The sequence below is a fragment of the Perognathus longimembris genome, chromosome 14 (assembly GCF_023159225.1).
Source record: "Perognathus longimembris pacificus isolate PPM17 chromosome 14, ASM2315922v1, whole genome shotgun sequence".
In the NCBI taxonomy this organism is placed as follows: domain Eukaryota; kingdom Metazoa; phylum Chordata; class Mammalia; order Rodentia; family Heteromyidae; genus Perognathus; species Perognathus longimembris.
The window spans coordinates 51,833,146-52,121,503 of NC_063174.1; the positions used below are offsets into that span (position 1 = coordinate 51,833,146).

The 288,358-nt window shown below is 40.1% G+C and overlaps 3 protein-coding genes and 1 long non-coding RNA gene across 8 annotated transcripts; 2 read left to right on the top strand and 2 right to left on the bottom strand.

The window, feature by feature from the left end:
- The first annotated feature begins 5,598 nt into the window (after positions 1 to 5,598).
- Positions 5,599 to 46,997, top strand: Zc3h14 (zinc finger CCCH-type containing 14). Of its 3 annotated transcripts, none has more exons than XM_048362890.1 (17): positions 5,599 to 5,742; positions 6,318 to 6,360; positions 8,343 to 8,457; positions 12,164 to 12,204; positions 12,933 to 13,128; positions 14,116 to 14,545; positions 15,345 to 15,505; positions 15,785 to 15,885; positions 17,219 to 17,374; positions 33,487 to 33,561; positions 38,085 to 38,244; positions 39,172 to 39,404; positions 42,279 to 42,399; positions 43,043 to 43,179; positions 43,406 to 43,494; positions 45,184 to 45,290; positions 46,045 to 46,997. In XM_048362890.1, exons 1-17 carry the CDS (start codon positions 5,707 to 5,709, stop codon positions 46,049 to 46,051), a joined length of 2,208 nt encoding a protein of 735 aa, XP_048218847.1. In that variant the 5' UTR covers positions 5,599 to 5,706; the 3' UTR covers positions 46,052 to 46,997. The 3 variants fall into 3 exon arrangements, with proteins under 3 accessions (XP_048218847.1, XP_048218849.1, XP_048218848.1); XM_048362891.1 differs by lacking the exon at positions 5,599 to 5,742 and adding an exon at positions 5,779 to 5,964; XM_048362892.1 differs by lacking the exons at positions 38,085 to 38,244; positions 39,172 to 39,404 and having other exon boundaries at positions 5,600 to 5,742.
- On the bottom strand, positions 23,075 to 24,236 carry LOC125363611. The gene is made up of 3 exons (XR_007213249.1): positions 24,191 to 24,236; positions 23,527 to 23,927; positions 23,075 to 23,311 (listed from the first exon to the last, which is right to left on the bottom strand). It is a non-coding gene; the product is annotated as an uncharacterized LOC125363611 (long non-coding RNA).
- Positions 46,998 to 49,745: 2,748 nt separating the features above from the next.
- Eml5 (EMAP like 5) lies at positions 49,746 to 155,835 on the bottom strand. Of its 3 annotated transcripts, XM_048362340.1 has the most exons (42): positions 155,609 to 155,835; positions 145,942 to 146,101; positions 137,544 to 137,642; positions 135,756 to 135,824; positions 134,222 to 134,407; positions 132,139 to 132,274; positions 129,855 to 130,056; positions 129,258 to 129,395; positions 126,647 to 126,903; positions 124,616 to 124,828; positions 122,791 to 122,958; positions 122,058 to 122,164; positions 121,434 to 121,552; positions 119,413 to 119,599; positions 107,302 to 107,407; positions 105,025 to 105,118; positions 103,090 to 103,190; positions 100,250 to 100,452; positions 99,041 to 99,152; positions 97,158 to 97,285; positions 91,988 to 92,129; positions 87,630 to 87,782; positions 86,487 to 86,618; positions 83,196 to 83,284; positions 81,758 to 81,934; positions 80,860 to 81,061; positions 79,194 to 79,320; positions 70,217 to 70,295; positions 69,105 to 69,234; positions 66,275 to 66,373; positions 62,887 to 62,907; positions 61,688 to 61,861; positions 60,633 to 60,841; positions 58,883 to 59,040; positions 56,652 to 56,766; positions 55,078 to 55,266; positions 54,757 to 54,929; positions 52,519 to 52,681; positions 51,970 to 52,073; positions 51,099 to 51,252; positions 50,590 to 50,690; positions 49,746 to 50,239 (listed from the first exon to the last, which is right to left on the bottom strand). In XM_048362340.1, exons 1-42 carry the CDS (start codon positions 155,803 to 155,805, stop codon positions 50,203 to 50,205), a joined length of 5,910 nt encoding a protein of 1,969 aa, XP_048218297.1. In that variant the 5' UTR covers positions 155,806 to 155,835; the 3' UTR covers positions 49,746 to 50,202. The 3 variants fall into 3 exon arrangements, 2 of the variants coding, with proteins under 2 accessions (XP_048218297.1, XP_048218300.1); XR_007213199.1 differs by lacking the exons at positions 49,746 to 50,239; positions 50,590 to 50,690; positions 51,099 to 51,252; positions 51,970 to 52,073; positions 52,519 to 52,681 and adding an exon at positions 54,160 to 54,264 and having other exon boundaries at positions 54,477 to 54,929; XM_048362343.1 differs by lacking the exons at positions 49,746 to 50,239; positions 50,590 to 50,690; positions 51,099 to 51,252; ... (2 more) ...; positions 54,757 to 54,929; positions 55,078 to 55,266 and having other exon boundaries at positions 56,657 to 56,766; positions 58,883 to 59,021.
- Positions 155,836 to 171,724: 15,889 nt separating this feature from the next.
- On the top strand, positions 171,725 to 209,480 carry Ttc8 (tetratricopeptide repeat domain 8). The gene is made up of 14 exons (XM_048362240.1): positions 171,725 to 171,918; positions 186,638 to 186,758; positions 188,348 to 188,411; positions 188,515 to 188,674; positions 189,181 to 189,270; positions 190,084 to 190,128; positions 191,863 to 191,948; positions 194,819 to 194,906; positions 197,361 to 197,471; positions 203,039 to 203,178; positions 204,915 to 205,089; positions 205,334 to 205,456; positions 207,787 to 207,870; positions 208,797 to 209,480. Exons 1-14 carry the CDS (start codon positions 171,805 to 171,807, stop codon positions 208,911 to 208,913), a joined length of 1,518 nt encoding a protein of 505 aa, XP_048218197.1. The 5' UTR covers positions 171,725 to 171,804; the 3' UTR covers positions 208,914 to 209,480.
- Positions 209,481 to 288,358: the final 78,878 nt, after the last annotated feature.

Sequence of the window (288,358 nt, forward strand, 5' to 3'; positions counted from 1 at the left end):
ACCACATATACAGAAAATGGCCAGAAGTGGCGCTGTGGCTCAAGTGGCAGAGTGCTAGCCTTGAGCAAAAAGAAGCCAGGGACAGTGCTCAGGCCCTGAGTTCAAGGCCCAGGACTGGCAAAAAAAAAAAAAAAAAGAGTCTCATGGACTTCCCTGCCCAGTTGGCTTTGAACAATTGTGAGGCTGGGAAGGTGGCTTACTGGTACAGTGCATGCCTATCGTACATGAAGCCCCAGGTTCAATTTATCAGTACCACATAAACAGAAAAGGCCAGAAGCAGCACTATAGCTCAAGTGGTAGAGTCTTGAGCACAAAGAGGTTCAGGGACAGTGCCCAGGCCCCGAGTTAAAGCTCTAGGACTGGCAAAAGGAAAAAAAAAAGAAAAGAACAATAGTGATTGTGGTGACTGTAATTCCCAACACTTAGGGATTCCGAGGCAAAGGTAATCATGTCAGGTGATATTCACAATTCCACCAAAAACATGTGCATTCATCCCATGTGTACTGAAGAAGATGCACACTGGGTCTACAAGGACTCACCCTGTGAATATACAATTCTAGTGGGTGAGGAAATTTAGACCTGGGTATAAACTCCAAACAGATTAGTAATGTCTAGTTAATCATTATGATTAGCCTCCCTTTGAGTATAGAAGGGCAAATACAGGGGCTAGGAATATGGCCTAGTGGCAAGAGTGCTTGCCTCCTATACATGAAGCCCTGGGTTCGATTCCTCAGCACCACATATACAGAAAACGGCCAGAAGTGGCGCTGTGGCTGAAGTGGTAGAGTGCTAGCCTTGAGCAAAAAGAAGCCAGGGACAGTGCTCAGATCCTGAGTCCAAGCGCAGGACTAGCAAAAAAAAAAAAAAAAAAAAAAAAAAAAAAGAAGGGCAAATACAAATTGATTAAATACTCAAGAAAAGAAGAGAGCCGGGTGCTGGTGGTGGCTTACTCCTGTAATCCTAGCTACTCAGGAGGCTGAAATCTGAGGATCACAACACCAAGTGGGCCCAGGCTGGAAAGTCCCTAAGGCTCTTATCTCCAATGCACCACCAGAAAACTGGAAGTGGCGCTGTGGCTCCAGTGGTACAGCGATATAGCCTTGAGCTGAAGAAGAGCTCAGGGACAGCACTCAGGCCCAGAGTTCAAGTCCCACAACTGAAAGGAAAGACAAGAAACTCATTCCCGTCTTTTCACACGGAACTCTCACAGACAAATTACAAATCCAGCTGGAATGTAACTGGGAAGAGGCTGGAAATGCAGGAGAACCGCCATGGGAGGACTCAGGCTTCTGGAATGGAGGGTATTCAGACCTCTATGAATTCATAGCCAATGCTCTTTTCAGTTATCTCCTCTCTTTGGAAGGTAGCCCAGAGCTAGCATAGCTCATACAGTGGCTTGCTGTATTCTGGTCTTATCTCTTAGAGCAAAGGTGGGAAACCTTTTTCTGCCAAAGACCATTTGGATATTTATAACATCATTTACAGGCCATACAAAATTATCAACAGGCAGATGTTCTCATCTGGCAGCTGATGAGAACATATGAAACATAAGAGCATCTGTCTAGTCATGTACCGAGTGATTTCAAGGGCTTTATGTAATTAATAATTTTTGTGCCTATCTGGGGGCTTGAACTCAGAGCCTGAGCACTGTCCCTGAGCTAATGTGTTCAACGATAGTGCTCTAGTTCTTTGAGCCACAGCTCCATTTTCAGCTTTTTGGTAGCTAATTGGAGATAAGAGTCTCATAGACTTGCCTGCCCAGGCTGGCTTTGAACTGTAATCCTCAGATCTCAGCCTCCTGAGTAGCAAGGATCAAAGACTTTACTATACATCCTGTGGGGGGCCAGATATCGATCTGGTTTAATATTTCTAAAAATCCTGTACCCTCCCTCCAGTGATGTGCTTTATGAAGCTGCATCTCAGAGGGAAACGTCTACAATAACCTGGAACCCCCACGTACCATTGGCTTATTGGGGTCACTCCTCTGTGACTCACCCTAGATCAACTGAGATCAGAATGCGTTTAGTTCTCAAATAATCTCCAAGTCCCCTTTCTACAATTGTAAGCTGATTGTCCTAAAGGTTAATATGTTCTTCAATACTTCTTAGTAAGTTTCCTCATTTTAAATATGTTTGAATGAAAACACTTTGCTTTATTTTTATTTTTTTAATTTTATTTTTTTGTTGGTTGTGAGGCTTGAACTCGGGGCTTAGGCTGGTCCACCAGCTTTTTCAGATCAAGGCTAATGCTTTACCACTTTGAACCACAGTGCCGCTTCCTGTTTTCTGGTGGTTCATTGGAAATAAGAGTCTCACAGAGTTTCCTTCCCAGGCTAGCTTTGAACCACAACCCTTAGATCTGAGCCTCCCAAGTAGCTACAGGCACCAGCCACCTGCACCCGGCTAATACTTGATATTTTTAAAGATTCCCCTTCCCGCCATCCCCAGTATCATCTAATTGACTGCCAATTTACCAATGATACAATGATAAGAATGCTTTTGTTCTCAGTTCTAAAAAGGTGGGTAAAAGACTAGAAAAAACAAGGCTTACCTTCTTTCAGACTGTGAGTGGCATGAAAGCAGAGGCTTGGTCTTGCTCATCTATGTGGTCTGGCTTGGACCAGTGTGTGGCTCAGTTGCAGTCACTTAATTTTTAATCGACAAGCGTAACACAGCAATGAGCTAGCAGCTTGAAATGCTCCACAAATATTAACTTATTTCATCTTCATAATGTCGCTTTGCAATGAAAACTAGGATAATATCTTTGCTACAGATGAGGAAACTGAGGCACAGAGTGAAGGACTAACTTGCCTACATTCTCATAGGCCACTATTCAAACCCAGCCTGTCTTGTTCCAGTCACTCTGCTTCTCTGCCTCCCACGAATGTGGGATGGACGATGATTGGCTTTATACAGGAAGAATGCTTTTCTAGAGTAAGTCTTTGATCTCTTTTAATCTACAAATACTTAATAGATGCTTATTATGCATCCAATATCCTGAAAGAGGCTTTGTAGAAATATAAAGACCCACAGAGCTCAGATCATAACTTTGCTATGAAGAATAAATGCTCACACAAATTCATATTATAAAATATATAGTCATAGTAATATTTACCCTATGGATGTCTTAGGAATTCAAATATAATGTTAATGAAATTTTGAACAGGTCAGTGGCAGATGCTAGTTACACCCATGACTCCTATTCCTGTAAAAATCCTATTATACCATATGCAACTCACTTGAGTATGGATTGCTTCTAACTTAACAAATACACGGTTCACTAATATAAATAAGACTCTACATCAATTGATTCTGGGGTCAGGCCCTGGGCGAGCCTACTTAGATGGAAGTCCTTGAAAGAGGGACTAGGTCATCTTTGAGCTGGGAAGAAAGCTTCTCTTCACTAGGTTAAGTTAGCCGCTATGTTGGAGAAACCCTTGGCATGGAACTGTGGACAGAGTTTAGGACCAAAGACTTGCCTGCAAAGACCTGGGGCCCTTACTCATAGATCTATAAGGAATGACTACTTGATAAGAACTTGAGTTTGTAAAGGAGTGACTTCTTTTTCGGTCCAGTCTTCAACAGAAACATAACTTGCTATCCTAACACTTCTGTTTTACCTTCTGAAGGCTTAGAGTAGCTGTGCTCAGATAGTTGGAAGAAAACAATTAAATGAGAAATGTTTTGTGTTTTGTGTGGTGTGTGTGTGTGTGCGCGTGCACATGTGTGCACGTGCCAGTACTGTGGCTCGAACTCAAGGGTTTGGGTGCTGTTTTTGAGCTTTTTTTTTTTTTGGCCAGTCCTGGGGCTTGGACTCCCTGAGCACCATCCCTGGCTTCTTCCCGCTCAAGGCTAGCACTCTGCCACCTGAGCCACAGCGCCCCTTCTGGCCGTTTTCCATATATGTGGTGCTGGGGAATCGAACCCAAGAGCTTCATGTGTAGGAGGCAAGCGCTCTTGCCACTATGTTTTTGAGCTTTTTACTCAACGCTAGCACTCTACCATTTGAGCCACAGGTCCATTTCTCTCTCTCTTTCTCTCTCTCGGTTAATTGGAGATAAGAGTCACAGGGACTTTCCTGTCAGGGCTGGCTTTGAACATGGATCCTCAGATCTCAACCTCCTGAATTGCTAGTATTACAGGTATAAGCCACCTGTATACATAGTGTTTTGTTTTGTTCTGGTCAGACTTGGGTGCTTGAACTCAGAGCCTGAGCACTGTCCCTGGCTTCTTTTTCCTCAAGGCTAGCACTCTGCCACTTGAGCCACAGCACCACTTTTGGCTGTTTTTGATATATGTGGTGCTGGGGAATCGAATCCAGGGCTTTAGGTATACGAGGCAAGCATGCTTGCCACTAGGCCATATTCCCAGCCCCCTACTTCAGGTTTTCTGATGGTTAATCAGAGATGAGTCTCATCAACTTTCTTCTATCTTCAGGATAGCTTTGAACCTCTATCTTCAGATATCAGCCTCCGGAGTGGCCAGGATTACAGGTATGAGCCACCAGTGCCCAGCTTGTTTTGTGTGTTTAAGCTGGGTCAACAAGAGATGACTAATAGAAACCAATCTTAGGAGTTAATGGCAGTGGGGAGTAGAGAAACTTCCCTCCATGCCTATTCTGCTCCCAAAATTTGGTGATCAGATACAGACAGAATTGAGCTACTAAGGAGGGAAATAAGAAAAACAGCAGTAGAAAAATAATTTGAATGCAAGAAGGGAAGTTGGTGAAGATGAATTTGAAACCACTGGATTTGGAGAAAATAAAATAGGCCTAGTCACTTAAAACTTGGGAGTTGAAAACTCAAGAAAAATGAACATTTTGATTATTATCATCCCAGAAATAACAAGTCTTGGAAAGAGTTGTCCAAAAACAACAACAAAAGAAGAAGTTGTCCAAAAGGGGGAAAAGATGTGATGGAGGAAGGAGAGAAGGAGAAGGAAGGGGAGAAAAGAGAGGAGGAAGGGGTGGAAGTAGGGCGAGAGGAAGAGGAAGAGGGAAGAAGAGGGGTGGGTGGGGAGTTGAGTAAAGGAGGAAGGGGAAGGAAAGGGGAGAAGAGTCTTTCTGAAAGGCCATGATGTGGGCAGGGCTCAGAGAGGCAGAGCTGGATCTGGAGAGCCGTGTTTGCAGAGTAAGGAAGGACTGCGTTGGATGGGACCAGTTGGGTGCCCGGTTCCAAGTGTAGTTAGTGTCACCTCCAGGAGACAATTTCACAGGTAAACTAGTGGAAGGTTCAGAGTTAAGTAAACAGCATCCATACCATCGCTGACCGTAAGGGAAGGCTGGAAGTTGAATCCAAATATTACAGAGCCCGTGATCCTCCTGCAACACATTTACTTCAACCTTACTATCTATCCAAGGGAGAGTAAAATGAGCAAGAGGGCTTACAGGAAGGAGAACTCCCCAAGTACAGAAGAGGGGCCCGCCTGCCCGCCGCGGTACTCCGTGCCACCAGCAGAGGTCACCCGAGGCCCCAGGCTCCGCAAGGTGGGAAGTGCGCAGGCGCACACGCGTGCGCAGGCGCACTGTCTCTGCGCTCGCACGGGGGCGCCGGGCCGGCGGGGGCGGGGACACGGCGGAGCGGCCGTGAAGGCGGCGGAGGGTCGAGCTGAGGCGTGGGGGGGCGGGAGGGAGAGTCGGTGGCTGGCTCCGGGCGAACGAAGCGCCGCGCCGTGTTGTGCTGCTGACCCAGACGCCTGCCGCTGAGCCATGGAGATTGGCACCGAGATCAGCCGAAAGATCCGGGTGAGGCCGGCGTCAGCCGGTGCAGGGCGGCCGTCGGGGAGCCGGGCCTGGCGGGCGGTTGCCAGGAGTAACGGGGCCGGTGGGCCCGGCCCGCCGGGCGCCTCCTGGTCGTCACCGGCTTCAGGCCTTGGCGAGAGCGGCGGGCCTCGGGGTCGCGGCCGGGACCCCGCTGACGCGTGCGGGAATGGCGGGAGCAACGCAAGGGAGGCCGAAGCGCAACTCGTGCGTCGCGGGCCGTGGGGGGGGGGGTGGTGGTGGTGGTGCTGGTGGTGGTGGTGAGGGAGGTCCGGGCGCCTCCCCGCCCCCACCCGGCCGCTCCGGGGCGGGAGGTGCGGGTTCGTGTAGGGGCCCCGGGCGGCTCGGCGAGGGCTCTGGGGCGGGAAGTGTTGGAGGCCCCGGGGCGGGGGGGGGGGCGCGTGAGGACTCCGGGGTTTGAGGCGCGCGGGGATGGGGTGGGGTGGGCCCGGGGCGGAAGGTGTGCGGGGCGCGCGCCGCGCGCTCGGAGGCCCGCATTCCCGAGGCCGCGCTTCTCACCTACACCTTTGCTTTATTCCCCCCTCCCCCTCGCTGCGTAGAGTGCCATTAAGGGGAAATTGCAAGAATTAGGAGCTTACGTGGGTAAGTTTTTCGTTGCTGTTAAGCCTCTAAGAGAATGAATGCAGAGTTTGCAGCTCACTGAATTTCCGTGCTTTTACCCCCGTCGTGCTTTTGACAGTCTACCTCCTTTAAATCTGATACTCTCTGGGGTTGGTTCTTCTTCACCTTCATTTCACGGAACAGTCTAGGGATCAGCAACCTTCCTATTCTTCCAGTCTCTCCTACACCTTCTTGCCGAAGTCTAATAAATACAACGTTTTGAGTTTTCTGAACTAAAACTATGGCTTAATTTTCTGTAGTGTGTGTGTATGTATGTATGTATGTATGTGTATACTGGAGTTTGAATTCAAGGCCCGAACCCCGCCCCCCTTAGCCTTTTGTGCCCTTGGCTGAGGCTGTATCAACTTGTGAGCCACAGTTTCACTTCTAGCAATAAATTGGAGATAAGAGTCTCTTAGAGTTACTGGCCAGGCCGGCTGCAACCTGCAGTCCTCAGATCTCAGCCTCATGAGTAGTTAGGATTCCAGGTTTGAGCCACCAGTGTCCAGCTGTATCAATGAGTTTTATCTTTAGGTCTCTGAATGTTCCTCTTACCACCTTGCAGTAAGGAGCTTTCTGTCAGAAAGAGTTTATACCGGGCCATGTGCCTGGCTTAGCTGGTTCTCTCTGTGTATACCCTCTATATTTACATTCTCAGGAAAACACTGAAAAGGTACGTGATAATATCTGTAGTTGTTCAAACAGGAAAGCCTGAGTCTGCCTGCTTGAGAAGGGTTTTACTAAGACCTGGGACAGTTTGACTCTAAAGCTGATAGTTCCTAGAAAAATGATAGTTTCCATTTCAGACAATTTTCTCAAAGTATATGAGATTCCAGATCTCTGAAGTCAGAACTGTGCTCATATTAATACTTAAAAATGCCTGTTTATTGTGTTTACATCTGGAGTATGCAAAGCCACAGTTGTAAAATTAGTATTTTAGCCTGAATCAGGGTAGTTACATTTGCAATTTAAAACAAAACAAAAAAGCTAGTTCCACTTAAAGGTCTCATCCTGGTCTTTCAGTATATCTTTCTATTCTTTTTTGGGGAAAATGAAAGCATTCATAAAGCATTCATGTGGCATATTGAATAACATTTATTTGTTTATTTTTTGCTAGTCCTGGACCTTGAACTCAGGGCCTGAGCACTGTCCCTGGCTTCTTTTTCCTCAAGGCTAGCACTCTGCCACTTGAGCCACAGCGCCATTTCTGGCCATTTTCCATATATGAGGTGCTGAGGCATCGAACCCAGGGCTTCATGTATATGAGGCAAGCACTCTTTGCCACTAGGCCATATTTCCAGCCCCCTTCCTTAGCTTTTTGATCAAACATGGTACTTTTTAACACTTGAGTCACACCTCCACTTCTAGTTTTTGGTAGTTAATTTGACATAAGAGTATCATAGACTTTCCTTCAAACCTTAGTCCTCTGATCTTAGCCTCCTCAGTGGCTAGGACTGCAGGCTGGTGCTACCACTTTGAGTTAATCTTAAAGTTGTGGTTTTAAGCTTGGTAGGGTTTTGGGTGGTTTGAGTTTGACATTGCTGCAAGTTTATTATACTGAGTAATTGAAGTTTGCTTCTACCACTGACAGATAAAGATACTCTAGAGAACTGAGTTACTATTTTGGAACATTATCAATAAATGGAAAACAAAGCTCAGTTATTCTTGGGGGATATCTATATACTTTATAGAAGTTTCTCTGGAGTGTGAGCACTATTAAGATTTCTTTCAGAGAAATGAATGTATTCTTAAGATTTCTATAAGATATCTGCTTTTATAAGTAGGAATTCATCAATTCATAATTCTTAGTTTCCTAACTTGTATAATGAAAAAAAGAATTTTCTTGTCTAACATAATTCTATTAGAGTTAGATACAATTTTGAAAGCTGGATTTGTATTTTCAATTATATCAACAGTAAATATTAAGGAAACAAAAGTTTTGATAAGCTTTTCCTTTTAAATAGATGAAGAACTTCCTGATTACATTATGGTGATGGTGGCCAACAAGAAAAGTCAGGACCAAATGACAGAGGACCTGTCCCTGTTTCTGGGGAACAACACAGTTCGATTCACTGTATGGTATGTTTCTGACTCTATGTCTCAGACTAAAGTTTGGGGAAAGTCAGAGTAGGTGTTCTGTCTGAAATAAGGTTCTTGCCATTCCAGTTAGTTCAGTGAAGAAAGGCAGTTTGTAAATGTTAAGAGCATAGCCTCTGGAGCCAGACTGCTCTGGGGGCCTTGTTTCTTCATGTGTGAAAGGAGGAGGGTCACTCACCTGTTGTACAGAATTATCATGAGAATAAATCAGTCAGCTAATGCATGTTCTTTGCCTGTGTGCCTGGCCCATAGTAATCCTTAATTTATGTCATCTGTAGGTAGGTTTCTTTTGCTAACTTCTGCATCTTACCTTACCACTTTTTCCTCTGAGCAAAGCCTGCTACATTACTGTGTACTAGATGTTGTTTGGATTAGATTGGTTCCTCTACTGCATTTTCTAGTGAATTACCTCATACCAGGCAGTTTTACTCCACCACCTTCTGCCAGGTTTTTTTCATTTTGTAAACTTGCATGCTTTCAACAAAATCCCACTTATGTTTGTTTTTTTTTTTGGCCAGTCCTGGGCCTTGGACTCAGGGCCTGAGCACTGTCCCTGGCTTCCTTTTTGCTCAAGGCTAGCACTCTGCCATTTGAGCCACAGCGCCACTGCTGGCCGTTTTCTGTATATGTGGTGCTGGGGAATTGAACCCAGGGCCTCATGTATACAAGGCAAGCTCTCTCGCCACTAGGCCATAATCCCCAGCCCCCCACTCATGTTTATATTTTGAAATTTACTGTATGTGTGGTATATGCGTGTGTGGTCAGTGTTAGTATTGAGGCTTGAACTCAAGGCTTGGATTCTGTCCCAGGGTTTTTTTTTTTTCTTTTTTCTCAAGGCTAGTTCTACCACTTGAGACACAGAGCTCTACTTCTGTCTTTTTTGGTGCTTAATTGGAGATAAAAGTCTCAAAGTCTTTTCTGCTCAGGCTGTCTTTGAACCATGATATGCAGATCTCATTCTCCTAAATAGCTAAGATTGCAGGTGTAAGCCAGTGACACCCAGCCACGACTTTTAACAAAATTTTCTGTAAAATTTGGAGTGTTTTTTTTTTAAAGGTCTTATGCCTTCTAGTGAGAATAATGACTAAAAGCTTAAATCACTTTAAGAAGGCCAGTTGCCATTAACCAGATTTGAGGCAGACTAAGGAGTAAGATAGAGGTAGGAGTTATGTGTTTAGTCTAGGAACCATCAGTTTTGGTGAAAGTTGCTGTGGACTAAAGTTGAGTGCACTTGGCCTGCTTAATTTGAGTAGGAAATCGGATTTACTAATGAGGGAAGTGATGCTTGTCAACTTTGTCTTGAAACCAAAGATTGTCTTCACAGTATTTTTGTTTTAGCAGGCAACTAAGGTAATGTTAGCTCTTGTGAGAATGTCTTGAAACTCTGTGGATTTCTCAGAGTTTATATTATGTGACTTGGAGAACATTGTAAGAGTACAGTGGTCCTCATGTATTAGGATATACACATTGCTTGGTTGTGAATTATTAACGTACTTATTACAGTTTTATTGCTTATTGGAAAAGAAAAGGGTTAAGAACTTCAGTCTCCCAGCTAGACTCCCAGCTGTGATCCATCAGCACCTAGCTGTATGAACATTTGGTAGACATGATGTTGGTTTAAACTGGAGCTAGTCCAGCTAATTGAACATAGGAGATAGAACTGAGCACTGGTGGTTTATGCCTGTTATCCTAGCTACTCTGGAGGCTAAGATCTGAGGATCATGGTTAAAGACAGCCAACGCATGAAGGTTCATGAAACTGTCTCCAAATAAGCATCAAAAAAGCTGAAACTTGGGGCTGTCATTCAAATGGTAGATCATTAGCCTTGAGCAAACCTTTACCAGTCCCCCCAAAGATGAAATATAGATCTCCTTTTCCAATAACTTGATGGGATATTTAATATAGATTCTACACTGTCCCTGTGCTTCTTTTGCTCAAGGCGAGCATTCTACCACTTGACCACAGCACCACTTGCAGCTTTTTCTGTGTATGTGGTACTGAGGAACGAATCAAGAGCTTCATGCATGCTAGGCAAGTATTCTATCACTAAGCTACATTTCCAGCCCTGTAAATTCAATTTTTTATGTATTATTTCTAAATGTTCATTAACTCTAAGCAGACAGATTATCCTATTTGTTTATACCAGTTCTGAGGTTTGAACTTGCATGCTGGCATGGTATTTTCCTTGAAGCATGGCTTCCAGTTCCACTATCCTGATGTTTTTGTTTTTTTAACCAGTCCTGAGGCTTGAACTCAGCCTAGGTACTGTCTGTCCCTGAGCTGCTTTTTTGCTCAAGGCTAGCACGCTGCTACTTGAGCCACAGCTCCACTTCTGCCTTTTTCTGTATATTTGATACTAAGGAATCGAACCCAGGGCTTCATGCATGCTAGGCAAGCACTCTACCACTAAGCCACATTCCCAGCCCTTTCCTGAGATTTTTGAAACCTTGAAATGGAGTGGAGATGTGGCGCAGTTGGTAGTGTGGTAGGCAGTGAGTGAAAGCATCTGGTACTGAGTTGGAGTCCCAGCCTCAGACCAAAAAGCAAAAACAAAAGAAGCCATGAAATAATTGTGTCCATTGGGACACTGACATGCAAGTGGGATTCTCAGTGATACACTGTGGGATTCTGGTGTTACAGGGAGCTTATTGGAAGAAGTTCAAGGCAAATTTCCCTTATATATAGGTACTAAAATAGATGATCTTATAAAGATTATAGTCTGAGTTTAATTTTGAAAATAGTGAACTTATGTAGCGTAATTTGAGTTACTTTTTTCCCTATGAGAATTAAGTTGTCCAAGAGATCACATAAGTAGTTCAATATAAACTGTTGGGCTGGCTTTATGGCTTATTGGTAGCATGTATGCTTGCTTGGTATATGCTTGAAGCCCTGGGCTCAATTTTCTGCGTTAATATATAAAAAGTTTATATAACCATGTATGCAAACTGACTAAATAGTTGTAATAGTCAATAATGTTTGGATAACATAATTCTGTTTTAGTATATGGTAGTGTAAGTCTTTCATTAGGAAGCAGGGTGACATTTTGTTTAAACCAAGACTCATTTGATGAGTCCTTGGTCTTTTTATTTTTTGATGGCAGTTGAACTCTGGCTGTGTGGTGTGCTAAGAACTTGTCATGCTCCTAAGCTTCACATTGAGCTAGCTAGCTATGCCCTAAAAGTATGATTTTTTTTGATTGATAGTTATAATATTCCCATAAGGCTTTTTGTTGTTGTTGGTTGTAGGGCAGCTGTCTCTAAGCTCTTCAGCTCAAGGCTAGTGCTCTACCATTTGAGGCACAGTACCGGTTCCAGTTTTCTGGTGGTTACTTGTAGATAAGAGTCTCATGGGCTTTCCTGTCCCGGCTGGCTTTGAACTGCGATCCTCCTATCTCAGTCTCCTGAGTAGCTAGCATTACAAGTGTAAGCCACCAGCACATGAAGCTTAAAAAAAAAAAATTAGAAAGTTAACTTTTAAAGTTTTTTTTTTCCTGTTTCTGGCATGGAGGGCAGGGAATGTTTTTCTCCCTACTTTAATCTTGTTATACTAAAATAAACCTTGTTAAAACTTAAAAGGAAGTTAATTTTCCTATCATTGATCTATAAAGTGTCTAATAATTTATGTTTATAATGTTGGAAAATATGGAATAGCAATCTCTCTTAAGTGAAGCTTTTTGTTTTGTTTTTAGGCTTCATGGTGTATTAGATAAACTTCGTTCTGTTACAACCGGTAAGATTTGTAACATTGAGGGTTTGGGGAATTTTTGCCACCATAGCATATGATTCTTTAGTTTTAAAAGTCATGGGGAAAAGTGGCCCATAACTTTGAAAACAGTGATTTATTTGAGCTTTGTAAAGAACTACATTTTTATAAACATAAGAGCAGTAAATTTAGTATGACTTGATAAAAACTTAAATATGAAAGTGTAACTTACCCTAAATATAATTGTTGATGTACAAATACTTAACCTCAAGACTTCTTGTCTCATTATTTTGTAATTGAAAATTACTTAGAATTTCAGTAATAAGTTGAATAACTTATTACCATGTGTGGAATGATTCTCAAGTACACAAAAATGTGTCTTGTTTTTTAAACCATGTATTTATACTCATTAAAAAATCAACTTTATGGGCTGAGAATGTGGCTTAGTGGTAGAGTGATTGCCTAGTATGCATGAAGCCTAGGTTCCATTCCTTGGCACCACATAAATATAAAAAACTGAAAGTGGTTCTGTGACTCAAGTGGTAGAGCTCTAGCCTTGAGCAAAAAGAAGCCAGGGACGGTGCTCAAGCCCTGAGTCCAAGCCCCAGGACTGGCAGAAAACAAAAATCACCTTTGATGTAATTGGTGATTATATTTTAAAACTTTAAACCATTTTTGCTTTTGAGTTGGTAATGAGAGAGAAAGCTTAAAGTAATGAAAGGTGATTAAACTAGACCATGTGTTTTTCTTCCCAGAGCCTTCTAGTCTAAAGTCTCCAGATACCAACATCTTTGATAGTAATGTGCCTTCAAATAAGAACAGTTTTGGCCGAGGAGATGAGAGAAGGCATGAAGCCGCAGTGCCTCCCCTGGCCATTTCTAATACTAGATCTGAGAAAAGAGATTCCAGAGGTTCTTCAAGTTCACAGGAACAGAAAACCACTAGTGTTAGGTAAGAGTCCTATGTAGGTCTACTGGGGGCCGATGGGTATTTGTGGCATTTACATCTTACCTTTCTTACCTTTCAGTTTCTATTTTCAGACGTTTTTGTAAATGATGATGAGAGTGACTTTCTAAATAAAATAATGGATAACTTTTAAGTGATTATCTTCTATTTCACATGTAGCAAAGTATAAAAAAAAGCAACTTAAAAGTACTAGTATATATAAAGGAAGTATCCACATTTCTTCCCTAAATTTTTAAAAGTACTCTTTGAATATTTGTAGATGAAATTGCCCTAATTTTGCTGAACACAGTGGTTTCAGCCTATAATGTTAGTTGTTTAGGAAGAGGAGTTTAGAGGATCTTGGTTTGAAGGTAACTCTTGGAGGAAAAAAAAGAGTTTGAGAGAGACTATCTCAATCAGTGGCCGAGTACAGTGACATGAGCCTGTCATGTCCTCTGCAGTGTGGGGTGGGCACAGGTAAGATCACAGCTCAGACAACAGGAGACCCTATATCAAAAATAACCAACACAAGCCAAGTGCTAGTGGCTCATGCCTATAATCTTAGCTAATAAGAAGGCTGAGATCTGAGGACAGTGGTTTGAAGCCAGCCTGGGTTGGACAGTCTCTGAGACTCTTATCTCCAATTAACCACCACCACCACACACACACAAAAAAAGGCCAGAAGTAGAGCTATGCCTCAAGTGGTAAAGTGCTAGCCTTAAGTACAAAAGCTCAGGGACAACACTCAGGCACTGAGTTCAAGACCCTGCACTAGCACCAATAAAATCCCCAAAACAAAAGGGGTTGGTTGGAATAGCTCAAGTGGAAGAGTGCTTGCAGGTGCTGAGTTCAAACTCTAGTATCACACACACACACAAAATATGTGTGTGTATATATATATATATATATATATATATATACATATATGTATATGTATTGTATTTTAAAAACAGTTCTAATTTGGTTATAATATGCTTTGTTTTCTTTTCATAGACAGACTTATGATGATGGTGCTGCAACCCGACTAATGTCAACAGTGAAACCCCTGAGGGAGCCGGCCCTCTCTGAAGATGTGATTGATATTAAGCCAGAGCCAGATGACCTCATCGATGAAGACCTTAATTTTGTACAAGAGAATCCATTATCTCAGAAGAAACCTACAGTGACACTCACATATGGTTCTTCTCGTCCTTCTATTGAAATTTATCGACCACCTGCAAGTAGAAATGCAGATGGTGGTGGTCATTTAAATAGGTTGCAATTTCAGCAGCAGCAAAACAGTATTCATGCTGCCAAGCAACTCGAAATACAGAACAGCCAGGTGTATGAAACAGGACGTTTGTGCGAACCAGAATTGCTCAACAGTTTGGAAGAGACTTACAGTCCCTTCTTCAGAAACAACTTGGAAAAAACAAATATGGAGGTTTGTATTTTTTTTTTTAAGCTCTTCAGCTCAAGGCTAGCACTCTACCATTTTAAGACATAGCACCACTAAGGATTTTCTGGTGGTTATTTGGAGATAAGAGTCTCATGGACTTTTCCTGCCCAGGCTGGCTTTTAACTGTGATCTTCAGATCTCAGCCCACTCCTGAGTAGCTAGGATTAGAGGTCTGAGCCACCAGTGCCCGGCTGTGTTATATTTTTATAGGAACCCAGGAAGTACATTGTGAATTACTAATATAACTACTTTCTTCATGTTTCTGTGCCAGTACTAGGGCTTGAACTCTGCCTCACACTGTTACCTCTAGTTTAGTTATTTTGCTCAAGGGTGGTGTTCTTCAACTTGATTTGTTTTTTGTTTTTTTGCCAGTCCTGGGCCTTGGACTCAGGGTCAGGGCCTGAGCGCTATCCCTAGCTACTTTTTGCTCAAGGCTAGCACTCTGCCACTTGAGCCACAGCGCCACTCCTGGCCATTTTCTGTATATGTGGTGCTGGGGAATTGAACCCAGAGCTTCATGTATACGAGGCAAGCACGCTTTGCCCCTAGGCCATATCCCCAGCCCGTGTTCTTCAACTTGAGCTACTTGAACCTACTTCTGACTTTTGGCTGGTTGAGATAAATGTCTGAGATTTGTCTGCATAGGCTAGCTTCGAATTGTAATCCTCAGGTCCTAGCTCCTGAATACCTACAAATATAAGCCATCAGTGCTCAACCTTTTTCTTAAACAAAAATGTTTTGTGGTAAAACTGTTGTTTTCTGAGATTAGATTATCTGATTACAGGATGAAAACTTTCGGAAGAGAAAGTTGCCTATGGTAAGTTCAGTGGTTAAAGTAAAAAAATTCAGTCATGATGGAGAAGAGGAGGAAGAGGATGATGATTTTGGCTCCCGAACAGGAAGTGTGTCCAGCAGTGTGTCAGTGCCAGCAAAGCCTGAAAGGAGGTAACTGAACATGGCTGTAGATTAACTTTAACTGCTTGGTAGGCAAGCATTCTACCACAGAGCTACACTCCTGGCCTGTCTGGTTATCTTGAAAGTGATAGGTATTGAAATAATTAGTGTCAGATGTCAGAGTTTTCATTGCCCTTGTAAATCACTTGCAGTGATGAGAGAACTTATTTAAAGTTGGGGAGAAATTTTACAACACAGAGGGCTGTAGGGAGGTGATCATGTAACTGAAATTTCAAATGTTTTGAAAGCACATTTTTGAAACTCTTTTAGACCTTCTCTTCCACCTTCTAAACAAGCAAATAAGAATCTAATTTTGAAGGCTATCTCTGAAGCTCAAGAATCTGTAACAAGAACAACTAACTATTCTGCAGGTAATTAAATCTTGTATGTTTTTATTTGGTACAATTTTTAAATATTAGCATTGTTTTACAAGGGAAATTTTATTGTCACACTCTGTACATGTATACTGTGCACCTCATCAACCTCACCCTTTATTGCCCTTTGCTATTGCCCTCTTTCCCCTTAAAACAATTTCAGCAGGTTTCATTGTTCTGTTTTTGTATATTCATATAGAGTACTTCAACTGTATTGGTTCTCTGCCACCTTCTCCATTCCCCTTTCCAATGATACTTGCTGTCCAGCAGAACTTGTTCTTGCTTGCCTTGCCTTTTTTTTGGTGTGTGTATATAATTTACCCAAGGGTGGATGGATGCTATTTTTTTTTTTTTTTGCCAGTCCTGGTCCTTGAACTCAGGGCCTGAGCATTGTCCCTGGCTTCTTTTTGCTTAAGGCTGGCACTCTACTAGTTGAGGTATAGCAACACTCCTGGCTTTTCTGTTTATGTGGTGCTGAGGAATCCAACCCAGGGTTTCATGCATGCTAGCTAGGCAAGCATTCTACCGCTAAGCCATATCCCCAGCCTGCTATTTTTTTCTTTTTGTGCCAGTCTTGGGGCTTGAACTCAGTTTATGTAGGTTCTGTCCCTGAGCATTATTGTGCTTAAGACTAGGGTTCTACCACGTGAGTCACAGCTCTACCTCTGGCTTTTTGGAGGTTAGAGATCAGAGTCGTCACATAGACTTTCTTACTTAATCTGGCTTCAAACCAGGATCCTTACATCTCAGCCTCTTGAGCACCTAGAATTATAGAAGTGAGTCACTGGCACCTGGCACTGCATCTTTTTTAATGATCCCCTTCCTGAAGGGAAGTAAAGTGCCATCAGTTTTTGATCCTGATATTTTCTGTTGCTTCTGTTCATCTCTGACCTTGGATATGTAAAATTAAATAGACTTTGGTGTGTAGCTTATCAGACAAAGGCCAACATTCGACCTTTATATTCTCTTTGGTTTACCATCAATATATGATATGAATGATAAATTTAGAAAGTTCCTATGACCTTGAAATATTCTTCCTAACTAAGTTACAAGTCATGAAGCAGCTTTGAACAGCCTTTGGTTAGAAATAAATCTGTATGTGCTGTATTGTATTCATGGCAATATAGCTTAAATTGTGCTAGATACCATTTGCATGCATTTACGGTAACAAGTCAGATGTCCGTCTTAGGAATGTTCGGTGGTATCTTTGGACTAGGTTGAACACCTCAAATTCATTAAACCCAGGGATTATGTTGAATCTGATGTTGTCACTGTTAGATTTTTTTGTGTTAATTGCATTTGCTTTCCAACTCTTGCTTTTATGTAAAAGTCCCACAGAAACAAACACTTCCAGTTGCTCCCAGAACTCGAACTTCTCAAGAAGAATTGCTAGCAGAAGTAGTCCAAGGGCAAAGTAGGACACCTAGAATAAGTACTTCCATTAAAGAAGAGGAAACAAAAGGAGATAATATAGAAAAAAGCCAAGGTAAGAATATAGTGATATTTCATTCTCTGTTCATGAGACATTAAGTATTTTCAAATATGTTTTTATGGAACATTACTTATACTATGGAGAAAGTGCCCTTAGATTCAAAAAGAGAATGGGAAGGTAAGAAGGGAATTCATGCCTGTTTTCCAGAAAATTTAATAAACTTTTATTTTCATTTTTAAATTATTTATTTATTTATTTATTTTTTTTACTACTGTTTTTTGTCTTTTCTTTTTTGGTACTGGGGATTGAACCCAGGACATTGCACTTGCTAGGCAAGCGCTTTGCCACTGAGCTACATCCCACCCCTTAACAAGCTTTTATTATAGAAAACTTACTGTTGCTAGTATTCCTATTTTTTCCAGCTTGAAACTCCAATCTGTTAGCATTCTACCTTTGTATCCTGCTGTATCTCTCAGTGGCTCTACTTTATCCCTTTGTGCCTACCACACTAAAAGTAATTAGCTTTCAGCTGACTTTTAACTTCTTACCTCCCCAAACTTCTGCACAAATAGTCTGTCTTTTTATTTATTTATTTTTTTGCTATTCTATTCTTGAGACTTGAGACTTGAGACTTGTCCCTAATCTTTTATGTGATCAAAGTTAGTGCTCTTCCACTTGAACCATAGCTCCTTTTTTAGTGTTTTGGTGTTTAATTGGAGAGAAGAATCTTATTGACTTTCCTGCCTGGTTTGGCTTTGAAGCACAATACTTAGATCTCAGTCTCCTGAGTAGCTAGGATAACAGGCATGAGCCACTGACACATGGCTCCATCTCTCCCTCTTTTTTTTTTTTTTTCTTTTTACACATGTCAGAAGGTAACTGACAGCAATGGCTAAATTAGTCAAGTTGCTAATTTATCTCCAAAGGTTTGCTTAGAACACCAGAAATATCTTTCCACTTGATATAAAGAAAAACAATGAAATGTGTATTTTTTTTTTTTGCCAGTCCTGGGCCTTGGACTCAGGGCCTGAGCACTGTCCCTGGCTTCTTTTCGCTCAAGGCTAGCACTCTGCCACTTGAGCCACAGCGCCACTTCTGGCCATTTTCTATATATGTGGTGCTGGGGAATTGAACCCAGGGCTTCATGTATACGAGGCAAGCACACTTGCCACTAGGCCATATTCCCAGCCTGTGTATTTTTTTTTTTTTTGAATGCTGGTACTGAGGCTTAAAATTAGGGCCTCATAGTTTTCTTAGCTTTTTATGCACTTAACAGTTGTGCCACATTTGCACTTTTAGCTTTTTGCTGGTTCTTTGGAGAGAAGAGTCTAGTGGACTTTTCCTGCCTGGCACTGCCTTTGAATTGTGATCTCAGGTCTTAGCCTCCTAAGTAGCTAAGATCACAGGCATGAGTTACTAGTGCCTGACATAATATGACTTTTTTTTTTTTTGTCAGTCATAGATCTTAAACTTGGGTCTAGGCACTATCTCTGACTTTTTTGGTTTTTTTTTTTTTTTTTTTGCCAATCCTGGGGCTTGAACTCAGGGCCCGAGCATTGTCCTTGGCTTCTTTTTGCTCAAGGCTAGCACTCTACTACTTGAGCCACAGCACCACTTCCAGCTTTTTCTGGTTATGTGGTACTGAGGAATTGAACCCAGGGCTTCATGCATACGAAGCAAGCACTCTACTACAAGGCCATATTCCTAGCCCTTATCCCTGACTTTTTGTGCTTAAAGCTAACGTACCACTTTTGAGTCATAGCTCCACTTCCAGTATTTAGATGTCTAATTGGTGATGAGAGTCTCACAGACTTTTCTGTTCTGCTTCCTTAGTTGCTAGGATTGCAGGCATGAGCCACCAGTGCCTGGCGCCGTATGACTTCTTTATGAGACCTTCTACCTTTGTCCTTACTGTTCAGCATGAAAGCCATCATTTTGGACTTGAGACAGCTCTGTCATCTGGTCTCTGCACTCCTTCCTATTCTCAGACTTGTTCTTTTTGTTCCCATCAGGAAAGATGCTTATGCATTGTGTATTGAGCCTACTTGGCAAGTGCTCAGAGCTTCATTCCCAACCCCTCTTCGTATTTTTTCCTCTCTCTATTGTGTAATTTGAAATGTTAGCCTTAGAAACAATTTCAGTAAATGCTGAATGTGATTAAAGAAAACCCCATACAGCCCCAATAAGTTGATTAGAAAGTGTAAAAGTATCTTATCAGTTTGAGAACAGTATCTGCAAGCTGAGAGACCTCTTGTGCCATAATAGTATTAAGTAAGGCTAAAGGGCCCGTAACAAGCATTTTATGAACTTTCTATGTTAATTGCACTACAGTTCCCTTCAAAGACACATTACTGGGCCGTGGATATCTCTGCTACAGCTCAAACTCAGGATCCTAGTTTTAATCCACAGGACTCAAGCAAAAGGAAAGACACACTATTTCAGAGTGAGCTAGAAGACATTAAACAACATAAAGCATGCATAAACAACATAAAGCATGCAAAAACAACACAGAGTAGTCAAAATCTTTGGAATGGGATGACAAAAATTAGAAATAAAAAATTTAGAAATGAACACATAAGCCTGAGTGAGGCACTGGGTTCAATCCCAGCACCCCAAAGTGAATAAACTAGAAAAGAACTCAAATTTAGTGTGTCTTAAGATATCTTCAGCTGGGTGCTGGTGTCTCACACCTATAATCCTAGCTACTCTGGGCTGAGTTCTGAGGATTATGGTTCATGGTTTAAAGCCAGCCCCGGCAGGCCGCCCAGGCTCTTATCTCCAGTCAATTTCAGAAGTGTCAGATAAATAAACTCCCAAGAATCAGAAGTGGAGCTGTGGTAGATAGAATGCTAACCTTGAGCTTAGAGCTCAGGGACAGTGCCCAGGCCCCAAGTTCAAGCCCCATGACTACCCCCCCCCCAAAAAAAAAAGATAGAAATGGAAAGATAAGAATAAAAATATTCATGGAAATTGAAGATAAAAGTGGAAGAATGTTTTAAAATTAAAGAAAAGTTGGGTGCTGGTGCCTTATGCCACTTAGGAGGCTGAAATCTAAGGATCGTATTTTCTTGTTTCCATCTATTTGGGTATGTGTGCCTGTGTGCATGTGAGCTGCTTCTGGGCTTGAACTCAGGTTTTAGTGCTCTCTGAGGGTTTTTGCTTAAGGCTAGTGTTCTGCCACTTGAGCCACATTTCTACCTAAGGCTTGTTTTTGGTGGTTAATGGGAGATAATCTCAAGAACTTTACTTTTACTGCTCAGACTGCTTTTGAACCATGATCCTCAGATCTCAGCCTTTTGTTTTCAGTCTTGCTATGGTTATGCATATGTGTCTCTTAAATACAAAGTGTGTGTTTGTGTGTGTCCTGGTCCTGGAGCTTGAATTCAGGGCCTTGGTGCTGCCCCTGAGCTTCTGTGCTCACGGCTAGCACCTTACCACTTGAGCTGCAGCTTCATATCCAGGTTTTTTGGTGGTAACTTGGGACATGAATCTCACAAGCTTTTCTGCCCAGACTGAGTAGCTAGGATTATAGGTGCAAGCCTGTAGATTGTTTCTTCAGATTTACCTTCATGTGTTAATGATCATTTGATATCTCTGTGATTTTTTTTTTCTAGTTTGAGCAAGGATTTTAATCTGAGAAAAAAACGTTTGCTTTTTTTTTTGTAGTCATTTAATAAAATTACTGATCTAGTTGGACCCGTTTCTGTCAGTTTCATTTGTAGTTGTCTACTTTTTCTCTTTATCACTTCATGCTTTTTAAAAAAAAGAATGGTTCACTAATTGCTATTGTTGACATTCTAGGTTTTGGTTTTTTTTTTTAGCCAGATCTGGGGCTTGAACTCCTAGTGCCTGGTTACTTTCACTCTTCCTGAGCTTTTGTGCTCAAGGCTAGCATTCTACAACTTTGAGCCACAACTCCATTTTTGGCTTTTGAGTAGTTAATTGAAGATAAAGAGACTTGCAGACTTTCCTGGCAAGACTGGTTTTGAACTGCAGTCCCCAGATCTCAGCCTCCTGAGTAGCTAGTTGGTTGGTTGTTTTTTGACTAGTTCATAATTTAGATGCTCCATATGTGTTTTCATTGCCTTCTACTGAAATTTTGTCTGGAAATTCAATTTTGTATTTAAAAAAATTAATATCCTAACTTCATTCCTAAGTAGCAAAAGAAGTTCAGAGAAGCATAGTTTCAGTCTTGAGCTTACCAATTTGGTCATTTTAAAAATGCATCAATTGGGGGCTGGGGATATAGCCTAGTGGCAAGAGTGCCTGCCTCGGATACACGAGGCCCTAGGTTCGATTCCCCAGCACCACATATACAGAAAATGGCCAGAAGTGGCGCTGTGGCTCATGTGGCCAAAAAAAAAAATGCATCAATTGGCACCATGATTTGTTTGTTCAAGGTTTACCTTCTTGTGTTAATGATCATTTGCTATCTCTGATTTTTATTTTATTTTTTCAGTTCAAGCAAGGATTTTAATTTAACAAGAGAGAACCCAGAGAAATAGAAACATTCCCTGCTCCCCACACAGGAAATGGGAGGAGTTAGACTCCTCATTCTTTTCTTTTTTTTTTGCCAGTTCTTGGACACTGGGCCTGAGCACTGTCCCTAGCTTCTCTTTGCTCAAGCCTAGCACTTTGCCTCTTGAGCCACAGCACCACTTCTGGCCGTTTTCTATATATGTGGTGCTGGGGAATGGAACACAGGGCCTCATGTATAGGAGCACTCTTGCTACTAGGCCATATTCCCAGCCCCCTCCTCATCATTTTCTAATACTGAATTTACTTTTTCTTCTTGTTGTACTGGGAATTAATCTCTGGGTCCTGTGCTTGCTAGGTAAAGGCTCTACCAACTGAGGCATGCCCATAGTTCAATTTAAAATATTTTTAAAGTATAGCCATTAGAAATTGCTTTAAAGCAAGTGTTTGTACATTTCCAGGTTTTATTGCCTATAAATATTTTCATTTTTCCTTGTTCTTGTGCAAGTAATTTTTTTTTTTTTTTGGCCAGTCCTGGGGCTTGGACTCAGGGCCTGAGCACTGTCCCTGGCTTCTTTTTGCTCAAGGCTAGCACCCTGCCACTTGAGCCACAGCGCCACTTCTGGCCATTTTCTGTATATGTGGTGCTGGGGAATCGAACCCAGGGCCTCATGTATATGAGGCAAGGCACTCTTGCCACTAGGCCATATCCCCAGCCCCTTGTGCAAGTAATTTTACTGTATTCCCAAATTTAGTCAGAATTAACTGGCTATCTCATTTTGTGTGTATTATTCCATTGTCTTCTGGATTCCGTTGTTTTTCAGTGGACTTCTGTCACTCTAATTGTCTGTCATTCCTTTGTAGGTGATCTGTCCTTTCTCTCTGGCTGCTTCCAAGATCTTCTCTTTGTCTTTGATGTTCTGCAGTTTTACTACGATGTTTCTAGGCATGGATTTCTTTGTATTTTTCCTGTTTGGTATATGTTGTATGAAAACACCTATATAATTTAAAATAAATTATTTTGCAGTATGAAGTACATATTTACCATAGAATATTTGGAAAAACAAAAATCAATTTGTAGGGCTGGGGATATAGCCTAGTGGCAAGAGTGCCTGCCTCGGATACACGAGGCCCTAGGTTCCATTCCCCAGCACCACATATACAGAAAACGGCCAGAAGCGGCGCTGTGGCTCAAGTGGCACAGTGCTAGCCTTGAGCGGGAAGAAGCCAGGGACAGTGCTCAGGCCCTGAGTTCAAGGCCCAGGACTGGCCAAAAAAAAAATCAATTTGTAGTGTCTGTTGATAGATCAGGAAACAATAGCTTAGAAAGACTTAAAAACAAGAAGCAGCATTCCCACATTAGCCCCACGGCCCCAAAGCCCCACTTTTACATGTTTGTTTCATGAGTTTATTTTTCTCCATATCTGTAATAATTAGCCTATTTGATGTCTTCAACTAGAGATTTTGTCTTGCTAAGATTTGCAGTGTCTGACTCAAACACCTTTCCTTGACTCTCTTTTTTTTTTTTGGCCAGTCCTGGGCCTTGGACTCAGGGCCTGAGCACTGTCCCTGGCTTCTTTTTGCTCAAGGCTAGCACTCTGCCACTTGAGCCACAGCGCCGCTTCTGGCCGTTTTCTGTATATGTGGTGCTGGGGAATCAAACCTAGGGCCGGGTGTATCCGAGGCAGGCACTCTTGCCACTAGGCTATATCCCCAGCCCTTTCCTTGACTCTTGACTCTTAAGATCGAACAGTGAGACTACTGCTTCTGCTTCATTTTACTACATTCATGATTTTAAGTTAGACACTTTGATCCTTATTTATGTCTGATTGACTATATTTTAATGTATCCTGGCTCCTCAGTTTCAATATATTTTGATTTCCAAAGCATTAACATTTGTGCTCAGCATGGAAAGCTGAGACATGCTATCTCCTGAGTACTAGGCTTTCCAGGGGTGCACAGGAACACCCTGTCTCAAAGAAAAAGGAAGGAAAAACAAAAAAGATGAATGTTTAAATTTTTTTCCTCCTTCCTAAATTGTGTGTACTCTTATATTGTCAAAGTTGTTGAAATTTACTTAAACTTTGTTATTGTTGTTGCTGGTCCTGGTGTTTAAACTCAGGGCCTGCACCTGAGCTTTTTTTTTTTTTTTTCCTATTTATCAAATTTTCTTTCTTTCTTTTTTTTTTTTTTTCCTTTGGCCAGTCCTGGAGCTTGGACTCAGGGCCTGAGCACTGTTCCTGGCTTCTTTTTGTCAAGGGTAGCACTCTGTTACTTGAGCCATAGCGCTACTTCTGGCCATTTTCTATATATGTGGTGCTGGGGAATCGAACCCAGGGCTTCATGTATACGAGGCAAGCACTCTTGCCACTAGGCCATATTCCCAGCCCACACCTGAGCTTTTTTTGCTCAAAGCTGGCACTCTACCATTTGAGCCCCAGCTCTACTTCTGGCTTTTTGGTAATTTATTGAAGATAGAGACTCACAGACTTTCCTGCTCAGGCTGGCTTCAGACTGCAAACCTCACATCTCAGCCTCCTTAGTAGCTGGGATTATAGGTGTAAGCCACTATTGCGTAGCTTAAAATTTAAATTTTGTTTTATTTTCCTCGTAAAGGCCAGCCTTATATAGTTTACTTGTTTGTTTTAGATTTTTTTTTTTTACATATAGTCTGTCAGTTCAGGTTGGATTTCAGTTCCTGAGTTCAGATGATCTTCCTGCCTCAATTGCAGAGTAATTGGGGCTATAGGATGTGCATGCTACTGTACCTGTCTAATACTTGGGGGATGTTCCTTCTGGACATTTTTAGTATTTTCCCTTATGTTAAGTCTGCAGTGTCACTGTGATATGCCTAGATGCCTGTCACTTTGGCTGAGTAGTGGCTACATTCGTGTGTATGTCCATGTCCGTGTGTCCGGTCTGTCCGTCCGTTGTACTGGGGCTTGAACTCAGGGCCTAGGCACTCTCACTGAGCTTTTATTATTTATTTATTTATTTATTTGGCCAGTCCTGGGCCTTGGACTCAGGGCCTGAGCACTGTCCCTGGTTTCCTTTTGCTCAAGGCTAGCACTCTGCCACTTGAGCCACAGTGCCACTTCTGGCCATTTTCTGTATATGTGGTGCTGGGGAATTGAACCCAGGGCCTCATGTACACAAGGCAAGCTCTCTTGCCACTAGGCCGTATCCCCAGCCCTCACTGAGCTTTTATGTCAAGGCTAGGTCTCTACCACTTGAACCACAGATACACTTCTAGCTCTTTTTTCTTTTTTGGTTTTTAAATTAGAAGTAAGACTCTCACAGACTTTCTTGCTCAGGTTAGCTTTGAATTTGCAGTTCCTCAGATCTGAGCTTCCTGAGTAGCTAGGATTACAGATGACCCACTAGCACTTTGCTACATCCTTTTACTTAAAAAAACCCATGCTGTTGGGCTGGGGATATGACCTAGTGGCAAGAGTGCCTGCCTCATATACATGAGGCCCTGGGTTCGATTCCCCAGCACCACATATACAGAAAATGGCCAGAAGTGGCGCTGTGGCTCAAGCGGCAGAGTGCTAGCCTTGAGCAAAAAGAAGCCAGGGACAGTGCTCAGGCCCTGAGTCCAAGCCCCAGGACTGGCCAAAAAAACAAAAAAACCCAAAAAACCCATGCTGTAATTTTAGAAAGTCTTATATCTCAGTTGTGGGGTTGGCACTGCTAAGCACTATACCACTTGAGTCATGCCTCTAACCTTTTTTGCTTTAGGTTATTTTTCATCTAAGTCTTGATTTTTGCCCTAGATAGGTCCTTTCCTTGATCCTCTTACCTATGGCTTCCGTGTAGTTATGATAGTGAGTATGTGCCATCATACTTGGCATATTGGTTGAAAATTTTATTCTTTTTAAGACCATGTATGTTGAGTTGGGGATTTGGCTTAGTGGTAGAGTGCTTGCCTAGCATGCACGAAGCTCTGAGTTTGATTCCTCAGCACCACGTATATGGAAAAATCCAAAAGTGGCACTGTGGCTAAAGTGCTAGAGTGCTAACCTTGAGCAAAAAGAAGCCAGGGATAGTGCTCAGGCCCTGAGTTTAAGGTCCAGGACAGGCAAAAAGAAAACAAACAAACCAGGTGTGGTGGTGCACAACCATAATACTAGCTACTCAGTATATGGAGCTAGGAGAATCAGGGCTGTGGCCCTGGTAAAAACATGAGACCCAGCTGAAACAATGGGTTATGGCTTCCCTAGTACCTGGCCAAAAAAATAAACAACCCAGGAGTGATAGGATAGAGATGTAAATATTTCTAAGGCTTCCAGATTTGGGAGATTTTCTTTTTATGTCTCAGATAATTTAGATATCAGTGTTGTAATTAAAGGGCATCTTACTTCCGTGGACTCTCCAGGAGAGACTTTAAAGGCCTGTATGCTCCTGGACTTGTATGGGGTTATTTCCCAATAAATGAACAAAACAATACAGTCTTACTTCCCTTAAACCTGCTTAGAACACATGCATTAGCCCATAATTGGGGAAAATTATCTGATTGAAAACATTTTATGCCAGGTACTGGTGGCTCACACCTGTAATCCTAGCTACTCAGGAGGCTGAGCTCTGAGGATCATGGTTTGAAGCCAGCCAGGGCAGGAAAGACTCTTACTTCTAATAAACTACTCAGAAAAGGTTGGAAGTGGCGCTGTGGCTCAAGTGGTAGGGCACTATCTTTGGGCAAAACAAACTCAGGGTCAGCTCCCAAACCCTGAGTTCAAGCCTCAAGACTGGCAAAAAAAAAAAATCTAACATACTTCATGAAGTATTGAATATGTCATGTAATGGGTTGAGTATATGGCATACTATAGGTTATGGTATTGGTTAACTACCCTTGTGAGTGCATGGTTGGCTGGGGTTTGTTGCTTCTGGACACTGCCTAGCATTGCATGAGAAAATCCTATCACCTATTACTCAAGAAGGTCAAAGCATAGACCAATATAGCTTCTGTATGTGTAGGCACTGTGTCTGTTTTATACTTGATATGTGTCATCTTGGACAGGATGGACTGTTTATGCTCAGATTGAAGAAGTCCCCTCTTGGACCCCATTTTGCTCACTGGCCTTCTCTTAAATAAACACTGTACCCAGGTGTTTGGTATTCATGTACTCATACAGGCATTTTTTTTGTATCTGTGAACATGTGTGCCCTTGGTGTATAGAGTGACGTGTGTGTTTATGTGCACACATCTGTGTACATATACATTGGGATTATATCATATGGAGTTGTCTATTATGTTCTATTCCACTTAATATATCTTGGAGAGAAGTACAACATAGAGGTTGTGACTCAGGAGCCTGGAGTGTTAATCTAGATGGTATCACTTAGTAGCTGGTTTTATCCCTTCTGTGCCTGAGTCTGTAAAGAGGGATAGTATTATTGTGAAGAGTAAATGTTAAAATATGTAAACTTTTTCTGCTGATGGACATTGTAATCTTTGGAAGGGCCTTTTGGGGATACTGGGGACTGAACCCAGGGCCTTGCACATGCCAGGTAATTGCTCTAACCACTTGAGTCATGGCCCCAGTCCATTTTGTTTGTTTTGATTTTGTGATAGTCTTTCCATCTTTGCCTCGTCTGGTAAATTCATGATCCTCCCATCTCTAACTCCCAAGTAGTTAGGATTACAAGCTTGTGTCATACCTGACTTGGAACAGCCTTTTATTACTTTGCATCCTAAACCTAAGGCACCTTAGGCTATATGGTAAGCATCCACTGGACTCTCTTTTAGTTGCCTTGTTTCTCTATTAAACACCTGCCCTGCTTTCCTCATTGAGATAGCTGCCTTTTGGTGAACCACCTGGTTTATAGATACTGCTTTGCTTAAATGTCATCTGTTAGTACTCCTTAAAAAATTCTGTTTGAGCCAGGCACTGGTGGCTCACGCCTATAATCCTAGCTACTCAGGAGGCTGAGATCTGAGGATCATGGCTCAAAGCCAGCCTGGGCAGGAAAGCCCGTGACTCTTATCTCCAATTAACCACCAGAAGACAGGAAGTGGTGCTGTAGCTCAAGTGGTAGAGTGCTAGCCTTGAGCTGAAGAGTTCAGGAACAAGTCCCATGACTGACACCCCCCCCCCCCAAAAAAAAAAAATCTGTTTGAGGCTGACTGCTGGTGGCTCACATCTGTAGTCCTTGCTACTCAGGAGGCTGAGATCTGGAGTACTGCAGTTTGGAGTTACCCAGGCAAAGAAGTCCGTAAAACTCCATCTTCAGTTAACAGCAAAAAGCTGGGTTGGAGCAAGGCTCAAGTTGTAGAGTGCCAGTGAGCAAGTGAGCTGAATGTGAGGCTCCTGAGTTTAAGACCTGGTACCAGCAAAATGAACCAAAAAACCCTGAAGCCAAAGACTAGTAAGTATTGCACACTTTCTGTTCGAATTAAAATTCAAAGAGATTAAGAATAAAGATCATTGGGGCTGGGAATATGACCTAGCGGTAAGGTGCTCGTCTCGTATACATGAAGCCCTGGGTTCGATTCCTCAGCACCACAGATATAGAAAAAGCCGGAAGTGGTGCTGTGGCTCAAGGCAGAGTGCTAGCCTTGAGCAAAAAGAAGCCAGGGACAGTGCTGAGGCCCTGAGTTCAAGCCCCAGGACTGGCAAAAAAACAAAACCAAACAAAAAGAATAAAGATCATTACATAAATTCCAGGAGATGACTTTTTCCCTTCCTCCTGTTATGACTGATAGTTCTTTATAAAGAATTCTTTTGGGGGGCTGGGGATATAGCCTAGTGGCAAGAGTGCCTGCCTCGGATACACGAGGCCCTAGGTTCGATTCCCCAGCACCACATATACAGAAAAACGGCCAGAAGCGGCGCTGTGGCTCAAGTGGCAGAGTGCTAGCCTTGAGCGGGAAGAAGCCAGGGACAGTGCTCAGGCCCTGAGTCCAAGGCCCAGGACTGGCCAAAAAAAAAAAAGAATTCTTTTGGGGCTGGGAATGTGGCCTAGTGGTAAGGTGCTTGCCTAGTATACATGAAGCTCTGGGTTCGATTCTTCAGCACCACATACACAGAAAAAGCCAGAAGTGGCACTGTGGCTCAAGTGGCAGAGTGCTAGCCTTGAGCAAAAAGAAGCCAGGGACAGTGCTCAGGCCCTGAGTTCAAGCCCCAGGACTGGCCTCCCAAAAAAAGATTCTTTTGAAGAGGTTGTGATGAGTAATGTCCACCAATATACATCTTTGTAAGTTATACAGTTTACCTGTTGCTTAGAGTAAACAAGAGTGAAAATAACTACTCAGACTAAGGACATGGAGTAGCTAGGATTATAGTTATGTGCCACTGGTTCCCAGTTAGGGTCCATTCATGAGGGCAATAAGAAAATTTAGCGAAAAAGGAATATTCTTTAATAAATAGTACCGGACAGTTGGATGTGTACACACAAAAGAATGAATTTGGGCCTTTCCAAATATAATGTACAAAAATTAAATCAAAATAGAACAGAGACCTATATTTAAAAGTTAAAGCTATAAAAATTTTTAGGGAAAGAATGAAGTATAAGTTTACGTGATCTTGGACTAAGGAATAGTTTCTTAGACATATCAAAAGCACAAAGAAAAGAAAAGTTGAATTTCTTCAAAACTGAAACCTTGAGACAAGCACTGGGGACACGTTTGTAATCCTAGCTACTTGGGAAGCTGAGATACATGGTCAAGTTTCAGGGCCAGCAGGGACATCCATATCCATATGGGATCCCTACTCATCCACTAATTGGCATACTCCTGTCATTCCAGCCATTTGGGAGGCTGAGACTAGATGGCTTGTAGTTCGAGGCCAGCTTGTAAATAAAAGTGGGAGGCTTAATCCCACCAAAGAACTTGTCTACAGTGGTTATTTGTTACTCCCAGCTACAGTGGTAAGTGAAAAATAGGAAGATCAAAGTCTAGATACACCTCTGGACAGGAAGAGAGACCATCTTAAAAACAACCAATGTAAAAAGGGGTGGAGACTTGCACAGTGGAAAGCTCTTATCAACTAGCACAAGGCCCTGAATTTAACCCTCATACTGCCAGGAAAAACAAACCCGTGTTTCAAATAGTACTGTCACAAAAGTGAAAAGAAGGCCAGGGCATACCAAGCGTGAGGCCCTGGAGTTTTATCCCTTCAGTGCCCTCACAAACCGACAAAATGGGAGACAAATATTAGAAAAGCTCCTGTCTACTGATGTCAGCAGATGAAGGCTAAGTTCTTACTTCCTCATCCTTACGTTCACTCCATCTTATATCTGTGCAGTTAAATTTTATTCTGACCTGATTAATATGGTGCTTTTATCCTTCCACCTGGATTGAATTTGTCTAGGCGGGCACCACATGAGTCATGCCCCTAACCTTTTTTTTTTTTTTGCACTGGTTATCTTCGAGGTAGGATCTTGCTTCCTGCCCAGGCATGTGCCAGTCTGGGATCCACCTATTCTACGATTCCTTTTGTAGCTAGGATGACATGTATGCACCATCACACCAAGATGTTTTTGAGAAATCTAGAAATTTTGAGAAATCTTAGAAATTTTTCTCCCCAGGACTCCCAAGTAGCTAAGAGTATAAGTGTAAGCTACTGGCGCCCAGCTGACCATGTATATTTTTAGAGATTTTTCTGTGATCATGAGTTCAATCACCTTCCCTCCTTTTCTTGGCATCGGCAATGCAAGAATATTCCTGACTGTCATACATTATTTTCAAGGGGAAGTTAAATTTCAGGTATAGTAAAACAAAAAATAATCTAAAGCTTGGAAGTTATAGTTTAATGGACAAAGGGGAAAGATAATGTTCCGTTAGTAAATTTATAGTGCAGCTCCTTTTGTGTCCGCATCATGTGAGGTAAATAATTGAGCATTCTTTATGTGTCAACATCTCTGTAGCCAATCAGCAGCCAGGATTATTTTATATGTAATAATAGGGTTTATTTGCCAAGGAGCTGTAAGTAGAACTTACAGGATATAGGTGGTTATGTACTAGGGTGCTGCTAGTGAGAATAGTTGTAGCAAAGAGAAAATTGGACTGGCATATTTAGCAATTTCAGATTTACTTTGAATTCTGACTCTAGAAACGTACAGCCTTAGTTTTTCAGTTGTAGGTTTTAAAATGCTGCGTTTAATTTTTCTTCAAGTAGCGTTTATCACTGTTTTTACTTTTGATGAGAGATTTGATGAGCTGTAAAGGAAAAATTACCAGAGACCTAGGAGAGAAAGAATTTTATGAAAATGTCTTCGAGGTTCCCGTCTCCACCAGTTTGCCTCTCACCAGAGCGAGCTGATTTAGGTTCTGTAACAAGCTCTTCTTGTTCACTGAATGAGCTAGACAATATTTCCCAGCTCTTAAAGAAAATATCAGCTGACATCAATGAAATCAAAGGAATGAAAGCAGCAATTTTGACTGTGGAAGCGAATCTTTTTGATATAAATGTTAGAGTGTCACAGAATGAAGCAAAAATTTCATCTTTGGAGGTTAAGATGAATGAATATTCAGCAACAACACCTGACTGCAACAGACAGTTGGAAGATTTTCAAGAGGGAATTGACTTTGAATCACAACCAAGAGCTCCTGGTGTAAAAATAATTGGCTTCCTTAGAGATATTGAGAAAGGTAAACTGCTTTGCTCTTCATCCTGGCTGTGTTTGTGGTTTCAGAAGCAGCAAGATAGAGAAGTTGAAGTCTTCATTGGTTTGAGCTCTGTGATTTATTTATATACCTTAGAAACCTAAAATTTATCAGGACAATATCCTGCTTAGTGGTATAGGCTAAAATGTTTCTTTGTATTTTGTTGTTGCTTTGTGGTACTGGGTGTTGAATTTAGGGCCTTGTTTGTGTAAAGCAAGCCACACTCTCATTCGGTTACATTCTGAACCATTCAAAGTTGGTGAGGGTTTTTTTTTTTTTTTTCTTTTTACCAGTACTGGGGCCTGAACTTAGGGCTTTTTGTTCTCAGGTTTTTCGCTCACAGCTGGTACCCTACCACTTGAGCTGTACTTCCACTTCAGAAAAAATAATTTGATGTACCGTTTCACCCCCAGTTTTCTGCTCTGACCTCAGTGTTATGATCCTCTTGATCCTTTTTTCTCAGGCGCTCAAGTAGCTAATAGTTGGGATTATAGTTTGTCCCAATAGTTTGTCAAGTGATGTTTTGAAAAAGGTAGATGAGTGTACTGATGAAACAAAACTTAAAATGTGAGAAAATGGTCTTTCAAATGTCTGTGTGAAATTATCTTAAAACATTTCTTTTCTTTGTTTATAGTACTTAGACCTAGTGTTTGGATTGTAAGAACATTCTTTTTGTAACCACAAGAATATATCTAGGCCAACTGTCATGATTTCCAGATCTGTTCTTGAATTTTGTTTTGGTAATGATAATTTAATTTCAAAGGAATTCACCTTTTTTTGTACATACTGCTAAAGAGTAAAGTACAAATGTTTTAAAAGAAAAATAGTCTGTAGACTATTGAATCAAGTGTACCTTTTAAAATTGAAGCACCTTTTAATAAAACATGGTACCAGGTCCACTTACATATTTGTCAGAGTAAAGCAGAGCCTGTCCTGGCAAAACCACAGGACACTACTGCTGGGTGTCCTAAAGCATCTTACTGAGACTTGAGCAGTGAGACCTTAGCACTTAAATCCTTTTGTACACTTGTGTTTTAGATGATCAAATAAGTGCCTGGAAACAGCTGATAAGCATTTTCAGGGGCACGGAGAAGTTTGGCATCATTCCATCCTTCAAGTACTTTATGAAGATAAAACCAGTTTTTTTAATCATTGCTTCATCAGTCTCATTAGGGATATTTTGTGATATTAATAACAATATTAGGAGTTATAACCTTCCTTAAAAAATAATACTCATACTATTTTTTTTTTTTTTTTTGCCAATCCTGGGGCTTGAGCTCAAGGCCTGAATACTGTCCCTGGCTTCCTTTTAACCCTAACTAATCACAGCACCACTTCCGGATTTTTCTGTTTATGTGGCTCTGAGGAATCGAACCCAGGGCTTTATGCGTGCTAGGCAAGCACTCTACTGCTAAGCCACATTCCCAACCCCAATATACATTATATATATATATGTATGTGTATATATATATATATATATATATATGAAATTTAAACAGCTGCATTTGTGCATTACTAAATAATGGGAGCACTCGGAAATACAACAGTGGGTGATTCTAGACTGGATTTTTATATTCTGCCCCAGCAGGGCTTGGATTGCAGAATTCTGAGTGTCATACTTGGCATTGTTCTTTTGCATTTATCGGGGCCCATTGTTTGCCCTTCAGAATTCTCTGACAAGGTTTGCTATCCTCCGGTATGTGGGCTTGGTAGTGCTGGTGAACGTTCAGGTGACTGCAGAGGAACTCGTCAGGTTTGTCAGTAGTGTCCATAGCTCATGTCCCAAGGCCCCGTGGCCTGAGATATTTCCTCCTGACTGTTCTGTCTTTTACTTCTTCTGCAGACTTACTTCAAGAAAATTGGTCTCTCCAAGGGAGAACTAGGAGTGTCCTCATTGGCATTGTTGGTTTAGCCCTCAGTACAACTTTTTATCTTGCAAGGATATTCCTGTGGTCTGTACATATAATCAGATCATATTGTCAAAGCCTTATTTGTAAGACTTTCCAGAAATACTAATTTCTGAAAATCAAATGCTGGTGCTTCTGTTTGCAGGCTGAGTGAAGTTTAAAAATTTGTGTTCTAGGAGCTCAGCAGAGGCAGTTGTTATCCCGACTGCACATTGACCCGGTCATGGCAGAAACGCTAGAAATTAGTCAAGGTAAGTAGGTTTTAAATTTCCACCATAATACAGCAGTTTTCTGTTGCCACCCTCATCTACACCTCATTCAGTGCATCACCTGTCTTAGATCCTGCCCTAAGATGCCACATTTAGCTCTCTGAAAATATTTTAGGGCCAGGAGATAAGATCTGCATTATCTTCATGTTTGTGTGATGTTCTTACTTTTTTCCTTGTTTTGTTCCAATCATGCCATTCTTGTATCCCTGGCTGTTTAACACTTTGCTGTCAGGACAACTTGAGCCCTGACTTGCCTCTACCTGACCTTAGCCATTGTGCGGAGCTGCTTCAATATTCACCTTACCCTCACTCTCTCCACTTTAGGATCTTAGTGTAAAGGGGCCACACCTAGAACTTGTTCTAGAACTACTAACACACTTGTTGGTCTTTCCTACCTCAGATACACATGCTATTGGGGCAGCTTCAGAACTGGGATGAGTTCCATATTTATCTCTGTCCTCAGTGCTCAGCCTCTGCCTGATGCATGGTCTGTAGCCTCCAGCGCTCAATCCTCCTGCCTCAGCCTCCTGAGTGCTGGGATTACAAGTGTGAACTGCCATACCCGGCACTTTATTCCTTTCTTGTTTCCCATAAATCTGCCCTTTGCTGGAGGCTGGTCCCTTGACTCCTCCTTCCCTGAAGCCATTTCCTGAATTTTCTTTTCCCCCAGTTTAAGGCTTAGTGGGTAGAGTTCCCAGCTCCATCTCAGGTGGTTGTGCTTTTCTGCCCTAAAAGTTACCTGCACCGGATCCCAAAGTCATCCTCATCTGATGAGCAGATCACATGCTCCACCCCTCCAGCTGCCTCATGCTTCCCCTCTGCTTGTCCCTTCATCCTTGACTTTACCCTCCTTTATCTTCCAACATTCCATCCTGCTTTTGACATCATATTTGAAAAAGTTTGGGGGCTGCAGTCCGTGTGTGTTATGCCACTTCATCAGCTCTTGGGTATCCTTTAATTTTCCATTTTACTCACAGTGTACATACAGCTTGAAGCATCAAGTAGCTGTAAGGCTTAATAATGGCGACATTCCTGAAGTTCCTAATTCCTATCGTGCCTTTTATTTCTAAGAGCCTTTTTCTTTCTGCATGTTTCTTTCTTTTTTTTTTTTTTAGCATACTCATTTTGCTTCATGTGTATGAAACTTTTCATTTCTCTGAGGATTTTAAAGATGGTTTTTGACTTTTTTTTCCTCTTCTTGCTTGGTCCTGTTTTTTTCTCCAGGTTGGTTTGGGCTGTTTTATGCCGGAGGTGCCCATGTGGGGGTCCTTACTATCTGCTGAAAGCAGGTTGGGACATGGGAGGGTAGATCCACATTTGAATGTAGATCCTGTGGTGGAAGTAATGTGTCTTGCCAGCCTAATGTGGGGACATCCTGATGTCGATACCTTTTAGGCCTTTCCTCCCAGTCTGGTCAGCTCTGGTCTTTCATGTAATACCCTGGTAGCGAGAGTTCAGGTAACTCAATGGAGAGAGAGGGCTGTGGGAGGACTCCCCTCCCTGTTGCACTGGTGGGCTTTGTCTAAGTGTGGCAGGCATCCCTTGCTGAAGACAGTGGATATATGAAATGAGTAAAGGTTATCAAGAAACCTGCCATGTTTTCCCTTGGATGAAAGTGAATTTATTATTTCATATATCAGGAATGCTATTCAACAGTGACATTCAGGACCAGTTTTTCTTCCTGTGCTCTGTCATCAGTGAACGTCTTTCATAGGTTGATATCAAGATGGTGGCAAAAGTTCTGAGCATCATATCCAGTTATGGCAACATTTAGTGGAAGGAGGGGTGTACTTTGTTTCTGTGATTGTCCTAGATACAAAGACTGCCCATACACCAGAGCCCCTAAAAGCTACCACACTTCTTTGTGTCTCATTGGTCAGACTTGGGAGATAACCATTCTTTAACCAGTCACTGGTAGGACACAACTGCCTTTCTAACAGAAATGTTAATGATGTACACTTAGGTATTCTGTTGTGGTACCTTTCTGTCAGAGGCTGTGGTGCTTTATTGCTGACCTCTTAGCAGTTATCAATGGTAAGCCCATCTCCAGTTGTTCTGAAATCTTCATTGGAATAGTAGGGGTGGCTAGGTGTGGTTGGGATCAAAGGACAGAAAGCAGGTGAATGGACTTAGACTTTTGAAAGGTTTCACTGCTTCAGACATGGTTTTAAAAAACCTCTAGTTCTCTGTACTCCCTTCTTAGTCTTTGGAGAACCTTTTGCTCTGAATTGGGTTGTTTTGTTACTTGCTTACAACTCAGTTTGGGCAAATGTACTGATTTCTTTCCAAATGTGGTTGTCTCTTTGAGGATATATGCTTTTTTTTTTTTTTTTTTTAGGGGGGGGGGGCCAGTCCTGGGGCTTGGACTCAGGGCCTGAGCACTGTCCCTGGCTTCCTTTTGCTCAAGGCTAGCACTCTGCCACTTGAGCCACAGCGCCACTTCTGGCTATTTTCTGTATATGTGGTGCTGGGGAATTGAACCCAGGGCCTCATGTATATGAGGCAAGCACTCTTGCCACTAGGCCATATCCCCAGCCCTGCTTTTTTTTTTTTAAACCCAAACCTTAGACTAGGGTCACTGGGTTATGTCTGTAATCCCAGCTTGTGGGAGGCAGATCCAGAGGATCAAGGTTTGAAGCTAGCCTTAGCAAAAAGTTAGTGAGACCTGGTCTCAGCTAGTAGTTGGGCCTGTTGGCACACACCTATGTTTCAAGCTACACGGAGGTTGGCAGATTGCAGTCTTGACCCGCCTTGGGCAAAAGTGGCACCTACCTGAAAAATAATGAGAGCTCCAAGGGGCCAGAGGTATGGCTTAAATGGTATAGAGTCTGCCTAGCAGCTTCAAACCTCATTACTGCTAAAACAAATCTCTGTTGACATATGTGTAGTACTTCAGGAAGGATCACAGAGTGAATACATGATTTTAGCCTGCAGTCTGTCAAGAGATGGCACCAATGTCCGTCTGTCTGGCTTCCTCATGACCTGGCGCTGCTGTGAAGCTTGCAGAAGTGGCAGGGGCGTATGTGGAGTGCTGCAGTGTGTGACTGGCACTCGTGTGCCTATGCTTCCCTCAATCTCTTCCTTCCGCTTTCAGTCCACCGCACTCTGGTCAGCCCGTTTCTGCCCCTGCCCTGTGACCTGCTGTCAGCGTTGTTTTTATCTAGCCCCCCTCCTCTGGATTTCTGGGAGGATTCTGTGAGAGTAGTGCTGCGGACATATAGCTAAGCACGAATTTCACCTCTGCTTCCTTTACGTCTTTCTCCTTCCTGTGGATCAGATTCAGAACTTTCACTGTCTTCCTAAACGTGCAAGAGCCGCACAAAGACTTCAAACCAAATACCTCCAACATTTGTCTTTGCTCTCTTGTAAATCTGTCTTTCCTCTTTGTCCTATACATCTCTCAATTTTCTGTTCTTCCTGCTCTCATCCCATCTCTTCCCCCTTGTTATCTCTTCTGCCCTCCCTAGAGACACCTGCCCCTTCCTGCAAGGTGACTGAAATGGCTGCTGTGGAACCCTGGAGAGGAGGAGAAGGTGGAGATGCTCTCTCTTCCCCTCAGTGTGTTACCGGGAGAGTCCAAGACTCCATTTCTTTCCTAACTCCATTTTTAAAGTCCACCTTAACCATGTCACGTCCCCTTTAGAAATCTCTTGATTTCCAATTACTTCTGGATTTACTTCTCCAATTACTTCTCCAATCCAAAGTATTGAGACAAGCAGGCTACTTCATTATATTCTTTAGCCTTGGCCACCCTGCCGAGCCCCTGCTTTTACAATCACTCTCCTCAGGTGCCTGTGAACGGTGCTGCCTTTCTACATGCGCTTGGTAACTGCTTGAAGAACTCTGACTCTCTCAGTAATTCCTGCTCAGGCCTTTCATAGCCACCTGTAGCCTTTCCTTGACTGTTCAGTTGGCGAAAGTTGCTTGGTAGTCTGCCAACGCTTGTTCATACCCTTTTTGGGTCCTGCTGTTCTAGGATTGTGTGTGTTTCTCTTCCTTTTTCTTTGTGTACCTGGCACAATTGGGCTTAGTTCAGTAAATATTTGGTGAATAAATATTCTCTGAATTTTGGTCCTTATTACTTACCTCTTCTTATCTTTAAAAGAAACATTATCCTCACATATGATTAGGGTCAGCCATACATATTCTAGGCTTTAGAATATTTTGAATTTGTACTATGCAAAATGAATAGGGGACATAAAGGTTCTTAAATTCTCCCTGGTTTTAGAAAAAGCTGTTTTGCTTTCAGTGTATCTTGTTAACCTCCACCAGATCCTATCAGAAGAACCTTCCTTTCTAGTGCCATATGAGGAAAGAACCACTTGAGTTCTTTGAAAAGATGTTTGGAATAGAATTACAATCCTATTCCTGTGTAGAATTAGTTGTGATTTGCCTTGACAGTAATTAAGAATATATAAAAGATTGACATTCTTCTCACATGTATGATGTTGGGAATGAAAGGTATATTCAAAAGTAAACATTTATGGCCAATTTTTTTGGCTCAGATTACTATGACATGGAATCCATGGTCCATGCAGACACAAGATCATTTATTCTGAAGAAGCCAAAGCTGTCTGAGGAAATAGTAGTGGCACCAAACCAAGAGTCGGGGATGAAGACTGCAGATACCCTTCGGGTACTTTCAGGACACCTTATGCAGACACGGTAGATGGTTTATTTTTCTTGTGTAGCTAATTTATGTGATTAGATAGGTCAGGCCAACACTAGTTCTCTGAGTTCCCTCTTCCCTGCCCCAGCCTGTAGTGTTTTTATTGACTCAGTAGCTAGGCCATGATTATCTTTTTTGTTCAGAAACCATTAAAATACAAATACAGATAAAAGCTCATTTGATTTAATAGCTCTCTTAATAAGATTCTTTATGCACATTGATGAAATGGAATTTTTTTTTTTTTGGGTGCCAGTCTTGACGCTTGAAGTCTGAGCCTGGGTGCTGACCTTGAGCTTTTTGTGCTCAAGGCTTGTGCCCTGCCACTTAAGCCATGGCTCCATGTTTGACTTGTTTTGGTGGTTAACGAGGTAAGAATTACACAGATTTTTTTTGCTCGGGCTGGTTTCAAGCCATGATCTTCGGATCTCAGCCTTGTGAGTGACTAGGATTACAGATGCGAGCCTGGCTTCATGAAATGTAATTTTTAAAACCAAGTGACCAAAATCAGGAAGTCTTTCTTAAGAAAGTTAGTGGATGGGGTTTGGCTGGTTCTTCCCTTAGAAAATGGACAGAGTGTTCATTCAGTGCAGGAACACATGTATGGATCAACATACAGCTGTTAGCCAGTGTGTTCTGCGTGTGTACACTGGTTTTTTTTGTTTGGCTTGCATGCTGATCCCCTGGGGATCGCATGGACAGCAGTCACGATGGAGGGAGATAGTCCTCAGTAAGTGTGCCCTGGAGGGCCAGTGGCACGGTGTGGTGCCGGGAGTCCACTAGCACTCTGCTGTAAACCCTCCCAAGTCTTTTTCACTGAACCAGATGCAAAGAAGGGAGTAGTAGTTCTGCTGAAGAATACTTTAGAGGCTCAGCATTTTGTGTTTGTTTCCCTAATTCTATGGTATTTTTTATCTGTCTGGCAGAGATCTTGTACAACCAGATAAACCTGCAAGTCCCAAGTTTATAGTGACGCTGGATGGTGTCCCCAGCCCCCCAGGATACATGTCAGATCAAGAGGAGGACATGTGCTTTGAAGGAATGAAACCCGTAAACCACCCTGCAGCCTCACACAAGGGACTCAGAGGGCTCCTCCACCCACAGCAATTGCAGTTGATGAGCAGGCAGCTTGAGGACCCAGATGGTAGCTTTTCCAACGGTGTGTTGAGAGCACAGCCTTGCCCTTTTCAGCGTGCTGGCATTGTGAAGGCAGACTGCCTGTGTCTCTACTTGACTATCGGTTTGAGGCTTTGCTTCTCTTTACATTGAGTAATGTTTTTTTTTTCTTCCACACAAAACCAGTGAAATTTCAGGCTTTTATGGAATGCAGCCATGGGATCAAAAATTCCTCTTAATGACGTTTGCTGAAGGATGAGCCATCCTTCTTGTTGCCTTAGCTCCTTTATATTCTTGAACTGTCCCTCTCCCCTGTATCAGCAACTGTCTCTCAGGGCTAATTCGGGAGGAAGGTGGATTTGAATTGGATGCTTTTTCCACCCGAGGTGGGAATACTTCCTGTAGAAGTATAGGAAAAGACCCTAAGCTGATGTTAGTATCAAAGGGTAATATTTACAACCCTGCACACTAAATGCAAGGCTTCTAGGCAGAAATGTTGGGAGACCAGAGAAACCCCAAAGTTCCCATTCCTGACAGATGTAGAAAAAGCCTCTTCAAAATCAGAAGCAGTAATTGCCTTTTAATAACTTTTTCATTAAAGCTTAAAAATGAGCAGATTCAGAAGAGATTTTGGAATCTCTCTAAGTAGTCATCTTGGTAGGGTTATGGAACAACATGTTCTGAGTACTGAGTTTAGACTTTGGCGGGGGGATTTGCAGTTAAGAAACTAGTTATCTTTCAGGGACTTTCCCTATAAATCAGCGACATGTCTAGCTCTCATGTCTGGAGAAAATTGGAAATCTGACCCTATCAGGAAATACATTTAAAACAATAACAGAGCAGTAGCTGCATTAGGCAGTGCAGATTTCTTCTCTCTCCTTTTTTGGAGGTACTAGAGTTGAAGTCAGAGCCTTGTACTTGCTAGGTAAGCTTATATTTGTTTGGTTCTGCTTGAACCAGAATCCTCCATTTTACATTTCCTATGTAACTGATGAGACACTACCCAATTTTATTGGTTGAAATGAGGTCTTGTGGACTTGGTGCCAGAGCTGATCTTGAACCAGGCTGACCTTGAACCAGACTGACCTTGAGCCTCAGTCCTTCGGCTCTCTGCATTACTAGTGGTTAGGAGTACACGTGCAAACCGTGAACTGGTAGCAGCACAGATTTCTTGACTACCCCTCCCTATATTTTGTCTGAAAATAAGGAATTAAGGTATATATATTTTTTTTACTACTCTTGCCTTTCATTTTGATGGCTTAATTCTGGGGTCTGTTATGGCCAGCTTGCTTTAAAGTTGGTGTCGATACCGCGCTGTGTTGGTGTGTGTGTGTGGTAGTCTGTCACGATCTGTGTGTAGGTTGCATAGTGCCATGGTCCTTGTGGAGACAGAAGGAGCAGTGAGCCTCTTCTCTGTGTTTTGCGCTGCCAAGCTGCCGGCGCAGCTTTGTAGATGGTGGTGAGAGATTCCTGGGAGAGCTGTGACTCACACCCTCTATCTCTGCCTCTTGCACTGCACACAGGGAGTTGCCATTGTTTTGCTTAGAATAGGCATTTTGGAGCTGCTTCAAAATGTTACTAATGGCATCATCTACTTTAAGCCACCCCCACTGGCCATTTATCACAGTATAGATTAATAAAAAATGAATTTACCTTCTCAGATATAAGCAGAATTTGCAACATCTGATGAAGTGGACCACAGCTCCACTTCCAGGTTTTTGGTGATTGTTAATTGAAAATAATAGTTTCACAAACTTACTTTCCTGCTTAGGCTGGCTTTGAAACATGGTCCTTAGAGTTCTTATCATCCTGAGTAGCTAGGATTCTAGGTGTGAGCCACCAGTGCCCGGCTCTAGTGTTTTTAGAGAAAAATTATTTGTCAGGCTTAGTATTTATAGTTGTCTGATGGTGTTCCTTTTGGGGCCATATGACAGGATTTGTGTGTCACACAGTGTGTAGGGAGGGCAGAAGTTGTGTTACTAGAACAGTAGGTTAGATTATCATCTGGTTTGTGTTCTTCCATTTAATCATTATCTAAGTGTAAGAGGATCTAGAGGGAGAAGCTTAAGCTGGAAGATGTTACATCACCCTTTCCTGAAGTGTCCAAGCTAAGGTAAAGAGTCAGATTTACTCTGCCTTACCTCCTGCAAGAGGATGTAAAGAACAATGACTAAAGTGATGCTTTCCTCACCACTTCAGACAGTACCTGTTACCATAATGCACAATACCTCTGATGCCATTGGTTTAAACTAGGGTGTTTGAGGTATAATTTTGTTTTAAATTTAAACTAATTGCCAGAATTTAGAATATATTCAGATGAGGAGTGAGGAGCCTTTTTTTTTTTTTTTTAAATTCTAAAACAGGAGAAGATGTGGCCGTCTCCAATTGGAGACGCGTGGTGAGTGCAGAGGCAGTGAGTGACTCAAAGTGGTCTGTGTGCTTGCTTTCTGGGTTACTGTTCCCCACCAGCCAGACCTGCTCTGTGGGATGACCTGCTTGACCTCTGGAGGCAGTAGCATTTAAGCAAAGATGCTTTCCTCTTTTAACTCTATTTTGTGTTTAGCACTGAACTTGTGCAGTGTGTGAGAATTAGTTCCTGTTTTTCTTACTATGTGTTTTCAGTTTCCTTTAACTTTATTGGCTCCCCTTTGCCATCCTTCCTTTTTTACCTTTGTGTTCCGAAACGATATGTTTAGAATTTTTGGTGAGAACCTAGGCCATAGGTGCAGAATCACTTGATTTCCTTTTTATAATGATAACTCTAATAATGTATTGTAGTATTCTGTTGCCAGAATTCTGTAACCAGCTTTTTGGGCTCATTTATTTTGTAGGTTGTAAGAGCGGGATTTGGGGAGGAATTTGTTAGACTATATACTGAACTGATGATAACAAGATGCTTTGAATTTCTTCATCATAGCTGAGATGAGTGAACTGAGCGTGGCCCAGAAGCCAGAAAAGCTGTTGGAGCGCTGCAAGTACTGGCCCGCTTGTAAAAATGGGGACGAGTGTGTGTACCATCACCCGGTCGCGCCTTGCAAGTAAGTAGCGGCATGCTGGTGCTTGAATCACAGAGCTTGTTGTGTTTTCTCTTTTCTCTTTTCTGTAGGTAAGTTTGAGTTGGTGTGTATGCGCATGAATACTATTACTCCTATTGGTAATACTGGAACCTAGCGTCTTGGGGACTTTGTACTAAAGGAGCTCAATGTTAATTAATGTACCAGTTCACATTTTTGTTCACCTATCAATTTTTCCGAGGAGCTGTGGAGAAAGCTAGGGGTAATGAAAAAATATCCTAGACTTTAAGGTTAAAGTTTTCCTTACCAGAGGCCTGTGGAATATGAGCTTTGTAGGGACTGTAGGTCAAGGTTAGCCCAGGTAAGATCCTCTCTCAGATAACAAGCTGGGTGCGGTGACACACGCCTGTAATTGCAGCTCCTTGGAAGTCAGAGGGAGAGGAGGATCATAGTCTGAAGGTAGCATGGAAAAACAGGACTTGTGCCTGAAAAGTTCACAGCAGAAGGGCTGGGACATGGCTCAAGTGGTGACGCGCCTGGCTGGCAGTCCATCACTTCCCCACTGGCGCGTTACCATTCTACCCAGACTTCCAGCACTTGTGCTTTTCTCACTGATAATGCGTTGAGAATATTACATACGAATAATATACTTTCTTTTTGTTTTTAGAGCCTTCCCCAATTGTAAATTTGCTGAAAAATGTTTGTTTGTTCATCCAAATTGTAAATATGATGCTAAGTGCACTAAGCCAGACTGCCCCTTCACTCACATGAGCAGGAGGGTTCCAGTGCTGCCTCCAAAACCAGGTGAGGATAAAATGATACTCTGACTGTAAATGAGACACACAAAAAAGGAATAGCTGTAATTTGACAAAGAGCCAGTATACCCATCATATAAAACTGAGCATTTTGTTTGAGTCAGGAATACATAAAATTTACTATTCTTAGTGGTTCTCATTGCTTAAAAACATCACTAGCCTACATTAAAAGTTATTTTGCTAAATAGTCATTTAACTCTGATTTTCATTTGTAGTTACAACACCATCGCCATCTTCTAGTGGTCAGCTCTGCCGTTACTTTCCAGCTTGTAAGAAAATGGAGTGTCCTTTCTATCATCCAAAAGTAAGAGCCTTCATATTCCCAAAAATAGTTTGTGGTAATGTCTTGTTCTAAAGTAGATGAGAAATTGGCTGTCTTGCCCTTTTGTTTTCCTTCCCAGTTTCACTTAAAGATCTTCAGCTGGGCATTGGCAGCGAGATCTGAGGATTGCAGTTCAAAGCCAGCCTGGGCAGAAAAGTCCATGAGACTCTTTTTATCTACACTGAACCATCAGAAAACTAGAAGTAGTGCTGTGGCCCAAAGTGGTAGAGCACTAGCCATGAGCAGAAAAGCTCAGGGACAGGCCCAGGCCCCTGAGTTCCAGCCCCTCCAAAAAATCTAATATCGTGTGTGTGGGGGTGGGGGTGTTTAAAGCATTTAATAAATTGGAGGATTTTTTTTTTGCCAGTCCTGGGCCTTGGACTGAAGGCCTGAGCACTGTCCCTGGCTTCTTTTTGCTCAAGGCCAGCACTCTGCCACTTGAGCCACAGTGCCCCTTCTGGCTGTTTGCTATACATGTGGTGCTGGGGAATCGAACCCAGGGCTTTCATGTATACGAGGCAAGCACTCTTGCCCCTATGCCATATTCCCAGCCCCTTTCTAATCTCTTAAGACATGTAAGCAGTATCATACTTGATGCTGATCTGTCTGACCCTTTATACCAACTGGTCTGAAACTCTTCATGGTAGTATCCTAAACCCTTGAGGAGTTTTACTTGTCTCATTACCTATGCTCATCTGAGCATTTGTGTGTATGTATGTGTGTATGTGCGTGTATATGCCATGCACGCACATCAGTCCTGAGACTTGAACACAGGGCCTGGGCATTGTCAAGTTGTAACTTTTTGCTCAAGGCTAGCACTCTTACCACTAGAGCCACAGCTCCGCTTTTGACTTGATTAGTTGTAGGTAAGAGTCCCTCAGACATTCTTGCCTGTGCTGGCTTTCCACTATGATCCTCAGATCTGTCATCTGAGTAGAGCCCAGAGCTACTACCACCTGGTTTGGGTGGTATTTTTTTTAACCTCATCCCAGAGGAGAATTGAGATGAAGAAATCGAGTATCATTTAAATTGTACCAATAGTTTTGCTTGTGTGTGAACCATCAATTGATGTATCTAGCTCCAGCCAGTGAGCCGTGCTCGCTTCATTTTTTGTTTTGTTTTTTGCCAGTCCTGGGACTTGCACTCCGGGCCTGAGCACTGTCCCTGGCTTCTTTTTGCTCAAGGCTAGCACTCTACCTCTTGAGCCACAGCGCCACTTCTGCCTTTTTCTATATATGTGGTGCTAAGGAATTGAACCCAGAGCTTCATGTATACGAGGCGAGCACTTTACCACTAGGCCATATTCCCAGCACTGTGCTGTCTTTAAATAGCAGCCTGAAGCCCATCTGAAAAGCTGTCGCTTTACCAGCTGTCCTTGGGCAGAAAGAAACTGTGAGAAGGGATATTAGGCAGAGAACAGAGATGGCTGCTACACAGATCAGGAGAAGCTTGCAGTGATACTAAAGTTCTTTTTAATTTTCACCTTCTGTGATCCTTGGCATAGGATTCTGTTTCCCAAGAGAAAGTTCTTACTTTTCAAGGCTCCAATAGTATTAAAATGGAGATTTCTTTGTTGGCTAATTCGGGTGGCGGGGTATTCTTATCTCCAGTTATTGTATGCTCGTTTGTATTAATCTTGCAAATGTTGCTGAAACTCTGTTGTTTGTTCAGCACTGTAGATTTAACACTCAGTGCACGAGACCAGACTGCACATTTTATCACCCCACCATCGCGGTACCACCAAGACATGCCTTGAAGTGGATTCGACCACAAACTAGGTACAGATTTAAATGATTGCTCCTCATCTCAGGTCTTTGCAACTGCTTTACAGAGTGTAACTCATTAAATGTATAGACACACAAATCTGGGGGAAGTTGAACCATTATCATTTTGATTCTCCCCCTCCCCCATGCCGTTAAATTAGTCTAGTGTCCTTTAGTGTAAAATGACTTACCAATACTTGAAGTGCTTGCCCTCCCCATTGTTTACTAGTTCGGGAGTGTGGACTCAAGAGCCTCATTTTCCCTAGGCTTGCTTGCTCACAGCTAGAGCCGCTACCACTTGAGCTACTACACCCCATTTTAGCATTTTGCTAGACAGTCTTTTCTGCCTGGACTGGTTTCCAGCCAAGATGCTCCAGGTCTCAGCTTCCTTAGTAACTAGGATTATAGGTGTGAGCTGCCAGTGCAAGGCAGATTACTTTTCATCCGTATCTTTAGATCAGACTAGATTCCTTTGGCCTTCTGATCATACACTGAAAACCTTCTAAGTCACTAGGAATATGTATGATGTATGCTTATCCTGCTGCTTACAAATCTCAACTCAGTTTTCTGAGAAGAAATTAGTGACTATTAGAAGTTTCAAAGCATTTTAGTATGGCCTACAAATTATTTTTCTCATTATCTACCTCATGTACAAAGTCTGATGCTTGATGACCTGGTACTCATTGTCTAAAAATATTTACCTTTTAAGGTATGTGGTATGTATGGTTGTAAAGCAGTAATTAAATAACTTTTTATTTTGTTTATTCAGCGAATGACACCCAGTCTTAGCTGGCAGAAGATCGTGCAGTTTGAAAGCTTCCGTCTATTGATGAAAGACCATAGAACTTGTCAAATCTTTGAAGCTTGGAATATATTGCTATCCTAATATGAAGTTTATTGCCTATTTGAAGTGTCTAATTTTTCAAGTTTGTAAGTTTATTAAGTGGTTTTAACATTGGGGTTTTTGTTGTTGCTGTTTGATTTTTACTATGAAGAGGCAGTTTGGGGACAGCTCCGGTGCTCTTAAGCAGCATTTGCAGTGTCCTATCTTTGACAGTACTGCAGTTGGGGCAGAACTGTCATGAGGCCAGTGTCCTGAAAGTTGAATTTCTGCTTCCCCAAAGAGGATGTGTTTGTAATGCACTATGAACATGAGGGGGCTGCAAGTACTGTGAGGCAGCACATGGTAACACAGGCTGTGTGGGCACTACATTGGTAGTGTGGCGCCCAGGTCCCTTGCCTTCTGTGAACGACGTGGCGTGTGGGGTGAAGACAAGTGCAAGAATACAAACAACTCCTTAAAATGACTTCATTTACTGTTAACATACTTTTAAAATAAATTTTTTGGGGAACTACATTATCACAAAATTATAGGAAAGTTTTTACAAGTATATACATTAAAGTACCAGAAAACAGACTTTAAATTCACAAGATTATATACATATATATTCCCACATTCTGAAAAATAACATTCTCAGAAATGTCTACCGAAAATATACTTAGTTATTACCGAAGATAATTTTTGAAATGTAAAAATTAGATTTAAGTAGTATATTTTAAATGACAGAACTATATAATTACAGAGCGCTCAGATGGGTAAATACAGAATTCAATGAAACTTGGCTTACTGTATTAATTGTGGAGTTTTTGTGTGTTTGGTTTTTATAATTGTTAAGGCAAGAAGTGTTATGTTTTAAAATTAAATAACAAATGGAAAACTGATTTCAAAGACTCAATGTATATATAGTGCTTTTCAGAATTAAAGCTTTATGAGGTGGTCAGTAAAGGGTGAAGTAATAGAAAAGGAATAATAAAGACTCAGATATTTTCAGGACCAAATTACTAACACTGTAAAAATTTAAAAAGTTCATTGATTGGCTTAGTCATATGCCCAAAGGATAGATAATAAAATAACATCTGTAAAAGTTCATATTTAAGAGTGTAAGCCAGCCTTCTGCTGTTGGAATCATTGTTTTTTCCTTTGGAGATAAAAGAATCCACTTGAACTTGGCTGTGCCATCCCAAAAGTAAGCACTCAATACCAAAGAACAAAGGCAACAGACACACAGGGCCTGCCCGGAGCTGCTGTGTTTATAAAGGTGTAAGTGAAATGACAGTTCTACTTCATTCTGAGTGTATTCCTTGGGAACATAAGGCATGTTTTCACTGCAGTGTTGAGATGTGTTGCTTCTTTGCATAAGAAATTTGTTTTAAAGTGTTTATTTCTGGAAATACAGAGTTGTAACTTATTTATAAATGATTCATAGTGATGTTCTCATAATTCCACCTTAAAGACACAAAATAGGGAACAAGGGCTTTATGCGTTTTTTTAGTCCAGTTTTTTTTTTTTTAATAAGTATCATTCTAAAATCTGATTGTATTTTGCCATTGTATGTTTTTCATTTGCTGTGGTTCATGGAAAGCCAAAGTTGGCCCTAAAGCATTTCTTGGCTAATTTTTTCTAAAACGAATCATCATAAAAAAAGAAAATGAAAAAAAGACAGGTTGAGGCATGGCTGTTGATTATAAAATGAGAGTGCGTGGTGTGTTTTGGCATGCATTTATATACATACAGCTGTGAATTGAATGGGGATTTGGTATATATAGCTCAAGTGGTAGAGAGCTTGCCCAGCTAGCTAGAGGCCCTGGGTTCAATCCTCAGCTCTGTATTCGGTGGGGATGAGATGGAGACAGCAGTCAGACTGAATTGTAAAATGGCCACTAGTGTCAGATTATAAATTCAGGAACTTAGTCAGATACTGAAGAAAAAAAAATTCTCTAGGTTAAAAAAAGTAGGGCATTACTTACTTGGTTTGTGGCTTTTTTTTCATCTTTCTCTAGCTGATGGCTAATAACAGCATGGTGCTCACCAAAGGTGATTGTTTGACAGTCCACATGACCTTTAGTCATGAAACTGACCAGAGCAGTGGTTAAGTTTGCTATATCTGGTTGGCCACTTTGAAGGGCAAAAATGAGTAGTTTTATGTTTCTAGTTTAGTTGCTTAATATCTACAATAAGCTGATATTAGCCACTAAAAGCTGGCTAACTTGATCCTGAGAGAAAATTGGTAACTACAGGAGGCTCAAATTTAAAGTAATCATCTTGTTTGTAGAAGAATTTTAATTTACTGCCTACTACATTGTAAAACTGGTTGAGTAGAAATTTAATGCATTTTTTTTCTAAAATTTGATGTAGGAGAATGTTTTTGTGTGTATGATGATAGTTGAGTTGAGTTTCTAGCTTCCTTAACTTCATTAGTCTTCAAATGAGGCCTTTAAAGTGACCAGACTGTGTCACTGCTGAGTTGAGATTTCTGTGATGCAGTAAATTCATCATTTGGCTTTGTATTTTCACAGAATGTGATGATAGAAAATGAAATCTTCATGTGTCCTGTTACAGCAAACTGAAGATTCTAGATGCCTGAGGGAGGGGAACCTATTAGGCTACAAATATAAATAATAGAGTAAAATGAAAATTGATAGGGCCAGGAAAGCAACCTCAGTTTCTTCATACTTAAAAAAAAATATATATTTCTAAATAAAAACAGCAGTCCACGTAATTTTAGTCTTCAGGAAACTGTTACAGATGGGCTAAAAAGAGCAGTGTCCTGAATGGTTAAGTACTGATCTTTGGCAGCATTTGAAGTGAAAGGAACCCCCTCTCCCCCCCCCCCCCCCCGCCCCCGTGGACCTGATTCATTCATTTTGGAAACTGGTTTATGGGGTGGCATATTTGAACTTAAACCAGTTTTTCAATAGAAAAAGACTATAAAATTTTGTACCAAGAGTTATTCAAATTGTATAATGTGTGAACTTAATGCTTTTGTTTACATGATAAATGTTTATGTTAGACCAAATTTTTAATATGCACTATCCATAAATATATTGCTGAGAACTTTAACAAAACTGTACACCACTGGAAATGTGTGTTCACCATAGTATTCCACAAACTTCATAGAGATGGCTTCTGATTGCTCAAAAGTGAAAATGGAGCAGGTATGTGTTACTAATTTGGGTCTGTTCCTGAATTCAAATAGCAAGAAGTATCCTTTATAAAAAACACTTTCATTAGTTCATAAAGAAAATTATGTTTTCCCTGAAAGCTTTTGTCTCCTTTCCTTAGGGAAAATATTTGCCTTTTGAAAACAAGGATTGATCCTCGTGGTGGAGAACTTTTTCTTTTGCTAAGAGCTTATTTATTTTATTTGTACGGAGGGGTTTGAACTCAGGGCCTCCTGCTTGCGGGGCAGGTTATCTACCACTTGAGTTGCACTTGCAGCCCACCAGCTGAATGCTGGTGACCTTCCAGAGCCATCCTAAGTGAGCCTGTGGTCATCTACAGGCGGGGCCATAGGCAGTGGCACGTCCGTGTGGCTCTGTGGCCCACGTGGCCTGATGCGGATGGGGAGCCTTACCCTGCAAACCACCCAGTTGTTCTTTCTTTAAAGAAATGCAAGAAAAAGATCTCACTGGACAAAAAAATCTTGAGAATAAAGTGCTGAAGAGAAAAAAAAGATGAAAGATGCCCAAGCTGAGTTTTAAAACTTTTTCTTTTGAGATAGGGTCTTTAAGCCTAAATTGATCTCAAGCTTGCAATCCTCCTTCCTCAGCCTCCTGAGTGCCACGATTACACACGTGCACCAACACGGAGTGCGTTAGCTGGCAGGGGGGCCAGCATGTACACAATAACAAAGAGGTCTCACCATGATCTATGCAGTCCTTCCTTGACAGACAACTATGTGGCAGTGCATGGATTATGGACAGTAACAAACGTCTCTTCTACTGTTGTGATGATTCCGGGCAGTCCTCCCCATTACAGTCTTCAGTTAGCACCACGACCGTGAAGAGTTTGGTTTTGAATTTTTTCCTTCTGTAATTCTGGTCTCAGAATGGTTAATTTGTATAGTCTTCTCAACATCCATATCTTTCAGTGAGGCATATGTATACATTTCCAGACAAATAAACTGCAGTCAGGAAAAAAACATGGCAGGAAATTCATTACATTTCTGCAGTTGTCAGAATAGTTCAGTGTATTCAATTGAGTTTTCAAATCATATGTGTGTGCTAGGCATGGCGGCACACATCTGTAAGCCCAGCATTTGAGAGGCTAAAGCAAGAAGATCCACAAGTTCCAGCCACAAAGTGAGCCCTGTCTTTAAAAACCTGGTGTAACGAGGAAGCCTAAGGCTCTAAAGTCTTTAGTTATGCTGCCTTCTGATTAAGTGCTGAGGTCATTAGCCACAGCTTAGAGAAACTTAGGTTACACTTCTTAACTAGTAAAGCAGTCTGCTGTTGGGCTGAGGAAGTTACTGACCTGCAGTCATCACCTCCAGCACTAACAACATGGCGGTCACCACTGGTAAATCGAATATTTGTCACGTGGGATGAATGACCCAAGAACCTTTTGTGCTTTGCCTAAAACAACAATGATAGATTTGAAGACATCGGATGCACATGGAAGTCAGGAGAGCTATGGAGAGAGTAGGAAGTTTGAATCACAGCAAACGATTAAAATGCTTTTTCAGAGTTAATACGTCTGCATTTAACAAAAACCAGGTCACGTGGGCAGTGTTGCAGTCCTAGGAAAATACCTTCTGGGGAAAAGCATTTGAAATTTGGTTAACTATAGGTTTGGTAAAAGGAAACAGCTTATCATCTTTACTCAAGCATTATTATGTGGTGGGAAGAATTTCTCATAGCTTTTATTTTCATGGGTGTACATTTGGGAAGAAAACCTTTTAAACATGGACAAAACGCTCTGAGGGAGACTATTAATATGACTGGTCACTTAAGTTAGTAGTAAAGTGATAAATACAAGCTTACAGATTTTTCTGGACATGGGAAGTCAAATAACTTAACCATGCCATAGTCGTCTCCCGTGACAAGGCTGATTCCCGAGTGAGACACACAGGCACAGTTGACATCGGCTTTCTCGGCGTGTCTGGACCAGATCCCCATAACTTCATCTCCTAGAATGCTGGAAGGGGAGAGCAGACCCACCGCGCTGAGCACCGATACCTTAGCCACCCTGGAAAGCAGTTTGTCACATCTACTTATGTCACATCACTTGAGAGAGCAAGCCAATGAGGATAATCAGTGGAGGCCCGAGTTCCATCTGGGTATTAACTCCCATTGTTTAAATGAAACTTTCCAATTTAAGGAATTAAGGGATTAAGTTATCCTTTTAAAATTCAGCTTATTATGAACACTATTTCTACAGGAGGAGACTACAGGAGGATTGGAGGTCTGGCTCAAGTGGTGGAGTACCTGCCTAGCCAGCCTAAGGCCCTAGATTCAAATCTCCCCAGTGCCCCCTCTCCCAAAAGTCACCTCCTTCCCAGGGTTTGATGGCACTTCTCATTGACTATGGTGATGGCTATAAAGGGCTAAGCAAATTTGAACAAACTTAATAATTTCTAATATTCCTTCACAGCATTTGATGTGTATTTTTATAGCCCGTTCTTAAATACTTAGAAAAACACTACTACATCTTTAAAGTAGAACCTGGATTTCTTTATGAGAACTTGGTAAGGCACAGAGACTGCTAAACCTGGAGATGAGTTCAATCAAAAGGGGTCCCAGAATGAACATACTTTCAGCATGTAAGAGACAGTCACAAAGCATTGCTATTCCCTAGTGGGATTTCCCAGTTATTCTGACCTGAGAAGCTGCTACTTCCCGGGTGTGTGTTTACCTAGTCCATGTGGCCCAGGTGATTCTGTCGATGGCAGCATGATCCAGGAGATGTTTTCCTGAAGGCACTTCATAGACATGCCGTTTATAGCAGCCACTAGAGACCTTCCACCATGTGAGAATGGGACAAGAATTCCATTAGAAGAAGGCAAAATCCAAAAGGTTTATGGAATACTAGCAAAATGCTGTTTGGTTTACATGTCACAAGGCAACAGATGACTATAAAAATAGAAGTGGAGGGATGCAGGTCAGAGGTCAGATCTCAGGCCGTGCGTGAGGGCTCCAGGTAATAAGGCTGTACTGTATTTGGAACTGATGCTCTAGAGTGTGGAAGACTTCTCAGAAGATTAAAAATGCTAATTTCACTATGGTAAGGTCACATGAATACATGTGCAATGTGTACTCATACCAAAATTTGTTTTACTGGTATTACAGGATTAATGTAGGAGGAATAGTAAATGTACAAGCAAAGACGCATGGACCCTGGTGCAGCAAATACGTTCACTAAGTTTCTCGTGTAACTAGGGGGGCGGGGCAGGCAGCGCTGTACCTGGAGGAATCTGCTGTCTGCAGAGAAGTCCATTTGAATGACAAAGCTCGGAATGTCTTTGCAGTAGCCAACTCTGTTCAGGCTGGGACCCAGTGTTAGGTCATAGAAATCCACTGAGTTCTCGCTAGAGCCCACTGCCAGGTACTGCGAATCTGGACTGAATCTGAAAGAAAGTGCATTAGACCACAAGCTCTCAGCTCTCAGCTCAGTGACTTGCCCTTTGTAGTCTGAATGAATGTGTGGCATGACCTCTGATTTATGTGGAAGACAACTGATCATGTATACAGAGTACATTTGTACATGATGTAAAGGTTTACTTCCACTTTAAATATCTTTCAGTTCCTTTAAAAAAATCTTTGAAAAAAAAATCTTTGAAAATTCTGGAATTACTAAGTTAACATACTTAGAACTAAGCTGGGTAGGCAAAAGAAACCTATCTTAATAGTAAAGAGCAACCCTGGGGGGAGATAACAGTACAAGAAATGTACCCATGGCCTAACGCACGTAACCCCTCTGTACATCACTTTGGCAATAAATAAGTAATTATAAAAAAAATACAAGCTACTTGAGAGGCAGGGATCAGGAAGACCCTATCTTACTAAGTCCATCATCTCAACCAATATGCTACATGTGATTTGTTTTTTTGTTGGTCAGTCCTGGGGCTTGGACTCAGGGCCTGAGCACTGTCCCTGGCTTCTTTTTACTCAGGGTTAGCACTCTACCACTTGAGCCACAGCGCCACTTCTGGCCATTTTCTATATATGTGGTGCTGGGGAATTGAACCCAGGGCCTCATGTATACAAAGCAAGCACTCTTGCCACTAGGCCATATATCCCCAGCCCCACATGTGATTTGAAAGAAAAAAAAAAAAAAAGAGCAACCCTAGCCACCTTGAGTTACTAGAGCCAAGAAGCTACTCGAAGCCTGGAAGAACTTACATTGGTGAGAAGGGATTTGCCTGCCAGTCCTGAAAGTGTCCCCAGGAGTCCTCGGGGACATGGAGGGGTTATGTCACCTTACATGTTGAAGTGTTCTGAGGAGGTTTCCCTTAAAGGATTTTACTCTACGCACAGTCCTTTTCACAGCCCAGCCCAAGCAAGGCCTGGCGGTGGGTGCTACTGTTAAATACGCATTCAAATTTGCGCAAGTACTACGGAGCAAACTTACATCTCAAGGCAGGTTTAAGTTAATGCCGATTTGGGGATGCAGATGTTCAGGGACTCCGCAGAAGGCATATATAATCATAGCGACACGGGACAGGCCTGGAAGCCTCACTGAGGGGAGGCTTTGCCAACTTGTGGCAGCACGTTTACAGGGAATGTGGAGTGCCGCACATGAAGCTTCGGGGCCGCGAGAGACAAACAGCACGGGTGAGTATGCACTTCTGCAGTGCTAGGGAGTATTTGGATCTTTTTTATTCCAGTTTCTTTTTTCTTTTTTGCCAGTCCTGGGGCTTGAACTCAGGCCCTGGGCATTGTCCCTGAGCTGCTTTTACTCAAGGCTAGCACTCTACCACTTGAATGACAGTGCCATTTCTGGCTTTTTCCGTGTATGTGGTGCTGAGGAATTGAACCCAGGGCTTCATGCATGCTAGGCGAGCACTCTACTGCTAAGCCACATTCCCAGCCCCTCTTTTTAAAATTTTTAAAAATATTATTCTGTCAAAAATGAGCCTTGGACTGGGCCTCAAGTTTGCTAGATGTATGCTTTTTATCATTTTGGCCATCTCCTCAGGCCTACTAGGACCTTTTTTTTTGGCCAGTCCTGGGGCTTGGACTCAGGGCCTGAGCACTGTCCCTGGCTTCTTTTTGCTCAAGGCTAGCACTCTGCCACTTGAGCCACAGCACCACTTCTGGCCGTTTTCTGTATATGTGGTGCTGGGGAATCGAACCCAGGGCCTCATGTATATGAGGCAAGCACTCTTGTCACTAGGCCATAACCCCAGCCCCTACTAGGACCTATTTAAAAGGTGTAAATAAGGTTTTCAGATGTTGGCTGGGTCATTATATGCTAGAAATTTTAATTTTTATTCTTTCAGTAAGACGTTCAGAGAGTTGTTAGTATTTATATTTCCTTGTAGAACAGTTACAAACATGCAGGCAAGACATTAGGAAGTGCAATGGTTTAGCACAATATTTAGTACTTCGTAGGTGGCTTAATAAGCACTTCTATTCCTCAGCAGCTTTGGTGCAGTACATTATCAGTCATTTTTTTGTTCTATCCCATTTGCTGACTAACCTGATATCATGGACGGCACACCGTCTGTCTCTCTTTTTGCCCCATATCTTTAGAGAGGTCACCAGTAAAATAATAAATTCTCCATTTTTCATTCCAATAGCTACCATGTCCCCTTCAGGACTGTAGCACACGGTCCGCGCTGCGTGTCCCAGATTCACTTTGTTTAACATCTTCTGCATACAAAGCAAAATAATCATGGAAAACCACAGTAAGAATTTAAATATAGAACCCAAATTTCCCCAAACCACAACCTAATTCTGAGCTGAATCCTTAGAGTTAAGGCCTTCGGAAGTGGTGACCTCTAGAAATCCGTGTACGTACTTTATCAGCAATGTCCCAGAGCCTCACTGTGCCATCTTCGGCTGCAGAAAGGAAGAAGTCCCTGGAAGGATGCGTTGCCAGCCCCCAGATGGGCCCATCCACATGCCCATTCACTAAAGTGCTGCATGCTGCGTTTTTCTCTCCAACTTCAATTATTTCAGCATTCCTGGTCCCAACTAGTATCTTGCCCTGAAATATAAACCAACGCACTAAAGGAATACAGCGATTGCAAGCGTTATTCACGAGCCCATCGGCTTGGGTGAAGGTCTGCGCTCAGGCATGCGCTCAGCATGGCAGAGTCCAAGTGAAAGGCAGGGCTCTCTGCTGTGGCGATGCACCTGGATTCCTAGATAACCAGAGTTTTGACTCTGATCATGATCATCTTAAGACCTCCAAAAGCGGTCTAAATGCCTTGGTATATAGGAGGAAAACCAGAATTCATACATTAGTTAAAAAGGAAAATAGCCAAGTAGTGGTGGTCCATGCCTGTAGTTCCAGTTATGCGGAGGTAGGAGGAGTGGGCAAAGTCTGAAACCCTGTCAGCAAGAAAAATCCAAACCAAAAGCTCAAGTGGTAGGGTAGAGTGCTTGCCTAGCAAAGGCAAGATCCCGAGTTCAATTCCCAGTAACAAGAATAAGCTTAATATTTAGATACCTAAATTGACGTTAACGCATGGATATGATTTATAAACACCTAAATAAGTGCATACGTATTCAAGTTTTTTTTTTTAAGGATTATGTATCTAAAGATGCAGATAGCTGCTCTAATCCAAATGAATTGGCAAGTGTACGTGTGTGTGTGCGCGCACACGTGAGCGCTGGGGCTTGGACTCAGGGCCTCACACTCTTGCTTGGCTTATTTGCTCAGTTTATTTGCTCATGGCTAGCACTCTACCATTTGAACTCCACTTCTACTTCCGGCTTTTTGTTTAACCGGAGATGAGAGGTCTGCCCTGGATTTGTCTGTCCAGGCTGGCTTTGAACCATGACCCTCAGACCTCAGTCTCCTGAGTAGTTTAGATTATTGGCATGAGCCCAGTCAGGCAAGGATTTTTGGTTTATAGAGGCCTTTGCTGGGCATAGTAGCTCATACCTGTAAATCCTCTAACTATTCAAGAGGTAAAGATCGGGAGAATCAAGGTGTAAGGCCAGCCAGCTCAGGCAAGAAAAGTCAACAACATCATTTCAACCAATACTAAGTTGGGAATCGTCGTACATGCCAATCATCCTAGCTATGCAGGAAGCATAAACAAGAAGATCGTAGTCCAGGCTCCCCTGGCATAAACATAAAACCCTATCTCACAAATAAAGCAAAAAGAGCTGGAGGCTATGGCTCAAGTGGTAGAATGCCAGCTTAGCAAGCAGCAGGCCGAGTTCAATCCCAACACTGCCCTCCCCCCCCAAAAGTGAAAACAATCTAGAGTACAATGTTTATACACAATAGCTTCCTGTCCTATCATGCACAGGTGCCAGCAACCACAGAGAAAAGGCAGAGAAAAATGACAAAAACTCCATCCTTCAGTATAATACGTATTTCTCATCTACTGTTCGGTATCAGCTCAAGGAACATCTTACTTTGCCTCTGCACACAGAACGGACACAGTCTGTGGGCTGTCCTGTCTCAAGCCTGAAGGCCCGGCACCGCCTCAGTTCCTGATCCCACAGTTTAACCGCTCCTCCTTCCTTGGACCTGGGTAAGTAAAAGCCAACCCCAAGTTAGTGTTCCTAGTAATGCCTACAAATAGCTTCCCCTGTAAACAAACACTTAAGTTATAAGCAGATAGTGAAAAAGGGCCTGATATTTATTTATAATGTCTAATATTATTCTAAACTTCCTACGGCAATTATAGGATACAATCAGTCAAAATGAACACCTGGCTTCAGCAAGTTATTTTTTTTTTCAGCAAGTTATATTTCAAGAAATATTGGTAACTTTCTGGGGAGCATAGCTATTTGGCTTCCTCCACACATTGCCCTCTCATAATACTATGTCATTATAAAGATTGGTAAAGCAATTTTTAATATTAAAGGATAAACAAGGTAACAGGATTACAGATATCATGCCATAAAATTATTGTTACTCATTTTGTGTCAGTACTGGGGCTCGAACTCATGGCTTGGGCGTTGTCCTTTAGCTCTATCACTCACCATTAGCACTCTACCACTTGAGCCACAGCTGCACTTCTGGCTTTTTTTCTTTTTTTAAATGATTATTTGGAGATAAGCTCATAGGACCTTTCCTGTCCAGCCAGCTTCGAACCACAATCCTCATATCTTAGCCTCCTGAGTAGTTAGGATTACAAGTGTGAGCTAGCAGTGCCTGGCTTGTAACATTATCTTTCAAGGGCTGAAAGAAGCATATTCATTTCCTACCATTCTTATGTAATCATCACCACCACCACGATCATCACACGTGCAGTGCTGGGGATTGAACCCAGGGCCCTGTGGTTGCTACACAAGCACTCTATACCCTAGTCCTCTTTCCTTAAAATATCTTATTGAAGCAGTTTATAGGTACAGGCCAAACAGAACATAGGAAAAGTGTTTAGAAGTGATATGTAAAGAATAAAATCAAGCCCATGTATGAGTTTTCTCTGCAAACAACTGAAGAACGTATTCCTTCATTTCCTGCTGTCCTAGGAGAAAACCTGCTAGTGAAACATAGTGCCTCACTCACGGGACAAGGAAAAGCTTCTGCGTGTGTTTAACGACAGGCATCGGGTCTTTTGATCCCGTGGTGGGTGGAGTGAACTTCTCTGTCACAAGTCAACATGTGGTGACTATGTTGGTGGCAAATCAGTTTTTAATTATCTGGTTACTATTTGGCTATCTGAAAATTTCTCTCCTCACATTCACATTTCAGGTCTTATATGAAAGTTTGTCTAACAAGTTTGCACGAAGTCAAAGCAAACCAAGCAGTTTGTGGGGCAGTGTGCACTGCACTCTTCAGCAGACAAAATAAAAGGCAGTCGGGATGCAGCGTAGAGCCAGGTACTGGTGGCTCACACCTGTAACCCTTGCTACTCAGGAAGCCCAGTTCCATGTTTGAAGCCAGCCTGGGCAGAAAAGTCTAGGAGAACCTTATCTCCAATTAACCAGCAGAAAACTAAAAGTGGAGGTATAGCTCAAGTGGCAGAGTGCCAGCCTCGTGTGAAAAAGCCAAGTGAGAGTGTGAGGACCTGAGTTTAGCCCAGCACCAGCACACACGATGCGGCCCGGATTCTGTGGTAGGGACTGCCCCCATGTCCCCTTTCCCTCTGCAAATGCTGACACAGCCATAAAGGCATTCGAAAACCCCATTCTTAATTGGCAGGACAAGGGCCTATGGACTTATCAGATAAGCTAGCACTCCAGCTGGAGTTGAAGTGTTATCTACAATGCAAAGAAAAAAAGAGTAGGGCTGGGGATATAGCCTAGTGGCAAGAGTGCCTGCCTCGGATACACGAGGCCCTGGGTTCGATTCCCCAGCACCACATATACAGAAAACGGCCAGAAGCGGCGCTGTGGCTCAAGTGGCAGAGTGCTAGCCTTGAGTGGGAAGAAGCTAGGGACAGTGCTCAGGCCCTGAGTCCAAGGCCCAGGACTGGCCAAAAAAAAAAAAAAAAAAGAAAAGAAAAAAGAGTAGTGTTAAGATCAGAAATGAGGATCTTGAGAAGGCCCAGGAAAAGCAGCACGGGAGGAGCACATGAGGAAAAGGCCCCAGTGGACAGCAGTGTAGCGTGCAGAGAGTGAGAAGATCTAATTGCAAGCGTTCGGGATCTCATGGCTAAGTACCCAGTGAGGATGGAAAGGGAAAGAGGACTCACGGCCTTTCCTTGCCCCCGGTGACGATCAGTCCATCCCGCAGGGTGGTGTACATGGCGAACACAGGCCCATTGTGAGCTCTGGCCACGACTCTACACAACATGTGATCTTTCCACACACAGACATCACCACTGATGGTACCTGTAAACGTCAAGTTATTCTGAAAAGGAGTGGGGAAGGGGGGAGACAAATTCATCAAAAGTTCAAAGAGAGTTCAAATGTAAGCATCTATGTGAATGGGATGCAGAATCGCCTCTGACAATGCGCATGGCAGGTATGGCGTAAAGACAAGAAGCCTGAACTTGAAGGGTAGCTTGGTAGGGGGCTTTCCCCAGAGTCTACTACTTCTTAGCTAGATTAATTAGGACGACAATTCTTTCCTTCTGATTCTAAAATACTGCATGTCTAGTCTATATTGTCCCTTGGATTACTTTCCTCTAGCAAATTAAAGATCCCTAATCACCGAGAGTAAGAAAAGAATAAGGAGTTAATGTGGCTTTTCAACAGGTTTTTATAGAAAACTGGTCACAAAGTGAAGCTGTCATCTACACTGAAGTTGTAGGCGTTTTCTGCCCCTGGCGAATGCCTGCCGGTCAAGGGGCGTCACTAGATCCGCAGCCAGAAGTCCGCTGCTTCAGCACACAGACAGCAGGCTGCCGTGCAGACCCCAACACGCGCCCACTGAAACATCGCGTGGTATCTATAAGCACGTACAACTTTGTTTTTATTTTATTTTTTACATTTATGCTTGTATGTAAATTAAAAACTAAATTAGAACCACTTAATCTGAATATAAACCTACCTGTTATGGCAGAAAACATCTTCACTGATTGCACTGTTCCTTCATATATGGCAAACAAACTGTTTCTAATATTTTAGTCACCACGCTTATTTGTTCTTATTGGGAATGGGTATTAGGTAATGAATTCTATTTAGATAGGCAAATTTAAGTGCCAGAATCATGTGAATGTCTGGATTTTCTGCCAGAAACAATTTACTGGTCCTATATTAAATATACCCAAAATGTCCAACTCAAACTTGACAGGGTGTCACCAATAATGTCTATGGTCTTTTCTCAAAAACAGAAGTGTACTTAACTGCCCTATACTCGTGATTTTCCTTCTTACAGGACCTTGTATTCATACCCATATGAACACTTTAATAAGGAGAACCACATAGGGGTTTATTTTTTAAATTGCATCAGAAGATTTATAAAGCTGCCAGGGCACAGAATTAATGGAAAGATACGGAGTATAAACCAGGGGCCCAGGTGGAATGGAGTCAAGGGAAGAGAAAGGAGGAGTCTTGAGAGTTGTTTAAACTGGAACTGCTTCTTTCCTTCCACCTCTCCTTTCCCCTGTAGTAGAGGCACTGGCTTCTAATTGAACTATACCACAGGCAGAGAGTTAAGATGCTAGAGGGCAAAGGAATCTGAAATCCAAATGTGACCTTCAATTTCTTGAACATCATGGTAATTTGATTGACTTTCCTTTTATTCTGACAAAAAAAAAATCTTAGGTGCATAAGGAACTACTAGGAAGACACACAGTTTAGAATAGCCAGGGTCACAAGCGTAGTAATGAAGGCCCGGCCCCACCCTCATTTCTATTATCAGAATTTTTAAAGATGAAATATATGTGTGACTAGGACAAACAATGATTAGTGGATTATTACGTCATATCAACATTTATGTGACTTAACAAAGTCCAGTAATCTAAATTCTACTATCACACAGGATTTTAAGAGACATACTGCACCAAATGCAACAGCGAGCATGGTCTGCATCCGGGCATCTTGCAGTGTGCTCAGCAGCCCTTTCTTGCTCAGAAGGGCCCTTCCCGCCAGGGTCCAGAACTTCACATGTTTTACTCCCACAGAGACAAACTGGGTATCGGAATCTGGGCGGAATTCTGCTACAAAAATTCGTTGGTTGTGCCCAGCTTTGCTGGCAATTTTGGCCCCTGACACAGAGGATACAACAGTATTATCCAAGTTAGTATAAGAAGCAAGCTAATCAACAGAATTAACTACCATTCAAAACAATAACAAAAGAATGCCTGTAAGAAGAGAGGGTCATTGTCCTTGCTGCGCTGTCTAGCAATCCATAACCCACAATCACCTATGGGGTCCTTCCATCGGGCTTCACAAGGGATGGGCACAGGGACAGCTTCATTACCATCTAAAGGCCATTTTAGATCTTAGGAACCTGACTTATTTTTCTTTCTGGGTTAACTCCATTCATTTCTCTATATACCTTAACATTTTCACCGAAACTATGTTAGGTAACATTTTCTAGTGGTCTCCACTATGATTTAAAATATACTTTATAGGCTAGTCTGGGGCTTACTGGTAGAACACTTGTCTGGCGTGTGTGTGAGGCCCTGGGTTTGATTCCTAGCACTACACACACACACACACACACCTACACACACACACACACACACACACACACACACCCACCCAGGGGCTGGCACTTGAAAGGCAAGAGTTCTACCACCTGAGCTATACCATAGCCTTCATGACCAACCAAGGTCATTCATTAATGATCATTAGTAAAGACATGCATAGTTTCTTATTGAGAGGAAATAGCAGTGAAATACTCTAACACTATTAACAGTTTTATTAACATATTTTGTGAGCTTTTTAAAGGGAAACACACCTATTATACCACTAACTACATTGGTATTGTGTAGTACTATAGTACATAATGGTTTCAACAATCATCTATTTAAGGGATATAATAAATAGAGAATTCCTATGATCTAATATTCTTGTTTGTTTGTTAAACCACATAAACAGAATCGTACCTTCCTGCCATCTCCAAATGGTAATAGTGTGTTCTGGGTCTAAACCCACAGACAGCAGTAGTTTGCCAGTAGCACTGAAGCTAACCGAGCACACCCCCTTTGAATGGTAGCATCGTAATACAGATAAAGTCTGCTTGTTCATTGCATCCCAGATGTGGATAGAAGGGGCAGTAGCTAAACAAAGATAAGATCCAAAAGTTAGAACTGATTAAATGTTTCCATTTCTAAATCTGATACTTAATTCTGAAATGTTGAAAAAAATAGTTCTAAGAATTATAATTAATACAAAAAGCTCAAGACCAAAAGTAATTTAGGAAAGGAAAAAAAAAGTAAACAGTAAAAAGGAAAAAAAAGTAAACTTCTTCAGGATATAACCCAAATTACTTTTTTTTGTAAGTAGTATTTTGATAAGCCAATCAGGCAATAATAATACCAAACAACTTATAAAAAAGAATGCATGTCTGTGGCCTCCAGGCATAGCTCAGGGCAAGTGCAAAGGCCTAGGTTTGATCCTCAGCACCAGAGCAGAAACAGGCCTAGGAGCCTACTTACAAATCTTAATATAATTATATGGAGAGTTATATGCATTTAACATGATAAATGCATTGAATTTAAGTATTCACTGAAAATGCCTAGCTACTATAATATCTAGAAAAATAGGCATACATTATTAATAGTGTTTTAATTTATAAACTAGTGATCAAAAATGGAGTAATTTTAAGTTTTAATATAATCTGTTGATCTAATATGTACAATAACTGAAAAATTCATTTCAAAAACTGACGCAGTCTACAAAAACAATACATTTCAAAAAGATTTAATCTTTAGGTAGTATTTGTTGATTTATATATTGATTGACTGATTGCAGGCCTGGGGCTTGAACTCTGGGCCTGGGCACTGTCCCTGGCTTCTTTTTGTTCAAGGCTAGCACTCTGCCACTTGAGCCACAGCACCACTTCTGGCTTTTTCTGTTTTTGTGGTGCTGAGAATCAAACCCAGGGCTTCATGCATGTTAGGCAAGCACTCTACCGCTAAGCCACTAAGCTTATAGCAGCACTTGTGAGCGTCATGGCTCCTGGTAGTGTGGCATGGAGCCGGGGGAGAAGGTTGACTTACACCGCCCAACCTCCAAGAAGTTACATTTTTTATACCAGTCCTGGGGCTTGAACTCAGGAGAGAAAATCATCAATTTTCCTTACCTGACATATCTGCTGAATCACCTATAATGGGAAAGGCAGAAAAATAATTACCTATAAACAGCAAATATTAACAGTAAAAGTATAAAAATACAATTATTATAAAAGTTTTAAAATAATCTAAGTCCTATCATTGACCAAGTCTCGCTTATTCTTTTCAGTTGAATAAATTGGATGGAGGGATTTGTGTTAATTGCTACACATACTATATTGACTTTTCAGTCTTCTTCAGAGAAAACATTCTTTTTGTAGTTAGTAAGGTTCATGCAATTTTAATTGTAATAACTTTTAAAATAATGTTGATAAGATTTAAATCGTGATGACATTTACTTTGGCTGATAAAATGCACTGTCAGGCCCTGTGCATCTCTGCTTTCAGAGAAGGGGTAGATCTAGATGTAAACCTTTGAAGGGACATGATAGGAATGGTGTCTGTGTAATCCAAGAAACAAAAACAGTTCTTCCTTGTGACAAAAGTTGTTCTATATGAGTAAAAGTTTGCCAAGAAAGAAAATGAGAATGCCTATGCTCATATTTGTTAGCAAGTTTTCTTCTTTTTTCCTGGGAGAGTTGTATTTGTACTGGTCCTGGGCTTAAACTCAGGCCTGGATGCTGTTCCTGAGCTTTCGTGCTCAAGGCTAGCGCTACACCACAGCTCCACTACTGACTTTTTGGTGCTTACTTGGAGGTAAGAGTCTCATGGACTGTCCTGCCTGGGATGGCTCTGAACCATGATTCCCAGATCTCAGCCAGGATTACAGGCATAAGCCATTAGTACCCCATTGCCAAGTTCATCCTCCTTCCCTCCCTCCCTCTGCCCCCCCCCTCTGTAACAGTATTTAGCAGAACAGAAAGAAGTAAATTAATTTAATCTAGCTGGGTGCTAGTGGTTTACTTCTGTAATCCTAGCCAGTGAGGAGGCTGACACTTGAGGATATTGGTTTGAAGCCAGCCTAAACAGAAAAGTCTGCAAGACTCCATCTCCAACTAACCAGCAAAAAGCTGGACCAGAGGTATCATTTAAAAGTCTGACTCTGGGCTGGGAATATGGCCTAGTGGTAAAGTGCTCGCCTCGTATTCATGAAGCCCTGGGTTCGATTCCTTAGCACCATATATATAGAAAAAAGCTGGAAGTGGCGCTGTGGCTAAAGTGGTGAAGTGCTAGCCTTGAGCAAAAAGAAGCCAGGGACAGTGCTCAGGCACTGAGTTCATGCCCCAGAACTGGCAACAAAAACCAAACAAAACAAGTCTGACTCTCATTTAAAAACCTCAGTACCAGCACAGCAATAATTTGAGGAACTCATTAGAGTTATATATATATATATATATATATATATATATATATATATATATATATATATTTTTTTTTTTGGCCAGTCCTGGGCCTTGGACTCAGGGCCTGAGCACTGTCCCTGGCTTCTTCCCGCTCAAGGCTAGCACTCTGCCACCTGAGCCACAGCGCCCCCTTCTGGCCGTTTTCCATATATGTGGTGCTGGGGAATCGAACTGAGAGCTTCATGTGTAGGAGGCAAGCACTCTTGCCACTAGGCCATATTCCCAGCTCTTATATAATTTTTTTAAATCAATCAAGCCTAAACAAGGATTTCAAGAACATATTGATCAAAAGGTCCAGAGTATCTTGACTTGGGAGATGAGGGAAAAGAAAATGAAGGACTCAGTTCTGCCAAGTGCTCATATAGTAAATCACACGTTTAGTTCTAATCATACTATGATTTTAATTTCTGGACAGTACTGGGGAATTCAGGGCTTTGTGCTTGGTGGGTAAGCACTCTATGACTTGAATGATTCCTTTATCCTTCTCAACATACTTGGATAATTAATTTCCCATTGGTGGAAGGACTTGAAGCTAGGCCACCTGAAGACTGGCTGAGAGATTGGGAGAATTGCTGTGACCAGGTCAGCCTGGATAACTAAGAGTCTGTGACAAGAGTACAGATCTCCAGGTCAGAGATCACAGGCCTAACAGTGACTAAGACAGAGTATCAAACGAGGCGTCTTTTGTTGGTGAGTACATCCCGCGGTATAAGTCAGCCTTCTCCCCCTGGCTCCCTCCCATACTACCAGGAGCCATGAAGCTCACAAGTGCTGCTATAAGCTGAATGTTTGGGGCCCTCCAAAATTCAAACATTGACACTAATTTCAAACAGGATGGAAGAGAAGGGGTACAGCCTTTAGGGGATGATGAGGTCATGATAGGCCTTCACCATGAGATCAGCATCTAGGAAGGAGGAGAAGAAAGATCATCTTTTTCTCTACTGTAGGAGGCTAGAAAAAGGCCCTCTGTAACCCAGAAAGCACATCTGTCTACCCCACACAATCCAAACTCATGATCTTGATCCTCCACTCTCCAGAACTTGTGCCAGTACAGGGGTTTGGACTCAGGGCCTTGCAGTCTGGTCTGGCTGTTTTACTCATAGTTGGTGCTCTACCCCTTGAGATAGACCTCTATATCTAGCTTTTTGTTAGCTACAGATAAGAGTTTCCCAGATGTGTCTGCCCCAGCTGGCTCTGATCCTCAGACCTCAGCCACCTCTGTAGCCAGGATTACAGATGTGAACCACCAGTGCCAGGCTAAATTTCTGGGTTTTTGAATAATTATTTATTTATTGTCAAAGTGTGTACAGTTTCATATGTAAGGCAGTGGGTACACTGCTTGTACAATTTGTTACTTCCTCCCTCATTTCCCCCTGTTTTTTAAGCTACCTAGTCTATGGTATTTCTTACAGTACTCAAAAGCAACTAAGATACATTTGTTCTTACTTGGAATCTCACAAGCCTACCCCTCAAGCATGCACATATTGGTTGTACAATCTTCTACTTGGGGGACGAGCACTGAGGAAAGGTCCAAAAATGGGTTCAGGACCATGTGGTTGAGAATACTAGGGTATCAGGGAAGGCTGTCCATGGGGGAAGCTACTCCATGCAAAGCAAAGCATCGCTCCCATGGACATCTTGTCTCATGGAATGTGCTGGAGATGTCCAAAGGAGACCTTCTACAAAAGAAGTACTAGACAAGATTCAGTAAGAATGGGGTAGATCTCTCCCGAAGTGGAAGATGAAGTCACAGGCCAGAGCCTGAGGGCCAATGAGTAGCAATCACAGACTAAATTCTTGATAAAGGACTGAACCCAACTGTTTTAGGTACTATACAATAGTTTATTTTAAATACTGAATTGTCTTGAACTAATTCAAGTGAGTAACAGAAATTTACATGGAAGTAAATTTTATACACTAATAGGTATTTGCTTTATGTACATGTAGACTTTGAACCATCCACAATTACACTGTTTAAGCTTTTTTTTTAAGACACTGAATTTATTTAAACAAAAGCAATGTTCCAAATTGTTTCTTTTTAAAACATAGAAACATACCTACTTGGCCAGTCGCCACTATGTTGATAAACTTGGGGTGCTGATTTACAGTGAGGCATAGAATGTCATCATTATGCTCCTGATAAAAACTCTGGGTCCCTAACAGGAAAGAATTTGAGCAGTAAGTTTCAAAATTTGAGGATTTAACAGTCAAATGTACTTATCTAGTATGATAAACTACTCTTTTAAAGTATTTGCTAGTATATATAGCTTTTGAGCATATATCGTATATAAACTACCATAAAGATACTAATAAGTCAGAAGTTTTAAAGCATTAGAGTCCTATGATCAACAAGCCTGAAGGCACAAGAGAAATAAAGATTCAAATGCTACGGAGGGATGGGGATGTAGCTCAGTGGTGAAGCACCTGCCTGGCAGGTACAATGGGTTCATATCCCAGCGATCACACACTCACACACACACAGCTATAGGAAAGAGTATTCAAGAGTATTCACATTGTGGAAATGTGGCACTCCTATATACTGATCCAAACACATTCTATAAATGTGATGGTGGTTAGGGAAGACCACTTTAGGCAGGGAAGCACTTTGAGCAAGGACACAGGGCAGGCAAGTGTTGGGTCTCCATCCTTTGGTGGAAGTGAACCAGCAGTGTGGTTGGGAAGGCAACTACAAACTAGAACTATGGAAGGTTTTGAAGGTTACATGATGACCTTTCCATTTGTGTTTCTTAAAGGAAAAGATTCACCAAAGTCACATAAAAACAACAGATATTTTTCCATTTTAGTAATTTGGGCCATTTTTATTCTTTTTTTTTTTTTTTGCCAGTCCTGGGCCTTAGACTCAGGGCCTGAGCACTGTCCCTGGCTTCTTTTTGCTCAAGGCTAGCACTCTGCCACTTGAGCCACAGCGCCACTTCTGGCCATTTTCTATGTATGTGGTGCTGGGGAATCGAACCCAGGGCTTCATGTATATGAGACAAGCACTCTTGCCACTAGGCCATATTCCCAGCCTCCCGTTTTTATTCTTATTTCACACTTATTCTGCAGTAAATAGAGAAACATGAAAGATTTTGATTTTTTTAATCAAATAATTAATTTCTTAAGGAATTTCAGCATCTATGGATACTGAAAGTAGAAGAGACACTAGAGGATCACAGCAGCAGTCCATGTGGGATATAATAAAGTAAATGAAACATGAGATTAATGGCCTGGAGGGAAATGGTACAACAGGCCCAAATAATAGAAAACCAGCAATATCAGGTCCTCCAATAAAACAAAACAAAACCTCTACAACTACATTTAGCAGACCTCCTATTACTGTCAAACTTCCCAAAGTGAAATGTGTTTTGTACTTTCTAGACTTGAAGGCTGCTGGTGAAGTTGGTGAAGATCAAGTGACAAACAGATTGTCTAAATTCCTAGACAATGAACAATGCACTGGATCACCAAACCCATAAAAAACCAAATACACAGGATGCTGGCAATGCCCACTCTTCTTGCTGCCTCTCTCTTCATATCCCATCCTTAGAAAGGTGGTTAATTTAAAATAAAAAAACCCAAAAATTAAAATGATAAGTATCAGAGTCTGTTTATGCATTGTTTCTTTTTTTGCTTGTCTTACTCCTCCCTATTCTTGAAGGGTAAGTGAAGCTTCAATTTTCTTTCAAAACAGCATTTTTAAATAATCATTTTTGTTTTGCCAGTCCTAGGGCTTGGACTCAAGGCCTGAGCACTGTCCTTGGCTTCTTTTTACTCAAGGCTAGCGCTCTACCACTTGAGCCACAGCGTCACTTCCAGCTTTTTCTGGTTATGTGGTGCTGAGGAATCGAACCCAGGGCTTTGTGCACACTAGGCAAGCTCTCTACCACTAAGCCACATTCCCAGCCCCTTGTTTCTACTTCTAACTTACAAATTAAGCTTACAAATTTATGGAATAAAACAAAAATTTACAATGTCACCAGAATGTTCACGTTGGTCATCCAATGATGCTAAAAGAACTTAATTTGTTCTTCAGACCAGTTAAACATCAAGAAATACTTTCTTACATTTTTAGACTCATGAGTAAAAACACAGATAAGCAGATTCCTCAGCTTTCCAAGACCTCAATAAAAACATCCTACCCAGCAATCATTACCGACATGCTGCTTTCAATCGTTATCAGAGACAACCATCCCAAACCATCTCATGGTGAGAATGTGGGAAAATGGAACTCCAATGATAAATGGTTTCATTATAAAGCATATTCTTAATGCTGTAAAGCCTCACTTCAAATACAGAGCGAATAGAACTTTGCATGATGAAACAGTGTTCTGCTGTATAATGCTCTTTAAGACTAGTGGCTGGGCAGGGTGGCATAATCCCAGCACTTGAGATGTTGAGCCAGGAGAATTGCAATTATGAGGCCAGCCTGAGCTACGTAGAGATCCAGGCTAGCCTAGACTGTACAAGAAGAGCTTGTCTCAAAAACAAAAAGCCGGCGCTGGTGGCTCAGGCCTGTAATCCTAGCTACTCAGGAGGCTGAGACCTGAGGATCATGGCTCAAAGCCAGCCCAGGCAAACAAGTCCACGAGACTCTTATCTCCAATGAACCACCAGAAAACTGGAAGTGGCACCATGGCTCAAGTGGTAGAGTGCTAGCCTGGAGCTGAAGAACTCAGGGATAGGGCCCATGCCCAGAGTTCAAGCCTCACAACCGACAAAAAAAAGCAACATAAACCCTCCCCTCAAAGACTGGAATATGAAATAGTCTGGACTTTTTCTCTAATATATTTAAAATATTATTTACAGCTTTAAAAAATACCTTTAAGCTGCTAGATACATCCTAAATTAAAAACTGTGTGTGTATAAGGGTGAATTAGGATTTCCTACCTGTAGCAACATTGTGTAGAATTCCAACTGACGCAGTATGATAAATTATATCATCACCATCATTTAAATAGTGTACATTATTCCTGCAGTCTCTGCCTCGATAACCAAACACAAGGTCCAAAACAAGGTCCTGTAACAATAATGGATATTTTTCCTGAAATGTAAATGTTCATTCATGTTCTGTGGTGCACACAGTACTGAGCTTGTCAGTCAAAATGAAGGAAGGGTATGTTTTTGATGTTTAACAAACTTCAGGCACAAAACTAACTAGACACATTTCTCTAGGTAACCTGTTTTGGACAACTAAAACACATTCTACATTTTGTATTTTTCTATGTAAACTAATGAAAAGGAAAAGGAAATGAGCTCAGCTGATTCCAAGAATTTTACATTAAATGTATCTAGGTGTTAAACATTGAGATGCTTGTTATCAAAGGAATACTTTAAGTTGTATTCAGTGTAGTCACATAAACTTTATCTTAGGATAAATGGTGTGCACATCAGGTACTCTGAAGAACCCAGTTGTCTCTGACAAGTCATGCTCTTGTTCAAGCAGAGAATCCTACAACTGAAAGTGCCCATTCTGCTGAGCATCCTTGAGCCCATTCAGGCCTGAGGAAGGCCAGGCTTCTTCCTGCCATGCTGGCCAGAGCCTTCTTCCTCAAGTATTGGGAAAGATCTCGTCTGGAAGGAGAGACAGAAAACCGTCCCCAGCGCCCCTGTGCTGTAAGTTTATCACGTGGTAAAGTGCAAGAAGCAGGGTATTTATTTAACCTTTAGCTGATAAATTCATCCCAGTAAGTATAAGAAAGTGCCAAGGTGTTGGGCTTACTTAAGCAGCTAATCATTCCCATATATCTATATTTACAAATTCTGAGATACTGATCAATTTTGCAAGGCATTATGTAGGGAAAGTAAAAGACTCATTTAAAAAATTAAGAGACACAGTAGGTCTCAGTCCACACCTGAGAAACAAAGTAGGCGTTTTTACAACCAAAGGAAGGTTATGTTTAATACACTTATTTCCATGAAAACCAATGGCAATGCTTGGGTGTTGTATAGAGAGAACTCAGGGCAACATCATAGTAACGATGGGAAATGGCTTTTCTTACCTCTATGGGTCTCTTTTTCTTGCCAATGTTGTTTGTCTGCAGTTTTTCTGGCTGTGGTGGGGCTCTGCTCACTGGGGGCCTGAAACAAAGTTGGGAGGAAGGAGGCAATGTATGCATCACCCAGGACCAGGGCCACCCAAGGGGCCCTCCAGAGAGGGCACGGCTGGCCAGTGGGAACCCATCTGGCTCCTGTAGACCGGTGGCCTCTGTGTTTTGATAGCTTCTCATGCAAGAAGGTGAAAAGAAAGCAATTTAAAAATGTATTCATTTTCTTGGGTTGGGTTTGTTTTTTTTCCAGCACTGAGCTTGAACCCAGGGCCTCTTGCTAGCTCAGCTTGTTTACTTGGTTGGCTCTCTACCATTTCAGCCAGGCCTCCAGTCCAGCTTTCTTGCTGGTTATTTTGGAGATAGAGTCTCAGAGACTTTTCTGCCTGCGTTGGCTTTGAACTGTGATTCTCCAGATCTCAGCCTCCTGAGTAGCTAGAATCACAGGCATGACCATTAGCTCCCAGCTTACTTTTATTTCTTGGTTAACACTAAATATGATATTGTAAATAAAAAATATTAAATGACAATAACATATTAAAATAAATATTACAGATAATATATGGCATATAAGAAAATAATTTTACGAACTCAACACATTTCTTGAGGAGTACATTATCAGTAGAGCCTGGATTATTGCTCTAAAGCACTCAACACCTTCAACATTTTCTTCTTGAAAGTGAATCTTAATATTTCTGTGTACTTTCTATATCATTAGCAAACAAACATAAATCACATCTGAGTTCAAATTTATAGTAACATCCTTTTCCATGCTCCTTATTTGCTATTCTTCCACACCCTCCTTTTACTGGCTCTACTTCCTGCCATCCCTCAATTGTGCTAAAGGCTTCACAATCCAACAGCTATTCAAGGAAAACAATTTATAGTCATAAAGCACTAATATGAATACAACACTCTGGAGAAGGTAATAGCTATTACTAATGTTTCCAACTGCTCATTTTCCTTCTTCTCATCTGCCAAACTGAATAACCTGAGCACTGAATCTAAATCAATCATATAGCAGCCCCTCTCCAAATTTTAAATATTCAGTTTGTAAAAACTAAATCAAAAGGAAATTAAACTGGGCACCAGTGGCTCTTGCCTGTAATCCTAGCCACTCAGGACACTGAGATCTGTGGATCATGGTTCAAAATCAACCTGGAAAGTAAAGTCTTATCTTTTATCACTAATTAATAGCCCAGAAGCCAGAAGTAGAGCTGTGGCTCAAGTGGGAGTATATCAGCCTTGAGCAAAACACTAAGGGGCAGTGGCCAGGCCATTGAGTACCAGCACAGTACTAGCACAAAGACAGTGATACAAATAACCCCCTTAGAGAGACATTCTAATATTTATGAATAAATTTTCTAAAAATCAAAGGCATAATCTGTGTTCATATTAAAACTGTCAGAAAGGAAGAGAACTGTTATATCTTGAACATGTAATATAAAATGTATAGCTCTGGAACATGCAAAACATAAAATGATTATGTGGCTCAGTGCTAGAGCATTTGTAGAACATGCACACGGCCCTAGGTTTGATCCCTAGCACTGCAAAAATAAAAGAAAGTGAATGTAGATTTTTATATGTGACATGAAACAGCATGTAGAATATATACACATGCCTAATTGGTGTCAGAAAGCAAATGTCCTAGCTGGGCACTGATGGCTCACACCTGTAATCCCTTTCCTTTTCCCCTTCCCCTTTCCCTTCCTTTTCCTTCCTTTTTTTTTGCCAGTCCTGGGGCTTGAACTCAGGGCCTGGGCTCTATCCCTGAGCTTCTTTTGCTCAAGGCTAGCACTCTACCTCTTGAGACACAGTGCCACTTCTGGCTTTTTCTGTTTATGTGGCACTAAGTAATCGAACCAAGGGTTTCATGCATGCTAGGCAAGCACTCTACCGCTAAACCACATTCCCAGCCTATACTTGTAATCTTAGCTACTTAAATAATTCTACTAGGACTGACTGTTTCAAATAATAGAATATATATATATATATATATATATTTTTTTTTTTTTTTGGTGCTGGTCTTGGTGTTGGAAATCAGTGTCTGGACTCTGTCCCTAAGCTTTTTTGTTCAAGGCTAGCACTCTACCACTTGAGCCAAGTCTCCATTTCTGGCTTTTTTCAGGTTAGAGATAAGAGTCCCATATTTGTCTGCCTGGGTTGGCTTTGAACTGTGGTCCTCAGATCCCAGCTTCCTGAGTAGCTAGGATTACAAGTGTGAGCCACCAGTGCCCAGTGAAACTGGTTTTCTTCCAAGTCAATTTGGTAATTGTTTCATCAATGTTAGTATCTGATAGCTTTAACTATAACTCAAACTATAATAAGCAATTTATATTCATACAACTATGTAACAATTAAGCATATTTTGATTTTTATAAGGGCCATTCAAATAAAGTATACTGTATTATTGCTTAAAATAAAATTGTACAAGTTGAAAAACTATACAAGATGAATGGGTAAGCCTCAGTAAAGCAATTACATATAGGGTACAAATCCAATAATTATGGTTCTATTCATGCTATACATTGATGGCTCATACCTACAATCCTAGCTGCTCAGGAGGCTGAGATATGAGGATCATGGTTCAAAGCCAGCCAAGGCAGGAAAGTTCTTAAGACTCCTATAAACCACCCAAATAAGTGGAGCTGTGGTTCCATTGGTAGAGTGTTAGCACTTAATAAAAAAGCTTAGGGACAGTGCCCAGACTCTAAATTCAAGCCACAGAACCAGCACACATATATACATGCACTATTCATTTCAGAGGCTCTAATTCCAAAGGGAGAAAGTGCAGAAAACTGAATAGAGGTGAACAGCATTGAGTCACATAGCTCATTAATGGCAAAGGAAAGAGATGATGGCAACATAAAATTAGGTCTCATCAACGTAACAAGGAGATTACCTGGAACCTCTTTTTCAGCAGCAAACAAAAGAAAGAAGAAAACATTACAACACAATTTGAATTTTAAAGCATAGCAAAATATTTCCTGTAATACAATATTTTATATATTCAGTGCAGACAAACTACACTGCACATATTAAAGGCCTGTCGACTTTTACTACTGAACATAGTAAAGGCTTACATTATTCCACTAATGGCAAAGAGATCAGAAGAAAAAAGGCAAAAGAGAGAGAGAGAAATGTAAATGAGAATTCAAAATGTCCTGTGTGTAAACTAAAAACTCCATTCTTTTTTTTATTCGGATTGCACAAACTGAATTTCTAACGAAATGTGTATGCCTATCTTTGTTTTTACAAACGGGAAATAAAATCTTAATTTAAAAGGCTGGGAGCACTGAAGGTGAGAATTGTCTAAGAAGTCCTTTATTGAGAATCTGAAGGACCGCCCCCCCCCCCCCCCCCCAGTCAGCCAACCCACAGGCCGGAGGAGTAACTGAGGATCTAGTTGGCTTTGGAATTTGACTAGCAAAGGAAATAACATTAAAAAGAAATATTCCACTAGGTGCTGTGGCTCATGCCTTCAATCTTAGCTACTAAGGAGGCTGAGATCTCAGGATTTCAGTTCAAAGCCAGTCAAGGCAGAAAAATCTCAAGACTCTTACCTATAATTAAACAGCAAAATGCGGCTCAAGTGGTAGAATACCACTTGAGTTAAAAAGTTGAGTTCGAGTCCAAGTATCAGCACATCATCCATCCATCAGTGAATCAACAGAAAAATCCTGTTGATCATTGTTACGTGCCTGTATCCACAGGTATTTGGAAGGCAGATCGGGGGAATCACAGTTCAAGGCTAGCCCATGCAAAAAAGTTAGGGAGACCCACCCATCTCATCAAGTAAGCCAGGCATAGTGGGTCACTGTAGTCTCAACTACTCTGTAGGCATAGATAGAAGCATTGTGGTCCAAGGCTGATTTTATACAAAAATACAAGACCTTGTCTAAAACATAAGTGAAGTGAAGTAGAGTAGTAGTAGAGTACCTGCCTAGCAGGCAGGAGGCCCTGAGTCCAAACCCTAGCACTGCAAAAAAAGAAACCCAAATCCAACCATTTCTAAAATGTAGTTTCTTAAATTATGTAGAAAAAAAACGTGCTTATAAACAAAATCACTATAAAATTAGCCTTTTAAAAAATTATTAGTGTAAAGCTAGAGTGGAGTCATGGGTTCCACTGGGGTGGAAAAAAAAAGAGAACTAGCAAAAAGAAAGAAAAGGAGAAACAACACCTTTCCAATAGTATTCTAGTGAGTTCTGCAGTGGTGACACAACCCCATTCCAGCACTCAGGAGACTGAGGCTGGAGGATCTCGTCTGCAACTAGTTTGGCTTATGTAGTGAGACTCTGTCTCAAGAAACAACAACAACAAAAGTAATTAATTAAAGGAATAAAGACTGAAGATGTAGCTAAGTGGTAGAGAACTTGCTTCACACCCAGGGAAAGCACAGGGTGGTGGGGTATAAGGCCTAGCAGAAGTGCAGGGCATCATAGGAGTCCCCCACTCCATCTATCCTCCCACTGAACCCAGAACTGTCCTTACTCATCTAGAACAGCACTTGATGGAGCTCGTGACAGAAGGTCATTTGGAACAGCTTTGAAACGAGTGATTCCCAGAAAACTGACTGTTCTTTCTAAGGAGCGGCCATGCAATCTTGCTTCATTCCATAAACTGGCTTACTATCTCCATAATGCAGAGACTGGTACGGAACAAGCTACGTGGGATGGCTTAGAAGCTAGCTTGGAATGTTTCACTTCTGTTCAACAGGAGAGTGTGTGGACTTCTTTAGTATTTGGTTGTGCTGGTACTCCAGCTTGAACTTCAGGTCTGTGCTCTAGCTTGGTGTTTTCACTTGAGTTTTCCACTCCCAGCTGGTGCTCCAGCACGGGAGCCACGCCTCCACCGCTCTGTGGGTCTCTTTAGAGGTGGTGTCATGCTCTGTGCTCACCTTTCCACACATCCCTGCTTAAAATCCAGCATGAATTTCACTGATCATTCCTGCTGTCAAATATAATCAGAGGGCCTACTATTTAACTATCTGCACACTTTGGGCATTTAAAAAATTCCATCTCTTAGAATTTTCCCATTGCTACTTTTTTTTTTTTTTACTTCTAAAGTTACTTCATCCCCTCTCCCCACCCCTGAGACTGAGACTCCATCTCACTATCTGACATTTAATGTTCATTAGCAGGTACCCTGCCACCTGAGACAGATCTCCAAGACCCAACTTCTAAAGCTGACTGATTATTTTCCCAGTGTAGTGCTTCATAAAACTCTAGAGACACTTTCATCTCACTAAAGGTAGATCTAAAATTACCCATGTCATCTTACCCAAGTTATTTTACTAAATGTACAATTAAGTAATTAACTTTTTAGTATTTTTAACTGAATGAACAAACATGCATTAAATGAAGCTAGCAGGTTTCACTGATAAATGTATATATTTAAGTTTGCTTTTATGAGCTCCTAAAACTTGAGGACAGATCTTAAACTATCTAAAGTATAGAAGTTCATGAAGTCATTTGTATAATCAATGTATCATAAAGAATAACTACATATTATGTCTAAAAATCCAATTTAATGGAGTTTGTCCTATTTCAATTTATAATTCTTTTTTTTGCCAGTCCTGGGCCTTGGACTCAGGGCCTGAGCACTGTCTCTGGCTTCTTTTTGCTCAAGGCTAGCACTCTGCCACTTGAGCCACAGCACCACTTCTGGCCGTTTTCCGTATATGTGCTGCTGGGGAATTGAACCGAGGGCTTTATGTATACGAGGCAAGCATTCTTGCCACTAGGGCATATTCCCAGCCCACTCATTTTACAATTCTTTCTTGATATATCTAACTGTTTTATAAGAATATGTTAATATAAAGCCAGACTTTGGTGGCTCACACCTGTAATCCTAGCTACTCAGGAGGCTGAGATCTGAGGATCACAGTTCAAAGCCAGCCTGGGCAGGAAAGTCAGTAAGACTCTTATTTCCAATAAACAATTCAGAAAAAGCAGGATATGGTTCTGTGGCTCAAGTGGCAGAGTGTTGGCCTTGAGCACAGAGGCTCAGGGACAGTACCCATGTCCTGAGTTCAAGCCCCGGGACCAGCAAAAAAGAAAAGAAAATATTAACACATTACAATGCTATAAAGATAAAAATAAAACAAAGAATATTTGAATAAAATATATTCCTCAATAAAACACTTACCTTACTACCCCCTGTCTTCGAAAGGAATAGGGGAAAAAAGTAAGGAAACACAGATGAAAATTAATAATAAATAAGTATATCAGTCTTGTAAACACAATAAAGGTAGCATGTCAAAGAAGAAAGTACAAAATATTCTCTATTTTATATCACATTACTTTGAAATTTTTATTACATTTTTAGTAATATATACAAAGTTGGAAAAAAGAAGGTTCTAATTCTCATTTCATGAAATGAAGGTTGTAAGGAGCCACATTAGCATTGTAACTCAGAAGGCTGAGATCTGAGGGGCATGGTTCAAAGCCAGCTCATGCAGGAAAGTCCATGAGAATCTTATCTCCAATTACTATAAAGCCAAAGTGGAGCTGCAGCTTAAAAGGCAGAGCTCTAGCCTTGAGCACAAAAGCTCAGAGATAGTACCCAGGCCCTGAGTCCAAGCCCCAAGACCAGCATATATACAGACACACACAGTTAGCTGCAAAAAATCCAAGCTAACACCAAAGATTACAATGAGGACAAGTGTTGATTGTTCTTCATGAGCAGAAAAATATTTCCATGTCTAAATGTGAATCACTTCAACAACAGAGGAGGACATTTAATTTTAACTGTTGTAATGTGAATGGTGGATCACAGATTACAATTAGGTAATGTAACTAAACCTGGCAAAGACAATGTTTTTGTCTTAAAAACAACATAAAATATGAAAGAAATATATGGGACTATATTTTATTTTATTTATTTAATAAAAAAAATTCTTTTTTGCCAGTCTGGGGGCTTGAACTCAGGGCCTGAGCACTGTCCTTGGCTTCTTTTTGCTCAAGGCTAGCACTCTGCCACTTGAGCCAAGCGCCACTTCTGGCCGTTTTCTATATATGTGGTGCTGGGGAGTTGAACCCAGGGCTTCATGTATTCGAGGCAAGCACTCCTGCTACTAGGCCATATTCCCAGCTCAGGACTATATTCTAGAGTACTTTCTTTACAGAACATTGTACTTTTTCATTAGTAGGGCAATGTAATTTCTTTTAGGTAATACTAAGAGTAAGAATTCTCTGCATCCTCATGTGTGGATTTATATGCATTCCTCTAAGAAATAAATATATAGATAGTGCTTGCTTATTGCTTTATGAATATTTTATTCAGAAAGACTATTTCAGCCATATCCTCAGGCTACTCTGTATTTCATCTCAAGGGAAGGTGTCACCGTTAAAGGTTTAAATGAAATAATCTATCCATTAGGGATTAGAATTCCAATTTTGCTCCTGAGGTTTAGAAAGAATGAATAAGCCTTCAAGGTCACACAACTAGTAAATGGAAAAAATGAGTATTTTCACCTATTTGTCTGGCTCCAAAACCTACGTCCTTTGGATGGCATGAAGACTACCTTATAGCAAGCTGATTCAACACTGACATTCTTTGCAATTATTTAGATGACTGACTTCTGTTGAAATTACTTTGAAATTTGCATCTTCACACATAACGCATGCACGCTCAGTCTATCTTTCTTCTCTAAGTGACCTCACTATCAGTTATCGTATCTGCAAGTGAACACTCACTGAGGAGGTACCTTCCCTGGAACACTGTGTTTGTGAATTTATCAGAATTTCTAGTTGTCCCTTGCCTGTCAGTCACTGAAGTGCTCCTCACCCCCTCAGACTTCATTCTCTGAATATTAAGCCCATAGGTTTCATGTTTCAGCTTTTCCTCAGATATAAACTTTCTTGGAGTTTTTCTTCACCACACCCTTTTACAGAAGGCATTGCTGTTCCCATCTCCCACCCCCTGTTTATTACTGCTTCTGCTCTGCTGAATAATCCATCCTTTTTTTTTTTTTTCTTTTTGGTCAGTTGTAGGGCTTGAACTCTGGGCCTGGGTGCTGCCCCTGAGCTCTTCAGCTCAAGGCTAGCACTCTACCACTTGAGCCACAGCACCACTTCGGATTTCTGGTGGTTAATTGGAGATAAGAGTCTCATGGACTTTCCTCAGATCTCAGCCTCCTGAGTAGCTAGGATTACAAGCATGAGCCACCAGCACTCATCTTATCCTTATTTTCTAAAATCTCTCTGCTTCTTAAGTCTATGCTATAAGCTTCTTTTTTTTTTTTTTTTCCACATTGGGAATGGAGCTTAGGCCTTATATATGGTAGGCCATCCTTCTAACATGGAACTATATCCCTGGCCCCCATAGGATTTTTCACTGTTTTCTGTCTTTAATTCTGAAAACTCCAGGTCCATAGTTTCTTCCTTTATCTTTCCTAAAGCCTACAGACTTTATTTAAAAAAACTATCTCCTTATAAAATTGCAGTGCACATGTCCTTCTTTTCAATGTTCTGATTCTACACCACTATTCCTAGTTTCCATTAAAGACAACATTACCTCAATCTGCTTTGTTTTCTGCTTTACATTTTTTTGAAACTGTGTATCCTTGATTAAGGGTATACAGCAGAAAGGCCTTTAAAACTGAATCACACACATGTATATTATGTGTACACATGTATATATGTGTGTATACTTATATGCACACACATACGTGTGTATACATATATATGCGCATACACCCGTATATCACATTCCCTAAACTACTAGTGAAGACCGTTACTAACAAAGTATTTCAGAACCAACATATTTCCCAAGCATTGCTAAGCACTGTACAAAACAAGTTAACCACTGTTAGCTTTGTAGAAAATCCATTTAGTTAGTTAACAAATTTACTTTCTCTTTTAATGTATTTTTTTCTTCAATTTAAACCTCATTTTAATTTAAAAATACTTCTAAACTTTATTATTACCTCTCATCAATCGAAGGTTCTTTTTGTTGTAAATGAGGCTTGACTCCAAACATTGGGCGAATATTTGTTGATAAGGCTCTGATGGTGTAACTGATTTCTTTCTCTTTTGTAACATCACTGTCATAGCCTATCAGTAAAATATGAAGTTATTCTATAAGTACTAGTTGAAATCAGTTATGACCCCATAAATACAATATAAAGATTTCCAACAAGATGAAATAAGTTGTGTCATAACTAATATTCAGCTGGCAAAATTTTGTAAACAACATTTAATATGTAATGGTATTCTCAAAGCATCACTAAGAGATAAGAGCAAACCCCAAAAATGAGTTCAATATGATCCCAATTTATAAAATCATGTACCTAAATGCAAACTAAATAGCTGAAAATGTTAGCAGAGGTTAAGGTGGGATGACGGGAGTATTTGTTTTTTTCATCTTTCAGAGGTGGACTCAACATATTATTGTACTTTTCACATGACAATCAAACATATTTTCACATTTTGGAGCTGGTTCTTCACCCCCCCGCCCCCAAAACAGAGCATTGTTCTACTTTATTTTTTAATTATTTAAGTAGTTGTACAAAGGACTTGCCATTTAGCCAAGCAGTTTATGAATACAGTAGATCTTCATTAATGTCACCCTTTTCAACACTCTCCCGCACCCCTGTCCTATCCACCCTTCCCTCACTCTTAATTTGATAGGATATGCATTGGATTCTTGACCACATGTGCCCCCTCTTGCCCTCTTAATTCATCTGCACCTTTCCCTTTGATCTCACCCCACCCCTTTCATATACCTGCTTCCTGGTGTTTTACTTTGCTGAACTTTGCCTTGGCCTTTCTTACACTATTTTAGATCTCCTTTGACTCTACCATATTTTAGTTAATACATTTGTATACATTTGTATATCACTTAACATATTTATTTATGAGTCTATAAGCTAGTTCTAGCTTTCACATATAAGGGAAAATATACATTCTTTGTAGATACTGTATTTTTTTTAACAAAATATATTTTTCATAATGAATGAGTATAACTGGTACATTAGGCAAAAAAATCAAAATTATTTTAAAATGGAGTTCAGCCAACATGGTAATTCTAGCTACTTGGGGGTAGAAATAGGAGAATCATGGCTTGAAGCTACCTAGGGCAGGAAAAGCTAGCAAAACAGTTTCTCAAAGAATAAGCCTAACATGGTGACCCAATGCTTGTGATGACAGCTATGTGGGAAGTAGAGGTAGGAGGAATTCGGTTTGAGGTTAGCCTAGGCGAAATCACAAAACCCTATTTGAAAAATAAGTAATGAAAAAGGGGATATCAAAGGTTGTGGCTCAAGTGGTAGTATACTTGCGTAGTAAGCAAAAGGCTGAGTTCAAAACCTCAATACCGCCAATAAAATAAAATTGGAAGTTCACAGTATTGACATTTATATGAAGAATACAAATTACAAATATAAATTACATTTATATGAAGAATATTAAGAGTTACCAAATACATGCCAGCCTGTTATTCTTTATCACAAAACCAATTCTGGTGTGAAATTGACCCAAAACACTAACATCACAACTATCCAAACATTATTATTGTTTTAACTTTCATAATTCAAATGAGTCAGACTAAATTTTTTTTCTGTATTTTTGTTAAATTATTTTAAAATGCCATACCTCCATCTTCTTCAGAATCTATATCGGATTCTTCACTGTCACAAGGCCTTCTTTCTCGATAGCTCTCCATTTCATTTGTCCACACCATTAAGGACATATCTGCACCTCCTAGAGTGACCAGCATGCTGTCATCGTAAGTCCAGCGAACATTTGTGACATGTGTACTGTGGGCCACGTACTTCTTAAACTTTCCAAATTTTCCCTAAAGATAAAAAAATTCAAAAATCCTTTCTTAGAAAAAAATCTTATTATTTAAAAATTTTAGCTATATTTTTTCAGTAGATAATTAGAAAGTAGGGATGGTAAGTACAATAGGTATTAAAACATGAGGAAATATTGACATTTTCAAGAATAAAAAGTACTAACTCTAAAACTTGAGAAGAAAAAATAAATTACTAGAATCAAACTAGTTTCAAATATTGTTAATGTGAATACCATTAATGTGAATTCCTTTAGAAAGCAATTGCAACTCAAAATTATGGAAAAAAGTGTTTTGTCATAGTTGCTGTTATGTTCAATGTACTAGTGAAAGTATGCCTTTTTCTTTTTTTTTCCTTCCCTATGGTTTTACCCCTGATGTCACTGTAACTTACTTTTGTACCCTGGGTATGGTATATACGTTTATTGGAACTAGGTAAAGGAAGGGGAACATCAAAATGGAGAGACAAAGGGTAAAAAGCAAACCAATGCAACAGCAATACTTCAAGACTATAAAGCTGTAAACCATATCACAACTCCGTGGGGGGGGGGGGAGGGAATTGGGAAGGAGGGAAGGTGGGAGAAAAATGAAAAAAAAGGAAGGAAGGAAGGAAAGGAGGGAGGGAGGAAGGGAGGGTATTGAGGGAAGAAGGGGAAGGAGGGAGGGAGGGAGGAAGGAAAAGCTAAAGAAAATGCATACTTTGGCAGGATATCTAAATAACTTCACAAATCCCAAATCATCCCCTGTAGCTAGGACCACTTTGTCATTGGTAAGGCAAGAGGTGGTTACATCTGTGGCTTCTCCAGTTACTGGCCAAATTCCTTCACAACACAAACCAAGCACACTTGTCCATGATGACCAACTTATTTTTTCTACCTAAAAAAAGAGAATACATTGTAGATTTATAAAATTAAAGTTGACAAATCAAAATAGGAACTTTTTCTAGGTTACTAATAAAAGTAAAGTTTCAATGGAAAACTGCTAGTTGTCTTGGTTTTACACTTTCCTAGACTAAAAGTTTCTGAAGAAAAAAAAAACATAACACGATTCAGGATATACTTATTCTATATCTACTGTATGTTCTATATCTGAGCATACAGTAAAAATAAATAAGACAGTTCCTAGTCCTAGCATAATCAAGAAACATTCTTACAGCTCATATATATATACATTTTCATTAATAATAAGCATGTTTTCACTTAATCATTCTGGAAATGAAGAACTTTTACTGAACCTTTTTCCTTCATTAAGATACCTTATCATTAAATGAAACTCTTCTTATGCTATATTAATAATAACTAAAACTGGGCTGGGAATATGGCCTACTGTAGAGTGTTTGCCTTGTATACATGAAGCCCTGGGTTCGATTCCTCAGCACCACATATATAGAAAAAGCCAGAAGGGGCACTGTGGCTCAAGTGGTAGAGTGCTAGCCTTGAGCAAAGAGAACCCAGGGACGGTGCTCAAGCTGAGTTCAAGCCCCAGGACTGGCAAAAGAAAAAAAAAAATAAAGAAAGAAAACAACACTTAAGACTGAGAAGCATGGGCTGGGAATATGGCCTAGTGGCAAGAGTGCTTGCCTTGTATACATGAGGCCCTGGGTTCGATTCCTCAGCACCACATATACAGAAAATGGCCAGAAGTGGCGCTGTGGCTCAAGTGGCAGAGTGCTAGCCTTGAGCAAAAAAGAAGCCAGGGACAGTGCTCAGGCCCTGAGTTCACGGCCTAGGACTGGCCAAAAAAAAAAAAGAAAAGACTTTGAGAAGCATAAAACCAAACACAATTTTTTTTTTTTAAAAGTCAGAACAAGCATCTTAGGCATATAGGTTTCAAAGGACATGGCAGATACTCAGTACTTCAAAGCAGATTTGGCACATGTGTTCAATTTACTGGTGATGCTTCTCATCCTTTGAGGAAAGTGCTTACTGAATAGCTAGACTTAGTTGTAATTTTTTCCTTTCCTTAAAACAGTGTTTCTTCCTTTACCCATCTATGTATTCTAGCCCAGTAGAATAAACTCACCTAAAGGAAAGCCATAATTCAAATAAGATGAGAGTGGGTACCACATGAACATGAATCAGTTCTCCAGCTACCCTTACTAACAGAGACACCACCATAAGTACCAGAATCTTCCTACCTCCACACTGGGGATGGTTTGTTTTTTCCCTCTGGGAGCTTCAAAGAATAACTGTTCTTTAGCACCAGTGTTGACCTGTAAAAGCTTTCCTTAAAAAAGCATAAACATAAATAAATACATATATCGTAAGTATGATGTTTAAATTTTATGGAAAAAATTAAGTTGAAATAGAAAGACCATTTTCCTCTGTGGTCAATATATATTAACAGCATTATATTTTCTTTTTTTTTTTTTGTCAGTCATGGCTGTCCCTGAGTTCTTTTGCTCAAGGCTAGCACTCTACCACTTGAGCTACAGTGCCACTTCCAGTTTTCTGGGGCTTAATTGGAGATAAGAGTCTCACGGACTTTTCCTACCCAGGCTGGCTTCAAACCATGATCTCCAGAGCTCAGTCTTCTTGAGTAGCAAGGATTACAGGCATAAGCTACCCGTGTCAAGCTATATTTTCTTTTTATTTTGGTCTTTATTAGTGTAAAATAATTGTACCAAGTGGCTTAATTGTTCTATTTCCATACATGCCTATAATGTACTTTGATCAAATTTATTGTTTTTTATCCCATCCCTAAAATATTTTTTGGTGGTTTTATTATGCAATTTTCATACGTGCATAAATGTACATAAAATGCATTTCAGTCATTCACCTCAAAACAAGTATCCTTTCTCTTTTCCTATTCCCAAGAAGTAGCCTCACACATAGTCCCTCTTTCATAATAATGTCTACCACTTGAATTCTACTTCCTCCTCTTCCACTTGCTTCTTCCTCTATTATTAGTATTAGTATTACTATTACTTAGGTCTAGATTCTACATATGAACAAAAAATGCTATTTGTCATTCTGAGCTTGGCTATCTATTCTATCTATTGGCTTGGCTATCAGTTCTATCTATTTTCCTGCAAAGGACATGATTTCATTCTTCTTCATGTCTGAACTCTATTGTACATATGTATTATATTTACTATATCTGTTCATTTGATTTTGAGCAGGCCTTCTGTCTTTATGTCTTTGTGCTTTCAGACCTTGCCAAGCAAATTAATCACCTTGAACAATGGAAGGGGGTTGGAAGAAATCATGTGATTTAACTAAAAGAATAGTAACAGTTGATTGAAATAAAAAAGACAGCAATGAATATGAAAAAGGAATTCAATAAAGATATACAGAGGGCTGGGGATATAGCCTAGTGGCAAGAGTGCCTGCCTCGGATACACGAGGCCCTAGGTTCGATTCCCCAGCACCACATATACAGAAAACGGCCAGAAGCGGCGCTGTGGCTCAAGTGGCAGAGTGCTAGCCTTGAGCGGGAAGAAGCCAGGGACAGTGCTCAGGCCCTGAGTCCAAAGCCCAGGACTGGCCAAAAAAAAAAAAAAAAAAAAAAAAAAAAGATATACAGAACCTGGAAAATCAATTTGATGGAAAAGAAAACTGATAACCCTCCCTCCCAATCCCAATCAATCAAGAGCCAAGCTCTCAGGATGGAACAAGTAGAAAATAGAGTATCAGCAACTGAAGATCCACCAAAATAATTAGATGAACCTGTTAAAAACATTGAAGGACCATGAAAATTGAATGTGTAAGATTTCTAGGTCATCATCAAAAGAAACCCATGAAATGATGGGTTTAGAAGAGAAACAAATTAAACATATAAACAACCTATTTAATAAAATAATAGAAAAATTTATCCAGCCTTGAGAAAGAGTTATCCAGGCACAGGAAGCTTAGAGAACACCAAATAGGCAAAATCAGAAAAGAAACAGCCCTCGCATATTATAGTCAAAATACTAAATACGACAACAAAGAAGATATGGAAAGCTCCAAAGGAGAAGTGACAAGTTACATGCAAAGTTCAGCCCCTCTGAAGAACAGCAGAGTTATCAGCGCACATTCTATAAATAAAGGAATAATGGAAGGACATGATCCAAGCCCTGAAAGACAATAATTGTCAACCTTCACCAAAGCTATCCTTGAGGGAAAAATAAAACTTTCCACTATAAACAAAAGCTAAAAAGAAATTCACAAAACAAAACTAGCATTGGAGATATTTCAAAGAACCCCAAACACAAAAGAGAAAGACATTGAAAACAGGAAAATATGGAAAGAATAAACCCCACTAGATGAGCAGAGAAAGAGGAAAGAAGTAAACATCATAAAAATGAAAAAAAAAAGTGTTAGGAAATATGACAAAGTGTTCAATTCTAACAGTAATGTTAATGATCTCATGTTCCAGTCAAATGTGTATAGAACAGCAAGTTGGATTAAAAAGTAAAACCCACTGGGCATCAGTGGCTCATGCCTGTAATCCTAGCTACTCAGGCTAAGGTCTGAGGATAGTGGTTTGAAGCCAGCCCTGGAAGGAAATGTCTATGAGGCTCTTATCTCCAACGAATCACCAGGAAACCAGAAGTAGAACTATGGCTCAAAGTGGTAGAGTGCTAGCCATAAGGAAAAAACCTCAGGGACAGTGCCCAGGCCCTGAATTCAAGCCTGATGACCAACAACAACAACAAAAAAGTAAAGTAACACCCAACCTCTTGTCTACAAGAAACACTTTAGTTGACAAAGACAAATATAGGTTTAGTGTGAAAGGATGACCAAGCAAATGGATCCTAAAAGCAAACAAGACTTTTTTTTTTGCCAGTCCTGGGCCTTGGACTCAGGGCCTGAGCACTGTCCCTGGCTTCTTTTTGCTCAAGGCTAGCACGCTGCCACTTGAGCCACAGTGCCACTTCTGGCCGTTTTCTAAATATGTGGTGCTAGAGAATCGAACCCAGGGCTTCATGTATATGAGGTGAGCTCTCTTGCCCCTAGGCCATATTCCCAGCCCCAGACAAGACTTTTAACTAAAATTAATAAGAAGAGACAAAGAAGGTTGCTTCATATTAATAAAGGGAACAATCCATCTAGAGGAGATAATAGTAGCCAATATAAAGGGGCTGGCAAAATGGCTCAAATGTTAATGTGCTTGCCTAGCAGGGCAAGGCACTGAGTTCAAACTCCAGCACGTCCAATAAAACCCTCATTTTCATTTGAAATTTGTCAAATTTATCTGACATAATTAGGATATTATCATGACATAGTTTTTCTTGTATAAAAGTTACCAGTTACTGTACTATCACTGGTATTATTTTGGGTCAAAATCAACAGTGTTTATCTTCAGATGTAAAATAAAGTAATGGAAAGCAATTGTTTTTCACAACACTTCTGAGGCTGTTAAATTGTTTCTGTTCTTTTAAAGTAGATTATACTAAGTCTAATGAAACTACATGACAATACTGAAAGGTTATTCAAAGTCTTACCTCTAATATCCCAATCAATATGGGTTATGTAACTGGTAGCTCCTTTGCAAATTCCTACTCGTTTGCTATTCATTACATTGTATATATCTATAAAAGTGTCATGAGATGCCACAGCTAAGTATTTCCCAGAACCTAAAAGAGACATACATTCATTTGTGATTTTCTATTTATGCAAATATATTTTCATTTTTTTTACTGGTATAATTTTAATTGTACAGGGAAGATTTCATTGCTGTACTTTTTTTTTTTTTGTCAGTTGAGGAGCTTGAACTTGGGGCCTGGGTGCTGTCCCTGAGCAGTTTTTCTCAAGGCTAGCATTCTACCATTTTGAGCCACAATGTCAGTTCTAGTTTTCTGGTGGTTAACTGGAGATAAGAGTCACATGGACTTTTTGCCTAGGCTGGCTTTGAACTGTGATCCTCAGATCTCAGCCTCTTGAGTAGCTAGGTGCCAAGCTTGGAAATCTATTTTTATACTTTGAAACTAAAGGTGATTTTTTAAAATATGCTTTTGAAAAAACTTTAGGTGTTCCACAAGTTATACCAGACATATATGTCAAATGACAAATTATAACATCTAAAAATGTTAATAACTAGTATAAAGAAGTAACTTATTTTTGTCTAACAAATTAGTTCAGTAAAGAGAATATTGTCAAAAATGATATGATGTCCTTCTGGTATACTTTGCACTTAGCCTGCCTAAAACCTCTAAATTTAGAACAAAATGGAACTAAACCAACATCAGGAGATTTTGCCTAAACAGTAGTAATTCCTATATTGTTGTAGACTTAATACTTAATAATGCACCGAAAGAAATAAAATGACCTGAAATTAATGCAATTTCCAAAGTATTAAGACATCATGAAAACGTCCATCAAACACCTCTTATATTATGGTTACAAACAAAGAAAAAAAATCCTGGAGCTCATAGAAGAAGCTAGGTCATTTGGAAAGTTAGTGGTGTAAGAATTAGCACTTATCAAAATACCTGTAATGAAATCAAATACAAAACTTTTACCTAACCCCATACTACTCCAGTTAAAAAAGTAAAATTCTGAGATAAAATAAGTTAATGAAAATTACACATGGATAGACTTACTTACACCAAAGTTAATAAACAAATATAATTTCAAAAGGATCTTACCAGGTGAAAATCGGATATCTGAAATAATATCTTTTCGGTGATGAAAAGACACAAGATCTTCTAGAGTATCTACATTTGCCATTAAGAAACTTCCATCATTGAGACCTACAGCTAAAGCTTTTCCATCAGGAGAAAAACAGCAGCACCTCCCACCTGAAAGAGAAGGGAACATAAATCAGACAACTTGCTTTGATATTATAAAGGACCTTCAGTTATAAACATGTCTTTATTATGACCTCAAAACAACATAAAAAAGAAGACAAGGCTGGGAATATGGCCTAGTGGCAAGAGTGCTTGCCTTGTGTACATGAAGCCCTGGGTTCGATTCCCAAGCACCACATATATGGAAAACAGCCAGAAGTGGCGCTGTGGCTCAAGTGGCAGAGTGCTAGCCTTGAGCAAAAAGGAGCCAGTGACAGTGCTCAGGCCTTGAGTCCCAGGCCCAGGACTGGCCAAAAAAAAGGAAGACCAAGTGATGAAGTTAATACATTTTTCTATAAAAAATCTTAAGATAACTTTTTCTATGAAAATCTCAGCTGAAAACCTAAGCAAGAATTAAAACAAACTCCGTTTTAAATGTAACAAAATAAATATTGATATTTATCTTAAAAGAAATTAAGTTGAAAAAGAGAGTACTACCTTGGTAGATTATTCCAAAAAAAAAAAAAATCAGAACTATAAAAAGTGAGGCTATCTTTATAAAAATGCTTTAAACTTTTTATAAAAATGCTTTATAAAGCTGGGTGCCAGTGGTACATTGCTCTAATCCTAGTTACTCAGGAGGCCGAGAGCTGAAGATCATGGTTCAAAGCCAGTCTGGGCAGGAACATCCTTGAGATTCTTATCCCCACTAAACTACCCAAAAAGCTGGAAGTAGAGCTGTGGCTCAAATGGCAAGGTGCTAACTTTGAACAGAAGAAGCTTGGGGACAATGCCTTAGGTCCTGACTTCAAGCCCAGGACTAGTACAAAATCATTATATATACAAATTACACATGTAATTATATACTACATATAATTATATTAAATATATACTTATTTATTAATACTATATTATAATATTACATATATGCATATACACACATATATGTTTCATGGCTAGTGCTCTATTACTTGGGTCATGCCTCTAGTTCTTGCTTTTTGCCTGTTAACTGGAGATAAGAGTCTTGACGATTCCTTTCAAACCATGATTCTCAGCTCTTAGCCTCCTCAGTAGCTAGGATTCTAAGCATAAGCCATCTGGGCCTAACTTTTAACATATTAAAAAATGTGACAATAGGAAATTATTGGTTTAAGCTAGGAAGATCCAGGTTTCAAAACTACATGACTGATAATATCGTTAATTTTATTATTGGTGTGAATATTAATTTTACTTCCAAATATACTGTTCTTCATGCCTCACAGACTTTATCTTTTGCCAGCTTTGCCAATAGAGGGCACTGGAGAGACACTCAAGGTGCAAACTGCTGCTGTGCACACATGTACATATGCATATATGCTAGCTTTCTTCACAGTGGTAGCCCTGGTCCTCCAGAAAGTTCCTTCACCTTCACAGTAATGATTCGGTTACAATCTGCAGACTCCAGCAAGATTCTATGTACACATGATGAGGTCACAGTTCAGTGACCTTAGCCTATTTACCAGGAAGTGGTCTACACCCTCTGGCAAGTCTATCTATTACCCAGTTAACACTCTCACTGTTCCATTGAGGCCTTCTTTCTCTGGTAGGCTTTTTCACCAGAGACAGACTGAGCCTTCTGGTGACAGCCATACCCTTTCTAAACAGGAAGAAGGATCATGCTCCCAGGCTGGTCTAGGAAAAAACAAGAGACCCTTTCTAAAAAATGACTAAAGCAGGGCTGGGGATATGGCCCAGTGGCAAGAGAGCTTGTCTCGTATACATGAGGCCCTGGGTTCGATTCCCCAGCACCACATATACAGAAAACGGCCACAAGTGGCGCTGTGGCTCAAGTGGCAGAGTGCTAGCCTTGAGCTAAAGGAAGCCAGGGACAGTGCTCAGGCCCTGAGTCCAAGGCCCAGGACTGGCCAAAAAAAAACAAAACAAAACAAAAAAAAATGACTAAAGCAAAAGCATGCTGGTGGAATGGCTGTTGGAGAATATTTGCTTTAACAATGCAAGGTATTAAGTTCAAATCCTATATGAGATAGAAAGCGGAGGAGGAGGGAGAGAGATATATTGAGAGAGAAGAGAAAACTTTCATTAAATTGTTGCTGAGGAGTATAAAAAGCTGGGCCCTAGTGGCTCACCCCTGTAATTCTAGCTACTCCGGAAGCTTACACCTAGAGGATCAAGGAGCCAGCCCAGGCAGAAAAGTCTTCAAGACTCCATTTCCAATTAACTAGGAAGCAGCTGAGCTAGGAATGACTCAAGTGGTAGAGCCTCCACCATGAGCAAGTGAACTAACAAGCATGAGGCCTCTGAGTTCAAGATCTGGCACAATTTAAAAAAAACAATTATTCAGGTCAATATAATCCTTGTCCACTCTAAGCATCAAGAATCAAGTTGTAAGGTTCACCCCTGGGAGGGCTCCTTGCTGATGCCCCCCACCTGTTTAAGTCTGTGCCCAGAACCTGAGTTACCTAGGTAACTGGCACACCTGGAGGTAGCTACCTCCTCCTTTTCTGAGGTCACATCCAATCCACCTGGCCATATCTCCCATCTTTCTCTGTATAATCTGGCTCAACATGAGTCCCTGCTCTTTCCTTTTCTCTTTTCTTTCTCTCTTGCTCCTTTCCTCTTTCTTTCTTTTTATCCTCTTCCTTCCCCTCTGTCTCTTCATGCCTCCATCTTGTGCAGGCTGGCAGTTTGCTTTCCACCCAGTAAGCTTCTTTCTTTCTGAACCATGTAGCGGGTTTCCTTTCTGGTGAACCTTACAAAAGTGAATGAAGAGACTCTTTATCTATCCAGACAACACAGTGCAGAAGAGTCAAATGAAGGTATTGTGGAAATTCAGAAATTCTATCACTAGTTTTATTCATGAATAATGATACCAGGGATGGGGGTGTGGCTCAAGTGGTAGAAGTTCTGCTTAGGAAGTGGGAGGCTGTGAGTTCAAACACCACTACTGCCCCCAAATCATGATTCTAGTTTATTTTGTTCAGTATCACATATTTATAACAAAAAAACTCCCAACGTGCTATGCTATATTCTAACTCTTGTGTGAAATTTAACGTTATGTTAATTAGTAGTGATGCTACAGAAATAGAGATTTTTTTATTTTTTGTGTTTTTTTTTGGCCAGTCCTGGGGCTTGGACTCAGGACTTGAGCACTGTCCCTGGCTTCTTTTTGCTCAAGGCTAGCACTCTGCCACTTGAGCCACAGCACCACTTCTGGCCATTTTCTGTATATGTGGTGCTGGGGAATTGAACCCAGGGCCTCATATATACAAGGCAAGCACTCTTGCCACTAGGCCATATCCCCAGCCCTAAAGATGTTTTTTGCTTATAGCAAAAATAATAATGCCAATTGAGGAGGTTTGTAAATATTACTGAGAACTATTTCTAAGAAATTGAAAATTGTATATACAGCTTTATCTGCCCTAGATAGTAAATCAGCTCCAGTGAACTCCTTGTGCCTATACACTAACAGTTTCAAATGCTTCCTACAAATGCACCCAGTTCTGTTTATCCTAAAATACTCTCCCTTCACCTCTGCTAACTCTTTTTACTTTTTCTTTTTCTTTTTTTTTTTTTTTTTTGCCAGTCCTGGGCCTTGGACTCAGGGCCTGAGCACTGTCCCTGGCTTCTTTTTGCTCAAGGCTAGCACTCTGCCACTTGAGCCACAGTGCCCCTTCTGGCCATTTTCTGTATATGTGGTGCTGGGGAATCGAACCTAGGACTTCAAGTATGGGAGGCAAGCTCTCTTTGCCACTAGGTCATATCCCCAGCCCCTCTGCTAACTCTTTTAAAGTTTCTTTGCTTTCTCTCTTTTTTAAAAAAGAGGGTCTTACTATGTAGCCCAGGTTGGCCTTGAACTCAGGATCCTCCTGCCTCATCCTCCTGAGGTGCTAGGATTACCAGCATGCACTTCCACACCCAAGAGCCTTTTAAAGTTAAATTTTCTTTCTAAATGTCTAGTCCTGAATTATACATAATCATAGTCACAAAAGAGAGAAAACTCAGCTGTTATTTAGTTCCTCCATTGTGTTCTCCAGTATGTCACTGAATATTGGTTTAATATAGACATGATCACAGGAGTCCCATAAAGACTGGGCATAATTAATTTTCTTTGCATTAGCACTATTAGGAAGTAGACACTGAGTAAAATATTTTTACTACTGATTTATTATACTTGTGAAGGTGAAAAACTGTGACAACTTAAACTGAAGGCCTCTTACCCTTTTTCAGTTTCCGGACAGCTAGCATACAATGACTAGGAGAGAGATCCCATATTCTTAAGGTTTTGTCATCACTTACAGTAGCACAGATGGGTAGATAAGGGTGTGTAGCCAAACCCCACACCTCTCCTTCCATGTGTCCCTACAAGGAAACAGTTAAAATTAATTTAACTTGAAAATATATGCATGACAAAGTGAGGAGCTCCACAGATGTGCTCACCAGAGAAACTGAATTTTTTTTTAAGTACCCAAACATTTAGGGTCAGGAAATGATTTCAAGGAAATACAACAAATGAAGCAACATTTATTTAAGAAAATTGCTAGAATTTGGTAAGAACAGTGAAAGAACAGCAAAAGTCTATTGTATTTAAACTGCAATCCCCCAGTGGTGGGGGATGTGCAAGAGGGAAGTGGAGGTTTAAACTAACATCTAGTTCCTCTCCCTTCTTCTCAGCTCACTGAGATGGAAATATCATACTAGACAGATACAAATAAGAACACCTCTCTTTCTCCCCAGGGAAGACAGGATGTCAGAGTCTCTAATATTGCCTGGTTCGTCTGTGTTCTGCTAAATTCTTGGTGAGCCCTGCAGACTCATGAGTGTTCGTCTTCCTCCTAGACTCTATTCCAGATGGAAACTCTACCTTTGATGAAGTACCAATGAGAACAAGCAGGCCCAGGGGCCAACCCAGGGAGACCTGGACTATAGTCCTCTGTCTCTCCTAAGTGCTCAGTTCATAAAGTCTGGCCACTCACAGACAAACATTCCACTCTCTGTATTCTCAACTCCAGAGTCCTCACTCAAATTTGCCTAGAAGCCAGAAAAAATAGCCCCTGATCTCTTTTCTCCTCTAGTCAATGGACTAACTACTCTGAAACCATGAACTCAAATATAGATTTCCTCCCTTAAGTTGTCTCGGTCACAGTGATGAAAAAGTAATACACAAAATTGGTTCTAGAGGGGGAAAAATTCCAGAGAAATGGGTCATTGCTTTGATTCAACCTGACTATATGGTTGTGCCTTTGGAACTTCAGGCTGTGACAATAAGGCCCAAGGCTGGGGCTGCCCAAGCTCTTTGTATCTCACATCACTTTTCCATAGGCGTCAATGGCAGATATGGAACTATGTTTTCCCTGCTAAATTTCAGGCTTGCTTTGGTTTAATCCTTCGGTGCTATTCTGTTACTCCCTTTCGGAATAGTAATGTTTACTTACTGCATGTGGGAACTTTCTTTTTGATTTTCACAAGGAATCATAACTAAGATTTTGCCTTCATTTTCAGTAGGGAATTTGCACATTTGGACTTATACCTTTTTGTTGTTGTTTGTTTGTTTTTGCTAGTACTGGGGCTTGAACTCAGGGCTGAGGCTCTGTCTCTTAGCTTTTTCCATTCAAGGCTGGTGATCTATTTATTTATCACTTGAGCCACACACAGTTCGACTTCCAGATTTTGGAAGGTTACCTTGAGGTAAGAGTCTCATGGACTCTGCTGACTGAGCTGGCCTTGCACTTCTGTCCTCAGATCTCAACCTCCTAAGTAGCTGGAATTACAGGTGTGAGCTACAAGTGCCCCAACTAGAAATATTTATATTTATAGGTTGATTTTATATTCAATCATATCACAAGACTCTTTAATTATGTCTAACATTTTTTCAAGTAATTAGTTCCAATACATTTTCTTGATATTCAGGGTATAATACTTGCTGTGTCTGAAAATACCATGGATGTCCATTTTACCGCCAACATTTTTACACTTTTTGTTGATTTGTTTTAATGGATTAGCTATGGTATAACCCATAAGGGTGGACAATAATGATGAGGTTGGCATCCTTCCCTTGGTTGCTGACAGACATCAAAGGGATAAAAATATAGTACCATCTTAAACTCATAAGATAAAAAAATAATAGGATGGAACTCTGAGTTACAGTGCATGGTTAGCATGAATGAGACCCTATGTTTAATTAAAAATAACAAAAGAATGTATTAAAAACAATATTAATTGGGAGGCCATCAGTGCAGTTCTAATGACAGGTTCCTATGTAAGCCATTTAAAAGCAAATGTAAACAGTATAAAGAAACTAGAAACTCTGCCAGTCAGAAGATACCAGTTAACTTTTAATAAAAAAAATTATCAATTAAGAGTTGCCAGCAAATCTCTATTTAAAGGATTTACAACTGCTAGGTGCTGATGGCTTACACCTGTAATCCTAGCTACTCAGGAGGCTGAGATCTGAGGATCTAGGTTCAAAGCAAGCCCGAGCAGGAAAGTCTGTGAGACTCATCTCCAATTAACCACTAGAAAACCAGAAGAGGCACTGTGGCTCAAGCATTAGAATGCTAGCCTTCAGCTGAAGAGTTCAGGTGGCAATGCCTAGGCTCAGGGTTCAAGCCCCATGACTGACAAAAAAAACCCCAAAAGGTTTTACAACTGGAGCAAATCAAATATATCTTCTTTATCTTGTGAATTCAGCCCAGAAATGTGCCATTTCCATGCTGCTACAGCAGATACTCAATCTCTTCTTGCTTGCTGTCCAATTCATGAACGTTTTAATGTTCAAATAAATTGTTATTTTGTCTAAATTTCTTCTCTTAGTAGATGTCATTTATGAATCCTAGAGCTTTTTATCACAATTATAAAACAGTCTGCTTTTAATAATTTGAACTCTGGATTCATCTGTAAAAAGTTATTTTGTTACTATTTCTTTTTTTTTTTTTGGCCAGTCCTAGGCCGTGAACTCAGGGCCTGAGCACTGTCCCTGGCTTCTTTTTTGCTCAAGGCTAGCACTCTGCCACTTGAGCCACAGCGCCACTTCTGGCCATTTTCTGTATATGTGGTGCTGAGGAATCGAACCCAGGGCCTCATATATACGAGGCAAGCACACTTGCCACTAGGCCATATTCCCAGCCCTTTTGTTACTATTTCTTAAAAAAGATCATAAGTACATTAAAAATCATGACCACTTGAGCATACTGGCACAAGCCTATAATACCAGCACTTGGGAGGCTGAGCAAGGAGGATCACAAGTTCAAGACCATCCTAGGGCTATATAGCAAGACCATCTCAAAACAAAGCAAAAACAAAAAACAACCCCATTCATATCTCCATAATCTTTTTATTTCAAAGGCATATGATTTAACTAAAAATAATGAGCAAAATGAAATATTTTGGCATTTGTACACATAATTCTCCTTAGTATATCAGGGTACTAATAACATAATAAAACATATCATGTGCAGTGTTGTTCCTTACTTGTACTTTTTGATGTCCTAAAATAAGAATGAAGTGAGAATAAAAAAGAAGTATGCCCATATTAAGAAAGAAAATAATTATTTTCCAGAATAAAAGGCAAACCAAAATTTGGTATTACTATATACAGAATTACACGAGGACAATATTTCATCAGGATAGATCCTCCCTCATGGTTTTCTAGTATTGATTTATTTTTCTTCCTAGTCTTCATAAAAACAAAATATAATAAAGAAATGTATATTAAAGGAATTCCACTGGGTGCTGGTGGCTCCCAGCTACTCAGGAGGCTGAGATTTAAGGACTGAGGCTTAAAGCCAGCATGGACAGGGAAGTCCATGAGATTCCTATCTCCAATTAACTACCCAAAAGCTCAAAGAAGACCTGTAGCTTCAGTGGTAGAGCACTAGCCTTGAGCACAAGGCTTGAGATAAAGTCCCAGGACTAGAATACACACATACTCCTTCCTTCCTTTCCTTCCTCCCCCTACCCCTTTCTTTCTTTCAAACACAGGGTCTCATACTTGCTAGGCAAGTGTTTGCCTCCACTTGGAGCACTTGTCAAGCCTTTTTGGTTCACTTTTTCAGACATGGTCTTAGGTCTTTGCTGGGGACAATCTTTTTTTTTTTTTTTTTTGCCAGTCCTGGGCCTTGAACTCAGGGCCTGAGCACTGTCCCTGGCTTCTTTTTGCTCAAGGCTAGCACTCTGCCACTTGAGCCACAGCACCACCTCTGGCAGTTTTCTGTATATGTGGTGCTGGGGAATCGAACCCAGGGCTTCGTGTATTAGAGGCAAGCACTCTTGCCACTAGGCCATATCCCCAGCCCGCTGGGGACAATCTTGAACCACATTCTTTCTATCCTATTTCATCCTTAGGAGTAACTAGGATTACAAGCATGAGCCATCACACCTTCATTTTTGAGGTAAAATCTCTTCATTAGCTTTTTACCAAGGCTAAACTTGGATTATGATCTTCCTATCACCATCTTCTGAGTAGCTCATATCATAGACATGTACCACCATGTCCAGTCCTAATATACCATTCTTGATGGATATGTTAATTATTGCATATGAAAATATGCATATGTGACTAATAGCTATTCCTGCTGTTCAAGTTAATTTTTCTGTCTCCGAAGTTTTATATTTTAGCTTTTATTATTAACACCTTTTCACACATATTTTCAGTAACACAATTTTAGTATAGAGTCATATACTCCTTCTGTTTTTATAAGTTGAAAATTTAAAGATGATTTAACTAGAGAGTTTTATAGAAAAATAATTAGCTAATGTTCAACAAACATTAAAATTAATAAAATTAATAAAATAATTATGAGGCCTGAAGACCAGAGTGTCAGCCAAGCAAGCATGAGACTCTGAACTCAATCCCCAGGGCCACTAGAAACAAATAAATAAACGAATAAGTAAATGTGTTGGGCTAAATGGACCAAGTTATTATTAATTTTTCTACCTATTGGTCCATTTTGTGGTAAGAATTTATTTAGAATATTGGCAGAGCCAGATAGCTACTCAGGAGGCTGAGATCTGAGAATCATCATTTGAAGCTAGCCTGGGCAGGAAAGTCCATGAGACTCTTATCTCCAATTAACCACTCAAAAACCAGAAGTGGCCCTGTGGCTCAGAGTGGTAGAGTGCTAGCCTTGAGGAAAAGAGCTCAGGGAGAGTGCCCAGGCTCTGAGTTCAAGCCCCATGACAAAAATTAAAGAAAAATATATTGGCAGTTTTTCCATATAAAAATATGCATGTTTGTCTGATAGTCATTTAGCTATAACTATTTTTTCTGTATATATTAACTTTAAGGCTGTTTCCACAATTAATATCTTTTTTTTCACTGTCAACTTCTTTTATATGCTAAAAATAAATTATACATAAAGGAAAAGAAAGACTATTAGCAATTAAAAGTACCTGGACCAGAAGCGTTATTGGGCCACTTTTATCCACTTCTAGTATTTCACCATTCTTTGTACCAACTAAAATATGACCATGTCCTAATGATATGGCACGTATAGATGGGTTATCTTCCAAGAGAAGACCTGAAAGGTGAAATGGAGATATTCTTGAAGTACAAAATCACTCTAATACAACATCTATGGACTGCCAACAATGTTATTTTGAAATTGAAAATAACATTATAAGGTGGTTTTCTCCTATATTTTAAGTATTCTAATAATGTACTAAATATTCTTAATCTCAAAATAAGTCTGCAAATATAGTAAATTCTATTCTATCCCAGGTCCTCTTATTTATCTTATCTCATCTACCTTACACTTACCTTCACTTACAATATTCCGATTAGAAATTTTAATTCAAAGTATGACACATTCCTTTATGTATGTCTTAGACAGTTCTCAGTGATATATTAGTAATTATGATAGGCCCAGTATCCACCACACAGTGGAAAAAAAACAGACCTTATGTAAGGACCATACTGAAAAAGGCCTATACAGGATGACATTTGTAAGAACAGGGGAGTTATTCTAGAAGAAATAATGTTTGATGAATTAGAACTGGAGGTGTGGCTCACTTGGTAGAAGGAAAAAGATACTGTACATATTCACTTCCAGTAATCGAGTATATCATCTTTTCCTACAAAATGAAAACTGAGCATGTATTGAGATAACTGGAAGGGGCAGGAGGGAACAGGAAGAACAAATTCTAGGCAAAAGTAATTGCATGCAGAAAGGCTTGGAAGTTAGAGAGTAGCATGGCACCTTAAAAGAAAATGAAACCACTTTTATGCATTGAAAGAAATGGCACAAGGAGAAGGACCTGTGATACTTGAGGGGCAGGGTCAATGAAATAATAAAGTAAGAAAGACCAAGTTTGAAAACAAGTTCCTGACTGACGATAAGTCAATTTATATTACACATAAACTTTTATTTGTAAAATTAAAAATCCTGCTGGGCACTGTAATCCTAGCCTGTAATCATGCCTGTAATCCTAGCTACTCAGGAGGCTGGGATCTGAGGGTTGTGGTCCAAAGCCAGATGAGGTAGGAAAGTCTGTGAGACTCTTATCACCTCTAAACTAGCCTTGAGCTAGCCTTGAGCACAAAAGCTCAGAGACTACACCCAGGCCCAGAGCTCAAGCCCCAGGCCAGAAATAGTATTAATATTAATAATGCTATGCTTGGTTAATATTTTATCATGCATATTACATAAAATAGATTTTATTTTTTTATTATTAAATTTTGTTGACAAGGTGTTGTGCAAAAGGGGTTCAGTTACATAGTAGGGCAGTGAGTACATTTCTTGTGATATCTTACACCCTCGTTTTTCTTTCCCTTCCCTAGATCAGGTAGACATATATGCAATACCCAGTGTACCAGAATCATATACAGTAGCCACGTGGCATACGCCAAAGGAAATTCACCTTGAACTTTAAATATAACGTCAACAATAGTTTGCTTATCTTTGTCTTATATGATCATATATACATAGCTGTTGAGCTATTGTGATCCACTGAGAGGTCTATTTTAGACCTTTTTATGTTTAGTAGTTTTTTGGTTTTAGATACATAATGTAAGGTCACTGACCCAAACCTGTGGAAATACCATTTGACAAGAAGTTTTTTGTTTCGCAGACCTGGTCTCTACTGTCCCCGCCCCCCAAAAAAATAGATTTTAGAAGTATAGCGATGACATTACTATCAAGTGTCTCCTCCCATTTAACTCAACAGCCACCAGGTAAAGAAGAAAAAAATATTATTTCATGTGTTCCACCCCAGTAATCAAGCATATTAATATCCAACTGATATTTTCCTACAAAGTAAAATAAATCAAAAATTACCTTTAGATCCTGGGGCCAAAGCAGCTCTTTTTATAGCATAGGTCTTGAGACATCTTTCAAAAGAGTCATCCCAAAGAGCTACTATGCCATCTTTTCCTCCAGTTACAAATCCCTGTGATAATAAAAGCCCGAGTTGATAAAAGTCTAAATATATGAAAAATGATAATCTTATTTCTACTAAAAAATTCTAGGGAGAAGACAATAAGGCTAGCTTAGTGGTAGAGAGCTTGCTTAGCATGTTTTATAAAGCACTGAGTTTGGTCCTCAGTACCACATAAACAGAAAAAGCCGGGAATGGTGCTGTGGCTCAAGTGGTAGAGTGCTAGCCTTGAGCACAGAGAGGCTCAGAGACAGAGCCTAGGACTAGCAGGAAAAAAAAGAACAAGAAGAAGACTATAGCCAAAAGTTACAGGAGCCATCATAAGAATCCATTTGTCGGGCTGGGAATATGGCCTAGTGGCAAGAGTGCTTGGTTCGTATACATGAAGCCCTGGGTTCAATTCCCCAGCACCACATATACAGAAAACTACCAGAAGTGGCGCTGTGGCTCAAGTGGCAGAGTGCTAGCCTTGAGCAAAAAAAGAAGCCAGGGACAGTGCTCAGGCCCTGAGTCCAAGCCCCAGGACTGGGAAAAAAAAAGAATCCATTTGTTTTAAAAAATCAGAAAATACAGAATCAGCAAAAATATTTAGTGATAAGAAAATATTTTATAGGATAGGACATTGAAAACAGTTCCTAATTTGGAACTATGAGTTAATCTACCACGTTCAGCAAGTCACATGTATCCTTTTGGAATCTTTTTAATCCTTTAAAAAGAAGGGATAATAATTGTTCCTACATTACAGGATATGGCAATTATAATGTAAAGCAGTTAGAATAATTTTTGATACACAGGGCTGATCAATTATTAAAATTCCTTTTTTCTCTGGCAACAGGATCTTGCTATGTAATTCAGACTGGCTTTCAGCTCATAATCCTACTTCTGTCTCCCGAATGCAAGGATTACAAGTGTGAGCCACCCTGATTGGCAATATATATATTTTAAACAGCAGACCTACTTCATACTGCATTTAGAAGTTTGACAAAAGGAACAAAATAAGGTGAAGAGGATCTAGGTCCAGGAGAAAGGCAATGTTCCTTTACTCCTGAAAATATTCTACAGTCCCGATCAGATTATGTTTAATTGAAAAATCTCCCTAACTTACTTACCTTTTCCAATGCATGCATACTGAACACTGGCCCATCATGTGCTTTAACTGTTTTTACTAGAAAGATATCTCTCCATATACACACATCTCCTGTGGATGTTCCAGAAAAAGCCATCTCTTCAGTCCATCCATACACTGCACACATCATTGTATCATTTTTCCCCAGTGTGCCTCTGTAGCCTTTTCTTCCAATCAATCCTCCCCCTGGTTCATAAAAATATTCAAAAGTACCATTTTCAAAATATGCATGATTATAAAGAATTACAGTTTCTCTTCTATTGTTATTATTGTAATAGAAAGGCAAATAAGAGTAGAATTAAAAAAGAAAAATAGTGTTTGTCTCTCTGTCAGTTACTTGGATAAAATTTTGCACAGTGGGTTACAGGCCATGCACTAACACATGCATTACTCGAGTGTTTCTCTTATTGTTGTTTTGTTTTCATTTTTGCTGGTTGTGGAGCTTGAGCGTAGGGCCTAGGTGCTGTCTCTGAGCCTCTTTGTGCCCAAGGCTAGAGCTCTACCACTTGAGCCAAAGCTCTACCTCCAGCTTCTTGGGTAGTTAATTGGAGATAAGAGGCTTAGAACCTCTGCTGCCCCAGCTGGCTTTGAACATCAATCCTCAGATCTCAGCCTCCTGAGTAGGTAGGATTACAGGTATGAGCCACCAGTGCCTGGCACATTTCTCTGTTTTAATCAGTCTTTAGTATCTTTGATGGTATTTCCCAAAATTTTTACTATGACATGTCTAAATTCACTGAGACTTTTAAAGTCATATTGCTCAGAGAACATACCATACTACTTGAAAAAGAGTATTTTTTAAAATTTAAAACATTAACTTATAATATTTGTTTAAATTTAGATTATAAAACACATCTAATAGAAGGAATCTAGATATCAACTGATCAAATGTCTGTGTTAAATCCTTGTGCAAATCTAAGACCATAGAAATAGATGTTTAAAATGTATCAAGATAGGGGCTGGGAATATGACCTAGTGGCAAGAGTGCTTGCCTCGTATTCATGAGGCCCTGGGTTCGATTCCTCAGCACCACTTATACAGAAAATGGCCAGAAGTGGCACTGTGGCTCAAGTGGCAGAGTGCTAGCCTTGAGCAAAAAAGAAGCCAGGGACAGTGCTCAGGCCCTGAGTTCACAGCCTAGGACTGGCCAAAAATAAAATGTATCAAGACAGTAGAAAAAGCACTTTAACCTTTTTTAAACTGGAATTTTTTTCTCTTTATTTGTAGTGTTGGGGATCATCTTTGGGCATGTTAGATATATACTCTATAATGAAGTTATATCCTTGACCCCCCAATAAATTTTGGATAATTTTAGATTTCTAGAAAAGATGCAAAAAATAACATTTTTGATACATTTCTCTATCTAGTTTCCTCAGTGGTAATATTTTATATTACCAAAATATTTGCCAAAAATAAGATAACCATTTTGATACATTACTATAAATTAGACTCTAGACTTCATTTGGATTTCACCAGGCTTTTTCCTTCTTTTTTTTGGAATACTGGGACTTGAACCCAGGACTGTAGGTAGGCAAATGCTCTGCTCTATCTCTTGAGCCACTCCTCTATCCTTTTGGGTTATATTTTGTTTTGGAATTAGGGTCTTGCTAACTTTGCCAGGGCTGGCCTAGAACTTGAGATCCTCCTGCCTCTGCCTCCTAATTGTTGGGATGACAAGTGTATATTATCACTGTCAATGACCAGTTTTTCTAATGTCCCTTTTCTGGCCCTGAACATCATATCACTGCTAGCTAAATTATTTTTTGTAGTGTATGTGTGCTGGTATGGGGTAAGCCCGCCCAGATGCCTTGCATCGTGAAGAGTCGGTTCTAGCTGGCCCCGCCTCTTTTCTCAGCCCTGAGGCCAGGTGGATAGCCCCGCCTGCCTTCTCCAGTCCAGAACGGGAAAGGCGGCTCTAATCAACCCCGCCTACCACCTCAGACCGGGTGTGCGCAAGATGGCTGCAGGTGATGAACCCAGAGGGGGCCCTGAGGGCCATGATGTAGATGTAGGCCCCCCCACTTTGGGAGGTCCCTTGGAGCTCCACCCTGATGGACAGGTCAGGCGTCCATTCACAGCCTCTACCAAGGTGCATGTATCCCTCCCCTTCCGCCGCCCTCTGACCCCTTTAAAAGAACAGCTCATTGCCGCCATTAAACGAGTCTTAGCTCTGACTGGCTCCTGGATTGTCTGTGGGTCCTCCGACAAAAGGGGGTTGGGGTGGCAGTTCGTCAGTCCTCTTTTCCTCTTCCTGGCCCGTCCGGGTGGGGTGTGTTTTCCCATCTCTCCTGCAGGACAGGAGAGCCTGGGAGGCTAAAACTCCCGGACAGTATGGGGCTTAAACTCAGGGCTTCTAATTCCTCCTTGGCCTCTTCATTCACAGCTGGCATTCTACCACTTGAGCCATGCCTCCAATTCTGGCTTTTTGCTGGTTAAGTGGAAATAAGAATTTCTAATTCTGTCCCAGCTGGCTTTGAACTTTGATGTTTTGTTTTGTTTTGCCAGTCCTAGGGCTTGAACTCAGGGCCTGAGCACTGTCCCTGGCTTCTTTTTGCTCAAGGCTAGCACTTTACCACTTGAGCCACAGCACCACTTCTGGCTTTTTCTATATATGTGATGCTGAGGAATCGAACCTAGGGCTTCATGTATGTGAGGCGAGCACTCTACCACTAGGCTATATTCCCAGCCCTGAACTTTGTTCTTTATATCTTAGTTTCTTGCGTATCTAGGACTAAAGAACTGAGCCACTAGCACCTAAATTAAATTACTTCTACAAGTAACAATTCCACACAATTTAAAAGAGTAGAAAAAATATTTCCTTACCTGCTCTACGCCAAAATTTCATGTGTTTAATTCCAGCTGTAATTAGTTTATCAGGCACATGGGGGTTCATCTTTACAACAAAAATTTTATCTTTACTTCCTCTGAAATAAATACAAAAATGTTTTAGTTCTAAAGATAAATCATCTAGCAACTTTTAGGCAAAAAGTTCATATAGCATGTTTTCCTTTCCTTCCTTAAAACAACACTCAGAACTTTCACTTACTAGGCAAGTGCTTATTACTCACCCCGTGACCCCAATACTTTTGCTTTTTTAGTTTTTTAGTTGTTTGTTAGTGAGTACTAGGGTTACTGGGGTTTGATCTCAGGGTCTCTGGCTTGTCAGGCAGGTGTTCTACCACTTGAGACCTCCTACCCCTGTGCTTTTGCTTCCAAATGGGGCCTGATATTTATGCTCAGGAGGGCCTGGACCAAGATTCTCTTTATTTCTGCTTCCCATGGTTAGGATGATAGGTACATACCCCCTGCCAAGCTTTTTACTGGCCAAGATGGGAGAATACTATAAAATTTTGCCCAGGCTGACTTTAAACTACAATCCTTCTGTTTCTGTCTATTACAGGTGTGAGCCATGGCACTTAAGAGTTTTAGTTTTTTCAGACAGGACCTTTTGCTAACTTTACTTGGGCTAGCCTTGAACCACAATCCTCCTATTTCTACCTTCCAAGTAGCTGGGACCACAGGGATGGGCCCCCATACTTGGCTTGTTTCTTAAGACAGGGTTTCATTAACTTTTCCCTGGGCTTGTTTTGAACTGCAGTACTCCTCTGTCTGTGCCCACATCAAGCCCACAATTACAGCTGAGTACCATCAGGCCTGGCCCTCCATCTTGGTTATTCCACTTACTGAATATTAGGGTGTGAAATCATACATTAGTATACTTGTTCTTTGGGAAAAATTTTAATAGACTAAGTCTGCTCAACAGATTCTCAAAAGGTAGGGACAGTGAAAGCTGAACTTCATCTGGCTATCACTTGTGCTACCCAGTAGTGCAGTGCTTGAGAATGCTGTTGGCAGCATGAAAAACTGTAACTTCAAAGTTTGAAAGACTATACTAGGCTGTAGTGAAGTACAAAAGATTACAATAATGTGCAGTGAAGTTTCATTATCTATACACTGCAGAAAGCATGTATCTACTCCTTAGTGCTCTGATGCACACAATAAGGAACAGGAAATTAAAAGTGCAGTTCTGACATGGTTGACTATTGCTTTCTTCAGAGCACTGTTGTATATTTATTATAAAAACAATACATGCCTATTATTAGAAAAGTAGAAAGAAAAATGCATAAGGAAATAAAAATGTAGAAATTCCTTGTGGTATATAAATCTTTCATTTAAATATATGAGCATTTTATCATGCTCTGAAATTATTGTATGATAGTCTCTCCTCTGAAATTCACTCCATCTGTACATGGAGACTTGAGAGAACAGTTATTAGAACACCATGGTATAGTTACTTTATCAAGTGGTTCACCTGTGGTAAACTTATAAAGAAACTATAAAATCACTTGTCTTTTTATCATGATTATACTTATTCAAATGTGATAAAGATGGCAGTAAGACAAAGTTACATATTAGCTTAATTTGAAAATTGTTTTATTTTATTTTATTATTTATTTATTATTATTTTTTTTTTGGCCAGTCCTGGGGCTTGGACTCAGGGCCTGAGCACTGTCCCTGGCTTCTTCTTGCTCAAGGCTAGCACTCTGCAACTTGAGCCACAGCACCACTTCTGGCCATTTTCTGTATATGTGGTGCTGGGGAATCGAACCCAGGGCCTCATGTATATGAGGCAAGCACTCTTGCCATTAGGCCATATCCCCAGCCCCTTGAAAATTGTTTTAAAAAAAAACCTCAAAGCAAAAGTGCTACTAGCATTTGTATTGCCAATGCATTTGCATGTCTTATTGTTTTCCCTACCTTGCTATTGATAGCTTCTCTCCTTTCTTCCAGTCCCATAGCACGATAGTGTGGCTATCATCTATTCCAACTGAAGCCAAACGTTTCCCATCCGCTGTGATAATTAATCAGAAAGACATACTTATTGACCACAAACCTTTAGAAGATTGAAAAACACTTATGTGTCCTAAAGCTACATGTTTTCATTTGAATGTAGTTTTCCTCCCAGGTTTCATGTGCTGGAGGTTTGGTCCTCAGTGACAGGGGAACCATTAAGAGGAGAGGCCTAGTGTGAGCTGCTGATTATATCCTTGAGGGCCCTTAAAAACAATGCTAGCAGGGCTGGGAATATGGCCTAGTGGCAAAAGTGCTTGCCTTGTATACATGAAGCCCTGGGTTCAATTCCCCAGCACCACATATATAGAAAATGGCCCAGAAGTGGCGCTGTGGCTCAAGTGGTAGAGTCCTAGCCTTGAGTAAAGAGAAGCCAGGGACAGTGCTCAGGCCCTGAGTCCAAGGCCCAGGACTGGCAAAAAACAAACAAGCATACAAACCACAATGCTAGCGTCAGTTTCATCATTGTGTGCTGTTATAAAAGCCTGACTTCTGAATCTCTCTGGCCTCCTGTACCATCCTGTGATGTCTCTCTCATGCACATTATTCTAATATGTGTGATAAGCCAAAGGGACTCTCGTTATAGGCAGAATCAAACGAATCACCTGATTTCAATTTTATTGTACAACTCTCATCTAAATTGCCAGCCTCAGGTAATATGTTACAGTAACAAAAATGGATCAACAGGCTCCAGTAGTTATAATTAATAACTTGATAATAATTATAATTATCGTAATTATAATAACTTGATAAATAATGAATGATAGGCATGCACACAGCTATGAAGGAGAGATGACAATGATTTCTTCTTTTCTCCTCATTTCTTCCTCTTCCTCCTCCTTTTTTTTTTTTCTGTTAGTCATGGGGCTTGAACTTGGTCTGGGTGCTGTCTTTGAGCTCTTCAGCTCAAGGCTAGCACTCTACCACTTGAGCCACAACACCATTTTCTGGTGGTTAACTGGAGATAAAGAGTCTCATGGACTTTCCTGTCTAGACTCGCTTTGAACCGCAATCCTCAGATCTCAGCCTCCTGAGTAGCTAGATAATGACTTGTTTCTTGAATCATGTGGATGGTGCTAATGCCAGCTCACCTGACTTCATCTACTTTATTTATCCATCAGTTTGGGATGGGAAGTGAGAGAGAAAATGGTAAGTGCATAAGGTGATGGATACACTAAATACCCAATTAATGATCACATAATATACTGAGGTAGCAAAACATCATTATAGTCAATTAAAAAATTTGCAGAAAAAAGTGAGAGTGAAAGAAAAAAATTAACAAAGGAGAGACACAAAAGAATTAATTACATTTTTACTGGGCGTTGAATTCAGGGCTTTGTGATTGCCACAGTAACACTACCACTTGAGCCATTCCACTAGTCCTTTAGCATTTAGTATTCTTTTTTAAAATAAGATCTCATGTTTTATCTTGGCTGGCCTTAAGTCATCTACTATGTTCATCTTCTAAGTACCATGCCTGACCCAGACTTACTTCAATTAATTCCCCAGAAGAAGTGTGTTGTTATCTAAGAACTCAGTGGCTATAAAGTTAATCAAATGAAACAAGCATTTTTACATCATACTGTCATTAATATGCCTGCATTTAGTGAAGGTTATTTTAGTTATTATTAGCAAGCAACAAGTAACAAATGTATTAGATAAAATATTCAAGCAAAATGCCTGTGACAAATGATGACAAGCATGCATATGTTTATACATTATAAAATTTATAAGAGAGGCAGGATAGTTCATTATTTTTGCTTGCTAGTAGAAACAACTAAAATAATTGCCCTTTACAAAAACAGACTGATGACAGCATATTATAACCTTCGTCTTTTTTCATTTAACTTTTCATGGTCATTGAGTTCTTATAAATCAGTTGTTATGGTGGGTTTAATGAAATCTTTTCTCTCCCTTCTTTTTTTTTCTCTTAAAAATTCTCTTAAGCAGTTTTACATAGATTTCAACTCAATTTCTGAATATAATGTATCTTGATTAATGTGACCCTTTCCATCATTCTCCTCCCCATCTATCCCAAAAGAACCCCCTTTCTTTTTTCTTTTTCTCGCATTTTTTTCCTGTGGAACACCACAGAAATGACAAGTTTAATTTACAGTGATTTAGACTACAGTGTTATATATTGCCTCTGCATTTTGATCATTATTGAAGAGAAAACACCCTTACCTGAGAAATCAACAGCACAGACACCATATTGGTGGAATCCCTTTAATATTGACAAGGGTTTGATCGTCTCTGTATCCCATACATGAACTGAAGGGTCTTTACCCACCTGAAAGAATGACAAGTCACTTTACACAGCTGCTTATTTTTATATCTGTTAAAAGGAAGGGGGGCTGGGAATATGGCCTAGTGGCAAGAGTGCTTGCCTCCTACACATGAAGCTCTCGGTTCGATTTCCCAGCACCACATATATGGAAAACGGCCAGAAGGGGCGCTGTGGCTCAGGTGGCAGAGTGCTAGCCTTGAGCTGGAAGAAGCCAGGGACAGTGCTCAGGCCCTGAGTCCAAGGCCCAGGACTGGCCAAAATAAATAAATAAATAAATAAAATAAATAAATAAAGGAAGTAAAACAAGAGAGTTTTATAGCTTTTGTTTTGCTAGAAGATTTATCATATACAAAATATGAAGCAGACTGTGCACATGGCTGATTTTTTTCTTGCCTGCTAAGGTTGAGGCCCTAATTCCATCCCTAACACAGTACAAAAAAAAGGGGGGGGGTATGGGAAGGTAATGAGACAAGATACAGTATTTCTAGGCATACTATAGAACTACTATAATCTTATAATCTTTTGCCTCATGTATCCGAGGCAAGCTCTCTTGCCACTAGGCCATATCCCCAGCCCCTATAATCTTATATAAGATAAAAATGATTATTAAGCATGATATTGGCAGGCTTTCTATGGTAGATGCAATGGATACTAAAATATTCAGATTAACTTTTGCAAACTAATTGGAAAAAAACAGGGTGTTTTCAAATAAATAGAAAAAAAACTGGTAATACATGTTTAATGAGAATTAAAAGATTTTGGAGAAAATACACAATGAAAGAGATGACACTAGAGGTGGGCCTTAAGAAGCTCCAGGTTTTAGATAAAAAGAGAATCAAGCAAGTACTTCTTCAAAGTTTGAGAAGTTAAAAGCATATAGAAGCATATAGACAAAATTCTGCCATTTATCTTTTTTAACAGGCTTTTTTTGTTTCCTGCTACTTTGCTGAAAGTATCAGATCTAGGATTTCTGATGGACTCTATAGGATCTCTTAAGTAGAATATCATATCATCTGCATAATAGTAATAATTTTACTTGTATAAATAATTTTATTTGTATCTTTCTTTTCCTTGCTTTGTTGCTATGGCTAAGAATTTGAGCACTAAACTGAACAGAAGTTGAGGAAATGGGCACCTTTATTCTCTTCCTGATTTTAGAGGAAACATTACAGCTTTTTCCACTATTCTGTAAAATATTGGCTACAGGGTTGTTATATATGGCCTTCGTTATGTTAACATATCCTAGTTTCTTCAAGGCCATAAAAATTGTTAAATCTTATTTTCTTTTTTATTGTTATTATAAAGGTGATATGCAGACGGGTTATAGTTACATAAGTCAGGTAATGAGTACATTTCTTTTTTTTTTTTTTTTTGCGAGTCCTGGGGCTTGAACTCAGGGCCTGAGCACTGCCTCTGGCTTCTTTTTGGTCAAGGCTAGCACTCTGCCACTTGAGTCACAGCACCACTTCTGGCTGTTTTCTATATATGTGGTGCTGGGGAATTGAACCCAGGGCTTCATGTATAAGAGACAAGCACTCTTGCCACTAGGCCATATTCCCAGGCCATGAGTACATTTCTTTTTGGATAGTGTCAACCCCTTTTCCCACTCTGTTTTTCCCTCCTGTCCCCACAAGTTGTATAGTCATGTTCACTGTAGTGTCAGTGAGTACCACTGCTGCAGATAAAAGGATATAATGAATAAACAAGAAAAATAGACAACAAAAATAGCAACAAAGAAAAAAATCATTTCCATTTCTTAGAGTTCATTTTGGTATTATTTTATGTGATCAGATGCATATAGGCATTGTGCCCTTGTATTCTACTCCCAAGAATATTCTCCTTTGGTGAGTTGTTGAATTTTGTCAAAGGCTTTACCTTTGCTTTTTTTTTTTTTGCCAGTCCTGGGCCTTGGACTCAGGGCCTGAGCACTGTCCCTGGCTTCTTCCTGCTCAAGGGCTAGCACTCTGCCACTTGAGCCACAGCGCCGCTTCTGGCCGTTTTCTGTATATGTGGTGCTGGGGAATCGAACCTAGGGCCTCGTGTATCCGAGGCAGGCACTCTTGCCACTAGGCTATATCCCCAGCCCTTACCTTTGCTTTATTATTATTATTTTTTTATTTTTTGGCCAGTCCTGGGCCTTGGACTCAGGGCCTGAGCACTGTCCCTGGCTTCTTTTTGCTCAAGGCTAGCACTCTGCCACTTGAGCCACAGCACCACTTCTGGCCATTTTCTGTATATGTGGTGCTGGGGAATTGAACCCAAGGCCTCATGTATACGAGGCAAGCACTCTTGCCACTAGGCCATATCCCCAACCCAAGGCTTTACCTTTGAACAACCTCAGCAATCTCTTGATTTGGTCTTTGATTCCACTTGATTCCATGCAGGATTGTTTAATGATGTGTATTATGCTTAACCATCACTGGAATGAAACCAATTTGATCTTTTAAAATATGATACTGAATCTGGTTTTCAGGAATTTTCTTCGGAATTTTCATATCTCTTTCATCAAAGTAATTGTTCTACAGTTTTTCCTTTTTTGTTGTATCCTTCTGTTCATTAGAGCAATAATTAGTTTCCAGGATGAGGATGGAGTAGTTCTTCCCTTCCTGCTTTATAGAATAATTTGGATATATTATTCTTTAAAAGTTGGAAGAATCCAGCAGGCAATCCATCTGGTCCTGAGCTTTTCTTCACTGAGAGAGTATTACTGTTTGAGTCTCACTGATTGTTATAGATGTTTGGGATGATTTTATCTTCTTGGTTAAATTTTGGTAGGTCAGAAATTACCCATTTCTTTTGGATTTTCTAATATGCTGAAATATATACAAGAAATTATTTTAACTTTTTGTATCTGTAGACTTGACTGTGGGGGCTGGGAATATGGCCTAGTGGCAAGAGTGCTTGCTTCTTATACATGAAGCCCTGGGTTCGATTCCCCAGCACCACATATATGGAAAACGGCCAGAAGTGGCACTGTGGCTCAGGTGGCAGAGTGCTAGCCTTGAGCTGGAAGAAGCCAGGGACAGTGCTCAGGCCCTGAGTCCAAGCCCAGAACTGGCCAAAAAAAAAAAAAAAAAAGACTTGACTGTGGTCTAAAATGTGATCTACTTTGGATTAAGTTCCATGATACACTTAGAAGAATGTGAATTATGAGGGTTTTTTTTTTTTTTTGCCAGTTCTGGGGCTTGAACTCAGGGCCTGAGTACTGTCCCTGGCTTCTTTCTGCTCAAGGTAGGACTCTACCAGTTGAGCCATGGCACCATTTCTAGCTTTTTCTATATATGTGGTGCTAAGGAATCAAACCGAGGATTTCATGTATACTCTACCACTAGGCCATATTTCCAGTCTGAATTATGAAGTTTTTTGATGGAATATTTTGTAGATGTTGAATTCATTTGATGTATTGTATAGTTTAACCCTGAGTTTCTTCATTGACTTTTTTTTCTGGAGATCTGTTGATGAGATAGATCAGTTGAAGTTAACGCCATTATTGTTTCTGCTCCTTTATGTTCAGTACTGCTTGTTTTATGAAATTGGGTTCATGTAGCCAGGCACTGGTGGCTCACAACTGTAATCCTAACTATTCAGAAGATCAAGATCTGGAGTTTCAGCCACTTTGGAGAACAGTATGGAGGTTTCTCAAAAAGCTCAATATAGACCTACCCTATGACCCAGCCATACCACTCCTAGGCATCTATCCTAAACAGCAAAACCCAAGATATCAAAAGGACATTTGTACTTCCATGTTTATCGCAGCACAATTCACAATAGCCAAAATTTGGAAACAACCCAGATGCCCCTCCACAGATGAATGGATCCAAAAAATATGGTACTTATACACAATGGAATACTACATAGCGATTAGGAATGGTGAAATATTGTTATTTGCAGGGAAATGGTCAGAACTCGAACAAATAATGTTGAGTGAGACAAGCCTAGAACACAGAAAACAAAGGGGCATGATCTCCCTGATATATGACTGTTAACAAAGGGAGATGGAGAGACAGTAGAGACCAAGTCTGTGAACACTGTATATGTGCTTGATACATTGTATACTGCATATGGGTCTACCTGACCTAGACAAGGGATGGGAAAACAGGTTGTAAGATATCACAAGAAATGTACACAATGCCCTACTATGTAACTGCACCATCTTTGCACAGCACCTTGTAAAAAAAAAAAAATTTATGTTCAATTGATAATAAAAAAAAAAAAAAAAAAAAAAAAAAAGATCTGGAGTTTCATGGCTTGAAGCCAGTCTGCAAAGACAAGTCTAAGAGACTCGTTATCTCCAAATTAACCAGCAAACCCCCCCCCCAAAACAAGGAAGAGGCATGGTTCAAGTGGCAGAGCACCAGTTGAGCCAAGCAAGCATGGCAAACAATTTTAAGGTCCAGCATTCAAACCGTGAACCAGAAAAAAATTGGGTGTGTATATGGTGCCTATTTAAAATTGCTATATCTTCATAATACATTAGTCCCTTTAATAATATGAAGTGACCTTCTGACTAATTATGGTTTGAAGCATGCTTTCTTAGAATTACAACTACTCCGTTTGCTCTTCCATTTTCCTAGAGTATTGTTTCCTGTCCTGTCTCTTTCAGTTAGTGTATGTCTTCACTAATGAGTTTTTCAGACAACAAATAATTTAATTTTATTGTTTAATCTAGTCAAAGTTAAGACTTCTTGGGCTGGGGATATAGCCTAGTGGCAAGAGTGCCTGCCTCGGATACACGAGGCCCTAGGTTCAATTCCCCAGCACCACATATACAGAAAACGGCCAGAAGCGGCGCTGTGGCTCAAGTGGCAGAGTGCTAGCCTTGAGTGGGAAGAAGCCAGGGACAGTGCTCAGGCCCTGAGTCCAAGGCCCAGGACTGGCCAAAAAAAAAAAAAAAAAGTTAAGACTTCTTATACTTAAGGTTATTATTGAAAGTTACATACTAATTTCTCTCTTTTTCATCTTAGAGGGCTGGCTGGTTTATTAGGAATGTTTGATTCTTTCCTAATCCTCATCTGTTTATTGTACAGTTCTGATGAGATCTGTTCTTTATACAAATTTCATGCTTGTGAATGTGTTTTTCCTTGTCTTTGTGTTGTAAGCCTTCAAATATCTTCTGCAATGCTTTATTCCTTATCAAAACTTGCTATAGTCATGCTTATAATGGGAAGTCATTCTTTAAATGAAGAATGACTTCTAGATATAGTAATCTTGGTTGGCAGTCATTTTCTTTCAGGATTTGAAATACATCTGTCTATGTTCTTCTAGCTTTTAAGTTTTCTGCTAGGAGAGATGTAGTTACTCTGGTAGGCTTTCTTATGTTTTCTGTATTCTTTCGTTGTTAGGTACTGTTGGAATTTTAACTAAAATTTAACTAAAACTTAGAGAGTCTTTTTTTTGGTTCTTTTTTTTTTTTTAAGGTCTGAAAGTGGGACTCAAGTTCAGTTCCTGATGCTTTCACTCATTGGCTAGCACTCTACCAACTGAGCCACACCTACAACTCCTTTTCTGGTAATTTCTATTGGTTATTCTAAATGCCTTCTGTATATCCAAATCTTTTTCAAGATTCAGAAAATGTTTTGCTATAATTCACTGAGTAAGTTTCTTATGCTTTCACAATTTGTATCTCAGCTGTCTCTTCCACAGATTCTTAGGTTTGGTCTCTTGTATTACAGAGGTCTTGAATGCTGTGATTTCTTTTTTTCATAGTTTATTTTCTGATTATATAGATTCCTCAACCTTATTTTCAATTACTAATATTCTGTCTTCTGTGTGGTCTTCTCTATAGATGATGCATTTCACTGAGCATTTAATGTGCTGTAATTTTCATTTCCTTTTCTTTTTCAGAATTTCTACTCTTGTACTGAATTTTGCATCCAAGTCTTGAACTGGCATTTTCCACTTGATTTATCTGTTTATTTGAGCACTCCTTGACATTATTAATCATTTTTCAAATTAGATTTTTTGAAGTCTTTTGCATTTCAACTGTTTCAATATCTTTGGATTCACATACTGAAGTTAGAAACTTTTAGAGGAGTTGTGTTGCATATTTGTTGTGATTCTATGTTGAAATGTAATGTTTTCATAATTATCTCTTCCAGTTTTATGAGTGAAATCTCTTAGTGAGATTAGTGTTTTCTTTGAAGCCTTCTCCAGCACCACAAAGGAGAAAATAAACTGCTGCAAAAGCAACAGTACCAAACAAACCAGATCCACAAATACAAAAGACATCAATTAAAGACAACTACTGCCCCACTAATAACTACAGATCAAGAAGTGACAAAATTAATGTAGAATATACTATGAAGTGAAAGTTTAATGAAAGTAGAAATAATATAATGAAATAATCCACAGATAAGAAAAGGGAAAAAAAGAAGCAGAAAAATTAAGCATAAGAAAAAGAAGAAAAATGGAAAATAATTTGACAAAGGGGAAAAGTACAAAAACATTAAAAAAAATCAGACTGCAAAATAAAGAAACAATATATAAAGTTAAAGGTGGGCTGGAAATACAGCATAATGATACATTTGTCTAGTAAGCCCAAGGCCTTGAACTCAAGCTCCAGTACTGCCAAAAAATAGTGAAAGCTAACAAAAAAATTGAAAAACATAGACATTTCAAAAATTAAAATAAAAATACTAAAATATAGAAAAAAAGAAAAAAAAAAACAAAAAGAAGCAAAAAGGTAGAAAAGGGAAGGGGGAGTGCAGAAGAGAGGAGGCAATAAAGAATTGGACAGAGTATTTATTCCCAGATATTCTAATATTGGAACCCACCAGATCTCGATTGGCAGGAAGGTAGTCCCATCTGAAGTCTATTGTAGCTCCTGTCCATTACCATTACACCAGGTAGAGCTATGTGTAGGCTGAAGGCTGGGCCAGACAAGGGTATGTTCTCAGTATGAGGGCTGCATTCACTTAGGAATTTCCCTTCTTTGAGTATTAGAAATTTCTACTGCCCAGGATGAGATAGATATGCAGCCTGTGGGGGCCAGGCAAGTCTAACTTGCTCAGAGATACCACCCCCCTCCCTGCTGCCTGCCTCCCTCAATTTGTGCATCTAAAAGCAGCAAAAGTACAAGCTGAGGTTTGCTCTAGTTCTTTCCATTGTGCAGGAAATAAAAAGGTCACCGGGAAGGGCACCTGACCTGTGGTTGTTTCTTGTTTTCACGTCCCCAGAGTAGCTTAGTCTCAAACAATTGGATCCCTCTCAAGACAGCGCCTGGTTATAGGCCTCTGAGATATAGGAAGTGATGCAACAGATTTCTTCTTTAAAACTAGCCTGCCATACAGCAGTAGCCACTGTCAGACCACATTCCTGCAATGAATTCAAGGGCTGTAAGCACTGTGTTCTTCCTAAAGCTAGGAAATGCCAGTCTGTCGTCACTAAGGCTGCCAGCTTACCTTGTGGTTGTGGCTTCAGCTTTGGTCCTGCTCTCTGGAGAGCTAGAGTTGAAGTTGCAGACTGGTTCCTAATTTTCTCTGCATCACCTTTTAGCTTCTTTGTGCTTCTTAGCTGTCTGACACCTCTTTCTCTGATTCTCCATGCTTTTCTTTTTATCTCCTTGGAATACTGTCTCTCCTTTGTTATCTTGGTTCTTGTCACTCACAGATGCACATGGAAAAAAAATTTTTTTTTCCAGTACTGGGGCTTGAACTCAGGGCCTGGGGGCGGTCCCTGGGCTTCTTTTGCTTAAAGCTAGCACTCTACCACTTGAGCCACAGTGCCATTTTTGGCCTTTTCTGTGTATATGGTGCTGAGGAATCAAACCCAGGGCTTCGTGCATGCTAGGCAAGTACTCTATTTCGAACTGGCCCTTTTCATCCTCTCCATCTTTTCTATCTTTTAACTTGGTGTTATAGTTTAGAAGTGGAGTAGTTCCCAAAGGCTCCCGAGTTTAAGGTTTGGCCACTAGCCTGTGGCACTATTGGAAGACGGTGGAACCTCAAGAATGCAGGCCTCTTAGGAGAAGTTAGGTCATTAGGTTTATATCCTTAAAGTGGCACTGGGACTCCACCCCCTTTTCTCATTGTTTGCTTCTCATTTGCCATGAAGTAAGAAGCATTGCTCCACTCATGCTCCCCACCAGCATGTGCTGCCTTCTCACAGGCCTAAAAGCAGAGGGACATCAGCCTAACGCATCTAAAGCCTCTGAAACTGTAAGCCCAAATAAGTATTTCCTCCTTTAAATAGTTTATCCTAGGTACTTTGACATTTTCATAGTAAATGTTTAAATAAATAAATGTCTCCCAAATCCATTGTCTCCAGAATTCAAGACTTAACATTTTCAAATGCGAAGAAATCTCTCTCATATGGAAAGGAAAAAGATGATCTAGACTAACAATTACTGAAAACTAACATATATGCCGGAAACTGTCTTATGTACCTTATAAAGGGTGCCTAATTTAACAATCACAACTAAAAGATAGGCACTGATAGCATCCTTCTTTTAAAAGATGAAGAAATAGAAGCTGAGATTTGAACAGCAAATTAAGTCTGGCTGAGGTATTACAAAGGAGTACTACATGAGGCACACTTAGGTCATCTCATTTTAGGGATGAAGGGAAAAGTGTTACTATTCCAGTACAATGAAGAAAAAAAAAACCCGAGATAATAAAGTTACAAGAAGTAAAGTTATATTTAAGCCCACAGTTCTAGAAAGGTTCAGCCCACAGTCTCTTGTCCCCACTGCATTTGGACGTGTGTGTGTGTGTGTGTGTGAGTGTGTGAGTTATCTGTGTTTCCCACAAGACTTTTAATGTTTTTAATGAAGAAGTAATTTACAAACATTGTAGAAAAAACCGAAATTTTTTATCTTATGGTGAATTTAGTCAAGATACTCAAATGAACTCTCCAACTCATTTGCCAAGTACCTTTAACATCATAGTTCCTGATAAGGGATTATTCTCCATACTCTATTCTCTATAAAACAAAGGAAAAGCAAAACACTCTTCAGAGCTGTTATCTAAATTTCAAAGTATCAGTTAAAATGCTTCAGAACTGGGCTGGGGATATAGCCTAGTGGCAAGAGTGCCTGCCTCGGATACACGAGGCCCTAGGTTCGATTCCCCAGCACCACATATACAGAAAACGGCCAGAAGCGGCGCTGTGGCTCAAGTGGCAGAGTGCTAGCCTTGAGCAAAAAGAAGCCAGGGACAGTGCTCAGGCCCTGAGTCCAAGGCCCAGGACTGGCCAAAAAAAAAAAAATTATAAAAAAAAAAATGCTTCAGAACTAATTTTCTTTCTACCTTCATTTCATTTATTATTTTGGGGCCAGTACTAGGGCTTAAACTCGTGCTCTTGCTTAGTTAGCTTTTTCCACTCGTGGTCATGAGTAACACCTTCATTCTAGCTTTTTGCTGGCTGACTAGAGATAAACTAATTGGATTTGTCAGCTCAGGTTGGTTTCAAAGCAGAATCCTCAGCCTCCTAAGTAGCCAGGATTCAGGAATGAGCCACAGGAACCTTGCTAGTATTTTCTTTTTAATAAGTATTTTCTTCATTTGGAACAATTTTAACACATTTAATATATTTTTTAAATGAGTGGTCATAATATAACAGAAAAGAAATGGAAAACATTGTAAGTCAGACTGCATGAGCCTGTGCTTTGGGAGGAAGAGTGAATCCACAGTGCCTAAAACAAATGCTATTGTGTAAGCAAATCATGAAAAAGGAACTAGGGACTGATGGGTATCTAGGAATATCGAGTGGCACATGAACTTTTTATTTAATCTAACTTGAATTCCCTAAAAAATCTTAGAATCATGGGACAGCCACTGTTAATACAGTCTTCATTCCAATTGCCATAGCACATGGATGCATAACTGTGTTTCAAGAGGAACCCCATGCAACCTCAAGATAAATGGTATCCTAGAGGTTCCATCTACCCTGTGATGAGTTCTACCGCTAATGCTTGTCATGTCCTCATTGACTTAAATATTGTGGGCCATTCACAGTCCTTTAAATAGCTAATTTAAATGGAGGCTTATTTTGGCCCTAATTTTACACATGATATGATGCACTTTGAATACTTTCCCCAACATCTTCCTTCTTCCAGGTCAACTACCCAGAATAAACATCAACATCTTTGAGATTTTCCCCTGGTTTAAATTCTGTCCTTCATTATACTGCTACCAGATGCATATTTCTTCTGCTGCTGCTGCTTTTTTTTCCCAGTCCTGGGCCTTGGACTCAGGGCCTGAGCACTGTCCCTGGTTTCTTTTTGCTCAAGGCTAGCACTCTGCCACTTGATCCATAGCGCCACTTCTGGCCATTTTCTATATATGTGGTGCTGGAGAATCGAACCCAGTGCTTCATGTATATAAGGCAGGCGCTCTTGCCACTAGGCCACATTCCCAGCCCCCCAGATACATATTTCTGTATTAAAGACATGGGTGACTCTGCCTCTTAGGGAACATCTGGTATTGTCTGGAGATAATTTTGGTTGTCTTAGTTTATAAGTGTTACTGGCATTTAGCAAGGAGAGGTGAGAGAAGCTGTTGAATATTCTGTAATGCAGAGGTTAGCCACAAAAACTAATGATCTGGCTGCAAACATCAATAGTGCCAAGGCTAGAAAGCTCAGATCTATGCTTATGAAACTACATTATAATTTCTCTTGTCTTTTATGTCTTACCCCTCAGAATATGAACTTTTACTATGGCAAGATGTCTTTCTTTAGGTTCCCAGAACATTTCCAGGCATACAGAATATGTTTAATGAACCTTTTAAAATAAATTGAAAGGGGAGGAAAGGATGGGAAAAAAGGATAAGTAAGGAGAAAATAGACCAAAAAGCAACCAGAAGCATAAAAGGAGGCAGGGAAAAAGAGAAAGGAGAAAAGGGAGGAGTTTTCTCTCCTTTCAGGGAAGCTACATGGAATAACATATTACCATCCCCATTCCAACTGAACCTATAAGGTAAAATTTATATGTGTAAGCCAGATAGACTAATGGCATTAAGTTTCACTACTTAATTAGCCCAGTGATAGCAAATTATTCAATTTCTACAGATATAAATGTCTTCTCCTCTTTGTAAATGAGGAGAAATTATTTCACTTTCTTGGGTTTAGATGAGAATAAGAAGCTAGTGAAGTAAGCATATACACTAAGAATCTACAAATATCCCTCCTTCCCATCCTTCTCTAAGAATAATGGTATAGAGAGGCATCAATCAAGACATTCAGTGTTTTCTATGTCAATATGGAGCTATCTACATTGTTAAACATAAATAGGTTGCTATCATGATTACAAAGTAAAAAGCACAGTCATCACGGAAATTCTGTGTTGTCATAAAACATCTGAAGTAGTTTGTTATATTATTTTTAGGTAATTCAACATATAGAAGCTGGATTTTCAGTCTTTATTTTTTTAAAAAATGATTTTTACCCACAAATTGAAGAAGAAATACCAACAGAAAACAAGCCAATGCTCTTAGTTCCAGATTGAAAATATAATAGTAATAATTTAAATAATGAAAATACAAGGAAAACTGAAAAAAATATGTTGGGATAAACTATATGATATGAAAATACAAGTGAATTTGAACCCCCCCCTTTTTTTTTTTGGTTAGTTAGGGGGCTTGAACTCAGAGCCTGGGTGCTGTCTCTGGGCTCTTTTGCTCAAGGCTAGCGCTCTCCCACTTTGAGCAAGTGGTGTGTGTGTGTGTGTGTGTGTGTGTGTGTGTGTATGTGTGTGTGTTATTGGAGGTAAGAGTCTCATGGACTCTCCTGCCTGGGCTGGCTTCAAATGACAATCCTCAGATCTCAGCCTACTGAGTAGTTAAGATTACAGGTGTGAGCCACCAGTGCCTGGCAAGAATTCTTTACATTTCCTAAGTCAATCCCCACCCTCACCTCCGAGTGTGTGTGTGTGTGTGTGTGTGTGTGTGCATGTATGTGTGCATGCATGTGTGTATGAGCGTTCAATGTGTGTAAGAATAATGTAATTTGAAACTCAAACGTAAGTGTAATATAACTGGCCTACTGTCATTTGGTCTTTCGAAAGAACTTACTTGGCCTGTTGCTACATAGTCCTTCAAAGGATGAATAGCCAGACAGAGAATGTCATCGTCGTGACCCAAGTAAAAACGCTGCGTGTTCTGTTGTCGATTATAAATAACACCCACTGCTGCCACATGGTATACGATCTCACCAATTTGAGTGTAAAACAGATTACTTCGGCAGTCATAACCTCTGTAACTAATGGAGAAGACAAATCAAAAACAATTAATTTTGGCCTTTTATCTGGTCAATATAGAATATACAGAGAAGCAGGTGCCTTTTCTTCATTTTTAAAGGAAAATCTTCAGTTTTAAAGGATAATCAACAATTGAAAGGAAATAGAATTTTCTCAGATGCTGTAAATTTTTATGAATTGCTCAGATTTCAAATAATTAAATCTAATATATAGTAACGAGGGAAAAGCAAAGTACAAGAAAGTAAATTGAGTATATTACTATTTGCATAAATATAATATTAATTTTGGGGGGTGCCAGCCTTAGGGCTTGAACTCAGGGTCTGGGTGCTGTCCCCACGCATTTTTGCTCAAGGCTAGTGCTCTACCACTTAAGCCACAGCTCTCCTTTGGCTTTTTGGTGGTTAATTGGAGCTAAGACTTTCCTGCCCAGGTTGGCTTCAAACCACGATCCTCAGATCTGAATCCAGAGTCGCCAGGCGCCACAGGTGCCCAGCTTCAAAGTTTTATGCTATAAAACAAAAACGTTGTTTTTAATAAGTAAAGGAGTATATAAATAATACCTAGTTGAATTTGTTTGCATACCTACTTTTATTTCTGAACTAAATAACAGTGATAACTTGTAGAGGAGGGAAATGATCACAATAAAGGCAATGGGGAGGCAAAAGTTTCCAAACTCTATTTTGTTATACACATTGTGAACAAAGAGGATAGAGTATATGTTCCAAGAATAGGTTTAAACAGTAATTTAAAATATTTAGCCAGGAAAAATAAACCAAATCGTCTTAAAATGATCAATAATTCCATTATGGCAACTTTGCTTTGTGTTTCAAAGAAACCAATTCATAAATCACAACTGAATAGAAACACGGCCTCTTTTTTGTTTTTGTTTGTTTTTGTTTTTGCCAGTCCTGGGACTTAAACTCAGGGCCTGAGCACTGTCCCTGGCTTCTTTTTGCTCAAAGCTAGCACTCTACCTCTTGAGCCACAGCACCACTTCTGGCTTTTTCTGTTTAAGTGGTGCTGAGGAACTGAACACAGGATTTTGTGTATGCTAGACAAGAACTCTACTGCTAAGCCACATTCCCAGGTCAACACTGCCCCTTTAACATTAGAAGAAAAATACTTAAAAAATATTTTTGGTGCCAGTTTGGGGAGCTATTCCTGAGTTTTTCTGCTCAAGGCTAGCACTCTACCACTTGAGCCACAATTTCACTTCTGGCTTTTTGGTAGTTAATTGGAGATAAGAGTCCCATGGTACTGGCTGATTTTGAACTGCAATACTCAGATTTCAGCCTCTTTGGATAGCAAGGATTACAGGAGTGAGCCACTAGTGCCTGGAAGGAAAATACCTTTAATTAATCCTTTTGTTAAATTCTTTGGAATGTATTATTAGTGTGCCTAAGAAAATGAATGCTGAGGGGTAAAATAATACTGGCAAGCCTGTTTTGCCAAGCTGAAATGAGTGACCTGCATTGCCAGATGTTCAGAACCCAGAAATGAGTACTTTACTGAAATTAAAACATGAGGACCAGAATGCTCAGATGGAATGTCACAACATCATTCCATATTAATATCTATACAAGATGATTATATTTAACTATTTAAACATAAAGTGTCCATTTCTACAATTATAAAGCTAAACTTGCATGCACTAATTTTTAATTCAGTAAGTACTTATATAGTAACTGACTATATGCCAGACAATATTGTAAATATCCACTAGTATAATTTCTAACTTACAGATGGGGAAACAGAAGCTAAGCAACTTGTTCCAAATCACACTGCTTAGCTTTGATCCCAAATTCAAAGATATAACTAAAAAAGTTTGTTTCATACCCATGAACAAAGTGTAATCGAATACTATTTCCCGGAGCTTGATCTCTTCTTTTAGATGTAGCAGTGTTTTGTTTCTCTTTGCATTGTTCTTTAAGCTGAGGTAGATCTTCTTTGTAAACCTTTAAAATGTATATATGTGGAAATATCCTTAGCATATATTTAAATAAGGGTGTTCATATTCTCCTAACATAGCTTTCAGTTCTTGTGGTTACTATTAATGAGCTGCTAATAGCAGGTGTTTTCAGTAAAGGAGTACTTTACAAACTTTACTTCCTAGGAAAAAAGTAATTAATATTTTCTATATATTATACTGAGAAATATATATTTGGTGTCCAAGAAATCTTTATGCTTCAAAAACAATATTTAAAAGTGGAAAGTGTGAGTCTACTGTGCAAAAACCCATGGGCAAATAGAATGCAGGCATACTTGGTATATCAAGCGTTTAACATAAACTAACACTTTACACAAGTGAGCTTCAATACTTAAAGGGGGAAACTGAAATAGTTATACAATACTTGGAAAAGTAAAGCTATAAAAATTAAGCATAGATAAGTAGCTGAGAGTAAGATAAAGAAGAAAAGAAACTTTTCAGAAAAAAAAAATCACGTGAAAATAGAAAACTACCTGTCGATGGTAAGTGAGCTGTGTCTCTTGTTCAATTTCAGAATCCAGTTCTGGAACATCAGAAAGATCTGAATCTGATTCATCACTATTAGAATCAACCAAGGTTTCTGTAATGTTTTAAAAATACAATGTCATTTGTTTAAAGAAGATTGATTTTCAAAATAGCAATATAAAATTAATGATTAAGAACTGACTCTCAGTCGACATGGAGACAAGCCAGAAAACAATCAAATGGAATTACCTAGTCAAGTGACACAGATGTCAGTAAACTGTACTACAGATTATCTTCCTCTCCACTCACTGCAAACTCAATAGCTCCTTTAAATCCCTTCACTGGTTCCCCAATGACCGCTACACCAAATTTAAATGTCTGTGCAAATATAAGTGAATATAACCTATAATTAACATGAAAGATAACTAAAAATACTATATGCAAAAGATGAAAAACATATATAAACCTAAACAGTTTCATGTTTGTTTTGCTAGTGTAACACCTTATTCACTCATCATTTGATAGATTAAAATGCAACTCAAAGTACTTTGTATGTCACATAGCGTGACATCTGACTTTAAACACGTAAACCTAATATTTAATTGAAAAGTTCTGCTAACAAGTTATACTGTTAACTTATGAAACTACATTTCATTTCAACAGTAAAATTGCTACTTAGGAATTAGTGAATTTAGTGAGTTGTAAGGTGACAGTGTTGCTTACACAGTATATGTTACTCACCTTGAGGTGCTATATGAAGAGCATCTTTTAGTTTTCTTTCTGGAATAAATTTCCACTGAAAGACAGAATGATCTGCTCCACCAATAGAAATAACCCACTGATAATCATGTGACCATCTGACATTAGTTACGTGAGCTGAATGACCAATATATTTTCTAAACTTGGCCCCTATAACAAAAATATATCTTTAAATTCGTAAACTAAGACACAAAATATAAACAATAATTCACATTGTGTTGTCCTTCCATTATCTTAATTATGTTCAAATGCAAAAAATGCTAATTCAAAACTGGTAAAATTAACACATACTTTGCTATTCCCATAACTGTCTTGTTATGCTCATTGTAATGTTTCTTTAATGACTTTTATCAACAGGCCAGGTGAAAATCATTATTGTAACTGTTAAAAGTGTTGATATTGTAGAAATATATGCACATTGCACCTAATACAGAGACTCTTGCACAGGAAAGATTTTGAAAATTCAATTTCAAAAGAAAGTTGATTTTCCTTAGGGGTAACTATGTATTTAAAAAAATCTACAATGAATGTATAATTTTGTGTCTTGCTTTATTTTTGTTTTCTAGGAAGATGAGATTCAAATCTGATATTTAAATTGTTACTTTATCAGGTTTTAATATGGTACTTGTATTTACTTTTGTGCTGTATCTTTATATAAATTCCTTTATGAAAGGAGGCACAAAATAAGTCACTACTCGCACATCATTTCATTTAATCATCCCAGGTTCAATTAACAGAATGATTAATACTCTAATTTTAGAAGAGATCCAAGAAAAAAGTAATAATGTGTAAAATATATAGAAAAGAACCAATGATAAAACCCTCTATTTCTACATCTTACTATTGCTGAAAATTAAGAAATGTCAAAACATTATGTGCTAAGAATTCAATCAAAAACAGATTCACACATGAAAAACAGCCAGAAAACCAATGGTCCAAACTGTGACCTGTGTTTATACCCTTTGACTACACCCTTAGAATTCTTGGAGGAAAGACATGAGAAAAATATCTCCCAGAAGACCTAAATTCAGTGAGCTAAGTGGTTGTAGGTATTAAGTCATAAGAAAGCTTTAATCATTTTTGCATAGTTTGATGGTATGAATAATTTCAGGAAGTGTGGAAGAAAATGTTTCATTAAAAAATCTAGTCTAGAGCCATTATACTATATTAATTAAAAATAATCGTCCAATAAAATTTTATATCCAAAAATAAACATGATAGATTTCAAATTAGTAAAATAAAAAAAATTTTTTTGTGGTTGTAGGGCTTGAGCACTGACCTTGAGCTCTTCTGCTCAAGGCTAGTACTCTACCACTTTGAGGCACAGCTCAACTTCTGGTTATTGAGTTGTTAACTAGGGTTAAGAGTCTTATGGGGACTTTTCTGCCCAGGCTGGCTTCAAACCATGATCCTTAGATCTCAACCTCTTGAGTAGCTAGGATTACAGGAGTGATCTACTAGCTCCTGGCCAAATAAAATTCTTTACTTCAATACACATTTTAAAATATGAAATTATCACATTAATTAAGACTTACTTTCTACAAGATCATAAAAGTCTTTTCATAAGAGAGAGAATAAATTACATTTTGAAAGAAAAGATTTTTTTTTTCTCATTCTTGGGGCTTGAACTTAGGGCCTGGGCACTGTCCCCAAGCTTCTTTTGCTCAAGGCTAGACTCTACGACTTGTGCCACAGCACCACTTCTGGCTTTTTCTTTTATGTAGTACTGAGGAATCGAACCCAGGGCTTCATGCATGCAAGGCAAGCACTGTATCACTAAGCCACATTCCCAGCTCCCAAAAGATACCTTTTTTATAACATGGATATCGGAATAATTTTACAATTCCATAGTCATCAGCTGAAACTAAAACTTGGCCAATATAATTTCCATCTACTGAATTTATATCATTACTATCTGAATACTTGGGCCAAATTCCATTTACTTCAAATCCTGAAACACATGTCCATGAAGCCCAATGAACACCTTTTATTTCTTCTTTATTTGTTACTTCTTTTCCCCCTAAAAACAAATCAGACTTAAATTAAAAAGTGATTTCATTTCATTCTGTTTTTTAAACTAAGCCTTAACGTGTACTTAGAAAGTAACAGAAAATTTTAAATAATTTTCTACCTCAAGTTTGGGTAAGGAGAAAACAAAATGCAAGAAATTTTTATAAGGCTACGGATACAATTATCCTGATTCAGAGGCCTACAGATTTGAAAGTGTTTGTCACCTTAGCGGGTTCACCCATGTAGAAAATAAAAGTTTTATACAATTTTGAAATTCCTTGGTACAATAAACACACACTAAAAAAAGTCCAAAAGGATGATAAGAAAGTAAAATAAGCTCTTTAGGTGGGTAGGGAGTACCAGCTACAGAGGCAACGGTAAAAAGGGAGGGTGAGTGAGGAAGGATGCTGTCTAAGGAGTTTTTTCATGTGTGAAAATAGAACAATTAAATTTGTTAAAAATTGTTCTATAAAATGAGGACCAGGGTAAGAGAGAATGATAGGAGGAGTGAGTATGGGATACATTATATGCATGCATGGAAATGTCACAATGAAACCTCGCTATAAAATTTATGCATGCTAATAAATAAAACACTGAATTTTACTCAAGTCATGGTACATTAGATACCGGCTAAGTTATAAGAAAAAATAAGATATTAGGAAAATCTAAAATAATTAAGAAAAATAAGAACTGAAAAAAATAGTGAAAGTGAGAGCATAAAAGAATACATTTGTATTTGATAAGAGGATTTTAGAGCTCAGTAAATCTTCATTGTACCTATATTATTAATGAAAATGTTTGGGGGAGATAAACTAATTTAATTATGAGAAAGAGTCTTATTAAATAGGCTCTCAGAAGATAGTGACTAGTTTACTAAGCATCATAGTAAATGAAGTACTTTGCTGATTGATTTTATTCTTTTATGATTATCAGTGTTTTAAATCTTTGATAAGAGCTAACACTTGGCTCAAATGGTAGAACACATGCCTAGCTAGTTCAAAACACTAAATTCAAATGCCAGTACTACCATATAAATAACTAAGTCTTTGATGAGAACTACTTAAAAATATAGTTTGTTAGCTATATTATTAATATTCATGAAGTTGTAAAAACTTTCCTTGAACTTACAACCTGAATGCTTTCTCTTAGCTATTGTGCTCAAGGCTGGCACTAAGAAAGCATTCAGAAGCTGGCTTCTAGGGGCTGGGAAAAGTGATCAGGATGCAAAAATGTTGGTCAAGGGGTATAAAGCTTCAGATACACAAAATGAATTCAGACGGGTCCATATATAGCATATTGACTATCACAACGGCCATATGGTATACTTGAAATTGCTAACAGGGGAAGATCTTAAAAATGTTAGAACATGTTGGATATGATGATGCATGCCTATAATTCCAGCACTTGGGAGGTAGAACAGGAGAACTGCTGTGATTTCTAGGCCATCCTGGGGCATATGTTTTTGACACACACACACAAGAGTGACTATGTAAAGTGATGGATCTGTTAATTAGGTTGATTGTGGCAATTATTTTATAAAGTACCATGCTGGCATGTACAGCATTACATTGTATATGCTAAATATATATACAATTTTCATATATGCTAGTTATACCTCAGTAATCTGGAGTAGAGGAGGAAAAACTCCAAAAGGATGACAATGTAATGGTAAAGACTTATAGAAAAGGCTACAATATCTGAAATATTAGTTTAGATTGTCTATGATCAAATGTTATATTTCATTTCTAGTGAAATTTAAAAAATACTGTAGAGACATTGAAAATCTGTAAACTACATACTACTCTTTTAGTTTGCCGGAAAAATTTACCTGGCATCCTATAAAAATGTCTTTTTCCATGTCCATCATTTGTCTGTAAATGTCTGCTATCTGAAGACCAGTCCAGGTGAGTGATGAAACTAAGTGATCCAACACATTCGCCAACTTTTTTATAACGCTGAGCAACTCCATATATATCAACTGAACTGTCATTGCAGCCAACAGCAAGGTAAGTTCCATCTGGTGAGTATTTTAACTCATGAATCGCTTCCTTCCTATCTTTGATATGTACAACTTCTGTCATATCTCTGTTAAGAAAAAAATAAGACAGTATGAATAAATGTCATAAAATTGTCTTAAATGTATACACTGAGTGTAAGGTTATATTGTTTATAACTATAAAATGTTAGTAGGCATAGTTCAGGAATATAATTATTTTACTGTGTAAAAAAAAATATGCCAGGGCTAGGAATATGGCATAGTACAAGAGTGCTTGCCTTGCATACATGAAGTTCTAGGTTCGATTCCTCAGCACCATATATACACAGAAAAGGCCAGAAGTGGTGCTGTGGCTCAAGTTGGCAGAGTGCTAGCCTTGAGCAAAAAGAAGCCAGAGACAGTGCTCAGACCCTGAGCCCCAGGACTGGAAAAGAAGAAACCAAACATATGCCAGACATACAGAAAAATGGGGTGACAGTGTAGTTCAGCAGTAGTGTTTGCCTAGCATTTCTGAAGCCCTGGATTTGACCCATCACTACAAAACAAACAAACAAACAACTCCAGAAACCAAAAAAGTAGAGAGTAATGATAAGTTTCAGTTTATAAATTACTTTGTTCTTAAGAACTTAAGACTATTAAATTCCTAGACTCAGATAATAAATAAACTCAGATTTTTGTGATAAAAATTCTTTGTAAACATTGAATTTACTAAAAAATTATCAATAATAGCACTATAATCTTTCAAACAAGCTGTGTGTGTAATTTTGGATCATAAAAACATGTCCTTTATGAAATAACTTATTACTTCAACAGTATGTTTGAATATATATCTTTATGTACTTAGCACTAGTTAATTTCTTAGGGTTTTTTGGTGGTTGTTGTTTTGACAGTACTGGGGCTTGGGACTCAGGGCTTGAGCACTGTCCTTGGCTTCTTTTTGCTCAAGGCTAGCACTCTACCTCTTGAGCCACAGTGCTACTTCCAGCTTTTTCTGTGTATGTGATGCTGAGGAATTGAACCCAGGGCTTCATGCATGCTAGGCAAGCACTCTACCACTAAGTCACATTCCCAGCCCCAGCACTAGTTTTTATTCTTTTATTTTTTTTCCAATCCTGGGGCTTGAACTCAGGGCCTGAGCACTGTCTCTGAGCTTCTTTTTGCTCAGGCTAGCACTCTACCACTTGAGCCACAGCGCCACTTCCAGCTTTTTCTATACATGTGGTGCTGAGGAATCGAACTCAGGGCTTCATGTATGCTAAGCTAGCACTCTACCACTAGGCCACATTCCCAGCCTCTATTTTTATTCTTTTTTTCTCACAATTTTTCTATTTCAATCTTTTTGACCTTTTTTCTTTACTTTCTTTTTTTTTGAGACAGGATTTCATTATGTATTTCAGGCTGTGGCCTTGAACTCACTATGTATCCACATCTGGCCTCAAATTCTAAATTCTCTTGTCTCAGTCTCTCAAGTGCTGATATTGCAGACATGCACCACCACACCCACCTTAATAGAACACAAATTCTTCCCTTAGAGACCATGCCAACCAGTGAAGTTAAAACACTTTTCAAGAATGCTTTATGTTTTCTGAGTAATACAGGTATTGACAACAGCCATGAAAATTGATCAACACTTAATTTAACTGAGTTTCCAAAGTGGTTCAAGGTCAGCCTGGGAAGAAAAGTTTGCTAAGCTCCAACTTCACAAGAACTAGCAAGCAGGACCAAACGTATCACTCAAGTGGTACAGGCACCAGTAAGTGTGAGTGCTGAGTACATCAAAGAAAAAAAACAACAAGATAAAAAGAAGGAAAAGAGGAGTTAGACCGCTCGGGCACGCTGTTATAAATAAAACCAGTGCTTTTAGGGACAAAAAAAGAAGAGTTAGGACTAGATTAAAGATGAGAAGGATACGAGGAAGGGTAAAATTCAATTTGAGCATAAAACCAGAGAAGGTGACTAAGTTAAATAAAAAGTGCAGAGAAGGGGCTGGGTGTTGTTAGCTCTTGCCTGTAATCCTATCTACTCAAGAGGCTAAGATCTAAAGATCGTGGTTTGAACCCAAACTCCAGCTCGAGGAGGAAATCCATGAGACTCTTATCTCTAATGCAGATATTTTTTTTTCAGTGCATTAATTTACAATCAACAACAAAATACTATCCACTCATTGTTCATAGCCTCAGGTTCAGTGACAGGAAAGAAAAGTCATGACCCAAATGTATAGCTCAAAAGTCTAGCCAGTGGTCTACGAAACACTTTTAGCCCCCCAAACCAAAGTTTCTGAGTTTAGTTTTCAAATAAAACTTTGTAAATACTTAATGAAACTAATATTAATACATATTAATACAAAGTGGGCAAAAATGATGAATGGGTAAAACCAATGAAGATTATGTATTTTAAATGATAACAGAAAATTATTGTTTCTATTTCTACCCTAATACCATACCTTACTCTAAGTACAGTGAATGAGCCATCCTTCATTCCAAGGGCAAGATGGATTCCATCTACATTTATAGCTGCACAACGAATTGGTTCTTCCATATTACACCTTGCTATTAATGCATGATCTACTAGACTCCAAATCCTGCAGTTTAATTTAAAATATGAGAAGAACAGTTAATAGTATGCCTTACATTTTTATTTAAATATTATTGTTTAAAGTAATTATCTCTTTTTTGTAAACTCAGAGCTAAGGCATTCTCTCTTAGATTTTTTTGCTCCAGGCTGGTGCTCTACCATTTGAGCCAAACATCTACTTCCGGCATTTTGGTGGTTAACTGAAGATAGAAGTCTCCTGGACTTTCCTGCCAGGGCTGGCTTCAAACCATGATCCTCAAATCTCAGCCTCCTGAGTAGCTAGGATTACAGGAGTGAGCCACCAGTGCCTAGCAATTCTACCAATTTTTAAGTACCTTTTATGTTCATTTGATATATTATCAGCCACAGCATAGTTATATCCGAGAATTTTTTTAAGTTTTAGGTGTATCTAAGGACAAGTCTCAGCCTATTCAATTACTTTATGAAGTTAATTATAATTGATTACCTCACTGAACGATCATCACTTCCAGTTACAGCCAAAGGTTTAGTGGGATGAACAGCAAGTGCCCAAAGTTCACCTTCACAATGCCCTTGCATAATTAGGAAAGGTTTGTTTCTTTCATGTACCACAATTTCAAAAATTTCACTGTCTTGTGTTCCAACTAAAATGTGGTCACCTCTCCAGCAAACACTTCTTATAGACAAACCTATAAAAAGTACATTTAATATCAATATTAATATTGTGTTTAGTATCAATCCTCTGGTAATGTAAGGCCAATCTTCCTCGCTGGAAATCAATTTTTGTACGAGTACATGTGCGCGTATGCACTGGTCCTGGGGCTTAATTTCAGGGGCTGGGTGCTGTCCCTGAACGTTTTTGCTCAAGGCTAGTGTTCCACCACAAGAGTCACAGCTCCACTTTCAGCTTTTATGGGGTGGTTATTTGGAGATAAAAGTCTCATGGACTTTCTTGCCAGGGCTGGCTTTGAACTGAGACTCTTAGCCCTCTGAGTATCTAGAATTACAGGCATGAGCCACTAGCCCCTGGCTAAATTTTTGTACCTTTTATATCACAGATGTAAGGTAGAAGAAAATAATCCAAGTCTTTGATTCATAATCTCAGTTTCTTCAATGATTCATATTGTTTTCTATATGGAATACTTCTCTGTTTTATGTAGTTATTTCCTACCATCCCTTTAAAACATACATTCTTCTTTCTTTCACCTTCTTAGACAATTTCAAGAGTCTGATGATGTTAGCTGAAGTCTTACAGCACAATGGTCTATTTCATTGAGTAATTATTCAGGAACTACCATAAAGAGGTATAAACATATGAAGTCAGATTATTATAAAAGAAAAATAATACAAGTACATATGAAAGTTATATTACTTTTCTTTTCTAAGAATCCTCTTTCATGTTTCATTTGTCAATATAATACCAAATCTGAGTAAGAGGAACGAATTTTACTCTTCTTCATATTTCACTTCTGTAAACTTAGGAAAATGGGTTTTCTCGGTTTCTCAGCTGTATAATGTGGCCAATATAAAATACTGTACACCTCACAATTCAATGAAAAAATAATTATGTAATCTTCAGAATTATAGTAATACTCAGCCACACTAATTAAACACAACAGTCAGCATTCACAAGTTATTTATGTTCCAGATATTCTTCTTAAGTGTTTCACATACACTATCTCACTTAGTATTGTGAAGTAGCTATTCTTATTTCCTCAGTTTACAAAAGATGTTGAAGAATTAACTCAGAGTTATACATCTCCCAAGTGACTGGTATATGATTTAAACACAGTCCTGTCTAATTTCTGGTCTTAAATACAATGAGACATCAGCAGTTAATATCTTAAAGCTTACATTGAAAGATTCTGTTCCATACATGGTTTATCCATAGTACTGGAGTTTGAACTCAGGTCCTAGTATTTGCTAGGCAGGTGTTCTACAATTTGAGCCATCCAAATTCACAAATTGTGATGAAGGAAAAATATTTAAATCATCTCTTGCAAATGTTCTCCAATCTACAACATACTTAAAAAAACTTATTTGATAAATAGTTTAGCTTTGCGGGGGGAAGTTATGGGACTTGAACTCAGGACCTGGGCACACTGTCCATGAGCTTTTTCACTCAAGACTAGTGCTCTACCACTTTTTGAGCCACAGTGCCACTTCCCATTCTCTGGTGGTTAATTGGAGGTAAGATTATCATGGATTTTACAGCCTTTTCAAGCCTCAACCCTAAGAATTTAGCCTCCTCAGTAGCTTGGATCACAGGCGTGAGCCACCGGTGCCCAGCAAATTTAGCATTCTAATAACAAAATATTTTAAAAACCCAAGATTATATTAAAAAAATCCAAGCTTACTAAAGTAATACCCTCAGTCCTTTTTTTTTTGCCTAAGTATTATTTAGATAAGATTTCTCATTTTGCCTGTGGCCAGCCTCAAACTGCAATGGACTCTCCATGAGATGGATCACAGATCTGTGTTACCACACCCAATTTACACTTAACATTCTAATTAATAAAATATTTTCAAAACCAAGGTTACCAGAGTAAGTGCCAATCACATTTCTCTGTAGATTTCATTATTATAGCCATTACAAATGCAAAATAATCTGTCATAATAGTGAGTCCAAACCCTAAGCAATAGTCTTCCTTGATAGATTTCAGTTACATGTATATAATTGTGTGAAGTGGTAAATCAAACTCTTATATATACTTAGAATCCATGGTTCACTGAGAATTTGCCTAGTAATGAAAGATTTATTTCATTATTACCTTTGTATCCCTGTTCTGTTTCCCTGAGATCAATCACAGTAATTGGTTTAAAAGTTAAATCCCAAAGACGAATACAGCCATCTCTGCCACCAGTGGCAAATCCTTCTTCACAGGCATTCATGGTAAAAATTCCTGCCTAGTTGAAGAAACAAAGTAATTTAACAATATAAACTTCTGAAGAATATATGTTATACAAAGTTAAAAATCTGTTCAGCAATATTTTTATATGATATGGGAATAAGCAAAAAATTCAGAAAATAGAACAGAAAATCTAGAAATAAAATTCTTCAGGGACTTAGTATACAATTAAGGTGGTTTGTAATGACATAGATTTAACACAGAAGAAAACAAAGTTAAATTTTATAGTACATATAAAGTTGAATTACAGAGGAAAATTCTACATGCAAAAATAAAATTTTTAATTTTTTATATGAGGAAAGATAATATACACAAGACAAACAGATAAGGAAACTACTGTTAATTGTGTGAACCAAAAGGTAAATATCTCTAATATACAGATAAATGAAGGAAAGAAAAGGAGGCCTGGAATATAGGTCAATGGTGGAGTGTATGACTAGCATTTCTAAGACCCTGGGTGCATCCCCAGAACCATTAAAAAATAAAAATAAAAGTAAAACAAAAACAAAAAAATCACCAACCCAACACCACAACCAAATAAGCAAACAAAAGAGCAAACAATAAGGAAAGTTAATAGAAAAGAGAAGAAAGCAAATACATGAAATTTCCCAAGTGACAGGAAACAAAATTCAAAAAGTTACCATCTTTATCCAGAGATAAATAGGAATTAATAACATGAGCATATTCTGTGCTGGTGAATATTAGAGGGAACTAGTTGTTTTTGTTTTTGTTTTTTGGTTGGTTGTGGGGCTTGAACTCTGGGTCTAGGCACTGTCCCTGACCCCTTCAGCTCAAGGCTAGTACTCTACCACTTGAGCCACAGCGCCATTTCCACTAGTACTTTTTTTTTTTTTTGCCAATTCTGGGGCTTGAACTCAGGGCCTGGGCACTGTCACCAAGCTTCTTTTGCTCAAGGTTAGCACTCTACCACTTGAGCTACAGTGCCACTTGCGGCTTTTTCTGTTTATGTGGTACTGAGGGATGGAACCCAGGGCTTCATGCATGCTTGGCAAGCACGCCACCACTAAACCACATTCCCAGCCTCAACTCATATTTTTATATAATGATGGCAACTATGTCAAAGGCCACAACTTTTATGGAAAACCTGATGCTTTTGGCCTTTAGGCTTCTTGCTCAGAGTCAATCATTTCTAAGTGTTTCTTGTGTCTCTTCAGAACTGTTCTACAATTCTTTTTTTTTTTTTTTTTTTTGCCAGTCCTGGGGCTTGAACTGAGGGCCTGAACTCTGTCCCTGGCTTCTTTTTGCTCAAGGCTAGCACTCTACCTCTTGAGCCACAGTGCCACTCCCGGCCTTTTCTGTTTATATGAGGAATCGAGCCCAGTACTTTGTGCATGCTAGGCAAGCACTTTACTGCTGAGCCACATTCCCAGCCCCTATTCTACCATTCTTATTGCTAACAACACAAAAGCTCTGTGCTACTTATATCTAGCTCCCTTCACTTTATAAGAAGGGGCCCAACTGTCAAAAAGCTCAAGTCAAAATACAATTAATCATTTTAATTGTTTTTTTCTGATTTGGTAACATATTTATATGAAAATATCATAAAGTACAAAACTTAAATCCCTTTTCCATTGGCTTAATGAATCACTGTTATTTTTTTTCTAGATATGTACTCATTTTCCAGTAGTGAGTTGGACTTAAATATTCTGGTTTTATTTTATTATAGTTAATCTGGAATGTTTTAAAATTAGTCAAGAAGTTTTTCTTCAACACTTTCTAGAAAGACAGAGCAATGGTTTTAACAAGATACTAATTATACTAAATATTCATGAGTCTATTGCATACCTCTTCATTGAAAAATTAAAAACAAGTTTATTCCATTAGAGCAGCATTTTTCAAGAAATTTAACTGATTAGAAACAGTATGTTATTCTGTCCTAAAAAGGTTAAGTAGTTAAATGTTTGTAGTATCAAAATATACTTACAGTATGGGCTCCTTGTATGGTTCGTATAAGATTAATTCCTTTCCAAACATATATATCCCCACTGAGTGCACCAGAATATGTTAATTCATCCCGCGCACAGGCTAGGCACAAAATTGTCTGAAGGTCACCAGTTTTACCAAAGACACCTCGTTTTGGGGTTAGAGCATTTCCACACAAACTCCAGAACTAAAAGGTACATAATATCGTCAAATTACCAAAAAAAAAAAAAAAAAGGCTTTAAAAGCAGAATATTTCCAGTACTTTGATGCTAGCAGCAGACAGAAGTCATCTAGGTAACTGCCTTATGATACAGTAGCCTTCAGTTCACATCGTCATCTTACGGCTGTCAAAAAGCTATGTTATAGTAAATAAATCACAGTGCTTCAATCTTTATCTGTAAGAATAAAGACTTTAAACTAGCTTATTTTAAAAGATAAATACTCTGTATATCTTGTTTAAAAAGTCTACATGAAACTTAGGTTAAAAAGTTGGCAATGGATAAGTTTAGTGAGGTATTTCAAGAAAAAATACTTAGGAATGAGAGCTAGCAATGAAAATGAAGATACAACACCATACACTAATAGGAAAAGGACCAAAGCTAACATTCAATCTCTGACAGAAATAATAAGGATGGGGAAAAGACTGTATGCTATTCTCACTATTATTTCAAAGTTGAGCAATTCTTTTGTTTACTAAAAGACAGCAATGGGATGCTGGTGGCTCATGCCTGTCATTGGAGCTATTCAGGGAGGCTGAGATTTGAGGTTTGCAGTTCAAAACCAGCCTAGGCAGGAAAGTCTGTGAGACTCTTATCTCCAATTAGTCACTAGAAAACCAGAAGTGGACCTGTGGCTAAAGTGGTAGAGCTCTAGTCTAGAGCACAAATGTTCAGGGACAATGCCCAGGCCAAGAGCGGCGGTGGGGGGGGGGTGCGGGAGGCAGGGCTGGGAATATGGCCTAGTGGCAAGAGTGCTTGCCTCATATATATGATAGTCTGGGTTCGATTCATCAGCATCACAAACACAAAAAGGCTGGAAGTGGCACTGTGGCTCAAGAGGTAGAGTGCTAACCTTGAGTAAAAAGAAGCCAGGACAGTGCTCAGGCCCTGAGTCCAAGCCCCAGGACTGGCAAAAAAAAAAAAAAAAAAAAAAAAAAAGCGGAGGTGGGGTGGGGGGGACAGGGAGAGGAACATAATAAAATAACAACCCATTTGAAATGACTTAATCTTGTGAGGAGATAAAATTATACATGAATCTTCATGACCAGATTTTTTGCTCTATTATTTGGATTCCAGTAAATTCTGTAGAGGGAGAAAAACTCTTCAATGGAGCACAGTGGAGATAGATAAGCTAAATAGTTCTGTATAAAGAAAGTAGGCCCAGACAGTAGTAATTCACCTTTAAATTACCATGTAAAATAATAGTTTTTTAATATTATATACTTGCATTTTAAGGCTTCATGTGTTAGCAGTATGATATGTACTAAATAACAAAAAACTAACTATAACTATTATAAAACAAGACCATTCTAGTACCTTGATATGTTTTACACCACAGCTGACAAGTTTATTTGGCTGGTACAAATCCCAAGAAATATCAAATATCTGTAAATAAATAAGATTCATTGTTAAAATCTTTATTTCCAACATCACTTAAGAATTGTGTCGGAAGTAGCACTGTGGCTGAAGTGGCAGAGTGCTAGCCTTGAGCTTAAGAGCTCAGAGACAGCACCCAGGCCCAGAGTTCAAGTCCCATGACTGACAAAAGAAGAGCAAATGGTCCACACCTAATCTATTAAAGTGACAGCAATATCAATACATCATAACTAGAATCCCAATTACAAGCTCACATAAGTAAATATGAAAATACATGATAAGGAATAAAAGCTATTTCTTAGTTTTAACTTTATAAAGAGTACATTAAAATGTGATACTGTTTACTTATGTTTAGGCAGGGTATTGCTATGTAGTCCATGGTGGCTTCAAACTTAAAATCCTCCTCTCTCAGCAACAAGGATTACAGGTATGCATCAATATGCCTTGCTCTACCTTCCCCCACCTCCAACCCCCTCACTATAGCTTACTTGCTCATGGATAGTGCTCTCCCTCTTGAGGAAGTCTGACTTTTGCTGGCTAGTTGGAGATGGAGTCTCTTGTACTTTCCTGGACAGGCCAGTTTCAAACCGAGACTTTCAGATCTCAGCTACCTGGATAACTAGAATTCTATGTGTAACCCACCAGTGCCTAGTTAACTTTAATTTTTTTTTCCTGTGTGTGCAGCAGTCCTGTAGCTTGAAGGAAAGACCTGGGTGCTATCCCTGAACATTTTTTGCTCAAGGCTAGCATTCTACCACTTGAGTCACAGCTCTATTTTTGGCTTTTTGGTGGCTAAATGGAAGTAAGAATCTCACAGACTTTTCTGCCTATTCTGGCTTCAAACCAGATTAGGTAGGAATACATACATGAGCCACTGGTACCTAGCATAACTTATTTTTTTAAAAAAATAACTTTGAAGTACTTTGATCTAAGTAAATAAGAACATACAATTGTCAATAAAATGTTATATATTCTGTGTTATAATGGATGTTTGTATATATCCAAACTCATCAAATTGTACAAATTAAACATTAAGTAGTCCTTTACAAATCAATAAAGCTACTATAAAAAAACTGCATAGTTTTTCCCAAAACAAATATTGAGTTAAAAGTATTATGCTAACATCACACACTGAACCATATTTCTGAGTCCTATAATATACGCTGTTTTTTTTTTTTTGCCAGTCCTGGGGCTTGAACTCAGGGCCTGAGCACTGTTCCTGGCTTCATTTTGCTTAAGGTTAGCACTCTACCACTTGAACCACAGTGCCACTTCTGGTTTTTTCTATATATGTGGTGCTAAGGAATCTAACTCAAGGCTTCATGTAGGCGAGGCAAGCACTCTACCACTAGGCCATATTTCCAGCCTACACTAAGATTTTATAGCATTTATAACCATACATTTTTTATTGAGATATGATTCACATACTCTAAAACTTCTGAAAACTACAGTGTTTCTTAGTATGCTCATTGAATTGTAAAAGCATGACTACAGTTTTAGAACTTCTCACTCTCCATAAAGGAACTCTGTAACTATTGTAGGAATTCTACATTGCTCTTTAATCATCTCTCTTCTCCCCAAATGGTATAATTTTTTCACATGTTGTAAGATTTTAATTAATTATGACATATCTGGCAATAACAAGACACCGAAGAATACAATATCTTGAGCTCTCCTTTAGCCTTTTCTTGTCCAATATTCATTACACATCCTAAGGAGGATACTTACCCTATCTGTGTGACCAGGAGCCATAGACAACATTTTCCCCCTTTTCCAGTCCCAAACACAAACTGCATTCTTTGAATCGAGTCCAACTGAAACCAAGCGCTGGATAATGTCCAGAAGTCCAGGAGGGAATAAAAAGACAAATAAATCAAAGAACTACCAAATTATAATTGGCACATAAATTCTACTTAGGGAGTTTTACAAACATCAAAATTTACATTTCATAGATCCCCTAGAAAATAAAGATGTATTTTATGTTAATATGTGTGCATACATACAGTTTTTCATACTAAGAAATGGGAGAAAGACATATTTCTAATAGCAGGATTGGCAAAAAATCCTAAAAATAACTCCTGCCAAAAACTAAACATTCTAGATAAAATATAAAAAATACTTTAAATCACACTGCTGAGTGGTTTAAGAATTAACGATAACAGAACCAAAACAGATTCTCAGTGGGAATCCTGGAAATTAATAGATAACCTGTATCTACTCTAAAGGCATCAAATGAATCCTGGAACTCCTGATTTTTGTGTTATAGGGCAAGGGGGAATAAGAGATAAGGTCCAGTGCTTACCCAAGCTAAGTATCTGACTTGCATCTAGACCTCTGAGTCTAAGGCACAAAGCTCTCAGAAAAAGAGACAATGAGAAATAATCTCTTTATGAAGAAAAGGAGCAGTGCATGAAGAGAGAGTTGAGAAAGGGGTTGGGGATTCTCCCTGAAGATCTGTAACCAGAAATAATATTTACTTTGTGTAAAAACTAAATTCACTCAGTGATCCTAAGGGATGGTTGTATTTTCAAGCAATTCCAACAATGTGGTATATAGGCAAATATAAATTCATATAAGTGAATGCATCTTTCAATCCATCCCTCAAAGAATTACTACATGGCAAAATTCAATAAAAATAAGCATAAGGCCAGGTGCTAGTGGCTCAGGCCTATAACCCTACACAGGAAGCTGAAATGTGACTTCCCAGCAGGAAAGTCTGTGAGACTGTTACTTTCAATTGACCACCAAAAAAGTTGGAAGTAGACTGGGGATATGGCCTAGTGGCAAGAGTGCTTGCCTCGTGTACATGAAGCCCTGGGTTCAATTCCTCAGCACCACAAATACAGGAAATGGCCAGAAATGGCGCTGTGGCTCAAGTGGCAGAGTGCTAGTAAAGAAGCCAGGGACAGTGCTCAGGCCCTGAGTCCAAGCCCCAGGACTTCCCCCCCACCCACCCCCCAAAAAAGTTGAAAGTGGAGCTATGGCTCATGTGGTAGAACACTAGCCTTGAGCAAAAGAACTTAGGGACTGTACCCAGGCCCTAAATTCAAGCTCCATGACTGACAAAAAAAAAAAAAAAAAAAAAAGCATAAGATAAAAATAAAAGCCAACTAAACATCCTCTACAACCATAAATAAAAAAATTAAAAAGTTACAACAACCAGTAAAATCAATGTTGTACAATGCATCAGACATTGGAATTTTTGTATAAACAATGTAAAATAAATGTAGTATAATTAGAGAAATGTAATCAAGGCTTCATAATGTCTATATCAAATCAAGGATTAGGAAGCTATAAAAAGAATACAAAGTGCTGTATGCCAGTGGCTCAAACCTGTATTCCTATCTACTAAGGAGGCTGAGATTTGAGATTCATGATTCAAAGTCAGTCTAGGCAGCAAAAGCCATGAGGATTTTATTCCCATTCCAACCAGAAAAAACAGCTGAAAGCAGAGCTGTGGCTCAAGGTAGAGAACTATCTTTGAGTGAAAAGACTAAGGGACAGCAACTAGACTGAGTTCAAGTTCCAGTAAGAGCACAAAAGAAAAGTACACAAAGAGATGTAAAGAGCCAAACAGAACTTCTAGGAAGAAAAACGAAGCTGATGAAATTAAAGCTCAATGGAGAGTTAAATAACACACAAAAGTTTAATAACACATAGGGAGAGATGAAAGACAGTTGTTAAGATGAGACAGCTAGATGGGAAGAGTGAAAGATGGTTAAGAAATGTGAAAGGTACAATTCTAGACAAGGAATAGTATCAGACTTCAAAGCAGCTTTTTCTAAGGATTGATGTGATCAGTAGAGAACTTAGTCACATGTCAGACAAATGTTCAATTGATTTAAAGGGATTTAAGAAAATATAGCATTCAAAATGTAATATGCACAATGTCTACTATTTAATAAAACATTACTGGCATGTGATAAAAGAGAAAAATAAGACCAATCACAAGAGTGAAGGGAATCAGTCAATAGAAACAGATACAGAAAATACAAAAATGATGAAATGTGGACTATATTAGCAGTTAAAGTGAAAATGCTCAGGACAAAAAGGATAAAGAGACATAAATCAGGAGCCAGTGACTCAATCCTATGACCCTAGCCACTCAGGAGGCTGTGATCTGGAGAACAATGGTTTGAGGACACACTGGTGAAAAGCAGCTCCAAAAGAAAAGACAGAGGGAAAAAGACTTGAAGAAATGATAACCAAAAATTCTAAATTTGATGAAAATAAATCCATAAAGATGTTAAACAAATCTCAAGCAGAATAATCACTCATATAGAAACACTCACATAGAAAAATTACACTTTAAGACACATGATAATTGAATTGCTGGGTCCAGTGTTAAGGAAAAACATTCTAAAAACATTCAGAAAATAAATGTTTTTGTATGGAAGAATAAATATGGGAGGGCAGATGGGGGAGGGGGGAAATGATGGAGGAGGTAACAAGTTGGATAAGAAATGTATGTACTTACATATGAAACTGTAACCCCTCTGTACATCACTTTGATAATAAGTAAATTAATTAATTAAAAAAGAATAAATATAAAATATTATCTTAGGATTAAGTAGTAGAGCCATCTGACTAGTATGAGTTCAAACTCCCAAAAGCCAAAAACAAAACAAAACAAAACACAAACTATCTTAGTCTTCTAAAGCAATGTAAGTCAAAAGACAGTGGAAAATCTCTTTACAGTGTTAAAGGGGGAAAAAGGTAATGTGAAACTATATACTTAACAAAAATATCTTTTGAAAGGTAGGTCTAAATATTTTTTTCCCCAAGCAACAGAAGCTGGTAAGTGGAGGCAGAGACACACAATTGTAATCTGAGCTCCTTGTGAAGCTGAAGTAGGAAGATGGCTTGTCAGCAAACCTGCAGGCCAGATACAGTAATGGAAGTTCTTTCAGACAGAAGGAAAATGATACTAAATGGAAAATTATTTTATACCTATAAGCAAGAATCCTGAAATGGTAAATCTGTAAATAAAACAATTTTTATCTAAAATTTCCTTTAAATTTAACTGTTGACAATAAAAATAACTGGTTATTCTATGATTTATAAAATATGAAGTAAAATGATTGAAAATAGCACAATAAATACAAGGGGGAAGTAAATAGTAGGATAAACTTTTCCAGTTTATTGGTAGAGAGGTATGACAGAACTATTGTTTCAATTCAATGCCTCCTGCTTTCTAAGCAAGCGCTATGTAATAATCTATCTATTTATCTATTGAGAAAGCCACTTTTTGAGCTGGTTAGTTTTGAGATAGAGTCTTAATTCTTGCTTGGGAATGTGCCTGGCTGACAATCCTCCCATTTTTCATTTTCCACAGTAGCTAGCTAGGTTAACAGGCATATGTTACTGAGACAATTATATCCAGACTGGCTTGGAACTGTGATCTTCCTAATTTCAGTCTCCTAAGTAGCTAGGATTACAGGTATGAGTGCATAAAATGTCATGATCACAAAATTTGGGGTCATAAAATAAGGCCCAACAAATTAAATAAAATTAAAATACAGAGTACGTTCCCTGACAATAGCAAATTAAACAAGAAATTAATAAGGGAGTTATCCAGAAAATTCTCCAAATATTTGAAAATTAGCAATAACAGTTACTTCTAAATGACTGAAGAGTTGAAGAAAGGATAAATGCAAGGAACAAATTCTCAGAGAATTATTCCTTTAGGGAATCTACAACTATCATGCCAGTATCTGACTATGTCCTGTTTTCACAACTTAAGTTTTTCTGGAATACAGCCACACTCATTTCTTCACACTAGCTATGACTGCTTTCAAGCCACAGTGCAAAGATGAATTGCTACAACAAAAACCATATGGTCCACAAGGCTTGAAATATTTACTATCAGGGTTTTCTTTTCTTTTTTTTAAGCTTAGGAAAGTGTAGTTTAGCACATAAATTCTGGTATCAGACTTGCCTGACCAAACTGGTGGGCTTTGGGCAGTTAGCTATGTAACCTCTCTGTAGGTTACTTTCCTCACGCATTAAATGGGAATATTATATCACAGGGATAATATGAAAGTTAACATAGTACATATGAAGGAATTAGAAGAACTCCCTGGCATATGGTTAGTGTCACATAAAGGTTTTATATCATCAGCATTACTATGAATTTAACATAACCACAACTGGCTTTAAGAACTCATGTACTTTATTTGTCCAAATGAGAAATGCTATCTAGAACCCATTTAAACATAACTTTAGAGAAGTAGAATTGTGCTGGGCACTGGTGGCTCACACCTGTAATCCTAGCTACTCAGAAGATTGAAATCCGAGGATCATGGTTCAAAGCCAGCCTGGGCAGGAAAGTCCATGAGACTTATCTCCAATTAACTACCAGAAAACTGAAAGTGGCACTGTGACTCAAAGTGGTAGAGTGCTAGCCTTGAGCAAAAGAGTACAGGGCAGTGCCCAGGCCCTGGGTTCAAGCCCTATGACTGACAGAAAAAAAAGGTAGAATTATATTCTAAACCAAGTGGGAAGAATGAATACCTCATATAAAAAAGATACAGAGCCAGGTGCTAGTGGCTCATGCTTGAAATTCTAGCTACTCAGGAAGCTGAGATCTGAGGCTAGCAGTAGAGCCCAAAAGCCCAGGGACAGTGCCTAGGCCCTGAGTTTCAGATCCAGGATTGGCAAACGTGTGCATATGCACACACACGTGCACAAAGATACAGAAGTTAGTCACAATTTTATATCAAATCAAGCTAGAAAAAAGCCTGTACAGAAAGAGAAAATGATTTCTTCCTGCTAGGACTAATAATTAGGAACCAGAGGACTTCAGCAACTATCTAGCAAGTACAACGATATCTACCTCATGCTATAGTATAGTGTAAAGACTAAAAGGTTACAAACAAATATAAAGTGCTGAATAGTTCTTTCTATTGATGCCTCTTCTTTTTGGTTAGTAAATCTCAACTGGCCAAAAACTTTCAAACTCCATGCATCCAAATACAGAGTCAGTCCTGGAATGATGGTCATGCACTTCTCTCTCTCTCTCTCTCTCTCTCTCTCTCTCTCTCTCTCTCTCTCTCTCTCTCTCTCTCTCTCTCTCTCTCTCTCTGTCTCTCTCTCTCTCTCTCTCTCTCTCTCTCTCTCTCTCTCTCTCTCTCTCTGTCTGTCTCTCTCTCTCTCAATAGAGTCTCACAGATTTGGTTTGGGTGGGTGATAGCTTGGAACTGCAATCCTCCTAATCTTAACCTCTGAAGTAACTAGGATTAGGATTACTGGTGCAAGCAAGCCACAGGTGCCCCAGTCTTTTTTTGTTGTTGTTGGTCATGGGGCTTGAACTCAGGGCCTGGGCCCTATGGCTGAGCTTTTTTTTTGTTCAAAGCTAGCACTCTACCACTTTGAATCACAGCTCAATTTCTGGTCTTTTGGTGGTTAACTGGTGATAAGAGTCTCACATACTTTCCTGCCTGGGCTGGTTTCAAACTGAGATCCTCAGATCTCAACCTCCTGAGTAGTTAGGATTACAGGCGTGAACCACTGGCTCCCAGCCAGCCACAGTCATATTTTAAAGATGAGTACTAAGCTTCTCTCCTCTTCTCCCACTTACTATATGAATTTAATTCTCTGATTGATATGAATTCATAGAAATAGACTTTTCAGGCCCTAATTACCCTCAATAAGACAGAATGTATTAATGTGGATATTCAGCTCATTTAGAAGAAATATTCTGGAATAAGAATAGTCAGCATTACCATAAATAAGGAAATTCACTGACTAGATAAGTCCTAAATAATCATTTACAATTTTAAATCTATTGTCAAGTACAAAAAGAAGACTATTCCCTACTTGGTATTCCATAAATAGTTTACAGATATAATAAATAAATATATTTTCTCACATACATTTTCCAATTTACAGTATTGAGAAAATTTCTTAATTTTCAACTGACAGCAGTTCCTTACAATTTAAGTTATTTAAACGGGATGAATTTTTTTGAAATGTAAATAACCTCCTCCAAATTATATGTTTGGGAAGCAGTAAAGCATTGCGATGAAGAACATGAGCTTTGCAATATGACTGACCTGGGTTCTTGCTCTGCTCCATTTACTAGCTATATAACCTGGGACAAGTTATTTAACCTCTCTAAGTCTCAGTTTCTTTATCTATAAAATAGAGATAATAACAGTATCTATTTCATAGTGTTGTTGTGAGGATTAAGTGAGATAATGCAGGCTCAGTAAAATGCCCAGCACTTACAACTTTCAGATACTACGTTTTAGAAGCTTAAAATTATAATAGCATGTTCTCATGAAGATCTATGGTGGTAGAATACATGTGTCCAAGATTTTCTCCTAAGTTGATCAAATTAAGCAAACTTAAAAGCTTTCTACCTATAAAAGCTATGGGAATGGTTTCTCCTTGGAGAAATGTTAAAGTTTTCAGAAAAGCAGTATATTACATTTTAAAAAAGCAATTTTAAATTAAGAAAAATAATCTATATTTAAAGTATACAGGTTCTCACTGTTAAGATATCTTGAATTTTAATACTGTGAATGATAAATTATTTTTGAAAATATTTAACATTTATTTAAAATATATTATGCTCCTGTGAAATAGAAAAAGTATTATTTTCCTTTCTTTAAAGAAGAGAATGACATTTTGATATGAGGACACTAAAAACTTTGAAAGGTAATAGTTCAAATAAAATGTGAGTTTAGTTTCTATAATTGTTAATGCCTACTACAGGGTGAAATTGAATCTCAAAGCATATTTTTGCCACATAAGGAATTCCAATTGAATCTCTCCAATTCTCTTATCCGAATATCATCACCTACACAAAGAAATTATTCCTCAAAGTAATTAAAAACATCTACTCACTATAATTTTTGAAGAAATGGACTATATGTCATCTGTGTTTGTAAAATAAAGATCTCCCAAACCAATTTTATGAATTAATAAAGCACACAACTAAAATTGTTCTGAAAGCTAAGATAACTTCAAAGCCTAATTTTAACATACACCTTTTAAAGATTACCTATTTACTACCTGAAAATCTAACTTTTTGTCATGTTCAAAATGTTTTAGGCGTAACAATGTCCATACAAGCACTATGCAAAAGCTCTTGGTTTACTTAATTTTTTAAAAAAACCATTCGAGTATAATTGTATAACTAGTGGGTGGGGATGGGAGGGAAAAACTGAAGAGAGTAAAGAGACAATGTCCCAAAAGAAATGTACTTTTCACCTGACTTATGAATGTAACCCCTCTGTACATCACCTTTATAATAACAATAAAAAATTTACTAAAAAAACCCCACTGAGTACAATTAGAGAATAATTTGGAAACTGGTTAGTCAGTGGAATGATAATTTAATCCTTGGTTTTGACCTTTGGTTTTGTATAAAAATAACACAAAAATTATCTCATTTTTTTCTACTGAAACAAGTTTTATTGCACCAAAAAGGAAAGCACTTCATTTTTTACAGTCAGATATAAAGATATTTCTTTGATTCCTGTGCATATATTTTTTCAACTTAAGATTAGGGCATAAAAGTCAGGCTGCTATGCCAGACAGGCTCTGCCCCATGGCAGGGCCAAGGTGAAGATTGTCACTTGAAAGTGGTAACACTTCAGTGGATGACACACAATATTGCTTCCAACTTCCCTCTTCCATTCCCAGAGGTACTCCAGAGCGGAGAAGAATGCCCTTGGTCTGTGGGTCCAGTATTGTCTACCTCATTGTTTTTCTTAATAAAAATGTAATTATAAAATATAACTTTTAAAGTACCCAAAGATACAGCTTTACTTAGACAAATTTAAATTTTCCTAAGAAATTTTTCATCTGTCCTATCAAAATATTCTACTCTCAAAGAAGTTGCTTATAAAATTGCTTCTAGCAATCAGGTAATATAGCACTAAATCAGAATCTCTTTGGCATTAAGGTAGTAATTCATTTAACTAAGGAAGTTCTTAAGATGATAAAAGCCATTTCTTTCAATTTGTATCATATAAGTCAACCACATTTATATACATTTCCACTTTTGCATGAACAGTTTTCATCAGTTGCTCTTCAATTCATATTTATAAGTTTATAATCATGTATTATAGCACATAATTTAAATAATAACTTAAAAAGGGAAAAATTTATCACATACCTGTCCATCTAAGTCGAATGCTAAACAAGCTATACCATGTGTATGAACATCCTTTAGAACTGATATGGTCTGCACAGTGTATGAATCCCAAACACAGATATAAGGCTCTTTCCCAACTTGTCCTGTTGCTACTAATACTCGTTCAGGATGCAGTGCAAGACTACAAAATAAAGAATAAATAAATAAAGAATAAGATTTAAAAGTTGCTAATTGAGCTTTTATAGTCTTTGTATACATAACATCTATATATACCAAAGTGCGCATTAGACTTTATTCATCTTAAGCAATTTTTTTTCCTTCTTTCGGTGCAAGATCTCGTTTATTGGTGGGAACACGTGTAACTAATATAAGGCACAGGAGCCAATCAGGTCAAAGATCGGCAGGAAGGGGAGGGGTGCACGTGCACCTATCTAGGGACTGTAAGGGGAGGCATGAGCTGTCCGTCAGTCAGGGCAGAAGAGCCGAGGACCAATCCTAGAGGCGGCCTAATTTTCATCACAGCCCACATAACCGCCTCCTGGTTCACCGTCAGGCGCCATTTTAGCCACACATGGCCCCAGGGCTGGGAAACAGGCGGGGCCAGCTAGTTGACTTCCTCTTTCTGATGTGAGGTATCCGTGCATGTCCCACATCTCCCCCTTTTTGTTTTATTAGCAGGTGGCTGACTTACTTGAGAGTGTGCCTGTCTTAGGTTGTCCCCCTCTGAGGATCTTACCCGTCATTGACTACCACTCTAGCTCTTCAGGCAGTCCTACCTGCAGGGCCTGCCAACCCAGTAGAAGGACTAGTGGGAGGGATTGACACTCAAGAGGAAGCCCTGTTATTTTCGCCTCACGCCTATACATCCTGGTAGGGGCTGTGGCCAACTTCATAGGGTTCCTGATCGGCCTCTTGTGAGGCAGCATATTGCTGTCGGACCACCATTAACTGAACAGCTCTGGCTCGTTCCTTAAGAAATTGAAGAAGCTTATTAACCATGCAAAGGCCAAATGTAAACACAAGAATTATGGTAACCAAGGGGTCCACAAGGGGTAGAAGGTAAGGGAGCCATCCATTTAGCCCAATCCAGAGAAAATTGGAGTAAGACTTTATTCATCTTAAACAATGTGAATTTAAAATAATTTGTATGAAGTCGTTTCTAAGAAGTACTACTCTCCGTAGTATAATAAGTAGTTAATGATAAACTAGTTTACCCCTTCATAATCCCTACATGATAGTGTACATAAACTTATCAAGAAAAGAACTTTCACAAGACATCAACAGAACGATAGTACCAAATTTGTAGCAACTCCACTATATGGGATTTTCTCATTTGGTATTAATCTATTTTTAAGCTCTGTCTTCCATTTGATCATTATTTATTTATTCTAGTGGTACTGGGGCTTGAACTCAGGGACATGTACTAGGCCTGCTAGGTCCTCTACAACTAGATCCACAACACATTATTTTTATTAGATAGTATAGACCAAATCTCTGTGTGTGTGTGTGTGTGTGTGTGTGTGTGAGAGAGAGAGAGAGAGAGAGAGAGAGAGAGAGAGAGAGAGAGAGAAAAATAAGAATTGAGGACCTCATACTCCCCTTCACCCCAGTCCCCACTCAGGCTAGTGCTCTACCACTTCTGGCTTTCTACCACTTACAGCTTTTTGCTGGTTAACTGGAAATAAGAGTCTCTTGGATTTGTCTGGCCTTGCTGGCTTGGAAATATGCTCCTTAGATCTTAGCCTCCTAAGTAGCTAGGATTACAGACATGAGCCACAGACTCTCAGCTTAGACCAAATCTTAATGGCAGTTAGTAGCACTGCTACAGTAATATTACATAAATTACAAATCTTCTTGTAAAAAGGTCATCTATGATTCACAGAAAGTGAACCTATGAGTATTTAAAAATAAGACAAAGATTTAACAGTTTGTGCGGATTTATGTACATTAACAGAAGGCATAGAGTAAAATAAATTTTTATTTGGTAATTTTTTTCTGAAAGTAGGTTTAAAATACCAGATTCATCTTTAAGATGGAAACAAATAATTTCTAGCATCATAGTAAAGGAACTGAAAAGGGAAAGTGAGGAAGATATTAAAACAAAATCTCTGGATTGGATGTTCATAAGGCAAAGGGAGGGGTTTAAGATGACTTGATATCTAGAGTGTGCATTTGATTAGTTTAGGGTAGAATTTATCATGTCAGGGAATAAAATAGGAGAAAAGATGAGTGGGAATGCAAGGTTGATCCAACATATGAAAATCAACAAATACATAAAATAAATGACAATCTCCTACATAGACACAGAAAAAACTCTTAGTAAAAATCCAACCCAGGGCTGGGGATATGGCCTAGTGGCAAGAGTGCTTGCCTCCTATACATGAAGCCCTGGGTTCAATTCCCCAGCACCACATATATAGAAAACGGCCAGAAGGGGTGCTGTGGCTCAAGTGTGGCAGAGTGCTAGCCTTGAGCAAAAAGAAGCCAGGGACAGTGCTCAGGCCCTGAGTCCAAGCCCAGGACTGGCCAAAAAAAAAAAAAAGAAAAATCCAACCTAATTCATGATAAAAAAAAATATGCAACCAATTATGATAACCTGATAAGAGCATCTACAAAAACCTACAACTAATAACAACATATTTAATAATGAAAGCCTGGAAGTATCAAATTAAGTATGGGAACAAGAAAGGGATGTCAGCTCTTACAATTTTATGCAGCATGATACTAAATTGTCTAGCTAGGGCAAGTAAGGCAGAAAGAAACAAAAGAAAGAGGAAAAATAATCTCTGCTTGTATATGGTATTTGTTTTGTGAAGAAAATCCTAAGAAATCTACATGCAAAAAAATTGAAGAACTATAAAAAAAACTAAGCATGGTTGCAGAAGATTAAAAAAGAAACACCACATAAAAAGTTAGTTGTAGGTTTGGATATGGTGGTATATGCTTGGAGTTCTAGGTATACAGGAAGCAGAGATGAGAGGATCATATTTTGAGGCAAATATGGACACAAAAAAAGTTAGTGAAACCATATCTCAAAAAATCCAAAAAAAAAACAACAAAAAACAAGCTGGGCTCTGTAGTTCACATTTGTAATCCCAGTTATAAAGGAAAAGATACACAAGAAAATCTCAATTCAAGCTGGTTCCAGGCAAAAACAAGAGAACCTATCTGAAACGTAAGCTAAAAAGCAAAAAGGGATGGGGTGTTGCCCAATAGAGCCACCTGTCTAGCAATCATGAGGGCCTGAGTTCAAACTCTAGTTCCACACATAGAAAAAAAAAATCAGTTCTATTACTATAGACAAATTAAAATTAAATCAGAAAAAAATCTAATTTACAGTAGCATGAAAACATTGGCAATAATATTATAAAAACTTGCACATTGAAATCTACAGAATTACACCGAAAGTCACACCAGTGGCTAATGCCTATAATTCTTGCTATCTGAGAGACGGAGTGGATTGTGGTTTGAGTCTAGCACCAGCAAAAAGTTTCCAAGACTCCATCTCAACCTATACTGAGCACGGTAGTACATGCCTGTCATCCCAATCACCAGAGAGGCTAAGATCCTGAGGATAACAATTCTAGGCCAGCCAGTCCCCAGGTAGGGGGTGGGAGGGGGAGGGCATTTGTGAGATCACATTGCAACAGAAAAGGCTGGGTGTGGTGACAAATGCCAGTCATCCCAGCTATGATGGGAAGCATAAATAGGAGGATATTGGCTAAGGTTGACCCAAGCAAAAAGAGAAACCTTATCTCAAAATTATCCAGAGCAAAATGGGGGTCAAGGGATGGCCCAAGTAGTAGATTGCCCACCAAACAAGTACAAACCCCCAAGTTTAAATCTTAGTACTATTTTTAAAAATCTAGATAAATGGGCAAACATCTCAGGTTCTACACATGAAGGAATATTTGTAAAATGGCAATACTTCCTAAATTAATTTAAAATTTCCATAATTCCTGTCAAAAGTACCAGTTGCTTTGGTAGATGTTGACATGTGGATTCTAACATTCAGAAAGACCCAGAATAGTCAGAACAATCGAAAAGAAATAAGTTGAAAGCACACTTTCCAATTTTAAATTTATCAACTTCCCACAAAACTACAGAAATCAAGATGGTGTGGCACTGTCGTAAAGATAATAAAATCAAATTAAAGGCCCAGAAATCAATTGTTTATCAACTGATTTCAACAAGTGTGTTACCAGGGCAAGTCAAGGTTGGTAAGAATGGGCTTGCCTTGTATACATGAAGCCCTGGGTTCAATTCCCCAGCACCACATATATAGAAAATGGCCAGAAGAGGCACAGTGGCTCAAGTGGCAGAGTGCTAACCTTGAGCAAAAGAAGCCAGGGACAGTGCTCAGGCCGAGTCCAAGCCCCAGGACTGGCAAAAATAAAAGAATGGACTTTCCAAAAAATGAAATTGGGGGCTGGGATGTAGCTCAGTGGCAAAGCGCTTGCCTAGCAAGTGCAACATCATGGGTTCAATCCCAGTACCAAAAAAGAAAAGACAAAAAAAAAAAATGGAATTGGGACACCTGAATATCTACACACAAAGAATGAATTTGTACCATGCCCCAACCCACATACAAAAGTCAAATGCAAACTGATCAAAAGCTTAAAGAGCAAAAATTATAAAAGTCTTAGAAGGAAGTATTAAGCACACATCTTACAGACTTTAGATGAAGCAATGGTCTCTTAGACATACCAAAAGTGACCAAAAAAAAAGTTAAAACAGACTTAATCAAAAAAATCTGAGAAGGGAATCAGTAAAAGAAAAAAGAAAAGGGGGAGAGTAGGAGTGAATATGATTGCAGTACATTATATGTATGCAAATGGCCTAGCTAAACCACTAAAATTATAAAAAGAGGGAAGCTGAGGGGGTCAATTTGGGCAAGCATATTATCTGCCTGTATGGAAATATTAATAAAACTGTCTGACTAATATATGCTAATTTAAAAATCTGAAAATCAGACTTTTGTGTTTCTAAGAAAGGCCATGAAGAAAACGAAAATACATCAGAAAGTGGAAGAAAATATTTGCAGAGCATAATTAATCTAAATTGGCACATATATCCAGAACATAAATTTAAAAAAAAAACAGAATAAACAGAATAATTCCTGTTAGGCCTTACAAAGTTACTAACCTGGACCAAAAGTGACAAACCTGGACCCTTAAAAAGTTACTAACCTGGACCCAAATAATAAACACAAAATACTGATTTATCATACTAATGTTAAACATTCTAAATTGCTTTTCCAAGTACAATTTTGATTTGTATTGAGTAAATGAAGCACATTTACTGTAACTACTGAGCTGTCAGAAACCACTTTTATTAGATTACAGTGAGACTTGGATTATTTTTATTTTTATTTGCCAGTCCTGGTGCTTGAACTCAGAGCCTGGGCACTGTCCCTGAGCTTCTTTTGCTCACTCTGCCACTTGAGCCACAGCGCCTCTTTCAGCTGTTTCTGTGTATGTTGTACTAAGGAATAAAACCCAGGGCTTCAGGCTTGCTAGGCAAGTACTCTATCACTAAGCCACATTCCCAGCCCGAGACCTGGATTATTTTCTTTCTGAAGAACACCAGACAACTTACCACAATTGAAGAAAAGAACTTTATACTATCTTAAAAAAGGAAAAGCTAAAACAAAAACAAAAACAGGAAAAGCTATAATGAAAAGCAATGCATTATTATTTGAATTTGCAATCATATAGTATGGTATACGTCTCAGTTTTTTTCAGATGCATTGTCATTTCAGCTTATCATCATTTAAGAAGACACATTCACTATGTTTTAACAATAGCAACGCACTTCAAATCTACAAAATAGCTAAACAATGGGCTGGTCACTCTCATGATTAAAGCACAGTGAAGTACCAAAATACACCAAGTTAACCTTATTGTATCAATGGTCTTCACTGGTCTAAGTAATTTGAAAACTTTTGATAATATCCACCACCTTCAAAGGGGACAGGACAAACTTGCAAAAGATTGTGGATGGACAGTAATTGGAAAACAAAATTTAAAAGCAATCTTATCCTTTTGAAATACCACTGGTTGGTTGCTGGGCACTGGTGGCTCATGCCTGTAATCCTATCTAATCAGGAGGCTGAGATCTGAAGATTGTAGTTTGAAGCCAACAAAGAAAGCCTGTGAGACTCTTATTTCCATTAAACTGTCTGTCTCTGTCTGTCTGTCTGTCTGTCTCTGTCTCTCTCTCTCACAAACACACAAACACACACACACACACACACACACACACACACACACACAGAGCTGGAAGTGGAGCTGTGGCTCAAAGTGGTAGAATGCTAGTCTTGAGCAAAAGAGCTCAGGCAGAGAGGGCAAGCCCTGAGTTCCATCCCCATCACTGACAAAGAAAGATAGAAAGAAAACTGGCAAAAGTTTCAAAATGTAAACCAGGCTACTGATATGCATTTTATACTTAAAACTGCTACTAGTAGCTTATGTTATAACATAAACCTGTTGTAAATATCAAATAACTGGGGAGTTTGTTTGTTTGTTTTTTTTGGCCAGTCCTGGGGCTTGGACTCAGGGCCTGAGCACTGTCCCTGGCTTCTTTTTGCTCAAGGCTAGCACTCTGTCACTTGAGCCACAGCGCCACTTCTGGCCATTTTCTGTATATGTGGTGCTGGGGAATTGAACCCAGGACCTCATGTATACAAGGCAAGCACTCTTGCCACTAGGCCATATCCCCAGCCCCAACTGGGAAGTTTTATCAATATAACTTGACACAAACACACACACACACAAAAGTAGTATATCTGACATTAAAGATCATTTCTGCATATAAAATATTAAAATAAATATTAGTGACTACAGAAGTATAAGGTAATCAGATACATGCAAAAAGAAGGTAGACAAATGTGAGCAATGCAGAGAGAATGATGAGATGTCATGTGTCACCACTATTGGCAATCATAAATGACAGCTGAGATTACAGAACCAATGAACAAATGACTGGTAGTGATTATATTTTTTAGGACCAATGTAAACAATGACCTACTTGCTCTGATCTTAGCTTCAAAGTCATATCTGACCAATACATTTCAAGAAAATTTAAAGAAAATAAGGAAACAAAACTAATGATGAAAACAGTATTTTTATTACTAAAACGTCACACCACTGTTTTCTACCATGTGTCACACTGATAAAAGTCACATCTTTTTCTAAAAGTTACTGGAAGTTATTATAATTACAGGTCAAACATTGAATTGAAAAAGATCCAATGGTCTTAATATTTGCTTGACTTATTGCCAGAAATTAATCTGTCATTACTGTTTTAAATAAAATTTTCAGAGCCCTTTGGTTGATTCCTAACATATTTTCAGTGCTGTCCTGAATTTGTGACACCTTTTGAAATACATGATATGATTCAGATTTTAATACTATAACTTTTCTGGAAACCTATTTTAAATGTTATAAATTACTTTAAGGATGTGACATTTGTATAAAAGCCTAGACAAGTATTTAATATGGCACAGGGTATGTCATTTAAAAATATTTTGAGGCCAGGTGCTGGTGGCTGACACCTGTAATCCTAGCTATTCGGGTGGCTGAGATATAAGGATCACAGTTCAAAGCCAGCCCAAGCAGGAAAGTCCATGAGACTATTATTTCCAATTAACCACCAGAAAACTGGAAGTGGCTCTGTGGCTCAAGTGGTAGAGTGCTAGTCTTGAGCTGAAGAGCTCAGGGACAGTGCCCAGGACCAGAGTTTAAGCCTCATGACTGACCAGAAAAAAAATATTTTGAGATACATATGGGTTATGCAACTATCCTATGAACAGCCCAAATCATGACATTCCTTACAGTTCACCAAAACCAAATAGGAAATTTCATGGTAGTACAGCTTAGTAGTTGAGCACTTGTTGAGATCCTGGATTCAATCCCCAGTACTGAAAACAAAACAAAACCAAAAACAACAGTGTAATGCATAATGTGGCTTCTAATCACTGAAGATAAAGAAAGACATAGTATACCAACACCCTAAATAGATCATATCAGATACAGAGGAAAAACAACTCAAATGCACTATGAAGACCCTGAATCCTTTACACCTGTAGGACTTCAACCTAACAGACAAGATTCTGAGGACTGCTTCTTCATCTATGTGGAGCTTATATATGTGGTACTCTGGGAGTACCTAATTCATGAAAAGGAGGAGGAAAGAGGACAGGACTGGAGAAAAACCAAAGAGATTGAAGTAAACTTTGCTGTTAGGGTGAAAAGCAACAAGAACATAGATAACTACTATGTTTTGTGTCTTAGCTAGCAACTTGAATTATTATACGAGATACCTACCACTACAAAAAGGATCCTAATTTGAACTATGCATAACTAAGCATGTTAAAACAAACCCTTCTACAGCTAATTAATATTGATTAAAAAATCCTAATTTGAAAAAATTAAAATGAGAGATCTATCTCCTTTCCAAAGCTACTCATCAAGCACAACTTAGAAAAAGTCGGCATATATTCTCTATCCACATTATGAAATTTTGCTCTCCTTTTCTCCATCGTGTCCTATCTTTTGTTTGTTCTAGGCCTGCCTTCCCTTCCCACACATTACAGATGTACAGAGAGACAAAACCAAACAACTGCTCCATGGAATTTCAGTACCACAGATTGTTACCTACTGTGGAACAGTCAAGAAGGAATAAAACCAAATCACAGAACCTCGGTGAATAACCACTCAAAGCCGTCCACAAACACAGTTCCAAAATGTTTTTACCGGATGAAAATGCTCTGTTGGAGGCAATAATCAGTAGTCGAGAGGAATCTCTTAAGCATCTAACTACTACAAAGTTTTACTGAACCGCTGACTGAAAAATGACACTTTAAACAAGCCCACTCACTAAAGGAAATGTAAACAAGCACCTGGACCAATAATGTAAAGATATCGTACAAGAAAGAATAAAAATATACAGCAAGTCTGTGATTTAAATAAAAACAATAAAGGAGGCAAGTACACCAGCAGGAGTATTTTCGTGAAGATGCATCAAGAGAACTGGAAATGGGTGCAATTATTTTGGGTGACTTTTTTCAAATCAAGATGTACCCGTACACTGACTTTAGGTGTGCAAATTTTAATTTCCAATGAATCACACGAAGGTTGTCTTTCTACTTGCTGCTCACTGCAGTCGGGCGAGACCCGAACTCAATAACTAATCATCCTGGCGGAGGGGTGAGGTGGGCGCGCTCACCCGGGGACCAGTCTAAGCTCCATGGGGTTCGGGTCCGTTCTCGATTTTGTCCCTCGTTCTTTAAGAATTCCTTTAATAAGAAACCTCTCGTGGGATTTTCTTCTTTTAATTAGAGCGCTACCAAAATAACTTTTTTTTTTTTTTTTTTTTGCAGGTTTAAAAAAAATATTTTGGTCGGGGATGGGGAAAAAAGTAAGCAAGGACCTGATTGGAAGGGGGTGGGGGAAGGCAGGGGACAGAACTGGAAGATGGGGTGGTGGGGGGAAGTGGGGTGACAAATGGGTTGGGCTGGGAACCAGGCAGCGGCAGGTTCCTCCCCGGGGTGATGCTCCCCGCAAAAGCAGTCACGACGCGTGGCCAGGGCGGACAGGTGCCGACTGGGGGGGGGGCGGTGGGAGCTGGGCCGGGGCGAGCCCCCCCTTCCCCCGCCCGGCCCCGGCCGGGGCCGCGCGCCCCGTACCTGATGATGTCGTCGCTGTGGCCCCGGTAGAACTTCTGGCGGTGCTCGCGCGGGCTGTACACCACGCCGACGCCCGCCACGAAGTAGACGATCTCCTTGGCCGCCGTGTAGTAGAGGTTGTTGCGGCACTGGTGACCCCGGTAGCCGTACACCCACTCGAGCCGCAGGTGGCAGCTCGGGGCGCTCCGGGCCGCCATGACGGGGCGCCCACCCGCCGCTGGGCTCGGGCCCGCGGTGGCCTCGGGGAGGCGGCGGCGGCGGCGGTGGCCGTGGCCCGGCCAGTGACCCGAGTCTCCGCCGGCTGGCGGCTGGGTCTCTCCGCGCCCGCCCGCCCGCCCGCCGCGTCCTCTACGCGGCGCCCGGCAGGTGCATCCCGCGTCAGCCCACGGGCGGGACGGGACGCCGCGCCCCGCCGAGCATGCCGCGCGCCGCGGACCGCGGGCGCCGCCGGCCGTCCAGGGGAGCTCCCCCCACCCCCCTGCGCCCTGTCTCCCCGACTTCTCCTCACTCTGCCCGGGCCGGCCGCGTCTCCCCGTCGGCAGAGCCCAGGTCGGGAGAGGAGACCAGCCGGCAGCACCTCAGCCGCCGCCCGCCCGCGCGCGAGCCCGGGCTCCCCGCCCCAGTCACCTGCGGCGCTCCGACCTCGCCGCGGACCGGGTCGCCACAGCCCTGAGGCACCCGCTCCGCGCGCTCCCGAGCCCCGCTGAGTCGGGGCGTGCGGCGTCGCGTGGCCCCGCCCCCGCCCCGCTCGCCACGCCCCCGCCCCGCTCGCCACGCCCACACCCGCGCTCGCCACGCCCCTCCACCCACTCACCCGCTCACCCCACCCCCGGGTGGGAAGGCCCGGACAGTCCCTGCCGGAGCGAAGCTGATGCTCCTGCGCCGTGTGGCTCTCTGTCCTCTGGTCTAACCAGCGCCCGAAGCCCCGGCGGGCCGCGTCCGCATTCTGCTCCCAGTCACACGCCTCCATCATCAGGCCTCTCAACTCTGAGAAGGCCCCTCAGGCAACCGCGATTCCTGTGGCAGGGCTTGGGCGCTCGGCACGCTTCTCTGCCCCCGACCTAGGCTGCTTCTCTGCCTGGGGATGTGACACTGGGACGCTATTCTTGTTGCTTCACCAAGCTCACTGCCCCAGGCATTTGGTGGGAAGAAGATCTGATTTCCTAAGTGTACATTTGACAGGTCAGATCCAATGTCTTAATAAATAGTAATGGTGCCCGGCTTGGTTTTTTTGGTTTGTTTTTTTTTTTCCAGTTGCTATTTGGGATATTACCATCCGTTGCCTCCTAATTGAGTAGTAATCTCTTATGGAGAGTGTAGGGAAATCGTGAAGTCAAATGTCTTAAATATTGCCATCAGGTAGAATTGCTCCCGGAAAAAAAAAAAAGATGTTGATTATGCAAATTTAAGCAGTGAGGTAAGATTATTCTGTTGCAATACATTTATGATACGTATGATTTTTGTGACATAGAAGGTACAAGAATAAGAAACAACTTTGCTTCTGTCTTGCATTTTTCAGCACAAGGTTTTATGAATCCCATGATACATATTTAAGTACTCAGCTTAATAACATTTAAATAATTTATTTTCCCATTATCATATTTTTCCACCACAATTTTTAATGACCCAAGGGTAGAATGTGAAGCAAAAACATTCTTAATTAAACCATCCTCAGATGACAACTCAAGACCAAAAGAGAGAGACACAAGGTAGTAGGAAAATGAACTGCTCATGAATACTCAAAAAAGACAAAACAAATCTGATCCCTTTTATTTGTCAGTTGTGGGACTTGAACTCAGGGCCTGAGTACAACTGTTCCTGAGGTTTCATGCTCAAGGATAGTGCTCTACCACTTGAGCCACAGCTTCACTTCCCTGATGGGTTCTTCATATCATCTGTTACAGCTACGGGCACAACAGAAGGCTCAACCTTTTCTTGCTAGATGAGATGTAATTATCTGTGTCCTTTGAAAGTAGCTTAAATAAGGATGTGAAGAACATATCCAAAATATTCTCCAAATCAACAAGTAGACATCTTTAGGCATTTTAAATAAAAGCTACAATACCCACTGTGTAATCCCCTAAATCTTGAAACATGAGCTCCCCCCAAAAGCGGCTGTGTATCCCAAGAATTTGAAATATTTTCTAAAACAAGAAGCAGATGATTTGTTGTTTAGTGATTATGTGCTGTTACCATTCTATATATCTTTAGGTCAATAAAAAGAAGTACAAGGCAAAGGTTGTAAAACATAAAAGCCAAAATTCTATCTAGCCATTTACAAAAATTTTCAAAAAAAATTTCTATAATCACATCTTTGAAAAAAATCTATTACATGTTCAGAGCACTATGTATCCCACTAGCATAGATATTCTACGTTTGTTAGTCACTATATTTAGTTTTCTATTTTTTGTAACAAAACATTATATACTGACAATAAGACTCCTTTTAGTTTTATCTGAAAAACTTGTAACCCTTGAAAACTTGGACTTTTTTTGATATGCATACTGTATTATTAGTCAGGACTTTCCTGTTTGTTAACAACAGAAACGCACTCCAAGAGGCTTAAGCTAAAAAAGAAATTGTAGTGTTCTTTTTTTTTTGTTGTTGTTCAAGGGGCTTGAACCCAAGTCTGGGCACTGTTCCTGAGCTCTTTTACTCAAGACTAGAGCTCTACCACCTTGAGCCACAGTGCCACTTCTGGTTTTCTGGTGATTAATTGGCGATAAGAGTCTCACAGACTTTCCTGTCCTGGCTGGCTTTGAACCGTGATCCTCAAATCTCAGCCTCTTGAGTAGCTAGAATGACAGGTGTGAGCTACTGGTGCCCCGCCACTGTAGACTGAACATCCCTGGAGCTGGCGTTGATGTTCTTGGATCTTAGAACTCAGGTGATACCATCTGAACCAGTTTATCACAATTAACCCACTTGACCTCATTCCTGGACAAGTAAAATAGTTGTCCACAGCTCCAGTTACACCTGAGCAATCCTGTGGAAAGAGCCTTTCTCCCCAGATCCCCTAGAAACTACTAGACTTTGGTCCTATTGACTCTGATTGGCTGACTTACGTGCCCCTGTTAAAGCCATAGAATGAAGCCAGGGGACTAAAGTCAGAGGGGGGGAGTAATCAAAAGATCCTAGATTTGGGAACTGGGAATATGGCCTAGAGGCAAGAGTGCTTGCCTGGTATACATGAAGCCCTGGGTTCAATTCCCCACCACCACATATATAGAAAATGGCCAGAAGTGGCACTGTGGCTCAAGTGGCAGAGTGCTAGCCTTGAGCAAAAAAGAAGCCAGGGACAGTGCTCAGGCCCTGAGTCCAAGGCCCAGGACTGGCAAAAAAAAATTCTAGATTTGATCCTCAGAACCACACAAAAAGAAAAGAATTATTTTATTTTATTTATAATGTAGGACAGCATAAATAAAGGAATTTAATTGTTCAACTAGAAAGCGACTGAAGCAAAATGATTCAGCCAATATGACTAAATACTATAAAATCATTGAAAATTAGATTTTCAGATAAATTTTGGCAGCATTGAAAATTTCTCATGATAGAATGTAAGGGGAAAAAATCGAGCCAAATATATATTAAGTGGATATATGGAATGAGCCCAGTTGCATAATAGAATGAAGACTGGAATAAATAGCAACTCATTAAGTTTTCTGAGATGAGGGGCCATTTTCTGGCGTGTTTCCTTAAGTCCTTTGAAAAATACATGCAATGACACGATAGAATCTTATTCCTCAGAATTCATCCTGAAAAGAGAATTCTGTTCATTTGGAAAAATACCTGAATGGGAGCTTGGCATGGGAAATGACATCCTGAAGGAGCTGAATGTGGGCAGGTTGTTCTGCATGAGCAATGAGGATGAATTTGTCATTCCAGGAAGATGAGGGAGGAATGAAGTCAGAAAGATGACATAATTACAGCTCTCTCCAAAACCACTCCGATCTTGAAGTTTCTCAATTCATGGGTAGACTTTTTTGGTTGTTTGTTTAAATTAGAAACCGGAGAATTGGAAATTCTCATCTGAGCTGATGTAGTGGGAAGCAATGCCACATGAAAGAAGCCCTAAAACGGTCTGGATGAAACAGTGGGAGCACTGGATTCTCAAAGGAAGGGACATTTTCAAGCCATATTAAACTTCCTGAATGATAAGAAAGGCCTAACCAGTATTTCAGTTCTCCTAATGTCTTATAATTAGGTAATGAAAGTAATTTTAAGTGAACAGATGGAAGGCTTCTAGATAACTATGAAATAAAGGACCAACTTCTCATTATGACACATAAAACTTCCAGTGGGTTTTTAACAGTCTCCCCTCCTGTCCATTCCTCCCTGTTCTGAGCTGACTCCTCCATTAATAGTTCTTCCTGAAATTAAGCATGCTTTCCCAGAACTCCCAGATATACGCATAGCCTCCATGATCAGTCATAACCTCAGCTGTCAATCTTGTTAATTCCTATTGAGTCTAAACCCAGGTTAAATGTACCACCTTGTTTTGGATTGAATTATATGCCCCCTTTCCCCCCATCCATATGCAAAAACTCTAATCTCTAAGATCTTAAAATGTGACCTTATATGCAAAGTGTCTATTTTAATTAATGGAGTAGAATGGAACTCGAATCTAACCTGTCTAGCATCCTTATATGAACAGGAAATTTGAACACTGAAACCTATACAGGGAAATGTCATGTGACAAGCTAAGGAAAACCAAGTATTGCCACAACCACCAGATGCTGGAGAAAGGTGCAGATTATTTTAATCACAGCCATCAGAAGGAACTTATCTTGATAGTAGGTTTCATCTCTTAGAACTGCAAAAATAATTTTCTGTTGTCTGAGCCATTCAATTTGAATGCAGTCCTGGAAAATGAATTCATACTCTTCTCTGTAGTTTGCTGCAAAAGCTCTATCCACACTCTCCAGGACTAATTAGCATTTACTTAATTAACTAGTACCTTTGATAAAATCTTACAGACCATATAGTAGCATGGTTACTGAATTTTAGAAAACTGTCATTTTCAATTCTATAATATATGTACTGGAAAGCATGTACTTACCTGTTAATTCTTTTAGAGTCCTTAGTCTTCATTCTTTTCCTATTCCATACCTTAGTCTAGAGTCTCAAGACAGCTGAGCACAAAGTAAAGACTAAAACATTGATGTTATTAACAAGGAAGAACCAACCCAGACGAGTGAGGGTGAAAAAAAGATGAGGTGAAGTCATGTAAAGTGACATGAAGTGATGTTACTGCCTGGCTGCCACCTTAGAAGAAACTCTGAAGTAACAGAATGGAATGGAGGCAGCTGCAGGCACCTGGTACAAAGGATTCCCTCAAGGGGAGGCAAGCATAAGACATCCATACAAAAGGGAAAGGAGAGAAATTATTTGTCCAATTCCCTCCTTTATACAAGTTCACCTCAGAGTTGGAGTCCATGCCCACACTTTCTGGTTGTATACACCAGCCTCTTCTGGGGCCTCTCAGCTCCCTGAGAGAGAGACAGAGAGAGAGAGAGAGACAGAAAGAGAAAGAGACAGAGAGACACTGAGTCAGAGACAGAGTCAGAGACAGGACAGAGTCAGAGACAGGGACAGAGACAGAGAGACAGAAACAGAGATAGAACGCAGATCCTGAGGACCAATTTCCTCCTGGAAATATCAAAGATGATCAGGTAACACCCACATATCCAGTAAGTTATATTATAGAAGAGAAATCTCAACCAAACCTAAGGAACCTAAATCTCTTATAATAGACAGTAAACTTGTCTAAACTTTGCCCAGAAGGGAGGTGCCATCTTAATCATAAGGATAATAAACAAACCTGTTGCCTGCTCTAGAGTGAGATACTATCTTTATTATCCATGGTTGTTTACTACATAAATATCCTTGCAAGACAATCTGGAACAAAGGCAGCCCACATCTGTGCTCACAAGATTGCAGAAATGTGTCAACCCATGGGATATTGCCTTCTAAACAGAGATCCGACATATTACATAAATCATTAATATCCTGACTAGAAGTGCTCCCAGATTGTGGTAAATATGTGAAGTTTATCTCCACATCTAAGCTCCTAGTTTACCACTGAGCTATACTCCTAGACCTACAACTGAAAACATAGATTTAAACCAGCAATGGAGCATGGTATAGTACAGCTAGCTAGCAACTAGGAAGATGTATATCTTGACACCAACCTAATAAAAGTAAACAGGAGAAATTGTTACTCAATGAATTAACAGAATACTTTCAGGACTATAAACAATTCTACTCAGATGGAGATGTACTATTTGAAGATGTGGATGCTATAACAGGATGCTTGAATAGATGAGAAATGGTGCTATCATATATTTTGCTAGTGGTTATTCTGTAACAATTGTTGGATTGTTTCAAATTGTTTCTCATTCTTCAAGTACATTGCTCAAATTTCTGAGGGAAGAGACAAAGAGGAAATGTCACAAGGCCTCAGGCCAGCCCACCATCTTTTGCTACTCTCTAAGGGAGGGTCTCCCTGTTTTAGACAAGCTGACCCACAATCTAACAAACTGCCTAAGGGGCAAATTTTCTCTAAACAGGGGAAATGTCATAATATCTCAGGTAAGCCCACCTTCTTGTGGCTATTGCCCAGGAGAGGGTCTTTAGACAAGCCAATCACAATCTGGCAAATGACCTAAAGGGTAGAGGAAAAAAAAGGAGGAAGTAGAGGTAACATAAAACAACAGCCCAAAGACCCCTGAGATGACAACTAGTTTCTGGGTCCCTGGTCTCTCTGTTCACACTCCCGAGTGGCCTTTCCTTTTTCGTTGTTAAATGAACTCTTTACTAGCTTACCATCCCTGTGTTCATTGCTCCTGGTCTTATTTCCATACTGCCGGAGAACAAGAGCCCACCATGGTTGTGCATCATTTCTAGTATTCACAAGCATGTTGCAGAAAGAAAAAGGTTAAGAAACACCACCATAATTATTCCTAAATAGAAGTTGGACGCCCACATGTAAATCACTGAGCTTGGCACTATGGAGGAGTGATCGAGAAAAATGAATACATACACACACTATTTTAAAGAATTTATGTTCCAAGGAGTAAAGCATGGTAAAGATAAAGCTTTAAGATGTAGTGAAAAAATATATGAACAAATGACATGTATGTAAGTATATACATATATGTATGTATATACATGTATGTATATACATATATACATACATGTATATACATATATACATATCTACTCATATTCAATACGAGCCAACATCATCTCTGAAAAATTACAAAAGGGTCGAAAAAAATTAAAGAAAGAGTGAACATGCTTTTATGAAAAAAGACTTTTCTGAGGTGTATTCAAATCTCTCACATTAAAGAAATGGATATAGGAAGAATAACAAAGTAGACCTATGACAGTTTATACCAAAAAAAAAGCCAAATGTAAAATACTTATAAAAATGTATCTTCAGTTAATTTTGATGTAGAAGAGCACTTTCCGGAGAGGCATTTTCTATATAATGCATTTCTGAAAAGAGATGTGATAATTGGTGATTTAAAAAAAAATAAAGATAGATGGGGCTAGGAATATGGCCCAGTGGTAAAGTGCTCGACTCGTATACATGAAGCCCTAGGTTCGATTCCTCAGCACTACATATATATAAAAAAAAGCCAGAAGTGGTGCTGTGGCTCAAGTGGTAGAGTGGTAGCCTTGAGCAAAAAGAAGCTAGGGACAGTGCTCAGGCCCTGAGTTCAAGCCCCAGGACTGGCAAAAAAATAAATAAATAAAAGAAAGAAAGAAACTAAGTCAGGACATATGAAAGACAAGGCTAGGCACAGTGGTGAAGGCCTCTAGCTATGTGGAGGCTGAGGCAAGAGGATCGCTTGAGCCAATAAGTTCAAGACCAGTCTGCAAAACATAATGAGACACTGTCCCAAAGAAATAAGTAAAAGACAGGACAATAGTAAGATGTCAGATATTTTAAACTCATGTGTTTTTATTAGGAAATGGAACTTGTGTTTTATTAATCAACACTAAGTAGCTCTGGAGGAGGAGGAAGAGAGAAGAAGGAAAAAGGAAAAAGGAAAGAGGAGGAGGGAAGAGGAGAGAAGAACAAAGAAGAAAGAAGGAAGGAAAGATAGGAGAAAGGGGAGAAGGTGGTGGTGGAGGAGGAGGAGGACGAGGAGGAGGAGGAGGCTCAAGCTCACAGGTCTGCCTAGGCCTTTGAGGCTAAAGAACCCCAGGGTATGCTCCCACCCCCACACAAACTGAATATGGGTGACAAGTACCAAGTCTATTCTTGGGGTTGGGGGAAAGAGCCTAGGGAAAAAGACCATTTGCCTCACATGCCGCATACTCGCAGAGACTTAGTGAAAATGTACTATGTGGCAGAAGCATATGCATTACCTAAGAAATAAGCCTACAGCTTTTCAGACTCAATACCATGCACCAAGTAACAGCAGCCTACCCTCATATGAAGTGTGAAGTGCACTGAAGGTAACAGCAGCAACAATAATGCTGGAAACCACTTTAATCCCTGCCTAGATTAGTTGGAGCCCTCATAATACTGGTTGAGAAGAGGGATATCCGTTTTTCAGGAGGGAGGGAGGTGGTCAGGGAGAGCACACTGTCCCAGCTGAAAACTGCAAGTGGCTTGGTGAATGGGTGAGGACATTTCATCTTCTTTCAAGAAAGGATTGAAGAAGTAGTCGAATACACGAATCCAATCCATTGCAATATCCTACAGGGAATGGAGTACTAGATAATGGAATCCAAAGCCCTCTGATTATAAAACTGGAAAATTCCAGAGTGAAGGAGTAGAAAAAAAATCAAAACAGAAGGGAGTTGGGAAAGGGGAGAAGAAATGCGAGTAAGTGTAGAGCAAGCACCTCCACACGAAGAGAACAAAATATGGTCCACGATTCCCTCTTACGTTAACTCTCCTGGGCCATTGTTCTCTTTTCAGATGCTAATGGTGGTCCCCAAATAGGTGGTCAGGACTCCTTCTGGCCCCTCCTCCTCTTCTCTGCTCTATACTCAATTTATCTAGTAACAGTACTATACATTAACCAAGAAAAACCTCAATCAAGGTATTATGGAGGGGGAGGAGGAAGTGTCTCTCTTTTCTCTCTTTATTTCTCATTGTTGTTTTCTTTTTCATTTTTTTTTTTGCCAGTCCTGGGCCTTGGACTCAGGGCCTGAGCATTGTCCCTGGCTTCTTCCCGCTCAAGGCTAGCACTCTGCCACTTGAGCCACAGCGCCGCTTCTGGCCGTTTTCTGTATATGTGGTGCTGGGGAATCGAACCTAGGGCCTCGTGTATCCGAGGCAGGCACTCTTGCCACTAGGCTATATCCCCAGCCCTCTTTTTCATTTTTGTCAGACATGGGACTTGAACTTTGGGCCTGACACTGTCCCTGAGCTCTTCAGCTCAAGGCTAGTACTCTACCACTTGAACCATAACGCCACTTCGGTTTTCTGGTGGTTCATTGGAGATGAGTCTCACAGCCTTTCCTGCCCAGGCTGGCTTTGAACTGTGGTCCTCAGATCTCAGCCTCGTGAGTAGTGGACAGGCATGAGCCATGGATGCTTGGCTACATTATTGTTCTTTTTGGCAGTTCCAGGGCTTGAACTCAGGGCTTCCCACTTGCAAGGCACCTGGAGCCACACCTCCAGCCCTTTTAGCTCTGGTTACTTTTTGCTCAGCCTAGTCTGGACAGTTATTCTTCTATGTCTGGTTCCTACCATACCTGGGATGACCGGCATATACCTGCCATCATGCCAAACTTTTGCTAAGCGGGTCTCAAACCCTGATTCTCCTGATCACCACCTTCCAAGTAGCTAGTATTGCAGGTGTGAACCACCAGTTCTTGGCTTGTTTATGACACAAGATTTCACAGTGTAACCCAGGTAATCCTGGTTTTCTGTCTTAACATTCCCAGGATTACAGGCATACAGTCATTCCTGGCCAGCAATTTTTTTAGATAATACTTACTAAGAAAGCACCTGTACTATATTCAATTAAATAGTCCACACTACCAAGTGCTAAGATTTATCAGGTGCTAATCAATATCTGGATCTTTAAAGTGGTCCTTATCTTGTCTTAAGTATGTTACTAGGAAGAAAGCTATTCATTCAGCAAACATTTTTGAACATGTATTATGTACAAAACAATACAGTATTCTAGGCACTAGAGAGGCAGCAAAGTTTCTGTTCTTGGTGTGAATATTCTTGGGAGAAGGAGGGGGAATTAGATGATAGTATGTTCAAATACCCTTAAAAATATACTAAGTAGTGGCTGGGAATATGGCCTAGTGGCAAGAGTGCTTGCCTCGTATACATGAAGCCCTGGGTTCGATTCCTCAGCACCACATATATAGAAGACGGCAAGAAGTGGCGCTGTGGCTCAAGTGGCAGAGTGCTGCTAGCCTTGAGTAAAAAGAAGCCAGGTACAGTGCTCAGGCCCTGAGTCCAAGGCCCAGGACTGGCAAAAAAGAGAAAAAAATATACTAAGTAGTTTAAAGAAAACTAGAACCTGTTAGTAAAGTAATAAAATCAGATTTTCATTCAGACAAAGGAAAAACAATCTAGGCTCAACTCCAAATATAGGAAGAACCAGTGCAGATCCAATGCAAAGGAGAGCATTGCAAAAATAAAGGTGGAAAGTAGGAGATAGAAAATCACTAAGAGGGTCTGGGAATGTGGCTTAGCAGTAAAGTACTTGGCTAGTATTCATGAAGCCCTGGGTTCGATTGCTCAGCACCACATAAACAGTGGCACTGTGGCTCAAGAAATAGAGTGCTAGCCTTGAGCACAAAGAATCCAGGGACAGTGCTCAGGCCCTGAGTCCAAGCCCCAGGACTGGCCAAAAATAAAAATAAAAGAATAAAAAAGGAAAATCACTAAGAGATATCCAGAGTAGAGGGACTTCTTTTTTAATTTGTCTGATTGCTTTTTAAATTTTTTATTTTTATTAGCTTACATTAATTTTATAAGGGGACTTTCACTGTGACATTTCCACATGTACAAAACTATCTCAATCAAGCTCTACCACGCTATCATCCTATCACCCCTTCACCCACTCTTTGAACATACTCATCCTGATTCACTCTCCTGCTAATACCCCCCCCCAACACAGCCAGTTTTATTTTCCTGTCATTCTTTTTTTTCCCCTGCCATTCTTTTTTTTCTTAGTGTGTATTAATTGCACCAAGAATTTTCACCATGATATTTTTGACTTGCATATATTAAATTTTAATCAGATAACCTTCTGTATTGCTGTTCTCCCTGCTCCCACCTCCAACCCTCTGTTAATCAGCAACTTTCCTTGAGATTCCTTATAACCAATCTTCATATGTAATTGCAAAGTGTTTCAAAATCATGCAGTCTACATCGTTCTCTTTCCTTCTCCCCTCATGCCCATCCCCCTAAATAGTCCTATAGCGAAAATCACAGTCTATGCATATACACATATAAATGTATATGTATATACACGTGTATATTTGTCGTTATGTATGTACACATTCATGGATGTTTGTCCTTTAGATCTAGCTTCCATAAATAAGCAAAAACATTTAATAGTTTTTGAGCTTTTGTGTATCTCAATCAGTTTGATGTTTTCCAACCCCATCCATTTTCTTACAAATGACATGATTTCATTTTTTTCATTATGGCTGTGTATTATTTCCACAGTATATAGATACTATATTTTCTTTACCCAAGGACTAGGAACAATTCTTGTTAACAGGATTCTTGCTGAAAGAAAGCAAAAGATGTTGGAATGGTGGAGAGTAAGAAGTTAGTCAGCTATTGAGTGGGATCAGATATTCTCTCTAAAATAATTTAGCATAACCGAATTCTGTAGGAATGGGCACAGAAGCCTGGAGATTGGAAACAAGTAGAGAAAATGGGCCCAAAGGAATTGGATTAAAGTTTGGTTAAGGAACAAATCTTTGTACTTTGAAAACAAATATATCAGGGAAAGGAGATGGAGATGGTTTGGAAGGAGGACCTGGTCAATGTAATGACATGCAATGAGGGACCTTTATGAAATCATGGGGTTGAAGCAAGTGGACTTCTGCAGTCAGACCACTGCAAGTGTAAAATGTCCTGCTAAGTCCTGCAAGGAGACCAGTGCCACTTGAATGTGGAATAGCCAGCAACTAGAACCTTGGAGGGCTTGATGATAATCATGATGATGTCTCAGTAGGTAGCCCAAGCTAGCCTAAAACTTACACTCCTCCTCAGCCTCTAAAGTGTTGATATTACACCTGATTATATTGCACAACCACATCCAGCTCAAACCTGAAAAACTTTAAAGGAATTTAGATGAGAGTAAAGCATTCTGGAAGCAATGGACTTTGTTTTTCTAAAGAGCAGATCTCTAGCCAGAGCCACTTTCTTATTTATTGCTCTCCTCTCATATGTAAGTCTTTGTGGAAGAGACTAGGATAGGGCAAAACTGTGAAGATAAATTGTATGTCACAATAAAGAGTCAAGAAGGGTTTTTCTTTTGCATCTTAAATATCTACAACATATGTCATTACTTTAGCTTAAAATTTTAGGTTTATTTTTCTTCAATTGAAAATATTTTAAAATAATCTGCTATAGCAGATTATACTACCTAGAAATGGACATTCTTTCCCAGCATATTCAGTACCATCAGCATATCATGGAGCCAGAGCTAGTTGTTGCATCAATAGAATTTATATCAAGCAAACTCTAAGCTTACTTCCATTGTTGAAAATTAATTCATTTTCAGACTTTACAATCTGATTTTCAGAGTACAAGAAGCTTGATAGAAAAAGCAATTGAGTGTAATCAGCTCTCTTTATGTGCTTAGTTTAAACCTGTCTAGGCTGTTGAATGCAATGCGCATCAGAAGGACTTGATAAATATTCCTGAGCACACCTATTTGGATCACCTTAGTCAATGTGTAATTGCTTGTGATAGTCAGACTTAAACAAACAGAATTAGAATCAAAGGCGAGGCTTGATAATTGTAGTTTTCCCTTTAAGATCTTTGCCAGCATAGCAGGTGGTGACTTCATTGAAGCTGTACAAGAGGAAAATGGCTCTTGGCAGATGGTCAGTAATTTGAGATTAATGCAATGCAGTTCATGTACAGAAATGGAGAAGCTTTTTTATTTTCAGGGAAGTCACTAGCTCTATAACATTTTTTGATTTGGAGATTGTTTTGGAATATTATTTCTCATCAGATAAACAAAAAGATCATTGTTCAAGTATTTGAAATGTCAGTAATCTATGGCACAAGACCATTATTTGTGTTCATAAAGACTCATGCAAGTTTGAAGAAATAAGAAAAATATAAGGACATGCAAACAAAGCTATAAATATTTAAATGACTGACTGGTCAAAAATATTGACCTTTACATCAATGGTACAGTATAGGTAAGGCAGTGAACATTTGGTATACATCAAAATTAGTGTACAATGATGGCAGCATTCCAAATTACTAGGTCAAAATGTCCAGTAAATTACATAATACAAAATAAGTATATTTTAAAATGCAGATTTCCAAGCTGAGATTGGTGATTCTTGCCTATTATCTCAGCTATTTTGAAGGAGGAGTTGGGAGGATCATGAATTTGTGGCCAGCCTAGGCAAAGTTAGCAGGAGACCCTATGAAAAACAAATCAATAGTTAAAAAAAAAAAGCTGGGAGTATGGCTCAAGTGGCAGAGTACATACCTAGGAAGTAAAAGGCTCTGGGTTTAATCCCTAGAACTGAAAATGACAAAAACAGATTTCCTACATAATAAAATTTTGTTGAGAAACAATTATCTGTAGCTGAATAACAGTAGTTTTAGTTCTGTCTTTCCAATAGCCAAACCTCTTATTTTTTATTGCATTAACTAGAATGTACTGAATAATCTTCAATAATAACATTGCTAGCATATTCTTTTAGATTTTACTGAGAATGCTCCTAAGGGTGCACTGTTGTGTATGTTGTCAGTTGTGGTTTAAGACAAGCTAAGGAAATATGCAAATATTCCTAGTTTACCAATAGCTATAATTTCTCTCCCATTCATGAGATCAGAGAGGCTCTACCCCTAAAATTTAAACAGTAGACTGTAAAGACTCCTAGGCCCCCCCGCCCAAAGTAGCCGGCACAGGTAGGCACTCAAAAATACATGTTGAAGAATAGCAAATTATCAAGAAGACTGTGTTAACAGGGTGTGAGGTTTTAAAGACATCATATGAAGAAAGTTTTCTCGAGGTCTTCAGAAAAACAGTGAACAATATTGGGATTTCATGATCCTATATTGATTTCTATTTTGCCTGAAAACATACAACTCTAAAGTCCAGTGTTCATTTCAGTAACTATTTTATGTACAAATATAGTTATGACATCTATCGGTATTTGTTTATTAAATTAAATTAATGTATAGGTAGTATCTCACTAATTAGCTTAGGATAGGCAGGAATTCACCACTCTTATACCTCAGGAGCTTCTTGAGTGAGGGAATTATATGCATATAGCACCAGACTCAGACTTATTTCTGCCAGGGGGCTCATTTCAAAGGGTCTAGATGAATGTTGTTCACCAAAACGTCTTTTTTTAATACTGTTTTTTTCTTTTGGAGCAAATTAAGTGGTTGAATAATTTCAATTTAATAAGAAACTTGAAGCCTTGGGCATTTAAAGTTACAGGATTGCATTTAAAAAAAGAATTAACCTAAGGAGATATCTAGTTGCTAGAGAGCAAAAGATAAAGATCTGAGCTGAGATCTAGGGCTGATTGGGAAATGTTTAAACGGATTAAGCTGTTTCTCTCTGCTTCCTTATCTCTTGCAGTAAAATTGTTCTAGAGATTCTTATCTATAACAACCCAAATGCTTCTTCTACAATTTTACAGTTCATCTTAATGTCTCTAAAATATAATATGTGCATTGTGATTCCCTAGTGGTTTCAGAAAATCCCCGATAACTTAGGTTTCCTAAGAGCATTGTCAAGTGTGTTATCTTCAGCGATAAAGGAGATTTAAACTGGATCAGAAAGTACTGCCAAGATTGGGATTTATTTTTCCTTCTCCTCCTAACGAGGTTGGTAAGACAAAGATGGAAAAAGATCCCTAATAGCTCACGAAGTTTAACTGGCTTTTAGCTCAGCCACGCTTTTCTTCTTCAAAATCATTGCTGTTAAGTGTTTGCCTTCTGAGAGAATAAATGCCTCAAGAAATCTCCCTAAGGCTGGGAATGTAGCTCATGATACAGCCCCTGCTCAGCATGTGCAAACTCATGGGCTTCATCCAGAACATGCAAAATAAATTTTTAAAAAAGTAAATAATTTAAACAAATATTTGAAAAATCATATGCTCTTAAACGTGCACGGTAGTGTGCATGGTAGTGCATGGTTGCAATCACACCAGTTGGAAGACTGAGGCGGGAAGATAGTGAGCTTTGAGGCCGGCGTGGAGACATGGTAAACTTTAAAAAAAAAATCTTTTTTTTCCCCCTTGCATACACTACTTCGAAAACGTTCCTAGTTTATAATGCAAAAAAAAAAAAAAAAATAACAGCCTGTCGTCAAAAGCTCTCCGAGTCCACGAGCCTTCCGGGAAAGAATTTCCCGGGGTTTGGTTTAGCATCCGGACCAGGAGTCGGGGTGGACCAAGCTTTCTCCAAAGCCCTTCGCAGGTCCGACCCTGCGCTTGCGGGGAGAGGGACCTAGCAAAACAACAGTGGGAAGCGGAGGGTTGGCACTGACGGGCTGGGTGGCACTGGGAAAACAAAACAAAACAACAAGCTGTTTCCATGCTTACGTTCCTAGACTCAAAAAGGGAAACGAGACGGTGACTGCTAGAACGCACCGTGGTCCACCCGGGCGACTGTACGGAACCCGCGGCGTAAGCAGAGCGTGAGGTTGCCTAGCAACCGCGTCTCCTGGGAGGGCGAAGGACCCTATGCGAGGTGTCTAAGTCACTAACTCCTTATGTCTTAATTTTCGAAATTAATGATATTTATAAAAAAGCACACATTTGTTTTGCACGCACGTTTGGGCATACTCTATAGCGAGGTTCTTTCAGGTGGTGTTTTTTAAATTAAAAAATAATAACTTCTCAGGCAGGCTTTTGGACATCCCTCCCGCAAGGCCCCGCCGCTACGCGTTGCTGGGCAGAGCCTGACGCCGCCCGTTCCCCGCTTCCCGCCCACCTCCTTCCCTGGGCCGGACCCCCGGCTCCTTCGCGGGCCGTCCTGGGCCGCCATGGCCTCGGAGATGGACCCGCTGCTTCTGGCCTGGAGCTATTTTAGGCGCAGAAAGTTCCAGCTCTGCGCGGATCTATGCACGCAGATGCTGGAGAAGTCCCCTTATGACCAGGTACCAACTGGCCCTCGTCAGCCTGTGGGTCCTCGCGCTGAGGGCCAAGGGCTCTGGGGGGACCCTAGGCCCCCGGGAGGGGAGGCCAGGGAGGAAGGCCCATGGCGAAGAGGTCAGGGAGTAAGGCCCAAGATGAGGCTGACCATCCAGCCCACACAGGTCCCTGCAGCGGGGTCCCTTGGAGCTGTGGCTGAGGGGTCTCTGCCCCCGGCAGCACCGGGGCAGCACAAGTTCTGGACCCTGACCGCCTTCTCCTCCAACTCCAGTACGTCTTCTTTTCTTGAGGCCTAGAATTAGGGCCTCGGACTTTACATTGGGGAAGAACTTGGATAATTCATTTATACTTGGCGTCAGGAAGGATTTTTATGGTCTTTGGAATTTTCCAAAACTTACACGTAAACAAAGACTGTAGTCCCCCCCCCCCCCCTTTAATGTAAACATGCAATTTTGCCACCTCATCCGCATCCAAGTTTGGAAGAGCTTTTTACTCTGGGCCAGCTCTAATGTAAGAGGAGAAAAGATGTTTGTCAGTAAGGAAACTACGTGGGCAAGGGAAACTAATGGTAAGAGGGAGGGATAGGACACAAAGCATTCCCCCCCCCAAAAAAAAAGTAATGACACTGATTAAAAGGAACTTTAAAAAACAATAGTGATATTTATTGTGTGTAGTGAGTGAAAAGGGAAGTAGTGTGCACAAAAGGTACAACTTTGATAGCCAGTTAGCTCTTGGAAGAAGCAAAAAGAAAGAGAAAGAAAGAAAAAGAGAATTTGTGGATTTTAATAAATGCAGAATGTACCTGTATAGGTCTATTTCCCAAGTGTTTCATTTAATGGTATTGCCTTGGTGATGATAGTAGATGAACACTGAGGGGAGTTTTGAAAGAGGAGGTTTGAGTGTGGTGGTTGTTTCTAGACTCAGCAGATAGCTGGAGGATAGCTAATTGATAGTACATTTCTAGCAAAATAGCTTGTCATGGACAGAACAAATCTTACAGAATAGACTGTAGTAGCTGTAATGCCAAGCTGGGTTGTTCGTGTTATTTCACACAAGATGACTGTTTCTGTTCACAAGCATTTATGCAAGGGTGTTTCTTTGCACTAGTAGTCCCATAGATGCTGCTTTAAAAAAGAAATCCACAACCTAATTTGTTTGAATACTGTGAGAAAATATTGACACTTTTACCTTTGTTGTGATGGAAGTTTGTTAAGATCTGTTGACATACCCAACATGGCTTAGGCAAAATAGTTTGTTAAAAACTTTGTTGCTACTTCCATTTTTCCATTGAGTTAGGGTAGTTTCCATTCAATGTTCCTCCTGACACTAGTCCCAGGAGTTTCCCAGTGAAACAAAGTTTCCTCATTAAATGCTTTTGGGAGATGTATGTCCCCTTGGTAAAGATTCCTTGTGCACCTTAAAGGCTCTGAATAGTTCTGAAGAAATGAAACCTGATTTTAATGAACATTTGTGGAGCTTAATTGACCACTGATTCCTTTTGGCCCCAGGGCAAGGTTCAAATGTATTTCATAGATACCATCAGGAAATGTTATAGGCAAAGTAGCAGTGTTCTCAATAGTGAAGAGTACTCTAAAATCTCAAGGTCATGATGACATTCAATAAATACTGCACCTATGAATTGAGATTTTTGTTTGTGACCAAGATTTTTATTTTATATGGTCTTGGAGTTTGGTCTCGGGGTCTTGCATTTAATAGGTTGTCCATCATCATCTGAGCCACAACCCCAGCCTTGTTTTTTGCTGGCTGTTTTTGAGATGGGATCTCACTCTCCTGAATAGGCTTGAGCCATGATCTGTCTAGTTTATGTTTCCTGACCTCTCTGGAATCACAGGTTTATGCCACAGTGTCCCCCTTCCCTCCATGTAGATAATGTCTCATGGACTTTTCTGCTTGGACTGGCCTGATACCCTCCCAGTCTTGGCTTCCCATGTAGTGTGGTATGACAGGCATGAACCACTGCACGCAATTATAGTCCCCAGAAATGTTCTGTACAAGGTTGCCTCAAAGCACAGTCAAACCATTCTCAGCCTTCTAAATAGCTAGGAGTTAACAGGTATGAATAGTTCGGAGGTGGATATTGATGAGAACTATGAAGTTATTGTTATTTTAATCTTATCATAAGCTGGGTCAAAGAGCCTGACTTTTTGGTCTTGATACCTTTTGAATGAAGCCAACCCTTAATTCTCCTCTGCTATCATCTCAAGGCTGGGTATAAAACTCGCAGTTTCATACATGCCAGACTGGTATTATAGCAGAGTGCTACATCCCCAGCCATTCATCTGCTTTTGTTTCCCCTTTTAATGGGTACCATTTTGGTATAATATCTTCAAAAATCTTTAATTGGTGTCTCATATTGTATAGTAGGACACTGAAGTTTCTTTTTAATTTTTTTTAGTTCCTAGTAATGTCATTGTAATCAGGCCACTTAGAGAGGTATGAAATGCTACAGAATAGCATGTTTCCAGTTTTATTTGGCTACTCAAGAACTGAAGGGTAGCTTGGACATAATAATTGAGTTTTGGTAGTAAGGAAGGTTTCTTGAAGAACAGGGGATTCTGAACTCCTTTTCCAGACACAGAATGATGAGCAACAGAGGGCAGGGCCCCTAAACATGAAGGATGTTAATGTTTAGACCTGTTAAGAATAAAGAAAGATGGGAATCATTTATCTTCATTTACATATATGTATATATATGGAAGAACTGATTTAGAGAGAACCAGTGTCTTCTTTTTCAATTGTGATCAAAAAGTGGTAAATAATGGTTAGATAAAAGTAGGAAATACAGAGTAGTCTTCCACACAGTGTGACCTAGAGCAAATGCTTGCTTCTACTGTTCATGTTGACCATCCCGATTAGTTGCTTAATCTGATTACTGTTGTCTGAGTTCCATATGTCAGATTCATGGCTTTAAAACTAGTCCTGATTATGATTTTTTTCTCTATTACAATTAAACAGCTCATGCAAAAAGCATTTTTCAAAGACAGTATGCTATCATGAACAGGGTAGGTTTCTAGTAGATTTGTTAAAGTTAGCAGTTCTGATGATTGGTACACTAGGTGTATTCAGAATGAAGTAGCAAGGTTTTCTTCACTTTCTCCTCTCTACTTGGAATAAGAGTGAACACAGAGAAGAGGGGTTATTATCATAAATTATTTGAAGGTTGAGAAAAGGCTGAAAGCTACTGGTTTAGATGAGAGATGTGAAACATGTTTTCCCTTATGTATTAGTAGTTGGTTGGATAAATAATGATCCAACTCTTCTTCACTCCCCAAAAAACATCTTTCTGTATAATTACCTAATTTGTTTCCTGTTTGGGGCCATGGAGACCTAGCTAGACTTAGCCCATTAGCTCACTACACTGTCAGGTGGTTCATTTTATGAATTTTTATTCCTGCTTAATTATACAGATTATATTCTTATGTGGCTGCTTGATCACTTGATCTCCCTAACCTGAATTCATCCATTTCTTTATTGTCTTACAGGTTTTTCCTTTCTGTTATTAGTAAATTCTGGATACCAACTCAGCAATTTAAGAGTAGAGCTGGGTAGACTCAGCTACAATTAAGTGTTGGTGGTAATTAGGAAGTTGCATTCAGATAGATCTGGAGATTTAACTCCCTGAAGTAATAACAGCCTAAGAGAAAAGCTGTACCCTAGGGAGGAAGGGAGGAAACTTCTTTGAGATGGAAGTTGATGCTAATGAGTGTTTGCTAGTTCTAGGCAATGCCACTCTGCTTTCCAAGTGCTTTACCCACTTTAAGGAGATTCAGAGCAAAGTTTTAATTTAACCTGTCATAATTCTGAATTCTGAAAGGACTCATGGACCGTTTGATGCTTTTCTGTTAACCTTATATTTAATTAAGTATGATTGCATTTGTGAAAAAGCTCTGAAAATTATGAAGTATTCCCTTTTTTTTTAAAAAAAAAAAAAGCAAGGTTTTAGCAATTAGGCCTTAGAGCTATCCCAGAAAGTAGGTATTATTGCTTTACTCTGACAGGATAACTAATGAAAGTTGCATGACTTCTTAGTTCAAGGCGCTTGAGTTGCTCTCTGAGGACAGACCCAAGTCTTCTGACACCAGACAAGGCATCTACTCAACGGTGTTGAGGCTCTTAGAAGTTTTTATCTCAATACGTGATCAGTGGTCAAAAATGTTAAATGCTCCTGTCATTATAAGTTAGTATCCGACTGAACATTAAAAAAAAAAAAAAGACTAAAGGAAAGTGATACTTCTTTGGGGATTCGCAGGGAGCATTCCCATGTGGAAACTGGAAATGCCATGAAAATCATGAGCATATTCAGAGGGGATGGGGTAAAGGCAAAATGAGGAGGATTATGTAAATTATTTAGAAATAATAATCCCCTTGGCCACAGGATTAATAGCAAGGGTATTGAAGGAATATGATATCACTCCAAGGTTTAATGGACTATTATTAAATAGATATCCAGTGGAAATAACTTTTGATTCAAGATTTCAGTGGTGTTTGTACAACGCTGTGATTCTGATACAGTCTTTGTGAGAGTTCTTACTATCAAGCATATATACATGAGTTCCACTCTTTCATAATCTTATGGCTTTATATATATTATTGTTTTTTCTTTACATTTTGACATGAGCAAACTCCGTTTTCATTCCGACATCTTTTACCCCTGAGATATTAGCATGAAGAATACTGTTGTCTGTGTTTATCTTAAAGAATTGTTGATAATCTGGAAAGCATTTGTGAGGAAAATGTCTACTGAAATGAGTGGCAAAAATGTTATTGTTCATATATAACTGACATTGGATGCTTTCCAGAGTAATCTCCCTTTTCTCTGTTTCTCTTGTTATCTCTGATGCCTTTAGCTTTTCTTTCCCAAAGTATGGACTGTGTTTAGGAAAGCTACCTTTTCTAGGTCTTTCATGTGTAATGGAGTTGCAATTGGTTTATGAACGAGTATAGCATTTAACAGTGTATTGTAATGTTTATGTTTTCCTTCCATAGAATGTTTGGCGTCTCTTTGGGTGCCAGAGATGCTAGGAATGAACATGTTATAGAATTAGTATATTCTCTACTCCCCACCTCCCCGCCCCCCCTCCCCATCGAGGCCTTGTCTTCATTTACTGGGTGTATGTTACTGTTCCTATACTATCCCACACTCTCTAAGCCTTATTTTCTTCTCTTACCTTCTCATTGTTTCCCTACCTGTTCCTACCATGCATACTTACAAACGTATCCTCAAGGGCAGAAGAACAAGACAGAGTTCACAGCCCTTCATCAGTGAGCAGAATCCTGAGAGGCTGAATGGTAGTATCAGTTTGAGCCACTGGAGAATCTGCTTGCCCTGACAGCTTAATGAGACATCCAACTTTTGCTTGGTGTCGGTGGCTTCTGTCTCCTTTAGTTGTGTCTGTTCCTTCCCACTCCCTTGCCCAGCACTATCACCATTGGTCAACGTTTCCCCCTTTTCCGCGTTGGTCTTACCTTGTAGCTCTCCTAAACTTTACTCCTTTTTGCTACACTGGAGCCTGTATGCCAAACACAAACTCTTATCACTGATCTATACCTCACTGAAAATTCGCCCTTCAGCCCTGCTTTATTATTTCTATCTTTTTTAAAACTTAACTTCCAAGAGGCATTAGTAAGAAAGAGTACCTACTTCTGCTTGTGACTTTGAGCAAACTACTTAACATCTCTGGATTTATTTCTTTATGTGTAAAATGAGTAATAATATCTACTTACTTTTTCCAAATGGTTGTTTGTGAGACTCAAATGATATAATGGGCCATACAGACATTTAGATGCATAGAAGAGTGAATTGGAAAGGTTACTTTTGTCATTTGCCATCTCATTCCCTATGGCTGTTTTTCTTTCACAATAGATTGTATTTAGGAAATGTATAGTTTTTCTAGATCTTTGTTGTATACGCTGGGATTTGCAAACTTGCAAATTGCTGTGTATTTTCCAGTTGTATTTTGTGTTCAGTTGATCACCAAATCATCTGTAAATCCTAGTCTTTGGGGCCCTCATTTTATAGCCTTGCATAGCCTTTTCCTCTCATCTTCCTACCATATATCATGCTAAATAAATGGGTGGTCTTTGCTTGTGACCATATGGTTTGCATATTATTTGTAGAGATAATTATCTACTTAAAATATATTCTTTTGGGGTTTTAGAGCTGCAGAAAGCAAGGGGCTTCCTCTTTTCTATTTCTTAGTAGTTTCCCCAATAAAACATGATACAGATAAATGCTAAACAGATGCTGTTGCATAGACACGTAAGTGTCGTTGTTTATAAATGAATTTGTTGTAAGTCTGATCTTTTTAATAGATGGGTTTCGCTTTAATTCGGGTAGAAAAGGCTCAGATGATGTATTTACTAGCATCTGGCACTAATGTGTATTGTGTAGTCTGTGACAGAGAGCATTGCGGTTAGAATTAATTTCTTATTATCAGCCATTAATCCTATCTTATGTGGAATAAGAGGGTTTATGTTGTTTTGATTTTCCTTCTCTAAGTGATTAAAGTCTGAATGTTTTAACCACCCTAAACTTACTTTTTTTATTACAAAAATATTTCCTTGGCATCGTTATAAGATTATTCTTGCCTTCTGAGATAATGTCTCTGCATAAAACAAGTAATTGAGATACTAGTTTTTTTTTTTTTTGCCAGTCCTGGGCCTTGGACTCAGGGCCTGAGCACTGTCCCTGGCTTCTTCCCGCTCAAGGCTAGCACTCTGCCACTTGAGCCACAGCGCCGCTTCTGGCCGTTTTCTGTATATGTGGTGCTGGGGAATCGAACCTAGGGCCTTGTGTATCCGAGGCTGGCACTCTTGCGCTAGGCTATATCCCCAGCCCAAGATACTATTTTTTTGTTCTCTACATTAAACTGTATCAGTTATAATTTTCTTATCATAGAAAACTTAGCTTTCGGGGCTGGGAATATGGCCTAGCGGCAAGAGTGTTCGCCTCATATACATGAAGCCCTGGGTTCGATTCCTCAGCACCACATATATAGAAAATGGCCAGAAGTGGCGCTGTGGCTCAAGTGGCAGAGTGCTAGCCTTGAGCAAAAAGAACCCAAGGACAGTGCTCAGGCTCTGAGTTCAAGGCCCAAGACTGGCAAAAAGAAAAGAAAAGAAAAGAAAACTTAGCTTTCTTCATTATATGTGAGTTTTTTTGAATTCTTGAGACTACTTAAGGAAAAAGATTGAAGTTAATATTTGGATTTTTATTGAATGAGTTAGTGTTTATCTATGGATACTTGGTTAGTACTGAAAACTTTTGATTTTAGGAACTGTATTTTTTAATTCAATTTTATTGTCAAGGTGATGTACAGAGGGGTTACAGTTACATACATAAGGTAGTGAGTATATTTCTTATCATACTTGTTGCTCCCCCCTTGTTTTTTTTTCCCACTGTTTCCCCCTTATTTCCAACATCTTGTCTTGTGAGTATCGCTGTTACATTGGTTCTCCATTTATCCTTTGTCTCACATATTCCATGTTCCCCTAGGAACTGTATTTCTTAAAAATGTGTACTGCCTTCTTAATGCTTTCAAGGAACCAGCTTCTGGTTTGCCGGTGCTCCAGGTAAAAGTTTAGCTGTAGCATTTAGTTTAGAAATGCTTTAGTTACTAATGCTTAGTTATTAATGTAGATTAGAAAATCTGCTGCATAGCTACGTGTAGTGTTAGAAAATGAGCTGTATCTATCAGACATCTGCACATTCCTGTGTAAACTGTTCTATTTCTGATAATTTGACATATATGAATAGCCTTGTAGAACTGACCTACTCTACTTTTATTAAGATTTTCAGTTTAAAGAGAAATGAACAAAACTGACTAGAATTATGAGAAAAATAAGAAGGTGAGGAAATCATGGACTTAGGAAGGACACCAAGCAGTCAGCAAAGCTCAAGTATCAGCAAAGATTAAAGAACAGAACAGTAGATTTAGAGTAGAATAGTATGCCTCTGCTTATTAAGATCTTGATGTAGCTCTAAGAAGGAGGAAATTGCCATATTGAAGAAGGAAGGGAGGGATGGAGGAAGGGGAGGAAAGAAAGGAGGATGAGGAGGGAGGGGGAGAAGGAAGGAAGGAAAGAGGAAAGGAAGGAAGGAACTCTAGACAGCCACACCTACTGGCTAAAGCTGGCACTTAGCCAGAGGACCCTACTAACCGTGTAAAGCAGAAGAGAATGAATCAGAAGGCCCTGAGATGGAGGGATTCTGGCTGGGGGAGCTGAAGCTTTTAGCCCTGGAGGGTTTCCAGTGAGTCTAAAGATAAGGAGAAGGGGTAGAGAAAGCTCTAAATCAGACAGCTTAAAGGTTGCTAGGTTTGTTCTGCTAAATGACCTAGAATATCAATAGTATTTTATAGACAAGTGATTTGAACCTCATATGAGGTTCATGTGAGTAACAAACTTTTTACAGTAGAAAAGTACTCTTATGGAGATCTGTATGATATTAAACAAATATTGTAAGTAAGCTACAGTGTGCCACTATGTTCTTTAGAGGACTTTTGTCTTTTAATGCTTATAATTTTGATTTACAGAACTTATAGACGGGGGAAAACTTACTAAAAGGCTTTCAAGAATTATAAATAAATGTAGCTTTTTTTTTTTTTTTTTTTTTTTTTTTCAGACAGGAGAGAACGTTTATTACCGAACTGCTGGCCTGTGGCCAAGATGATCCATGGCCGGAGAGAAGGGAGAGAGAGAGAGAGAGAGACCCCCACCCAGCCCTGCTTTATTTAGGGCAGGGGCAAGGGGTGTGGCCAGGTGGATTAGGAGGTGACCTCAGGGAAAGGGGAGGTAACTGCCTCCAGGTCTTCAGGTTACCCAGGTAACTGGGTGGAGACTTAATGAGGTGGGGGCATCTGCATGTAGCCCTCAGGGAGAGAACCTAACATTCCAGCCTTTTAATAGTAATGAAAAAGGAGGGAGACTCTCTCTGGCTGCTTCCTGCTGGCAAGGGGCGTTGGCATTAGGGGTAAAAGGCAGAAATGTGGCTCTCTTGGAGAAGGCGAGCAGCAGGGTCCCTTGGTGGTAGATGCCAGTCCTTGAATGAAGCCTGGAAGAAGTCTCATGAGGCAGGGGCGGGCAGAAGCGGCAGAAGCAGCGGACGGAGCGGCAGAGAACCCGAGCAGCAGCAGTTTCACTCACCAGGGTAGACAAGTGGTGTGGAGGTGGAGGTGGATGTGGAGGCCAGCAATGATATTAGTGAAAAGTGCCGCGTGGCGACTCGCAGCAGTTCGGTTCGCGGAAAAAGGGCCGTCAGGACTGGGGATACTCCCAGAAAAAGGAGAAAAATAGATGGGAATTCCACTTGTCCTGACTCTTAAGCCCTTCCCGAGTCACGGCACCATATATGTTAGGTTTTTAAAGTAGGTAGCCGGTAAAGGAGAACGCCACGCGGTATTCAGGCAGGAAAGAAAGTTTATTACCGAACTGCTGGCCTGTGGCCAAGATGATCCATGGCCTGAGAGAGGGGAGAGAGCATAAATGTAGCTTTTATACTTAAAAATTAGGAAGATTTTGGTTGTCGGTATAATTGGAAAGCTGTCATTGAAAAGTTTCAAAGTAACACAGAGGTCACTCAAGAGGCCCCTATATACATTTAGCATTAACATTCCTATTCTATTCTTGTAGACACAATTATACACTGGATAATCATATAAAAGAGGAAAAGGTTGGCTGGATTCTTTTGACTCACTTTACGCATTTTATTTACATTATTTAGACATTTTATTTACACATTGTTTACACGTTTTTGCACATTTGCAACATGAAAAGAAATGAGTCTTCTGCTAGTCATCACTGAAACATAATACATGAGAAAGACAACTTAAAGGCTTATTTATCTTGGCTTACAGATGTATTGGTATTAGTTGGATACACTTTTAGGCCGTTTAGGCAGAAACATGGCAGAAGGGCATGGCAGAGGAAAGCTGCTCACCTCATGACATCCAGGAAGCAGAGACAATTGAAGGAGCCAAGGACAGTTCTACTCCCTAAAGGCATGTCTCCTCTACCACCCTAAGTGACCTCTTTCCTTCAGCTAGATTTGTCTTACTTCTTAACAGCCCATTCAGCTATGGCTCATCAGTGGATCCATGGATGATGTTAGATGGATTAGTGTAAACTCACAGATGATGGTTACTACCCTCATAATCTGATGAGTAGCACCCCAAACTGGGAACAAAGCCTTCAACGCATTAGCCTGTGGCGACATTTTTTATCCAAGTCCTCACAGGACTTCCCAGTAATATAATTTGATTTCTTATGCCTAAATTTTCCTTTCCATAATGTAGGCAGAGTGTCAACTACTAATTTTTTTTGTTATTATTATAAAGGTTATTTACAGAGGGGCTACAGTTATATAAGTAAGGTAAAGAGTACATTTCTTTTTGGACATTGTCACCCCCTTCTGTTGCTCTCTCCCAGTTTTTCCCTCCCATCCCCATCCACAAGTTGTATAGTTCATTTTCAGTGAGTGTCAGATATTAATACTGGTTTTTATGATGTCCAAACTTGATCAGACAGACTTATTTTGGTAGACTTGCTGCCATTATAATCTATCAAAATTGTTTCTTAGAGGCCTTAAACTACTGGCCTCTGTTTTATATTAATGATGGAAATAGAATATTGTAAACATATTTTGCTCAGTCAATTCAGCTTTACCTTTTTTCCCCCTGACTAATAATTACTTTATTATTAAAAAATTAGCCAGGTGCCAGTGGCTCACTCCTGTAATCTTAGCTACTCAGTAGGATGAGATATGAGGATTGTGGTTCAAAGCCAGCCCAGACAGGAAAGTCTGTGAGACTTTTATCTCCAATTAACCACCAAAAAGCCAGAAGTGGAGCTATGGCTTAAAGTGGTAGAATGCTAGTCTTGAGCCAAAGAGCTCAGGAACAGTGCCCAGGCCCAGAGTTCAAGCTCCACAACCAACCAAAAAAAAAAAAAGCCATATATATATATATATGTATATATATTTGGTGTTAGTGCTGGGGCTTGAACTCAGGGCCTCACACAGGATGGTGCTCTGTCACTTGAGCCACAACTTTTTGCTGGTTAATTGGAGATAAGAGTCTTGAGGATTTATCTGTCTGGGTTGGCTATGAACTGTGAACTGTGATCCTCAGTCAGCTTTACCTTTTGATAAATTTATTTTCCTAACCAAAATTAGATGAACCAGCACGTTCCTGATGTTAGCTGGCAGGTATGCTCCTCCAGAGGATATTGCTGAACAGGATGGAATTATTTTCCATGCTATAAAGAGAAATTATTGGTATAATCATTATTCATTTAGTTTGGAATGATATATATTTTTTCCCTTAAAAAGTTTCTGCTACATAAGTACTGAAATAAATGATTCTGCAACTTCCTATCATAGTGAACAAATCAGAAAAATCTATAGTTTTATTCTAATTCAAGGGACAATTTGAGAGTAACATGTATTTTATTATGCTGCTGCTTTTTTTTAATAGACAGGGGATTTTTTTAGGGCTGTGAAACAAATTTGGCTTATTTGAAAAAAAAAATTTAAAGCCAAAGCCCATCTGCTGTTTTCATTAAAATCTCAAGAACTGTTCACATTGCCAGAAGTAGTTCTTTGAATATAATCTGATCTATACTCAAGCTGTGATACATGACTTTCAAGGTCATTTTTTCTTAGAAGAAAAACTGGGAAGATTAATTTTTTCCAAATACCTGATAAAAATTTTAAATTGAATAATGGTTTGAGTAAATTTTATTACAGATCTTTAAATATTAAAAACTCACATCCTCATTTTCATTTCTTAGGAATTATATTTTTAAACATTGAAACAAATATTAATCTGCTTGGAAAAGCAGATTCTTTATTCATCTGGTAGGGAGCGAATAGTGGATTCACTTCCTTGTGTTTTCTTGAGTCCTAATGTAAACATTTTCATCTTCTTGATATTTAAGTGGTTGGTTGGGGGATACACATCAATATCATAATGAATTGGACTGTGAAAAAGCAGTCTGAACCTGAAAATAGGCAAAAATAAACTAGGCTCATGAATAATAGCCAACCATGTCAACAATACCTAAAAGTTTAGCTTTTAAAATACTGGTTTAAGTAGGACTCCAAATGATAGTTCTGAAGTTTGATTAGCTCCTCATTATCAACATACCAGATCCTTTACTTGTAGTGGCCTACAGGACCTATCACTTGTCCTCAGCCTTTCTATCCCGTCTTGTTCTCTGACTGCTTCTTCATTCTAACCTGCTTGTTCAACATAGGCAACTCTTGAGAAGTTTCTGAACACACTCTGAGCCCTGGAGCTTGCCTACCTGTGCTCTGTTGGCTGCTTTGGCTGGCCACAGGGCCAATACCCTTTATTCTACCCTCAATACCCTTTATTTCACCACTGAGCAGATTGTTGCCTTCCCTCTCTCCTTCCATATCACACTTCTCTTTGTTTTTGTGGATTCATTTTTCTTCTTCCATTGAATTCTTTGGAGCTTGAACTAGAACTGGGATTCTTTTCTCTTTGAATTCCTAGGATGTAGCCACATGTAGATGTCTGCAGAGCCCCAGCCCCTCTGCTTTCTCTTTTCAACAGCAAATGCTGCAGTTCTTCATCCTTCAGTTAGAGGCAAGATCACAGAATGTCCTTGTAGGGAAGTATGAGCTGTGAAGAGTTAAGATGAATTAGGAATGCTTATTTCCACTTTGAAGCAAAATTAAACCACTAGTCCAAGCCAGGGATGATGCTCTTGACCTCTAGAAATAGTTCTATAGATCTGGCATCTTTCCTAATCTTTTGTGAGTGAAATCTATACTTTGGTCTCTCTTACAAGTTAAAAATAATTAAACTTGATCTTCTTTCTTTTTTTTCCCTTTCTTATTTATTGTCAAAGTAATGTACAGAGAGGTTACAGTTTCATACTTTAGGCCTTGGGTACATTTCTTGTACTGTTTGTTAACTCCTTTGATTTTCTTAAGTGAACAAATTAATTCCCTGGGTTTATATTCTATGCATTCAGTTACATTAAATTCACACTTATATGTAAGGCATTGTGCTATAAATTATATGGTAAGAATCCAGTAAAACTCAACTAGGAAAGTGCAAGCCAAAAAGCAAGTCATCTGGCCAAATGTATTTTACTTTTGCAACCTAAAAATATTATGAAGGTGGCCTTTTAAATGTTACTAAAATGAAAGCACGATGCATTTTATATTCATTCTAAAAAACAGTTCAAGAATATACTGCAATGAATTAAGTTAAAAATGGTGTCTACTTTCCAATCTTTTTTTTTTTTTTTTTTTTTGCCAGTCCTGGGGCTTGAATCAGGGCCTGAACTCTGTCCCTGAATCTCTCTGTGCTCAAGGCTAGTGCTCTACCACTTGAGCCACAGCACCACTTCCAATTTTTTTCTGTTTATGTGGTACTGAGGAATCAAACCCAGGGCTTCATGTATGCTAGGCAAGCATTCTACCACTAAATCACATTCTCAGCCCCTCTACTTTACAATTTCTATAAAATTTCTATTCTCTGTCACACTTGTCACCTATCACACATACCTTTGCTTTGTCATTTAGTACACTTGGTGATGTATTCAGGAAAATTAGAGTCTGTTTTAATCTTCTTGTCTTTCTTTCTCAGAACCTAGCCCCAATGCTGTATAATTGGGAATTACTCAATAAATATAGCCTTAGAGTAACTTAAAGACTATTCTTCTACAAAGACATTGTGAACATCCTGTAGCTCCATCTGTTTTTAGCCCCTTTGGCTTTCACTCTGCCTGCTTCACAATTACATCCCTAGTATACTGAGCCCTGGTCCATCCCCAAATTTTCTTTGCTATTGTACATTAGAGTAAGATTGATATTTCAAGAGTTGCCTTTTTTCTGAATCCTCCACAGAATGCTGAACTTCAGTCATTCTGGGAAAGCAGTTATACATATTTGACAAGAAAGTTGACTATATCACAAAATTTCCAGAGTTGATTTATTATTTGGAATCAAGAGGAATTGGTCTTAGCTTGAGTTAACCAGCAGTTTTTGAATAACTGCTATGTAACAAAACCTATTTTTCAAAAATAGGCGTTTGGAGGTATGGCTCAGTTGGTAGAGCCGTAAACAATGAACGAAAGCAGCAGCAGGTACAAAGTTCCAGCCCCAGTCTTGGACCTGGGGGACTGAGGGGAAAGAACAAAACCTATATGTATCATGGAAAATGCAAAAGTGAACAAAACCTATGTGTGTCATGGGAAATTCAGAAGTAAACAAGGTATGAAAGCTTGAACTCTGTGGAAGAGAAGGCTAACATATGCCCAGATAATTGTAGTGTTTATTGAATAGAGTAAGTGCATAAGATCCAAGGCATAAAGAGAAACTATGAGGTCAAGAGGGTAATAGACAATTGGGGAAAGCTTCATGAAGGTCTTCATCCTGAGGGAGGAAAGCAGAAAGAGCACGGTGGTTGTAGCTTTATTAATTCATTTTCTAATTATTGTTCTAGTAAAATTGTCTCTTAAGAATGTTCTTTTACTTATGACAAGGAATGTTAGAAGATTAGTCTAGAAAATTGCTGCATGCTTATTTACTAGGTAACTGATGTGGTGGATGATTTGTGATAATTAAAAAGTATGTTTAATAAAAAGTGAAATAATGAAAGATATATAGCTTCCATAAACTGTATAGAATTGTAATGCTATTTTAATATTTATATATCCATGGTTTTGTAGGCAGCCTGGATTTTAAAGGCACGAGCACTAACTGAAATGGTATACATAGATGAAATTGATATAGATGAGGAAGGAATTGCAGAAATGATTCTGGATGAGAATGCTATTGCCCAAGTTCCACGTAAGTATGGTTCTTCAATTAAGTTAATAGAATACTATTAAGAGGAAGAACACTTATATGTAGGAGAAATACATACAAACATGTGTATATAATGTGTGTATATATGCATATATATGTATGCATTCTTTTATTTTCCTGGTCCTGGGGCTTGAACTCAGGGCTTGGGCATTGCCTCTGAGCTTCTTTTGCTCAAGGCTAGTACTCTATCACTTGAGCCACAGCTCCACTTTCAGATATTTTTGCTATTGGAGATAAGAGCCTCATGGACTTTTCTGCCTGGGCTGGCTTCGAACTGCAATCCTTGGATCTCAGCCTCCTGAGTAGCTAAGATTACAGATGTGACCCACCAGCACCTGGCTATTCTTCATATTATATAAACATCTATCTATCTATCAGAAAAAATTACCTTAAATGATTTCTATTCCCTCACATGGTACAAGGGCTTCCCTACCACCATTTGATTATATTAAGGCATAAATTGGCATTATTGATTTTCCAGTAAAAGCTACCTAATGCATTTAACTATGTTCCATAAAAGTGTATTTTACTTGGGTTGCTTATCTAATATAAGATTGTTTATCTGGAAATGTAAACACGGGAAGTGTTCTGTGATTAGTCAGAGGTCTTCTGAAAGGATTGAAATGCCTCTTCAGAAAGGGTCCTTTTATTGTTAGTCACAGTTGAGTTGGTCCAGTGCTCCATGGGAGGTGATGAGGTGCTCTGCAGAGCTGTAAATATCTGTGGGGATTGTCTCAGGGTTGGCATCATCACCACGACATATGGTGTTTTTTCTGATGATTTGTTCTCGATTATTTGTATGTTTTGTAAATAGTAACTTTTAAAGATTGGAATGGAATTTGAGGGAAAAAAGTACATATACATCATGTTAAAAATGTCTTTCCTACTACTTTGTTCTTTTAGAGAAAAAATGCCTAAATTCTAGATATGGTTGGTAAGTGGTCTTTTATTGGGAGAAGTTTATCATCAAAAATAAGTAATTTGTATGAATAGAACAGTCATTTTAAACTTTGGAGCCTACTAGTCTTTGAATCCAAGGTCTACTAATAGGTTTATCTGTTTTCTTAATTCTGTCAACTTGTCAAATGAGTTAATACTTACCTGACTTAGGGATTTATTATGATGATTAAGTGTGATAAAACATATAATATGATAGGCACTTATTGAATATTAGTGTCAAATGCATTTCCCTAGAATATATTTCTTGCAATTAGTATCTTTTCTACCAGACCAGCACAGTTAATAAAGTTAGACTTAACTGATGATTTTTTTTTTTTTTACAAATGAACAGATAATATATAAGCTAAGTGTTATAGTTATTCCATTTCTGAGCTTGAACTCAAGGCCTGGGTGCTGTCCCTGAACATTTTTGCTCAAGGCTAGAACTGTATCACTTGAGACTGAGTTCTACTTCTGGCTTTTTTGATGGTTAATTGGGGATAAGAGTCTCTTGCACTTTGCCTGGGTTGGCTTTGAATCTTGATCTTCAGATCTCAGCCTTCTGAGTAGCTTAGAGTACAAGTGTGAGCCATCAGCTCCTGGCTAAGTTGAATCTACATCTCATATCTCAGGCCCTGGAACATCTTTGAAACTCCCTGGAACAAATCAGACAGGAGGACCTAGTCAAGCTGTAAGGTAAATAAGTACTCAGAGGTATTTCATACCTCTGCCATTGATTATTGACCGGACTGTAAGTCTTTCCTTAATTGATCTTGTTTGTATTACAACAACTTCACAGGCCAGTCACTCAAGCTGGAAGACCCATTACAGGTTTCCTTAGGTCTGGAACTCAGAGTGGAAGGCCAGGGACTATGGAACAGGCCATTAGAACACCGAGGACTGCCTACACAGCCCGCCCAATCACCAGCTCATCAGGAAGATTTGTCAGGATGGGTACAGTAAGTTCGGTCAGCTTTCTCAGAGCTTTGTATTATTCAAGCAACTTTATGTGACATTATTTCATTTTCCACTATTGTTGTGGTAGAGAATTACATGGAAAAATTTAGAGATAATTCATTTTGCTTCTTTAGTCTTTATACTATTGTGGGGACAGTTCTGGGTCTTGAATTGAGGGCCTTGTGCTTATTATACAATTACTCTACCATTTGAGTCATATCCCTATCCCATTTTGCTTTGGTATTTATTAGGCCGTCCTACTTACATTTCCTGAGGAAGTAGGGTGACAAGGCATGAACCATAACACTCATTTTTAAAAAAAAAATTGGTGAGCTAGGGGTCTTAATAACTGTAACCGTAGTCCTCCTAATCTCTGCCTCCTGAGTAGCTGAGATTACTAGCATGAGCCAACACCTAGCTGGCCTTTATAATCGTATGCATATTAAATTCAACTTAATGTTTTAAGAGGAAGTTTCAGATTTCTTGTTCATTTTTTTTCTTTTTATAGGCTTCCATGCTTACCAGTCCTGATGGACCATTTATAAATTTATCTAGATTGAATTTAACCAAATATTCCCAGCAACCTAAGTTGGCAAAGGTATGATTTTAAGTTATAAAGTAATCGTAGAAACATGATGATAGTGATCTTGTAGAAAATACTATAAAAATTGTGAAGAAAAGACTGTATGTTGATTGAAATGGAAGTATCCAATTACTACAATATTAAAAGATTCCCTTAATTTCAAAACTTCTACTGAACACGTTCTATGTCATTTCAGATTTCTCATTTCTAATTAGTGTAATTAAACCATAATCACTGTAACTATAGGGCATTAAAAACGGAACTGTTTTGATGAAAGTCTAACCATTGGCCTTTAGGAAGTAAGCTTTTCATTTATCCCTATTAAAGTAGTATATGTAATGGGGGGGGGAGTGTTCAGTTCTTTGTGTTTCCAGCTGATAGTCTAAAACAGGAATCAGACTGAATGCTGGATGCTTATAATTGTAACTACTCAAGAGATTGAGGTCTGAGGATCGCTGTTTGAAGCCAGCCTAGGCATGAAAGTCTGTGAAATTCCACGAAAAAGCCAAAAGTGGAGCTGTGTCTCAAGTGGTAGAGCACTCGTCTTGAGCAAAAAAGCTCAAGGACAGCGCCCATGCCCTGAGTCCAAGCCCCAGGACCTGCACCAAGAAAACCATACAACCTAGTATTCAATCATAAATGATATTTTTCAAAATGGGTAATTATACCAAATTCTGATATATTCTTTACTTAGAAATCCCCAGCACATTAGTGTTTAGTTTTTGTGATTTTTTTTTAGATCAAGCAAGCTTTGAATTTGCTATTATAGTAGAGTACTTTTATTAAAAATAAAAATGAATGTAGTTTGAGTATTACTTTTCTTCACAGGCTTTGTTTGAATATATCTTTCATCACGAAAATGATGTCAAGACTGTAAGTTGTAAATTCATGCTATTTTCTTTCATGAAAATTTTTATGACATTGGGAATTTAGATCCTGAAATGTTCTGTTTCCTACCTGATGAACAAGTGGTATTAAAAATTAGAGAATTACCAGTAATTCCAAAACCATTGTATTAATGGGAGAATTTGCATACAAATAGAACCATAAGAACTGTGCTGGTTCATAGGTTATGTGACTCCCTTAAAGGGGAACATAGAGATAACTGAGGATGCTGCATAATATGCTTGTTAAAATTTTTTCTTGACACTAATATCCTTGTTGCTCCATTTTTCTTTTAACCTTGCAGTGTGTTAGAGATTCATTAATACATGTATTTCTGGTTTCTTCACAGTATGCTCCCTTTCTCCTACCTTTAACATTTTATGATCAAGAATTTCAAATGCACAGAAGTAGAAAGAATAATGTAGTGTAGCACTTATCACCCAGCTTTAGTAGTAGTCATCATATCACTGATGAAATTTGAGGTTATATGCATGTGGCTTTTCAAATTGGTTTCAATTTTTATTTTTACTGGAATGTGAAGGAATAGAAATTACAAATTTTATCAGACCAGATGATATTAATTCTGTATTTATCTGATAGTGTCTTCCCTTATTTTCCTATTAGATCAAGTAAAAAGTTATATATATATATGTATATGTATATATATACATATAAAAATAGTTTCTCAGTTGTGTTTTCTGTGTCAACCATGACGCAATGCACTAGAAGAACAAATAAAAAAATAATACTATTTCCTCCTTCTTGAGCCACTCAACTGAGCTGAGGAAGTTGACAACAATAAAAAAAGTAATTGGTATTGGATGGGGTAGTACATACCTCTAAATCCCACCATTCAGGTAGTGGAGAGAGGAAGTTCATGAGTTTGAGTGTAGCGTGGGCTACATAATAAGATCCTGTCTCAAAAAAATTCCCAAGCTGAAATTGTTGGCATGTAACACAAGGAAAACTATAATTTCCTACTGTATTCAGACATAATGTTAATTGAAGTTATACTTTCCCCTTTATTTTTACTTCTGACTGGAGGGGGTGAGGAGAAAAAAATAACCATATGAAGGTAGTGTGTGTATTGTTGATTTGCATAGCTTTCAAGTAGAGATGCAGATTTTTCAAATCTATTAGAAGTCTGGCATGGTGATACCATTTCTTTGTAAGCTGTTTGCATACTTGAGGTGTCCCCTAGAGCAAGGGAAGATAGGGAACTCATGGGAAGGTAATTAATTTTGCAGTAGGAGATGGAAGGGACTTTTCTGGCATTCATGTTTAGAAGAGTTAATATGAAGAACACTCCTTTTCTACATTGTGTTTAAAATGGGGACTGACATTTGACCCATCTGACAATACAAAAAGCTTGCCCAACACTGAGTTTGAAGACATTTTGAATATTAGACGTTGGTCAATCATGGGAAGAGATAAAAAGCTTAGGGATTTTTTTTCAGTATCAGTTGAAAATTGTCTCTGATATATTGTACATATGCTTCACTTTAATCAGTTATTTGTAATTCATCTGCCCCCCAGCCCTCTGGTCTGGAACTGATTAGGGACAATCAGTGAGGCCATCTGGAAAACCTGAGCAACTTGAGTTTCTGGCTGGTTTCTAATGCATGTTTTGATTAGTGCTAATTATATGGTTTATTTCATTATTTGTCTGACTGTTTGTTGTTAGAAAAGAGAATTCTAACCTAACATGAATTGTTTTCAAAGGCATTGGATCTGGCAGCCCTTTCCACAGAGTACGCTCAGTACAAGGATTGGTGGTGGAAGGTACAGATTGGAAAATGTTATTTCAGGTAAAATTTGGAAATGACAATATATTTTAGAGTATCAGATCTGGTGTTTAATATTTCCACATGAATAAGTGAGAACTTTTACTTGTGAAAGCATCTTTTAAACCAATCACATGGCAGCAATAAGAACTAATATCTTTAGGATAAGTAAAAGTCTTAAGGATGAAGTGGAAGGTTTTGAGACTGATCATTGGGTGCCTTTTCAGATGAGGAAGGTGAGGACCGACAGTGGCTGTGATTTTCTTAAGGAGCTACTTAGTATCAGACCTGGGACAGAACTCAGGTTTGTTTATTCTATTCCATCCATCCTATTGGCTTTTAAGGTTTTCGTGATGTCTCAAAGGTATAATACATTTACAGTTAGGCACTAACTTAATGACACGTCATCTCCCTTCAGCTACAAAGCACTTGGAAGGTAGTTGCTATTATTAGTCATTTTCCCAGATGAACAAAATTGAGCCTGACAAAGGTAAAGTGACATGTCCAAATCTATATAGTTCACAAGTTGCAGAACAAGAAACTGAGCTCCGCTTTCTGATACTAGTTCTTTTATTATTTCCATAATCCTATATTCTTTTTCTAGGACCTGAATAGTCTCAGGTACTCTTAATCTTTAAATACTTTTAAAAGCTAGGAGATCACAGTTATAATTAATTTTGGAATATTTATATAGCAACTGATAAATAGGTGCTGAAATTTGTTGCTTAGGACGAAGTGTACTCGGAACATTTAGAAAAATAAACAATTATGTTTTTTTTATAAAGGTAAATATGTCTTTTATTATTTAAAAACAAGATAGACTTTAGTGGTTGTGAGTACCCTCCAATATTTATAAACTTTAGTAATCATTCAAACAATATGGAGGAAATGAAGAATATAAATGGATTGAAAAGAATGCTTATTGCTCTGCTGTTGAAACTGAGTGCTTTCCATTTAGGCGTTACACACAGGACTCTAAAATGTTTTTTCATATTCTAGGTTCAAAGAGTGTTTTCTGCCAGGTCATTGGAGACCACCATAACATTAAACTCTTATGAATACAATTCCCAGAGACAATCTTAAAATCTTGAGCTTCCAAGTAAAACCTACAAAATCATTAAAACTTAAAAGGAAAATAGAACTCTGATTCCTTCTCTCACCCATAAATAATTACATCAAAAGGAGTGTCTTTTTGATTTACTTTTGATTTATTCTCTCTTCGAAGCTCTCAAAACCTTTTTTTTTCTCATGGGTCACAATACAGTGAAAGTTGTAAGCACACTTTGTTTCCTTTTTCATTTATCAACACTTCCAGTTTTTAATTTTGCCTCCTCTTACTATAGTGAAATATGCATGCAGTTAGTTGTTTGGCAATTGTGTTGAATTAAATTGTAGAGAGAAAATTGGCACCTTATGGGAACTATCTCTTTGGATTCTTGCCTTTCTGTTACTGGACTTGCCTGAGTTTATGAACTTGATTAGCATTTTTGTTATTCCTAAACTTACTTTGAATATGGTCTGTTTTCTTATGTAGGAATCTATGTGAAGCTTGATGCTGGTGGCTCACATTTGTAATCCTAGCTAGATACTTACGAGGCTAAGACTGATGATTGTGCTTTGAAGCTAGCCTGGGCAAGAAAGTCCGCAAGTCTCCAATTAACTACCGAAAAGCCAGAAGTGGAGCTGTGGTTCAAGTGGTAGAGCACTAACCTTGAGCAAAAGAACCTCAAAGATAGTGTCTAGGCCCTGAGTTCAAGCCCTAGAACTGGCACATTAAAAAAAAAGGAATAAGTTCCTTTCTGATAATTCTAAAAGAATATTTCTACTGAAAACCTCAATAGATTCATTCACTAACTTCATTATGACTATATGTATAATATGGATCATATGAAAAGATGTTTCATGGTCATATGAAAAGAAATTTCATATAATCCATATTTTCTTCCTTTTTTTTCTTTTTGGCTTCTATTTAGCTCAATAGTTCTAACTGGGTTTTTTAAAAAAATCTATTTGTGGGCTGGGATGTAGCTCATTGACAAAGCGCTGGCCTAGCAAGTACAATGTCCTGGGTTCGATCCCCAAAAAGGAAAAGACAAAAAAAAGTCAACTTTTTTTCCTGTTTTTTCAAGTCTTTGAGTGAAAGTCACTCATCATATTATATATCACTCTGATTTGATTTCACAAAATAAATCATCATATCTAAATGGCTGTTACATGACTATGAGTAGTTATAAGAAAGCTTAATACATTTCCTAAGTATGGGTGATATAAGCTGTGTGTCCTTTTATGATTGATTCAGTGGGAACGACATCCTCGACAGAACAAGTGGGCACTGACATCAGGACAGTCGTATTTAAGCAAGTCTCAGATTCATAGACTAGAATAGCCAGTATCAGATACTTAATAAAGACAAAGTGTTTCTAGAATAATAGGATAGTGTTGCTGCTTGAATAGCAGTTATTACACCTAAATAGTCAAGGGATAACTAAAAACTAGGCTTTTGTCTCACAATAGAGGATGTTTTCAAAGAAACATCATCTTTCAGTTCTCCCAGTTAAGCATTTATTCAGGTCACTTGCCATATGTCCAGCTGATCGTAAGCTCTTTGAGTGGTGAACTGATATGACCTGGCTTACTGGCAGCTACTAGTCCAGCAGTGAATAGGCTGCAGACAGACTCTTTCCACACCATTTGAGGATTAGATAGCCAGTGAGTATGAGAGATAGGCAATGTTTTGCTAAATTCTACTGACATTCATGTGGATACATGCGTATGCACATGATCTTTGTTAGTATGTGCTTGCTCTAAGGTGTAATTGATCTTTATTCTTCTCCCCAGATGATGTCAGATGTATTTTTAAATTGACTCTCTAATTTTTTAATGGCTGCTTTTAGGCTCAGAATGTACCGTGAAGCAGAAGAGCAGTTTAAATCAGCTCTGAAACAGCAGGAAATGGTAGATACATTTCACTATTTGGCAAAAGTAAGTAAACATTCTTAACTTAGGTAAAATCTGTCAGAATTCTAACCCTTGCATGGAAAGTTGCCAGTTCTTCAAGAATATTTGGCAACAAGTATAAGTAGATTTTACTTACTTTACTTTATCGCAAAGGAGAAATAGCATATGGAGAAGAAACACCTCAGGAGAAACTAATTGCCCTGAAAAAGAAAAGCCTACTCTCCTTTCTTCCTCTTTTCTCTCTTCTTTCTCCTCCTTCTTCCTCTTCTTTCCTTCTCATTTTCTTCTTTCCTTTTCTTCGATTAAGAACATTAAGATCTTCGATTATGACTCTCATTTTCATCCTCCTTCCTCCTTCTTTCTCCTTTCTTTCCTTCTCTTCTTCCTCCTCTTTTCCTTTTCTCCTTCTCCTCACCCCTCATCTTCTTTCTTTCCTTCTCTTCCTTCTTCTTTCCTTCTTTCTCTCCTCCTCCTCCTTTTTTCTTTCCTCCTTCTCCTCCTCTTTTTTCTTTTCCTCCTCTTCTATCTTATCCTCTCTTCTCTTTTCTCAAGCTGGTGCTGAATTCACCATCTTCCTGGGTAGCTGGCCTAATAGATACACACCATCACACCTAGTTCTGAGAACAGGGACTGATTTTATAGCTAAGTTACTCTACTATAACAATAAAGACCTTAATTTCCATTTGTTGACCACCTGCTCAGTATAAGGAATTTTATCAGGTTACTTTATATATGTGGTTTATGTTTGCCCTCAAAGTAACCCTGCATAGTAGTTTTTGTTTTCCTTTGTATTCTTAAGGAGAACAAGACCGCAAGAAGGTGAGTTTTTCAGGGTCACTGAGCTATTAATAGCCAACATTCAAATGTAAGTCTTGAAATGCCTACTCATTGCTGCACAGTGCCACCCACAGCCACAGGCAGGGCAGAACCACCTGGAATTGTCACTACAGGCCAAGTATTCCTAATAAAAAAACTAGAAATCTGAACTGTTCCCACATCTGAACCTTTTGAGTGCCAGCATGATGTCACAAGCGGAAAATTCCACACTTGACTTCACGTGTTGTTACAGTCAAAAAAACCAGTCACACTAAAAATACCATATGTGTGTCTAAGATGTAGATGAAATATAAATGGATTTTATAGACTAGGTTTCATTCCTGAGGTATCTTTTTCTGTATATGTAAATATTCCAGACCTCCTCCAACATCTGAAATCCAAAATATTTCTGTTCCAAAGCATTTCAGATAAGGGGAGCCTCTTTTGGAGTTAAATCACTTCTCTACCTTCACCAAGATTACTTTGAAAGAGGGGCTGGGGATATGGCCTAGTGGCGAGAGAGCTTGCCTTGTATACATGAGGCCCTGGGTTCGATTCCCCAGCACCACATATACAGAAAACGGCCAGAAGTGGCGCTGTGGCTCAAGTGGCAGAGTGCTAGCCTTGAGCAAAAAGGAAGCCAGGGACAGTGCTCAGGCCCTGAGTCCAAGGCCCAGGACTGGCCAAAAAAAAAAAAAAAAAAGATTACTTTGAAAGAAAAACAATGAAGTAGTGGTTATGACATTATCTTGCTGTATCTTAAGAGGTTTCTAAATTAAAAAGTGTAATATAGGGGCTGGGAATATGACCTAGTGGCAAGAGTTCTTAACTCGTATACATGAAGCCCTGGGTTCGATTCCCCAACACCACATATATAGAAAATGGCCAGAAGTGGCACTATGGCTCAAGTGGCAGAGTGCTAACTTTGAGCAAAAGAGAAGCCAGGGACAGTGCTCAGGCCCTGAGTCCAAGGCCCAGGACTGGCAAAAAAAAAAAAAGGTGTAATATAGAGGTTACATACAATAATAGCTCATGCCTGTAATCCTGGCTACTTGGGAGGTGAAGATTGGGAAGACTGAGTTTGAGTCTAGCTTGGAACAAGTTAGCAATACCCTATTTGAACCAACTAGCCAACAAACTGGCAAAACCCTGTAATCCTCAACTACACAGGAAATACAAGTAAAAGAATCTCAGTCTGAGGCCAGCCTTATGTGAAAAATAACTAAGGCTAAGAAGAATTGGCAAGGTGGTTCAAGTGATGGAGCACCTGCCTAACAAGTATGAAGTCCTGAGTTCAAACCCAAGCTGTCCACCCATCCAAAATATTCAAAGGAGATTCAGAAGAAGATGAGATCTAAAAGGAAGTCTGGCTTTTTACCTGATTTCTTAGGTTGCAGTGTGGTCATCACTGTTGTCCTAACTATGCAGTGCTGATCATGGACAACAACAAGAAAGGAGACCCTGTGAAATCCAGAGATGATGCCAAAAAGAAGTAATATCTCTACCTCCGAAGTTGCTAGGATTATAGGTTTGAAACTATGCCCAGCTTGTTTCTGAATTTTTTTTTTTTACTGTAATATCTAGGTGATAATTTGCTCCTTGTCAGTAATTCTCCATTACTCTAAGAACTGATAATTCTACTCAAATACATCTTGCTTTTAGGTTTATATCTGGTTGGATCAACCTGTGACTGCTTTAAATATTTTCAAACAAGGCTTAGATAAGTTTCCAGGAGAAGTAACCCTGCTTTGTGGAATTGCCAGGATCTACGAGGTGAGATTTATATTACTTTCAAAGTTTAAAAATGGAGGTTGTATGCTACTTAAGTAAGTTCATAGCTCCTTGCGGTCCTAGAATGGAGAACAGTTTATAAAATTATGAATCAAGAGTACAGTGATTTTGCAGTGTGCACTCAGGCAAACAAAGGTTTTAGTATGAAGTATTTCAGACACACAGGCGAGTATAGACAACTGTACAAGATGGAGATCTAAGCTATTTTTTCCTGTATGGATCATCTCAGCATTTACTGATTCTTTCCTGCGTTCCATAACACCAAATGTCATATTTTTCTATTTCTGATAGACTTTGAGGCTTTCTGTTCTGTTCCATTGATCTATTGCGAGCTCAATTTCTGTAGCTTTTTAATTGCACCCAAGATGTACTTCACTATTTTGGCTTCCTATTTAATTCTTAAAATTTTTAGATTCCTGTTGTCAACTGCCATGAACATGAATTGAGTTATTTTGCTTGCTGCCTAATTACTGTAACTTTACAATAATTGTTGAAATTAGAACAAGCAGGTCTACCCCCTTGTTTTTCTTTCCCACAGTTGATAGTTTGGGCTGTTTGTTATTCCATATTAATTCTAGGAGTGACCTACCCAGAACCATTAAAAAAAAACCCTGTGGGTATAGCAACTGGAATTATATTGAATACCTGAAGGATAGGCTGAATGGTGGAGCTGTCTTTCTTTACTTCCTCAAGCCTATCATTCCACTTAGGTCTTGTCCTAGTCAAACAGTGTCCTCCAATAAACTATGCAAGTAAACCAATCTCCAAAAAGCCACTCAGAAAAAGCCAGAAATGGTGCTGTGGCTCAAGTGGTAGAGCTGTATCCTTGAGCAAAAAGCTTAGGACATGCCCAGGATTTGATTCAAGCCTTAGGACAGGCACAAAGCAAACATATACAAAAAATGGCAAAGGTTAAGATTCATGAAGCAGCCAGGCACCAGTAGCTCATGCCTATAATCCTAGCTACTCAGGAGGCTGAGATCTGAGGATCACAGTTCAAAGCCAACCTGGGCAGAAAAGTCTATGAGACTTATCTCCAATAAACTCAGAAAAAATGGAAGTGGTGCTGTGGCGTAAGTGATAGAGCACTAGCCTTGAACACAAAGAGGCTCAGAGCACTCGTGCCCAAGCCCTGAGTTCAAGCCCCAGGACGGGGGGGGGGGGGAGATTAATGATTAATTCAGAAGAAGCCAGGAGCCAGCTTCCAGGAGTATTTTTCCCAATGGAGACACAATGAACATTTCTTCCAGCAACAAGCTGTGACAACTTGAGGGAAGTGTCTACTTGGGAAGCTTATTAGATGCTTTGTATGTAATGGCACTGTTGGAGCCAGCCCTTGTAGGTACCCTGTGCCTAACTCATTTAGGTGTAACTACACCTTGTCATTCAGGAACATTTCTATCAGTTCAGGGAACCAACTGAGTTTTCAAATGCTGGCCTAAGAACAATCATTGCAGACCTGCTTTGTTAACTCATTTTCTGCACAGGGCTGAATTCCTATGTGTAATCATGAGTAGAGTCCTTTTTTTTTTTTCTTTTCTATTTCATTACTTTTGGTGACTAGGGATGCATTACTTTTCCTAAGCTTGTTATTAGCTACTCTTTACATTTTTAAAGACATTATCCATAGATTTTCTTGGATTTTTTTTTTACTAAACAAAATGCTTATCTGTAAATACTGTTTCATTTCCTCATTTCAGTTATTGGTTTAGAAATATATTGCTTATGACTTAAGAAAACATTGAATAGGCACATCTGTTTTCTTTAAATTTCTTGAAAAGTGCAAGTATGATATTTTACAATTATTTGGCTAAAAATGGAAAATAATCATAGTTCTGTATCTGCACAATAGAGTATAAATGTTTTTCTTTGCTTCTTCATATTTTCTGATGGGATTTCAATTCTGATGGGATTTAAATTCAGGCTTGGTGCTTGCTAGGCAGGTGTTCTACCATTAGAGCCTCTCTCCCAGCCCCCTTTTTAGTGTTGGTTAATTTTGAAGTAATCTCTCTTTTTGCCTGGCCTGACTTGGACTGTGATCTTCCTATTAGTCCTTCCCTTTGTCTCTGGAATAGCAGGTGCATATCACTGCACCCAGAGATATTCTCATGGAATTTTTAATTTTTGACCTGGACTGGCCTTGAACTATGATTCCCTGGTATCTGCCTTTCAAATAGCTACGGTTTTAGGTGTAAGTCCTCAGTCTGGCTGTAAAGCACCTTTTGAAACCAGTGAAATTTCTGCTGGCTCCAAGGTTACTATCCTTATGCATTTGGAGGTCTTGGACCTTTGGGACCTTCCTTCTGTTCTCCTCAGTCCTTTGCCTTTCTCTTAGGCAGGAGGTGATAGCAGGAAGAGCTAGAGAACTATTGCATCTTTACTATGAGAGTTCTGTACAACAGAATTCCTTCTAAGCCTCTATTATGGTTACTTTTATTATGACCAGGATAGAGAGTGGCTTTGGAACAGATTTTTATGTTCTTTTTTTGAGACTGTAGCTCTGTTGGGCCTCCAACTTTCAAACTTCCTGCCTCTCTCTCAGCTTCCCGAGGACAGGGGTTGGAGGCATGTGTGCTGATGCCCTGACTTGGGATTCTCTTCTTCCTTCCACTGCTCTGGGTTGAGTTTGTACCTGCAGGGAGAAAAAAGTGGAAAAGAAAACATCTTAGTTGTTGGGATGAAATGTGGTACACAGCCCGATCAAGGGATCAGCAGAGTTGAAATGGTTGGATGCAGTTTTTCCCCTTGGGTTTACATAGTTTATGTTCCTTCTGCCAAAGCTTATCACGCAAAAGTAAGATTTCCAGTGGCTTCCTCTTTGTTTTATGTGACAATGAATTTATAATTAATAAAGTTTGTTCCTTAGGATTATAGTCTAGACTGTTTTCCTTTAGGGATATTTATTATTTGCACCCTGTTTTTCTTTAAGAGTTTCTTCAGTTATGGTCTCTTCTTTCTATTTATCATTTGACTCCTTTATATGTTTCCTACTTTAAAATGAATGTATTGTACTACTTCTAGTTCATTAAATATTTGGTTCAGACACTTGTTTAAAATTAGCTTAAAAAATGTCTTCTTTTGGATTTTTTAGGTGTTTCATTTGCAAGACAGGCCCTATCTTAGCTGTCCTTTGATGAAGAATATTTGAAATGAGAAACTCCCCCCTAGGAATGTTATTCTAGTGGCTCTTACGTTTCTCTGTGTATGAAAACCATTGTCTTAGGAATGAGTAAGAAGTGAGACCTACCCTCTTCCTCCTCAACCAGAAGCTCATGAGATGCTTCCAAGGTATAGTGGAGTTTTAGAGCAGGGTGACTGTCAGTTCCTTAAGTTATTTATGATTTTACCCCACAGAATTAAGATTTAAGTATATATGTATTTTTTTAAATTTAATGTTTTTGCCAGTCCTGGGGCTTGAACTCAGGCCTGGGCAGTGTCCCTGAGCTTCTTTTTTTTTTTTTTTTTTCGGCCAGTCCTGGGCCTTGGACTCAGGGCCTGAGCACTGTCCCTGGCTTCCTTTTGCTCAAAGCTAGCACTCTGCCACTTGAGCCACAGCGCCACTTCTGGCCATTTTCTGTATATGTGGTGCTGGGGAATCGAACCCAGGGCCTCATGTATACGAGGCAAGCTCTCTTGCCACTAGGCCATATCCCCAGCCCCTTGTCCCTGAGCTTCTTTGTGCTCAAGGCTAGTGCTCTACCACTTGAGCCACAGCTCTACCTCTGGATTTTTCTGAGTAGTTTATTGGAGATAAGAGTCTCATAGACTTTTTTTTGCCTGGGATGGTTTCGAGCCATGATCCTCTGATCTCAGCCTCTTGAGTAGCTAGGATTACACACATGAGCCACCAGCACCCAGCTTAATTTTATATTTTTTTGAATCAGTTCAAAAATAACTACTGGGGGGAAAATCACTTAGAATGATCCAAGTTTATTACACACTTGAAGTGGCATTTATATACTTGAAAATGTTATTTTAAGAGTACATTAATAAAAATCTGTTCTTAATTTAAGCATTTCCAATGCTGAAACAAGTTTAAGGACTAAAATAGAATCCACATATGCTCAAACCTATGAAAATTTATGGTGTGCTAAAGGTTACTTATGATTATTAAGTAATAGTTGCAAAGTAAAGCTGTTGAGCAGTGATTTCTCTTTTATTTTTTAGTGTTGATATTTCTTTTCTTCATTTCTTTCTTTCTTTTTTCTTTTTTCCTTTTTTGGTCTGATATTGGACCTCAAACTCAGCACCTGAGTATTCTTTGGCTAGCATTCTACCAACTGAGCCACACCTCCAACCCCAACTAATGATTTCTTGCACTAAAAGAATCCATTACTGCTAGATTTAAAACTTAAAAGAGTTAAAATATCAAAATAGAAGAAAGCATGAAGTTTTCAGAGAAAACGCAGATGTAAGCTGGAAGGTGTGACTCAAATGGTAGACAGCCTGCTCAGTGTGAGGCCCTGAGTACCGATAGGATTGCTTTTCATTTCCTCAGTGTGTACATTGCTTAGAATTTGCTAAAAATGAAGGGATTACACACACACACACACACACACACACACACACACACACACACACACCTCATGTATTTGGGGGGAGAATGTAAACATGCTGAAAGCAAGCTTTTCTCAGCACATACCATGGTGTGGCTTTTCCGTAGAATCTTATTTTCTTTCTTTCTTTTATTTTTGCCAGTCCTGGGGCGTGAACTCAGGGCCTGAGCACTGTCCCTGGCTTCTCTTTTGCTCAAGGCTAGCACTCTGCTGCTTGAGCCACAGCGCCACCTCTGGCCGTTTTCTATATATATGGTGCTGAGGAATTGAACCCAGGTCTTAATGTATAGGAGGCAAGCACTCTTGCCACTAGGCCATATTCTCAGTCCCTAGACGCTTATTTTCTTTTTTTTTTTTTTTCTCAAATTTTTATTATCAAACTGACGTACAGAGAGGTTACAGTATCATACGTTGGGCATTGGATACATTTCTTTCTAGACGCTTATTTTCATATCAGCTCTCCATGCAAATGAAATCACTTCAGAGATGTCACATCAGCTAATTTCAGCTGCCTCTCTCTCTCCCTCTCTCTCGCTCTTGCTCTCTATCTTCTAGTCCTAGACTCCAATGTTTGCCAGTCTCTCTGCCCAGCATGAGCTTCTGCCAGAAATTTTCGGGTCTTGATTGCTCACTTCATTTAGACCTCCTTTGAGATAGCCCTTGTTTCAAGGAAACACCCTTTCAGGAGCAGCACCGTTCTTCCTTCTCTTCCTCCTTTCTTCCCTCCCTCTCCTTTCCTTGCTATTTTCCTTCCATTCACTCATCATGACCGTATGACATTATGTTATGTACTTATTCACTTGTTTATCTCCTTACTTTCCTTCAGGACAGTGACTTCATCTTTTTGCCATACTGTGTTCTTACAGCCTAGAATAGAGTCAGCACATGGCTGGTTGTCAATAAGTATTTGTGAAGTGAGTAAACTTAATTTGGTCCAGAGAAATTGTTTCTTGTCTGATGTTAATTTTGTTCTTCTGTCTTGATGGGGAATAGGAAATGAATTATTATTCACCAGCAGCTGAACACTATGAAAAAGTGTTGAAACAAGACAACACGCATGTGGAAGCCATTGCCTACATTGGAAGCCACCATTTCTATTCTGACCAACCAGAAATAGCGCTCCGGTTTTACAGGTGCGCTATCTAGTCAGTTTATAGAATTACTTTCCTACGCACTATTGGTGAAATAGGAACAGAGATGGGAATAAATACAAATGGGTAAATAATAGATAGGTCATGAGTATGTGAATCTAAAAATTCTAGCCCTAATATGTTTTATGCACATTAGAGTGACATCCAGGAATTTGAACACCTACATGCTTGAGTTTTTAACTTATTGTATGTCATTCATTTTGTCCACAAACAATATAAACTTAACAGTTACTAGAAATACTTATCTTCTCTGCTTCCATGGATATTGCTAAACATAAAGACACTGAGATTGAAATAGTAAAGAGATAAGCAAAGAGCAGTTAGCCCTGTATACTGAGTCTTTGTGAGGCCTTGAAACAGGATTGTCTGCTTTAGGAAGTATTGTCATCTCTCATTTTTCAACTACTTTTCTTAAAGGCTCACTAAACTATATTCATTGGTTCTCTTTTGAGCACATGCTTCTTTTATCCTACATCTAACCTTTAAAGTTCATTTTTAAATTACAATTTCAAACCCTTAGGACATATGCAAGGAGATGACTGACAAGAATACTTTGCAATACATATTAAAAACATAAAGTACGGGGCTGGGGATATGGCCTAGTGGCAAGAGTGCCTACCTCATATACATGAGGCCCTGGGTTCAATTCCCCAGCACCACATATACAGAAAATTGCCAGAAGTGGCGCTGTGGCTCAAGTGGCAGAGTGCTAGCCTTGAGCAAAAAGAAGCCAGGGACAGTGCTCAGGCCCTGAGTCCAAGCCCCAGGACTGGCCAAAAAAAAAAAAAAAAAACACAAAAAAACATAAAGTACATAATCACTCCCTGTACACGTGCAGCTGACCCTACTGTCCACCCCAGAGTGGGTCACAGCTGACCCATGGCTTCTGGGCTGGATTTTCATTGGAATATCTGGACTCGATTCTCTTTTTGTTCCTTGGAGTTAACCATGCCACCAAGCAAAATGGGGCTCTAGCTCTATAGTATGAAAGCTGAGTGGATAACCCAGTGATCTCCCTTTCCTCTACTGTGCATTTCTTCCTCCGTGGAATGGCATTGGAGGTCAGTAGAGGCAGCTTAACTACAAAGTACAGGTAGCCAGAACAGGGTCCAGCTCTGCTGAAAACTGAACATTACATGCTACACACACTCCTCAAATTAGATTAGGTCTTAGGAACTTACCTATAAGCACTGATGTTTTCAAACACTAAAAAGTATGGGCTTTACTTTCCTGTGACTATTGCTTATCTCCCAAAGCTTTTGGGAAAATGCTGACCTTGTCTTGCAACTCGTTAGGAAAGAAAGATAAGCTTTTGGCTTCACTTTAAACATTTATTTATTTGCTTTCACGCTTCATATTTATATTTTCTTCAGGTGCACAATTCTTAGGTGCATTCTTAACTATATAAAAATACATCTTTTTTTTTTTTTTTTTTTTTGGCCAGTCCTGGGCCTTGGACTCAGGGCCTGAGCACTGTCCCTGGCTTCTTCCCGCTCAAGGCTAGCACTCTGCCACTTGAGCCACAGCGCCACTTCTGGCCGTTTTCTGTATATGTGGTGCTGGGGAATCGAACCTAGGGCCTCGTGTATCCGAGGCAGGCACTCTTGCCACTAGGCTATATCCCCAGCCCATAAAAATACATCTTAACATGTATAAAGTTGATCTGACACCAACATTTATGCATAACGTTTTTGTTGTTGTTTTTTTTTTTAAACAAGGCGACTCCTGCAGATGGGCGTTTATAATTGCCAGCTTTTTAACAATCTGGGGCTGTGCTGCTTCTATGCCCAGCAGTATGATATGACTCTGACCTCATTTGAACGTGCCCTCTCTCTGGCCGAAAATGAAGAAGAGGCAGCCGAGGTCTGGTACAACCTGGGACATGTAGCTGTGGTATGTTGTTGTTTCTCTAAATAATATCTGTTGTAGAAAAGGTAGTTTACATTCCTTTGAAGAAATTTTCAGGTATTGTAAATCTAAGTGGCAATTTAGAGTTTTCTCAGAGTCATTGTAGGTCATTTCGGTCCTCAAGTTAAATCCACTTGTACACTGTACGATTAGTACTTGATGACTTTCTCTGTGTAGCAGGAAAGATGTCAAGTGATTTGTGTACACAGATGTTTGCTTCTCTTTTTAGGGAATAGGAGATATGAACTTGGCCCATCAGTGCTTCGGGCTGGCTCTGGTCAACAACAACTACCATGCTCCAGCCTACAACAACTTGGCTGTGCTGGAGATGCGGAAGGGCCATGTTGAACAGGTCAGAAAACTACCAGTCACCCTGTGTACGGTCAGTTTTCTTCAAAGGGAAATTGTCACGTATGGCTGTCATTGTATGTTATGCTCTGCAGTCTTCCAAGCTTGGGTTTGAAGAAGCACATGCACTAGCTATGTGATATTGGGTAAGTGATTGTACTTTTTGGAGTCCAGAATATCACATTTGCTTTTATTAGGACCATACATGTCTTCTTGATCTTCCTTAGCTTAGAAGTGAGTGGATCTAATATTCACTGTCACCCATCCATCTAGCTGCTCCTACCAAAATCCTAGGAGCTACCCTCAAAACTGTCTTTCCTTCTCCCTACCCCTGACACCCTCACCATAGTCAGTAGTCCTGTCAGTCCCTCTCAGTGTCACATCCTGTGACAATCTAGCTCTCTTCTCTTTTGTGGACTATCAGTCCAAGAGCTTTTCTTTTCCCCACTGACTCCAGTAAGTGTCCCCTATAATACATCCTTCTCAGAATAGTCTTAAGAGATTTAAAAAATAATTCCATTGTTTTATTACTACTCTGCTTAAAATCCTTCAGGGCCTTCTCTTTGTATTTGGACTAAAACCTGGACTTGTGCATAATCTGTCTCCCTCTGACACCGCATCTTTCATTCCTCCTTCCCTTTTCCCTCTTTCCTTTGAACTTCCAGGCACACTAGCTGCCTCGCTGTGGTGCAGATGCAGCACTCAGTCTTCCTTTAGGGCCTTTGAAATGTTCTTCTCTCAGATCATAATCGGAAGTGTCTCTTCATCACTCAGAGCTTCAATACCACCTCCTCAGCAAGGCTGTCTTGAACATCCATCTCAAAGTTGCCCTTAGGAGATAGCTCGTGCCCTGCTTTATCCTGCTTTATACTTACTTTTGCAGTTCTTATTTGACCAGATATTGTCTCAGAACAGCTCCTGGCACATGGAAAGTGGGCAGTGAACATTTCCGGAATAAATGGGTGATTGGTAACATAGACTAATAAAAAAACAATAGCCACCTGAAGGTGTTGCTTTGAGAATAAAATCATGCCCCTGAAGTTCTGGCATAGTTGAAACAAAGTATTGAGTACACAGTCAGTGGCTTATCAGTGTACTGTTACTATCTGCACAGCAAGAAGTTAAAAATGCTAAATATAATATGTAATGGCAGCCAAAAGTAAATGTTAGATCTGCAACTTTGGATGAAAAAAATGGAGACTGGAGAGGAGGGCAAAGTTCACAGACACGTTGAACAGTAGGCTGGGACATGAACTTGGTTTTCAAGGCACAGTGCTAACCTCTTAACAACAATAAGGATGTAACCAACTTTATTTCAAAGTCTCCCAAATTAAATAAGATGGATTTGTGTTCATAAATATCAGCTATTTGAGAATGGGTACTTGCTCTGTTAAGGAACTTGGCTGTGTACATATACTTTCTGTGACTGCCTCTGTCTCTGCCTCTGAGTTGTTCTTTGTTGTCCTTCCTGCTTACTGTGGTTTCCTTAGGATGCAATCGACTGGAAATACTTGGGTGAAGGTTGTATATAGGCCCCTTTTATTATTAAAAATGAATGTCTACCCTCCTATATGAGCTGACATCCTCTTATTTTCTATTAAGGTAAAAAAGGTATATGTAATTGTCTTCAGGGTCAAGGACACAAATGTTGGAAGGTTGTCTAGTACCTTGTTTTGTTAATACTCTTAACAGTTGATCATTTATGATTGTCTCATGCCACTCTATGGTTTCTGCAGTGTAGAAAGCTTTTGCCCAATAAGGAAAAAAACAATGTGAATTTTGTGATGTGAGTGCTTTAGAGGCCAGAAAGCTTGTCATTTTTTTGTTGCTATTTCACTTAGAAAAAAAAAGTCCACTTTGTAATAAATGCTTTCTCATGGTCATCCAACACAGGACTTTGAAGTTTGAAATTTACAATTTTTTTTGTATTATTGCTATACTTGGGAACAGATCATGAAAGCCTGTTAACTCAGTAACCACCGACAAGAACTAGATAGAGTAAGAAGACTTCTTTCTACATTGAGATTATATTTTATACATTATCATGAGATTTATACTATGGGACAGTGATTTTCGAATAAGTCTACTCTAAATTTTCAATTCTTTTTTTCTCTGTCTTTTGAAATATTTATTATGACTATAATTTTGGCAGGGCATCAGTAGCTAATTGTATTTTAATGAAAGCCCTGTATTTCATGAGGAACAGCATCTGTGTTTATCACTGGATCATAGTAAGGTCCTGTTCTAGATGGAATTAATTTACCAAGAGAAATCACAGGCAGTTCTGATGTATGTTTATATGCCTTTGACATTTCCTCCTTTCTTTTGACACAGGCAAGCGCACTGTTACAAACTGCATCTTCCTTAGCACCCTGTTTGTATGAACCACATTTTAATTTTGCAACAGTATCTCATAAGGTATTATTCTCTTTCTTTTTAAATTCATCACCACATCTGTTTCTTTACTCCTTCTGGGCTTCAGAAATTCCAGCTAAATAAGACAAGCCTGACCTTACCTTCCTGAACTGAAGAAGACTGATGTTACAGTCATCTGAAAAAAATGGATTTTTTTTTTTTTTTTTTTGGCCAGTCCTGGGCCTTGGACTCAGGGCCTGAGCACTGTCCCTGGCTTCTTCCCGCTCAAGGCTAGCACTCTGCCACTTGAGCCACAGCGCCGCTTCTGGCCGTTTTCTGTATATGTGGTGCTGGGGAATCGAACCTAGGGCCTCGTGTATCCGAGGCAGGCACTCTTGCCACTAGGCTATATCCCCAGCCCAAAAAAATGGATTTTTAAAACTCATTTTATATACACAAACATTTTCACTTCAAGAGACAGTTGGACAGACTTCTGTAAACTTTAAACACCAGGTGTCTTCTCAGCATTATTATGTTAGTGCCATTTAAAACTTCTTGATAGTGTACTGTTATGTTTTTAATACAATCGTTTTTGTTTAAATTTCCTGATAATACCCTAATCAAAATATGTCTTTATGGTACATTACCAGTAATTACCTAAGCAACAAAGTGCCAGATTTTTAAATATGTGAATGTCATTTGTGTTTATAATATTGTCAATGACAGGAAAAGAAAACAGTTTTCTGAAATCATAACTAAACAACTGTAATGGAGCATAAATTACTTATAAAATGGATTATTTTGTCTCATATAATGTTCAGGATGAGATTATAATCTACGTGCTAGAATTCTAATTATGGGAGGCACAAATGAGCAATTTCCCTTTGAAACTCTTTTAACATTTTACAGATGCACGTAGTGTCTTTTTCTTGTCATTTCCTTACTCATCTTCTGATCTCATTCTGTTCTCATCCTGGTATTTCTCACAGATTGGAGATCTGCAGAGGAGCTACGTTGCTGCTCAGAAGTCAGAAGAAGCATTTCCTGATCATGTGGACACACAACATTTAATTAAACAATTACGGCAGCATTTTGCTATGCTCTGATTATTCTTCAGACCCAAGATGTTCTAACAAAGGGAAATTACACAAGAGGAAAAGGATCTGGTGAATGTATCATAAAAGAAATTTGAGACTAGGATGTATAATAGATTTTATAATTACTTTCTAAGATGATATTATAAAATACAGGATTTAAGGATTTTTTGTTTTGTTTTTGAGGCAGGGTCTCATGCTATGTATCCCTGGTTGACTTTGAACTTGTGATCCTCTTGCCTCAGCCATCCACATGGCCAGGATTACAGAGATATATCACAATGCCCAGCTTATTTAAACAATTCTAAGTACATTGTGAAATATTCTTTCACCTTATAGGGTAGATGTTTTCTTATAGTTACCAAACATTTTAATGAGTTTCCTCAAATTTCTACAAATATACATTTTAAAAGTCCTTAAGACATCATGCAGCTTTAGGGGTGTGAAATCTACCTTTAAGGGGTATGGGTATGTGTCTTAGTGGTAGAGTGTTTGCCTAGCATGCACAAAGTCCTGGGTTCAATTCCTCTACACCTTATAAACAAAAAAAGCTGGAAGTGCTGCTGTGGCTCAAGAAGTAGAGTGCTAGCCTTGAGCAAAAAGAAGCCAGGGACAGTGCTCAGGCCCTCAGTCCCAAGCCCCAGGACTGGCAAGGGAGGGGGGGAAGGAGGAGGGGGAGGGGGTGGGAGAGAGGGAGGGAGGGAAGGAGAGGGAGAGAGAGAGAGAAGAGAAATTTACCTTTAAAACTGCTTTTATGGCTAATATTGTATATATTTATTATAACTAGAAATATCATTTGAAACTTAAAAATTGTATTTCAAACTATTTTTATCAGATATTTTGTAATTATATATTGTGCTTTAAAATAAATAAGTATGTAAAACACTATCATTTTACAATTTCTTCTGTTTTTAATTTATTGATCTCAGATGACACAAGTTTTTTAGTCTAGTAATCTTATAAATCAACTCTTTAATTTTACTTTAAAGATGTGTCACTATTCCCCCCCCCCCCCGGAAAAACCGCTTATGAAACATCACAGTACTAAAATGAAAACATCAGGATAGAGAATAAAGTCTCAGGCCAGAGGTTCCGCCTGTGGTTAACCCCACTGCCATATTGTAAAGTCCTTGTAAGATGCTAAATGGTCCTCAACTTCGTGTTCTCATAGTACTCACTCAAGGACGTGTTACATCAGGGCCACTCAACTATATATCTTCACATCTGGCCATATTTTCTTGTTTTGCTTATTTGTTTTTAACTTCATGAAGCTATTAAGTGGACGTTTATATTCTGTTTATGTGTGTATATAGCTTAATAACATTAAATCACTTGAGCAAATAGCTTGTTAAATAACTTATGTAAATAGCTGACAAAAAAACCCCAACAAAATTGAATTCAAAGAACTGTAGATTGTTAGAGAACAGAAGTAACGAGTGTGTAAACAGATCCCTTGGTAGTGCAGGCAGAAAGCCACGCCCAGCATCACAGAGCGCCCATGGTGCTACAGCCACAGACAGAACCCAACAGCTCGGTCCTCTGCTTTAGGCTGCAACCTTCCTAGGTTCTTCACAATATGTTAGAGCTTATTTAGCTCTCAAGGATTTCCTCAGATACTGTCAAGTTTCCCAAAACTGCTTTTAGTACTTAGATTCGAGTTATATGAATCATTTTCTTAGTTGATTGAAAAATAAGGGCTAAAACAGTGGCTAAATTTATGAAGATATTGATAGGTTCACATCTATTAATGGAAAGGAATCAATTCCTTTCATCCACACTGTGAAGTGCTATTATTACTCTCATTGATAGAAAACTAAGACATAGAAAAGGAGTTCTAAACCTAGTGTCATAGGTGAGACCGAGACATAGGTGGCCCTTGAGTTTGAGCTTTTAAGGATTGTTAAATAGCTGGTGTGTCTCCTGTTTAAAATGAATGTTGCATGCATTAGGAAAATTAGTAAAAGAAGACTAACACCGCAAATATAAATGGTTCCATACTCCTAGGGAGAGATTTTTTGTCTGGAATTTATTATTCTACAGTGGGCACTGATACAGAGAATGTCAGGATGGCTTAGACCACAATGGTTACACAAGAACCTTGCATCAGGAGCTGGGTATGTCTTTCTACTAGTGTTACTTGAGCCTGTATAACTTGGGTCTATGCCAACATTGCTAAAGGTCATTAACAGTGCTCTTCTACCAGGGCTACAGAGGTGTTGAATCCGTAGAAACTATTGTATAGGCAGAATTCATATCCTCTAGCCTGCAGGCAACCGATGAAAAAGATCTGCCCCTGCTGAATAATGGCTGAGGCTGGATGTTCTTTCTTTACAGATGCATCCCTTCAAAACTAGTTTGCCACAGTAATAGCTCTGTTACATTTGGAAGGATAGTTCCCAAGACCAGAGAATCCATCAGGATGTAAGAAAGCCATCGGAATATGAGTCAGAGGTAGGAAAATTAAATAACATCAGGCCTCTTCCTCCTCTTCCTCCTCCTCCTCCTCCCTCTCCTCCTCCTCCTCCCCTCTTCCCCCCTCCTCCTCCCCTCCCACCCTCCCCCTTCCCTCCCCCTCCCCCTCTCCCTCCTCCCCCTCCTCCTCCTCCTCATTTCAGCCTGCTACACTTTCAAAGTAGTTTCCACTGTCCACTCTCTTTGCTAACTAACATAAAGGATATCTGAGTGCTTCCAATGGGGGCTGAACTACGCATTCAGGAAACAAAGATAGTAGACTGTGGTAGGAACCAACCTTGTGAAATAATGCACCCAGACATGGAGTTTAGGGGAAAAAAAATCCGTTACCACATAGGGTTGTTTTATTTAGCTATGTTGTTTACAGGGACAGTTCATGCTATTTTTGCCCAGGCTGGTCTTGAACTTTAGAGTTCTTAGGATCTTCTTGGCTCAGTCAAGTAACTGGGACTAAGGCATGTGCTACTAGGTGATCTCCCATTTGAACCAAGCTCCCAGCCCTTTAAAAATTATCTGTATGCAGTTGGGTGGTTTGGGTTTTTTTTGTTGGTTTGTTTTGCTTTTTTAGTTATTTTTAAGATAGAGTCTTCAGTTTCTGTTCAAGGCCACTTCAGATCATGATTCTTGTCTCTGAACCTCCCACCTACATATGAACCAACATGCCAAACTTGTTTATTGAGATAGGGTCTTAGTGGCTTTTTACCTGGACTATCCCCTGTGACCTTTCTGATCTCTGCCTTCCTAGTAGCTGAGATTACAGACATGAGCTTATAGGATAACCTAGTCAACCATGCTATTTTAACAGACACTCTTAAGTGCTATACCCGCTTGGTTTTTATAAACTTTTATTACATGAATAAGTATGAGAACATACAAAAAAATCATTGGATAAAGTGTTTTGTCTTGAAAACTTAGCAAAGGTTTGGACAATGAGGAAAGAGAGTTTATTGAGAAGCCTTCCAGACAAGGCTAGTGGGTGAGCATATGTAGGAATCATTAGAATATGAATTCTGGCCCAGTGCTGGTGGCTCCCACCTCTAATTCTAGCTATTCAGGATGCTGAGATCTGAGGATCTTGGTTTGAAGCCAGCCTGGGCAGGAAAGTACGTGAGACTCATCTCTAATTAGCCACTAGAAAATTGAAACAGAGCTGTGGTTCAAAGTGGTAGAGTACTACCCTTGAGCAAAATAGCTCAGGGACAGTGCCCAGGCCCTGAGCCCCATGAATGAAAAAGAAAAGGAATTCCGAGAAATAGGAGTTGAATGACAGCTGTAGGAGAGGGCTGATCACTAGAGCTAACTTTGGTGGTATTCGGAAGAACTGCCACATGGAAGGTTTGAATTCCAAGGTGAAGAGCTTAAGAAGGAGCAGATATTTTGCAAGTATTTATCTGGAGATGGTATTTAAAAATTAGGTGGAAGACACAAGGTTGGATGTTGATTTCAAGTCAAGCTTTCTTGGAAGAGTGTGAGAATTAGTGTATTTGCTCTAGATAAACAAAATGTTCTTAACCACATAGAGTATGTACCTGGTTAGATAACTTATGTCACATTTCTGCTTGGTTACACCCTTTTCTCTTTCCCATATGGCTAAAAAGCATAAAAATTTGCCAGAATAGTCACAGCTCATGCAAACAACACTGGTTCTCACAGATGGGGCCTCATTAATTACAGTTTGCAATGAATTGTTTTCTCCAAAGGGTTGTTGTCTTTCTTAAAATGCAGGATGAATAGATATGTTTTTACATTTTATCAAACAGGAATTATGGAAAGAAAAATAAAAATAACAGTATTATTTACTCCTAGTCTGCAGTTTCTCCATTGTGATGTTGATTATGACATTGAATTGGTTTATAGGGCTGTGGTCATGCCAAAGTTGACAACTGTTTGCTAAATGATTACTAACACTTCTCTAACTTGCTTAAAAAAACACAATCTAGTGAAGCTCCTTTAAGAAGAAATCAATAATCTAAATAACCCTATACCTAGTAGAGAGGCTATTAATATAATTCCAGGAGAATTATCCTGTATAGTTTCATTGGCTCCCAAGTTTCATGAGAGAGAGCTTTAACCTGAACGGTCCAGGCCAGACTTTGGCACCATTAAAAAATACTTGTGGGCAGAGGGAGAGAGTAAAGGGGGTAGGGAGAAAGAATATTGTAATAAAAAGTAATTGTGATATATGAAATGCCTGTTTTGTATACTTTTTTGTGTGTGTGTCAGTTGTGGGGCTTGAACTCAGTGCTTGAGTGCTGTCCCTGAGCTCTTTTGCTCAAAGCTAATGCTCTACCATTTTGAGCCACAGCTCCACTTCTGGTTTGTTTGTTTTAGTTAATTGGAGATAAGAGTCTCACAGTGACTTTTCTGGCCTGGCCTGCCTTTGGACCATGATCCTCAGATCTCAGCCTCCTGAGTAGCTAGGATTAAGGGCATGAGCCACTGGCACCTGGCTATTTTGTATAATCCTTACATCTCTTAGTTACAATAGTTGACTTCATATTGCTGATGATAACCTCAGAAAGATTACATAACTTGCCCAAAGTTGGATAGATAGTAAGTGGCAGAGCTGGTATCCCAGCATTTTGAATGCTGTCTTCTTCCAGTTTGTAATGAATAGACAGCAGTGGTAAAAGGAAAAGACCAGGTGGCAGCTCCTCAGAAGTCTCATCAGTATACAGATGTGACTGAGAACAAATTATTCCCAAGTGATGCAGTGTCTTCTAGAAAGGATCATGCCATTTTCATGGTTTTTCTAGTCACTTTTTCTCAGTCTTACCAGCAATCTCTGAGGCTCATAGTACCTATCTCATCAATCTGGGTGGCTCATAACCATTTGTAGCATTATCTTACAGATGAGAAAACTGAACTTCAAAGCGATAAAATGATCCACCCAGCATCCTATAGGCTGGCAAGAGGCAGACTGGGGACTTAAAGGTCTTTTATTTTCCACCACACCAGTATGTTTCCATTTTCTCAACCATGTAGCCTAGTAACTATGCAGACAAACTGAAAGGCAAAGCTGGAGTTATGAAACTTGACAGCAAAGGGATGTGCTTAGAAATAGCCTATCCCTGCATCCAAGAGTCTTGAGCATGACACAGAGTGAACACTGAACATGTGTCTCTTATTTTAAAAAAGTGGAAAAAGATCCTGGATAGCTCTGATAGAAATGAGTTGTTCATGTATCTGCACTCTATATTCTTACAATGGGCTTATTTTGTTTTTCTATCTATCCATCCATCCATCTGTCATTTACCATCTGTTTATTTGTCGGTTGAACTTAGAGCCTGGCACTAGAAAGGCAAGTGCTCTACCAATTGATTCAAACCCCTCTGCTCCAGTCCCTTTTATGGGTTTTGTAGTCCTGAATAGAATTTCAACCAGAAAATGTTTTCTTAAGGATTTTACTTGAAAAACTAAAAGTGTTTTCTCAGTACTGCACCAGATCTGTTCTTGACGTTGATTCCTCAGAACAAGCCTTCTGAGTTTGATTTCCTGAAAGCTCATTAATGAGCAGGCCTTGCCAGTATGCAGTGACCTGTACTGACAGGAGGCAGAGCTGGGGAAATCTCAGGCATACAGGTCACCAGCCAAGATGCCCCCATTGTATGTGTGAAATGTGAAGTCAGAGCCTCCTGTCTTCTCTCCTTAAAATAACCATGTGACTTGTGATTAACCTCAGAGCAGATCAGTATGATTTAGTAGACAACAACATGAGTCTCACATATTCATCCATAGCAGCTGTCCAGGATGAAGGTTGATATTTTAGCTGGTGGCGTCCACAGCAATATGCACACACCACACTTCTGCCTTGTTAGCCCTAGATGAGGGAAATGAGTAGGTTAAGTTTGCTTGGGTAACACCTTCCTCTCCTATCCCTATGGCTTCCTTGGCTTCCACCTTCAGAGACTGAGCCTTTCCTGACTGTAGCCATCTTGAGTTATAACTGTTCTCCTTGCCCTGGTCAATTTTCCCCACCTGGTTTCCCAACATACTATATGTAGTCAAAAACAGAGCTTTAGATCTGGACCTGGAACCCTTCGGTGCCAGGAAAGTGCCTTAATAGTAGTTGAAATTAAACCAGGTATGTTCTGGTTTGGAGGAAGTCACTTCTATCCTAACGATTACTATTACATAGGCTTCCTTCTTCTTACCTCAGTTCCAAATCAATTCCATTCTGTGTAACCCTAGACCTATGTGCATCATTCTTCAGGCTCATGGTCACTTGGAGGCAGTTCTTACCACAGCAAGACCAGGTGCTTTCTGAAACAACAGAGCCCAGATTCACCCCTCTCCTGCCCAGCCCAGCAGGGGTATCTTGTTCTGGATTCTTGTCTTCCATGATTTGCCCATTCTGGGTCTCCTTCCACAATGGCTTTTGCAGATCACTACCTAGTCAGGCTAGTTTTCTGATTCTCCCTTTCAAGTAAAAGACTTGTCTTTTCATCCCGGATTCCAGCAGTCATAGCAGACATAGATGAGAGATATTAGAGGGAAAGAGAGGTTGCTCCGTCACATGCCTTCATGCACACCATGAAAGTGACCAACATTTTTACTCTTACAAATCCCAGTCATGACAGCAGCTGATAAAGTTTCCATAGCAGAAAGAAAGTTGTAGGTCCTACTTCTTCAAATGGCTTTTTTGGGGCTCACTGTGGTGTTGCTCTGTGCTGTACTCAATGGGGTTCGATTTTCAAATCTGATGGAAGGCTATAGCAATGACAGATTCCAAGGAAGATTGACCTAAGCCCATAATGGTCTCCAAGCACCAAGGAGACCAGGAAAATAAGACTAAACTTCCCTTATCCATTACTCATTGAGAGTTGAATCTGTTTCTTAAGTGTCCTGTTAAAACTCTCAGGATCTCCCATAAGTAAAGGTGTTAATTACATTTTCAAAGCTGTAAACTTAACACAATGTTTTTGGAAGGCAGTGGGAGGATGAATACGTGTTTGGAGACACTTTCTGTGCTGGTTTTGCTCACACTTCCATTGCTGCCCACATAGTGCCATAAGATGACACCTTTGTGTCTATATGGAATGTGTGTGTGAATGTGTGTGCAAGCACACCCATGTGTAGGTGTATGTATGCCTCCCCAGAACTGTTTCAACCTGTCCTTGCCCCTACCCCTCTGATCACACCTAATAATGAGACCAGGAACAACAGATTCTGTATCTGGCCATCACTGGTCTGGTTTTGCCACACAATGGTACACATGAGAAAAGAAAGGCAGAGATGATTACGTGTAGCCCTGACTTAAGTACAGTTACTATTGTTTGTTCAGATTTACCCATGTGATTACTAATTCCTCCAGATTAATGAAAATTGGCTAGGGAGTCTCAGAAAAACTTGCCTTACATTTGTTATATGACTCATGGATAAAAATTTTGTGTATTCTCTGTATAAGGATATCAGACTTTTTTCTGTTCCTCTAACATATGAGCCATTTTGTTTTCCTTATTTTATTACTCGGTCTATCTGCATCCTCACTGAGTTTTTTGTCTGGTTCTGAATGCACTCCAGCTGATCCACTGTCTCCCAGGATATTGATTTGACTATTCAAATTGTGTATGTATAAAATTGTGTATGTAATCGAGTATGTATAAAACAGTTAGCTCAATGCTGTACTACTCGGGCATGTTGTGTCCTGTCCATCTATTTCTTTACCTAATGGTCCAAGGCCTTCAATGACCTATTCTATAGTGTCCAGAACAATATTTTCTTAGCTTACTATGATTTGTGTGGGAGCTTTCCCAGGGCTGGAAGGGAAATGTCTGAAATCAAGATATGCACTGGGCTGTGCTCCCTCTACAGGCTCCAGGGAAGAATCCTTTCTTGTGTCTCACTAGATGGCTACAGTCCTTGGCATTCTTGACTTGTAGCTGCTTCATTCTGGTCTCTGCCTTTGTTATCACAGGACTTTCTCCCCTACGGATCTGCATATTTCCTCTTCTTTTCTTCTAAGAACATTGGCTACTGCATTTAAGGGCTGCTATGGTTTGCATATGGTTTGATGTGTTCCCCTGAAAATATGTGCTGGATGCTTGGTCCACAATGAGGCTATGTTGAGGTAGTGGTTGGTCCTATTGCTAATTAAGTCAATAGGAGATCACCCTCAGAAAGGATGAATGCTGGCCTCATAGGATCCATTTTCTCAAGATCAAAAATTCTTTGTTATGGAAAGAGCAAGCCTAGCCCCAGAATAGCTCTGGCTTCCTGTCTTGTGATCTCTCCTCCCCTTCCGGCCCCATCATGATGTCATCTATCATGTTGTAATATGGCTACATAACTATCCAGAGGTCCAACTGATGGTGCCACCCAAGTTTAGACTTTCAGCTACCAAAACTGTGAGCTAAATAGACCCATTTTCTTTAGAAAGTACCCACTTTCATGTAATTAATCATAGGAACAAAAGCATGCATGAATTCAAAGTTTATCCTATTCTAGTATGACCTCATCATAACTAATGAATACCTACCTGTAAAGATACTGTGTGCAAATGAGGTAATACACTGAAGCTCCAGGTGGAGGTGAGTAAGTAGAGGTCACTGTTTACCCCACCACAGGGAGTAATGTGTCCAGGGATGTGGTGGTATGCATTCAAAGGGGTCAGTAAATGAATTTTTAAGGAAACATTGGGGGCACAAAGTCTTTGCACAGGATATAAGATAAGATGTCTCTGTGGGCAGAGTGCACCTTGATTGTACAAATCTTTCAATAAAAGAGGCTAAAGCTCATTTTTAAAAATTGAAAAGGCACTCTGTGTGTGCCCTAAAGGGACAAGAGAGAAACATATCTCCTGCCTTTTTCTTGTTAAGCTTTTGAGAAACAGCTCTGGCTCAGAAGAAGAGTACACCAGTAGTCAGGAGCCATGCTTACCTTGAGTCCACATGGAAGACACAAAAACCTGCTGGGAGAAATAAAGACTGTCACCTGTCTGATAAACTTACTGTAGAATTAGGCCCTAGATTTTTAGACACAGGTGCACAGGAATGGCTGGTAACTAAACAGTGGTTGCTGAGAAAGGAATTGTTCTGGGAAGAATATTTCGGTGACATTTATTCCAATGAACACCTTTGAAGACCCACTAGGTGAGGCGTTTCATTCATTTCTGCACTCTCCTTCAGGAAAGCTCAAATATTATACTCAGGCACAGTGCCTTACAGTTGTTTACTCAAAACACACAATTGTTAAGTAGACTAATGTGAAATGACAGTATGGCTTCAAACACCAAGTCAACTGAAGCCAGAGGTATAGATATGAAATGGCTGGACATTGTACCTGGAGTTAGAGCGGACATGTCAAGCTTTGTATGAGGCTCAGAGAGCCAGATAAATCAACATGACATGTAGGAAAGATGTTGGTTAAACCTATTCATGTAAGATAATTCCTTAGTCGAGTTCACATTGAGTGTTGTAGAAACATTAGGAGAAAAGAAATAATAAATGTGTTAAATATCCAGAAAACAGTATTATTTTTTGGATTCCTTTGAAATACCTTCCCCTAAAAGAAATTTTACAAATAAACCTCAGTAGTTGTGCTTCTTATCCAGTTACAGGCAACAGAGTTGATTCACCTCAAAAGTATATTCATTTGATAAAAGACCAGGGAAACAACTCACACTGGGTTTCTTTCTGTCCATGAGCACATGGTAAATCCATTCATTTGGACACATTTTTGGCAGTTCTCAAAGACACAAGAGCTAGCTCTCTGGGGAGAGTTTGTACAGGTCAGCTCACCTTGCCCTCTGTGTTTGAGATGGAGAATTGTCCCAACACGACTGACTGCCCGCTAGGGGATCCAGGATCCCGAACCTTGCCTGATGATCTGTGCACAAGCCCAATGCTGCCATCTGCGTGCCCTAATGACTGGGGGCATCCTGGCATGGAACGCTTGGGCTGTACCTTTGGCAAGGCCCTTTTGCCTCCTGATTTAGACTTGTCCTAAAACATAATAATAAGTCAGTGCGCAAGTAGGACAGTGAAAAGAGGTAAGAATCAGATATAAACTAGGGGGAACATTTTAAGGAATTTAAAGACTACTTCATTTATATGGATGCCACAATATGAATCCTAAAGTTTCTGTCCTTAAACACACACACACACACACACACACACACACACACACACACACACACCACACCACACATACACACACACAGACAGTGTAGCCTCAAGTAACAGAATTCTCAGGCAATGATAATGAAAGGAAATTGCATTTTCAAGTTAATAAAATTGTGTTCGATATTTCAAACTGACGTTTTTAATATGTACTTATTGGTTAACTTTTGGCACTAGTGCATACAAGAGTGGATACATAATTAAAAGTTTACTTGATAAATGTGCATCTCTTAGTGCCTGGGTTGATCATTCTAATAAGATTGTTCATATAGAAATATATTATCAATATAGAACTGGTGAACTTAAAGCATACTATATAGTCACTTGGGATTATTTCTTAAGAAGATATCTTGCTGTAAAAGTCTTGGTGTCAGCTTGTTTTGCTATCATTTCAAACAATTCCATTCACCTTGTCCATTTCTTAAAACATAAAACAAAAACAAAAATGGAGGTTGAGTATACTTAAAAGTTAAATTCAAATTCTAAAAGAGTAATAACCCAAAGCTGAATGGCAAAGATACTTGACTCCCAGTGAAATATTTCAAGTTATAGTCAGCATGATAAAACTCCATTGCAGCATATAAGTTTAGGCCATTTTGAAAATCATAATGAAATCTATGAGTGTAAGTAACAGGAATGGAGGATCTCTTAGGTCATGTCCAACCTAAAATTCCATAAATTAGTATTTTCAATTTTTAGAAGTAGTAATTTTATCTATCTGATGTAACTGACCCATATGCTTGCTCTTCTATAGGGAATAATTAGAAAGAGACTTAATTCAAATTCCATAATTAATTCCATCCACTTCTTTGCAACCCAAAATAACTGAACATAGAATGACTTGAAGTCTTCCCCACCAAAATGTGTATGTATAGATCCTTCAGGCAAAGTAACAGAACTTTTCATAAACCTATATTGCTTCTTTGTATGACAGCTCAAGAAGATGAAGAGATATAATCCACTTCATCTACAATTTCAAAACTGAAGTGAGAGAGTTTTCCTTTCTTAGGGGAATGAAGGTCTTCTCTCTAAAATCATTACTTCAAGTTTTCTTTTAGAATGTTTATTTTAATAAGAAACACCATGAAATGAACTTTCTTTCTGCCAAATCTTTTTTTTTCCCAAATCCTGTTACATTTCACTAGTTATAAACTAGTGAGCTTTTATTTATCCTGCTCCTGGAAGAAGCTTTTCTTTTTTGGGGGATGGGGGTGGGCATTATCTTTATCATCGTGTACTATGAAGACATCTAAAATCGTCATCTTGGGAGGGATGTTAAAACACAAATTCCTTCAGCAATCATACTAGTCACTGCTGAAAGAGTCCTGAGAATAAACCTTTTAGATACTCCATGGTTAAATTTTTATGCTTATAAAGGTGTTAGAACAATTTCCAAAGGAGATATTGCACAGTTGAGTAATCACCATGACAACCAAAGAATTTATTATCTGAAACATACTCCAAATCATTTCATATTTACTGTCTTCTACATCAAATGATGGATTAGACAAGAGGGAAATAAAAACAGAAAAAGAACCCACAAAGATCTCGTTAGAACGTCATCACTTATTCATTAACACAGTCTCAAGCCTGGAAACAGTGTGACATGACAACCTTTCTCTCTTGGTTATGCTCTGTTCCAGACAATAGAATGATGAGGTCATGGGTCTCCCTCAACAGACCAGAGATGTGCTTGTCCCAGTGTGGCCTCATCAAGGCCACACCATCATTCTGCCAGCCTTGCTGATGTGAGGGCTGTGGGGTGACACCCCAAGGGAACTGCTGTGTGCTAATTCTATCCCAATCCATCACCTCATCAAGCACAGGCATCTATGAGTCAGACAGTAAATCTGAGAAAGGGAAAAAAAAACACACCAAACATGTTCAGAATAATTTTAGGAAGAGGGAGAGATGAGCTACTTTTAGAACCCAGATAGGAAAACATGAGAAGGAGGAACAAGAGAGACTATGCATTTTTTTCCATCTTCCGTTTTCTGAGACCATCTGCAATTCACTCTTGATAAATCAGGTTGGAAGAAAGCTCAGGTAATGGGCCTTTGGTTGCCATGGTAATTACTCAGCTGTGTGCAGCCACCTAGTGCATCTCTAATTTCCCCCACAGAAGCTCATACAAGGTCAGCAGAGGACACAATGCTTATTCCCAGCTCCTGGGAACAGAGTTAGACTCTTTCTGGCACATTTCTTATTTGTTTGGATTATTGTTTGTTTTCTTATGGTGCTGGGGAATCAAAACTTAGGGCCCTGCAGATGCTAGACACGTTCTCTACCACGCAGCTACATCCTCAGCCTACCTTGTGGTTGTAGTTGTTTTTTTAATTGAGTCTGTTCTTGAAAGTACTTGTGCTTATTTTAATGCAAGATTTAAAAGAGACATGTTTGTGAACTCTGGCATGTATAAGAGATGCTGTTTGGTGATAACTCAATTTGATTTCCACTTTTATTCCACAGCAGAGTGGAGGAATGTGATCAGTTTTTCAAGATCACTCTACCTACCATCTCAGGGGGTGTGGCTAGGCTTGCTTGGACAACGTTTGAGGAGAAACAACCGGGCCATACAGGTTGTCCTGAGGCCTTCTGATCTGTGTCCAGGAAGCCATCTTTGGTCCTTGCCTTCTCTTTGTCGCTCTGCTCCCTGTTTGGCTTTGCACCTGTCTGATTTTGGCTCTCAGGGCATGGGTGAAGCATCCGGGCATCCCCTCAGAGGTCATGGAGCTCGAATTTCACCTTTCAGAACTTACTGTACTCTTTGGTTTTATCATTCTCCTCTGTCCCCTTTAATATTTTTCCAGAAGGTAAGCAGAGGGAAAATCATCTCCCTTTCATGTTTTTCCCAAACTTGTCTATACCCTATCATTTCTGTTCCCTGGAAGCTTAGTTATAAGAACTCACGAAGATTTTTTTTCTACTTTTCTGCCCTTCTATTACTTCTTTTCTGAGACATTGCTTCACTTATTTAACAAATGTGTATTGACTTGTCTAGGCTAGAATGGTATCATAGTAGACAAAATACTCAAAAATTCTGTGACTGTGGCTTCTGTTCTAACAGGGGAAACAGACAGTCACCAGTCAATATGACAGTAAGTAGGTACATAGGTAGGGCACTTATTAGAAGACATGCTACAGGAGAATGGCCTGGGGTAGGGAAAGCAGTGACTTGTAATCTTTTTTTTTTCAAATTTTTATTATCAAACTGATGTACAGAGAGGTTACAGTTTCATATGTTAGGCATTGGATACATTTCTTGTACTGTTTGTTACCTTGTCCCTCATACCCCCCTCCCTCCTCCCCCTTTCCCTTTCCCTCCCTGAGGTGTTCAGTTCACTTACACCAAACAGTTTTGCAAGTATTGCTTTTGTAGTTGTTTGTCTTTTTTTACCCTGTGTCTCTCAATTTTGGTATTCCCTTTCAATTTCCTACTTCTAATACCAGTATACACAGTTTCCAATATACTCAGATAAGATTACAGAGATAGTGTATATACAATCACAGGAAGGTGATACAAGAACATCATCAATAATAGAAGCTACAGATACAGATAGGACGTTGAAAGTAGTTACAACTGTGATATAACAATTGTTTCCATAACATGGAGTTCATTTCACTTAGCATCATCTTAAATGTTCATAAGGGTATAGCTATTGGGCTCTTGTGACCCTCTGCTATGACTTGCCTAAACCTGTACTAATTATTCCCAGTAAGGGAGACCATAGAGTCCATGTTTCTTTGGGTCTGGCTCACTTCACTTAGTATAATTTTTTTCATGGAGAGGATGCCATCTGAGCCTAGACTTAAAGCATGTTGGAGGTGTTGAGCTTTTGAGATTGTCTAGAGGGTACAGCAGAACAGCATGGCTGGAGTGAAGGGAATAGAGAATCAAGGCAGGTCAGACAGGACTGTGTGTGTGGTTGACAGATCATTGAGGTGTTAGAAATCATCTTTGAATGAGAAGAGCAACCTTGGGAGAGTTTTGATCAGGGACACAATCATTCTCAAGCTTTAGAAGGATAGCCATGCTGGGCATTGGTGACTCATGCCTACAATCCTAGCTACAAAGGAGGCTGAGATCTGAGGATCACAGTTTGAAACCAGTCTGGGGAGACAAATCTGAGATGCTTATCTCCTATTAACCAGCAAAAATGCCAGAAGTGGAGGTGTAGCTCAGTTGGTAGAGCCCCATTCTTGTGTCTAAAAGCTAAGCAAGAACACAAGTCCATGAATTCAAGTTTCTTCTCCCCGCCCCCCCCCCCCCCCCCCCGCCCAAGCACATGCAGGCACACATACACAAAGAACTCTGACTGCTGTGGTAGGAACCAACCAAAAAGCAAAAGAGTAAAACTAAGATATCAAAAATAAAATCAGACCAAATTTAAAAATTACAAGTTTATTGGCATGCAATCAAAGAATGTACAGATTGCACTCCAGCACACGTCTAACCAGTGATAAGAAGCTTTTCTTCTGGCATCAACAGCACAGATTATAAAGCATAAAAGAGGAAAAATTTTCACCCTTTATGTGATTGGCTGCTAGATGTTCTCATGCTTTTAGGGACAAACAGCTGTGTGTGCTGATTTGTCTGCTATTGCTTGGTTTCTTTTCACTGACTCACACCCACAAGGATGTAAAGTCGATGTTTTATATTTATGACTAGAGAGCTTTTCAGGGACATCAGGATAGCTTGAATGTTGGTTACATAGATGTGAGCTTGGTTTGGGGATGTTATTTAAATAGTAGCCTCTGTGTTTTATTTCCCTTTTAAGATGATTTTTATTGGAAGGTGATGTAATTGTAAGAGATTATAGTTATATAAGTCAGGTAATGAGTACATGTTTTTGAACCATGTCACCCTTCCCTCACTCTCTCCCATTTTGTCCCTCCTGTCCCCACCTACAAGTTGTATAGTTCATTTTACACATAATGTCTAGTGAGTGCCACTGCTGCATTTGTTCACCCTTTGTCCAGCCTTTTCTGTCTCTCCCCTTGCTCTCCCAAAGATGACTAAACTAACAAAGACAACAAAAACAGTAGCAACAACAATAACAAAAAAAATCTTGTTTCCAGTTTTTGGAGTTCATTTCAAAAAATATGATCATATGCACATAGCTACTGCACCTTTGTGATCTCCTATGAGTATCCTCCTTTGGCCTCACTGTGTGACTGTCTAGAGACCTGCATAACTTATCATGTCCCAGTGTATTTTTTTAACCATCTAGTATGTTTACTTGTAGATTTATAGGCACATTCTAGTTACCACAACTAAGGGAAACCATGCAACCCATGTTTCTTTGGGTCTGGCTTACTTCACTTAATATAATTTTTCCTAAGTCCTTCAATTTCCTTATGAATGGCACAACATCATTCTTTCTGATGGAAGCATAGATTTCCACTGTTTCAGCAGCTAGGGCGCAGGACATTGGCCCCACATTATGACAGGTGGTCAGGTTCTGGAAGTAAAGGTTAGAATGAACTCCACCTGCTCGGTGATTTCATTGGCTATGTCTCTTCTTTTCCCCATTGCCAGAGGCAGTCATCACTAACCCAGGTTTTATAACATGTGACAGGCTTTCCAGGAGCTTTGATTCAAGAGGAGCAGAAAACACCCTTCAGGGATAATGCAGATAATCATTTGTGCTATAGCACTTCCGGGAACATGAGTCATCTTCAAATGCTATCTAGTAACTCGATTTTGCAAATGGCCTCACAATTAGATTCAGATAATCTAGACTTTATTAAATCCTAGAGGACATGCCTTATCATGTGCTCTACCAATTAACCCTCTCTCTCCGCACTTCTTGTTCCTAAAGAATTTGACATTCAAGTTCTGTAGCTGTCTCATAATGGTTGCATATCAGCTCAGCTTTATCTTTGGGGTCTTCCTATGCTTTGAATTATTGCTCAGTTCCGGCCATCCAGCCATATAGCAATGGGGCTGTTGTTCTCTAGCTTAACCTACTTGAGCGAAGAGAGCCTTGGAGGGGGGCAGGGTGATATGTTACCTTGTTTTTCCCCAGCTGCTTTTTATTTAACATTCTCTGGGAATGTAGGCGTGTCTGTGAGAATTGCTCTATACTCATAAAAGCAAGCTGATCTCCTTATTTTTCTGATTTCAAATTCTTCTAACAAATATCTTGGATTTTTTTTGTTTGTTTGGGGCTCTATTTTTTAAAATATGTCTAATAGGTGCTAAGATCAGGGTTTTTGGTTGTAACTTACAGCAACTATGTCTGGCTGACTGGAAAGTGATTGTATGAAACCAGTGTGAGATGAAATACTTAGAGAGCCAGTCTTAGGGCACACTAAAAGACTGGGGGGAGGAGGCTGGGGTGAGGCAGGAATGGTCAGGTTCATACTATATGTGTAGGATGATGCATCATCCAGCATCATTGGTTTCTGACCCTTGGAAGTTTGTTGTGCAGCTGTTTCTGAAGCCATCACAAGTGAGCTCTCTATTCCTCAAAGCTTTTTGGCATCCAGATACAGTGGACAATAGCATCTGATCGGCGCAGCCAGGATCACCTCCCAGGTGGCAACTGCTAGGGAGCAGGGAAGAGATCTTTTGTCTTCCTGTGGCCTCTAGTGGAGATTGGGCTACTGCCATCCATGTGACTTGGGATCCTCCAGATAGACTATGTGTTTGGATGCGCTTAGCTCATTTATTTGGTGGGTAGATATTGTCATCACTCCATTAAGCATGTGATTCGGAACATCCAGAGACATAAAGCAACTTGGATTGGAATGTGTGTTGTCCCCACTCACTGGAACCTTCCTACTTCTCCCATCCATGTCTTCTTGATTTTCACAAGTCTGCTTTATTATCATCTTCCCAGAAAAGCATTGAGCCTGCCTGCAATTCTCATCAGGTTCTCTGTTCTCCTTTTGCAGACCTATCACATGTATAACCAAATAATGATTTAATGCATATCCTTCCTAGTCACAGAGAAGCTCCACAAGGGCAGGCCTTATATTTTGTTGCTAGTTTTGTCCCCAGTGCCTAGCATAGTGTCGGGCACACAGTAGGGGGTCAATATGTACATGTTGAAATTTGGTTAAATTGAACAAGTGAATGAATGAAGCAAGTGCAAACTTATGTATCTGTCTCGGGTCCACAATCACCTTTTCCCACAAGACACCAAATTCTCAAATGTCTCCAAAAGTTGTTATTTGTAATAGCCTGAATTACATAGGATATATATATATATATACATATACATATAATATATATAAATGTATGTCTATGATTAAAAAGCATCCATGTTTCCATATTTGGTTCATTTTCTGTTCCCTAAACACAATCTTGTATTCCTTGCACATGATAGTTGTGTATTAATGAAGAAATGAAGGAATGAATAAGCTCAAAGACTTCCTCTAATTCCTAGTCTCCTTATTAGAATACGACTTTTTCTTCTGAAGGGAGAGGACTCTTTCTTGTTGGGGGAGACTCTATGTCAGTCTGAATAGAAGAGGAAAGAGAAGAAGAAAGGAGAAATGGAATAATTGGGGTGGGAGATGGGAGAGAGTCGATGGAGAATGAGGGAATGGTTGTAATACACATGGCTCTATAAGGTCACCTTACATTTGGAGTCAGCTTTCATGGTCTTCTAGAGACTGAGCAAAGAATGGAGTTTCTTATACTTATTTACAATGTTCAACTTTGCGTTCTGATTATGTCACCACTCACTCACTATGAACAGATTACATGTAAAAGCCAAATTGTTGTCTTCCCCACCAAGGAGCTCTTGATCTTCTTTTTGTCGGTCCTGGGGCTTGAACTTAGGGCCTGGGCTCTGACCCTGAGTCTCTCTGGGCTCAAAGCTAGCACACTACCACTTGAGCCAAAACTCTACTTCCGGCTTTTTCTGTGTATGTGATACTGAGGAACTGAACCCAGGGCTTCATGCATGCTGGACAAGCATTCTACTAACTAAGCCACATTCCCCAGTCCCACGGAGCTCTTGATTTAAAAAGCACCTTAGTCATCCTTCATTTCTGAAGCCTTGAACTTTGAAGTTCACTTGAACTCTTCATTTTTCGCAATGGCCAATTTGTCATAAAGCCTACTGCTTCATTATACTGTTTCTCCACTCCTCATTTGTCATTGTTAATTATGCCAGCTTTGTTTAGAATCTAGTCACATACTGTCTGGAATATGTAAAACTTCTAATTAGCCTCTCTGACTCCAGTGACTCCCACCCCCAATTCATCTTACAGTGTTTGCCAAATCCATTTACCATTCCAGCTGCCGCAGATCCAATCTGTGGTCCTCAGGCAGATGTTGAGCACCCGTAGCCTGCCTTTGTCAGCTGGCTGACTTTAGCTCTGCAGGTCAGTCTATGGACATCATGCTCCCCTCTCAGTCTAGTTCCATTTCTTTTTGATTAAAATAGATCAGTATTCCTTGGTTCCCTGCAGAAATAAGTTCCACTCTTTTTATTTTTTATTTTTTGGCCAGTCCTGGGCCTTGGACTCAGGGCCTGAGCACCATCCCTGGCTTCTTCCCGCTCAAGGCTAGCACTCTGCCACCTGAGCCACAGCGCCCCTTCTGGCCGTTTTCCATATATGTGGTGCTGGGGAATCGAACCCAAGAGCTTCATGTGTAGGAGGCAAGCATTCTTGCCACTAGGCCATATTCCCAGGCCCATAAGTTCCACTCTTGAGCATGGTGTGGCATACAAGCCTTTCCTGACCTACACCTGCCCATATTGGCTTCTTCCCCCAAGTGTCAAGCTGATTTATTCATCGGTGCCAAACACACATGCTCTTCTACTTCCTCAGCCTAGAATGCCCATCTCTATTTTTCCTTCTTTATAAAACTTCCTCGAGTTCTTTTGAGGTTTTGTTCATTCACTTATTCTATCACTGTTGAGGACCCAAAGTAGGTCATACACACACTGGCCTGGATTCAGTCAACAGTTTGGACAATGTTATTGCTCATGAATGTTCTATTCCAGAAGGAGAAAGCCAACAGTTAGTGGGAAATCGATATGAGGTAACTACTGATCTTGGAAATTATTAATAAAGAAATAAAAACAATCAATTGTGTTAGGGAACAGAGGGATGGGAGCAGTTATTTACTTTGGGGTCCAAGGACGGTTTCCTGGAAAAGGTGCTATTTGATCGGAGAGTTAAATGAAAGAGGGAATAGAGGAGAAGGTCATTCTAGGTAGAGGAAGCAGAAAATGCTAAGGCCCTGAAGCAGGGAAAACTTATCTATTAGTGACACAGAGAAGAGGTCAGGGTGACTGAAATATAGCAAGTGAAAAAGAGAATATGAATGGGGTCATATCCTTTATATATCGAACCTTCCCTGGCCTTCTCTCACTAATATTTTGAGCAAAATGATTTTATTGTTTTTTAACATTTTTCATTTTTGTTTTGGGTTTTGTTTTTGTTTTGTTGTGCTGGTACTAGGGCCTGAACTCAGGGCCTGGACACTGTTCCTGAACATTTTTGCTTAAGGCTGATGCTCAACCACTTGAGCCACAGCTTCACTTCTGGCTTTCTTTGGTGGTTAACTGAAGATAATAGTCTCATGGACTTTTTTGCCCCATTTGGCTTCAAAGCATGATCCTCAGATCTCAGCCTTCTGAATAGCTAGGGTTACAAGTGTGAGCCACCAGCACCTGGCTTTTTTGGTATTCTTATGTTCAATACTAACAGTAATTTTGGAGATTATAGTAAAGCACAATTACTTGATCCTGAGGAAATCTATCGCTTAAGCCTGCCTAGCTCCACACCATATTTGAGGTCAACTTATTTCTGTGCATCTCTGTATTCTTAGAAAGTGAATCAAACTCTGTTCCATTATTTTTTTTAAAAGCACCAAAGTAATGAGCATACTACCCATATTTGCAAATTTGGAGACAACAAAATTCACCAGATATTGCCTAAATAAATGTAAAAGTATATTACACCAGGAATTACCATCTCTACAGGATACCTGAGACCAGGCAATTTGTAAAGAACAGACATTTCTTACAATTCTGAGTGACCTCTAGGAAGTCCAAAATGCTATGAGATTTGGTGTCCAAGAATGGCGTTTCTCTTGCTTTAGAGAAAGTAAATTCTTTCTGTGTTTTCCAGAGAAGAAAACTTTTGTGTTCTTACCGATGGAGGTAGTGAGCAAGTGTACTTAGTGTTTTAAGTACATGGAGATGTAAGAACTATATGGTGGTATGTGATGTATTTCTTTCTCTTTTTTTTAAAAATTTTTTTATTTATTTTTTATTTTTTGCCAGTCCTGGGCCTTAAACTCAGGGCCTGAGCACTGTCCCTGGCTTCTCTTTGCTCAAGGCTAGCACTCTGCCACTTGAGCCACAGCGCCCACTTCTGGCCATTTTCTATATATGTGGTGCTGAGGAATTGAACCCAGGCCTTCAAGTATATGAGGCAAGTGCTCTTGCCACTAGGCCATATTCCCAGCCCCGATGTATTTCTTATTGCAAGTTGAAGTGAAAACTTTAAAGCCTAATGATTATAGTCCAATACTTTCATCTGGCAGGTGAGGAAACTGACATGTGGAAAAACTAAATATGTAAACCATGATGACTCAAATGTTTGGAAGAAAAGACAGGAAAGGCCCGGAGGCTCCTCTAGTCTGCCTTTCTGTTCTGACACAGAATGGTCAAGATGGTCTCTCACTTCTCAGTCTTACAGAATTGGCATTAAATTTAAATGAAATAATTCAAAAGCTTTTTTTTTAAAAAAAAACACACCCATAAACTTGTACAAATGGAAGATACATATTTGTGTCAGTCAAGGTTATTAGGGAGAAGGCAGAAACTACCGTAGATACTTAGGGAGAGGTAAATTTAATAAGAATTAAGTCACATAATTTTTCTTGGAAGGACATGGAGGAAGAGTGGAGAAACAAGCAGGGTAGGTGTTGATATCATCTGGAGTCTAGAAGATACAGGAAAGTCCTTGCCATCTCTGATGATTACACATTCATGGAGGTGTAAGAACATTTTCCATTTCTTCCCATCTTCTAGTCATAGTGACTTCTTGTCCACAGAACCTTGTGGAGTTTCCAGGCTTCCTCCTCTGCTAATCCAGAGAGAACATACCAAGCTAAGGACCACCAATAAGGTCTAACCTTTGTTTGTTTGTTTGTTTTTTGCCAGTCCTGGGGCTTGAACTCAGGGCCTGACTGCTGTCCTTGAGCTTCTTTTGCTCAAGGCTAGCACTCTACCACTTGAGCCACAGCTCCACTTCCAATTTTTTCTGTTTATGAGGAATCGAACCCAGGGCTTCATGCATGCTAGGCAAGCACTCTACCACTCAACCACATTCCCAATAAGGTTAAACCTTTAACCCAAGTTTTCTCAGTCCACAGTAGGGCCTGGTATGAACAGTATCACTCTGGCTCTTGCCCTTCCACAGTGGTGGAGCTAAGATACCCTGTTGCTGTTCCTGTGGGTCCTTTGAAGTATCCACAACAGTTGATAAAAACATGGCTCTTGGATGGCATGTGTCAGTCATTAGGCACTTTTTGGTAGTATCAGCTGTCTGCAGGGGGTTGGTTGCTCCCTCATTGGTTGACCAAGAGCCTGCTGGTGCTGAGTGATGGTTTTCCCACCAGCCCTGCTGCTTGCAAAGGCTTGGCACCCATCAAAAAACAACAGATGTCAGAACGTGGTTGCACCTGTCATATAGGCTGTTGCTGCCACCAATACCACCATGATGCAGAGGCTGTTAAGCACCGGCTTTACCCCACCAAGGCAGTGCTAGCACCTTCTGGTGAGCCCGTGTGCTATCGTTACACCAAGTCATCATGAAGTCCCATGGTATGCCACTATTGTGAATTCCATGATCACATCCTGTGCATGTCGCTGAAGTGGCATTGTCTTCACCCCACACTACTTACCTGTTTTAGAGAAGTCTGTGCTCTTTGCCCCCACAGGTATGCCTGCATTTGACCTTTCTCTGTTTGACCTTTGTCTAAGTTCACTGTTTATCTTAACTTTTATTCAATGTCTGGTGGAAGCCTGACAGGAAATAAACTCACTGATAATAGATCCAGGGGTAACTCATGTTACCAGGAAAGAGAGGATAGAAATGTGGGCATGAGCTCTGAGGTGAGCTTTGAGCTCTGCATTCTCTCTATTGGCTATTACCATCTCTGTTGTCTTTCTCTTCATCCAGTCATCTCAGTGACCCTCCAGCAATCAATCTCCAGGGATGCTGCTGGACACTATATCCCATTGGTCAATATTAGCTATCTCTGCCACAATCAACACACTAGCAGTTAACATATCTCAAGTATCTCTTATGTGTCAGACACCGATATATATATATATATACATATATATATATATATATATTAGATTAGGATATATTGAATATGTGAGGAAAGTACTATTATTATTTCCATTTCATGATAAGAAAATGAAGGTACAGAGAGCTATGATTTCCTTACCCAAAGTCATAACATCTGGCAGTCTGATTCCAGAGTCTGTGGTTTTAAGGATAATTCCATGAAGGCTTTGTTTTTAAGTAGGAAAGGAATGTTATATTTACATGCTTACAGGAATGATTCAATGGAGAGGTGTGCAAAGCAGGTTTGTTAGTCCCTAATTCCAGATGAGGACCCTCACTGAGTCATGAAAAATATCAAAGACCATTTCTATGTCAACCCACAGAAACAGAATTCATACACTCATGCCCACCTGAAAAGGGTACTGGAGAACAGGTGACATTGTCTTCCAATTGTTTCTGTTGTTTCAGTGAAATAATGTCATCACTTGAGAATGAGGAAGCAATAAACACCACCAGACGAAGGAGGTATCTGGGGACTCGAGCCTATGTTTAAATCCAGCATATCTGATGTGAAATTTCTAGTTGATATGTTACATCTAGGTCTACTTTTAAGAAAAAGAGATGTGATTTCCTTCTGTGTCCTTAAATGCCTCCGTAAAATAAGGGGATTTACCTAGGTTGGCTTTCTTCTTTAATCAAGCTATTGAAAACTAAACTGCAATGTGGAAAAGGTACAGGCCCAATTTAGCTGCCAACTCATTGTGAAATTGGCCCTTATAGACTGTAATTATGAGAGAAGGAGCCCACAATGGATCCAAATGGAATGGAGCGGGAGAATGAGTAGGGGCCCAGGAGACAGAGCTACTATAATGGATATCACACGGAAAATGCTTGCCACTGGAGTTGCAGTCTGTGGGATAGCAGCAGGAGCAGTAGGGCCAGACTGGATCCTGGCAGTGCCCACGCCACCCTTTCTCCCAGCACTGTTTTAAATGGAGTAAGATTATAGTTCTTTACTGTTGGAAACATGAGCTACAGATGTGTTCGTGGAGATGGGTGATGGGGTGTGATAGAATTATAGAGGCAGGTAGGAAGTTGGCTATGAGAGTCTAGTCTCTTCCAAGAATAGTTGAGAGGGGGAATTTAGATATAACCCAAATGTAATTGCAGGCTTGCTTTTAACCAGAATAAAGTTGTGTTTTTCTCACTCTCTCTTTTTCCATCTACAGATAGATATAGCTACATAATATATATTTGTATCTATATAAATATAGATATGTTTTTATTACATTATGCATATTTATATGTGTAATTCTAGCTGTTTTTCTTATGTTATTTCACCATGTGAAATGAGTAGAGAGATTTTTTTTTTAACATTTTGGAGATTGCATTTGGATTAACTTGATTAAGAAATCCCATGGGGGTACAAATGGGACTGCATCAAACTGCAGAGCTTCTGCAGGGCAAAGGACATAGCTTGCAAGATAAACAGAAAACCCACAGATCGGGAAAAGATCTTTACTGGCCATACAATGGACAAAGGCCTCATATCTAAAATATATGCAGAACTAAAAAAATTACATTCCTCCAAAACAAAACTGCAAAGAACCAATAGCCCTCTCAACAAGTGGGCTAAAGACTTAAAAAGAGTCTTCTCTGATGAGGAAATGAGAATGGCCAAGAGACATGAAAAAGTGCTCTACATCACTGGCCATAAAAGAAATACAAATCAAAACAACATTAAGATTCCATCTCACCCCAGTAAGAATGTCCTATATTATGAAAACTAACAATAACAAATGCTGGAGGGGATGTGGCCAAAAGGGAACCCTACTTCATTGTTGGTGGGAATGTAAACTGGTTCAGCCACTCTGGAAAGTGGTATGGAGATTCCTCAGAAGGCTAAACATAGAGCTCCCCTATGACCCAGCAGCCCCACTTTTGGGCATCTACCCAAAAGACCACAAACAAGAACACACTAAAGCCACCAGCACAACAATGTTCATCGCAGCACAATTTGTCATAGCTAGAATATGGAACCAACCCAAATACCCCTCAGTAGACAAATGGATCAGGAAAATGTGGTACATATACACAATGGAATTTTATGCCTCTATCAGAAAGAATGACATTGCCCCATTCGTAAGGAAATGGAAGGACTTGGAAAAAATTATACTAAGTGAAGTGAGCCAGACCCAAAGAAACATGGACTCTATGGTCTCCCTCATAGGGAATAATTAACACAGGTTTAGGCAAGTCACAGCAGAGGATCACAAGAGCACAATAGCTATACCCTTATGAACATATAAGATGATGCTAAGTGAAATGAACTCCATGTTATGGAAACGACTGTTATATCACTGTTGTAATTACTTTCAACATGTGATGTGAAACCGTAGGTTCTATTATTGATCTTGTATCCCTTTTATCTCTTGTATCCCTTTCCTGTGGTTGTACCTGCACTATCTCTGTATCTTATCTGAGAACATTGGAAACTGTGTATACTGGTATTAGAACTGGGAAACTGAAAGGGAATACCAAAATCAAAAGACACAGGGTAAAAAGACAAATGCCTACAAAAGCAATACTTGCAAAACTGTTTGGTGTAAATCAACTGAACAACTCATGGGGGGGAAAGGGAAAGGGGGAGGGGGAGGGGGGAATGAGGGAGGAGGCAACAAACAGTACAAGAAATGTATCCAATGCCTAACATATGAAACTGTAACCTCTCTGTACATTAGTTTGACAATCAAAATTTTTAAAAAAAGTTTTCCATGAAAAAACAAAAAGAAATCCCATGGGTAAAGGTAGGGCTCCCTCTAGAATAACTGAAGGTGTCATAGAATAATAGAATGAAATGCACAATGCTTTCAAAAGTGAACACCAATTCAAGGAAAGGTCATTCATGACCTTTCTTCCATCTTCAGATGCACTTGTTTTCCTGTCTAGCAGACTCATATGGAGCCACCTCTCTGTATGATGTTTAGGGCCATATTAAATAAATTAATAAATATATTTCATCATAGCAAATGGCTCTCCTAAGTCTGGAATACGTAAGTAATGAAGAGGGCCAGTCACCGAATTTTCACTGTGGGTACTTTTTCTTCAGGTAACTTGTTTCTGACAAGCCTATACTACTGCGCTGCCCCTATCTTTGTGGAAAGAAAGCCCCCAAGAGAGGGAGCTTGTCATAAACAAACAAGTAAGTAAATACATAAAACAGCTGCAGCTAGATGTGTATACTCTTGCAAACCAGTGGTGAGAAAGAACAAGGAATACATAAGTCAACAAATAGCTAGATTTAGTCCTCATTCAAGCCTTGCCATGGTCAAGCCTTTCCTGGTCCCACCCTTTTAAAAAAAAATGTGGTACTGAGGACTCAACCCCAGGTGCATGCTAGGCAAGTACTCTACCACTAAGCTATATCCCCAGCCCCTCCACCTTTTTATGACCTGTCTTTCGCTGTTTTCTGAGCTGAGAACCACTGTTGATTCAGCTTTATGGGCATTTGTGACTCATTCCCCTCCCTCACCTAGTTGATCATTAGATCTGATTAATTAATTCTAGCTTTTTAATATCTCTGTTATACCATTTCTACTCTTTTGTGTTGTCAGCTGTGGAGCTTGAACTCAGGGCTGGGATGCTGTCCCTGAGCCTCTTTGAGTTCAAGGCTAGTGCTCTACCACTTGAGCCACAGTGCCACTTCTGGTTTTTCTTTTATACATTTATTTCTTTATTGTCAAAGTGGTATGCAAAGGGGTTATAGTTTCATATGTAAGACAGTGCATACATTTCTTATCCAACTTGTTACCTCTGGTTTTTGAGTGGTTAATTGGAGATAATACTCTCACGGGGACTTTTCTGCCCGGGATGGCTTAAAATCCACCAATCTCAGCCTCCTGAGTAGCTTGGATTACAGGCATGAGCCACCAGTGCCTGGCTCCATTTCTACTCTCATGTCTACTTCACCTGACTATCTTCAACACCATCTTTAATCTCACTCCCCTTCAATACATCATTTCTTTAATAAAAGACCAATATCAAAGATAACAAAAAAATCTGTGTTTTCATCATCCAAAATGATCACATGTGTATGAGAGTTACAAAATTGCATTACACTTTTAGATAACATCTCCTTTATTCACCACCAACTGTGCCCAATCCCCTTCCTGCTCCCTCAGACGCCAGCACCACAGATAGGATAGATTTATTAATAAATAGCAATTTATTAATAAATAACAATTTAAAAATCATGTGCTGTTTTGTCACTCTGTGATGCTTCCTTGGGCTTTGCTGTGTCACTTTCTTTCAATTAAAAGAATGTAGCAAAAAATAGGAAGCATCCTAGGTCTGACCAGGTTTTTCTTGTGCTCTCATGGTTTAATGTCATCTCCCTTGAACACTTGTCCTCAACCATGATTACAGTAGAGAGAAACTACTCCAATACCCTCAATAGCAGTCAGTCTCATGATGCTGAGCCCAGCTAAATCCACTATAGTTCAGCAGACCCTAAGTTGAAGAGAGGCATTGGCAACTTACAGACATCATACAATGCAAACAAGGATGAATGTTACTGCAATCCACTAAGATACAGGGGTTATTTGTTACACAGGAAAAGCTAACCAATTCAAAATGTATGTGAAAGTTCACAAAATGACAAATGTGTCTATTGTGCTTATTTTATATACTCTGATATGCACTTGCACATATATGTTACCATAAGACACATACTGTTTTCCTCAGTGTGTGTTTTAAGGTTTATACAAATGACTGCAGGAGAAATGTGGCTAGATCTAATTCAGTCACTTTAATAGTTAACATAGAGAAATAGAAAGAAATCTATTCTTTAGAAAAAGAATCCTTTCTAAATAATAACTTTGGTGATATTACTATGACCTAAAAAGCAGAGAGCTGAAAGCAGTCCCCAACAGCATCCTCAGCAGCTGGAGTCACAGCCTTCCTCAAAGAGGATCGAGGTAGGATGTCCCTAGTCTACCCTGAGCACTTGGGTTCAGCTTCATGTACATTCTGGAAGTGGCTCCTCTCACTCTCTCCAGAGAGGAGGGGACCTAGAAGAGGAAAGTCAGTAAGGTGACTTAGAGTCCCTGCTGCTATGGTTGATCTGTCCCAGCACAACTGATGTTCATCATCTCTCTTTTCATTCTCAGTCAGAATCCCTGCTAGTCTGGATGCTGACATGTTAAAGTGCCCCAGGCCTGCATCCCCAGAGCACTGTGCCCTGGTCATTGTGACCTTCTGAGACTCAGCTTACAACATTTGTATGTCTGATGTCAAAATGGCGGAGGTACCAACAGCTATCTAAGCGAATCACCAGAGTGCCAAATAAAGTCTTCTTGGACTCTGTTTCAAGGCAAGACCAAGTTAGTTTTACACAGAAAAAAAGTGAAAACCAGGAAGTTGATACTGAAAGTTGGTTTCTCACTCTACTCTTAGATGGCCAGTCCATTAATCTAATTTCCTTTCCAGAGTCTTATGAGGTAGCCCAGGCTGGCCTTGAACTCAAAGTCCTCCTGCCTCAGCCTCTCAAGTGCCAAGATTACAGATGTGGGCTACCACATCTGGCCAAAGGAGATTTATTTTAAAATTATAGTTCTATGTGCATATGTATTAAAGTATACATTTAATACATATATGTATATATGTATACACACATACATATATTTTTTTCAGAATTATTAATTGGGATACCATGAAGACAACTGACAATCCCATTATTCAGAGGTAAATATTGTTAAGGTTTTTTTTTCTGTGTTGGAGGTAGTACCAGGGCCTCATATATGATAGGCTAGCATTCTACATCCCCATCCCTCATTAACCTTTTAGTATCATTCTTTGCAGTCTCTTCCTGTATATTCATTCATTATTTAAAAAAATGAACATATGTGTAAAAAAAAAAAAGCAGTATCTGGGGGCTGGGAATATGGCTTAGTAGTAGAATGCTTGCCTAGCATGAGTCCCTGGGTTCGATTCCTCAGTACCACATTAAAAAAATTGGAAAAAATCAGTATCTGTCCTAATTTTTGAAACATTGATAACTACCGTGAATATTTACAAGCTCCTCTATTGTTTCAGTATAGTCAAAGGATGGAGGATGAGACTGTGGTACTTCTAGATAGCATTATTCAAAGTGATTTTTATGATAAGAACTGTTGATATTAGAGTTTTAAAAACAAATAAGAAAGAGTAATTTTAAAAAGTAAAGTAATTTAAAGCCAGGCACCATTAGTTCACACCTATAATCCTCACTACTCGGGAGGCTGAGATCTAAGGATTGTGGGTCAAAGCCAGGCCAGTCAGGAAAGTCCGTAAGATTCTTATTTCCAATTAACCATCAAAAAGAAAAAAAGAAAGAAAGAAAGCTGGAAGTAGAGCTGTAGGTTAAGTAATAGAGCACTAGCCTTGAACGTAAAAACTCAGGGATGGCACCCAAGACCTGAGTTCAAGCCCCAGAACCAGCTGTCCCCTCTCCCACAAAAAGGTAATTTATCACAGTTAATACCTCTTGTGGCAATGTGCAGCTTCTCTCTGTGTCCCTCAACTGTAGGAACAGAGGGACTGCATTGTGTGGCCCACACAGGAGGGATTGTGTCCCCTCTGGTGAGTGGTTGAAGAGTGTCTGTCATCACAAACCCCCAGGGAGCAGGACCTGGAAGAAAGTCTTGCAGAGCAAGTGAATCATGGTATCCAGCAAATACAATCCAGGCCAGAGTTGTTGGCATCTGCATCTCGAGGACTCCCCTGGCATCTCAACTTCTGTGACCCCAAGAGAATGAAAGAGGACAAGGCAGCGCCTTGGCACAGAAGCTGGAACCACAGTGGGAAATGGCAGGGGAAGTATCAGCAAGCAGCAGGAAGAGAGCCAGAAAGGATTCATCAGAGCCTAGCCGAGGGCCCGAGAGATGGGGCCAGGTAGGGTGTTTGTAATATCTGCCTTTTAAAAGTCTGGGTGCTGTCTTTGTGCACTTAACTTGTTTGATCTAAACTTGATCGGGAATTTATTACATTACACATAAGCAAAGTAGCAAAAAGAGGACATAAACAATGGCAGGAATGACAGCAAAATAATTAGAACCATTTTAATGAAGAGATTTCAGTGTGTTCAGCTTTTGTGTATAGGTAAAAAATAGCACAGGGCCATTTTGTTTCTATGACGTGCTCTCCCCCTCCCCTTGCCCCCAAATATTCCAGCCCTAGTGATCACAGGAGAAGTTTCATGCTGTGGAATAATTTACCATCGCTCCAACCCACTTTGGAAAGTTCAGAGCGATGGGCTCCAGGGCACAATTCCAAGTAGCTTTGAAGTCTTATTGCATTATTTCTATGTAATGCAAATTGACAAGGTCTCTAAATTAGGCAACTAACTAGAAAATGAGGTCTGAAAGCCAGTTTTAGTAACAGCTAAGATTCTGCCCTGAAAGTCTTATCTGTTTGTGGCCAGGGCATGGGTGGGGAGTACATTTTTCATGCAAGAATCCTGCCTGGATGGTAGGGGGAATGGAGAAGAGAAGATCAAATAGAGAAACCAGGAAATAAATCTAGGGGTTGAGATCTTTTCTAACTTTTATTGAGCAAATATTTATATAGTTATTTGTGCGTGCCAGCACTCTTAAGTACTCACTCTGTGAATAAAATGTCTCATTTAACCGTTCCTCAGAGACGGAACACAGAAAGGGTAAATGATACATGTGATGTCACAACACTGCTGAGTGGCAGAGCCAGAATCCCAATTCTCCTTTGTCCTCCTTGTAGCTGAACGGGGCAGGGTTTCTATCATCCGGGTTAGCATCATTTTCTGTGAGCAATAAGAAGATAGGGTCCAGGACTTCTTGGATGATCATGGCCTACATGACTAGTTCCTGATCATCAATTTTCAGTTCCAACTGGCCAGTCCATTAAGTCTTGCCTGACCCGTAGCTGCAGCCTCAGTAAGTAGCGTCACAGTAAGTGACACTCCTTAGTAAAGATCTTACAGAGCTCCAGGTCAAGATTAGCAGTGCCAAAGGGCCACCGTCCAAGAGAATGGCATAATCATAGGAAAGAGTGATCAACAGAACTTGACATTGTTAAGAAAAAAAATAATGATTTCGCCTAACCTGATGCATAATGGGCATATTTTAAGTCTTCCCCAAACACATCTATTTCTGAGTCAAAGACCCACTTTTCCATTAGTGGCTTAGTCATTTTGCTTGACTGGGGAGAATGTAAGTGTACATTTGCTCATATTCTGCCACAAGCCAGAGATGACTCTATTACTTCATCAATATCTTCTATTCATCTGTTTGGATACAAGAGTTTGGCCCAGTTTGAGTATAGACTCAAAGAGGACCAAGGTCATGCCTATTTGCCTTATTTTGGCCTTGCCCAATCAGCCCTTACATCTTGTCTCATGGTAGGATTCCTAGTATGGCATAGAATCTCAGAAAGGCATTGCCTATAGAATGTGTTCCCTATGAGTCCAAAATCCAAAGCAATCACTGTTGGTAGACGTATTGATCAAGGCCTGGTCTTTGATGTACAAAGGCTACCAAATTTAGACCAGTGCTAACACTTACTTTCCCCCCCCCCCCCCAGCTTTTTTAATGCCTCAGAAGGGGATCATCGAGACTCCTCTGTCAGCAAAGGAAAACCCATGGCAATGCCAAGCAACCAAGAGAAGGGCTATTGTGTGGATCAAAGAAGCAGGGTCTAAAGCTTCATCTGGAATCGGAGCAGCTGGGTGTTGGGTCCTCCGCCCATAGTTTCATCTTTTCTTTGTCATGGAAATCATTCTTTGCAAGTAGCAGATGAAATAACGAGCTGGAGACACACAGTTCCGAGCAGCATCTGTGCCGTAGCAACGGAACCCTAACCCCTCCGTGAGATCACTCGGGCTGTTTCATAGCACTGTGTCTGTGGCCCTCATTAGTCTTCTAATTTAGCACTCAGAGCTGGCTGGCAGGCAGTCCCAGAATGTGTTAGCCACAGCTCTTCACAAGCAAAACAAAAGTTAACATTCAGGTCAAAGGAAGATGAGACGGCTACAGAAAGTGAGATTTAAATAAAAAGTGGAAGGAAAAAGAAAAAAAAAGATACTTTGAGAAAGGGCACTTTATTTTTAGAAAAGAAAAGGAATTAGGAGAAGATAATGGTTGCCATGGCAACAGGGAGCTGCATCTATACTATAGGCCCAGCTTTTCACTGAGATGTAGGGAAGAACATGAATTCCCCGGTGATTTTCTGAGAAAATACAGATGGAAATAAAAAGACTGTCCAGGAACAATGTCTCACATTAGTACAACTGCCATTTCACTGCCATTTTAGAGGCTCTTCATAGCCCATGGCTCCCTTAAACTCCCATTTTAATGTTTGGCACAAAATGCATGGTAAACAGGAGTTTCATTTTGTTTTTCTTCACCATTCCTAATTGTGCTTTAAAAAAAAAACCTGAACCAAGAGCAGCAGACCCAAGAGTATGGCTCAGAAACTGGTAATTCTCAATAAGAAAGCAGGGAGGTGGTGATGGTGGCATCTGAAGGCTTTTGAATTATCCTAGAAGAACCAGAGGAGCTGGTTGCTAACATCTGGTGAATGCATATCAATGTTTCAATTTCTGTGTTCTCTTGAAAGTTTAGAGATCTGACCACTGGTACCCTCTCCCTCTCCCTTCCTCCCTCTCTCCCTCTCGCCTTCTCTTCCTCCCTTGTTTTTTTCTTTTTTAGTACTGAGGTTTGAACTCAGGGCTTCACCTTTGCTGAGCACGCACTCTCCAGCCTTTTTGATATATAGATATGTCTATATATTATAAAGAGCGTTGCTTATTTGCCTGAATGCTTTTTTGACTGTAGTCCTCCTATTTCCGCCATAGCTGAGATGACAGTCATGCACCACCACACTCAGCTTTCTGTTGGAGATGGAGTCTTGTGAACTTTTGGCCCCAACTGGTCTGGTCTTAGCTTCCTGTGTATCTGGGATTGACAGGTGCGTGCCACCACGCCCAGCTGTTGGTTGAGAAAGAGGAACGTAGACCATAAACTTTTTGCCCTGACTGCCCTCAAACCACTATCGTATCTTCGTAGGAGGTTCTAGCCTCCCAAGAAGTTAGGATTACAGATGTGAGCTACCAAGCCTGGCTTGCAGGTAAATGCCAGCCACGGTTAGCGCATGTCTTTATCGCATTTCCTCTTGACTTTATCATTATTATTATTGCCTGATCTCCGTGGGTATTTGGGTTTGGCAACTCCATCAAGGTACAGCTGAAATCTTGAGTGCAAATCAGACTGACCAAGAAAGCTTGTTAAAACCCATCCTGCTGGGTACTATCTCCAGAGTTTAGCTTAACTCTAACAATTTTCAGGAAACACCACCTTTCCCCCCTACTCTTGGTCTGTAGGGCTACACTTTGAGACCCACTGTCCTAAGTGAACGTTGTCTATACTTTTGTTAGCAAAGAACCTGTTTCAATAATTTTCCTCAAGAAAGTGTTAAGTGTGATAATAAAGCAGGAAACATTTTCATGCATATTTCTGCAGAGAAAGATAGCTTATGTAGGGTGGGCTAAAGCACTGTGCTATAGTTGAAAAGTTGTTAGTCTGCCGTGCTGAGACAAGGGAAGAGGTGGGAAGGGGAAGGAAGGAAGGACAGGGGAATCTAGCCAGAAGTCATTGGGAGAAGGTGTCATGATCTGTGGATCTTCAACCCTCTAACCTCCAAGTGAGTGGATTGTGTGTCGTGTGTGTGTGTGTGTGTGTGTGTGTGTGTGTGTGTGTGTTATTGTTAGTGGGGGCACAGCCCCAGGCTGAAGTAGAGAGAAGAATGAGATAACACATCCTTCATAGACAGAGCCTGTGGTTCCATTCCTCCACACAATGTAAGGATGCCAGGAGAACCAAATGTCTTCCACTCTGTAGATGCTCTGCAAAGAAAGCCTTCAGAGTTTGTGAACCTGTGAAATCAGGGGACTTGAGCAGGTTTCTTCAGGTCTCAGAAGAGAAGGGAGCCCACGTCTGATGTTTGTGTTCCCCAAGAAGGATTTCCTTTGAAGAAAATTGTTCATTTTTCCTACTTTCATCCTCAAGGCAGTGGATGGCAAAGAATCTGCGCATCTCTCCAACATGGGATAGACAACATCCTGGACTGTCATAATTCCACACGAAACAATATCATTTGACCATTTAGATAACATGTGCAGGTTTGTGGAGGGAAAACTCCTTGTCAGTCTTTACTTGAAATACTGATGTCCATTCTCAGACATCTGTTATTTGTTTGGAAGTTCTGCTGGGGGTTGGAGATGTCTGGGGATACCCCAGTGAGAGGTGAGTTTTATGATGATAGGCCCTGGTGGGATAGATCTTTTCACAGTTCTGGACAGAAATATTCAAACTCAAATTTTATTTTATGTTCCAGTATGTCTTATTATGATTGAGAGGGTCAATTACATATTTGAAAGTAAGATGTAGATGTTATCATCATCAATGTCTTTTTATTAAGTGCTTACTATATTCCCAACTTTTGAATGTATACTTTTTTAATATAACAATCACCACTGTTGTAGAGCTAATTCCATTCTTGATTAGGGAAACATGGTAGGAAATGTTGGGGGAAATAGAGCTGACTCCATCTTGATTATTAGGTCAACTGACCCCACAATTCTGCTTCTGTAAATGGCTTGCTTAACTTGTTTGTTATTTGCTCTACTCCCTGTGTCAACTTCCTACATCTGTGCCATGCTTGCTTTGTAGCATGCTCTACTCCCTGCGTCATCCCCTACATCTGTGCTGCACTTTTGCCTTGATAAACCCCAGCTTGTGAACTGCTAGGGGGTGTAGTTTCAGCTCCTTAGTCTGTGCTGCATCCCTGGCCGGTCAGTTTGCTTTTTTTTTTTGGCCAGTCCTGGGCCTTGGACTCAGGGCCTGAGCACTGTCCCTGGCTTCTTCCCGCTCAAGGCTAGCACTCTGCCACTTGAGCCACAGCGCCGCTTCTGGCCGTTTTCTGTATATGTGGTGCTGGGGAATCGAACCTAGGGCCTCGTGTATCCGAGGCAGGCACTCTTGCCACTAGGCTATATCCCCAGCCCCGAGTTTGCTTTTTGCTTCCCCAATAAACCCATCTTATTGTTTGAGACTGTCTCTGAGTGGTGGACTCTTGGGGGGGACATGGAATCTCCCCCCATCTCGAACCCCATAACAGCCACAAGCCTGAAAGGTAAGGACTTCAGTCCTATTTTACAGGAAGGAAAATGGTCTCAGAGAGGTCTAACAACTCTTCAAACGTCATTCAGCTGGCTAGTGTGGGACCTGGATTCAAACTCGGGTTGATCGAACTCCAAATTTCTTGCTGTGTTCTTCTCACCATCCCGCAGCTTCCTTTGTTATTTCTGTAGCTTTTGAGTAGGACCAGTAGCCTCACTCTACATTTGTTCAACATTTAAAACCTGTCCTCCAGCCCCAGGAAGAACGTTAACAAAGACTTTGTGCTAATTCTTCGGAATGATAGCATTGAATTGCTAAGCTAAAAGAGACTCTAAAAGGAGTCATCTGGGTAAAGTAAGTGTTTGAAAATGGTTGCAAATCCCCAGCTCTCTGTGGTTTTTCAGCCAGTACCTCCAGCCAAACCTAGACAGGCTTGATCAGTAAAGAAGTTCCAGTTGGCTCTTGATGAATTTAATCTCTCCATTTCCTCAGTTGTTCTGACAAGTTCAAATGGGATTCAAATGAGATGCTATGACAATGGCCAATTTTCCTGTTCCTTCCTTTTGATAGCCTCTTTCACAGCTGGCTTCCTGGTGTGCCTGTCAACTGCCTTCTCTTCCCAGTCCAGGACTGACTGTACACTGGGAAACTGTGCTAAAATGGCAAATAGCTGAACATTCCAGTTGTGCTTTGCTTAGGTCAGGTTGACACTATGCTGGAAGGAAAGGAGGGAGGGAGTCCACACCGAAGATTTCTGTTCATTTACCCTCTGTGGAGAGTGCTGTCATTTTGTTGTGATGGTCTTACTCTGGTACTGGGCATTCCATTAAACAGAACTCCCAACTACTCTGCCCACCAGCTGGCCCAGAATGCACTGCTGGCAGATGCTTAGAACGTGGATTCTGAAGATGTCTGAAAATGTCCTCACAGTTGTTCGCTTGGCTTCTTTACCAGTGGTCTTTCTCCACTAACATGACCTTTCTGGAGCATGGATCTGAGCAAGTCACAACTGGCTTTCATTATTCTGCAGTAAAGTTGGTCATGACATCCCGACTATTCCAGTCTCCTACTATGACACCTTCCTGCTTTGTGTATTGATTGCCAAAGGTCAGGTGAGGCCACTGGTTTGTCACATATAGGAAGGAATTGCCTTCTGTACTCTGCCTGAGCTAAATGTCAGCACATTCATGGGAGCCAAGACTGGGGCTGCCAATGATACCATGATACTAGCATGCATGATATCTAATAAGTTGGAAGATGGAACCAGTGTCCACCTTGAGACTGCAGGTGGACTGCGTCGCTGCATACAATTTAGTAATTTACGTCCTGGAAGTTATTTTGCATCCAGATTGATCAGTTGTTAAAAATTTGGCTATTCTAGTCTTTTTTTTTTTTTTTACTTTATTGTCAAAGTGAAGTACAGAGGGGTTACAGTTTCCTATGTAAGGCAGTGAGTACATTTCTTATCCAACTTGTTACCTCCTCCCTCATTTTTTCCCTGCTTCCCCCTCCTTCTTTACCTCTCCACCCCCCCATGAGTTGTACGGTTGTTTACATCAAATGGTTTTGTAAGTATTGTTTTTGGAATGGTTTGTCTTTTTATCCTTTGTTTCTCAATTTTGGTATTTCCTTTTCCTTCCCTAGTTCTAATACACGTATATACAATATCCAAGGTACAGATACAGTGATAGTGGGGGTGAAACCACTGGAAGGGAATACAAAAGAAAAAAAAGGGTACGGTTTTACATGGCATGTTAAAAATAATTGCAACAATGATATAACACTTGTTTCCATAACGTGGAGTTCATTTCATTTAGCATCATCTTATGTGTTCATACAAGTAGAGCTATTGTGATCTTCTGCTATGACTAGCCTAAACATGTACTAATTATTCCCTATGAGGGAAACCATAGCTTCCATGTTTCTAGTCTTTAATCACCTCTTTATTTTTTTAACCCTCTTGGGATTTATGCCATGAAAGCAAGCCTCTTTTGGTTCTTTAATATTATATAGATTTATTATATAAAACTATTTCCCTGGCAATAAAATGTTGGAAATGGGTTGTGCCAGATTAGATGGTGTTTTACTCCAAGAAGAAAGTTGTTTTTCAAGTCTAGGCCAATGGGAAATGAGAGCAAGTACTGAACCAGGTCTCATCTCCCTCCTGAGGCTGTGTGAAAAGAAGCTACATCTGTTGGGAGCTATGGCATGGTCTTGCTTGGCACTTGCTTACACCTGACATTTTTTTCAAGCATGGGAATCCTATCACCTTGATGAATAACCAATTATATCCCTGAAGAACAACTTTCCAAGGGACCTGTGTCAACCATGGATTTTACTTAGGAAGACAATGTCCGTAGACTAAAAGGGGTTCTCTGTGATGTTCAAAAAAGTAGGGCTGCAACATTGCCAGAAGAGGCTTCCAAAAAAGGACAATACCTGAGTCACATGAAAACACCTTTGAGTCCCCCACAATCAGGTGGGTGATTGGACCTGGCATATGCTTATAGCCCATCTTCTGTATTATTGCTCCAAAGGTGCCTGCTTTATGATTCACAAATTTCCCTGGAAGAAAGTTTGTGAAAACTCAAATTTCATTTGCAATGAGATCTTTGCATGAAGATTTTGTCTGTTGAAATTTTGAAATTCCATGAAAACTGCAATCCATGTGAAACTCCAGACCTAAAATTACTTAAAGAATTCTTTTTTAAAAAAAGTAAAATCAACAGTCCAGACAGAACTTCATGGCAATGGTGAAGAAAGGTCAAAGATGGTTGGCTAGGTGTTGAGGTGTGGCTCAGTTGATAGAATGCTAGCCAGTGAGTGAAAGTGTCAGGTACTGAATCTGAGTCCCAGTCTCAGATCTAAAAGAGAAAAGAAACATGGTTGGCTGTTTCTTTTAGGTACTAATCTGTAATCTGTACCTCTGGATCCTCATCTGACTCTTTCTATCTTCCAATACTTTTGCAAATAATCTTTATTTAAAAATACATGATGTGGTTTATAACTTCCTCTCTGACTCATTATATTTTATATTATTTCCTGAAGCTATCTAAGACCCATTTGCAAACACAAGGCAGGCTACAATTAGATGAAGAAGTACAAAAGGAAGGGGCAGAACTTGGAGGCTCAATTATTGCCATCATACTGGGCAGAACTGGGAAGAAAACCATCATGATCTTTTTTTTTTTTTTTCCCCAGTCCTGGGGCTTGAACTCCTCCCTTCCTGTATTGGTCAAGGTTCTCCAGAAAACAGAACCAACAGTCTGTGTATCTGTAGGTACAGAATGATTGTGTGCCCTCCTCACTTTTCCTGGGTTTTGTTCCTGCTGTTGGGTGAATACTTGTTCTACCATTAAGGATTTGGCGAGGTCTTTCTTCAACAGCTTCCTTGTTAGGACTTCAGGTTCTGAGGAACTAAGACCAGGAGGTGGCTGGCTGTTGTTACAACTCTATGAGAGTGGCTCCTTGAACAGGGAGAAGGTCAATGCCAGAAACTCGCGGGGGAGGGGGGAGGAAGTTATTATTAAAATTCTCTTGCTCCACATCTCTTGGCTCACGGCAAGCTGCAGATGTGGTCCACTCCTTGCAAACATTTATCCTTTTCATGGGAGGTCAGAGTAGTAAGTAAATTGTCACTTAGAACTTATTATTTTTGGTGGCCTAAAATAAATTTAGTATATAAAGTCATCTTTCAGATAATAATTTCTCACCAAATTATATTACTTACAGGTTTTGTTTCTTTGAACTTCTGATAAAACTAACGCTTCAATTCATACTGTTTTGGGTATCATATAAGGATAGAAAATAATCTCCATTTGCTTTGATAAACGAATTGTATTGTAAACCAGGAATCTAAGCCGGACCTTCTCAGATTTACTATCCTAAAGAGCACGCAAGTTTATCGTGCTCAAACATTAATTGAATGATTAATTTATCTTACTAAATATGCTTAGAGAAGTCAGTGTAAATTACTAAAATGTCAAAAGATTAAGTCTTGGGGGGGAAATATAGAATTCAAATGTGTTTTAAAGAGAATACACAAAGATGCTGGTAATCCTATAGTTAGGATGTTGAGGATCCTGGAGGATCATGATTTGAGGCCAGTCTTGGCATAAACATGAGACTCCTTCTCAACCTATAGCCAGGCACAGTAGCAGCTCATGTCTGTTATCCCAGTGATGTGGGAGGCTGATATCAGAGGGATCATGGTTCCAGGCAGGGAATCTGTGTGAATACCACAGGTATTCACTTCTTATTGCCTTCTACTATACCTTATCAGCAGAACACTGAAAGTTGTAGGTTGAAGCACTGAAAAGCTGATTTTGCATGAGGTTGTGCCCTATTTTTAAGGCTCACAGATTTATTCTTAAATGGTATTTGTTACCCTTCATACCCCCATCCCCATCCATTCTTCATTGTCCCTAAATTTACAATCTAATCTCTCTGTAGTGGCTTGAGTGCCTTCTTCTGCCCCCCAAGTAAATCCATATCCTAACCCAGAACCTGTAAATATGATCTTATTGGGAACATGAGTCTGTGAAGTTGTAATTAAAGATCCTGAGATGGGATCTACCAGGATTACCAAATTGTTCCCTAAACCTAGTGATAAGTAATCTTATAAGAGAAAAGAAAGGATGAAGGCACAAGCAGAAGGTGGTTAAAAAAAAAAAAAGAAGCAGAAATTAGAATGGTTGTATCTACACCAGAAACTAGAATTGATGATGAACAAATGGTCTTTACAGTCTTTAGAAGTAGGGTAGCCCTACCAACACCTTGACCTGGGACTTCAGGCCTCCAGAGTCATACATTTCTGTAATCAAGTTTGTGGTAATTTGGCTATGACAACTGCAGGTGAATACACTCCCCAAACTTCAGCTTTGTTCACTGTAAGATGAGAATACAAGTATTTCCTACAAGATTTGTTGCACAGATTTAATGAGACCCCATCAGTAGAACTTAAAGTAGAACTATCTAGGTTAGTGGCTGACTTGGTAACCCTTTGATACATGGAAGCTCTTGGCATTTAGAGAAAGTCATTAGAAGACCTACACGCAGGATCTTCTGATCAATGCTTTCATAAGCTGGGTTACCCTCTTAGAGTTAGCCTCACAAAACTTTTTTTTTTTTTTTTGTTGGTCATGGGGCTTGAACTCAGGACCTGGGCTCCATCCCTGAGCTCTCTGGCTCAAGGCTAGCTCTCTACCACTTTGAGCCACAGCTCCACTTCTTTTTATCTTGTGGTTCATTGGAGACAAGAGTCTTATGGACTTTCCTGCCCAGGCTGACTTCTGATCCTCAGACTCAGCCTCCTGAGTAGCTAGGATGACAGGCATGAGCTACTGGCACCTGGCTAACTGACAAAACTACTTGATGAAGAAGAAAGAAAGAAGTGAAAAGTCCCCCCTACCCCACACAAAAGATCTTCTTAGGTAAGAAGCTATATTATGTTGATTATAGTACATTATTTGAAGAATATTTTAACACAAAATAGGTTCGAGGCAGCCACAAAAGCTCAAAAAAAGAAAGCCAGGGGGAAGATGTTGGTCATGTACATTCAGATAGTTTGTAGGGGAAAAGAATCTCAGCCAAAAATTTCTGTGGTTCCTAATATGTTACATTAGCTATCCAACCATGTGGCAATAGATGGTATTATGCTGATCCATTAAAGGTTCACAGCACATGTTACCTTTTAAGGTTGCACATCCCCAGTGATCTATTTCTTGCAGCTCAGCCCGTCTCCCAAAGTTTCTAGTTCCTCAAAAAAATAGCATCAGCAGGTCTGGACCAAGATTCCAACACAACACATAAGCCCGGAAGGAGACAGTTTGTACTCAAATCAACACGTGCTTCCTCTAACTTCTCTGTTTTCATAGCATACTATGGATTTCTGTGTAGTTCTGCTGACAGAGGAAAAGAAACTTATTTACAAGGGTTTTGACCCCATGATAGAGTTCTCTTTTTGTTCTTTTGTTTTTAATGACATACTCAAAACGTAGCATCTGAGCAAGACTGGGCTTCCCCAATAGCTAAACTAAAGAGAGATAATGCACCGATTGTGGCAGCAGAGTCGCCTTCAGTCATCTTCACATTTATCTTATCACAGATGTGTGTCCCCATCTCGTGTGCATTTTATGTAGATTGAGTCTACTTTCCAGGACTTAGTCATGCCTGGCCATGACATGGTCCCCCGGCCTCTATCACAAAGGTCTTACATGGATGATACCTACCATAAGACAGTTCTAGCTCATTCCTTCTACTGATCCCTACAGAGCTACTTCTTACACTTGATGTAAAAATGTCTTCAGAACAATTAATTATGCCTTTCACTGTGTTCAACATCCTTTGAGGCCAGCCATTCTGAAACAGAAATTGGATATGCATGGATGGTTGTACGTAAAGAGTACAAGGGGATAGAACATTTAACAATGAGAGTAATTTTAAATTCAGAAGATGTGACTGTTATGGTTATATGTGCTCACTGTGCGAGAAATGTTAGAGAATTGAATTCTGGGATAAACTGTGCCTCTGCTAAGAAATTGATGTATTTGCTTCTTTGGTACAAATAATTCATTCCCTTTCATCCTGGCTACTGAGAAGCTCGGTGTCAAATCTATCATTCAACCGTAGTAACTATCTAAGTTCTTTTATTTTCTGTGCTCGTATTTTTCTATTCCTCCCTTTCACTTCAGTGATTATGTCACAATTTCAGCTGTACAAGAGAATGATTGCCTATTCGTGGCAAACACTAGCTGGTTCCTCCTCATATCCATTTTCTTTAGAAAGAAAAGCTTTAGCCAGTGATTTGTCGGTGTGTATTTTGTGGGGGATTCTTTGAAGCTTGCTTAAGTGTACTGACCCATTATTAAAGGAAAGCTTTTTGCCTTTCTTTATCTTATCTATTGTCTGGGAAATGGTAGCCATCTTCGGCCCTGGAGTATCCAAAATACAGAGGCAGTGCCAGGATAGTGGCTCAAATGGGGAACCCCTGGGTTCCTAAAGCCTAAGGACTGCTCTCTTAGAACCCCTCTATTTAGGAGGTCTGGCCTGCTTGGCTAGAGCTTTTTCTTTGGTGACTCAGAAATACATGTTTACCTTGTCAAGAAATCATGGTTATTTTCGGATTTCTAGTAAAACTGCTACCTTAACTTCCTACAGCACTTCTCAGAACTCTTCGACATGAATCTCACATTTATTGCATATTTTTAGATAGACGAGCCTCAAAATAGCCTCTGAATTGAGTGAAAATCTGTTTCAACATTTTGTGTAGCACAGTAATCAGAAAAACACTCAGTTTTATCTATATAAATATGCCCTCTTTTGGAGGCTGGCTTAGATCCTTTTTCAAATGACTAGAGTATACAAATAAATAAACAATATAATAGCTAGCAAAGCAGCAGAGTACTGTGAAGTGGTATTCTCTAGTACTTTTTAAAAACATAAGGAGGAAAAAATTGAAACTAGTTCAGTACTTATGTGTAAAATCAAGTGTCTAATGAATATTTATTCTATCATGTATACTCTTCCCATAAGACCTTTTATATATCACTCACCTGCAGAGAAAACACACTTTTTCATAGATTAAACCAAGATAAATAGCAGCCTGCTCTCTGTTATAAGTGTCATAAATTCTATATTAGTGAGCTAATGAGATTTAATAAAGTCCAAATTAAGTCTTAGAGTACTTTGGAAAGAATCTTTCTTTCCTCTCAACCCTAGGTCTTTCCACTCATCTTCAAAGGAAACATTAATGAGAAGCAATAAATCCCAGCATGATTGTGATTAAATTTCACAAATTCAACAGAGATACTTTTGCAAAATGGTAAATTCAATCAGCAGAATAGCTATTTTTCTTTTGTAGCCAAGTTAAGGACCAAATGTTTCTCCTGATCTTGGCAAAAATAATGATATTTTGATTTCTTTTTATAAACAAGTATGTTTTAAAATACCCACAAGTGTAAATTGTAAGGGGTGGCACTGATAAAGATGAATTGTACTTCTAAACTGGTTTGCTGCATGGTAACCTCTTTGTACAACTACTTAAAGATAATAAAACATGTAATTTTTAAAAAGAAAATTGTATATGGCTCTTCCTTTAAAATCAGGGCCCCAAACTACCTTTCCTTCTCCCTTTCCTTGTCCAACACACACTCACAGGAACTCGATGGCTATTTGGACATCATTGGAAGATAATTATGGCCCTCAGTGTAGAATGGTATAATGCAGCTTTTAAAGTCCAGATTCTCTGTTTTAAGCGAGAAGCACCAGCTTGGAAATAATTTCTCCTCGTCACTATAGGTTTTCCAGTGTCTTGGCAATAACAACTGTGGCTTGCTGACAGCATTTTAAATGACCTACATTTGTGTGCAAAGCCACGTGGTCCAGCCCAGCAGGATTAGAGAGCAGGGAAGATGCTCTGGCTCTGATTGCCCATCAGGACAAGCAGACTGCAGATCCTTCCTGCTTGGCTTCTCTGTCTCACCATCTGTGTAACTGCTGATTCATTAGGCAGGTGTCTCTTCTGCTGCTGGAAAAGACATTTGTTCCTTATAATTTGCCACTTTTCCAAGTAGTTAAGGGAAATTGGATTCATTGCTGGGTACCAGAGGCAAGCAAGACTGGGAGTGATGCGTGTAAGCTACTGCCCACTCTTACCCATATGAATGCCATTCATGGGGTCAAAGCCTAAAAGGTGACTGGCTCCTTAACACACTTGGGAGTGGACACCTACAGAAACAACCAATGTCTATCGGGAAATTTTTGGAATGAATCTGACTTAAATGTTGCATCTTGTTGTTCTGTATTCAATGTCCTTGAATCAGTGAATTCTAGTGGAGAGAATATTGTCACTACTCAGGTTGAAAGCTTGTACTAGGAGAATGTGGCGTGTGTGTGTGTGTGTGTGTGTATGTGTGTATCACTATAACTCACAAGCTAGGAGGCTGGAGGGCACCGTGCCTATATATTTCCAAGGAGAATTGAGGAACAAGAATCTGAGATTAAGCAAGAACTCAGAGGCTACTTCTTTTCTTATGATCCATTATGTTTTAGCATTCTTCTTTTTTTTGTTGTTATTAGAAAGGTGATGTACAGAAGGGTTACAGGTATATACGTCAGCTAATGAGTCTATTTCTTTTGGGACAATGTCATCCCTTCCCTCATCCCTCCCAGTTTGTCCCTCCCATCCCCATCCATAAATTGTATAGTTCATTTTCAACATAATGTTCAGTGAGTATCCTTGCTGCATTTGTTCACCCTTAGTCCCTCCATTTTTGTGGAGAGGCTACTTCTTAAATCCTCTTTACTCTCACTGTTGGTCAGGATGTGTTCTTTTCTTTTCTGTGTTGTCCCTGCTCCTAGCCTGACTCAAGATAAACCATAGTACCTCAGCTCTTAGACACAGTGATCTGACTGGCAAGGACAGTCCTTACCCATTGCATTCATTTATTCATGAGATGTTCCTAAGACTTACTCTCAGAGAGAGGCTCTGTTCCTGCTACTAGAAAAGCAGCAATGAACAAGACAAAGGAGATTCTTCTCTTTGGGGAGTTTCCATGATGAAAGTGGGAAATTCAGAGGTTGCTAACAAACAAACCATGAATCAAGGTGATGTGTGAAGCTGTTAAATGCTAGGAAGGGTATAAACAGATGAATGGCAGTGGACCAGCTAATACCTAGCACGAAGGGAGAACTGGAGGAAGAGGAGACTCTAAGGGGACTTAAATTACAGACTATAGCTATGTAGTAAGGCCAGCTCCATCCATGTTTTTCCTGTTCTCATATCATGAGCCAATAAATTCCTCTTGGAGTCAAGGCCAGGTCAAAAACTTAGCTCATACACTTCGTATCCATTCTTCAAAACCGTCTATCCCTGGGGCTTCTAAATAGCCATAGCAAATCAGTGCTGGTTGGCACTGTGATCGGTGCCATGGTGGGTTCAGAGATGAGCAGGTGATGTGCACTCAGGAGCTTTTCATTCGTTGGGAGCCTCAAGAGCAAGGTCTCTGTGAACAGAATCAAACCGTGACTGGGTGGCCATGGGCTGACTTCCTGCTTGCTTAGAGGTTGGAGCGGTCATATAGGATATTTTTTAAAATACATTCTCACATTTACGTTAGGTTTGTCCTGGATTACAGTCCTCCTGTTTATGCTTCCTGCATAAATACATGACAGGCACTTGCCATCACATTCTGGGGCTTTTTTGTTTTTATTTGTTTGTTTGTGTTTGCCAGTCCTGGGGCTTGAACTCAGGGCCTGAGCACTGTCCCTGGCTTCTTTTTGCTCAAGGCTAGCACTCTACCGCTTGAGCCACAGTGCCACTTCTGGCTTTTTCTAAATATGTGGTGCTAAGGAATTGAACCCAGGGCTTCATGAATACGAGGCAAGCACTCTACCACTAGGCCATCTTCCCAGCCCTGTCCCTGCTTCTAGTGTTCCTTCAATTAGAGTCTTGAGGGGGGGGGGTAGGAGGGTGGCACTGGGTTTTGAACTTGCCAGATGTTCTACCATTTGAACCACACTTCTAGATCCTTGTCCTTTCCTTTGAAAGGAAGATAATATATTACTAAGTGGAAGTCTTTCTCCTACAGAGGTTTATTTATTATTGTTGCTGTTGGATTGGATATTTAAGGTCAATAAATTAACAAATACAGTTTGCATTATGTGATTGGCACTGGTCAAGATGGACTGAGGAATTTGTTTCCAATGAGCTGTTGGATAACTAATGGGAAGCAACACCAGAACCCACCGATATGGGTGCTGCTTCCTTTTATTTACCATGTATTAGGAATTCATGATACCAACAAAGTTGGAGGCTTGAGGCCATAGGGATTGGAGCTTAGAAAGCTCCTGGGTATGTAGCTTGTGAGGTAAATGAGATATTTGTTTTTCTTGATCAAGTAATTTGATATTTAACCTGCAATGAAATACTGACAGCTATAAAGCACTTTGTATTGTATAAATTCCTACAAAACCATTTTTTTTTTTACTGTGAGACTCAAATGCCCTCACCTCACTCCCTTTTATCTCTTGTCTGAATCGATTGGTTTTGTAATTCAATTTTGATAAAGTAAAATTTCCTGGGAATCCAATTATCTCTTTATAGCATACCACAGTGTATAAATATCCAATTCAGGACCTTCTACATCAGTGGAATGCAGAACATGAGTGGCGACCCCAGATGTCCCTGTGGGGGGAGGGGAGAAGAGGAGGATAGACAAAGTGTCAGACAGGCTATGGAGAAAAAGGTGACATTTGAGTAGGAGATTAGGAATACTTATTCCCAGGTAGATGGAGTGGGAAAGACTGTGTCTTGCAAAGGAGATGGCTTGAGTACACACACACACACACACACACACACACACACACCCCTAAGCCTACATTATGTGTAGGAGACAATGACTGGCAATGACTGCTTAACATTTGCTGAACAATACAACTCAATGCCATAGCATGTACTGTGGCTAGGCAATAGCTTCTGGCTACAAAGAACCGAGATGACTTGGAAAGGTAGGCTGGAGCTAGGAAGGGGTAGCGGCTGTGTATCATTGTATTTGAGTTTGTATTTATTTCTGGAGACTGTGGAATCCATAGGGTGATGGAAACAAAATGGAGGAAACATGGACACACATCTGTAGTTGGTAAGTTAGAGGAGCAAGTTGAAGGTCATTCAGTAGCCCAGGCTGGGTTATTGATAGAAGCAGGGAAAATGTGATTTGAAACAGCCCATTGACACATCTGGCCTTATTTCCTGGCACTCATAGGATCTATTTCCCCAGCTTCCCAATTCTCCTTGTCATCACCTGCTCTAATTTGCAAGGAATTAACAAGAATAAAACCTAAAAAAAAAATCTAAATTGGATTCTCTTTCCCAGAGCTGAAATTGCTTTAGCAAAGATAATGGCTCTTTTTAGTGTGCAAGGTCTCATCTTCTCTTCCAAAGGTAAAAATAGAAAGCAGATTAAAGTCCTGAGTATGAATCCTAAAAAGGATTTCCATCTCCTCCCTGTGGGGTGGTAAATTTAAAGGGCCCTGGAATCTAGAAACTACCTCAGTAATACTTGCTTCCCCTTGATGCATCCTTTTTTTACTGGCTCGAACAGGCAAAGACATAGTCATGTGCTCTCTTTCGGTATGGGTCAGTGCTGCTTAAGCGGGTTCATTCTGCTTTGCATAGCAGACATGCTGGTAATCATTTCTATTATTATTTCAGGTAAGCGGGGGTTGGGGGTGGCACTGGAGGTGGCAAGAAAGCAGAAAAGAGGAAGCCTAGATTAGCCAACTGCTTCAAAATGAACTTGAATTCCAGTGAAGATGTCTGAACGAAGAGTTGCATTGCCCTCTTGGAGCATATCTGGAACAGAATTTTAATTTTTTCCCCCATTCCCAGGAAAGCTCTTCTGCCCTAGAATTGCAGCCCACTTTGTACTGTCATCCCCATTCTACGGGATCGGTTCTAGTAGACCCCACCTTGCAGAGAGCCTGCCCCCAGGTTTACCACTTAGGAGCTGCTGGCTGGGGGCTCTAAGTGGGTTTTGGGGCTTATGCTATTTGAGTCATCTAATCCTGCCTGGAAATAATGAAACTTTGCTTCTATGATTCATCTAAAAAAAGAATCTCTCTTAAGCCTTCTTAGCTCTAGAGCCATGGATATTAACTATGGGGTAAGGACGCAGATTCTGGGCCATTTAGTCTCAATGATTATGAAAATTAGAATGAACCCCAGAACTCACTGGCAGTAAACAGAAGTAGGCAGGCACTGGTGGATGGCAGCCCTGGTTCCTTGGTGTTCCTGTGAGAACTATCACCATACACTAGAGATGGTAAGGCACATATCAGCATGCTTCAATGTCTTCTGTCTTCTTTTCTAAAATTGCTGATGTAATTACAGTTGTCATTGCCTGTTATCTCAGCAAGACATTGTTTAAAAAAAAAATAGTGGGGCTGGGGATATGGCCTCGTGATAGAGTGCTTGCCTCGAATACATGAAGCCCTGGGTTCGATTCCTCAGCACCACATATATATTTTTAAAAAACCGGAAGTGGCACTGTGGCTCAAGTGGTAGAGTGCTAGCCTTGAGCAAAAAGAAGCCAGGGACAGTGCTCAGGCCCTGAGTTCAAGCTCCAGGACTGGCAAAAAAAAAAAAAGTAGGGGCTAGGAGTGTGCCTCCAATGGTAGTGTTCAGTCTAAACAACAACAAAAATAAAAGTAACTTTACTTCTCAAAACTTGTTTGTGAAACTATTATCATTTCCCTTAAGGTCAGAGACAAAATGGTTCCCTGAAGATCAAAGCCTTTTAGAGTTGACCATAGTCAATTTGAGATTGCAATAGCAATGTGTTGTTCTTCCTTCCCTGGTTTCTGCTCCCCTTTGTTGCAAGCAATGGATACCTAACATCCCCCTGGAAAACCATACCACCCCTCATATCCAGAAGACAGTTTCCAGGCTTCTCTTACTAATAAGAAAAATCTCAATTCTGTTTAGAAAACAATAGACAAGATATTAACTTTCTCAGGCCTTCTTCTAGCTAATGATGGGCATATGACACCATTTCACTCTTTCCAATTCAAATAGAAGTCTTCTGAAGGCTTCTGGGAGGGAGCTTTGTGATTAAAGGGATCACAAGTATTGGAGCAGGTCCTTCCATCTTTATTTTTTGTTGCTGTTGTTCTTTTTCAGCCATGAGGCTTGAACTCAGGGCCTGGGCCCGTCTCTGAGCTCTTTTACTCAAGGCTAGTGCTCTACCACTTTGAGCCACAGTGCCACTTCAAGAGTCTCACTTCAAGAGCCCAGGCTGACTTTGAACTACAATTCTCAGATCTCAGCCTCCTAAATAGCTAGGATTATAGGAGGGAGCCACCAGCACCTGGCAGGGTCCTTCCATCTGACTCCTTCCTGAAATGTAGACATGGTGGCTGTAGCAGCAACCTTCTATCTACTGAGAAAGACTAACAGAATCATATGTCTTGGACCTTGGACTTCCTTGAGTCAGTCATTTAAGCAGGTGATTACTTCTTCTGAGAAAGACAAACTCATGACTGTTTTAAGCCACTGTTGGCCAGGTATTCTGTAGATCTTGCAGATAAATGTGTTTCTATCTGACACATATGAACTAACACTTACAGGAAATGACATGCTGAAGAACTGCATTCCCAGAGGGCAATGTGCCTCACGCTCATCTCTCCTAAGTCAGTGGAGAGCACCAGGAGAACAAAACCCAGCAAAGTTAGGTTGGCTGGGTAAAGACCTCATTCTACTACTAGGGGCCGAGAGACTTGTGATCCTTTCCAGTGGGACATGGTATCCCTCAGGAACTGAGATCATTGCTTCTCTTTTATTGGATAAATTTTCAAACGACTCTTATCCTGCTTTTTCCCCCTCCACTCACCCATATATAGCTATGCTGGCAGATTACTGTCATTTACTTAAAGGCTGCGGGTCAATCAACAGGGATATGTATCAGAAGAAAGCCTGGACTTAACTGGTTACAGGAATGAGACAAGATTTGGGGTTGTCTTTTCTTGGAAAATTGTGGCTCATGGAGCTGTTTGATTGTGTTGGTGGGGTCCTTTTGAAGCTGGGTTTATGGGAGAAAACATGTTCAGGGAAGAGTATCAAAGAGTGGACTGCACAGGACATTTACCTTTTGCATTTTTGGATGCCCACTGGCTCTTCCTTTAGCCAGATAATAACCAGACTTTCCAGTAGTGGCCTATCATTCCTTCTCAGCCCACATGCTTTGGTGGTGAGTTGGCTAAATCAAGAATCATAGAAAGGAGTGGCTAGAAGGACATTCAGTCATCTAAGCTGGGCGGGAGGAAGGAATGATACATGACCTGTCCTTATTCCTTAGCACTCCCAGGATCCCTTTCTGTAATAAAATGATGGTCGCTTTTAAGCCAATGCATTTAGAGTGTTATCACATAAGCAATAGATAATTGGACCTCACCAAAACAGTGAAGGTTCTGGAAAGGGATGAAGAAGAAAACTTTGAGGCATGTTTTTATATGAGAAGAGGGACATCAACCACATGTTGCTCCTCCTTGAAATAGTCACAGAAAGGTGTAATTAGAGCTTTCTCCTCCTCCCACCCAGCGGAGGAGCGAAGGACGGAGCGCACCCAGCCGCAGGTGTCCTTGACATGAGCAGTGTCAGCCCTGGGGCTGCCTGAGCTTCCTTTGTCATTTTGCAAAGGCCTTCTTCCTTTTATCAGGGGAATGACTGGAGAGATCACTGGTCCAGGGCTTCTCCCTCCTGAGAGTTGGTCAGGAGCAAGTTCTTATCACTGCATCTGGTAAATGAAGTACATTACCCCAGAGCTCCTGCCACCTGCAGTGGGAATAGTGAAGACCTGCTGAGAGAAGGTTCTGGTGAGACTGGAATAAACTGGGCAGACGAAGAGAAGTCCTCGTCCTTTGTGAGGATTTGGACTTTAGCATGAAAGTGCTTTGGCATCCTGAGGAATGAAAAGAAAGAAACAGCCGTCTCACAAGGCTGTCCAAATGCATTCAATGACTCCTTCCATAAATGCATACTGAGCCAGTGTACGGACTTCTTAACTCTCCAAATAGTATTCATCTGAAATCAATTTGGGTACAATGATAGGATACCTGGGGTTGCTTCCAAATATTGCTGTGGTAAGGGATCAGAGACATTGGAAGACTGGCCACGGATTATTTGGTGGTTTTAAGTAGGAGGTGGATAGATTCACAGGCCTTCACTAGATTAGTCTCTTTTCCTATGAGTATGTTTGGAATTTTCCAGGCATGAAAACTTCTGGGTCCATGACCTGTATGTACTACTTGGAAAGGCCAAGAGACTTTAAGTAATGGCTCCAGTGGCTTCCGACCCCTCATCAACCTAAACAGGTCTGTCTCCACATTGAGATCCATGTATCCCAAAGACATATCTGATTATATCACCCCCAAAGACCCCAGCTCTGGCCACTGGGCTTTCCCAGTATGTCTCTTATTACATGCCCAATGTCTTCTTCACTGTAGTTCTAGCTGGTCCTTTCCTGCCCCCGCCACCCATACTTGACAAACTCTGGGCTCCTCAGGAAGTCCCCAATCTGTTCCTGTCACTGAGGGAGCAGAGTCTAGAAGTCTGGTTTGATTCATGAGGGAGGCCATTCTACCACGACAACTAAGAAGGTTTTGTTTTTCTGGGAAGGATCCTGGGATGGAGGAAGGTGATGGTAAAAGCAGGACAGAGCACCCCCCCCTCGTGCCCCCCCCCCCACAACATGTAAATGAGACCACTTTCCCAGGCTGTTTTTAGCCTAGGGCTGCTAGTAAGGTTTTGTGTTATTGTAACTCAATAGTATAATTTGAAGTCTGGAATTGTGCCAGCCAGCCTTGCTTTTTTGCTACTCAAGATTGCTTTGTGTATTCAGGGCCCTTTATGCATTTTATTTATGGATTTATTTATTTATGAATTTTAGAATTAATTTTTTCTGTTTCTTGGTATTTTGTTGGGGATTGCATTGGATCTGTAGATTGCTTTTAGGAGTATGGCTGTTTGCATAATTTCGGTTCTGCCAATCCATGAGCATAAGAGTTCTTTTCCATCTTTTAGTGTCTTCTTCAACTTTTCTGCTTCAAAATGTCATAGTATTTGTTGTTTAGGACTTACATATCCTTGGGTAATTTTATTTCTAGGTATTTTGAGGTTATTTTAGATAGAAATGTTCTCCTGATTTCTGTTTCTGCATTTTCACTGTTGCTGTACAGAAAAGCTGCTGATTTTTCTATGTTAAATTTCTTGTCTGTTATGTTTCTGAAAAGTATTTATCATATCTAGGAGTTTGGGGGTAAAATACATAAGGTCACTTAGGAGTAGAATCATGTCATCTGCAAATGATTTCTTCCTTCCATATTTGGATACTTCTTATTTCTTTCTCTTCTGGCTTTATTGTTCTGACTAGGAATTCCAGTACTATATTGAATAGGAGCAGAAAATGGACATCCTGGCCTCATTTCTGATATTTGAGGAAATCATTTTGTTTTCCTCATTTAACATGATATTGGCTGTAGGTTTGTCTCATATATATGTATATATATATATGCATATACATATATATGGCCTTTATTATGTTGAAATATATTTCTTCTACTCCTAGCCATTTTTTTCTTATTTATTGTCAAAGTGATGTACAGAGAGGTTACAGTTTCATATGTTAGGCCTTGGGTACATTTCTTGTACTGTTTCCTAGCCATTTTTTAAAAGATTTTATTATGGGCTTTTCTGCATCAATTGAGATGATCATATGACTCTTTCTGACTTCCCTTATGTGATGTATTACATTTGTTGATTTATGTATGTTGAACCAAGCTTGCATACTTGGAATGAAACCAAGTGGATCATTGTGTATGATCCTTTGATATGAAATCAGTCCTCACCATCACTAAGACAGAGAGAGAGGGAGAGAGAGAGAATCAAGCATTAAACAACTCCACCAGAATGTACCAGGAGATCCTTGATCTTAAAATCCAGTGTAAGATATTAATTGATGCAGAAGCCATTTCAAAGCTGTGCAGTAATGGTAGGACTGCAGTAGGTGATGGGGAAATAAAAAACTAGAGAAGAAGGGAAAAAAGGGAGAGAATCCAGAACAGGAAGCATGTCTTCACATCAGGAAATTTAGAAGCTTTTCCATTTCAAGACAGCTGCTGTTGAAGATAGAAATGGTCACCTTGTAGTTTTAAATTGATGAACACCAAAATGACCCCATGAATGTTGCTCTGGAAACCATTGATCCATTAGGATGATTCTCCATGTCATTCTTTCCACAGATATAAATGTTATTTGTCTCAACAAAGGAGAGGAATAACTAACTCTGGTCTAAGTCACATATCTCCAGCCATTCTTTTTACAGCACAAATTAATGATCTTGCAGTTTGCATTGACAGATACTCAAAGGTGTTTAATCAGCTGTCTCTGACAAAATATAATCTTTTTTTTTTAGGCTGGCACATTTACAAATAAAGGGAAAAAAACAGTCTGTAATCTCTCATAAAGTGGAGCCACTGTTCAACTCCATTTGATGAAATGACATTCTCTTGAGTACTTTCTCCTGAATGCATAAGCAGGCCACAGCTTGGAAAGTTAGATACGTGCAGAGCATAAATATTGCATAGGCTATGCTAGCCAGGTCCCACATGGAAGGGCATCTCAACCTTCCTACCCTAGATCAAAGGAGGAAAAGGGAGATGGTAGAGCTGATGATCACCTGTTGGCGTCAAATGAGTCAGGGTTGTGCAGTAAGAGAGGTTCCAGCCTAGCAGAGGAAGCAGGATGGGAGGAGGTGGGTAATGGAGATAGACATGTTCTTGACCAGGGAGCATCCATGCATGCAAGAGACAGATAATTACTGTGTGCTCTGATTGTTTCCTCTGGAAGCAATAGAATCAACATGCTAAAATGCACGTCTCCTTGAGTTCAGCGCCCATTATACTGCCAGTCTCTGGACCAACACAACAATTGCTGGACATCCACAGTTTAGAAATGGTCTCAGGAACCATAGACTGAAAGATCGTGAGCCTTCTGCCACGGAGGAGCTCATATTCTCTGTCAACACCCTTGGTGGCAACATATGTAAGAAAAGAAAAAGAGGGCTAGGAATATGGCCTAGTGGTAGAGTGCTTGCCTCGTGTACATGAAGCCCTGGGTTTGATTCCTAGCACCATATATATAGAAAGAGACAGAAGCGGTGCTGTGGCTCAAGTGGTGGAGTGCTAGCCTTGAGCAAAAAGAAGCCAGGGACGGTGCTCAGGCTCTGAGCACCCTGAGTTCATGCCCCAGGACTATCAAAAGAAGAAGGAGGAGGCAGGAGGAAGAGGATGAGGCAGGAGGAGGAGGAGGAAGAAGAGGAGGAAGAGGAGGAGGAGGAGGAGGAGGAGGAGGAGGAGGAGGAGGAGGAGGAGGAGGAGAGGGAGGAGGAGGAGATGGAGAAGGAGGAGGAGGAGGAAGAGGAGGAGAGGAGGAGGAGGAGGAGGAAGAGGAGGAGAAGAGGAGGAGGAGGAAGAAGAAGAGGAGGAGGAGGAGGAGGAAGAAAAAGAAGAGGAGGAAGAGGAGGAGGAGGAGGAGGAGGAGGAGGAGGAGGAGGAGGAGGAGGAGGAGGAGGAGGAGGAGGAGGAGAAAAGGGCAAATCTCAGCAGACCAACAGATTTTATTAGAGAGGAAAACCTGGGAAAGGCAACCTTCAGCTGGGCTGAAAGGGAAATGGTGCCCCCACCCCCAACTAGGATCCCTTTAAATATTAGGTAGAAAAAGTGAAATCAGGCAGGACATGTGGAAGCAAGTTGAGGTGGGTGGGTGAGCAATGCTAGTTTAAGGTGTTCCAAGGTTTCATCAGCATCTGTGTCCACCAGGGATGTCAGCATCCGATGTGACCTTGATCTCAGGCTCTCTTCCAAGACCACTGGGTGCATTTGTTTAGGAGGAAGAGGAGGGGAGGAGATTCAGTGGGGATTGTCAGCAAGAACAGTTCTGAGAGATATGGTTCTCAGGGGGAAAGGTGAGTGCTTTCAGTTTAAGTTATTTCCCATCAACAGAACCCACTTTTCATCAATCCTACAAGGGATTTACTACATCTAGCACATGACACCATCAGTGAGACAGAACACGCAAACCTGCAGGGGACAAAAATGTTCGACAAGAAATGTACTTACTACCTCACATATGTCACCGTAACCCCTCTGTACGTGGCCTTGACAATACATTAAATTTAAAAATTAAATTAAATTGACAATAAAATAAAATTAAAAAATAAACCCTGCACAGGCAGATTTACCAGAAGCACAGAATGTATAGACTGGAAAATATATTGAAAATATACTCTACTGAGACAATGAACTGTATTGCTACACATCAGTGGGTCACCAATGCTTGTTTCCATTTATCTTAACCTCACTGCTTACCCCTCAAAAACTGACCTTTGGGCAAACAAGAGGACTTCAGATTAAGATAATATATGTGGGCATCATAAATTAGCTACCAATCAGGAAGAATAGAACTCTATTCCTATGCCAGGTCTCCATTCCAGTGGCCTACAGATACAAACCCCAGCTTCTCTCTACCAGAACTAGAACACTTATTTCCACTCACTAGAGAGTCTACGATGTACTGTGGGCTCATTTTTCTAATGATAGCATCCAAATACTTAGACCTAGCAGAGGCCTTGAGAATTACCTGATGCATAGTCTCAATAACCTGAGTCTCATAGCTTTATTCTACCTTGGGCCTTGTTACACTTGGTATGTGATAAAGCATCAGTGATGGATGCTCTGTAGTTCCAGCATGTAAATGCGGAACTGGGTAAATCTACCCTACATCCTCATCATCAACGATAAGGTTCCTTTGGATTGTGATGCTTAGTGTCTTGTACCTTTTGGTGATTTTGTTTTTGTGATTGTCTTGTCACCTGTTCTATATGGCCCAGGCTGGCCTCAGCTCACCCAACATCTTTCTGCCTCAGCCTCCCAAAGTGTTATCATTACAGGCCTGCACCCACCATATCCGACTTGAGAATCCTATTTTCCTTTAAAAAAAACAAACATATAGATGATAGATAGATAGGTAGGTAGATAGATAGTGTGCAGTAAAATCAGATCCAATTTTGTGATTACAATCAAGAAATCATTTTAGCAAGTATACCGTATAATTATTCTCCCCCATCCCATTTTATTTGGTTTTTATTGGACTTGAACTTGGGGCCTGGGCGCTATCCCTGAACTTTTCTGCTCAAGGCTAGTGCTCTATCACTTTGAGCCACAGTTCCACTTCTGGTTTTCTAGTGGTTAATTGGAGATAAGAGTCTTGTGGCCTTTCCTTCCTGGGCTGGCTTTGAACTATGATCCTCAAATCTCAGTCTCCTAAATAGCTAGGATTACAGGTCTAAGCCGCCAGTACCTGATTTTCTCTTTCCCTTTTACAACAGGTTCCTTTAGGATAAGAGCAGGGATGGCAAGTGACTCATGCATGTGTACCGTCTTGGATTGTTAGCAGTGGCAGTGGAAAGGCACTGCCTGATAACAATATCTTCCTTGCCGAACGCATGAAGAGTGAATTAGCAAGAACCATGAGAGTGAGCAAGCTCTCCAGAGCAAGCAGTGTTGGGAGAGTTGCCAATGCTGCCTGAGCCAGAGATACTCCTGAACTTTCCCTTCTCCTTTTGTGTCTCTTGTTTTTTATAATCCCTGCAGCCCTCTCCAGGGATATACTGTCTCAGAGATATTTGTAAATTTCAATAAACACTTTCCTAAATGTCCCATCTTCTCCTTAGCACAACCAGGTTGGGCTAAAGCATTTTTCAGCATCCATTTCCAAAACAAAGGGAAAACCAGGAATGATACCTATTCTAGATTCAACTACATATTGACTGCATGATAAATGAATCCTTTCCAGACATTTCTGGTCCCTGTTGGTGCACAATGATCACTTTGAGGTGAAATGATTCTCAACCTTTACTGTGAAGAATGGAGAACTTGAGATAGAAGCATCAGCACAGTTACTTACAGACCCAGTGTATGAAGCTAGCTGTCCTCCCTGCTTCTTGCTGTGGACAGAAGGACCCTCCTCCCCACGACTGAAGTCATCTCTCTGACTAAAGGCATGACTCACCGCTTTGTTATTGCAATTCCTTCTTTGGGTATGGCTGATCCAAACAGAAAGTGGGGTGGGGGGGGAGAAGGGGGAGAGGCAAATTGAGTTCACTTTGGAGCCCACTGGATTGGAGGGGTTCTGTGGGTCATGGATGTGGATTTGTCCTCTGAGCAGCTGGGCGTCCTAGAGTGCAAGAGAGAAGTTACTCACTGGTGGACTGGTAAACCTGTTCTCAGAAGAAAGATAGGCCAAATGGTAGCATTTGCCCACTTACACGCTGGAAAGAGATCCTGTGGCTGATTTCAGGCTATTCATGGTTTAAAAAGCAGCTTGTAAATTTGCTAAGTCCTTAAAATTCATCTCTCATGACGACAACCCAGCCAGCTCTAGCACACTGCGGAAAGCTGAGAATAGGAAGCTGGAACATGTTCGGAGTCAACAATGACATACAAAACCATGAAAGGCTGGGCACTGTGGCTCACGCCTGTAATCCTAGCTACTCAGGAGGCTGAGATCTAAGGATTGCAATTTGAAGCCAGCCTGGGCAGAAAAATCCATGATACTCTTATCTCCAATAAACTAATCAGAAAAAGGTGGAAGTGTATGGTTCAAGTGCTAGAGTGCTAGCTTTGAGCACAGAATGGCTCAAGGACAGTGCCCAGGCCCTGAGTTCAAGCCTCAGGACCTGCAAAACAAAACAAAACAAAACAAAAAACAGAAAACAAAATCATGAAAGTACTTAAAAAAGATTCTGTGGCATAAAGGGAGAAAGGGTGGAATTCCCAGGTCATAAGCATACTCTGATTGCCTCCATCTTCTTCCTGGAATACAAAATAGAGCCCGCATTAGGGCTCTCTTCATTCAGGGCTCTATTCAGTTCATGAGGTGTGTAGAGCTCTAGCATCAAGGGCCCTGGCAATTGGGCTCACAGTCAGGAACAAAGGTTCACTGCATGAGAATCAGGTTCTAAAAAGCCCATGGCAGGTAGTGCCAGTAGCTATCCACAGAGGTCCCCGACCTCTAGGCACTGTCTATGAACGTACCACCAATGGGGTCTGTAAACAGCCAGTCCAAGTGGACTGGAAGAAAATTTTCAGGACCTGATGGCTGCTGGACTGGCTGAAGAGCTTTTTGTTCCTCAAAGGGTGGCATTTCCTTAAGATCTGCAACAAAGCACAGTGAGAAAAGGGCCTTTGTCTAGCACTGACCAGTGAGAATGTATGCCTTTATTCCTGCGGTGGAGGTGGCGGCTTGAGCTATCTCAATCAGTTAGCTTCTCATCATTCTCCTTCAAGACCAACTTACTTCCTGTGTATAGCTTAATCCGTAGCATTCTCTGCTCTGGAATGGATGCTGCGCAGGCTACAGAGGGCAGATCTAATCCTCATCTTCATTCTCTAGTTGGTCAGTTACATCTTGAAATAGGTGGAATCAGTTCTTCCTGGATTTAACCCACTGTGAACTATCATTATTATCTCACCATCTCTAATACAGCTAAGCATTTGGGTACCACATCTGACCCCAGGCACTGGCTCAAGCACTTGGCCTATATGAGTTTAATTGATTTTAATGACAGCTTTTGTTTTGTTTTGTTTTGTTTTTTGCCAGTCCTGGGGCTTGGACTCAGGGCCTGAGCACTGTCCCTGGCTTCTTTTTGCTCAAGGCTAGCACTCTGCCATTTGAGCCACAGCGCCACTTCTGGCCATTTTCTGTATATGTGGTGCTGGGGAATTGAACCCAGGGCCTCATGTATACGAGGCAAGCACTCTTGCCACTAGGCCATATCCCCAGCCCCTAATGACAGCTTTTGTAGACAGGACTTGTTAGCCCCATTTACAGATTGAGAAAGTGAGGCCAGGAGAGTTTAACTAAACTCTGAAAATGCAATCCAGAGGATAAAACCCTAGGCCATTGGACTCCACCAATGGCAACTTAAGAACTCAATAAAACAGCAAACAGAGCTCAAGCTCTGGGTTCTTCACAGATCCTGTTGTTCCAGGCTTGGGCATATATATGGCCTTTGCTGCCTTCCTTGGGAAAAATGAATGAGACAAATGTAGGAGAGGTAGGACAACAAGTGACACGACTCTGACAAGCAAAATGGACTTGTGGTTGTTAGGGGTTGTTCGGTGTTCAAGCAGACTCTTCCAGCTGTCTGTATTTATGTATGGGTGGCATAGGTTGTATACTGTCCAGGAGCTGCTTCCCCAACCTTCGGAGATGCATTGCTGTATTAATTAAGCATCTTGGCTAACCTGAACCCATCTGGGTTTCTTCAAGACCAAGGTGTGTGGACATCATGGTGGGGGGAAGGTGTAGGATGTCCATGGCAGGAAGGAGGAAGGCCCAGTTCTAGGAAGAGTCGAGTATATCAGTCCTAATAGTCACAAGGATGGAAATAGAAATGGCTGAGAGAAGGAAAAGAAGATACCTAGGTGGAACACACCCCAAGTGCTGGTTCTCCACAGCTTTTTGTTATGCTGACCACTCACCCAAGAAGTCCTGGGCTCCTCTGGTGTCCCAGACTGGTAAAAAGAAACACTGACATCCATGATTCTTTTTCTTCATGAGTTGTGAACGTTTTTCAACTGATTACTAGAGGAATTTTCCTCTTGAGCTGGCAAAGGATCAAGGAGAGAGTTGCAGACATCCATGGAGAATGTCCTGGGTCACCTGGAGGGCATGGCAGCTGATGAGTCAGAGAAGAGGCGGGTGACTGGGCATCGGCTCCTCTCCTTAACGGCATTAGCATCTTGTCCAGACCACAGGGCCAACCGGGAGTGAGAAGGCTGGAGGTAATTTTGGCCAAGATGGCACCCCTGCCTCCTCGTGATAGGCACAGAGGTATAATCGCTCCTCCTTCTACTCAGACAGTCACTCATTGCTCTCAAGGACAACCCAGCGCCTGCACTGTTTTGCACACTGGATGTGTTACCTTAGGGAGCATCCTGACCCATGGCCAGCAGGGACCTCTGTAGTCCATCCCATGTCTCATGATCTCTTTCCTTGTTCCTTCCCATGTGCAGCCATGGCTGGTATACTGGTAAAGGCTCCTGTTTTGTCATCTGAGTGCTTTTTCAGGGAGAAAGGCTTTTGAAGCACATGAGAAGTTTCCTGGTCCTCCTTTATATAACCTACTTTGCTTTCTTCATGGAGACTTGAGGTCAGCATCCCTCGTAAGAGTCATTCATCCTCTGATATCTTCTGGGGAAGGAATTTGTCGTATATCCATTCTTAAAGTGAATCCTTGACTCAGTCACTTCTCTCAAGTGAGGCTCCATGACTGGCTCCACCTCTACCCCTTCCCAAAGATACATGGGATGCAGGCTGAACAAGTAGCTGCTTTTCTTGTCAGCTGTGGAGTACCTAAGGGGGTTATGCCGTGGCCCAATGAAAGTAGGACATTTCCTTAACAATGAAACATTAGATCTCTGCCTGAGAAGCCTTTTGAGTTCCCCTTCTAGAGCTTCTCCTTTCTGGGGGGGTCTCTACTATTTCATTCACTGTTCTTGAGTTCTTCCCCAAACCTCCCAATTTGCTTTCTTTTCAAAATGATCTTTAAGTAGTTGCAACGAAGAATTTCAATTCAACACATGAGTTTATGGGTGTAATGCAGCTTGATCAACCCCTTTCTTCATTCTCCATCTTTCCAAACCCTACCTACCACCTCAATTTTCATAAAGCCATTTTCACATAGACAAATTTAATATTGTAACTCCACCCCAGTCCTCTGTTCATCATCTATTGCTCTCCCTTTGACCTCAAACCCCCTTCCTGGACACCACAAATTTTCTTTTTGTTATGAGGAGGAAGTTTGGTTCGTGTTATTCAGTGTCTTTGCAGTTCTGCGTTGAAGTTGTGTCTTTTTGCCACCAAGAAGCTGACCAAAGTTCAGAATTTTTACTGAATTAAACCCTTTCTAATCCAGAGGAAAATCATGCCGGCCATTTAAAGAAGTAGATGGTAATTGAAGTTGGAATCATTCTCTTTCCTGATAGACAGCAACAGGGATACATAGAGGCGACACTAATAAATATATGTTCTCTAGAGACTCTTTTGTATTATTGTTCTTTCTCAGCACTTTGACAGTGTTAACAAGGTGATAGTGCCTGTGTATTTGTCCATCCTAGGCAGAGAGGCCTTGCTATAACAAACAACCTCTTGTATCTCAAGTGTTCAACAATAACTTTATTTCTTGCTCACTTGAAGCTCAACGGGATTGAATAAAGGATGCTCTACTTTAGGCAGTCACTCAAGGACTGGTTCTCTGTGTCTTCTGTCTTGTTTTTTGTGGCTTCCTCCACACTAAAATCTCCACTCTATTCAGTAGACAGATAAAGAAAGGGAGAAAGAATGGGATGAAGGAGGTTTAAATGGGTCACGTATGACAGTGGCAACCACCATTTGGGCTCACATACCATTGGGCAGAATGCTTGCCCCAAGGAAAGATGGAAGATGTGGTCTGGCCATCAGGGAAGAAGTGCAGAACGTAGAGGCTGCTGAGTTCTATCCCTTTCTCACACTCTTTCAGGGTATATCGTCCCCTTTCTCCATCTTGGAGATTCATCTAGAAGCTCATTCATATGTGAAAAGAGACCCAGCTACCTTCCGTTAATAGCCTAGTCATAAAACTGAACCCTCTTGACTTTTTCTAGATAATATTGAAATCAGAGATTAAGGGGTAGACGGAGAGCAAACATCTTCCCTGGAAGCCACCTAAGTTTGATAATTAGACCTCTTATTCCTTCTTCATATTTCCTTCCAAACATAGAAGTGAAATAATTATGGATTCTTTCCTTTCTGCTTTCTTTTATGTCTGGAAGTCTTGTCTTCAATGCTTCAGGAGAGACTATGTTCATTCCCAAGATAAAAACTAAAACCAAAATTTACCAAAAAAAATAAAAATAAAAATAAATAAACCCTGTGTGATCAAAGCAACTTGGTGGGAGGAAAATGAAATGTTCCCTGCCATCTCTTGCTACTGAAGATACAAAGAGAATATAAATAAGTGTAGACAGTGCAATTTACTTTGCTGGAGTAAAAAAAAATTACAGGGTTTCAATCTACAGGGGAAACTGAAGAGCATTTTGACACTAGGTAAGTACATTGTGTACAGTTGGCTCCTGAAATGTCCTACGAATAAAACTTCCTGCGGAGAAGGCTTTGTATACAGACAGAAAGGGAGACAAACAAGGCGGCTCTCTCTTCTGAGCCTAGGACAGTGATGGATTTTACCTGTTTTTTGGTGTTATTGCTTATAGCCCCCTTGTCCTCAAAGGAGTCCCCTGGTGATGATAATCTATGTGGGCATGTAGGGAACATTTTAATACAGTGCAAAAAAACAAACAAACAAACCCCTCAAAAACTCTCGCTTTAAACCAATCTCTATTCACTTAGATTGTTTTCAGATTTCCAGGACTTGACAAGGAAGCCTACCTGGTTTGAAGATCTTACTAGAAACCATCAGACTGACCTGCTCAAGGCCACAGAAACCCACTGGCTATCCTGGCACCTTGACTGGCCTCATAGTCAACAATGCCAAGCACCTGGAACCTACCTTCTGTCTCCCAACTCTGTGACACCTCAAGAGTAGCCCCGGTGATGTATTTCTCCTTTCCATAAGAGCTGCCCCCAGCTCCCCAGAGTCTACCTGATAGACATCCTCTCCAGCACTCCAGGTGGTCCAGGGAGGAGGAGGAGGAGGAGGAGGAGGAGGAGGAGGAGGAGGAGGAGGAGGAGGAGGAGGAGGAGGAGGGGGAGGAGGAGGAGGAGGAGGAGGAGGAGGAGGAGAGGAGGAGGAGGAAGAAGAAGAGGAGGAGGAGGAGGAGGAAGAAAAAGAAGAGGAGGAAGAGGAGGAGGAGGAGGAGGAGGAGGAGGAGGAGGAGGAGGAGGAGGAGGAGGAGGAGGAGAAAAGGGCAAACCTCAGCAGACCAACAGATTAGAGGAGGAGGAGGAGGAGGAGGAGGAGGAGGAGGAGGAGGAGGAGGAGGAGGAGGAGGAGGAGGAGGAGGAGGAAGCACGGCTCTCCCTCCCATCTCATACCACCAAGTTCCCCAGTCATTCCCCTATATCCAGACAGTGGGACATGGCAACTCCACTCTGCAAGGGTTTTGTTGTTATTGTTGTTTCTCCTCTGAGGGATCAGTTCTTTGAGCGAATAAGGTCAAAGGTTGCTTAATTTGATGCAGAAAGTTTGGGACACAGCTTAGCTTTTGTGACTTGCTGGATACAAGTGGAGTAGGAAGTCCCTTTGGCTGGGTGGGGGTGGGGAGAGGGATGTAACCAGGCTGTGCCCATTTATTCCAACGTAATACCAGAGTAACAAAAATATCCCTGAAATCACACCAGGGAAAGGCTGGAGCAAGCCACGGCTTATCCCTAAGGAGGAAGACACAAAATGATGACTGCGTAATGTTTGGCTATGGCTTCCTAATTCATGTGTTTGCCTCCAGTCTCACCCCTTTTAGAGAGTGCAAGGTCTTAATTTACAGTGCTACAGATTACAAAGCTGAACATCGACGTGGGTGGCAGAAAATGGGAGATCAAGGTTCACAGCCAGTCAGGACATAAACACTTACGAGGCTTCATCTCAACCAGTATCTGGGTATGCAGGCATGTGTCTGTTATCCGGATTATGGGGGGATGCACTGTGGTTGGGTGTCATGGTATATGTCCGCCTGTCATTCTTTTTTGCCAGTCCTGGGCCTTGGACTCAGGGCCCGAGCACCGTCCCTGGCTTCTTCCCGCTCAAGGCTAGCACTCTGCCACTTGAGCCACAGCGCCGCTTCTGGCCGTTTTCTGTATATGTGGTGCTGGGGAATCGAACCTAGGGCCTCGTGTATCCGAGGCAGGCACTCTTGCCACTAGGCTATATCCCCAGCCCCATCCGCCTGTCATTCTTGATGACATGGAAAAACACTTATCTAAAGAAATGTTTACACTAACTGCCACAGCCCCACTTTAATTCCATATGTATATATGCTCACACTTTGTCTATCGTGCGTCTTTGCTTTCTACCCTGCTTGCTGAACAAAACTCTGCCAATCTCTTACCCAGCCTAGTGTCTTGACCTGAAATGTTTTCTGCATTGGAGACCAAGTCACAAATTGAAGTCTACTCCCCCTTGAGGCCATCCTTGGAATCTCACCAGCCCTGGTGACAGCATTACTTGATTCAATCTATCCAGTACACCCCCCAACCCCCCACCCATTGACCTCAGGATTAAATCCAAGCACTTTATGTTTGTACACAGAGTGATTCCGGATACTAATTTGACGCCTACCAAGGACCTTGGCCTTGCCTTTTGCCTTTCTTCATCATGGAGTCTCTGATGTTTATTTCTATATGTCAACTTGACTGAGGCATAGGGCGCCCAGATAACTGATCAAACATTGTTTTCGCTATTTCTGGGTAGATGTTGTTCGCTTGGATGACATTAACATTTAAATTGGCGTTCTTAGCAAATGATGTGAGTGGACCACGTCTAACCAGTCAAAGACCCAAATAGAATGGAAGGCTGATCTACCCCCAGAATGATAGAATTTGCCTGTTTGACATCCTTCAAGCTGATTTGGATTAATGAGCCTCCACAACTGCAAAAGTCAATCATCCATCCATTTATTCAGGTGAGAATTATTATAAAAGATGTCCTTTTGGTTCTGTTTCTCTGAATGTGGCAAGGGGAATGGAAGACTGTGCAACGAGATGATGAAGACCATGTGGCTTGAGCAAATATTTATGTTCTCACAGTTCTGGTGGCTGGAAGTCTAAGGTCAAGGTGTCAGTAGGGTTGACTTCTCTTCCTTTATTGTAGGTGGTCACCCACCACTGTCCCTTCACATAATCTTTCTTCTTCTCCTTCTTCTAGTCCTATTGGAGGATATCTCTTCCCCTTTGATCGCATCTAATCTTAGTTACAGCTTTAGTGGCTCTATTAAGTCATGCTAGAATTTAGGGCTTCTATGTGTGAATTTGGGGAAAACACAACAGTTTGTAATAAAGTCTAAGCTCTCCCACTGTTTAGGGTTGATCTTGTCACCTCTCAGTGTTTGTCTTCCCCATGCCATGAAATGTGCTCCTGTCTTGTATAGAATACCCCTCTTTAGTTCTTCTTCATCAAGCTCATAAGTATACAGCTATGGGTCTAAGCATCCTTGAGCATCCCCTGAAAGTCCAGGTTTGTGCTCTTCTGAGAAATTTCAGTAACTCTTGCCATGTATTTCCATCTACTTATTATGATGCATTGTTCTCATTGGCTGTCTTATTTTCCTGAATTTCTGGCATCTAGCACGGAGCTTGGTACTGTAATGCACATGCCACAAATACTTCTTAGATTCACTGAAAAGGTAGAATGAAGAAAGGATGTGTGCTGTGATTCGTATTTTCTGTTTTCTCAAGTGTTTAAAACAAAATGCGGAGAAAGAGCTACTCCAAAGTGACACCAGTGATGGTATTTGTTTGTAGAATTGCTGCTGCTTTTCTTTATCTTCTTTCTCTTTTCCGAGTTTTCTGTGGTATGATTATGAATTATATAAAAAAAGTTTTATAGCTTAGGATCTGGAAGCATGGCTCGAATGGTGTAGCATGTAGCAAGGCCTTGAGTTCAATCCTCAATACTACCAAAAATGAAAAAGAAAAGAGAAGAACATTATAAGGGCACTGGTGGCTCATGCCTGTCTTCATTACTACTAGAAGGCTGAAATCCAAAGTGCTATAGTTTGAACCAGCTAAATCCATAAGACTGCATCTCCTAAATAATCAGCAAGAGCCAGCCTAGAGGCATGACTCAAATGGTAAAGCATTGGCCAAGCAAGTGTAAGGCCCTAGGTTCAAATCCCAATACCAGGAAAAAGAGGGGAAGGGGAGAAGTATAGATAAGGCTCTATGCTTGAATTCTCAGCCCCACCTTACCCTGCTTCAAGCTATTTTCCAAAGGTGCTCATTTTAGTAGAAACCAAAAATTCTAAAGGTTGTGCTAGAGATGTCCCTAATTTGATTTGGTCTATTTGTTCTTAATTAGGAGAGGGTGACCTCCTCAGAGAATGGTTCATTACTGCTCTGTGGGGTGTTAATAATGAACACAATAGTCTTCTTGGCAGGTAGTCTCTTTCCAGATGGCTAGCATGCCCTAGAGACCTGGGTTACAAAGATGTCCTATAGTTCCAACACTGGAAGGAGCAGTAGGGTCTGAAGATCTTTTATTGAGATGAAGCTACAGGCAGCACCCCCTAGTTCTCAGCTTTACTCAAGGAGAAAGAGGAAGTCAAACACCTGAGAGCATTTTTAGTCCAGAGTAATGGCCTGTCTGCGTGGAAAGTGTCAGACACCTGCTGGTGTTCATTAGCTGAACAGCCATGCTGCATCTGTGTCCTCGGAGTGAGGCCAGTTCTGGGGTGGCTGTGGAACTGCTAAAGGCAGAGGATGCTGCAAGTGGATTTGTAATGATGGGACAAGAGGAGAAAGAGCGAGAGTGTCTATCTAACACATACCGAGCCAACTTTACCTTCGCAATAGCAACCTCACTACCCCTCTGTCCTGCCACCAGAATGGCTGGAAATACTCAAACCCTCCTTCCTCAGGCTTCTAGAAAGCTGAGTATGTGACTTTCAATCTTGACCAAAGGGATCCAAGAGAAAGACTGTTGGAGCTTCTCAGAAGGGTTTTTTTCCCCCAAATAAAATGTGCCCAATTGAGGAGGGAGGAAGAACTTCTTTCTTTCTCCTGTTGATGCAAAAGGACAAGATTTTCTAAAGAAAATAAGAAATAGATCCTTCTAAGCCAAAGGTGAGGGATCAAGACCCAGGAACATGGATTCAAGTTACCCCCAAATGGAAGATGTCCCAGGACCTTCTATGGCCAAGAATGGCGAAAGTGACAAATCAGTACATTCAGCAAACACATTGGTGGAGATCATGGGGGTCTGCAGAGATCACCAAAAGAAATACAATTTAATCCATTATTCCAAAGAGCTCCTGACTGACTCCAGTTTTGTCAAGACTGTATGGACACTTAAGTCTCATTTGTTTTCATCACAGCCTCGGAGAGTACTATATAGCCCTCGTTGGCGACAAGAAGACGTGTTTTACCCTTCGGTTGGGCAAATCACAAGTGAGAACCAGGTTCCAGGTCTAGAAGCAGGCAGGCATTCTGAGCTCAGCATTCCAATCACTTCTCACACAGCTGCGTACAGGAGGTTTTCCCCGTGTTGGAAGAATCATACAGGTTAGAACAGACGCCGTGTTAAGGCTCACCTCCACTAACTTGTTGTAAGTTCCTTGAGGCTAGGAACTAGTGTTTTTCTCAATTGGTCCTGTGCCTCATACTCAAAAATATCAGAGGCATGGGCCGTTCTAGGGCAGTCAGGAACATTCTTTAGGACCCCCAGTACACGATGGAGGTCTCAGCACAAAAAACACTTCTCCCCACCAACCATTACTAATTGTCCATTGCTAGGACCTAATTCTACCATATCATTTCTTCTAATCCAAGAGAGGGAAGTCCTAACTTCATCAAGGCCAATCTCGTGCCCCATATCTAAGATACCATTGGCTCATAGAAAATTATTTCCCTTTTATTAGTTAATTTTTCTTTTAAAATATTTTATTGTTATTATGAAGGAGTTGTACAAAGGGGTTACTGTTTTATAAGCCAAGTAGTGAGTACATTTCCTTTTGGGCAATGTCCCCCCAGTTCCTTTCTCCCATCCCTACCCATAAGTTGACTAGTTCATTTCCCACATAGTGTCTACTGAGAACCATGAGTGCACTTACCCTTCTACCCTCTGTTTCTGTGCCCCCTTCACCCCACTAAAAGACAAAAAAAGAGACTCCCCTCCCCCCCACAAAATAAAAAACAAACAAACAACAAGAACAAAAAAAATCAGGTTTCCATTTCCTGGTATTTATTTGGATTAATAGTATTTTAAATGTTCAGGGGCATTATGCCTTTGGATTTCTCACCTAAGAGTATTCTCCTTTACTCTCACTGTTTATGTGTGAATGCCTAGAGTCTTGTATAATTTATCATAGATAAGTTACCCTAGATACTTAAATAAGCATCATGATGGAATTTTCTGGGGATTCAGTTATATCAAGGGTTAAAATGTGATTTTCAAATTTCACACTGTCGAAACTCATTTGGACCTATCAAATGAATGATGACACTGGGTGCCAGTAGTTCACACTGCAATCCTCACTACTCAGGGGGCTGAGATCTGAGGATTGCAGTTCAAAGCCAGCCTGGGCAGAAAAGGCTTCATGAGACTCTTATCTGCAATTACCCAGTCAGAAAAACACAAGTGGAGCTGTGGCTTAAAGTAGTAGAGTGCTAGCCTTGAGCCAAAGAGCTCAAGGATGGAGCCCAGGCTTTCAAGCCCCATGACTGACAAAAAAAAATGATGCCAATGATAGTGATAATGATGATGGTGATGGTGATGGTGATGGTGATGATGGAAATACATATGGTGGTGATAACGAGCTTATTAGCTAATGTTCTTCTACTTGTTTCTAACACTTTCTAGCTTCCTTAATCTCAGTAGACTAATTCTTCACAGTGAGACAAGTTGAAGGTCCTAGCTTTCATATAGCAATGAAAAGCCTACGTCCTAGTTATTCTTCTTCCCTTCCTGTGGCATATTCCATTTGGTAAAACTATAAAGTGCTGAGTCTCTGATAGGAAACACAGCCTCTTCTGCCTGCCTTTCAACCCACTGGCTGATGATGGGGATACAGCGTGAGGGAGAAATGAAGTTCACTGAGTGAAACCACTAAGATTCAGGGACTTAGATGTTATTGCATCCTACCCAGCCCATCCTCACTCTTGTGATGATTCACACATTTGAAACACTGCATCCCGGTGACTTTGTATATACTATCTTTTAAAAACACTTGTATTTTATTAAGCAGTTATACAGAGGGGTTTCATTTCACGAGTCAGGTCCTAAGTACAATGCATCTTGATCAATGTCACCATTTCCATTGTTCTCCCCCCTCCCTCACCATCCCATCCCCACCGTTAAGTTACATAGTTCAGTTTTCACATAATGTACACTGAACATAATGACTACACCTTCCACCCTCCATTTGTGCAGCCCCCCCCATTGATAATCTATGTTATTTACTATTCACAGTACCTTACGCATAGATAGGGCTCTTAGGATCATTTTACAGGTGAGGAAACCGAGGTTCTAACAGGATACACAACTTGTCCAAGGTTACTCAGAGAGTGATAGACTTTAAAAAAAAAATTAAGTTGGGGTCGGTTGATGGAGAATCCATGCTTTTCATTACTGTAGCATACTTTTAAGAAACATGCCACTTGGTGGATTAAAGTGTTTCAGTCGTAAAGATAAAATATAAAACCCACTGACATTAAGATGTCTTTCCTCGTGGTTATCATGAAGAATCTCTTCGAGATAAAACTCACTTAAAGAGATGCAGCTTTGACCTGCTTCTGTGAGTCTTGTAATAGGCACTAATTGAATGATTCTGCAAGCTCGTCTGCTTTATGGAGCCTGTCTACCATTCTGCCAACTAATTTAAAATGTATGGATCTCTCCGCCCCAGACCTGAGGCTATATTGATTCTGGAATATGCACCACTAATTGCTGAGAGCCTAATGCTAAGAAGAAAATAAAAGGAAAAAAGCTTTTCCTGTCAATATTTGTTACTAACCTTGACAAATAAACATTTTAAGTGATGGTGACTTTTTCCTCTTTTAAAGCTTTAATTACTGGCTTGCACACACTGCAATCATTTTGTTCTTGTTTGTGTTTAATAGTCTGTAATCCATTTTAATTACATTCTTTGCTTATCAAGATTAGATTCCCAAACAAGAAGAGAACAAAATTTAACTTCTGCCTTCCCCTCTCTGACTCTCTCCTTATTCAATGCCTAAAAAATGTTCTCCAACATGAAAACATCTAAACAATAAAATGTACCCTTTAATCTGAAAGCAAAGACACAAAACCATTAAAAGGCAAGTTTCTCTATACATTTCTCAAATCTGTCAGTCCACTGATGAAAACGGTGAGATACAATTCCTTTCCCTAGGACTTAGAATGTAAAGTTTCAGGAGAATTTTGGGAGGGTGTGGGCAGGGATCTGACTTCTGGGCTGAGGAACATAGTCTTTGTTCACAGGCATGTGTGACTGTAAGTCACTGATCATCTGCATTTATGTTTCATGTCCCTTTCCGTGCATGTGTAACATTCCCATGAAAATGTTAAAAATCACTCAACACAGCTGGGCTTTCAGAGTTGGTCTGTGCTTTTGTTGAGGGTAATAAGTTAAGGGCAGCCCATGATCTTGTTGTAACCGCTTCTAATATTGTCATTTTTTAAGATGTGAGTTTACAAGAGTAGGCATTATAGGAACTGTGCCTACAGTGGGAGAGATACTGCAGGACTTCCTGCACAGAGCAGCAACAGCCAGTTCCAGTCCTCTGCCGTGCTCAGTCACTGGCTAGAGGACAACTTGGAGGAGTGACTCCATTTGGCTTTGAAACCAAATGGAAGCCATATTAATTACAGTCCTTGTAGTGGAGTGACTGTTGTTTCTGGAAAGGTATTAAGAGTGGTATACCAAAATATGGAAACAACCCAGATGCCCCTCCACAGATGAATGGATCCAAAAAATATGGTACCTATACACAACGGAATACTACATAGCGATTAGGAATGGTGAAATATTGTTATTCGCAGGGAAATGATCAGAACTCGAACAAATAATGTTGAGCGAGACAAGCCTAGAACACAGAAAACAAAGGGGCATGATCTCCCTGATATATGACTGTTAAGATGGGGTGACGGAGAGATAGTAGAGACCAGGTCTGTGAAACCAAAAACTGCTTGTCAAATGGTATTTCCCACAGGACTGGGGCAGCGACCCAACAGTATGTAACTAGAACCAAACAACTCCTCAACATATAAAGGTCAAAAATTGACCTCTCAGTGGAATACAATAGCTCAAAAGCTATGTATATACGTTCATATAAGACTACTGTCGACATATTGTCTAATGTCGACATTACATTTAAAGCCCTAGGCGAATTTTCTTGGGCTTGGCCACGTGGATACTGTATATGTTCTTGATACATTGTGTATTGTATATATGCCTACCTGACCTAGGGAAGGGAAAGAAAAACAGGGTGTAAGATATCACAAGAAATGTACACACTGCCCTACTAGGTAACTGTACCCTTTTTGCACAACAATTTGTCAAAAATTTTGTGTTCAATTAATAAATAAATTTTAAAAAAAGAGTGGTATACCTTCATGATTGTTATATGAAACATGTGTGTGTGTGTGTGTGTGTGTGTGTGTGTGTGTGTGTGTGTGTGGCCAGTCAGCTTGTCTGCCAGAGTAATGGAGGCCAAATTCGACTTTGATTCCAGAGCCCTGTTGGCCCTACTTCTCTCAGGTGCTGAGCTGCCTTTCTCTGCTCCTGAGTGGTCCCTCACCTCATTGTCTCAGGATCATGTAACTTTCATTCCTTAGCACTCTTTTTTTCTTTAATCTTCTGATGGAAAGCTCCCAATTGTGTGGCAACCCACACCTCCCTAGCTCTTGGTTTATGTGGCTTTGTTGGGTTGCCCAATCCCCTCTGCCTCATCCACGATTAGTTCCATTCCCTACCAGAGTGAAGATTTTGGCCTTAGACACAACCTCAACCAGTGGGTTTTGACCTTAGATTCAATCTGGGCATACTGGAGGCTAGTGGAGAGTGATCAGAAAGATGCATGCCATCTTGCCTCCATGAGAGAGGGAGGGGAGGGGGGAGGGGGAGAGGGAGAGAGAGAGGGAGAGGGAGAGGGAGAGTGCTTGGAGCAGTTAAGGAATATGAAGCTGGAGCTAAATGATAGAAGCAAAGGGCTGAAGATGGAAAGAAACCAAGTCCAATGCAGATGACTGAGTTTGAAGTCTGAACCAAAGTCTTGAGCCCTCCAGTTTATAGCTGTCTAAAAATATTCCTTTTTTTTCCCCAAGCCAGTTTGAGTTTGGTTTCAGTCTCTTTCAACTGCGTTTGTCCTAACTAACGTCTAATCATCAGATTCAGAGCAGATTCCACTTGGAAATATTTGTTTTCCTTTTATTTACCGAAATCCCTTGAGTTAACCATCAAATCAACCCCAGATGGCCCATCCAATCAGCCAAGTACTTCCAAAATAAAAAGGCACTATTTTTGTTTTAATTGAATCCGCACAGTGAAGTTCTTCCTCCCTACCACCTCTCCCAAATTCCAGCACACACACACACACACACACACACACACACACACACACACACACACACACAGCATTTCCCAAAGTCCCACCTACGTTTTAACTCAGCTCTCCACTCTCTTTTGGTGAAAACAGAGTAACAAAACTTAAAAAACAAAAAACAAAAAACAAAAAACAAAAAAAACGCACAACTATTTTAAGTCTGTTTCTCAAATGGACACCTTGAGGGCAGGGACTTGGAACATCTCGTATCCCCAGAGCCCAGCTCAGAGCCAGGGAGAACGGGGCAGTGGGTCAAACTTAGATTTGACAATACCCAGATGCTCTCCTGACTATAAGGGAAAGGCAGACATCTTCCCACGCGCTGCCTGGCTGTGTGTGACTCACAGAGTTCCTGCCGGGAGAAGGTCAGCCAGGGCCTCCTGGAAGTAAGTCAGCATCTCAGGCCGCCTGACCCGGACCCGGGGCCTCCTCAGCCGCAGGCCCTCTTCCTCCCTACTTGCACCCATGTTTTCTCATCTAGCTCCCTTCCCCTCTGCCACCTTCACTTTTTTTTTTCTTCCTCCTTCCAAATCGTGTCCTGTGACCCTGCTTCAAACACTCGGGTGCTCCCCGAGGCTTCGGATGCCTTTGTAATAATGACGACGATGATGAGTGACTGGACAATTCTGCCACCCAGCTCACGATGTTCCTTGTTAAACCTACAAGATGCAATGGATTGCCCCAGAACGTAGGGGCAGTCACAGTGTGCTTTTCTGGGTGCAGTCGTGGGGCTGGTGACTGTGCAGGGCAAAGATGAAATCTCCACGCTCCTCGTCCATCCCTCAGCCACCCAGAAAAACTCACAAGGGCCAGGTGAAACGAATACAGTTCACAATTTAAATATATATATATATATATATACACATATATATGATGAAAATTTTTGAAAGGGGAAAAAGAAAACTTCACAGTCTTATATTCTGTTTCTGAGCTATGACAAGGCTCAAGATGGCATTTTTTTTTTTTTTTTGCCACCATAGATGACGTTTGGACATTTCTTATGGCTGGACTGAGGACTGAAGTCTGAAGTCTATAGGTCAAAAGAGGACATTTGAGTGGAAAGAAAAAGAAATGGCTTAGAGCAACTTCTCAGCCTGTCCTTGGATGAACTCTGACTCTGCAGGCTCTTGTCATTGTCCTTGACCACGTACCAGGAAGGGCACAGCACAGCCTGCTGCTGGCTCTGGAGCGTGTGTGATGAACACTCGAGCCCTGGAACGGGAAAGGCTAATCTCTTGGAATTCTAATTGTGCAGCCTCAGCTGATAGACATTGCATTGCACTCCTACAGGCAGCCATTGCTTGTTGATTAAGCATCTGCATCATTTTGGTAAATTCTTTCCTTAAAGATTTTTAGTAGCAGAAATTAACTGTACAAGGGGATTTCCTTGCCATGTTTACACCATGCATACAATGTTCTTTGATCAAATTCACTCCACCTCGATGATTCTTTCTTAACCCTCCTCCCACCTCCTCCATGTCTTCCTTTACATTGGCAAATTCTTTGGTCCTTTGTCTTCAAAATCATGACTTCAAAATTAAATCAGACTTTAAAATTAAATTAAAGATAATTAAATTAAAAGTAAAAATCCTAGTGCTTCCCCTCTGGAAAGCACTTTGACACCAGAGACTATTCGGAATTTCTATCCTTCTCTCTAAATCTGCCTTTCTTTCCCTGGGGGAGGGGGTGTCTACTGATCAATCATGCATTGTGAAAGCCCCGGTCACTATCCAATCCTCATTCCATCCAATCTGCGAGGCTGCGCATTGCACCTGTGAGACAGTAACCCCAGCGAGTCCCACTGGCCAGCTTCAGGCTCTTGCCTATGTTGTTGGAATTCCTACAAAAACCTCATAAATAGTTCTTGATGTCTGAAGTCATCCCTCCAAGTCACAGGTGCTGAGGTGGAAACATTTACAACTTACTCTCTCTGACATTGCACTGGTTCCCTCTCCCCCGCCCCCCCCCCCCGCCCCAAAACCTCTCCCGGCTTTTGACCTGTCTGATCTCCTTGCCTTACCTTTGTTCCCAGTGTAATGTCTTAGACATGTGTGTAAGTTCCCTCCTTCTCACCTTCACTTTCACTTCATTCTCCATCTGAGATGCTTTCCATCCCATACTGGGGAAAATGTAAATCAATACTCCAACGTCCACTTAGTTGTAAGGCTGCCCCATAAACTCCTCTATCATTCTCTTCTCAATCAATCTCTTCTTGCCCCATGATTCCTAAACCTCTTCTCTGACATTCTCTACAGCACTTACAATTAGTAACAGATGGAGAGAACTGTCTAGCCTCTGTTTCCAAATAACTCATTTGATTGTGACCTAGTAAGGAGTATATTTTATAAAACCAGAAAGGAGGTGGGTGAGGGGTTCACTTCAATTCAAGCCAAAGCCTGTCAACAGGAAAAAGCTTTGATCTTTGCCAGGCAGGCACACACACACACACACACACACACACACACACACACACAGAGAGAGAGAGAGAGAGAGAGAGAGAGAGAGAGCATTAGAGCGCAGTTGCTCAAGATTCTGGGTGGGGTTCTCCTCTTCTTTCTCCTGAAGGTTTGGTTGGAAAAAAAAAATCTCAAACCATGATCAGAGTAGATGTAGAGCTAAATAATCACGCAGGGGGAGGGGAAGCGAGCAATCCTCCCTCCTTCAAGCTGCAGAGCACTATCTGAGGCAGGCTTGTGCTAAGCTAAAGTGTGGTGATAGCCTGAGCAGAGCATCCCAATGGGTGAACTTAAACTCCATTGGAGACTTACTGACGTCGAGTACTTTACTACTCAGAAGTGAGTGGGAAAAGGCAAGGGAGCTGCTACAGCAGGCAAGGGACATTCCCTTCACTGGATAAAGTCGAAAGGACTGTGGGAGAGAAAATGTAATGATACTTTTGTTAGGTTGAGAGCTCATTAACTATTCCTGTTACACCAGCATGAGCTCATTCAATCCTCACTTTTCTTAAGACTGAGCTTCCCACCAGAGTTCAGGAAAACCCTTCTTGGGCATATTAATGATTGTGATGAGAACATAAGGTCTTCCTCTCAGAAAAGGAGCTTGTATATATCTAGCCATTTAAAAAAAAAAACCAAAGTGACTTTCTACCACAACTCATTTGGTTACATATATTCTTTTTTTCTGCCTTTAAATATTTTTCTCCACATTTTTTGTTGTTGTTGGTCATGGGGCTTGAACTCAGGTCTTGGGTACTTTCTCTGGTATCCCAATTTTTGCTCAAAGCTAGTACTGTACCATTTTGAGCCATAGCTCTACTTCTTGTTTTCTGGCGATTAATTGAAGGTGAGAGTTTTTTGGACTTCTCCTGCCTGGGCAGGCTTTGAACTGCAATCCTCAGATCTCAGCCTCCTGAGTACCTAGGATTACAGGTCTGAACCACCAGTGCCCAGCTTCTCCACATTTCTTATTAGCATCAATTGGTCATATAATTTTTCTTAGAGTGTACATTTGGGAGCATCAAGGAAGTTTCTGTTACCCCATAACACAGCAATGGCATCTCTATTTGGAAGATGAGGGATATCTTGGTTGCTTCTTTTACTCTGTGAAGAGTAGAGAAAGGTCCAGGTCACCTGGGAAGATGAAGATTTATTAAAAGAATAAACATGGAAATAAGAAAAACAAGGTTCTCTAGCAGAGAGGGTCAGGCCTCATGAGGACTGGAACAAAATCTTGGAATTGAAAAGTCATTTAAGAGACAATATAGCTCTTCAGCAATGATTTATCACTTATGACAGCAGAAGCACAGTCAACAAAAGCAAAAATAGATAAATTGGATGATATAAACATTTTAATATTCTGTACCTCAGAGGACACAATCTACATAGTAGAAAGGCACCCCACAGAATGAGAGAAAATATTTGCAAATCATGCATCTGGTAAGGGACTTGTGTTCAGAATATATGAAGAACTCTATGACTCAGTGAGAAAAAGATGAATGATTTAATTTTTAAAATGGGAAAAAAGATTCAAGTTGACATTTCTCCAGAGAAGACATCCAAATGTCCAATAAGCAGAGGCTCAACAATATTAATCATCAGGGAAATGAATATCAAAACCATAGTGAGATATTGCTTCACATCCTGTACAATGAAAAGGACAAATAATCATGTGCTGGCAGAGATCTAGAGAAAACCAAGCCTTCATGCACTGCTGAGGCATAGTGGGAGGGGTATACAATGGTGCAGTCCCTTTGGAAAACAGACTGACGGTTCATCAAGAGGTTAAGCATAGAGGTGCCATATGGCTCAGAAATTCCATTTCTAGGTTATCTATCCAAGAGAAATGAAAACACATGTCCACACAAAAACTTGTGCACACATTTTTATAGCAACATTATTTGCAATAACCCCCAAATGGGAAATAGCTAAAAGTGAGCCAACAAATGAGGCATATCTATACAAGGGAGCATCATAAAGAAAAATGGAAATGGAGTGCTTACACTGTGTTACAGGTGTGTCAACACCTACACCTTAATGAAGCCAGTCACAAAAGACCATATATTATGTGATTCTGTTTACATAAAATGTCCAGAGCAGGCAAAACTACAGCTAGAAAGTAGCTTAAGGCTGGAGAGGATAGAGGGAAGGAGGAAATGGGGTGAGATTAGAGGAATGACTAAGGTATTCTTTTAGGAATAATAAAAATGTTATAAAGTTGTGCATTGGATCCACAACTATGGGAATATAAAAGTCATTGTGTCATACATATTAAATGGGTGAATTTATGGCTAGTGATTATCTATTGTCTTCTTCCCTAACAACACATTAATTTGACACCAGGTGTGCTCCACTAAAGAACTACTAAGTGTGAACATGTTCATATTTTTGCTTAGAAACCATAAGCAGATGTGGTGGGGTTTTCTTTTCTCTTTTTTTCAGGAACTTTCTAGAAAGTTCCATGAAGGGGTTGAGCTTTTAGGATATTTGCTCTTTGGTCTTCTTTTACTTACTTGTGAAGCTGGCTTTTCAAATATGATGTCCACTAGCTACTTGGAGTCTTGATTTTACCTTACGTCTGGGAAAAACATGCTGAGAATAAAAGAAGAAAAATGAGGTCCTGATGACCTTGAGGGACTGCATTATGTCATTGTTGTATTGCTCATCTGTCAGCTTCTTTTAGGTAAATGAGGAACAAATGTCTGTCTTGCTCAAGTTTCTATTTTGTTGATGTTCCTCTTTTATGGAAGAGATTCCAATCCTCACTGATAGCTTGATCATTTTTAACCTATCCAACGTTGCTTGTGTTTAGTAGAGCTCATATCTAAAGCCTTTCTCCTTTCTCCTCTAGCATGGAGTTTACCTAGACCCACTGGTGTGGTCTAGAATAAAATCTACATCTGTCTCCCATGCCTCTGCCAATAGTCACTGAATCATACCACCTTCTTCAGGCCAACACAATTCAATTTTACCCTTAGTAGGGGAGACTTACTGAGTGGGTGGGGCTCAGTTTGTTACCGAAATCTCCTTATTCTTTCTGGGTTGGGTCTCTGTAGGTTGAATGACTTGTGGTTTTAGAAATGAGAAAATCATTTCATGAGTTCAGAAGACAACATGGCTTGTTATTTCAGCTCCAGTGGGTAAGAAGTAGGAGATGATAGGGAAGGAACGGGATGAGACAGATGGGTGGGAGCTCAAATGTGGAAGAGGACTTAACTGTATTCTGTAGATTAAGAGCCATGGACTAGCAAGGTGAATGGAATACTTGGAAAAGATTAATCCGTACACATGCTGCACTAAGTAGTTATATTAAGGCAAGCTAAATTTTCCCTATGGGAGAGGAGAAAACAAATACAGTAATGAGCTAGACATTAACTGTTCCACACACATAGATTAAGGCACTTCCAACTGCCTTTGAGTAGACAGAATCCTCAAAGAAGGCAATGCAATCAGGATGGTGTAATGTATAGCTTAACAAAATGAATACCAGGACGCTAAACCATGTGTTATCAGGCTAAGAGAGACTTTAAGGGGTGGGGGGAACAAATGGAAAGAGGAAGGGTGGGTGTTCAATGTATATGTGTGAAACTGGAACCAGGTAACTTAAGAGAATGGAAAATTCTTCCCCTGTGGGCTTTGAATGATGGCATCTGGTACCACTAGACTTATTTAAGAAAACAAAAAACAAAAACAAAACCTGATCAGCCACCATCCGTCCCAAAAAATGAACAATTTCTCTCTGGGTTCATACTGTAGCATCCTGATTGGTCTCTGATTGGATCCTGCTGAGTCATGTGTCATCCTCTTGGAGCAATTAATGGAGACAAGAGAAAGGATTTCTATGATTGGCCAAGGCCCTGATCATGTGACTGGGAAGACGTGAAGTACTATGTTTGCAACCCTAGCTAACCATGTAACATAGGAGAAGCCCTATGGTTCTAGTCAAACCTAAAAATTATACGTCAAAATGGGCATTGGGGTGGGAGTGGGGGCTCATGCCTATAATCCTAGCTGCGCAGGAGGCTGGGATCTGAGGATCAAGATCTGAACTAGAAGAGAATGAGCTAGCCCAAGTCCACTGTTTAGAAACCTAAATCCAGCTAGGAATGCAAAGAACTCAACTCTTAGCTTTTTATAGTCTAGGAACTAGAGAGAACTATTTCTCTCTTTCATAACCCCAACAGTCTTGATTTATACACAGAAAGTCCAGACAAAACAAGGTGTTAAATCACTTCTGCCTAAGAAATTGAAGTTGACATCTCCTGCCATCCCCCGCCCCAGGCCTGGAGAAACAGTTGGTGAAAGGTAAACAGCAAGTGGCTTTGCTTTCTCTCAGTATTGTTCTTGCTAGCTGCCTAAGATAGTAGTGGTACCTGCAAATATCAGATTCTAGCCCATGTTGGGTGCAAACTAGGTCTCTTGGCATCCTGTAACAGAGCTAATTTTGAAGGCAGAAGCTCTCCTCAATTCTTAAAATAAAAAGTCCCCCCCCCACACACACGTGTCAATCAAGCAGCCAATTAAGAGACCTTCGAATGATAAACCACCGGATCATCAAGGTATATTCCAGGCACAGATGTTTTTGATGGTTGGGATAATTCGATTGTCATCTGCTGCCCAGCCTGTTCTTCTTGCCAACGAGAGGGATGGGGAGGAGTCCAGGATCATTGTAGCAGGTGGTTTAGGCACCAACTCCTTTGATCTCTCACCTGCTTGTCCCAAGAGCAGGAATTAACATCCAAAGCCAAGAAACTGGTTGTGGTAAGGGGTGGGGGGGGGGGGGGGAGGAAAAAAGAGAGTTTCCGATGTCTGAAAACTGGTCAAGATGAACTTTAGTTAAGCAGCCCCATCTGTATGAAAACCTGAGGCTCCCAATAAAACACATGTGCCCCCAAGAGGGTTTGAGATAGTGTATTCGCTCAACCATTTGCATTTTTTTTTCTTTTTCCTCAGTGAGCCCCTCAAACCATATTTAAACCTTTGAATGAATGTATGTATCTAATTCCAACTTTGATTTCTCCCAGTCCATACCTCTTCCCAGCCAGCTGGCAGGAATGTTCACGAATATGAATCACCCTCCTCC

Excerpts from the sequence above, each read along its gene's own strand:
- Zc3h14 (XM_048362890.1), top strand. The coding sequence starts at position 5,707 with ATGGAGATTGGCACCGAGATCAGCCGAAAGATCCGG. Across the intron at positions 43,180-43,405 it reads AGTGCTGCCTCCAAAACCAG|TTACAACACCATCGCCATCT; the intron begins GTGAGGATAAAA and ends TTTCATTTGTAG. Across the intron at positions 43,495-45,183 it reads GTCCTTTCTATCATCCAAAA|CACTGTAGATTTAACACTCA; the intron begins GTAAGAGCCTTC and ends TTGTTTGTTCAG.
- Eml5 (XM_048362340.1), bottom strand. The coding sequence starts at position 155,805 with ATGGCGGCCCGGAGCGCCCCGAGCTGCCACCTGCGGCTCGAGTGGGTG. Across the intron at positions 129,396-129,854 it reads AGTGATGATCGTTCAGTGAG|GATTTGGAGTCTAGTAGATC; the intron begins GTAATCAATTAT and ends ATTAAACTGCAG. Across the intron at positions 52,682-54,756 it reads TGTGCCGTCCATGATATCAG|ATTCAGTCCAGATTCGCAGT; the intron begins GTTAGTCAGCAA and ends ACTTTCTTTCAG.
- Ttc8 (XM_048362240.1), top strand. The coding sequence starts at position 171,805 with ATGGCCTCGGAGATGGACCCGCTGCTTCTGGCCTGGAGCTATTTTAGG. Across the intron at positions 188,675-189,180 it reads GATTTGTCAGGATGGGTACA|GCTTCCATGCTTACCAGTCC; the intron begins GTAAGTTCGGTC and ends TTCTTTTTATAG. Across the intron at positions 191,949-194,818 it reads ATTGGAAAATGTTATTTCAG|GCTCAGAATGTACCGTGAAG; the intron begins GTAAAATTTGGA and ends GGCTGCTTTTAG.